Source organism: Micrasema longulum, unplaced genomic scaffold (assembly GCF_059751315.1).
Source record: "Micrasema longulum isolate JH-2025_06_02 unplaced genomic scaffold, ASM5975131v1 h1tg002093l, whole genome shotgun sequence".
NCBI classification, from domain to species: Eukaryota; Metazoa; Arthropoda; class Insecta; order Trichoptera; family Brachycentridae; genus Micrasema; species Micrasema longulum.
In genome coordinates, this window is record NW_028279260.1 from 4,871 (window position 1) to 293,228 (window position 288,358).

Here is a 288,358-nt window from a genome sequence, read left to right on the forward strand (position 1 = left end):
GTTTCTTCGTTCCGTTCTTTTATTACTTCATTCCTCACAAAGTCAAACCACCGCACACCCAAGATTTTTCTGAGACATCTATTCTCAAAACTCAAGAGTTTTTCTGTTATGGTCCTTAGTAAGGTGCCACGATTTGCATCCGTAGAGGAGAATAGGTGTTATGCAGGCCTTATTTAGCCGGTATTTGGTTTTCGCTAAGTAAATATCCGATCTCCAGACAGCCTACATACTGTTAAATGTGGCGCCTGCTACACCTAACCGCACTCCCAGTTATTTCTGGAAGATGCCATTTTCTGTAACATATACTACCAGGTATTTGAAACTTCCGACCCTTTCGGTGATTTGGTAACATAGATTCGGGGGATTTTGAGCAGTAAGGCACGGAGTATTACACAGCACATCGGTTTTTGCAATATTAATTTTTAAACATATTTTGCTTATCTACAGTAACCTGAAGACCTTCGACTGAAATGTCAATTATAACCGCATCAGCGACATACTGGTAGCAGAAATTTTGGGAAGGGGGATGGATATTCCTCGATCAAGTAGAATTGATTTCCTTTGGACGAAGTCCATGAGGATTATAAAAAGGAACGGTGCAAGGACGCAAACTTGTTGAACTCCGGCGGTGACATCAAACCAATCTGTGGCAACATCGTTGATTTTGATACGGCATTTGCTACTTGAATGAAGCGCTTTAATAACTTTGATTAATTTTATAGGCAGCCCATATGCTTCAATTATTTTCCAGAGTGTAAGTTTATGAAGACTATCAAACGCTTTTTTGTAATCTACGAAGCACATTGCCAAGGAACTTTTGAGCTCTTTGTTCTCCTGTAGAATACAGCGTATGTTGTGGATATGATCTGCATATGACCCACCGGGGGTGCTATTCTGAACCACTCTCGCGGCACGAGAAAACGTTTTTTTTGTGTATTTTATATGTAAATAGACGAGATCGTACAGCCACGAGAGCGTTTGGAATACCAGCCTAGGTAGGAAACTCATCTGGTGCTCTTTTAATACTCGCATAATGGGTCCTCGAACGCCTTGCAGTATTATGTGTGTTCTGTGATTGATCCATAATAAAATGAATTTATAATGAGCATTCCTTCAATAAAAATATTTGAAACATCGGTTTGAGTTTATTTTCTATATATTTTTTTGTAAATTAGTATTTGTAGTCGTATGATTTACCTAAGCATACCAATTTTGAGAACATATTCATTAGAAAGAGCTTGGTTCAAACTTCTGGCTCAGTGAGTCCCCGATGCTAACACGGGGCCATACTTCGGTTTCTATGAACAGTTTTGTAACTGAACATAGCAAGTGAACAAGGAAGTTCAATGCTACGGGAAATTGGGTTTTAAATTTAATTGAACGGCAAAGTTTCTCGAAAACGTATGAAAAAATTTATACAAATTAACAAATTTGAACGATGTTCTTTGAACAAAGGTCTTGCCGATCAACCAATCAATGATAGCATTGACATGTATTGTGATAGATTTTCGGTTTACGAGAAGCAATTTTTTCAAACGTTTAGTGAATTTTAACAGCTACGGGGTTCTACTTTCAAATTTAAGGACAACTCACCGATTAAAACTAGTGACGTAACGAGCGGAGTAATTTCGAAATTACAAAACTTAAAACAAAAATAATTGTGATTAAAATACGATACATGACAATTTCATTTTATTTTTATTTTGGCTTATTTTGATAGTCTGACAAATAAAAACACATTTAAAAAAACCACCGAACTTCCTCTTTGCCACAGAAAATACTAAAATAAAAAATATATTTACCGGAAATTTATTGCCCCTATGATAATTAAATATTTGTTACTAATTAAGTGTCGGTACCTACTTCACATCCAACATCCCAATGAGTATCAACTCACGCGCAAGTGCTAATTTCCGCTGTCAAATAAATGCCGGATAAAGAATATGCAGAATCCTGTTCACCGCTTCAAGTGGTTGCTAATTAATACTCTCGGTCGCTAATTGGAGGTGCCTTTACCCCTCCCCAGTCCCCCGCCTCCTTTGACGTTCTCCTCCCCTAACCCGACCAACCCTTCACCAGTAAAATACTCCGCTCCCAGAATCCACCCAATGCGTGAATACTAGAAGCATCTAAATCAGCGATCCTCACTTTCATTTAGATTTGATTCAGTCTGCAAATGTTTCTGTAATATTTTTTTTTATTGATAGATATTTGATTGTTACTCCAATTGCAGAGTTTCTGAATCGTTTTTGTTGCATGGAAGGTAAGATCTACCTAGGACCGGTAAATGAAAGCGCAAACCACAACATTACTAGGTGGACTTATCTGCTTATCTCCACTGACCCTTTTTTCATAATTCTGATTCTATTTCGTTCCCAGGATTACAATGGGAATATAACAGAGTTATCTTCAACTGTCTATAAAGAAATACCGATATTTGTGTATGAAAATAAGTATATTTGCATAAACATTCAAAGTATCTTTGTAGATAACCTATAATTGAACATGTTAAAAAGAAAAAAATGTGTTCATATTCAGTTTGTCATAGAGAAAACTTAATTTTACTTTGTAGATAAAATTGAAGATAAATGTTAACTTTCCATTGTAATCGGGGCCCAGAACCCTTTTTATCTATCCGGATAGATATTTAAACATAAATAGAGAACTTCTTTGAATAAGTTATCATTGAGATTAACAAATTAAAACAGGGATGGAAAACTATTTAGAGAAGGTAATGTGAAAGTCTACACATTTATAGGGCTTATGGCCTGTCATTGGCTGGTGCAAGTGGCCACTTTACACACTGTGTAACAATCACCATTTCGTCCATGTTTGAACATCCATAATTCTTCAATTCTTCCATCTGTTGATTTTAACGAAGTTAAAGAGCTGAAACCTTTGAGATGAAAACCTTATCTAAAATATTCTCCATCCCAGTTGTAATTTTTGTTAATCTTAATGAGTCCTTAGGGTGTGAATTTCACACTTGTCTACAAACATTTAAACCAATTTAAATTATTGTACTTTGTCATTGGATCGTTTAAGTTATTACTTTACATACTCTGTACCGTCGGGAATAACATTAAATTATAATATATATTTAGAGCGGATTTATACAATTCTCATGAGTATCAATGTACTCAAAACGAGTTTTATTTATAATTTTTGGGTTTGAAAATGAGCACACATAAATGGCTCTCAGTTGGCATCACGTCATTTTGACGTCACGCTTTACAACCGCCGACCGGGCTTTTAACAAATATAGCGTACAAGTTTGGCGCCAAAACGTCATACGGGCCTTTTGTCCCACAGGACGCATAACGTCTCGTTTTCGGGGAATTCAAAATATGCATATTTTAAACCTTTGTAGAAAATTTATCCAACTCGCGCGACAGAAAAATTAATACCGATCGTTGTCATTGTAATTTTTTGCGTATTTGAAGATAAAAAAAAACTTTAAAATAACTTTTTCTGCCAATATTTAAATATCGTTACAAACTAAATTTAACAACTGCAGTTCTCAGATATGGTATTTTTTCTCCAATGTCATAACTGTGAAAACACTTGATTTAATCATTAAATAAATCATATATTCGCAAATATTTCAATGTTGATGTCTACGATTTGTACGTATTTTACTTTTTATAAAATTTGTTCTCCAACAGTATTAAATAATGTTTAAACGTTAAATGTGGTATTTTTGTTCGGCATCGATAGTCATTTCATTCAGGTCTGCGTAACACTGATTGATGTAAAAATTGAAAATTCAATAAATAAAATACCAATCATCCCCTATGACAATAAATCGGTTATTCCAATAACTGGTTTTGAGTTTACTTTCGTCGTTAGAGTATTATTCAATACGAACGAAAAAAATCATCAAATTTTCTGTACCAAATTCTTTTACATGTTATTATTATATTATTAGGAGCTAACATTTAATCGATGATACATGTGATGTGGCTGGACAGCACGCGTTCAACGTGGCACGGCGGATAAAAATAAAATGAAATGCATAAACCGCTGTCAATTTTAATCCGTTGTGATGTATTTATTACACAAATAATTCCATCTTGATTATAGAACCACGTGGGACGTTTGCCAGATTATGGCTGTTCGTAAATCATTGACACATTTAAAAAAATTGGATTATGCATTGCAAAATAATGTTTTTCTTGTATACTGTAACGACTATATTTCATCCTGCCCTATTTAAGCAGCGCGTAATTAAGCACGGGTCTAAATGATATATTTGCTACGCTAAAATTCAAGCATGGCTATACCACGTCAGACTGTGCATTTAAAAAAAAGCAAAAAAACCGCCCGTGACCAGCGGAATAAACGTGTAACGTAACAAAATCTAAGATGTAGTTCTTTCAAATGGACGTACGAAGCATCGCTTTACGGCATGTAAGTACTATGTAATTGAATTTGTAATCGTATTGTCGTTTCAATTTTCCAGAACACGGAATCTAATGATGTATTTTTGTCCATAATTATTAGCTTCCTAAATACCCATTTTATTTTTTATATATTTAAAATAAATAGTTTATTACCACCTTTATAATGTATTATCATTACATTTGTCTAAATCTTGACAATTTACGTCAAATTTTATAGAGAGAACCAATTATTTAACCCGATGCCGAATGGACGACAATAAGATCGGTCAAAGTTTTATTTAGAGGAATGACGCGGACAGCTATGGCTTACGCTAAGATGTTGGCCGGATAAACCTCTAAAAACTGGAACCTTTTACATAATACTCCGGCTATTTGAAACAGAAAAATAACTTTGAATATCTACAAAGAAGATTTTAAAAAATTTAACGTGGGTGTCAAGAATTAAATATTTTTTATTTATTTTTATTTTCATTTTCGTTTTCATTTAATTTCTAAATCATTTGCGATTTGGTCTTCTAGGTTTTATATTTAGCTGGGTAAATGCACAAAACTTTATAATTTGGCTTGTAAGAATAAAATTGTAATTTCGAGAAATGCCTTTGTTATTTTGCAATTACCTGGTCTACATATTTTAATTAGCAATACACATTGATTATTGAGATTTCGAGATTATTTAAATTTAAAATCCTATTTTCATTATTTTGATTCTTCACAAGGTTGGACATAATTATTGTCCACATTTTAGAGACATTCTCATCTTTACTGGTTGAGCGACACTGGTGAATAGCGTATATTTTGTGATGGATTTGATCTGCATTTATTTGTTCTGCTCACTTTTTGCATTGTCTCATAACAATGCACAAAGCGTACCTGTTAATCAATAAACGCATCATTGAATTTTTCTATTTAATTAAATTTAAATTTTTTCGTAAATTTTAAAAATCTGTTGATACGAGTACATTGAGTGTTGACATTTTTTTTATTTCAATTGAAAATTTTTTAATTTTTCTCACTCCTCACAAAAAGACGTTACGATACTATAGTAAAGAGTGACGTCTTACGATGATGGGCTATCATTTTTCTATTAATAAATATTCCTAAAATTACAAACAATATCACAAAATATTGTGTTTCCAATTAGTGACATATAAATAATAGTTTAATGAAATTTTAAACTTTTTTTTTAAATATTTTGTATTCCTGACTAAAATTTATGTTCACATTATTTATTTCACTAAAAAAAATTCCTCGGTAAGTATAATAATGTTGTCCTGTTGTGGTTTTTGATTTAAAAATAGGGAAATATCTCATACTACGAATACCGACAAAAATATGTTAGATGGATTAAGAAAAATTAATTGTTTTCTCAAAATCAATGTTGATGTTGGGAAGAAATGTTTTCATACAAAACGTTAAAATAAAATTGCTTAACAATATGTCTCCTCAAAAACGCAACATGTTTGGCCTTGACAATAGTGACGTTAAGATTCTTGACAATATTCTGTTTAAATTTAAACGTTATTGAATTGCGACGTATTAGGGGCGTGGCTAATGCATTGAACCGTTTTTGCGTAAAATTATCGAAATAAAAATATTTTTCATCCCACTAAGTACATTTTATTTACCCTACAATAATTCATTGACCCTGAGTGATTTAAAATTAAAAAAAAAGTAATATTTCCCGATTACTAATATTCCGTATCTCATACTCACATTTCGAAAAACAAAAACATTAAATTTGTGGTCCCTTGGGATTTTATGTAAACAATTTTATTTAAAAAAATAATTTTATGTTCAGGACCCTGATTCTAAAAATAACTCTTATGAGTATTTTCACCAGTTTCAGGGTTTATCATTTAAATATTATCGTGAAACCGCAATTTTTATTCATTAATATATCTATTTGAATTTATTGGTTTCTTTTACCTATAAAATATATTTTAAATAAGGCAATAACTTTTTTTTAAAAGTAGATCATAATTATTTCACCAAAATAATTTTTACGTTAGTACTTAAATTGTGTTTTTTTATAGTAAAATACCTACCTTTATATTTATCTTTAATGATATAGAAAATATTTATTAACATTTTAATTTGTTAGCGTACAAAATACAATCAAGCTCACAATACCTTTAAAAAGGAGGTTTTCATGGTTAAAATGGGTGCCCCTTATTTAAACATCCTTATATACCCACATACTTATAAATCAAGTGTATATAAACAAAATTAAACAAAAAAAAACGATTTTTTTTTTTACAAATTCACTCAGTTTTAATCCGTTTGTAATGATTTTTTTTTTCCTATGGTTATAATATTTCTGTGCATCTTGGCACTTACACGCAACTTACTCGCAGTCTACCAGATAAAGAAGGGTCGCTTTGTGAATTTATTCGTTTATTTTAAAGTTATTTTTTTTAGTTTTCTGAGAATAATCTACATCATCATCACTTCATGCATGCTCCCTAGTTGGAGCATATGGTGTTCACAAACAGCCTCCAGACCTCTCTGCCTTCTGTTTGCTCCTGTGCATCGTGTTCATATAGGAAATAAGGTGGAGGAGAGGAAAAAATATTATTGCAATATAATTAAACATTTTAACATTCACTGCACATAAACATATTAAAAAGTACATCAATTAATTATAAGCAATGATAACAATTTAAACATTTCATTTTAAACTGTATCGATTTTTTTTTTCAAGTTTGAGTGCAATATTAAACCATTTTATAAATAAATACTTTACATTTACAAGGAATTGCACCCAGGATCTCAGATAAATTATTATTCTTTTTTTTTTAAATTAGTATTTTGGTTCTAAAATATTTTATACAAAATATTATAAAGTACCCAAATATTTCAACTTTGGGGGCCACTTTTAACGAGTTGTGAATATGTCCCTATTCAAAAATCGGAATAATTCCCATTTTTTAACAGTAAGTTATTTACAACCTGTTGAAAATGGTTTTCTATAATTAATATATTTGGGCAAAAACTTAAGTCGCTACACCAGATGGACCAATTGAATTTTCAGAATTATTATCTGAGATTAGCTATAAAAAAACCAGTCGTGTATTCTTTTATTATTTTTTCTTACTTACTTTTCTGATTGTGGTATATTACTTCGTTTTTTTAGGAGAGAACACAAACCACATCATTTCTGTTTAAGGTACCAGACTTTGGAATGAACTACTTTATCGTATTAGATAATACAACTTCCTTGACAACTTTTATAAACGACTGAAAAAATATTATATCAATATCCTAAATCCCCTTTCTCTTTAATCATATAATGTGAATAGTATTTTTTTCCGTATATGTCGATGCTCAAAAGAAAAAAGTTACCAAGCGACCCACAGTGGGGTAGGATCCATCTAAACTTGGCCAAAAGTATATTCATAGTTTTTAAAAGTAAATTATGCCATAATAATAATTTTTAATAATAAAAGAAACATTGAAAATTGTTGTAATGCTAGTTTTTTCAATAAATAGTCTTTTTTAATCTTATTTTTTAGCTAAAATTGACTCTTGTTTTATAATTGAAGTATGTAGTTGAGGTTCAGAAAATATAGACTACTGCAAATTTTAAAAGCAGTGAGCAATCGAGAAGGTGTAAAACTAAAATAGTTCTTTGAAATACAAATGCGTATTCAATCATGTGGTATGTTTGTAAGTTGAAGCGTCTAAAAAGATTTTAAAAGTTAGCTTGATAACCCCAAAAAGAGCATTGAAATACAGAAAATAATTTGAAGCGCAAGAAAAATGCAAAAATGCTTTCAGGTATTGGATACATTTGTTTTTTTTTTTTTTTAATACAGCGGTTCTTAAACAATTTCATCACAAACTCTCATTTGATTTTACGGCAGCGATAAAAAACGTTGTGCAAACTCCACAATATTTAAAATTTTGGCCAGGTTTCCTCATACTAGGACCCTTATGTGCGACACGTAGCATCTTTACAGAAGAGCCAATTAAAGGTTTTTTGTTGTTTTTTTATTAACAAAAAATCTCATATATACGTTTTATTGTGGCGTGATTCCAAGATAATTGAAAAAATAAGTAAATAAACTATTACACTTATTTGTTTATAAATTTGTATAAACCACTTAATTTTTTTAATTACACTTCGACCGGTTTCGAGGTTACTACCTCATCGCCAAGAATTTAACTAACTTGTAATTACACGCGTTGCTGTTTATATAATAAAATATTGTATGAAATATCAGATCGTCAATTAGATTTATTTTTGAATTTATTAAATTCCTTCCATCAGAAAATATAATTTACTTTAGAAATTGAATCAAATTCACAACTTAACTTTTTAGATTTAACTTTAATTAATACAAAAAATAAAATTGAATTTAAAATATATAAAAAACTGACATATACAGATGCGGTCATCCATAAATCTTCTAATCATCCTTTATGAAATAAACACTCTGCTTTCCATTCTATGATACATCTGCTTACATCAATACCACTAATAAAAATAATTTTGACTTAGAATTAAATACTATAAAGAGTATTGCTTTCAATAATGGCTATGTACTAAATTTAATTGACAATATTTTGAATAAAAAACTTAAATTAAACTATAGGAAAAAATACTTGTACAGTTCCCAAAATATTTCCAATAAAAATAAGAACTGGCGTAGAATTTTGTACATTAATTCATTTTCTAATAATATAGCACAAATTTTACCTAACAATATTAGGCCAGCTTTTTAAACTATTAATAACATGGGTAAAATATTAACAAATTGTAATGATAATGATGATAAATTAAATCATTCGGGAATTTATAAATTAAATTGTTTAAATTGCCCAAATTTCTATATTGGAAAAACTTCACGTAAATTTAAAGTTAGAATCAAAGAACATATAAGATGTCTGAGTAATAATAATTTTTCAGAATTTGCAAATCATTTTATATCCGAAAACCATGAATTTAATCAAGAAACGTGTGCAGAAATTTTGCATGTCAATAAAATGGGTTTCTTTTAGATAATTTAGAACGATTAGAAATTATTAAAGCCATTAATCAAAAACTTCAAATAATAAATAATCAATTAAATTTAACTTCGAGTCCTCTTTTAAAACTATTCCCGTTATGATTTATTTTATCTTCTTTCTCTCTCTTTCTTTCAATTTTCTGTCTCTTTCATGCAATATTTTATTATATAAATAGCAACGCGTGTAGTTATAAGTTAGTTGAATTCCTGTCGATGAGGTAGTAACCTCGAAACCGGTCGAAGTGTAATTGAAAAAATCAAGTGGTTTATACAAATTTATAAACAAATAAGTGTAAAATGTCATACCACAAAGTGAAAAATGTTTTTGATAACAATAAAATAAACTATTCTTTATCAATTAAAAAAAAAAATATTATTGTCTCTTCTGTAATGTTGCTACATGGTCGCTTGGTAACTCTTTTTTCCTTTCCAGCGTTCATATTATATAAGATCTATCTTATTACTTAACTATGTTCGAATTAAAAAGTACAAATTTTTACCAGTTTGTTTTTTTATTAAAGTTGTTTTTTTTAGCAATAAGCAACTGCAAGTATTTTTATATTTGAAGTTTTAATAGAAAATAAATAAATAAATATTATTCTGGTTCTATTTTATGTAGAGAAGAGTATTCTTGGGTTTTATTCGGTCGTTAAATCCAATCAGTAGGAAAAAAGAGACAAAACAATAAAAATGTTTCGGTATGCACGCGACTCGATGTTTTGAGGTGTTAATAACACAGGCAGCTTAAATAATGGAGGGATTAAATGAAGTTCAACAGACGACACGATTTTTTCGTTGCGCCGACATCCATTTAAATTGGAAGGATTTCCGGAAATTTATGTTAAAAATCGGTAATGTCAACAGAGGTGCGAGAGAAATAAAACACGAGCTTAATGCCACGGCCGCTAGGTGCGCTCGCCGCGGGCGGGAGTTTTGTTTACCCTTTGAGAAAAACAAAATATACGAGGACGGACATGTTTTACAGATTGTTGAGGTAAAAAACACCACGGATTAGCTTAAAACATTAATTATTCATTTACTTGTTTATGTAGGATTTCAATTATGATTAGTTTTTTTCTAAGTGTGGGTAAAATAAAACCTGAATTCTTGACTATTGTTTTCGGTTCAATGGCTCCTCTGAGGTAAAAATCATTCAAAGGAGAATCGAATGGAGAAAAGTCTGCATCGTTAATTAGCGGTCTGCGCGTTCGTTTACCATGAATGACGTTCTGAGTTCGTTTCTTGGGAAGGTTTATATAATATTAGTATTCAAATGTGGTTTACACTGAAATATTTCATTGCTCGTGGGCCCGTATTGCAATGAGAAGTTAACATTTATCTTTAATTTTATATGTAAATTAAAATTAAGTTTATTCCGTCTCGATGTGTACCGATGAAGATAGCGTTTTTTATCGCGGCCCTGGACTTGAACCTACCTGTTGTATGTAATGCAAGATTCTCGTTACGGATTTTTAAGGAAACAGTTTAAATAATTTATGGTTAATTATTATTTATTTTTCTATCGACTCATTTAGTCCATTTGGTAAATATAAAAAAAAATAAAAAAAATAAAATACACTTCATTTTTTTATATACCCGTACGGTAAAAATAAAATACAAATGAAAAAATTCGGTCGATGACGAAAGAAAAACATTGATATTTTTTTAATGGAAATAAAAAAGACCAGCGATACTTAAATTCCCAAATTCCGGGTTAAGAATCACTCGTATTTTCTTTGTATAATAAATTTCAATGAATTTCTACGATGAATTTTCACCAGCAAACTTGAATGTTTTATTAAATCTGATTTATTTTAAAACAATATTTAAAAAAATAATAAATACGTAACTTAAACAGTATTCTTATATTTCGATAAATAATTATTTTGCAATTTACATGTACAGCGAAAGCCAGCGAGGAGACAGGTACTGCAAACAAGTTAGTTGAACAGATTCTGGGCCTTTCACCCGTAACTAATCGGTCTAAATTTGTTAAATCCTTTGTCTAAACGAGACACAATTCTGACAGAAAATTTTATTGGTGTACTAACACATGCAAACGTGTTTAGGAGACTTACAAGCCGCGTATTTACAGTATCATGTCTCAACAGGACCGGCATGAGGTTATTTTATTTTTTAACTAATTGCTCAGTTATTATTTTGATTGCATACAAATGATTTTAACCCCTTTTACGTGGATTACTTCATACATAAATGGATATTGCAAACTTGTGTTTTTGTTATTGAATATTTTATTGTAAATGAACAACAAACCATGACGCCGTTTCTTTACTAAACGTTCTGTATATACATATTAGCACATACGCGGAATTTTTTAAATTTATCTTTCTTAATAAATAACCCGTTTAGCTTCTATTTCAGGACTAGTTAAATGAAAAGAGAGGATTTGAAAGAAATTTATGAAAAATACACCCAAACCTTTCTTGGATTTTTTCTTGCAACTGAAGGGAATTGAATCCGCGACGTCAGCTTAACAGTTGACCATCCAGCTAATTGCTCGACGGCACCTGTCAAATGACGATTTCTTCCAACCAACAATTAAAATAAAACATGTTATTTATATCATTTTAATTTCATAGCGAATGTGAGATTTTTTTTTTTACGAAAATAGAACTTGTAATATGTGTATATAAATTGATGAATATCGAAACTAGCCTGCAACAAATGCATATCATCACTGCTGTTTTCATTATTATCCATATACGTATATCGTATATGTGTATGTCATCACTGTCATATGTATTATTATATAACTTTTGATTCCATTTTCGACATGAATTATAAATTTTTATCATTTTTATTTTTCTATTATTATTTTGTATATTTTGTATATTGTTTTGATTATTTTGCATATTTTTTTGATTACCTATTGTTTTAATATGTAAATAAATATTTTTGATTTTTGATTTATATATCGAAGAGTCCCGACTTAACACGGAATTTTCTAACAAGTCGGGACATAAAAAAAACATTTAAATGTGGCTATGTAAAATTGTGTATTTTGTGCACTAAATAAAAAAAAATGAAAATAAAAAAAAACAGAAGAAAGGGAATAAGAAGATTGGGAAATGGAAAAGATTAAGGAATATAAAAGAGTGTTTCTTCAGGCGTGATTTCCGCTAGCAGTTTTCTCCATAGGGGCAGGCAGAGCGGGTATAATGCAACCGAACCAACGCAGCACTCCTTTTTTTTATTTTGTGCATAATGGTAGTATCAGCCTTACATAATGCACGGATCTCGACATTTGTAGATCTGTTGTATATAGTTTAACGCTAATATCGCATATCGACAGCATTCGGTCTACTATCATCTATGTTTTTTCGATTCCATGTTTTGCTTCTATACATATTGGTCCACACCAGAATTCCATTGTAAACTACTATTTTTTTCTTTCTTTTCCTGCTGCTGCAAACATTTGATGGACTAATGATCCTTCTTGTACGAACTAGTGAAGATCTTAATACTATTAAAATAACATCTTTGTAAAGCTTCAAAAACCCTACAAAATCAACATGTACATCGACGTCAGATTATTTAAGGATTTATTTTTTGTAATTGAATAAGTTTTAGTTGGAAAAGTTTACGATGGACAAATACTTTTATTTTTATTTACAACCAGGTTAAGATCTTAGTATTATGAAGTTTGTATGACAACAAGCAAAAAAATGATAATTTTCCTGTTTAATTGTTCTTAATAAAATTAAAAAAACAAAATTTGATTTGTTCTACATAATTCCTGCAATACGTACGATGTATTATCTAAACAAAATTAAAAACATTTTCAAAATCAAAACTACGTTCGAAACTTGAAAACATTTACTGTGGTAAAAAGAAGCATGCAAGTAGCATTGAATTTTTTAAATAAAATATCTGAATCAAGATAACTTATATAATTTAATATATGCGTTAAAAGCGCGAAAGACATAGCATTCAATATGTTAGTAACTGACTGCTTTCTTCGCCATCTTTCTTTAATGAACATTCATCAATATAAGACGTGACGCTACGCAGAAAACTGTGTACATTTTAAACTATTTTAAATTTGATAAATAATAATACTTACAGAAAGTGTCATAACAACGGAAAAGAGCAAAATTTTATTTTCTCACACGAATGTTTGCATGTGTTTCATGATTTTTACTTCTTTTTGACGAATTTTTTAGGGAATAGTTGCTCATTTTTTTACATTACATAACATTTTTTTTGCACCACAACAGGCCAGGAGGCCTAATTACAGTGGTGAATTACATCACAAAGCACCCAGGCTTGAGAAAAATCACATTTTAATTTTTGTGTTCTCACCGGGAATCGAACCCGGAACCTTCCGTGCGTGAATCAAGCGTCTTGACCACTACACCACGGATGCCGCTCTTCATATTCAGACTCTTGTAGGCGTCGGATAATTGAAAAAATAAGTCAGGGACTATTGTCAAAATTGATCAATATAATAGATGACCAAAAAATCTACATAGGAGTGATTGAAAATATTATAAAAAATATTGTGTTAACTTGCTAACACGTATAGCCAAGGCGTTAGGAATTTGTTTATTTTCAGTAGGTATTAGACGTGTTCAGTATTCGCCACTTTGGTGTTCCTTGGTTGGACGCGATTCAAGCTTTTACTTATTTGGAATATAGAAACCTTATAAAAATATACGTTTTTCTATCATTGTTGGTATTTTTGTGCCCAGTGCCCAGTGCCTAGTCCTCTCCCGGCCCTTATAATCCAGACTATCCCGGGTGTCATATCTCCCGAGGTTGGCTATGCGGGCGTCCCCCGGGATTAATCCCTTAATCTGCCCGGCTACCATATAATATGACATCCTCCACTTAAACAAAACGTTCAACCGAGATTTATGGGCTCGCCAGGGTAGGCGCAGTTGGACAGATTTGCTGCTGGGAAAGGGTCCAAACAGTGCCGGAGTAAGTATAAATTTGCACTTCCGTAGCGTATGTGCGTCAATAAATAATTTAACTCGCTTTGTAATACCTATCTACACAAAGATTGACATTGAAAGCCGCCCCCTCTACTTAACCAGATCCATTCCAGAAGTCTTATGACCTCTTTTCAGATTCCCACGTTGTAAAAACAAATCGCAGCCTTTAATTTACTTTTCATAACATTTATTTTTTTTTAATATTTTTTTTTGCACAAGTTTATAATTTTTATTTACTTATTTTAATACCTTTTAACTGTCTGTGCATCTCAGTATTTAACTATCACCATCATCTTCATTAATATTCACAGATGTTTATATTGTGTACCCTCACAATCAATCTCTAACACATGTATTTACCCACACCATGAAATATAACTGCGTTATATTTCAGGTATTTTTTTGGATATCTGTAATTGTATATATATTTTAAATCAGTTTTACTGTTGATATCCCCAATGAATAAAATAAAAATAAAAAATCTAAATACGCCTTACAGATTGTTTTTAAAACACAAGTAAATATAAGCATTATTTACTCTTCACGTGTTTGACTCTAACATTCCAAAGCCGGTAATATAAAAATCAAAAATTTAAAATTACATCACGTGAGGAAATATTGGTCTCAACTCGATTCCCGACATGGTTGATATAAAATATTTATTTAAAATGGTGTTTTCAGACTAGAATGTTTCATTGTCCCAGGGCTGGTGCCTTAAGCAAAACTTGAAGGAAATCAATTTTATCGATAATTTTACCGGAATTTTATTTAGAGTCTAAACTCTAAGGAAATCAATTTTATCGATTGTTTTCTGAACCCTTTAAGATTATTTTTTAGTATGTAACGTCATCATCAATCCCTTTCCGCACTTAATGGTGCATAGAACACTGTATTGTTACACCAATCGCAACGTATCTTTTTTATCATTTTTGTTACAAGAAGGTAAGATGATCAGTCTTACGCTTCAGCCACCAGCCCTGGGACAATGAAACATTCTAGTGTGAAAACACCATTTTAAATTAATAACTAAAATCCACCATATCGAAAATCGAACCCGACACCTCTTTTGTGGTAGGCAAACGCGCTGACCAATACACCACGAGGCCGACGAAAAAAAATTATAAAAAGTGAAGTCAAATGTAACAGCTATGCGTATTTTAAAATCTATTAATGAAATGCTCGATTTAAGTCAAATGCTCAATACGCGTCACCATAATCAATTATCAAGACATTCAAATAAATTTAATAATTCTACTTTCAAAACCAATGCCTGATTATTCGCGTCACTAGTCTTTAAAAACTTTATTATTACAGTTTTACGTAATTTCATTGGATCAAAATAATAAAACGGTTACGAGAGGCATTGTAAGAGTAGGTTCGAAGCAAGAGGGGAAGAAAATAAAGATTTAGTGGGGGAAATACACGAATTCTCACAACGTAAAGTCCCGGAAACGTTAAGTGAGATAAGACTTCCATAGAAAGTTTTTAACTTTCTTTACAAAGTATTATATGGCTGTTTCATTGGCTGCTCGGAAATACATGAATTAGAGGAACAAAATAAAACAGATATTTCACTTTTAAATTTAATACGGAATATTTTTTTTATTATTCCATAATATTTTGAATATGCCTAAATATTTTTATACGTTAATTCTCCTAGAAATGAACTATAAGCCACGCAAGTTAACGCCTCTATGATTAATATGTTTAATTCATTCGGCGATACAGAGTAAAAATACCCGAAAAACGAGGGAAAAATACAGTTCGGTCTTACCGAATACTTAAGGGAGAGAAGAAAGAAAAGAGAAAAAAAAAGAGGAAAGGAGGAGAGATAAAGGAAGAGACTTTTTCTTTCTCTTTATAAGAGGAAAGAGGAAAGAAAAAAGGAGTCCTCCTTTCCTCTTTCCTCTTTTTTCCTTAAAAGAAGAAAGGGAAAGACGGGAGAGTTTTTCTTTTCTCCTCCCTCTTTCCTTCCCCCTTTAAATCTCTCCTCCTTTCCTTTTTCCTCTTTCTTCTTTTTCTTCTTTCTTCTTTTTTTCTTTTTTGGAAAAAGGAAAAAAGAGGAAAAAGGAAAGGAGGAGAGATCAAGGAAGAGGCGACTAGCCGTTGCTGCGTTAAAGCCCTGTTTCAAATGTACAGGTAGAGTCGTACACAATATCAACATATTTTCATATATATTCTTAGGAGAACTAGACGTTGTAATTCTTCTACAGGAGATAATTTCTCGTGGTAGATCTAGCTAAACAAAATATTTGCCTTTCTGATCATGTGCTTTCACTTCGCTCTTGTCGAGAGAAAACACTTTCCATTCCTCGACATACCACATCACTTTCCAACAATCCATTTTCTGTTCAACATGTCAGACTTTGTAATGAACTATCACTTCATAAAAAAATCACGTTTTTTCGCCACATGTAATAAACGCCTGAAACATTATTTTATATCCTTTAAACTCCTACATTTTTTATTCCTTTTTTTTCCTTGATTTTCCTTTTGTCACCTTTTAAAGTCTTTATCCATTCCTACATTCCATGCATTCCATTTTCATTATATTATGTAAAAAACGAAGATATTTTTGTAAATAAACTTGTCTATACAAGATCTATATGCCCACTAAAAAACAGCTGTAATTTAAAAGTATGTAAATTTATGCACATTTTTTTTTGATGGATGGAAGATATGCCTTTTGTAGTAAGTACTTTTCGTACTCCAATTTTCAATAAATAAAATAAATCAATAAGTACTAGCTAGTATGGTTTACCAAATAAACATGAAATTCCATACGGATTGGTAAATATAACAAATAACTATAGTGATTACTTAAAATAACCACCAATGACTGTGTACTAGTCCTGTAAATGTTTTGATTAATTATTTTCTAATAATTACTTCATCTCTTTTTTTATATATCGGTCTATCTACCTATTGATACCTTTATTTCTGTTGTTATGTATAATGTATATTCCTACTTGTTCTAGAAAGTTACTGTTTTTGACTTCAATATTTCTTTCTTACTATATTCACGTATTGCAAATAAAGTATTGTATTATTTATAACCTTTTCCTTAAGTCATATAATACATCGCATGTTACTCCAAAACGTATTTTTGCTGTTATTTTGTTATGTATACAAAAGTTATAAGTTTTGTTGTCTGTATTTGCCACTTTTGAATTTTATTTTAATGATTTTATTTAATATTTTTTTAAAGGCTAAAGCCATTAAACATGTAAATAAATATGTACCCAGGGTAAAAATAAGTGAAATGACTCGGCATTTTATCATCATTCAAACAACTCTTTAATTATTTTAAGCGAATATATATTTAAACTCCGAGGATGAAATCTTTGCAGCCCGCCCCTGAATCCTTTCGAATCTTTTAAATTTAAATAAAATTCCCGGCGTTTAGTGTATCTTTGTATACTTTCAGCAGAATCCGCCCAAGTCGTGTTCCCGCTAGGGCGGGAGGACCCAACTTGAAGAATTATCTGAAGAAGTCATTTAAATATACAAAAACATTTTATCCCTTCCGCTAAACGTTAAAATCGCATTTGTGCTTTGGCTGCTTCATTTCGTCTACCTTTAACCAATCCTTTACTGATGAAGTAACGTTACTGAATGATTGTTTATTCATACTACAGTACCTACAGTATCTCAAAGCCATAAAAGTGAACTAAACCAATTGGATTTCCGTATTACGAGCCAAATGGTATATTCGCGTTGTCAAACCGTTATGGTCGTTAAGTGTCTCTTAGAGTACTTGTGCATTTGTAGTTAGCTATTCAGATATGTCCACGTAGCAACTACATGTGTAAATGTAAATAAAATATCACAGGTTTATTGAAAACGTGCTTCACATTGCAATATTTTATTACAAGTCGATGGCTGGCACCTATAGCAAACTCTTTCTATCTCTGGCGACCGTCCGTCTAAGAAAGACAATGGTGATCGAGTTCTTAATTTAAAAACAAATGTGGCAAACAGTTTTTCCAGTGACTAAAGTCTTTATGGGACCTACACATTCAGCCACATCTTTCACACTTCCAGGTTGTGAGGAGGGCTCCAGTAGGTAGCTGCTTTGCTTGCTGTTTTCTAAGCCTTAAATTTTCCAGCCAGGGGTCATAGTGTGCCGCTTTACCCTTCTTTTCGGCTCCTTTTAACACATGTATATCCTTTGCGAGACCTTACCTATGATCACCGTTAAAGAAAAAAGCCTTTATGTTACGTTTACAGACGTCTTCAAATTGCAATTGCTGACCACCGTGGATCTTTTGGCATCACAGAGTTCTCCGTACGTATAGCAGACTAACGGTTCTGCTTTCATGCGGCAAAAAAGTAATAGCATATGCTGATTAACAATGTATTGCCTATGACCCATAAGAAAATAATAATGTAAATGATTATCTAATAAAAATTACGTTCAAGTGAAAATTAATTTAATTTGAAAATCATGCCAAACAAAAATGCCCATTTAAGGAGAATGACGCATCCAATTGTGCAAAATTTGAAGCAAACTGTATGTTTTTCGAGAATATCGCTTCAAATTTGGAAAATTTTAAACAATTTTTGAATTTTTCAATTTATTTCAGACATTTGCTGAAATGAGTTTGAGAATGCAAATTCTGAAAATAGCAGACTGTTTGAGAAAGACCAAACTAAAAAATATTCTGTTCAAATATGGAGGTTTGTTATGCAGAAATCAGCCCGCCATTGAAAAGTGAAACTGAGATAATAGCACTTTTGTGAAAAGAGTGAATGATCAAATCTACACAACAGTTAAAAAAGTTTTTTACTTTGACTGCATACATTCGTTTTTTATAAAACAAAAAAGAAATAAGTTATATATTTGACGAAGAGTTTTAATGATTTTTTAAATCTAGTTGACCGCAGCGCGTTAACAGCCGGCCCTAGTAAAACTATGACGTATGTTGTGTCATTATGAATTAAACGTATTATTTTATATTTTTATTAGGGTGCTTATTGTAAAGAACCACTTGATTAATTTGACATAATAACTTTTTAGTTATAAAGGAATTATGGCCTTTTTTTAAGTCTTGCTGATACACAACCTGAAATATGCATTTTGCAGAAAACTACCAGATCTAATATTGTTTGATATCTCATTCGAGGTGATATGTTAGGTTTCATAATTCGAATGAGTAAACACTTTGATAATCCAAAGGCCCTAATTTCATTATATTATACATTTGTCAGAAGCCATTTGAAATACGCATCTCAGATATGAAATCCCCAGTATGCCATATATAAGTAGAATAGAAAATATTCAAAACAAATTTATAAAGTACCTTTAATACAAAACCGGTATTTCTTATGTATCTACTCTCACTGCCTCCATCTTCCATAGAATCATTTCTCTACAATACCGCAGAGTGTGTGCGGATCAACTACTGCTTTACAAAATTATGACAGGAATGGTTGACTGTACAAAGCTGCTTGGTTTAATAACAATACATGTGCCAGCCAGGATTTGTAGACGGTACCACCTGTTTCATGTACCAATAAGTAAAACATCGTATGTTAAAAATGCTTTTTTTCGTAGGACTTTTTCAGTGTACAATACAAAATTTAAAAATATAAATTACACAAACATCACTCTGTCAGATTTAAAATTTACACTAAAAATGCATTATGTAACTTAGTAGACATTATAATAATAAATATGTACATCTCCCTTCCCCTCCTTATCCTCTCTTCAAGCGTCTTTGTCCTAATCCCGTCCAATTTACTGTAACTTAATGTTCCTAAAATATTTTTTTTTTAAATCTTTGATTATTGAGTACATGAAAATAACATTTTTATGTGTATAAATTGTATGTATTTATTTGATATGTAATATATTTTCTTTATTAACTTTGTATACTATGTGGAAATCTGTTATTAGTTCTGAGTTTATACACTATGTATGTTTGTTTACTATAAATATGTATGTAGAACTGTTGATTTCCAAATAAAATAAAATAAAAATATTGTTTTTCAATTAATGCATTTGTAAAATTAAAATATTATTTTTTTTATCTACTTCAATTTATTAAATAAAACTAGATATCTGGAGGCATTCATTTTCCCATCAGCATCCATACTGTTAACTAAATAATCTTTATTCGTAAAAATACACAATCGATCGAAACAAAATCGTAATACATATATTCGGATGTGACGCTCAACTAGATCCTTTGTTCCCCCTTGAGTTCCGCGCACGCGCCAGTTGACGCGTTATTATTGGTTATGCCTAGAGCGCCATTGTCACCCCTAGCGGTCGATCATTAAAGTTATACGTGTGGCGCAAATATTCAAATATTAGCTTACAATATCGCAAGATTTTCTGGTGCTGTGGGTGTTTTCTGCAAATTGAGAAATGCAGTTTTTGTGATCAGCACTAGTTTTCAGATGGTGATAATTATTACAGTTTTTTGTATGAAAATGGCCTGGCTGTTTTAAACAAAACATGGTATAGACGTTTTTGTACCCGATAGCACTAAAATATCATTGTTTACAAATTTTAAACTGGCTGCTTTCTGCATTACTACGTTTTTACAGTACTGATTTTGTCATGTTGTGCTAGCCAAAAATCTTTAATGTATTAGGAATCACGGCGTTTAGATGAAGAAGTTCAGTGCTACGGGAAATTATATTTTAAAAGTTTTTTTTTTATACGCTGTAAAAATAAGAGCATTTAATTGTACGACGAAGTTTCTCTAAAATGTATGAAAAAGTTAATAACCATTAACTACTTTCAATAACTCACCTATCATGAACTTCCAACATAATTATACTAATACTATTGAATAAAATAACTGTTATATATCAATTGAAGACATTTTGTTGGCTATAAGCAAACTTACTGATAAAAAATATATTGGTCCTGATGGTATACCCGAAATAGTACAAACAAACTGTAAACTTGCTTTTGCTAAACCATTGTTTATATTGTTTAATTTATCATTGACATCGGGAAAACAATCTGCAAGTTGATGTACTCTATACTGACTTTTCTGAGACCCTCGACAAAGTCGATGATAAAATTCTATACTCTAGACTTTATGCTTTTGGCATTAGAGACCCGTTCCTGTCGTTAGTAAAATTCTATCTCTCCCAAAGAAAACAAAGTGTCATGATTTATATTTTAACCTCAAATAGTTTAATGTTTACACCAGGTGTACCGCAAGGTGCTCATTTAGTCCCCTTTCTTTTTAATTTATTTGTAAATGAGATTGTTAATGCGTCCTCTCCCACAAAATTTTAGCTTTTTGCTGACGATAATAAGACTCTTAAAGTCATTAAAAATGTTTGTCTCTGTCTTGTTTTACAAGATGATACAGATTATTTTCATGTCTGATGCAAAATAAATAACCTTGGATTAAATATAAACAAATGCAAAATAATTTCTTATCGTAGATCTAAAAAAAATATTGTTTTTGATTATAAACTTAATGACCAAATTATTTCCGTTGTAACTTCAATAAGAGATCTTGAGGTGATTCTAGATAACAAACTATTTTTTTATGAATACATTGACTATATACTCGTAATTAACAAACCTCTTGAATATTTTGGATTTATTAATAGGGCTACATCTGATTTTGAAAACATATTAACTCTAAAAACACTTTACTGCTCATTGGTTTGTCCCATTCTTGAAAAGGCCTCCGCAATACGATCTCCTTCATATGTTATTCACATAAATCGCATAGAATCAGTTCAGCAAAAAAATATCAAAAAAATTGCGTACAAACTAGGAATCACAAGAGATCACTATAACTATACCGACATGGAACTTTTCCTGAATATATCCAGTCTCTCACAACGTCGATTTAGTGCAGATTTAATTTTCATGTTTGAAATACTTAACAGTTTATTTGATGTTTCGACTATTCTCTAACGAATATATCTTAATGTTCCTTCACGTAGACTCAGAAATAATGAAATTGTGTTCCTCGGTCATCACAAGACTAATTATGGTTTCCACGCGCATCTACCGAGAATGATTAGATTTGTAAATGAAAATCAAGATCTAAATTATTTTGATTGTCAATTGAGTTTTTTTACAAATAGACTGAAGAAATATTCCCAAAAAATTGACTTAATATTTGAATTCTGGATTCCATAATACTTGTCTAATGTTTTAACTTGTCTTTGCTGTTCTTTATTATATTTCTTATTTTATTTGTTACTATCATATTATTGTTTTTCGTTACCTGATTTGTTTAAATTGAACATTGTCCGTAATTTTTTCAAATAAATGACCTCACAAACTCTTCCAAATCAAACAATAATAGAGTTTTGTGGTAGATTTCTGGTTTCCGGGGAGCTAACTCACCAATCAGGACAACACTCACCGACGAGAACTAGTAAAGTCACGCACGAAGTAATAAAAAAAATACCAAATTTTGAAAAAATCGCGGCGATGATAATACTATAAATAAAAAAAAATATTAAGGCTTACTACGATAGTCTATTAAAAATAAAAAAAAACAGTGATCGAATGAAACTTTTTTTTGTTAAGTCGTCTAAGACAACTTTTGATAAAATAAATCAAGACTGGGACATTTGTTGGCAGACCTTAGGATTTCGGGCAATGCGGAGTGGAATATTTGTAAAACGCGGAATGAATTGGTGCAACGTAAATTTTTGAAATCGTTAATGTTTAGAATTTGATCAAATACTTTCATAATTAACTATTATGATCGTTTAGAGTTCTTTTATATCTCTAGGCTGGTTTGATATTCTTGCACAAATTAATATCTAACTTTATTGATGCCCATGATATCCTTGCTCAGATATACCTTGCGTACCCCTGTCTTTGCTGTGAGAAATTATAAAACTAACAAAGGATTCTTTTCTCCTCTGCCAAGGATCCTCAAAACAGTGAACGAAATCTCATCAAACGGTACTGTCGATGTGTTCCTACAGCAAGGACAAGCATTTAAGAAGCAAGTGATGTTGTCACTCTTGACTCGCGATGACACACTCGCCATGTCCGCCTAAATTATACCATATTTATACCTTTTGTCAATTATACCTTTTGTAAATTTAAATAGATTTTAAGACTGTTTAGATAAAGTGTTATATATATTAATTAATGCAAATCTGTTAGGGCGTGCACAAGCCTGTTGATTAGTTTTAAAAAAATGTATTAAAAAAACATAATTAGATCTTTAGTTTTCAGTATGAAAAGATAAATTTTGTCTTAGACATCTTGTCGAGATCTTAAATTAGAAATGTGAATTCACCCACGTAATAAAGAATGCACTTAATCAAAAGAATACAGTAGTGTGCAGTAAAAACTCCACCCCTATTACAAATGTTATCTCTACGAGGATTTTTACCTCCGCTAAACGATGTGCATATTTTTTCATTCCTTAAGCTACCTTTAACGATTTTGTCTTACCGCCGTTTATCATCAAAACGTTCACCGACATTTTTTCTGCAAATTAGAATGGTTACTTTTAAAAAAATAATGAAAAAACTACTGCTTGTAAATTTGCCGCTACTTTAATTAGGAATTGGATAATTTTATGTTTGCAACATGTTCAGGAAAATTCAATAAATCTTTGTTTTTTTTTCAAATAAACTATCATTTTGCATTATTCGCTTTCCGCACCTAATGATGCATAAAGCACTGCATTGGTAAACCAATAGCAGCGCATCTTGATAATTTTTTTGACATGAGGGTAAGATGATTAGTCTGATGCCAGTCCAGGGACTATGAAATAGTCTAGTGCAAAAACACATCTTTTAAATAAAAATTTGATGTCAACCATGTCAGAAATCGAAGCCGAGACATTTTGCATGGCAGGCAAATGCGCTGACCACTTACACTACGAGGCCGAATATATGTGCCGAAATAGCACTTAAATATCGAAAAAAAATATTGATATTTGAAGTATTAACTTTGTGGTCAATTATTAAAATTGATATTTTAATTAGTGCATCTTGGTGTTAGCTTCTAATAGCCTGTCTCATCGGCGTGTTGGTTTTATACATTAGTACAACTACTCAACTACTATGGTGAAGCAAAGCAAAATTATTATCCAACAGATGTTCAGCTCGATATATAAACATAAATTAGAACACAGCTATCTAACAAGATTGACATCTGTTGATGGCCTAGTAGTACCAAAATTTAAAAATAAATATGGACAACGTACGTTGGATTATATTGTTCCAAAAGTATTTAATTTGTTGCCACTTGACATGAAAACATGTCATTGTAAAAATAAAATTAAGTTTCTATTACGTAAGTGGTTAGTAGATAAAACGTTCCTTTATTGATTTATTATTTATGTAATACATTTCTTATATTTTTTATTTATTATTATTTTTTTACATTTATATATGTATTTTTTTTTTATTTTTTTTTTTTTTTTTATCCCTCATTGAATACATTTTTGTTATTTTCTTGGGTTAACCTTTTCTTTTCTTTTATTACTTTCTTACTTTCATATTTCATTTACATTTTTTAGATCTTAATTTTAATATGTACTTTTAATTTTCTTACTATTTTTTTTTTCTGTAGATATGAATTGAAATTCTCGATTTACTTTACTTTGTTTAATTTATTTTCTTATCTTGTTTTGATTACATTTATGAGCACACACTATTTATATATGTGTCTATTTTTTTTTTCTTATATTTAAAATATATTTAAGTAAATTACTATTCTTTAATTTTAATTGTATTATTTTACTCTACTTTCTTACTTAAAAAAAATATCTTTAAACTATTTTTATGTTTATTATTTTATTCGTATACAGTATTATGTCTGTACTCTTCTTATTTGATTATTAATTAAAACTAATGTCTGAGCACCCGATGACAAACTATTATTGAATAGTTTATCGGGACAAAATATATCTTAATACTTTGTTTTCTTTATAATGTATTAATATTGTAATAATATGTATATTTAATTGAATAAAGACTCTTTAAAAACAAAAAAAAAAACAAGGTATATGGTGAGATTAGCATGTTAGTGTATTTAGTGTCCTGAGGAAGGGACGGCAACGTCTCGAAACCGGTAGACATAGAATACAGTAGAGATGGTAAAAAAAACGAAATAGGATATTAATTCACAAATTGAAATGATTTTTTACAAAGAACATATTTTAATTTTTTTAATACAGCTAGGGCAAAACCGTACTTATGACTCTTCAAGCGAAAGAAAAAATTAAGAAACAGTTTCACATATCCTGACAAATTTGTTTTTCTGAATTAGTTTCAGCAGCTATTTTTTTAATTTATTTTTTTTATATTTTTTTATTGGGGATATCAACAGTAATAGATGTAACAAAAATATAAAAAAAGAAATATACGGAGAATAAAACCAATAACAGATATCCACAGAAATACATTAAATACACGTATAATACATACTAGTGTGTTTGTGTGAGTGTAATTGAGTGAGAGGTGGGGTGAGTGGGTGTTATATTGGAATGAAGGTGGGCATGTGTGTAAATATTGCACAAGTGTCAAGTGTCAAGTGTCAAAAATATAAATATATATAAAATATTAAGAATTAGAGACAAAATACAATAAGACTTTATTATTGAAACTAAGTATGTTTTAAGACGCGCATTTTAAATGTTATTTTTTTACAATCAAATTGATCAATAAATAATAATAATAAAAATAAAAAAAAATTCGTACCAATTTTTTTACACACGATATTGTTATTTTGAAGACATTTCATGAAACAGTTTAATTTGTGAAATTGTAACTGTTACTGCTCCTCCTTTTATAACCATAACGTCCATTTCTAGTTAGTTAGATTCGCATGTTAGTGTAATAAATAACTTCATTGGAAGCCATTTTTAAAAGGGCTTGAATCATTTACCAAAATTCATAAAAGCATCGCTGTTTTTTATTTTGACTTTTCTGTTCATATTGAAAAACTTAATACGTGCAGTTAGAATAATCAGTTTTTCAATATATTTGAACATTTGAATCGTGTATCTATTCTGAAAAATAGTATTTAAAAATGGTGTAGAAATCAAGTAATTTTTCGTAAAAGAATTTCTATGTCTAGCCATAGAGAAGCAAAGCACTGCAGCTGTAATTAAAGAAATACGAACGGCCAAGAAATTACCTCAATTCAAACGTTTGTGCTAATTAAGTTGCTACTCTTTTTACTCAATTAACTTGGCCATCTAAAAGCTACAATATTCAAGTATTACCTCCTTCCTGCATTTTTTAATTGAACCTTTAGAAATTTTCATCGAAATATAATACTTTTATTCGATTGGTTTTAAAAAAAAATAAAATTAAAAGGATAAAATTAGCAATACAAGGCAGACGTGGTTTTATGTTTCATTTGACGGAAATTGTGAGAATGAATTGTAATTCAGATATTTAGTAAATTATCTGCGTTAGATTGATCATCTTACTTTCATAGTACCTAATCAATGCCCAGTTAGATGAAGGTACATCATTACTCCCCCTATCCGTACTTAATAGTGCAAAGGGAAAAAACCTTATTATGATAACTTATTACGTGAAGGTATGGTGATTAGTCTTGCGCTTCATGTGCGCACCCAGGGACAGAGAAATATTGCGGTCAAAGCACTGCCTCCACATATCGGAAAACCGTATTGAAGACCGAAAGTCTTTCTATTAGTTTTTGTGATACAAAAAGTTTCTAGAAAAAAAAAAAAAATTAAATGAACAGCGATTTACATTGAATTAAACTCTTCTGCTTTCATTATTTATGTTGGATATTCTCAATAATTCTAATGGCCATATTTACAAATGGCCAATTTTACAAATGGTAGCAAAAACTTTACTAATTTAACATATTACAACAGAGCTAAAGAACATTTTAAAGAAGGTAATATGGAAGTCTGGGCCATCTTCTCTCATAAAATCTCCCATAAACTATCAACATTTATTTTTAATTTAGATAATCAAGATTAACTAAAAAATATTTTTAAACGTTATTGATATTTTACGCTTGAGAATATGATGCTAAATTTCATGTTTCTATTTTGAATTTAAAAGTAAAATTAAAAAAATATAATCTTGTTGGTCACACAGTGTTTTACAAATAATATATCTTATATTGTAGTACTTATTTCAAAACAGGTATAAATCTAAATATTTTCTACCAATTTAAACCATAAGATTCATCTTAATCTGGTTCTCTTACAGATATAAACGTTTTCAAATAAATAATGAACTTTTCTCAATTTTGTTTACAAAGGCAAACCAATCTAGTGGAAAGCTACGTCCCCGGGGCGGATGGAATACGTTTAATTCGGTTAATTATTTACACCGGGAATCTCATTTCATTCGTTTACAAATCTATTCTCAAAACAAAACATGAAAAACAAACAGTAATTGGATAAAATGATGAAGACATGAAGCAATTTACCTGTGAAATTAAATAAATTAGCGGTGAATCTTAGCGGATCGCTAGCTCCTTTGAGGTAAGAGAAACTCAGCTTTGTAATTATTCGATTATAAATTTAGGAGATTTTTCTCTAAACAAGAAAGAAAATTGTCGGTATAAAAATACAGAGCATAAAGAAATCTTAATTACGCTTTAATTCAAACGCAATTAAGCGTTTTATAACATGACTTAGAATTTAACTTAACACAATACGAATTTGACTCTTAAAAAGCATTTACGGATTATGCACATTGAAATCTTAAAACCAATATTCAAATGTATCTAAGAAAAGGAAAATATGAAATTTAAAAAAATATAATAATTAACGTTCTATTTTTAACATAACACTCGGTTGCGGACTCACCGGCCGCAGGTCCGAGGTTCAAACCCCACACTACCCCAACTTGATTTCTATTCTCTAATAGTGAGTTATTTACAGCTCGTCGAAAATGGCCACCAAAAATTTTAATATTCGGATAAATTATAAGAACGCTAATTAAAAAAAAAAAAACATCTATTAATTTCGTAGTTTCTAGACTAGTATCTGAAATTATTCGGTGCATTAGTTTTTATGGCTTAGACAATTTCTTATCTTACACAACGTCCACATAGACTGCTCTACACATTACAATATTCAGGACCAACTTGCCAATGCCTTTTGGAAGAGATACCTCTACGTTGAACAATGATGCTTTGGGTATGAATCTTTTTTACGTCAAAGAAACATTTTTTTAGTAGGTATGTCAAAATCTCATAGAACTAATAATTAGGAGTACACTCAAAATATATGCGGTAGTAAAAATTAATACAAAACCCTTTAAATTTAAATTATTCGTCGACCAGTTTTAAGGTCACTACCTCATCTATAAGACTTATACCGAAATCTTTAGTGGTTTATATTAACTAATAAATTTTTAAAAATTGGAATGTCGTACAAGAAAGATAATAAAATCGTTTTGATTTTTAAAATATGCTTTTTGTAAGAAATGCGTATTAAAAAGATTTTATATTTTATATAAAATTAAAAATCTGATGTAATGACTTGCGTGATCTTGCATTCATACACCAAACGATTGGAGATACAATGCAGAATTACTTTGACCGCAGAATAATTATATTTCTCAATAAATATCTTAACGACCTTAAAAGACTTCGTGAAGCTTCGTAAATTATTGCACCTTTCCGTCTACTATTACCTGTAAACTGATAGGCTTAAGTTCCTTTAACAAGATTGTTCTAGAACTCTAAGCCGGCGGGATCAATTGGAGGAATTTTGGCAAAGTTTTATGTAAATCAAGGATTTACCTCCAATCAATCAACAGTTTAGGCTCGTTTAGGGGATTGGCACTTGAGAGAAGAGCTTCCTTACTTACATGTGTTATATAGAGGGTGGCCCCGAGTAGGGGGGAAGATAAAGGAAACCCAATAATGGTACTCGCGGGGGTAGTATCTACAGCTTCCTCACATCTTAAATTGCCAGCTAGAGAGATGCAAAGAAAAGGGATCGAACTTTTAACTAGAGGCATTAATAAATCATCATCATCGTCATCGTACCCTTTCCATATAGGGCGCTGCAATGGTACTCCAATAGCAGGATATCTTGTTTTTTTTTTTTTTCACGGTAAAATTATTAGTCTTACGCTTCAGGTGCCAGTTAAGGTGCAATGATATGTTCTAGTGTAAAAACACATTTCTTAATAATCATTTAATATTGACAAAATCGAATCCGAAACCGAAATCAAATCTTGCATGGTAGGCAAACCCACTGACCATTAGACCTTGAAGCGGACAAATGATTAAATAATGAGATATTAAATTTATTTGCACATCATTTATTCATTCACAAAACAGTAAAGTAAAATTGATGTTTGAAAAATACATTCATTACACTTAAAATTAAAGTTAAAAAGTAACAAATTTCTTTTTAGTAACTAATTTTTATTTTTTATAACCGACGCGCGACGGTATCGAAATCGGTAGGGAATAAAATAAAGTGGAAGTTGTCAGAAATTAAGTTGTTTAATTTTTTTCTTAGTTTAATTTAACAGAAAGGAAAAAAGTTTTTGATAGGAGATATGGAAGTCAAGGCATTCACAGGGCCTATGACCTATCACTGGTAATTGAAGAAGAATTTAGGAATTCGTGGAAAAGTGTTTTCAGGCGTTGACTAGTAGGTGAAATAATTCAGCCGGATGAATCTCACTCGTAACAATAAAGGTCTCAGCTCTTTTACTTAAATCAGCCAGTGACAGATCATGAGCCCTGAAAATGGCTACACTTCCATATTCCCTTCTCAAAAATGTTTTCCATTTCTGTTGCAATAAATTTAGAAAAAAATGAAACAACTCAATTTGTAACTACTAACTTTGTTTTTATTACCTACTGGTTTCGGTACCGTCGGTAATAAAATGAAAAATAATTGTTTTTAAACCAAGTTGTCACGTTTTAATTTTAATTATACTTAGTGACCACAAAATTAGTTCCTCAAATATAAATTTGAATGATAGGCAAACGCGCTGACTACGACGCCGTGACGCCGATACTGTTTTGCTTCTGTTTTAAAATAAATACAAAATATTCTAATAAGTAAATTCCAAATAAATAAATTGACATATTATAACAGAGATGAAGAACATTAAAGAGAAGGTAAAAAAGAAGTCTAGGCATCTACAGGGCTTATGACATGTCAATGGCTGGTCAAACCAGCTCCCCAGGGAGTTGAATCCAGTCCTTGTCTACAAAAATTTGGACAAACTCAAAATATTGTTAAATAAATAAATAATAATATACACGATTTTCCATTTGTTCTTATTGAGGAATAATTAAATAAATATTATTCTTTACCTAACGCTAGGTTTTAATTATGTCCTGAAAATTATCGAACGCCTTGGCGTTCTCCTTGGAGAAGGGAAAGGGGGCAACGAGCCTTGTCGCGTCATGCCGTATCAATATTGCCGTGCAAAACGCGTAGTATAGTAAAAAAGACCAATCTGTCTACGCCAATTTACCTTGAATTAAAAGACCTACGTCGCGCCCTTTTACGATGCTTCACATTTACTTATCGTATTCAAGAAAAAACATTTAAAATTTTTAATTCTCACCAAATACCGGTCAAGTGCAAAAATCTCAAGACAAAACGGGTGGTTTGTGCCGCTTCTATACATATTATTTATATATTTATTATATATACGGCCTAAGCCAATTACAATAGTTATATGAAGAAACATAAATACAAGAAACTAAACAAAAATAACATAAAACTATGTAGTAAAGACAAATAAGGGCAATACAATAATGATATACAATATGAAGCTAAAAACAAAAGACATAAGACGAGCTAAACCATGCCAATCTGTGTCTTGGGTCTAAAAGGGTCAATATAGGATTAAATTTTTTTCTTCTTAACATTTCGAAGAGGATCGATTTCAATAAAAATACACACATATTTACATACACATACATATGAGGGTATTAAAAGCAAACTTAGAAATCTCCATTTAATAAGTTACTGAGATATTTGCAAAAAAATTTGAAATAATAACTGTGAGATTTCTAACTATGCTTCACAAACTCAATGAAGAATGCTAAATTAGCGGTGTCGAGTAGTATGTAAATCTTTTTATGCAAGATTTAGAGACGGTTTTGAATTATGCTATTATTTAGGTAGGTAGGTTTTTACAAAAAGTTTATTTTGGCATCAATAACTAATTTTTCGCTTTTGGTGGAGATTTCAAAGTTTGCTTTTAATACCCTTTTATGTGGTAGTGTTTTTTTATTGAAAATAGTTCAAACACCTCAAACAATTTATTATAACGTCGCAAAATTTTTGTGATTTACAGCATTAGCCCTTTTAGACCCAAGCCACATATATATATTTTTTATTTTTTTTTATTTTTATTTTTATTTATTAATAAAACATATAAGACATGAATATCATGATATTATATTCCCAGGAGTTGTACGAAAAAACTCATTTGGGACGGTACATAAAAAAAATAGTACATTTCTTGTAACAATACATAGTATACATTTAAACAATAAAATTTTTAACAAATTTTAACAATCTATGAACTTAATATTAAAAAAGGAAAGAAAACATTTACAATCTGTGAACTTAATATTAAAGAAGAAAATAAAAACATTCAAACAATCTGTGAACTTAATATTAAAAAAGAAAAGAAAAACATTTAAACATTCTGTGAAATTAATATTAATACTTGTTCCATGTTTCGTATACAGATAATTATCTTATTTAAAGACTTGACCAACAAAACTTCACATGTGCCTTATGAAACCACAGAAACCGCACAATTAAAATATTCGCAGCTGCAAACATTTGCTTTTGTGAAGTGTAATAACCATCGCCAAAGCGATGAGACATTACTAACAATAAATTTAATGATTTACCAGCCAAAAAATATGTTTACAAGCTGTTCTGAAGAAATTCCGATACGAAATCACATTTGATCATCAAAGGACCGATCGACAGTCGCTATGTTGTCTGGTGGCGACATTGTTGAACGAGTTTTATTACCGCGAGGGGAGACTCGTAGACAGGCCCTCACACGAAGAAGAAAACGTCTAAGAAAGAAGTGAAAAGATCTGAGTAGAAACTGGGTAGAAACTGAGAAGCTGTTTTGCTGAGTTAAATTCACCAGCAAAACAACTTAAAAATTACAATTAAAAAGTATTATTAATATCAAAAGGAATGTATACGAGGACTGATAAAAACACGGCTAATAATTTTTCATGGCCGCAACTGCTGGCGCTGCATCAATTTGAAGTAATAAATCTGATCCGTTGAGATAGTCAGTACCAAGTTAAAACAAGTTATGACTGTATTATATTCAGAGTTGATGATTTCTCCTCTAATATACAATATTAAAACACTATTTCATACGTACCAATAACAAGTTGTACACAAATAATCTGCGAGAAACACTGATATAGTAAATATTCACAATATAAAATTGCTATTAAGAAATAAATCGTGGAGGTGGGTTGCGCACGGATCGATGAGTGAATCAAGCCAAATAGGCATTTTTTTGTAGTGTACATGAAATTTGGTCAACAGATCTGTATAAACTGTTTTTTTTTTGTTGATATTTTATTTTATTTTAAATTATAAAATTATTAATTTTTTACAGTTTTCAAAATTTTAATTGTTATGTTTTAGCTAAAACTAAAATCCCACCAAGCCACTTTCTGTAGCTTGTTGGTGGTTATGTTTTTTTATGATTATTTAAATTTATATTGCTTATTGTGTAAATGGTACTTAGGTTTTATAGGTTAATTACGTTTTTTTTTTTGTTATGTTGACTTTGTTAACTCTTGTGTGGCTGTGATGTCACACTAGTCGACATAGGACACAAAACTTGATATATCTATCTTATTTTTTTTAAGTATGAATTCGTATTTTCTGTAATCTTTAATTGGACATTTTTACACCCGATTTAAAAAGTACAATTTATAAAACTATGCTTAATGTTAATACAAAAAATATTTATCCTTGCTGCGCGAAGAATGAATGTCCGTTAATTCAGCAACTTATCTATACAGATACCTTATACAAGGGAGAGCATGAACATAGAGGTCATAATAAGGAAGACAGAGAGGTTGTTTTGCGGCAAGTGTTGTCTAAAACAGATTCAGTCTTCAATCGGTTGATGACAGTGATGGGGGACGTACGCGCGTTGTCACGTGGAGTATTAGTGATTTTTTTTTTTTTTTTGGTATAACTGGGCTAAATTATACAATTGTTTGCTTAAAATATGAAAAAATAATTACTAAACAGTATGTGTTCATGTTTTTTTTTTCCAATGTCTGAACTTTAGAATATTCCGCCTTTTACTAGTGGTAACACGATGTTACATCACCGCGCGCAAAGGGATTATTTACCACAGTATTTTAAGAGTTAAAGAACTAATTTAAGGCATGTTTCACTGTTAGTAAAATGTTTCCCTCGGCAAGGGACACCCGTATAAAAAAAATACAAACATTTTAAAATCATTAATAAATAAATCAATAAATTGGAGATACGTTAGTGTTTTAAAGAGTTTTATAATATGGAAGCTTCACTGGTCTGTTAAAATTAAGCCTAATTTTGCACACTCTAAAACAATAAAATTCTACTGTGTGTTTCCTGAATAAAAGAAAATAAGAGAAGGAATTCACAATTATTATTACTCTAGATCATCCGCCTTTCGCTTTCATTTTGCTTATACTTCATTTTATTCGCAATATTTGTGTTTTTTAAATCATTCACATAATAAAATTTTCGTCTCTTTTACTTGAAAAAAATCAACAGGTTTGTGAAATGTGGACATTTGAACATAAGCAGAATAGTGAATGTTAGAAAATGATTAAAATGGCTACTTTAACCAACCAATAATAGGTTACAAGCCTAGGCTTTCATGTTTTATTTTATTTTATTTTATTAGAAAGCCAACAGACATTTATAAATTTATAAGATATAATTATACCATAAAAACATTTCATAAAGTCCAATTAGAGACTTCCACGTAATATTGTTATTTTAAATGTTGTCACTTTAAAATTATACATAACATAAAATAACTAATCATACAAAACTTATAATATTACTAGAAATGTAAATGTAATACATATTATTTAAAATATATCTACTTTTAAATATTGTTCCTTTCTTAAAATTATGCTCTCTCTCTGATGAAATTAATTACATTTTTTATTACTTCCTAGAGTACAACCTTGTCTAAATCTAACATTCTCAAAATATTGTCGCAGAAACTTGTAAAAAGCATAAAATACAAAACATATCTGCCTTTTTCTTTTTTTGTTTATTTATCCAAAGCCATATAAATAACAATAATTTATCAGGCGTTTTCATTCAACTAATTAATTTTGTAAAACATAAATTTTCATAAATACACACTTTCTTAAATAAATGATAACTTATGTAAGAACTTTTAAATTAATTGTGTATTTTCTATGCTAAGGTATCCATTAAAATAATCTTTAGTGAACATCATTCTAGAAAGCTAATAAATGAGCCTGATGGATACATTTAAAAAATCCTAAATTTTTGCACAATAATGTTGAAAAATTTGGAGTTAGGGTGTTATACCTTGAATCAACTTTGAACACTTCAAAGTGATCTCAAGCCATAGTAAAGTAATTTCGCTGGTCAGCGGATCTATAGGTCAATCAATGGGCAACCAGGTACATAAGTATCTCGTAAGGATGTAGTTAAAATAGGTTTATTGCTGCTTTTAACTATATTATCTAGTCTTAAAACTTTGCTTTTAAAGATATTAAATACAATGTATGCAAAAAAATATTCCATTGGTGCAATGAGTTCTATTTTTAGACATTTTCTTCTCCAGATTAAGTTTTGCAAAAAAATCAAATGACTATATAAAAATATAATTATATACAGGGTAAAACTTAATGCCTTGATGCTCAAAATCCCCAGACTCAGTCAAACCAAATCATCAAAAGGGTCAAGAGTTTTAAATACCTGAGAGTATATGTTACGAAAAATAGCGGGCTTAGAGTGCGGCTTAGAGTAGCAGGTGTTACATTCATCAGAATGAAGATTGTCTGGAGATCGGATATTAACAATATGTCGGAACTTTCTATATTAACGTAATAAGATAATGGACTCCGATGACAACTGTCATCAAGCGAAGGCGATACGGTTGGCTAGGCCATATACTACGGATGCCTCCGAGACTCTAAACCACACTTGCCTACTTTACAAAGCATCATGTTATCAACGTCCTGGACTTCCACTGCTGACTGTTTGTCAGCAGTTAATGTCAAAATTATGGGATGCAAACCTAACTTCAGGGGACGCACAGAAGCTGGCAGCTTATAGAGATGCATGGAGGCTCTTTGTCGACACCTATGCTCTAACTAAAGAGCGGATATGGAAAGATGATGATGATGACATGCTATTTTATAATATTGTTTATTATTCTTCTTCTTCTTCAGCCTTCTGTCTTCCACTGCTAAATATATAAGCCTCTTTCATATCCTTCCATTTCTTTCGGTCAGTTGCTGCTTGCGGCCATTTTTTATCCCTCACCTATTCTATTTTTTAGGTCTTCCAACGCCTCGATTATTCTCTCAAGGTCTCTATTTTAATATTTTAGGGGTCTATCTTGTGGGACCTTGTCTCGCAACATATCCTACCTATTGCTACTTCAGTCCTGCTACGTGATCCATGATATCTGCTATTCTGGTTCTGTTCCTAATTTTCTCATTTTCTATTCTGTCTCTTAGGCTTTTACCAAACATAGCTCGTTCATGAATATTTTATATGGCCTTTTTTTAATTCGTCTCAAAGTACAGCAGGTATTTGAAAGGGGAAGCAACTATAAAATGGTATAATTGATAAAATTAATGGGTCACTTATATGGTTTGGTCTAATAGAACGAAAGAATGGCAAGAATAAATAGTGACGTCTCAAAAAAGTATAATAAATGCGATGTGCAAAGAAATAAATGTATTTCGCTACTATCCGTGGCCCTGTTATAGGTCCTGTCGGATATACAGATCTGGTGGCTTCTAAAAAGAATTTCAAGGCTTTTAAAAAGTTTTGTAATCATTTCGGCGAATTGATCATGTCCAATCAATTTAATCCCAGTCAGTGAAGAATTCACTTCCCTCTCTTCTCAATCCAATGAAGTACATATTATGTATTTCTGGATTACTTTCTTTCAGCACAAAGATGCTAAGGCTATCAGATTTCAGAGAGCTCCTTCGGGCAGCTTTTCTGGTTTGACAACGAGCAAATTTTCCGTGTATGTGGGCACCGCCAAGGAGACTTATGTCCTCAGATGCGGTATGCGGTATGTGGTGGGTAAGCTGTATGAAAAAAGTTTAATTCTGTTTGCACCACTGTATTTTAAAACGATCCTTATTATGTTACGAAAAGTGACAGCTTATAATATAACGTCTACATAATATGAAATTCTGCCATCATAAGCAAAAAGGCAGTTGTTTGCAAATGTCACATTTTGAGATATGACATTTTTTAGTATTTGTCAACATGTAACTTTAAAGAAAACTGTAAACAAAAGTAAAACGTAAATAATAAAAGTATGCTATTTTTTTTTCAGTAAAACTCAGTAGGGTCCAAATCAGAAAAATATTGAGCTTTGAGAACAGGTGTAATAATTTTGGGGGCGCGGTGGTTTGACTTTGTGAGGAATTAAGAAATAAAAAAACAGACATAACAAACACTTCTGACACTTGTCACAAAGCGAAGTTGGTGACGTTTAGCTAGGCTATATATTGCGGATGCCTCCAGAGAGCCTTTACCACCCTTGCCTAATTTATAAGGCATCAGATTCTCGACGTTCTGGACGTCCGCTGCTGACTGTTCGTCAGCAGTTCATGTCAGAACTACGGAGCAGGAATCTGATTTGGGAGGATGCACAGGAGCTGACAGCCGACAGAGATGCCTGGAGGTTTTTTGTGAACACCACACACTCCAACTAAGGAGCAAACATAGAGTGATGTTTATTTTGTTGGTAATCCTTAAATACAAAAATTCCTTAAAGAACTTTTACACTTTAACCCTTCTTTAAGTCTTATTATTTCTTTATATTTCAAACTTGAATGGCCCGTTTCCTTATTAGTATTTAAATTAAACATCTATAATGTAACCTTCAGGAACATTGTCTATATAAAGAATCACCATATCCTTTACAAAGTGATTTAAGTTTGCGCAGAGTCATAAAAACACCTCACAATAAGATCGTTAATTTCAACAAAGTTTTAAATTAGTTTTTACCCCTTTTTCGCGCTCCAAAAATTAAAGGGGTAATTTTAAATTATAGATAATGATAGCAAAAAACAGGCGAATAAAAGTGTGGTACCTACCTACCAGAACCCCATTAAGGGTTGGGGTGTAATTAAAGTACTTTGTGGTTCCAGTGCCTTTCTTTAGATTACACGCATGTTTAACTCCAGACTTATAAACTGGGTGGTCTTAAAGATCCCTTAATTTAATTGTTCTTTGAATTTTTGTTCATTTATATGAAATTGTGTGGAATACAAACGTAAGAAAGATAAACAAAAAAACATATCTGAAATTAAAAAAAACAACGTATTTTTTAAGAACCGACTTGCTTATGTACGTGTAAGTGTTTCTTTTAATCAGATAAATAAATAAGTAAAATATTTATCATGTAAGTAAGATTCATCCGGTTGAACCAATTTACCTACTAGGTAACGCCTGAAAACAATTTTCCAATTTTTATACTTCTTGTACCAGCTAGTTTAACCAACAATGATAAAGGTTTCAGTTTTTTTACTTCACCAAAGTCAACAGTTGGGGTAAGTGAATGTTTAAACATAGGCAGAACGGTGAATGTTACACAGTATATGAAGTGGCCACTTAAACCAGACAATGACTGGTCATAAGCCCTGTAAACGCCTAAACTTCCTTATTCTATTCTCTAAATGTTTTCCGTCTTTTTTGTAACAAATTCAAATCTAAATATCTCCGTAGGGAGGAAATGCAGCCTGTTTACAAACATTTCGACATCATCAAAACATTGTTAATTCCATTATGGTTTGAACTAAAATATTATTAATATTATTTTTTCATACGATTATTGGAGGCATAATTTAACCAAGACCTACAAAATTTGTGTGTAACCCAAATATACGTTTTTTTTATCAAAGAACTTTCTTATTCAATTTATTATCTTCAAATCATTAAAATAAAATTTTACTTCCCCACTTTGTGTTTATATAAGTTTCAATGTACGTACTTTTAAATTCGGTTTAAATTTCAAGAGGTGTAATCTGCCGGTTGAAAATGAATTATATTTTAGTTACATAACACTATTAGTATTTTTTTAATCAAAAACTCTTTCCAAAATTATTAGTTTAAGAAATCAAGTCTAATGCATTATGTAGGTTACAAAAAACTTATCAAAAACAATTTATTTAATGGAATTCGATACAGAATTACGGTTTTTGCCATAAATGAAATTCACTCTGGACCTGATCGACCAGTGTATAATTGACTATTTCTGTCCGTACCTTAAAGTCGCGTACTGAAATTGCAATATTATGATGAGCCAATTCCACATAAGTATAAAAAATATCACTTAATTAAATATGTGTGTGTAGTATTGTATTTTTATCTTATTTTTCTACAACTAGTACACCTTTCTACACCTTTCTACAACTAATACACCATTCTACAACTAGCACACCTTTCTACAACTAGTACACTTTTCTACAACTAAAACACCTTTCTACAACTTGTACACCTTTCTACAACAAGTACACATTTCTACAACTAGTACACCTTTCTACAACAAGTACACATTTCTACAACTAGTACACCTTTCTACAACTAGAACACCTTTCAACAACAAGTACACATTTCTACAACTAGAACACCTTTCTACAACTAGTACACCTTTCTACAATTAGTACACTTTTCTACAGCTAAAACACCTTTCTACAACTTGTACACCTTTCTACAACAAGTACACATTTCTACAACTAGTACACCTTTCTACAACTAGGACACCTTTCTACAACTAGTACACCTTTCTACAACTAGTACACCTTTCTACAACTTGTACACCTTTCTACAACAAGTACACATTTCTACAACTAGTACACCTTTCTACAACAAGTACACATTTCTACAACTAGTACACCTTTCTACAATGAGTACACTTTTCTACAGCTAAAACACCTTTCTACAACTTGTACACCTTTCTACAACAAGTACACATTTCTACAACTAGTACACCTTTCTACAACTAGAACACCTTTCAACAACAAGTACACATTTCTACAACTAGGACACCTTTCTACAACTAGTACACCTTTCTACAACTAGTACACCTTTCTACAACTAGTACACCTTTCTACAATTAGTACACTTTTCTACAGCTAAAAGACCTTTCTACAACTTGTACACCTTTCTACAACAAGTACACCTTTCTACAACTAGTACACCTTTTTACAACTAGAACACCTTTCAACAACAAGTACACATTTCTACAACTAGTACACCTTTCTACAACTAGTACACCTTTCTACAACTAGTACACCTTTCTACAACTAGTACACCTTTCTACAATTGGTAAACTTTTCTACAACTAGAATACTTGTATACAACTAGAACACCTTTCTGGAACCAGAACACCCTTCTACAACTAGTACATCTTTCTACAACTAGTAAAATTCAGTTTTGGTCAGTAAAAACGAAATCAAAATGTATGACTAATTTTATACTGTCAACTACCAGATTTATTAGCCGTTTTACTTTGATTATAGATTCAATTTCCACTTAACCGTTTTTCACAAATTGATGTTAGAAGTTTAAACAAGAGTTTTTACTGCTTTTTTTTTCTCAAATATATTTTTTTATCACTTTTTCTTTTCTTGGTTCCTCTTTCTCTCTCTTTCCAAACTCATTATCTGATCACACATTTCTCATCATTTAAATACGTATAGCATAATTTACTTTAAAAAAATAAATAAAAATGTCAATATGTAAAAACCTTATCTCCCAATTAAACCACTGTTATTTTTAATTAATTAGGTTTTATTTTAATTTAATTTTATCATATGTGTGTATCTTTTGATATATTTATGGTTTTTTAGTATAAAATGTTGACCAATCTCTTCTTTTGACCAGTGTGTTTTTTGGTTGGCTGAAAGATATTGCTTTTAGTATCAAGTCCGCCAAAGTATTTACTATTTGTATTGGAAGTTTTTAATAAATAAATCAAATAAAAAAAAACATGCATATGAAAATAAACTAATACGAGTATTTTTCATCGTCTTGCTTAGCTTTTATTATTATTATACTAACATCATCTTACTTTGCGTCATTATCCCGGTGCAAGAAAAAACTCTGAAATTAATTTATTGCGAAAAATGCTGATAACGCATTCTAATGGCAATAAATTAAGTAAAAGTTTTCCGATCCCAAAAAAAGGTGATTACGGTTTCCTCGAAAATAATTAAAATCAAATAATTACTTTACAAAAAGAACAAAGCTACCCCCGCTTCCGATGCCAGAAGAGAGGGGAGGGGGTAGACAATAATTATTATTCAAAAGACTTAAAAGATTTATTTATAATCTCAGCGGTGGGATCTTATCAGGTAATAAAATACATTTTTAATTCTACTGAGAATCCAAGCGCATCCCTCTTTGGACCTGTTATAAGGGAGAACGAGAAGACAGTATTACACGTTTGGAACGTATTAATATATTTGTTATTTTTATGAGTCTAGTATAAAACAAAAGTAAATTTCCACGAAATTATATTATTTTGTTCCTGGATATTATTTATTAAAAAAAAAAACTATTGGCTGTAATAATAAGAGGCGATGTTATAAACGAAAAGAATAATTAACAAATTACAACAGGGACGGAGAATACCTTAACTAAGGGAATATGGAAGTCTAGGCATTTACAGGGCTTATGACCTGTCATTGGCTGGTTTAAGTGGCCACTTTACACTCTGAGCAACATTCACCATTTTGCCCATGTTTGAACATCCATATTTCTTCAATTCTTCCATTTGTTGATTTTAGTGAAGTTAAAGAGCTGAAACCTTTATAATATTTTTTGGTGTGAATTTTTAAAATCTATTTATTTAATTCACGCATAATCTTAAAAATGATTTTTCAAATTAAAAACATTAAGAAACCATTTTTCAAACCGTTAATTTCATCTAAATATTGACTTATTTTATGTAAAAAGCTTTATTTAAAAAATATATTTTTTATAAGCTGTTAATGGTTTGTTCCTTTCAATCGGCGTAAGTCTATAGATCTTGTTTTTTTTTTTTAATTAGGTGCAATTTTTATCAGTCGACCAAAATTTCGGCTTCAGTTTCAACCAGTTTCAACCAACTAAGCGAATTTCGGCCAAAATACTTCCGAAACTTCAGCTCAGCTAAAAGGCGAAACCTGCAGTCAGGATGTATTGAATTACGATCAGCTGTACTCGGGTGCATCTAATGGTTAGTGGTTCGGCCGCGTGACCTGTGACCTTTAGTTTGTTTCGGCTTTCGGCCGGTGAGGAAGGCTGCTGTTGAAGAACAATTACATATAAGTTATATGTATAACATAACAAAGAACCAAACATTAAAATGAGTTAAATTACTTATTATATTTGTGTCATTTATTTTATTGTGTATTTTATTTAACACTTATTTTTAAAAACTTATAAGGATTAAAAATAAAATCGCCTAAGTTTTTACTTTTTAAATGACTTTTAACTTATTGAAATATGTTTCGATTTCGGCCGAAACCAGAACAGAAGCTGAAATTCGTTTTTTGGTTGAGAATCTTTTTTCAGTCAGTCACTAGCAATTTCAAAATAATGATTCCTGTTTTTTTCTTGTACTGACTTGCTGATTCCTGTGTTATGTCGGGACTTAATCATATGTACCGAGAGGAAAAGTTATTATACCTCTACGCAAACAGCGCACTAAATTTGGTGAGCGCGCATTTGCGGTCGCAGGCCCTATGGCATGGAATGCTCTCCCAGCAGAGGTGCGAGGCTGTGAAAGTGAAGTGATGTTTCGGAAAAAACTTAAAACCCACTTGTTCTCTAAATCATTTGAATAAATCCGTAGCACGTGACAACAAAATAAATTATTTTAATTAAATTACAAATTTAAAAGCTTCAATTAAATTAACTTAACAATAGAATCACCATGTAAAGCGCCCTTGAGGTATTTTATTACGAAAATGGCGCTATATAAGTTATCCACAATAAATAAATACCTATAAGATATTTTTTCAACAGAGATAAAGCTCTATGGAAGTTTTGGCATATACAGAGTTTATGATCTTCCATTGGCTGGCTTAAAATCACTTTAAACACTGTGTAACGTGTAACATTCATCATTCAACCTTTTTGACAGATCATAAGCCCTGTAAACAGCTTTATTTCTGTTAAAAAAAAATATTCATAACCATCCCTTTAGGAAAACATCCAGAAATTGTTTACAAATATTTTGACAAAACAAAAATATTGTTACTTGGTAATAAATTTTAATCGTTAAAAATCTATTTCGTACTTTTTAAAGTAAAATACAATTCCTAATTATGTAAATGACTCCCATGTAAAATAGGCTCTTGGAGTTAAATTAAGGCGACCGTCTAGTGGTGGCAATTTTAATTAGTCTAAGATTGTAATTAAGGACATTTTTCATTATTATCATTATTTATCTTGTTTCTGTAGTCTTATACTTCGCGAGAGCTAACTACCAACGCACATTATTTTAAGCTACAATGCTTACTATTACTTTATGCGAAAGTAAAGTCATAAAATCAAAACTTTATTTAAAATAAAACATAATTTTACAAGCTTACATTTCCGTTCGCTTTTCATAATATTTTTTATGGAAATTTAATATTTCTGGACGTTTTATGAGAAAATAAACTATATATACTCTAACACAGTTCTGTGTGTGAATTTGAACCAGAATTTTTGCTAAGTATTTTCGACTCGATAGCTTAGGTAAAAATCCTAAAAAAATAAAATCGATTTAGTCCGCCTTGAAATGTCTTTACTGTTAGCGCTGTTTTGATTAATGCTCTTTTGTGGGTAGGTATTCATATTTTGATTTATATGTGGAGCTTCTTATATAAGCTATATTATAAAGCAGTATAATAGTCTTCTCTTATTATTTCTTGCTCCTACCTTGCTGGCCTGACTCCCAAAACAACATTCGTGTTCATCAGTTTTCATTTTTAGGGTCCCTTTGGTACCAGAGCCCTCCTGATTTTAATTGTAAAACATAATGCATTATTATTGACAGTTAAAATTGGGTTTTATTTCTGGTTTGGAAATCGAACTGAAAATGACATGCATAGAACTCAACTTATTTACTCAAACTTTGCCTAACTACTTCTATGAAACAGTCTCCAAAAATATTTCATGTGTAATTTATCTTAAATCTATGTATTTGGTATCGAGATAAATTACACATGAAATTATTAGGCCTGTTTATCGGAATGAAAAATATTTTTTTTAACTTTTACGATCTATTTATGTTAGTTTGTGCGAGACTATATCGAAGGTGGAAGCAAAAGATTATAAGCGACATGTAGCCAACTTTACATAAAAACCAATCAAAGTTTTTTTATTTATTTAAAATTTTCGTTTTTATTATTACGTAGGAATTACGCCAAAATCCTAGGTTTCTCATCAAACTCGTTGATTTTTTTTATCAAAAAAAAAAAAACAAAATTACTTGTCCAGACTTTTTTGTAAAGCTGCTTTGATGTTTAGGGACTTTTGTATTTCTACCGCCGCACTGTGGACCGCGCTACATACCAGGGGTTGACATACATAGTCAAGATCAAGTGAGAATTAATTTAACCAATTAGAATAGTATATTGGGTTACTGCAATTCATATTAGAATTCAACAAACTAGAGAAAAGTTCATAAACGCTTTAAATATGTCCAAATGTTTGAAAACTGGCTGGATTTACTCCCTAGGGAGTTATTTAGATTTTAATTATAGCAACAGAGAGGGAGGCGTGCATGACAAGATTTTATTTATTTTATTTTATTTGGGAAACCAACAGTTCTACATACATTTTTATAGTAAACAAACAAATATAGAATATAAACTCAGAACCAATAACAGATTTCCACAAAGTTAGTAAAGAAAATAATAATAAATATTTTATAAATACACATAAGTTTATGCATGCACATAAAGATAATATTTTAATGTCTATAATTTTTAATAATAAAAAAAACTTTAAAAAAAAAAAACAGTGAGTTATTTTAAATTGGGTGGGATTAGGACAAGGATGCATGAAGAGAGGAAAAGGAGGGGAAAGGAGATGTAACATATTTATTATTAAAATGTCTACTAAGTTACATAATACATTTTAGTGTAAATTTTTAATTAAACAGAGTGATGTTTGTGTAGTCTATGTCTTTAAATTTTATATTGTACACTTAAAAAATCCTACGAAAAAAAACCACTTTTAACATACATACGGTGTTTTACTTATTGGTACATGAAACAGGTGATCCTATCTACAAATCCTGGCTAGAACATGTATTGTTATTAAACTAAGTAATTCTGCACAGTCTACTATTCATGGCATAATTTTGTGAAGCAGTAGTTGGTCCGCACACACTCGGCAGTACTGTAGTGAAGTGATTCCATTGTAGGTGGATGCAGTGAAGGTTGATAGAAAAGAAATACCGGTTTAGTTAAATAAAATGATAAATAACTTTAATTTAATAAAATGTATGAATGTAGAGGAAGCGAGATCTTTATGCAAAGATAGAGTGATGTGGCGTTCTATCCTCTCCGCCTACCTTTACGGGGAAACAGCGTGATAGTTTGTTGTTGTTGTTTTTAGATTAATAGAAAATAAGTCGAATACATACTGAATGGGAATAAATTAAGATAGTCAATATGATACTTAACAATACAACAAAATATTTAAATCTAATGATAAACATCTTGATTCAAGTAAAAATAAAAAGAATTTTCAAGTTGTAAAGTTTCGTACAAAAAATATCTTAATGGGAATATAGTGCGAGTATGTTAAACTCGGAATAAGTACGACGGATAAAGACATATGTGATAAACAATTTATAAATTAAATATATTTGCAATGTTATTATTAGAACACACATAACAATATGTATGATATGTGTGCCCTACTTTAAGATTTAAATAAATAAAAATAAAATAAATGAGTTTTTGGAAAATAAATTAGATATAAAAAAAATTTAACCAGTCTTGATGATTCAAAATTAAAAACTCAGTCTAACAAATTGTTATAAATAAAAAAAGTGGTGAATTTGCAAATGATTTAAGATACATAACATTAATAATATTTTTCCGCTGCAGCGAAACAAAAAAGTATACGATAAATTTAAAGAAATAACAAAATATCTACATTACGTACTCTGTTATAAGTGATCTCTTAAGGGGGTGGTAGCAAGTAAGTACTCGGCAGGCAAACAATATTATCCCCACGTTTGACATTTCACACCCTCGTAGTGCCATAAAGTCTGAAGAGTCAACACGCAACCCCCAGAGCCAAAAATTACGTTCATAAGGAAAACAGGAGCGATTCCGAATCTCTTCCCAAGCTGGGAAAGGAAAGTTGCTTACGTCCTTCCGTCACAGCTAGATTCCGTGTGATATAAGTGGAAAATCGATTTATAATACATTTTCTTCTTTCAGTAAAATGGTCTCAGTGGCGTAACTCATAAATGCTTATTTTTAATTCAATTATATCTTACATTTTACATGAGTAATGGAGAACATTTTACAAAGGAAATATAGAAGTCTAGTCATTTAAAAGGCTTATGACCTATCATTGTTTGGTTCACTTCATTACATATTTCTTCAATCCTTCTACCTGTTGAGTTTGAATTTAAAAAACTGAAACTTTAATGATGCGGATGAAATTCATTTGACTAAATTATTTCTCCAAAAACCTAGGCAACACTTAAAAACATTTTTTTATATTTCTTGGACCATTTGGTTTTGTAGGGTATCTGAATGGCGACTGGTGTCAATTGGCGACACTGGAAGCGTTCTGCGGGTGACATCACTATCTGACTGCTACAACCCAATTCGGAACAATAGCTAGTTCTGCCAGAGGCATTTGCTACAGATCGACCTTCCTGACCTGACCATACTGCCCACTTTCAGTGTTTTAATCGTAAATTTCTTTTGATCAAATGAAGGGGTTAAAAAAAACCGCCTCAGTCCCATAATCATTGTTTTTGGGAAGACCAACAAAACCGGTAGTGAAAATACTATTTATTTTAATTTCAATGTGCTTATCGAAATTTCAACATTGTTTTTAAAATTTGAAGTGTTTTATCAGTACACTGACGATTTTTTCATGTTTAACTTCTCGGTTGCAATTAATTTATATCACAATAACCCCCTAGAGATAGAAATTCAGTCTATCTACAAACATTGGACAGACTCAAAATATTGTTTAAAACAATATTATTTACATTGTGAAATAATTCGCGCCGCCCTTGTTTGGCCCTTAGAAGAGTAAGAGAGTGGGTCCTCCTCACCACGCACCTCCATACAATATTGATATTGCATGTATGAGAAACTTTTCATTTTTCAATGTTATCTGCAAATTGGATCGCCACGGGGTTATTTAACTTTTTCTCCCCCTAGTGACGCGTGTTCCGCTACAGAACACGCTCTGTGGACATTGTATGAAATTCTTTCATAATTCCTTGCATAATTCATCTAATTTCGTAATGTGACAACTCATTAGAACATTTTTAGGAGAAAACGTGTTTTTAAAAACTTTTTAGCATTATAAGGCGGCCAATTGTGAAACTGGCGTCGCGGGTTCGATCTCGCCAGTTTTTCCAAGTCAATTTTTTTTCAGTGGTTCTGGGTGTTGGGGTGTATTTTTAAAACTTTTACCTTCTAACTTCAATATCATCTCTTTCCCATCTTCTGACAATCCTTTAATTTTTTTATTTTTTTATTTAAAATTTATTTATTTATATAGCCTTACAGATAACATTCATTTAACAAAAAAAATATTTTTTAATTCATATTCTACTGTAATTGATAATATTTTTCATTTCTTTTGTGAAGGTTTTCTGAATCTTTTGTTTAGTTGTGTCTTGTAATTTTAATCCCCGGTTTATTAGTCTCGACTGGCTTTGTCTCGTTTTAGAATGTTGTAGAAAATGTAGATCTGACATTATCGTATTGTGTCCATGTTTACTTAAAAAAAAAAAAGTAGGTAAGTTTTAGTTCTTTGCCTACAATTACATCAGTGGCTAGTTTATGAATACATTTTCGGGATTCTAGTTGAAAAAGTTCAGTTATGTCAATTTCTTTCGTTTGTTTAAAGAATCCTTTAGTTGCTACTTGATAAGGGAGATCATTTACTTTTTAAGCAAAAAAGCAAAAGCTTTTATGAGTTACCCACCAAAAACACATTTTTTTTATCTTCGTCTATAAACGTTGGAAATAGGCAAGTGACGATTAAGTTAAATCATTTCATGATGATTTGAATGCATGACTTGTCTGCGTGTGTAGATACACATTATGCATCTGCATTAATAGAAGAGTATAAAAATATATGCTTATAATTGGTAACACACAATTGCTGATTTTGAAGTTACCTAGCCATAGTAATTATCCCGCGAAATCATATTATGTTGAAAAACTTTATCTTCTGTTCGCTGCCCTAGTTCTTGTATGTTCTATAAACCATTTTGCAAGTTGTGCTTAATATATTTTACTTATTTTTCAAGTAAAATCAGAAAGTGGAGATTGGCACTAAAAAAATGCTGAAAATACTATTTAATAACGGAAAAAAAAATTCTTTAGCTACGAGTACATGAACGCGTAATACGATAATTAACATATCGGCATTTATAACTCAATTTTTTTTAATGGTCTTTTGAACATACGAGAGCTAGGGCAGCGCCTTCGCACCGAATAAAAGATTGTTAGAGTAGATAGATACACATGAAAAGTATCTTTAATAATGTGTTTCAGGTGCAAACTTATTTTCCAAGATTTGAATTTAAAAAAAAAAATACCTTCTTAAATTGTCAGTTGCAAATTTTCTGTTGCAAACGATTTTCCAGTATTTAGGAAATAAAAAGTTTTATTGAGAAACATTAATTCCTCCATTTGCAACAAAGCTAACTCTCGAGGAAAAAGTTTCACACAAGCGTCTCCTCCGGCAAGTTGGCAAGTCTTATCAGAAACAATAAGCTATTAAATTTAGCAAAATTCCCCTCGACGGATACTCGAAATTAGCAATGCATAAGAGAATTACACTTTAGACATTTAAACTGGCGGAAAGTGGAGGAAAACAATAGGGGGAAAGCGAGAGAAAGTTTCCAAAAAGGTGTTTGATAAAGTCTTTAATATGAGCACAATCGTCCTAAGGAACTCAGCCCATCCTACCTTCCACATGGGGCTAGATCCCTCCAAGCCTTCGTCAAAATAATGGCCTCACAACGAAATTCCTCAACATTGTCATTGGAACCGAACAACATAATGGGATTGATAAGCCCTTTCTCTCCCAGTGACAGGATGCGTGAAATTGGTTCAAGGGTTGGAAAATTAAGGGTTTAGGAAAGCGGAATATATAAAATCTGGTAATCGAGTTAAAGTGAATTATTCTGATTTGTTTGAGCAAATTTGAAGCCTCCGTTTGTTGTGTCAAATACAGAATTGTCATATTTCAAGTTAAATAATTTCCGTTTTTTTTTTATGTGCATATTTATTTTAAAAAATGAACCATACTTAATTAATATTTTAGAACTGCTTTTATATTAATGTTCTTTCAGATTAATGTTTACGAATTCATCATCATCATTCCATTTCCACACCTAATGGTGCATAGGGTATTGCATTGGTACATCAATCGCGGCGTATCTTGATCATTTTTGTTACATGAAGGTAAGATGATCAGTCCTACGCTTCAGGTACCAGTCTAGGGACTAATAAATATTTAAGTGTAAAAACACTAGTTCAAATAAATATTTCATATCATCCATGTCGGGAATCGAACCCGAGACCTGTTGGTAGGCAAACGAGCTGCCCATTGCGCGGCAAGGCCGTTTTCGAATTAATACTCTTTTTTTGAAAGCTGAACATTTCAGCAACGTAATGATGAAAATACAGAGTTTTAAGTTTGTCCAAATATTTGTAGACAAAAGCTTTTGCCTCGTATGTGAAATAATTCAATCGGATAAATCACTTCACAATAACAAAGGTGTCAACTCTTTGACTTCGTTTAAATGAACTGGGGAAATAATTGAAGAAATTTGAATGATCAAACATAGGCAAAATGGTGTTTTTTTAATTTATTTTTTTAACCCTTAAGCTAGGGTTTCCTAGGACAGCGGTGCTCGTATTTTAACGGCCATAGTGAACGATGGTGCGGTGGACAGCCGTCGTAACGATGACTAAAGTGTGGTTTCCTAGGAAAACGGTGTTATCAACACTATTTAACACCGTTTCCCTAGGAAACCACTCTCTAGTCGACGTTACGGTGGCTGTCCACCGCATCACCGTTCACTGCGGCCGTTAAGATACAGGCACCGCTGTCCTAGGAAACCCTAGATTTACGGATTATTACATTAATTTTACAGAAATAATATAAACATTTTTTATTCATACTCTGTTGTTCAAAATGATATTTTTTACATCTTTTGAAAAGTTTGTCTGAGTCTTTTGTTTAGTTTTGTATGGTAGTTTATTGTTACATAGAGTGCAAAGAGGCCATTTAAACCAATCAACGAGAGGTCATAAGTCCTTTAAATGTTTGGACTTCCGTATTTCTGATATAGTACGATAATCAGATGATAATATATTTAAATTCTGAATTTGAGGGCCGGTTCAATTACCTGATATTGTTACATTAATCATTCATCAACATCGTACTCTTATCTGCACCTGGGTGCGTAGGGCACTGCATTGGAACAATGAGTGCGGCGTATTTTGATCATCCGTCACATGAAGGTGAAGTTATTAGTCGTAAAATTTAGTTTTAAGACAATAGAACATTGCATAAAATCATAAAAACAAATATTTAATCTTAAATCTACCAGGAATCGAACCCGGGACCTTAAGCATGGTAGGTAACCACACCGTCTGCACACTCAAATTTGAAGATTGATATATTTTATGTTCATGTTATTAATATTTTTAAATAACCAATGATTTAAAATCGCTCGTCCAGCGTTCCAGTTCTATTTCAAATAAACCACCACATCGCACTTTTAAGACGAACACGACTTAATTAAATAAAGCTTAAAATGAGTTAAGATCATAAAACGACTTTATTGAACATTATTCATCTTTCTGCATTCAAAAAAATACATATATATATATATTTTTAATGTTATGTAATATTGTTTTCTTAGTTTTTTTTTTTTTTTAACTGGTTCAAGGTATTTCTAATACCAAATTATCTTTTTTTTTATCGATAATTCTATAACTGGTAATATTTTATTATTTTATATATTTTATATTTCTTAGACTTTCTTAATTTGTTAATTAATAATATTGTTTTAAATGCTCTGTATTACTTATGCTTACATGTATGTATATTTAATTGTATTTGTAACTAATATGTAAAAGGCACTAAGTGCCGTTTATTTCAATAAAATAAAATAAAAATACCCGAAGTTACTTAATGTTGTTTACCAGAAAATCCACTTACGATCTGTGATCTCTACAACTATATGTTCTTTATTTATTTTTATTTATTGTTGTGCACACAGTGCTATGTTGGTATGGTGTGTGGCTTATAGAGTAATGTAGTGGTTTTTTTATGTGTGCAGTAAATTTAGTCTATGTTTTTTATCTTTACCTTTTTTTGCTAAAAGAGGCTAAATATTATTATTGTCTATGAGACTCAGCTTCCGCTTATACCGGAGAGCTGAATCATTAAATAAGTCAAGATCGTACATCTTCTCAAATTTTATATAATTAATAATAACTCTTCCTAACAGATAATTCTGAGCTGCTCTGGTGTTGCATTTGTCGTTGCTCAGTAACGTAGAATGTCTAGTTCGACGAAGGGGAATGTTGAAATTTCTCCTGCCAGCAAATTGGCACAATCAATCTGATTATTATGTAAATTATAAATAAATAATTGATCCGCAATCATGCGCCTTTCGTGAAGGCGAGGTAAGTTTAGATTACTGAAGCTAGGGAATTTATATTGCATTTACTTAAGAAATTCATTTTGCCTATAAAGTTTACGTAAATGTTGTATTGAAGATTCCAAATGCAGGAGGCGTATTCTAAGTGACTTCTGGCTAATCGGGTCAACAATACCATGGGGCAGTACTTGAATTTTTAAACGGTTTACATACTCTCATTAGAAAACCAAACACTGTACATGATTTTGATGAAATAGCCTCTGTAGGAGTATTGAAAATAAGTTTTGTATTATTATCTAAACCAATTTAATAGTCAACCATGTAATTTGTCATTCACTAAACAAATAAATCGTTACGTCGTTTTCCCGTGAAGGTAGCAGAGATGATAGAATGCCACATCACTTTGTCTTTGCTTACAGACCTCGCTTCCTCAGCATTCAAACATTGCCTCATTCACGCGTGACGATTATTCTGACTTTTTACATGTCCATCGTGAAGTATTTGTTAAATTTTTTCATGCAAGAACTCTATTGTGAACTGCTTATTAGGCCTCCTGCGACAAACATTTATTTTCCAAGGTTGATTTAAGTGCACCCTTCACCCTGTTATTTCTCAGTCTTTCCTCCCATTAAACATGCTTCTTAAATAAACTCATTCTTCTCCCTGATCTGTTTTATTTAATAATATGAAGCGATCATTGAGTCATCCATTATTAAAGATGTTAAAATCAGTAGTGCATTTATTTTACGCTTCTCGCTTTCATTTTATCTCGAAATCTGTTTATAACTTAAAACAAGTTGAAAATAAATTCCTGCGATCGACAGCTGTTACGTTCTCAGGAACTGGCGTTCTCTAAGCAGCCATATTTACAAAGCATGAACAACTTGCCCTTACTTAAGCGAGCGCTTAATTTAAAAAGCTTACTGCCGAAGCTCAGCTTCCTTTAATACTTAAGTTACCACCTTGTTAATGCCTCACATTATTTAGCGAGAAACGACTAAGCCCACAAGGTAACTTATAGGAACTAATGACACTTTAATGCGTAAATTTCTTAAGCAAAGAAGAAGAGAATAATTCTGTGCTGGGATTTTTAAATACGTAATAAATTTCAATTATTATGTGTCGGGGCGGACGAAAAATACAATTGAGTATTTTTACAAAAAGGGAATAACGTTGAAATAAAATATTTACCATAGATTTTTACTATTCTAACGATATAGTTATCGATGCATTAAAAACCTGTATTTATTTATAATCATAATGTGGGGCATCTAATTATTCACATATTTAATACGACATATAAATTTCATTTTAATTTATTATATAAATAAAACACGAGTGATACTTTAATCCATAAATTTGGAATATCCAGTGACCGGTTTCATCGCTTTCGCGACATCTTCGAGACTGGTATCTTTATTAAAGAGTTAAATGTATTTATACACAACAGAGGTAAGGGTAGATAATTCAAAGTCATATGTAAGTAAATTAAATAAAGTTATTTTTATCTTAACGATCATTATCAACAAATTTTCTTTGGGTTAACTAATGAATTGATATAATGCTATTTTAATGAGTTTAAGTATTTTATTTTATTTTTGGTGTCCCATCCTTCTTGAGTGTGGTTTTGTAAATAATGATTTCTGAAAAACAAAGGGTAAAAAGTCATTAAAATTATATTACAATGGGTAAAGTAATGGAGAATGCACATTTGTTATCTGTTCATTAAGTAATTCTACGTCGGGTTTATTTTTTAATCTATTATTTTTTTAATATTTTTTATCATATAACTTTGAATTATCTATCCTTACCTCTGTTCTGTATAAATACATTTAACTCTTTAATAAAGATACCAGTCTCGAAGATGTCGCGAAAGCGATAAAACCGGTCACTGGATATTCCAAATTTGTGGATTAAAGTATCACTCGTGTTTTATTTATATAATAAATTACAATGAACTTCCATCAATAATTTTCACTTACAAACTTAAATGTTTTTTATATAAATTTCAAATTAAAATTCAATACGAACATATTATTAATTTTAAAAAAAACCTTAAATAGACTCTTGTCAGGTTATCAGGAGAATCTTGCTCCGGAAAAACCCTTTCGGTTACATGGAACAGATCAACATCCAGAGCGATATTGTTCAGCATAGCGGTAGCCTTTTCAACAGACAAAACCATCGGAAGGTTAGTCCTGTATATTGGAAAATGAAACAATCTATGCTGACGTTTTCTTTGGTGGATCAGGAACATTCAAACCAATGCTTATCATAATCTCAAAATTATCAAATTGCGCAACAATCCATAAAAATGTGTGGTCAAATACACATTCCTTCTAGTCTCTAGAGTTGCCGTCAGATGCTGAGGGATGATCCGCGCGAGACGAGTCGAGCGGTCTAGTCAGGTCCGCCGACGTGACGCGACTTCAAATCAATGCACATTTTATTGCATTGATTTATCCATTTGTTAATTGGAGTTCCGTAGTAGAAGACCAGTGACGGATTTTTTGCTGAGTGTGGCGCTAGCCTAAAACTTCTGAAGTAAACTCCTTGAGTAATGATCCCGATTTGCTTCCCCCGCCCATAACCTAATTTGACAGCTCCTTACTCCTCACCTGCCTATGTCCATCATTAGCATACTAATTCGTACAACCCGGAAAACTTGGAACATTATTTTTTTCTTCCTTTTAATTTTGTGGAACAAAACACTCGGAACAGCTTTAACGACAGTTTTACGTCTTACTAGGGGAGTTTTGTTCCCTTTTTTTCTTCATTTAAAACGTTAATGCGAATGATAACACCCTTCAAATGTTGTAAAAATATGCTAAAAACTAATTGTTACGATTTTCGCATAAATTATAAAAGTTTTAGCGTTTAGACACCCTTTTATTATATTTTTTTGTGTCCAGGTGGATGAAGAATACAGTTACGTATTTAAAATAGAACAAGAACCCTGGACTAGGGTTTTCGACTCAATTGCTGCTCCTGAATAAGAAAATCGAGTGGAGATAAGTTCGTCTCGTTGTGTAATGGTTTACACAATTGTCTACTATTCATTAGGTCTTGGGTTCTGGCTAGGTGGAAGTGAAATATTTCATATTATTTTGCACAGAAGTTATTTAAATCATCTAAGTTTACGTTTAGCTCTAAAATACATAAACATTTATTTTTTAAGCTTTATTTTTGTATTAATCTTATGCTTTTATCATTGCCTTGTTGAATACCAGCCACTTTACAATAACTTAAAAATATTTTCAACTTAGTTACATTTATATTGTGGGGGACACCAATTGTGGTGTAGATCACCAGTTGTGGTAAAGATCACTCATTAGCGATCGGCTAATGGTCGACTCTACTACTGGCTCAGTAGGTAGGTCTATGAGCGTGGAGATAATACGGGGACACGTTTAAAGGAAAGTCAAACTGCGGTTTGCGAATGTTGAAATGAAGATTTTTATTAACGATTTATCTATGATTTATTTATGACAAAATACACGGTTTATAAACTCAACGTTACATTACATTACATTACATATTTTATTTGTTCAAAATATTTCCAATCAGCAAAAGTGCTGGGTATGAAGGGATATTATATATAATAACGCAATACTTTAAATAAAAAGTCAATGAAATAACATCACAAGTCACTTGTCACACGGGCTGTAAGAACTGTTTTCTCTAGGTATTTTTTGAGTACGTATTTGTTTTGTATATTTTTTAGGTCATTAGAAAGTGAATTGTATGAATTTATTGCTGTATACAAAAAACTGTTTTTTTTCTGTTGGTCCTAGGTTGTTCGTGAGATAAATTATTTGATGCTCTTGTATTTATTTTATGTATGTTGTAGTTAAAATTTAATTTAATATTTGTCTTTATTTAATTTTTTTTCATCTTAAATATCGTTTTTATTTTTTCTGTGTAGATCAATTCCTCTAGATTGAGCATTTTCGTTATTCTATAATCTCTAGTTCTAGTATATTTATTAAAATTAAATGCTACTTTAAATGCTTTATTCGTTGCTCTTTGTTTTGAATCTAGCATTTATTTACTACATTGCGACCATATTATTAATCCATATACAAAGTGTGGAAGTATAAAAGCATTGTGTATCATTAATTTTGTACTTTTATAAGACTTCTGTTCTTCTCATTATTCCGATAATTGGACCCAGTTATTTTATAACGGCTTTCATATGTTTTGTCCACGCTTATTTTTAATCCACTTCCAAACCCAAGTACTTAACATTTTCTGTTTGTTTAATTTGCTCATCTTTAATTATTAGGTTAAGTTTTATTTGTTTTTTTGTTTTATTATCATATATTTAGTCTTATTTGTATTTATTGTTAATGAGTTACTATCTAGCCAGTACATAAACTTAATCAGATCCTCATTGATGTTGTTTTGCAGTTGGGTTTCATTATCACCACTATATATCAATAGAGTATCATCTGCATATACAAAATACCTCCCTGATACATTTGAATGTCTAAGGTTATCAATATACAATAAATACAATAGGGGGCCTAATATTGACCCCTGACGATGCTTGTATAATGCGCAGAATTCCTGGTTTGATTGTAAAATAATGTGATTTTTCTCAAGTCTATTATGTAATTCATTACAATCAGTGAGCCTCTTGGTCTGTTGTGATGCAAAACACAAATAATAATAAATAAATAAATCACATGTTGCTCGCCCAAGACTGGATAGTACTGTTTATGTTAAGACGCGATAATATCTAATATATAAATATGATAATATAATTATATATAACATAAACTAGTGTTACTTTGATGATTTTATACATACATGATTTTATGATTTACGATTTTTTTATTTTATACGTTGCTACGTAGTTTATAGTTACTCAAATATTATTTATTATGTCCGTTCCAGCAAAAATCCTATGAACTTGATACAGACTAAGACAAGTTTTATTTCGTTGAACTGATAGCAAACTAAAATCCGTGTTTGGAAGGGTAAAAACAAATTTGAAAACTAATAAATCCTCCAGTGCTTATAAGAAAACTGAGCGACGGAACGCAAAACCACTTAACTGCTATTTTATTTTAGTTTATTTGTTCATTTAATATATTAGATATAATAATGTTCCATTAATAACAGTTTTAATATCATATCAACGCAGGAAAAGAAAAAGTTATCAAGAAATATGTTACAACTTTACAAAGGGGCAAATTAACGTTTTTTTGTTTTTTTATTTAAATAAATGAAACAGCACGTTTGTATTATTTTAGCATTATTGCCACATAATTTAATTAATCGTTTAAAATACAAGATTCTTAATTAGTATTAAAAAAAACTTTAATTAACTCTTCTGTGTTGCTACATGTCGCTTGGTAACTTTTTCCTTTCCAGCGCCGATATGTATGTTTAGTGTTTTGTTATTTTAATGCTGTTCCTCTCCAAAAAAAAGACGACCTTTTGTGCTTGGAGAGGGATTTACACTGAGCTAAAAGTAAAAATATTTCATGCAATAAAAATATAATACATTGTAATTTTTCATCCGTCCTAATAAATCATCAAATATTTTTATTGCAAGGTGTTCCTTTAGTATTATTTTTAATTTATTTATAAACTTATTTTCTTAGGGAGACCTTTAAAGTTTTTTCCACTTAAATGAACGTTATTTTTCTGGAATTGTAAAGTATAATATTTTGATAAGTTACAGTTATTTAGAAATCCCAAAGATGTGCGTGTGTTAATTTTGTTTTCTTCGATTAACTGCATAGTTCTGTAAATAATATCGTCTACGGTAAGAACTTGGAATAATAAATACTGTGTTTTTGTAGAGAAAGTGAAAGTGATGTTTTAGTATTATTTATGAAGAGTAACCGGCCTAATACTATCCTTTGGGGTATTTCAAATTTGTTGATCAAGGGTCTATTAATTTTTTTTTTCTGACTTTCTTAAAGATAGCTTTAAATCCAATTTAGGGCTTTCTTTACTATGCCTGCAGCGTTTAATTTTCATTTCAGTTTGTGGTGAAAAATACTGTCAAAAGCTTTTTGTAAGTCCACAAAAGTTTCTATAAATTTAAGAGATCCAATTTAGGGATTCTCGGATGATATTCGAAAATACGGCAATTGTGTAGGTACCTTTGTTTTTCTTAAATCTATATTTATTTTCATGAATTATGTGTTATCTTTGATGAATTGAGATTATCTTTATTAATTCATTTCCTTCATGATGCTTGACAATTTAAATTAAATTGGAGGGAAATGAAATGACAGTTTGTTTCAATTTGACGAAAATATTCATGTTTTGATGGTGAGGTTTATAATGTCCGATTAGGGATAAGATATTCGTTTTGCGCCAATTTATCATTTATTTTTGTTATAATTTGTTCGATTTCTTCATTTGTGGTAAGTCGAAAAATGTCTAATATACGAGTATACCTGTGCATATGGTGGTGGAATCTTTTATTTTGTTTTTTTATTCTCTGTAATTTTACTTGCAAGATTTTTACATACGTTACGTACTAAAAATAATTAAAAATAAAAAAACATAAAAATAAAGAAATAAAATAGTCAGTTGTGTCCTCAAACTACGCAGTTAGAATGTTTAATAAGTGATTTAAACCATGATAAAAGGTAAAGACGTAACGGAAATTTAGACTTCAAATTGTAAGAAATTTGTCTAGTGTTGAGTTCGCTGCATTTTTTTTTTTTTACTTTTTCTTTTCGTGTAGTTTTTTGTTATCTATTCAGTATTTTTTTTGAAAATTTTATTTTCGGTAAGGTGCGGTGTTTTGAACTGAGCGTATGTGGTAAAGAGAGATATTGTATTTCATTACCCCTTGGATCATTTCATACGTTTTGTCCGAATCCACACAAAGAGGTTAAAAATATTTTATAATAAAATACATTACAAACAAAACAAAAATTATTCATTTCACACGAAAGCTTTTTAACAACCGCAAAAATTAAATTAAGCTTAAATTTGAACAAAAATAAATATCTCGGTACAAAATATAAATATCAGTGAAAAGAAATATTGCGTATTTCGATTTGCAAAACGGAAGCAGGTAATCTAAGAAGAAAATCGAAATATTAATGAACACCCTTAAAGGGGAAAATCAGCATCAATTTGTTTTTCTCCGCTAATGAAATATGAGCATTGGTTTCATATTTAACGGAAATTATTTCAAAATACACTTTTAAATCGATCGACTTGTTTTCTTTGAAAAAATTATTTTAAAAAGACGCAAGAATCAAATACAATAAAATTTAAAAAATGAAAAAAGACAGAAAAGTCAGAGGCCAATTTGGAAGACTTGGTTTCTAAAATAATAAACAGTTAATAATATCAGCAGCAATTTTTTTATAACTAAATACACGTTCTAATATTTCTGAGTTTTTCTGTAAAGATATATATTTAAAAAAAATCAGATTAACAAATACATGTATAGAAATTACTAATGAATACAATTTTTATATAAATTCAAAACATAAATTTACATTAACGTTTCCCATTACGTAAAAGAAAAAAACAATTCTTGTGTACATAATAGGGAGTGACGTTTAACAATAATTTAAATATTTTATTTTTAATTATAAATATTTTTCGGAAAACATATAAATTGCAAAAAAATTGTGTTTTTATTAATCAGTGCTACACAAAAAAGAATTTTAAATTTATCTTTTCACTTCTTTCTTAAATATGTTGTATTCCTGACTGCACTTTTTATTTTCTTTGTTCATTTCTGTTGTGCTGTAGTTGTTTTAAATTTTGGAATTGAAATGTTACCACTTTTATTTAATTATTATTATTAATTTCTTATTCGTATATTAAAAATATTTTTATTTTTTATTCAAAATAATATTTATCGTCTTGATTTAGCCAAATTTATGAACTTTAGGGCTGTCATCAACTAGATACAAATATTATTTTTTATCTTGATGATGAAAAATAATATTAAACTCCTTTTTAAAAATTAAATTCAAAATGTGGTAGATGAGGGTGCGAACCTCAGGCCACCTATCTCGCGATACTATCATGGGTAACGATATTTTTTTCAAATACTTATTTTTAATTTAGTTATTTAGGTTGATGCAAGATTCTTCTCTTGGGTGGGGTCTGAACAAGATGATTCTGAGAATAGAATGAATTTATGAACTATGGTTCTCTTTTATGCTTAATAGGTTTGAATGTTTGACAAATGCCTTAATTAGGGTTTCTTTCAAAAGGGCAAAATATATATTTAAAAGGTTGCTCAGTGTAAACTGTGGTAAAGTGGCCGGTGAAGGGATGGCGACGCCTCTGGTTTGCCCGGTGGGACTTAGTTCTCCCCGTTTACTAATAACCTAATGAACTTACCGTCAAAATAAGGAAATCAAATTTATGGTAGTAGCCAAGTTTATTATAAAAATTTTGAGGGGCTCTAGTGGTGATTGGGGCATTGAAAGCAGTATTTGGAAATTCTAAATAACTTGAATCTTATATAAACAAGGAATTTAAAAAATACGTTAAGAACTAATTTACCCTCAATCAAATCTTAAATTTGTTTTTGGAATATGCGGATCTGATAAGAAGCCACAAGACCTCTTGAATGGATTTGGGTAAGTGGAGGGGGCTTTCAGTGCCTTATTTAAATAATGTGCAAATGTCAAGATAGAAACATTCTTTGTGTATCTAAAAGTACCGTAGATACCTACTAGTTTGCAATTATAAATTTAAGTAGGAAAAACGAATGACGCCATTTATCTCTACAAGCCAGTGGTTTCCGAACTGTGAGGCGCGCCTCCTGGGGAAGGCGCGGACTATTGTCAGGGGAAGCAACAAAAATTTCGTAATAAAAAAATAATTTTCAAACCATAATGTCTACAAATAAATAAAACTACATGTAACGACGAAACCGTAAAAATTCAGTGAACAAAATTTTTTAAATCTTTTTATACTATTTGTACATTTTAAAATCCAATTATAAATATGCATACTTACTTCATTTAAAAAATAGTTACAATGCAGTATTTAAACTTAATATTACAAAAAAGCTTCTTCTAGAGACTTTTAGTAATAATTAGTCTAAAATGCAGTATTTCATAAGGTTTACTATGTTTTTTTTTACAAACCTGATCGCAGATATTTCTTTTGCGTATATAGTTTGAATTAAAACACATAATAAATAAAAAACATTGCTAATTCATCAAATTATAATGTTTTTTTTTTAACCCAGGGCGTTTATTTTTAGAAATATTTAACATAATCAAGCTAAAAATATTTTTTAAATATTTTAATCATTATTTATGTTTAAAGCAGTAACTTTGTGGTCAAACATTTTCACTACTGTTGGTAAATATTAGTATATAACCACTAACCGACTTTTTTTTTACTTCGAAACCCGTGTAGTGAGTGGTAAGAGACGAGTGCGTCTCAAAACCGGTAGACTAAAAAAGCCGGTAAGTGGTCATATTTATATACACTAGTTTGTCTTTTAATCATTTATGGGCTAATTTTTATAAACATTTAATTAGCCATAAGTGTATCCAATTTTTTTTCGGCAACAATAACTGAAATGTTGCAAATTAAATACCCACCTATAGCAATATTAAGTTTTAGTTTGACTAAATATTTAACTTAATAATAATATTTAATATTTAACTAATAATATTTAACTAATAATATTTAACTAATAATAATAATCTAATAATATTTAATTTAATAATATTTAATAAATTTAATAATTTAATTTAATTAAATAACTAATAATCAATCTAATAAAATTTAACTTAATATTGCTGTTTGTGTGGGTATTTAATTTACAACTTTTCAGTTATTGTTGCCGAAAAAAAATTTGATACACTTGTAGCTAATTAAATGCTGAAAACGAATCAATAAATAACTCAAAACGACAAAAAGGCGAGTTGCGGCAGTTTAAGCTCTGCACGACATTAGTACAGTGAAGGTTGTAAACCAAGCAAAAGTAATTTAATTATTTATTTACTTATTTATTTACAGACTTATTTAGTCCATTTAACAATGGTCAATAAATTTATTTATAATATATTCAGGTACAATTGAAATAAAATACAGCTAAAAAAAATCAAAGCTAGGATAAAAAAATAATTAATAATTACTACCTCAAGACAAGATCTGGTATATAGTGATTGTTATCTAGAATGAAAGACTTGCACCAAAAAAGTACAGATCTTATCTCGAGATTATATACTACGTTTTGAGTCAACCTTGACATTGAACGAAGGTGCGTAAAAAATATTGTTTTGTTATTTTGATAATTTAATACAGTGCCACTTGAAAACGAATAATTTTTTATGCGGCCCACCTATCTAAAGCTGTAGTTATTTTTAACGATTCCATTCAATGTTAGCAATCAGAATGTCTCCGAAACGCCTTCACACAATGAAACCATTTAACCCTAAAAGTGATTTTCTGACAGTCGGCCGGGTGGCCCCGAGGAGGCAGGACGTGGGACCTGAGACACCCTCTCCTTCCCGTAGACACCGTCTAACGTAACAAGCCTACCTATATGTCGGCTAGATATGTTGTGTTTAGGTTACTTTGAAATTAAAGATGGTTTTGATAACAATTCCATCATCAGCGCGAGAGGGAAGCAAGATACGCGGCGGTAGAGGCAGAGCGAGAAAGAAGGCTCAATTCTATAGGCTAAAAGGAAATTGGGGTGATTTTTCTCTTGCTTTCTTTCTTGCGTAGCAGGGGTTATCAAGCGGCCGGCGGGCCAAGCGAGTGTCACTTTTCGTTAAATGGCTTTGTGCACATGAAGGGTGGCATTTTTCTGAATGGAAAATCTCAAAGGGACGTTTTTCATTTTTACACGTTGTGACGTCGAATTTCACAGGGTTAATTTTGTACATATTAGTAGGTGCGTTCGTGAAAATTTGACCAGTGTCAAAGTAAAATTTTCCAAAGGGCTTTTAACTTAACGTAGATTTTAGAATCAATTTAACGGAGAATGTGTGGAAACAGGCGAGACTACAGTTAAATGCATTTTTTTTTAATATTCGGATACTAGGTACATTTATAAATTAAAATTTTCAGTATACCTAAATGCTTTTAGACAGGGCTGGATTTTCCTCCCTTGGGAAAAATACGGGCGTTGACTAGTAGGTGAAATAATTCAGTCAAGTGAATCTCAACCACATTTTGCCAAGTTTTAATTCGTTTATTTCACAAATGTCATCGAATGGTAGATTGTTTTCAGGCGTTGCCTAGTATATGAAATTATTCAGTCAGATGAATCTCTTCACAACAACAAAGGTTTCAGCTATTTAACTTCACTAAAATCAACAAAGGAAAGAAATATGGAAATTTAAACATAGGCAGAATGGTGAATGTTATGCAGTGCGTAAAGTGGTCACTTAAACCGGCCAACAACAGATCATAATCCCTGTAAATGCCTATACTTCCATGTTCCCTTCACAAAAATGTTTTTTCTTTTTATTACAATAAATTTCAAGTACATTTATGGGCTATATTTATTATTTCAGTCATTCGGTATCTATGTACTTAGAATTTTTATCATTGTGAATCAATTGAATATTGTTTTTAATAAGTTATTTTGAAAAATATTTTGTAATTATTTTTTTTTTCTTCAGGAGGCTACAATACTTATTAAATCAATCTGGTTTAGTAAAATTAATTAATTTTAGACCGCAGTAAGAATCTTTTGAATTTTGTGAGTAGGTATGTGCTCGAGAAGAATATTGGACATAAGATGGTTTGATTTTACTATCAACATTTTAATCTGAAAACGGACGTAGCTGCCTTCTTTAATGAACGTCTCGAAGGTGCGGCTCTAGACCTGGCATGAACTGCGGATTACTCAGGAAAGCTTTTATCCATTCACCTTTTTTCCAAGTCTTCATCAAGTTACAATCACTCGTCCAGGATTCTGGTCCTAATTCACAAATTGAAATTCTTCATCTGCCCGGACGCAAACCAAACCTATCAGTAAAATTTCTGAATTTAAAACCAATCTGATCAATTTGATTATTTTTTCGTTCCTGCGGATTAGCTAACCCTGCCTGTTATGATAGGCAGCGTATAAATATTGGGTTGTATATTATCATTATTTTCAGTGTTTTTTTTTGTTACTGGATTCTAGGGAGAGAAGCTTACAGGTTACACCGTGAGGGTGGTGGGGGGATACTGAACAGTAGGGGGAGGATGGGGGGTGTGTTTTACGCATTGTAAATGGCCGATTAAAGAAGCCTACTAGGGCTAAAGGACAGGCGCGGAATTAGACTTAAAAGCTACATATTAATGGGAATATTTTATGAACCAGTGGCCTCCGTGGTGTAGTGGTCAAGACGCTTGACTCACGCACGGAAGGTTCCGGGTTCGATTCCCGGTGAGAACACAAAAAATTAAAAAAAACTGTGATTTTTCTCAAGCCTGGATGCTCTGTGATGTAATTCACCACTGTAATTAGGCCTCCTGGCCTGTTGTGGTGCAAAAAAATTTAAAAAAAAAAAAAAATAAATAAATATAAATTCGACATAAGAATGGCCCACCGGCAGACATTTAAGTTTTTGGCATTTTCCATAAATTATAATTTAGAGCAACTATGTACGTTTTTATTTTAGGGTTCATTGGTTATTTTCTTTCGGTAGTAAACGTTGTGGGATTTTGAGAGATAAACTTTTTAAATGTTCGTACGAGTATTTTTTAAATACACTCAAACCGTGTTTATTAATATAAACCTCGGGGCGGCCCCGTGGTTTATAACTAAGACAAGGGTTTCAAGTTCGATTTTATGTGTATTGGTTCTTTGTTAACAATACAATTTCAAATAGACACATAAACATAAACAATGTGGCAATTTATTAAATTCCTTGAAACCTATGTATTGTAAAGATCTAGTACCAAACTTCGTAGACTTCACAGATCTAATATAAATATCAAAAAATAATATAAGTACCAATTTCAAAATATAGAAACAGGACGTGCGAATTGAAAGAATTATTTTTTCCAGAAGTACTTTGAATAAATAATGTTAGTTTATCCAGAGAATGCGCATCTTGAACATATAACTTTTAATATATTACCGTTTTTGCTTGTATATGTAATTTTTAATACTATTGAAATATTATTTGTGTTTTTTTATACTTTTTTAGCTTGTATACGTAATTTTAATACGTTTTTGATAATTTTTTTAACCTGTATTGGGTGTGCGCATATTTTGTTAATTAAAAAAAAATATTTTGTACTAGTTCAGTTTGTACATACGTGTAATTTTTAAACTTTTTATATTTTTTAAATTTTCTTTCCCAGATTGCATAATGTATACATCATTTTAAATTTATTTCCATGCCTAATATTATGTTTATTTTGTTATTTTTAAGTATTTTTCATACCCTTTTTAATTTGTAGTATATCATAATTTTAATTTTTCTGCTTTTGTAAATAATATTATAGTTTAAAATATAAAAACGTCTTTAAATAAATTTGTTATCTGTATGTCCCTAAATGAGTTTTTTTTTAAAACTCCTTGAGAATATTGTATATAATTATGTATAATATGTTTTCAGTTTAATAAAAAAAAATAAAAAAAATGTTCTTGCCATCATAAACTAGTTTAACAAAAAAAAACAAAACGTTACACGTTTGTTGTTTATTTATTTTATTAGTGTACACGGCACAAATGCCATTTATAAAAAATAAACAAAAATCCATTAAACATAACAGTGTTCTATTAAAAAATTATGAAATAATTCAAATACAATATAGTTTTACTTATTACACAGCTGCTTTATCCATTGTGCTATATTATAATACTTCACGATACAATATACTTTAGACACTTAGGTAAAAGAGATAACGCAGTAAATTAGAAATGGTAAAAATCATAAATTCTTTATTTTTTGGTATAAATGCAATGTATATTTAATGTCCTAGATATAATACAAACTTTCTTATGCTAAGAGCTCGGGGGTCTACACAATTTAAAAAACAAAATGGAACAAAAATTTCAAATAAAGTAATTAACATTTTTTTTAAATTAAGTGTAAAAAAAAAATTTAAAAAATGGCATGTTTATATACTCGTATATTTAGCGTGTATTTATTTATGAATTTCATTTTTTCTTTGTACAAATTAACATTTATATTTTAACGGAAGCCACAACCCTAAACCACTTCTTTAATAGCAAGTTTTAACTTAATTCGGCTAGTGTGAAAAATGTCGACACAACTGATTTGATTCCCTAGAGTGGGCAATCTTTGAATAGGTGAATTAAATGTATATTTATTTGCAGTAATTTATTTATTAAATAGCACATTGTGTCTAGTAGTCCTAACAGGTATTCGGAATTGAATCATATTTATCAAGTCAGGAGAGTCAGTCAGGAAGTCCAACATGCCATTTATAATCTTAAAGAGAAAAAATAATTCACTCGATTTCCGTCTTCTGGACTTGACTTTCTTTGACTGAACTTTCCATACCAAATGTTTTCATTAAAAAGTCATAGTTTGAAAAATCCAAAAACTAGAACAAAAAAGTGCAACGCATTTGTTCCATGTAATTGCAGGTAAACGTGGTTAAGGTTTTTTTTAAAGAGTTATTCAACAAAAACTTTTTGGCAAATCTCTATTAAATCAAAAAAAATATTACGTCAAACAATGCTTTTTTGACAAAAGTGACGATTGTCAAAGGTACCTCGTTGATAAATATACCTTGTTTTACGTTTAAATAACATAATTCGTATGATAAATGTCCTATTTAGGCCCAATTAAAAATAATAAAACTATATTGTGTAAACATAACAGTGTATTGACTCTAAATGGTTTAATTTTTATAATTCAAGTTACAAAACATATTTAACAGAAAATGAAAAAAAATTAGCGAAAGATACACAAAAATATAAATTACTGAATTTGTATATAAATTACCTTAAATCATAACTCAATGGGAAAGGGTAAAAAAGAAGAAACAAGAAAGGAGTAGAGATTAAGGAAGAGAAAGGAAATGTTTCTTCAGACGCAATTTAAACAGAGATACTGTAGTAACATCTTTGATAGTGCATGGTAGATGATTCCACAGTCGAGCCGCATGGGCACTATATGAGTTAGAGAAGAATGAGATATTGTAGATGGGTATTAAGAGAGTGCTTTAAGAATTAGAACGAATAGATAAACTATGAACTGGTATGTTTGAGTTTATTGTTCACCATATTGATGTGCCATATATATGTATATATATATATATGTGTAAGGTTTTTTAATTTAAAAAAAATATTTTTTTTCATGTTTCTCATCCTATATTTATGGTGATATACTTGTGTCTGTGTTAACTAATTGCTAGTCCCATCTCAACACAGGACTTTTAGTCCCATGGAGTTGGGACTTATGTCTCAAATAATGTACAATAAATAAATAAGCGTTGAAATTTTTTACGGAGGTATAAAGGAGCGTTAGGACTATGAAGTTCATTGAACAGAAGTGAGAGGGAGTGATAGTCTCTCCGCTGTCTATTTTTTTCCCGTTTCGTTTGCCTACGATAATCAAAAATGTGGCTATACTTCCAAAAATTAGACCAAAAATGTACCTTATACATGTATTCTGAAGTCGTTCAAGTTTATCGAGTTGCTCGCAGCTTAAATCAGTCATGGAAACATCAGCGTATTCTAAAACGTGTAGTAGTAATAATTGCACGAGAGTGCATTTAGTATTAATGGGTAAGAGTTTTGAAGAAAAAAAAAATGGGTTGCACGAAAAAATATAGATTGTTCATTTTAAAAAAAATATATATTTATCAATTTAAGTAACTTAAAGATGTTTTCATTTTCACTTTGTCTATGCAATCGACACTTTATGTAATATGAAATAAAGGTATTTTCATGTTTTTTAAATATAAATACATAAATTTATCTTTTTTTAATGCATAGTCTGGCCCTGTAGTAAAATAGGGTGGTTCGCCATTTAGCTAGTTGATTCAGTGTTGAAGTGATTTTATTTGCGTCTTGAACACCGTCTTGCTGTCGTATACACTTTGTTAAGGGCTCATAGGAAAAAGGTATTACGGTATGTTCATAAAAGAAAAGTTATTTCTTCTGCTAATGTTTTCAACGCTGCCCCCTTAGCAGAAATCACTTTGATGTAAATGTTTGGCCCGATACCTTATGTGGGTGTAAATTAAATTGTTGCGTTTCTTATTTGAATTTAATTTATCGAATTCACAATAAAACGTTCACTTGCAAAATGAATATGAAATAACGGTTATTTAAATAAAGCACAACAATAATACTTTTGTTGGTTTAAATTACGATACTCAATTAAAGTATCACTCAGAAATTATACAATATATTTGAAAGAGCAATTTATTATTTTTTTAATATTTTTTTTTCGGTAGAAAAAATTAAAAATAAGTGGCGAAAAACAAAATTGTTTTATTTATTTTATTACGACTTTTTTGTTCACATTTTTTATTACATGAAACATGTAGACCACTTTATTTATAAATACAAAAAATCCCACATATCTTTGTTGAATTACTAAAATAAGGCACCGTGAGAAGTACGAGTAATCGTTTACATTTCGGTATAAGCCGAAAGGTATTATTTACTTTTATTTATTTTATACTTTTACAATGTTTGTATTCTTTTTTTATACAGAATACTGTTGTGTCCCGTGTCGAGGGAAACATTTTACAATAAGTAAAACATGCCTTAGATTAGTTATTTAACAAAGTTAACATAGTAATAACAATAAATACGTAATTAATTAATTCAATTAACATAATGAGCAATATAAACTAAAATAATCATAAAAAACAAACACTTATTTATATTGACATGTAGACCAAATTTCATAAATAGAACACAAATTTTTACCTATTTGACTTGATCCACGTATCAATCCGAGCGCAACCCATCTCCACTATCCATTTCTTAATAGCAATTTTATATTGTGAGTACTTATGAATTGTCCTTATGGATAATGGAAGTAGATTGTACACTTTAACCGAGTAGTAGGCCAATCCTCTTTGACCGAAAGTTGTATTAATTTCTGATTGTTTTTGCGGCATCAGGGTGGAGTATCCAGTAACTATTGAATTTGTGGAAGGAGTTATGGAAGGTAGAGAATAATGTTTGTGTGCGTACAGTAATAGAGCTAGCAACAGTAATTAGTGACCCGACATTCGTTCGCAATAGAATACCACCACCGCCGCCGCCTTATTTTGCGCAGTGTGCTCAAACACTATTGAAATATTATTTCATCAACAATGATACCTTACCTTGTAGGCTTATTTTGATACATGGATGATTTTAGGTTCCATAAACATTTATAGGATTCAAATTCCTAGATGAATTTTATAGCTGTTTCGGAATTCCACTTTTCATAATAAAATTACGGCATAGTCACAAAATAAACGTAAATACCACGTAAATACACTTGCTGTTTCTAATAATTGTCAATAAACACGTGCCGTTCACATCGTCAGCAAGCGACAAGTGTTTGGTAAATTGTGCTGGGGTAGTCAGCATGTCAGCTTGTTGACACTTTCATTGATACCGACCGAAGTTTTGGTTTCATTTTCGGCCAGTAAAACGAGTTTCGACCGCGGTTTCGGTTTCGGACCCAAATTGTCTGAAATTTCGACTCAGTCGAAACCTGCGGTCGGATTTGACGGATTACGTTCGGCTGTACTCGGTTGGAAAATTAGGACAATTAGAGATACAGGATTTTTGTTGTCCATTCAAATAAGTCCTCCGTGGTGTAGTGGTCAAGACACTTGATTCACGCACGGAAGGTTCCGGGTTCGATTCCCGATGAGAACACAAAAATTAAAATTTGATTTTTCTCAAGCCTGGGTGCTCTGTGATGGAATTCACCACTGTAATTAGGCCACCTGGCCTGTTGTGGTGCAAAAAAAAAAAAAATGTTTAAAAAATGTAATGTAAAAAAAAAGTACTTATTTGTTTTATTTATTATGGTTCACAAACAATAAACAATACATATGTCACGCATTAAATTAATGAATTTTATTCATTGTGTGTTTTATTTAAGACTTATTTTAATTTACTCGTAAGGTTTAACACTTAAAACGCCTGATTTGTGCGCTTTAAAGTTTAAACTTATTTAAACTTTAAACTTATTTAAACTTTAAACTTTTTTAAATAATTTTCGATTGCGATTTAAAATCTTATTTCGGTCGGTCACGACTCAGCACTAATTCGGCATTTTTACATGCAAAGTATAAGTGCAAGTAACAAATACTACATAAGCATTAGTTACTAAGCTCGTGTAAACCTACATTTAATGAATAAACGTGTTTCCTTTTTAATAAAGTAGATAATATTATTAAATAAGTCACCCTAACGCTCTTACTAAACCAACTAACATAGCGACAAAACGTGGCTACCCAAATTTTAAAAAGCCAAGTGATAAAAAAAAAAATTTTCGTATGTTGTATTTTATTATTATTGTAATATTTTATTTTTATGTATGGTTTTTTCTATCCGGAGTAACTTTTCACGAGTACTTGTACTTATTTTTAATGGTGGGGGTCAGTGCTATGCAATCTCCTGACGTCATTGCGACCTTTAAATTCTATTTATCTATTGTGACGGGTCCCCGATTTTATTTATATCCCTGGTCTATTTTCATGGAAACCTTTTTTTTCTTCTCTTTTGGAATTGTATTAAGTTGTGTATTTTTTTTTTATATAATGTAAATCGTCGATTGGCCCTTTTACAATACGGCGCCGTTTTTTAATTTGGCTGGCTAATGCGTAGGTATTCCGGCTAAAACGATAATATGGCTAAATCTAGTATTATAGTTATTTGGATATTTGAGTTAATAATCTACAAAAAAAAAAAAAAATGTTTTCAGGCGTTACCTAGTATGTGAAATAATTCAGTCAGATGAATCTCTTCACAACGGAAGACATATGGATGTTCAAACATAGGCAAAATAGTGAATGTTACACAGTGTGTAAAGTGGCCACTTAAACCAGCCAATGATAGGTCATAAACCCTGTAAATGCCTAGACTTCCATATTCCCTTATTCTTCAATCTGTTTTCAATGCAGCAGCAAGGCTTATTACGTGAGTAAACAAATATTCTCACATCTTAAAACATCTTCGAGATTTGCACTGGTAAAAAAGCCCAGAGAGAATAAAATACAAACTTTGCTGGACAGTATTTAAACAACTTCATAAAATGGCTCCAAAATACCTATCGGACCTTTGTATTAGGGAAAATACATGTCAAAGAAAATCTACTCTTAGGTCAGCATTTGATTCAGGAAGAGGAAAGCTTGTCGAAATCCGGCGCTCCCCAAACACTAGATTTGTAGATTGTGCTTTTGCCGCCGCCGGCCCCTCTGCCTGGAACCAATTGCCTTCAAACTTACGAATCATCGACAGTCCCAGTCAGTTCAGATCCCAACTAAAATCCCACTTCTTTAGACTATGATACCCTCAATTTTAAATCGGGAAATATACATAATATATCACTTTAGTTTAGTTAGAATGTAAGTTTTGGTATGTAAAGCGCCCTTGAGGTAATTTTTTACAAAAATGGCGCAATATAATTCAGCCAAATATAAATATTATTAAGGTATTCTCCATCCCATAGTTATTTGTTAATCTACAAATATGTGTTTGTTTATTTTTAAATCGATTATTATTTTCGGTTCAACGGCGCACAATCAATATCGGTAACAAGGTTTTCGATAGCATATTACGTTAAAACATTGCACAGCCCTTTAAACCCCCATAACTCCAATTCAATGGGATTTATTTCAGATTATGTGAAGGGTAGGCAATAAAACAAATAGCCTTATGGTGTAGGTAAAGGCACATAGCTAATTCAATATTGTTTTAAAGCATTTGGTTCGGAGGGAAGAAAAATGCCGAAACGGGGAAAAGATTGAGCGAGTTTTCGGATACTGACGTTCGCGTCTAGATTGGTTTATAAAGGGGGTCGGATGAATTAGGAGACATGAATCACTGATATAAAAACTCATTTTTTCGTCTTATTTGATATTTTTTCATCCTGACTGATGACGTCAATTATTCATCACGATAACTCGATCTAACCGGGGTTATTCAGCCTTTAAAGTCAATATACGTGTTTTCTTTGCCTTAATCATTTTTTTATTTAAATTAAAAACCTATTATGCAGTTTTTGGAAAAAACACATTTAGGGATATGCAGATAACAATATTTATTTACAAACGTATTTATATTTCAAACTTTAATATTATTCACAAAAGCAGAATAAAAATTACTACACATTATAAATTAACAACTATCGGATTTTTTTATATACAGCAAATCTATCTCCTGTATTCTAAACTATTATGAGTATGAAAAAATACATATTATAATATAACACAAGGTAAAATACACGAGGTATTAAGAAAATGAATCGGGTTGTGGTCCTGTGGCTAGTGTCTCGGACTCACGGACCAAAGGTCCGTGGTTTGAATCCTACTCTACTCCAACTTGATTTCCATTTTCTAATGGTGAGTTATATACAACTCGCTAAAAATGGCCCTTAAAATGAAATATTTGGGTAAATCATAAGAACGCAAATATTTCTTTTTTAGAAAAAAAAAAATATACGTAATACAGCTTAAAAGTGTGTGATTTAAGTATCAAACATTACATATAACTACATAATACAAATAAACAGAGTATGAAAAAGCTTTCAAAAATTACGAAATACATGTACATAATACAAGTCAAAATGATAAGGAATTGAACACAAAATTATCTATACGGAAAACGGTCTATTAAAGAATTTTTAAAATACTTTCATATTAAAAAAAAAACATGTTGATGCAAATATTTTTTTAATAATAATTCTAGTGAAATTATCATCAGCATCATTTCTTTTCCACATTTAATGGTGCATAAGGCACTGCATTGGTACACCAATCGCAGCGTATCTTGATCATTCATCTTAATTGGTCTTACGCTTCAGATACGTCCAAGGACTATGAAATATTCTAGTGTGATTACATCCTTTTAATTATATATTTCATATTAACCATGTCGGAAATCGAACCCGAGACCTCTTGCACGGTAGGCAAACACGCTAACCACTACACCACGAGGCCGACGCCGATTCTAGAAAAAACCTGGTTTAAAATCATTTAACTCTCTTTAAAAATTATTTAAGATTTAAATATACATATATTTATTTATTTCTAGTTTTACAATGTTTGTATTCTTTTTTTATACAGAATAATGTTTCCTCACTGGGATGGGGTGTCCCGTGCCAAAGGAAACATTTTACAATATGTAAAACATTCCTTAAATGAGTTATTTAACTAATTTAACATAAAAATAAATAATATATACCCATATAATATATACTCGTAGTTGCACTTTTTACTAATTCATTTTTGCAAAGAAATTGCGTGGATATAAGACCGCCTCGTTATGTAGTGGTTGATGCATTCGCCTACCATCTTGAGATCTGAACTTGAGATTTTTTTAACAATGCCACATTTGGTTTTACCAGTGCAATTCTCTACGCACCTTAGGGTACGGAAAAAGAATAATTAAAAAAAGAATACAACACAGTTTTTACTTTAGTCCCATTAACATGAGACACATATTCATATTTTTGTAAATAAATAAACATTTACAAATAAAATAATTATAAAAAAACGATTTTATAAATACTCACTATAATATTAATTTTTTATTGTTACTTATTTTATGATTGTTGAGCGACACTAAAAATGTCCTGCCTTAACGTAATATAAATCTGACGTCGTTATGCAAAAATCTAAAGAAAAATAAATATATTTTGTTTAATTCATATGTTTCTCTAAAAAAAGCTAGACCGCTTTTATACAAAAAACTGTAATAATCACCATCTGAAAATAGTGTAGATCACTAAAACGTCATTTCTCAATTTGCAGAAAACACACATAGCACTAGAAAAACCTTACGGTATAGCTGATGCTGATGGGAACATTAATGCCCCCGTTTTAATTGAGTATTTTCTTACAATTAAGTATCCTCATATATGTATATAAAATAATACGAGGGTTCAAACTGTCAGTAGGGTCGCAGTGTGTCACATCTTGCTGGAGGGTGTGATTCTATAAAATGCTGCAAACGCCCAGTTGCATTCCACCGGCAACACTACTGACTAGTCCTGCTCGTTAGCGGCCACGCCGCGAATCTCGGGCGATTGGATCACACACTGGCGCCACCAAACCAGAACTATCCAGCTAAGAAAAGGTAACCCCGACTGAAAAATCCACCAGAGAAGGCAACGGGAAACCACTCTGGTCATCTTTTCCCAGGAATCACTATGGCGAGTATATCCAATAAGCAGTTGTCCTGGCTGTGGAATACAAGAGTAGGGCAGGACCGAGATACTTTCGCTGTAGGGATCGCCAACGTCGGGAGGACCTGACAAGGCACCGCAAGAAGAAGAAAACAATACGTCAATACATAATATACATTTAAGTTTTACTAGGGCTCGCTATTTTCTCCAAAACGCACATCTTAGATTATGTGATCACCTAAACTTATCTTATAATTGAACTTGGTCAAATCGAATCGGGTTGTGGTCCCGTGGCTAGTGTTGCGGACTCACAGATCAGAGGTCCGATTTTCAAACCCCACTCTACCCCAACTTTATTTCCATTTTCTAATAGTGAGTTATTTACAACTCGTTAAAAATGACCATCAAAATTGAAATATTTGGGTTTATTATAAGAACGTAAATATTTATTTTTTCAATTTAAAAAAAAATATATTACATCTTTTTTTTAATGTATTATATATTTTGATAAAAATACATAATTATTTATCAATTCTCTAAGTAAAAAACATTCCAACAGCTGTGTAGATTTGATTATTCACTCTTTTTATAAAAGTGTTATTTTGTATGTCGGCCTCGTGGTGTAATGGTCAGCGCGTTAGCCTACAAAGCAAGAGGTCTCGGGTTCGATTACTGACATGGTTGATATGAAATATTTATTTAAAGGGGTGTTTTCACACTTGAATATTTCATGGTTCCTGGACTGGTACCTGAAGCGTAAGACTGATTATCTTACCTTCATGCAATAAAAATGATCAATTTACGCTGCGATTAGTGTACCAATGCAGTTCCCTATGTACCATTAGATGCGTAAAGGGAATGATGACGATGATGATGTTATTTTTTCAGTTTCACTTTTTTATGACTGGCTGCTTTTTGCATAACTGCGTTTAATTATTCCATTTGTTTTGTGCAGTCTCCTATGCACCAGAAGGTGTTTAAAGGGAATTACGATGACAATTGCTACATAAATAATGAACGACTAACTGAAATTGAACATGTTAAATACTTAAGACTAACAATAAACAGACAATTGACATGGACAATTCATATCAACAATTTAATTAGCAAAGTGGCGACTTTATCGAGTCTATTTTTTTAAATCGAAAACTTCCAATAAAGGAAAAAAAATGTATGAAGCCTATGTAAAAACTAAAATATGTTATATGCAACTACTATGGGGAACAGGAAATCAAAATGACATAAACAGACTACAAAGACAGCAAAATAAAATACTTAAGTTAGTATATGACCTTCCCTATCTAATAGCAACTAAAAAACTTTTTGAACAAACTAAACAATTAAATGTAACTGAACTCTTTAAACTAGAATCTTTAAAATTTATTCATAAATTAGCCACTGATGTAATTGTAGATGATGAATTAAAACTTGAAAAAAACTGTAGTAAACATGAACACAATACGAGAATATCAGAAAAATATCATATACAATCTTTTAAAACGAGAAAAGGACAATCGAGACTTATAAACCATGGACTGAAATTATACAATAAACTACCAGACAAAACTAAACAAAAGACTCAGACAACCTTTACAAAAGATGTTTAAAATATTATTATTAACAGTAGAATGTGAATTTAGAAGTGAAAATATTTTGTTAAATGTATGTAACCCGTAAGGGTTTATCAATAAAATTTAAATAAAAAAAATATAAAAAAATATTGTTTATTATTTAAAAAGGGCAATAAATATGATTTTCTGAGAAATGTCCGCTTCTGGCTAGTGGCTCCAGTAATGACCAATATTTCCAACAGAACGGATCCTAATGGAACATGTTCAACCCCTAACTGTATTACTCCCTCATCTGTAACTGTGGGACTGCGACTGTAAACTGTACCTTCCTCTCTATAGGCGGTGTATTATAGTAAAACTGTGTGCTATGAAGGCAGCGAATTGTGCCTTTGTAAATGCGTGCTATGAAGAGGTGGATGTTTTGTCCAATAAATACAAATTCTACTTAATACTTCAGCGATATATTAAAAAAAAACATTTTATCTAGTAAAAAAAACATGGCATTTCGTATTTTGCTCGAAATAAATATAAAAGAGTTTGTATCAAAAACTCTGTCTTGGAATGTTTAATATCTATTTGTGTTATTGTATTCTTCAAATCAGATGTTTGTCGCTTTTCAAAAACCCAAAAATACAGTCAAACTTGGTAATAACGATCTTGGATATTATGAAGAAACATTAGTTGACATTTTTAGTTGTGGTTTTTGCCATACATTTATTCCATTTTTTTTCCAACGAGTTTCTTCTCGGACATGCCGAACAAAAATATTGCCAACAGTTGAACAAAAACTCTTGAATTGCTTAAATCCATATTTTTTTAAATAAGAACCCAAGTAAGAAAATCCAAATGGGGAACTAACTTATTACCGATGCCACTGGGCGTTGGGATCGGTTTACGTTTATGATACTATGCAAGTGTCTTAGAACCTAATCGGTGTTTTCGCCGACAACATTGACATGGTATCACACATTGCGTGGAAAAAATCCAAGCTTGGTGAGCTTAGTAAACACAGACTCGGCACCTTATTACAATTTATAACTTCTTTGTAGTTTATGAATGACATCCTTGTTTTGGGGGTTTATAAAATGTTTTTTTATTTTTATGTTCAATGGTCAATGCATAATGAACTAAACTGTAATATGACTACTAACAAGCAAAAGTATTTCAATTTGCGAAGAGATAATAATTATTTGTAAAATAGACCGATGTGTGTAAAAAGTTTTCTCTGTCCTTATCACATGGTTATCATTGCAAAAAATACGAATGTTTATTTATATGAATTGGGAATTTAGAAAATGGTATGTTTGTAAGAATTTATTATAATTTTCAGTAGTGACAATATGTAATAGCGATTGTGTTTCAAAAAACTTTTCTCTGGTATAAAGCTAGGGTTTCCTAGGACAGCGGTGCCCGTATCTTAGTGAACGGCGATGCAGCCGTAGTGAACGGTGATGCAGTAGACAGCCGTCGTAACGGTGACTAGAGAGTGGTTTCCGAGGAAAACAATGTTGTTAACACCGTCGAAAAATAAAACCACTCTCTAGTCACCGTTACGACGGCCGTCCACCGCATCACAGTTCACTACGACCGTTAAGATACGGGCACCGCTGTCCTAGGAAACCTCAACATAACGACTAATGGTCTTAACGAGCAAATTCAGTCAGTACCGTCTTCCTCGTTATAACCAAGTTCAACTATAGTTCAAACTTGATTTTTTTCCTTAGTAAAATACAATTTCTCTATTGAATTATTATACCTCCACCATACGGGAAAAACACTTCAAATTTTGCGCCACAATGACGTCAACTTTAGTTGCTTATATCTGTTCAGTACCCGTAGTATCGTTTATTAAATAAAGGAATAACGAAACAATGTATAAGATAATACTAATAACTATTTACTTCAAATTGAGTGTTTATGGTTGGGCCGATGTCAGTTTATGTTAAATTGAATAAAATTACCCGCATTTACAGCATATAAAAAACCGCATGTTTTACCTATCTCATTTTCCGAGTAGATTCAGTAAAGATTTGACCGCCGACCAGAGAACTAGAGGAAAGCAGTGCCATTATCTAGCGGCCGTAATATGTTGTGATGCGGTAGGCATAATAAGATGCCCGTCTTAACGGTGTCCAGGGCCCGTATTCTAATGGAAAATTAAAACTCATCTTCAATTTTATCTACAAAGTAAAATCAGTTATTTGGTATAAAAATAGAATATATTTTAATGTTTTTCTAAACGTGTTCAATTACAGATTACCGATAAGGATATTTTGAATTTTCAGACAAATATATACATTTTCGTAAAAAAATATCAATTTTACTTTTTACAGTCTCGATATGTACCTATAAAGATAACGTTGATAATCGCGGCGCAAATAAATAAAAAAAAGCGGTGTCGTTATCTGGCGGCCGCGACAACTTTTAGGTTGAAAATTTGCCCCCGATATGTTATATTTTTCAGTAAGTTGTCAAAATGTTAAAATAAATTCCGTAGAATTAATGTCATTGTAAAAAACGTTTTGATATAGAAAACGATATTATAGATGTTAAACATTTTTCTTGTTTAAAATTAACATTTTTTATTATTCATATAATTTGTTTGTTATTTACATTTCAGTGCGTATTTAATATCTCAAGTGTCGTCCTAATATTTCTACAGATATTTTATTTTAACTGGGTTTTTTTCATAGTCTTCGCTCTTAACATTCAATAAAGCTTTGTGATTTTTAACAAAATGATTCAACATTTCATCAGTTTCTTAAGTCCACCTCACGTTTTTAATAATTTGTTATACATTTTTTTAGAAAAATAAATATTTGCGTTCCTTTAATTAACACAAATATTTCATTTTGATGGCCATTTTCAACGAGTTGTAAATAACTCACTATTAGAAAATGGGAATGAAGTTGGGGTGGAGTGGGATTTGAATCACGGACTTTTGATTCGTGAGTCCGAGACACTAGCCACGGGACCACAACCCGATTCAAAACCAACAGCTTTGACAAGAAAAAATGTTTACCGCTGCACGAAAAACCGTTCGAAGACTGTTTGCACCGCTATGACGGCCGTCATGTTAATGGCGGCACCGATGTTTGACGTTCTGCTCACAATCAACATTCTCTAGAAAATCAGTGCCATTGGTTTGTACAGAAAATGTTTAATGACGTCATCCATCGACACATGTTGGCTGCTAGATGACAGCACCGTTCTCCTTGCAAACATTAGCTTTACCGCTATGCCCGCAACAACTTACCGATATCCGCCGCGCCAACCTTATACTTGCGAGATAGTGAAAAGGTCCGTAAAGCCAGCTTCCAGCCCTCCAGTCTATTGACTAGTCATAGAACAATCCATGAGGTGTATTTCAAAAAAAATATATCAGCTATTCACCTCGGGCGGTGACCAACTGATGTTGCATTTCCAGTCGTTCAACACCTAGAAACCCTTATTAATGCAATTCGTCTCCAGAGGGGTTTTATGATATTTTGCATTAAATTGTACAGGAAACCCTCTTAGCTTTCAAGGTGTTCAACGCCCGTAAATGTACAAACGTACCTTTTCGATATAAGCATCCAGGAAGGAGGAAATTTAAACTCATCTAATATGATCTTTTAACCTACTGCTCGATTCCTTTTCAACAGAAACTCAACATTCCGCATGGCCACTTGCCCCACTAGTTGAATATTTTTTTTTTAGTTAGCGCTGAAATATTTCGTTGATTCTGTTGAATTCTTTAAATGTCTCTTTATTTGTATAATACAAACATGCCTATATGTATATATATGTACATATTTTTTGTTAATATACTACACGATTATTTTTTTTACAGAATTAGTTTAAGAGTCCTCCTCAGCAGGAAATTTGTTTTAATGTTGACCAATTTAATAATTATTTTCCAATTTTTGAAATTATCAAGTTATAGTATTCAGATCGTGTGCCTTTCCAAAAAAAGGAAAAACTTCTTGTGCTTGAAAAATTCATTATTCTTCAAAATTTCTGTATTTTTTTAGTTTATTTTAATTATGAAAAATAAGAATAACATCATTCTTTTATTTGTTCTTGTTACCAATTTCAAAGGCATTTTTTAGGGTTGTAGAATACTTATGAATAAAAAATAAATGCTGTTTTAACAGGTTTTGTACCTATAGTGTTTCTTGGAATGTCCAGGATTATTTACATTTATGGTTTTTATGTTTTGTGGTATCTTTGGTAATGAATTTGATTACCCCTTAATTTAAAAAAATAGAAGTTGAAATGGTTTCCATAATTTAATTTATTTAGAAAATGATGTGAAGAGCGATCGAAAAAATAGGTAATTTTAGAAGGTTAATAATTTGACGCCTATATAAATAAAATAGTACGTGGAATACATGTGTGTATTGGTTTTAAAAAGAAAGAACCTTTTTTTTATTGGTTTCTATGTAGAGTACGGTTTTGGTTCTATGGTAGTGTTATGAAATCCGAAGTAAAGGTTCAAAATAAAAATTTGGCAAATATTACATACATGTGTGATATCTAATTCAAGGTTTAAATAAAAAGAAAATATAATACATGTATTTCTTTATTACTTTTTTCTTTGGTCTAATCATTGGTTTGGTATATAATGAGGTTGCAATTTTATTAAAAATATTTACAATCGTTTAATTCACATTTTTAACTTCACCTATCCAGCTGTTTTTTTTCATTTTAAATATTCCTAAGTATATTTACATGTAGACTTAAACTTTAATAATTAATCAAAATCCTAATAATTTATAATAAACAGTAAATTGGATAACTTTTTAACAATAGTTTAAAACATAACCTAATATATGTACACTCTAGTAACAAATAATAATATATAACAATAGAATATTACTAAACATATAAAATTCTTAAACTGAGAAAATATAAAAGTATAAGAGCCATTTAAAAAACAATTATAATTGCTTTCCAAATAATTCGTTGATTTACACTTTATTTTTTAGAACACAAATAATTAGAATACTATACATCTTAATTGAGTTTATAAACTTAACAAAATATGGCACATTATTAAAAGCCTGATTAATATTGAGATCCAATTTAATATGTTAAATCAGACACTAGTCTGAACATCTTTTATACTAAGATTTAATATCCTGGAAAAATATCAGCATATTCTTGTAGCATGATATTGTCAATATTGTTTATATTTTCGCAGTAAGCCACATATTATCCTTTGAACCAATTGAATAACATAGAACTTTAACCTAGTTTAAGATAATAAAATAATGGAAAAAAATCATTATACATTCATAATTTACCACGTTTTTATTGATACTATTTTTTTATCATATGTATTGAATATTAAATTGATTCTACATAAAATTTAATATACCTAATTAAATTTTACGAACCAATTTTATACGGAATGTTTTTTAGTACACAAAGTCTTAATTTACATTATACATATTCACATATCCTAAAAATACATATATTTACAATTATTTACAAAATGATTTACTTTTTTGATAAATCTTCTGAAATTCAAACGGAAATATCAACTAAAAATCATATCTATGTATGTCCATGTATATCAATGTTTGAATTGATTATTAATTAAAATGAATTGTGATTTGTGTTAATATTTCGATTTATACCACCGCAATTGAGTTTACAAAATAAAATGAATGAGTTTAATTTAAAATGATAGTCTGAATACGATTAATGTATTGCTGAGAACATAAATGAAAAAAATTGTGAACACTTATTTATAACTTACTTTTTTATTAAATTGATCATTGACAGGTTGTATTTATTGTTGATAATTAATTTCTATTACGTTTTTAACAGATTTCGTTTATATTTTTTTAATGTAAAAATTGAAATAAATGTCACCAGAATACTGAATATATCATTATCAATGTATGGTACTTAAATAAGCTAAAAGTTGAATTATCAACTGTAGAATGAATAAAAAACAAAAATTACAAATTCTGGGGTAATTAATTTTAATGAGAAAAATATTTATTCAAAGATTGTAAAAGTAATATCAAAACATGTTTTGTACGAGACTTTTAAACATACGATTCAAATGATTTTTTTAATGATTCAAACGTGTATAATACTGATTTTTGTGTGCTCATAATTCTATGACTGCGACTAAAACTTCATTAATTATTCCTGATAATTAGTTTAAAATCAAATTGAGATTCAATGAATTTTTACACGAAGCAGAAAATTATTACAGAACACTTTTTATCGTCGTTATTAGTTTATTTGCAGCCTATTTTTTAAATAAAATGCCAATAGTTATTAATACATGTGGAAAAAAAACTCGATTTTGACTAATTTTTACATAATTTATAGAATCAAATTCGGAATAATATTGTTTCCATTCACGTTACGTTCTGTTCGTAAGTTATGGTTTTGGCGATTAAAAAAAAAAAATATGACGCAATGTTTACATTTTTAACAATATTTAGAAAATGTTATATTCAAAAGAATTGGATCACACTGACGATAAGGTTCTTGAAAATGGAATACTATAAATTTCTAGGTTTTTAAAATTCTCGCAACATAATTTACAATTATTATGAATAATCGTATTTATGGAGCCGATAAAAGTTGGACACGTATTAATTTCAAATCTTTCAAACTTGAAAATAAATATGCAATAGCTCGCAGGTGTTAACCATGGAGAGTGTATTTTTGGAATTGAAGTAATGTATTTTTTTATACTTTATAAATATTCATTTTTATATGAAAGTATGTATGCACTTGCAGGTAAATATGTACGTGTGCATGTGTTGTCTAAGTAGTAGTGTTTGAATATATTAATGGATTCGCATATCGTCGGTGGTACTGCAATATCCCGTAACTTTCAATTCATTTTTATTGCCGGGATCTAAAAAAAGCTTTCTGTTAATATGTTTATTATAGTTTAGCTAGGCATTTATAATTAAGTAGTTTTAGTTTTTATTTTTTATGTTATTGTTTTATTAGTATAAAACTACTTATGCTCTAAAGATAGATCATTTCCATCTTAGAACAGGCTGTACCATGTTAGATGGAGACTATCATAAACAGAGAACACTCAGTTTTCATTTTACATTAATTGGTTTTAAATAGATTCCCTGTTATTAAGTATGTTTATTATTTTTTTGCAATAAATGTATAAATAAAATAAAATAAAAAAATAGTTTTTAATCGATTTACGATTTTAATTAACCAAAAATATTGCTGCAGTATCAGAAAAAACCTATCATTATTTAGAAAAAAATATATAAATAATTCATAACCAACAGCTTTTAGTCCCTATAGCAAATTTATTTCAGTAAAACATTTTAATAAAATAAAGGTTGCGCGGTATGGCAGTATCACCGACAATATGTTTTATATACACGTATGGTATATATTCGGCCTTACTTATAAATATGGTATGAAGTTACGCCTGTTCTACTATTAAAATAAGGATGGTATTCCCCTCCGCATTATACCACTATGCCTAGACGTACTTTATACCAAGTTTGTAACATGCAAACGTACATGGACGTAGATATTTAATTATTAGTTTGGAACAATCGGAACCTTTAATTAGGGTAGTACGTATTTTATAGTTAATTTGACTTATTGATTAAGAATCACGCAGAAATTTCCAGATTTTCGAATTTTCTTTTCAAAAACATATTCTTTTTTATTGTATTTACGTAAATACATATGTCCACACTTTTATATAGTAACTGTTTTTATCTTACAAGTTAGTACTCGACAAGGGCTTGAGACCAGCTGCCCGATAGGAAGGTGAGAAATTTACCGATGCTTGTCGATAAAATAAACACGAATTTTCCAAAGAACTCTATATTTGTGAAAAAATGTTAGTTTGATTACTCAGCGCCGGTTGTTTGATCATTTGTAAAAGTGAAATCAGCAGTCATAGTAAAAATAACTTTAACGTTTTGAATGAAGTTATGTTTCTGCATTTCTTAATATTTTTCGCACTTAAAGAAACGAGCATGTGAGATATTTAGGTTTGCTTTGTTATTACTGACACTTAACCGCAACTCCATTACCAAAAGACGGATGAATGCCGTGCTTCTTTTAAAGATTATTCATAGAATTAAAAAAATGTTTTTACTATTAACTATTTTTGATTTTTTACTTTTGCTATTGATCATATAACCGAGTCGAAGTCGGTACTGTGAATCTCAAAGAGACATTTTTTATTTTACAGATACAATTTTTAATAGAAAATTCTCAATCATCGGTAAACATTCTCATTGTATTCGGGGCCCTAATCTATTTTAAATGAAGTCACTATGTCTTTATTGTTTATTTAGTAATAATATCCTCGATTATTGAACAGACCATATTGGTTGGGTTGGTTGGTCTGGTGAGCGCGTCAGTGGTCTCAGCTGGGCGTGCCCATGCCCATGCCGAGGCCGTGCGAGGCCCCCTTGGGCCCCAGGTGCCCGGGCTGGTAGCCCCCCTGGCCGGGAGTTCCGTTGGGCCCCCCCGCACCCTGTTGCTGGGACATGTTGTTGTTCATGTCTCCCGGGGGGCGCGCGCTCGCGCCGCCCCCGTGCCCGTTCATCAGGGCGTGCGGCAGGCTGGTGTTATTTTGCTGTACAAATAAAACATTGAAAGATAAAGTTATAAAGTTCGGTAAATGCTTATGTGAGATACTCGAGGAATATAATAAAACGCTATTTAAAGTTTTTATTAAATCCCAAATTCAGAATACAGAACTTGATTACCAACAGGGACGTATCAAACTACAGTTCTTTCTTTTTGAAACGGCTACGAAACATAACATACCATGTTAAAAAAATATTTAAAAAAATAAATAATAATAAACAATATTTTGAGTCCATCCAAATGTTTGTAGACAAGAACTGTAATTAACCCCCTTGGGAGTTATTAATAAAAATTATTACAACTGACATGAAGAACATTTTAAAGGAGGGAATAAAGAAGTCTATGCATTTATGGCAACACTATAGACGTCACACGCGACGTCGTGCGCCAGGTCCGAGCGACGGACACCGAGGGAAGCGTTTTGGCTATGTTGGGTGACACACGTTCTTTAGACAAAAACTTGATTTAATTTTAATTGTTACGATTTTATACATTTTCTTAACTGCTTTATTTTACGTTTTACAAATTAGATTCCTTTAGTTATTTTTAAGTAATTCCATTTTCTATTATATTAAGTTTATATATTGTATCTTTTGTATTAATAAAAGATAATAAAACTGTAAGTACAATCTTTTACTCTATCTGTGCATTACATAAACCATGTTAATCTAAAGATTTATTCAAAACGAGCGTGAAGTAAAAAAACGTTCTCACGAGACGATTTTTACGGAGCGATATCAACGCGGATAAATATTTAGCAATTTATGCGGAAGCTGAGTCTCATGTCCAATAATAATATAGAACCTTTTATATTTGGCCTATATTAATAATATTTAGCCTCTTTTAGAAAAAAAAATGTATAAAAAACAAACACTACATTTTACACAAATTGCTTCATAAACCACACTCCTTATTCAAAACTATGGAGATCCCAACACAAATGGAGTCACGTGTTATACATGTTCTCGTCACATTTTGTTGTCCAGTTCAGAAAATGTATTATATATTGTGTTGTGTACGTAATTGGTGCTGTGTCAGGGTTATGTTTTTGAGTAATAATATCACTGTATTATACCAATATAGCACTGTGTGCACAACGTTAAACTTAAACCCCTTGGGAGTTATTTGTAATTGTATATTAAAGCACAGATAAAGAACATTTTATAGAAGGGAACATAGAAAAATATTGCCTAGTATGAGGGTGAAATAATTCGGACAAAATATCATTCGTAACAGAAAGGTTTCAGCTCTTTAATTTCACAATGATCAACTGATGAAGAATTGAAGAAATATAGATGTTGAAACAGGCAGAACGCTAAATGTTACGGTTTTCCCTTTGCGTTACAATAAATTGAGATCTTAATTACCTTAATTGCCCTGTCTACAAACATTTGGACATACTCAAAACATTGTTCACTAATTTTTCTCTAATACCTCGTAATAATAAAATCGCTGGTAAAAACATGTATTGGTATAAATAAGATTAGGAACAAAGTTTTTCTTTAAAATCATAAAATTCGTATGTGGGAAGCAATTTAAAAAAAAATGTTATCAATTTAAAATGAATATTTTTTTATGTCTTACCGGTGGTGGGGGTAGGTGAGTTGTCTGCCGCTTCAGGTGCGCTAGGGGAGGAGGGTTGTACGCCATATTAGCGAACACAAGACGCTCCTCGTAATCGTATTCACAAAGGATCTTATTCTCACACAGGTAGAACCTGTCCCCTACACAAAACCTGTAACAAAATAGAACATAAAATTAACTTTGAAAAAATCTTTAAATATTATGGTTCCATTATTATGCGAAGGTTTCACGCAGAGGTTAAGCACTGAAATGAAATATTGTGGGTAGAACTTGAACTTGGAAAAAAAAAAAATTCCACCGTATTGTACGATGAGTTTTAGACTCTGTTTTCTTTTAATTGGTAATATGTCAGATAGCACCTAAATATGTCAATGCTTAAAAAGCGTACACAGGGCTTGAACATGTAGTTGATAATTTCGGTAGCCCATCTAATAGGCATAACTATCGGCAGGTTAGTTCTGTATATTAGAATATGAAACAATCTATGCTTATACTGTCTTAGGTAATTATCAGAAACATACAAACCAATGCTCATCATAATCTTAAATTCATAACCGCGCAACAATCGATAAAAATGTGTAGTCAAATACACATTCTTTCTAGTCTCTAAACTGCTGTAGCCAAACATACCCTAGAGAAACTCGGTCGGGTAGAGACAAGGATAATACCCGCACTCCCTCATGTAGAGATTTCTCAGAAACTTGTTTTGGATTTTCTCTATCATCGAGCCACTTTCGAGTCTATTTCGCACCAAGGAGTTGTAAAGAGTTCTCAGTACGCGGGTATTTTCGAAAACCCTGGCAGTACCCAGAACAAACCCTAACATCTTCAATGCATTACCACTGATTGTCTCTATGTGTTAACATTTATTGAGACACAAGTCCCAACTCCATGGAACGAAAGTCCTGTGTTGAGTTGGGACGAATTGATATTTGTGTAGGCTATGTCTTATAATTATTACGATGAACAATGAATAACTCCCTAGGAGGTGAAATTCATTACTTTATCGACAAAAATTTGGAGAAACTCAAAATATTGTAACAATACCAACTGGTCTAAGAAGTATGAAAAATTACAAATTATGTTTAGGCCTAGTATGTGAAATAATTCAATAAAATGAATCTCTTCAACAAAAAAATGGTTTCAACTCTTTTACTTAAAAAAAATTATTTTTTTTAAACCAATATTTTTTCACTAAAATCAACAGTGAAAGCACATTTTTCCACCGTTTTGTAGACTGTAAGTCTTTTTATATTTTTCATTAAAAAAGAACAACTTTCTTTGTCAGTAAATGCGTTTCTCTTTTGAAATTTTTAATTTTGAATAACGCTTTTTCATTTAAATTTAACATACTACTTTCACTGCCCTTTTCACTGTGAGTTTGTCTAATTGTATGAAAGGTCTTTGTCAGATATTTTCATTCATCTTCATGATCATATTGCAAACTCGAATGGTAGCAAAAACTGTGTTTACTTGTATCACAATAGTCCACAATCGTTATAGTAATTTTGTAAATTTAATAACGTCATATTTTTTATCAATATTCCTACAGAGATGAGGTAGAAATTTTTTTTTTTTTTTTTTTTTTTTTTTTTTTTTTTTTTTTTCAAATTCAGGATTATCGATATTCGAGCGTTTACAGGGCTTATGACCTATCATTGGCTGGGTTGAGTGGCCACTTTACGTTTTAACAACATACCTACTCCCCCTCGGGAGAAATCCAGATTTGTGTATGTACAAAAAATACACACACCAAAAAATAATGTTAATAACGTCAGATTAGATTATTCTAATAAAATAAATATAAAATTACATTGTTTTTAACCACTTTATTATTATTTTTTCTACCGACCGGTTTCAAAGCTACACAAGCTTTTTTTTTTTAAATATGTGGTTAAAACCAAAGTTGTTAAATATTTATTTTATTATAATGAATAACTACTAAGTTAGTGCTTCAAATACATTTAAAATAAAAATATTTCTTATCATTATTCATTAAAATCAACAGGTGTGAATGTTACATAGTGAACAGGTGAATGACAAGTAATATACTCTTTAAATACTTAGACTTCTATATTTCCTTCCATAAAATATTCTCCATTTCTATTGTCATTTGTTCATCTAATTTAGTTCAATACAGACACGTAGAAAAGCATATGTCTATTGAATTCGGTATACCCCAAAACGGTTCGACCACAAGTCGACAAATTGAAAGCTAAAAAAGGTGAAATTGGCGTGTAAATAGCGTAGAAGAAAGTATTTTTTATTACTATCGCACTCCGGCGGCGAAATTATTCTCCATAGGCGAGTTTAAAAATTCAGGTCTCGCTCTGTCCATGAATTATTGTATTGAATCAGATGGGTTCGTGTGTCATACAGGATCAGGATCACAGGGTAAACAGGGGGTCTGGCCAAGATGAAGGGGAAAATGTCCTTTAAAGCATTTTACAAGTCGTGTGGGAAATCACGGGACTAGTTCCCGCGCAAACGAATAGCACAAACAAATTTATCTCACAAAGATCGCCGCCGGACGTTGTGTATACAGAGCATATAACCATTCCGTAGTACCTACCAATATTCAAATATTTAAATAAAAAAATAGGACACACTGACAACTTGTTTTGGATTTTGACTGTTGAGTTCTCATAATTCAACCAGGTTTCTACCAGAAATTTAAACTGACCTTGTGATTTTTAGATCAATTTTTCAATACAAATTATTTAAAAAAAGTACTTCAATTAACCTCTTGGCGCATACCGCCCCACGTGTGGAGCGGGAAAAATCCTGCTTAAAAAATGTATGACCCCACGGTTGGGACCAAGTACTTATTTCTTTATAAAACCCAAAAACTGTCAAAAATTTGATTAATTTTGACATCTATGGACGATTCGACAAAGAAAAATAAATAGTTTTCAAGATATTTATTTTACCGACTGAGTTACAGTCATTTTAAAATATCAATAATATTTCACTACTGTAGAGGTTAGGGGCCAATTTTCTAAAATAAAGATTAATAGTGTATATTTTCTTTTACTTATAGGCTATTTTCAATTCAATTCAATTTCAATTCAATTTCAAGGTTGTCTGCTGAATTTCGGGGAATAGGTACACGTGAAAAAATAATAATTATGAAATTGTATCTATTTAAGTGATCGAAAAACTATTTTTCATATTTTTATATCTTAATAATTAATTCATAAAGATATGAAGCATTATAATTATATATAGGTATAAAGGTTTGAAATAGAAAATAAACATACTTGCTTTTTCAGTTTGTTTTTTTATTTTTTACTTTTTAGCATGAACACGTGTCATATTTACCACGATGCTGAATGTTTATTTTTTGTAAATTTATTAATACAGTTTGCTAGAATTCCACTCGTCTATGCGTTTTGTAATTGCAAGACAATTGGTTATCAATCTTCAATATGTAAATGTCATCAACTATCGAATACCTAAATTACGTAGGGGTTTAGAATTTTAATCATCCGTGCGATCAGTAGTTGCAAGACTTGTCGTAATCTAACTACTATTTTTATAAGTAAGTATTTTTTGTCGACCTCGTGGTGTAATGTTCGGCGTGTTTGCCTACCATTCAAGAGATCTCGGGTTTCATTCCTGACATGGTTGAAATGAAATATTTATTAAAAATGGCGTTTCCACACAAGAATAACTTCATGTAACAAACAAATATTAATATATGCTGAGATTGATGTACCAATGCAGTGCCTCAGGCACCATTAGGTACGGAAAGGTAATTATAATATAAAAAATTCAGATTTTAAATTTTATTGTGTCGTTAAAACACTAAACTTTATTGTCATATTAAAAAATGATTAAATTGAGAGCTAGATTCCATACCGTCTATGCGCTCTGTAACTCCAAGATGCACTGTATTCTAGGCTCCTATCTCCTATAGTTAAAATGGATTTTATTGGTGAAAGATAAACCAGAACCACAACCATCTATGCACTCTACAGTTGCTGGGATATTTATTTATTGCACGGCGCCCTTGAGATGATTTTTTCAAAATTGCGCTTTATAAATTATCCAACCACAATAATAATTACATTGAAAACAAGGTAAGTTATTTTTATGCACCAAAGCGTTATTCGATAAAATACGAAATTTGAAAAATTTCACTACAGTGCAAACTTCCCGCTCTAAACATTTACTTTCGAATTTGGTATTCTAGAACGTTTCTTCGGAGGAATAATATCATTTCCAGGAAGAACAGTTTGATTCAAATTTAATAATATTAGAATTTAGAACGCATCAGGAGAGCTGTAGAGATGTGCCGCCATTATGAATAAACAATCGACCAGTCCCGAATACATTTGACTTGATGTTCAGAAAAGGTCACGAAAAATGGCGGCAAAAGAAGTTCTTGACTTTTGAATATTACCATTTCATTGACATTGCATTTTACAGCTGCATCAATAAAGAAAAAAACTAAAGCACAGAGATACATAGAAATATGCTTATTTATTATTTGTTTGTTGAGTTACATTTTTTTAAAGCAATATTACAATATCCTGTATGAGTATTAAAATGCTCCAATGCAGGATCTCAATATTTTTAATATTTCTTTTACTTTATTAAAATAAAAGTGCCTTTTACATATAACTTGAAAAATACAATAATATATATGTACATGGTAAGTAGAGTTGAGTTATAACGTTTTGAAATTATTATTTTTTTAGAGAATAAATATTTGCGTTCTTATAATTTACCCAAATATTTAATTTTACAGGCCATTTTCAACGAGTTTAACTCAAATACAACAAAATTGGTGAAATTTAAAATGCTTTTATTTCTTTTAAAAGACAAATGTTCCGGTTTCATTTATTTTATAAATTTCTTTTCTAATTTGTTTTCTATAATTTATTAGCTATGCAAAACTTTTAAGTATTTTTTTTGATATTTTTTTTTTTATGAAACGATATTTTTGTCTTAAGTTTATTTCATTCGGTTTTTAAATGGCACGATTTTGAAAGAACGGTGTTTTAAAATGGTAAGACTATATAAAACCTTAAGGTAAATCTTTGTAAGCACATACTTTTTCAGTTCCAGTATAAAATGTACTTCAGTTGGGGTCTAGGAAAATTAGTCCCCTATAAATTTTTATGAAAAGCTGTTTCCATAAATACTGTTGGCCTCGATACACAAACCGATCGATTGAAAGACCCGGGATATTTATTGCTATGTTTTGTGATTCCACATATATTATTGTCTTAATCCTCATACGTTTACTTCTTAAATAGGTATTCAGAAATGATATAAACTGTATCTGTGTCCATGCTGAAGTTAATAAGTGCATTGACTAATTTTAATAATTTTTGCGGAATATTAATCATGGTACAAAATATTTTTTTTAAATGCAATCATGATAAATATTCATATTTTAAAGTAATTATACAATAACAAAATACATTGATCAATCAAATTATAACTATTCTAACCCAATCTCCTGAAGTTGATTTGCTCTTTTTGATAGAAATATGTTGGTCACTTTATTTTTTTAAGTTAGGCAAAGATAAACTAAATATATTAAAATATGATGCATATTCATTCCCGGTATTCTGTAATCTAAAAAAAGGTGAGTTATATTGAGCTACCGTTCGAGAATTTTGACAATAAAATATTGTAAATGTTCTGCTTAACCTAGGTGGTACATAGAATGAAATTAGATCAGGGGTACCAAACATTGATTTATTATTTTATATAAATTCGTAAGATTGGTCGATGTTCTTCGTTCTTGCAATTCAGTTAACTTTAGAGAGTCTAAAATTTTGTTATAATTTAATTGATTACTAGAAAAACCCATCTTAAAATTAATACATCTAAGAAACTTATTCTGAATTCTCTCAATCGAATCTGAGAAAACGATTTGATAAGGTGACTCGATCGTAGAATTATAATCCAGTTGGCTTCTAACTAGAGATGTGTTAAGATATTTTAATGTATTTATAAAATATTTTCCGGTTCTAGGTACGAATCGTAATAATTTTAAAGCTTTGTTAGATATTTTAATAATGTGCTTTATAAATATTAATTTCGAATCGAACAAAACACCCAGATCGCTCACGGTAGAAACATCAGTAATTTTAATTTGATTTAACATATAATTAAATAGAATAGGATTTTTTATTATGGCGGCCTCCGTGGTGTAGTGGTCAAGACGCTTGACTCACGCACGGAAGGTTCCGGGTTCGATTCCCGGTGAGAACACAAAAATTAAAATGTGATTTTTCTCAAGCATGGGTGCTCTGTGATGTAATTCACCACTGTAATTAGGCCTCCTGGCCTGTTGTGGTGCAAAAAATAAAAATAAAAAAATATAAAAAAATGAAAAATGTATATGTATATTAAAATGTATAGAATCTCATATTTTGACATTTGTTTAAATTGAATTGCAATTTTTTTTGTTGACCAGGTGTTTAATATAAAGTCTATTAAAAAGATCGTTGAATTTTTTTGGCATCTTGTACATAATACGGTTAAATTAATGGACTGAGTATTAATGTTTTTTTTACTGCAGACAGTAAAAACGTTTATTTTTAAAAATATGTATCTTCTAATTATCAATTAAGCATGACCTAGATACATAAAACTTACATTCCTAAGATTAATGTACTTAAAATGAATCATTTTCCAGGTAAATGTGCAAAATAATTTGCACTGTTTCATCGCAAATGGAAACCGTTGTAGGGAATGTATGCTCATAATAATAATTCCATTCATTGGCATATGTTAATTACATGACGGTATTATGAAGGCAGCTATCATGGATCGCTATTCGGTATTATACCGGTCCATATCAAAACTCATTGAAATCAAATTAATTTGCACTGAACCAAATACATACATAAATAAAGAGTTAAATATCCATACGGGCGTTGGCGCAACTAACACATGTACAAACAAACACTTCTGACTAATTTTTTAAAATATTTATTTAAACATTTTACCATATTAAATATACTTTTTTGTACACTTTGCTCTGCTAACAAGGGTACATACCCCGTTCCAAACTAGGCAATTACATTTGAAATATTAATAATTTACATCGGCGGCCTCCGTGGTGTAGTGGTCAAGACGCTTGACTCACGCACAGAAGATTTCGGGTTCGATTCCCGGTGAGAATCCAAAATTTAAAATGTGATTTTTATCAAGCCTGGGTGTTCTGTAATGTAATTCACCACTGATTGTACCTCCTGGCCTGCTGTAGTGCAAAAAAATAAAATAATAATAAATAAATAAAAACAGATATAAACTTAATTACTTAAAAATATAAGCTCACTAGTATATCAACAATATTTTGAGTTTGTCCAAATTTTTGTAGACAAGGATTGGATTCAACTCCCTTAGGAGCTGTTAACATTAACATATTACAACAGAGATAAATAACATTTTATAGAAGGTAATATAATATAGAAGTCTAGGCATCTACAGGGTTTACGACCTGTCATTGGCTGGTTTAAGTGGCCACTTTACACACTGTGTAACATTCACCATTCTGCCCATATTTGAACATCTACATTCCTTCGATTCTTTCATCTGTTGACGTTCGTAAAGTTTAAGAGCTGAAACCTTTACTTATGCGGGTGAGATTCTTCTAATTAAATTATTTCACCTACATACTAGGTAACGCCTGAATTTTTTTTAATTTCTATACTTCTTCATAGACTAGGTGGATTTATCAAAAATATTTTGAGTTTGTCCAAATTTTTGTAGACAAGGACTGGATTCAATTCCCTGGGGAGCTGTTAACATTAACATCACTAGTATATGTAAATAGGGGCTAGATTTCTAACTGTCCATGCGGTTTTTACAAAATTGGCACTATATAAATTATCTAAACATAAACATACACATATTGATACTTGATACATACACATATATATATATCCATACACTATATCCATATACTTATACAAACATATATACCTAAATACACACATACATACACATACACACACATACATACACCCATGCGCATACCCATACATATGCATAAAATGTACAAAATTTCATTTATATATGCGAAACTTCATAATTGCCTTTTTTTATTATTCTCTGTTATCGTATTTTATTTTCAACATCTAGTAAGAATCTCCAATCCGCGGCATGCATCAACTTCAAGTTTGAAATGAATTTACTTGTTTTGTGTATGGTTAGTTTGATTTGCTTATTGTTTTAGTTTTGTAGTAAAATTTTGGATTTGTGAACAGATTAACGATGCTACGTTGCCGTAGACTAACGGATCGTCGTATTTCATACGAAAGTTGGAGGACTGGTAATTGATACAAGATACTTTTTTTTCAGAAAAATTCCACCAATCATTCCACCGGGAAAATTCTTATTGCTTCAAAACTAATTATTTATCTAACTTATTTCTCCCTAATAGTACCTCTCTACGTTTTTTCAGGTCTTATTATTATTTTTTTTTACAAAAACAGGAGGGTCTGGAATAAATTTGTGTATTGGACGTAGTTTAGTGCAGTTACATTCGTAATTTTATCAACCAAAGTATCACATTAATATCTGCAAATAATTTGGACAGTATTTCCAATAGCGCGGGGATATAAATTATGAATCCTAAAACGCTTTAAGCTCACAAAACCGAACAATAGCCCTCAACTTCTATTGAATGCGGCGAGGGTGAATCCAGCTTTCAAATTAATTAGATACTATGACAAAATTAAACCAGGATAATATGATAGTGGTAATTCAATTCTGGCGTTGTGAAATATTTCATTAGTTTAGGCGGCATGGACTAGTATTTGTGCTATTGTTTAATCGAAATGTAAGCGATAACATGTGAACTGATTGCACTCACTTTTCAATCATTTATAATTCGCAAATCTACCTATATAACTGCAGTTTATTACAATAGGTCGTTCATTCTCTCTGGAAAGTTTTAATTGGACGTATTCCAGAATTTTTTAAATCCTGTGTGATCACGCAGTGTGCCCGATCTCCATAGAAATACAACAATAGATCAGATATGGAGAAACGTTGCTGAAATGATTTATAGATCTGCAAACCGAAATTGAACCAATAACAGATATTATTATTTAGTGCATAACATTCTCGGTAACGCGCTGGAGGTTTAAAAACAAAGAGCACCTTTACCCACTAGTATCTGCGACTCGTATTCCCAATTAATAGTTTGTTCGTGTAAAGGATTACATGTTTGAAATCTAATAAAACAGTTGCGTAACAAAAAATCTAAAAAAAATGTGCATTTAAAAGCAAAATGGCTTTATTTGATAAAAAAGTTAATGGTTTTGTATAAAAATTAACTCTGGGATAACTTAGAAATAATTTATAACGTGGTAATAATATATTTTATAGCTACCGCATAACAAATAACAATAAAGTATAAAATATAACTTGCGAACTTTTTTAAGTGTAAAAATAATTATTCATCTAACTGCAGCATTCAAATAAATGTTCTAACTGTTCAATCTTTAGCACGTGATTCGTATAGATTTTTGGACTCAAACTTATACATTATCTTATATTAATTATGGTATGTAATTCCAATGAATCATTTATATCGGTAATTTTTAGAGTTAAAAACAATGAGAAGATTCTAACATAACTAATAGATTTAATTCAATTTTTATTTTCACTCCGCTTTGCCTATAATTTTTAGGTCTGCCAAAAAATATCTCATTCTTAAATTATTTGATAGCAAGTTGTCCTCTTTCATGCAATCACTGATCCAAATTCAACTGTCACAGTATTTTACTCTCTTCCATTCTTACATAGTCCATTTTTGTTTCCTTTCTTCCTTCATTTTAAATTAATGGTTTCGTCTATATTTTTGTAATTATTTTAATGTAATGTATATCTTCCTTATAAATAAATGCCCACTGAGCGCATGTAGACATTGTAAACACTTTAACTCCTCGACTGTCAATAGAAATGACAAAAAAAGATTAATAATTAATTTTCAAAACGAATGCACCAAAAGCGTAAAATAATATTAAAATAATCGGGTATTTTTACACTGGATCTTTTAAATGTTTTTAGATAAGACAGATTCTCGCTAATCCTTTCTGGATCGAGGGTCAAAATCCCTCGAATAGATGCCCACATTTCTCGCATATATAGTTACGCTGGCCAGACAAAGAGTTCATTCAAAATTGAACCTTCGTTCGTTGGTATCCAAATACCTGTGACCTATTGTACTGAAGTGAAACGTTACCTCTACAATGGGCAGAGTACAACTCTATAAATAATACCCCATAGAAGATATGATTTAATACACCAATTAACATTTCAATTCTTTGTTTCGGGGAATTGAATGGCGGATCATGGGGGGTGAGAGGTTCTTTGGTAAAGTATAATATCAGCATTCAGAGTCTTGATAGCAAAGGGTTGTGCTTTGAAAATTTTAATTTCAGAAAGAAGGGATACGTTATCACCCTTATCTATGGGAGATACGGTCAAATGGGTTAAATTATTATGATACTTATTTTAAAGGGATTCGTTTTAATGTTTTCATTATTTATTAGATGACTTCAGAATTTTCTGTACAGATTTACAAATGTCTCAGGCATAACACCTTTTGTATAACAATGTGCAAATTGTTTATTGTAAAAATGAAGAACATTGTCTTCTAATATACAATATTAATTTCAAATAATTCGGATTCGTTTTTTCTACCGATCTCAATGACGTATACATAATATGTATCTATCGGTTTAAAAAGGACCACGTGCTTAGAATAATTTGTAATTTATAAACTCCTTGATGATTTTCCAAATGCTTGAGTTTACTGTTTACCATATTATTGTCCCACACGAGTATATATGTTATTTTAAATATTTTTTTATAATTATTTGTTATGTTTCTAATCCCATATTTGTGGTGATATACTTATGTGTCTGTGTCATATAATTGCTCGTCCCATCTCAACTCAGGACTTTTAGTCCCATGGAGTTGGGACTTATTGTCTCAAAAAATGTACAATAACCTTATGTATGTAAATAAATAAATATATATGAAAACCGAAAATATTTTTGAGAAAAATAAGAGAAATAAATAAATGTAAAAATATGTCCTACGATAAAATTACAAAATTAATAAAATTTTAATCTTCTAAACAAAAAAAATAAAACAACTTTAAAATGAACGTGATAGCGTATATTTTTTATGTTGCCTATTTGTACTTCTTTTAAGAATATTTTATTTTTTTTTTTATCGCATCTTAATTAATATTATCGATAAAAAGATTTTTAAACGTTACATGTAAAATTAAAAAATAATAATAAACCTCTTTTCCTAATTTACAGTGCATAAAGCACTGAATCGGTATACCAACCGCAGCATATCTTGATATTTTTATGTGGGTAAGATTATTAGCCTCAAGTTTCACGTGCAAATCTAGGGACGTAGATCTAGAGCGTAAAACCACTTTTTAAAATAAATATTTCATGACTCTCACGCACCCTCTCACATACTTACACTCACACAAACACACTAACATGTATTGTACGAGTATTTCATGTATTTCTGTGGGTATCTGTCATTGGTTTTATTCTCTGTATATTTTATTTGTTATATTTTTTTACATGTATTACTGTTGATATCCCCAATAAATAAAATAAATAATAAATAAAATGTCAACCATGGCGGGAATTAAATTCTCGACTTTTTGCATGGTGATGTCATCTTTCAATTTAAATGTGTTTATTTCTTAAACAAGTATCATCTAAAGTATTAAGTTTTGATCAAATAATTGAAAATATACTCGAAATAATTATCGATTGAAGACAGGGGTAGAAAATGTTAATGCAATTCTAAGTTTCTACCTGGGGAAATAGCGAGGGAGTAGTTTTTATGATTATGCTGATAAGTGAGACAACCAACAAAAGAGTGAATATAAAAAATATATAAAAGATAATTAGAGAATAAATTGACTTACCTGTGATTACATTGTTGACAGGCGAAGCATTCTAGATGGTAGACATTATTTCTAGCTCTCATTACCATTTCAAACGCAGGAATGACTTTATTGCAAGCTGCACAATATCCAGTATTTCCAAATAACCTGTAAACAAAAAATATTTTTTTAAATATGTTTAATGTATTATTGAATACCTTTAATTGAATTCAATGTATTAATTAGTGGCAGAGTTGCCGAGAATCTAAGTACACTCTGAATCTTGTGCAACTCGTTGGTCCGGAGCAGGCTTGAGAGTGCTTTTGTAATTTGGAGTATGGACTCTGAAATTGATCGAGAATCGAGAAAAAATCTAAGGTTTCTCTACTCGTACACGAGGAAACCTAGAAATTATCCATTGCCCTATCCTACTGCATTTCTCTAAGGTATGCTGCGGAAACATGGAAATTATCCGTGGTTCCATGCCACTGCATTCCTCCGAGGCATGCTGCGAAAACGTGGAAATTATCCATTGCCCTATTCTACTGCATTCTTCCAAGGCATGCTGCGAAAACATTGAAATTATCCATGGCCCTATCCTACTGCATTCCTCTAAGGCAGTGGTTCAAAACCTTTTTGAAGTCAGTAAGCACTTTTGGTCTTAAGGAAAATTCGCGGTACACCAAAACTGAAGATGCAAAAAACATACAAAGATAACTTTTATTAAAAATAAAACTGATTATTTTATTGGACAAGTTAAAAATTACATTAATTTAAAAAAAAAAAAAAAATATTAAATACTCCAATGAAACTTTTTGTGGCGAATTTTTTTAAATTTGACTGTTTGTCTATTAGCTTTATAAACGCAATAACGTAAGGGGAATCCCCTGCGTGGAAGTACTAATAACCGAGCAACGGATCTCGATAGAGTACTTGACCGTTGGCGCTGTTGTGAGGTGAGCGCACACTACTTCACTTTGCAGGGGTGCTGGCATCTAGCCATTATATCTGCAACTAAAATCGCACAGTAAATGAGTCAACATTAAATTTTGGTATTTATAATTTCGCGGAGCACTTGCAACCAGCTCGCGGAGCACCGGTTAAGGACCACTGCTCTAAGGCATGCTGCGGAACAACAGTTTGCAACTTCTTAAGCAAGCATGTTAGCTCTATTTTCAAAATGTCCTTTATACTAAATTTAAAAACGAGTACAAATACGTAGATTTGTTCTGTCATTTAATTAGAGATTCTCAATTGAACGTAGTTATACAGAAAGCAACCAGCCAAAGAAAAGTGAAACGGAGATAATAGCACCTTTGTGAAAATAGTGAAAAATCTAATCTACTTAACAATTGGAATGTTTTTGACTTTGATAAATGATAAACAAAGAGTACATAAGTTTTTTTTAAATATAATACACAATAATCTAATTACGTATTTACCAGTTTTAATATTTTTCAAGTACCGTAAGATTTTTCTAGTGCTGTGGGTGTTTTCTGCAAATTGAGAAATGCCGTTTTTGTGATCGGCACTATTTTCAAAAGATGATTATTACAGTTTTTTGTATGAAAGCGGCCTGGCTGCTTTTAGTAGAACTTAGAATTGACCTTACTGCACCCGATAACACCAATATCTCTTTTTTTTTTATTGTGGACTGGCTGCTTTCTGTATAACTACGTTCAATTATGACTGACTTTCCCGTTCGCATATTTCATATAAATTGGTACGGAGCGAATCGAGTGAATAATTATTTTCTGTCGAACACTAGCACAGTCTTTAAAATATTAAACAGAAGCCGTACGGACGTCGCGTCGCTTAAGTTATTATTGATACATCTACCGACGAAAAACGTGCGTATGCATCGTACAAAGTACATAATAACTCACGAACGCTCACTAGCCTACTGCCTCTTCTTAATCTATCGATCGGTACCTTTTAGAACCGTGAAACTTTTGACGATCAGATAATATTTCAAATAAAATTTTTACGTAAAACGCGAGGCTCGATTTTCTGGATAGAGGAGCCTAGAGGTGAGATTTATTCTGCAATAAAAAGTATCCTCTTCGTTTTTGAAGACGTTTACCTCAAGTAATCTCTCTTGCACAGTATCAGGTTGGCCTTGGTGTAGAGCGTGGAGCCCACCTCGCCCAGGCGGCAGTCGCAGCAGCCGCACTTGAGGCAGTCCTCGTGCCAGAGCAGGTCGAGCGCCTTAAGCAGGAAGCGCTCCGTGATGGGCTTGCCGCAGCCCGCGCACTCCTGGGCGGACCCCGGCGGGGGCGCGCCCGTCACCGCGCCCTCTTTGCTCGCGTCCATGGTCATCGCTGCCACGACGGGGCTGCTGCCGTTCGGCACGGACAGAACGCGCCTGTCGCTCTGGAAAAAAGAGACAAACCGTTAACAAAAAGTAAAAAACACAGTATTTGAAGCCGTGTTAAATTTTATTTTAGATATTTCGGAACAATAGCAAATAAAATTGCTGATACATAATAATAACGGTTGCGTAGATTTTCACGAACTTTTTTATCACTAGGAAATAATGCTATCTTTAAGCATCAAAGGTTTTTTTTAAATATACTTTCTTTTTATTTTCTATTTTTTTTTCTATTTTCTCAATCTGTAAATCTCCTTGCTGAGTTTTTAAAACTTTTTGATAGTTTTGTTTATCTTTTATTTTTTTTTATAAATTTTTATTATTAATTACTGTAATTTATGTAAACTTTATATCGCACATGTATTTCTAAAGCGACACAATTCTTAAAGTGTCATTTGAGAAAAAGGCGAAAAATTTTTTGCGAGCTTGAAAAAAAATATTTACAAAAGCAAACAGATTTTTCGAAGTAAATGGCGCTGGGAAACAATCATTTTGAAAATTTCTTAAGTAATATAATTCGAAATAATAAAAAAAAATGTAACCTCGATCTGTTTATCAAAATAAAACTGTTTTTTTAAATAAATTATATCACCAAAAAAAATTATCTTTAAAAAGTTCAACGTTTCGTCTACATAAATAACATAACTTAAAATAATATAATTTTCAACACTGCCAACTAAGTTGGAATGAGTCAAGATAACAAAAATGACACTAGCGCCATTTGCCCGTTGATTTTGTAAGCCAAGTTGCTACGTTTTTCATGATTCATAGAATAATATTTCCTAATCTCTAATGAGAAAATGTATTTACATATTTATTAGATTAAGGAATATTTTAAAAAATAACCATTTAAAAATAGCTTATTACTCAATCGTACAATAATTGTTACAATATGGTATTATAGAATGGGGTGGTGCATATGCCAATATATTAAACCCTCTAAACATAGTACAAAGTACAAAGATTAATTAGTAAACCCTAGACATTCAATACGGAACGTCTATATCAAATATTTAATGTTCACACAGTAGACACTCTTTATAAAATAAATTTTACTATAAAAGTTTTTACAGAAGAAAAAATAAAAGAATTTGGGATGAATAAGTCACTCAGATACCAACATAATATTAAAATTCCGAAATTCAGTGAAAATAGCTTTGACTTCAAAGGTAAAAAAAATTATAATAATCTTCCCAGTGAACTAAAAACTATTGAAAATGATAAATCAATAAATAAATTTAAGTTAATCTAAATAAAAATTTTAAACACGTGTGAAAACAAGATTAAATTTTAATAAGTATGAATGCATTATTGTTTTATGTTTTTTCTTTATATATCCTATGTTTTTTTTTTTCATATACTCGGATTTAAAATTATTTAAACTCCTTTAAAAAAACAAGTAAAACAGTGTAATACCCGTATGCAGAGACAAAACTTAAGGTGAGGAAAGTACATTCTAATTTCAAATGCGGAGAATAACCCGAAGGTGAAGACAATAGAATGTACTTTCCTCGCCCCAAGTTTTGTCTCTGCATACGGGTATTAGTCACTCTCCAAGCACAAGAGTAATTCTCTTTATTTGGAGAGTTACAAAGATAACATTTACTAGATGAATAGAATAGACTATTACAAAAACATGTACTTTTTATGAATTTTATTAAAATATAAAATCTCCCACATAGTGATAACTTGAAAACATTGGTTTTTGAGTTGTGTCACTTAAAAAATACATGCGTGATATATTAGTAGCTACAAACCAGGTATTTCTGTCCCTAATGAAGTTGCCAGGAACATTTCCTGAAATTTAACACCGTTGTGTTAGTTTACTTTATACCACAAATATTATCACTTATTTTTTTGTATTGCAAGTAAATAAAATGTTTTTTTGGTCAATAAACGCCGTATTCCGGCAACGAAACTAAAACTAAACAAACATACGAAACGAAGGCCTAGCGTGCTAAGGGGTCGGAAGTATGTTGCATTAGATAAACGGTCAATTAATAATATATTATGCAAATTAGTAATATATTTGTAATAATATTGTGCTATTGTTAAATCATACCGCTGTTATTCCAGTAATAATTGTGATTACATAATATTTATGTTAAAGGGTGCTGAGTATGTAAAATGTTTAATGTAATTGTAAATATTATTATTGATTCGGGTTTAGTTAGCAATATCTAAATAATTCAACGGTGCGCAATGGCAAAGTAATTAATGCACGATGGCCAGTTCCGTTGTTGTATTCTGTTTGTGACGGCTTAAGCCTGCTGGAGCTAATTAATTATGATTTGTAATAGCAGATGACAGAATCAATCACAAGCACTCGTGTCATTGGCAAGTCATTAACAATATTAAATGGTTGAATTTGGGGATGGCAGTGAAAGGTAGATTATAAAAGAGAAAAAAAAACAGACATGGGAATTACAAAAAAACGCGGTGTTTCCACATTACCTTCTGAAACTAATTTTTCATCTTTATTTAAATGTATTTTACTAATTTGTGAGTGTCAAATGTTCCATCTAGGAAGCGAATGATAAGAGGGTTTTAAAAATATGTATAATTATTTTTATTTATTTATTATTGATTATTTTTTTCCTTTTTCCCATTAAGTAATAGTTTTGATTTAAGGTAATTTATAAACAAATGCGTTAATTTCTATTTTTATACATCTTTAGCTTTTTAATATTTTTTTTCTATTGAATATGTTCTGTAACTTGAATTGTAAAAATAAAACTTTTATTTTATTGGTTGGTTGGAAGAAATTGCCATTTGGCAATAAGCCCGCCAATGTACAAATAACATTATGTACAAAAAGTTAAATAAATATATAAGTTTATTCTTGAATCATGAAATAACACCTAAACATATTCTTATGTGTGCTCTAAAAATAACAATAAAAATATATTTCATTTATAAGTTGTTTTACACGTATGTTTTAACCTTCTGTTACAATTCTGTTTTTTTTTCCCTTCATAAATGTATTCCCCATATCATTTTTTTTATCCCGAATATGGTTGTAAAGAAAGAAGTAAGTCCAGTTTGATAGGGCTTTGAATATTTGAGTACTACTCTGCACATTGCAAAACTCTCTCTCTTGAGAACAGGGCTGTCAAAGCGCGGTCCACGTACCAATTGGGGCCCCCAAGAGATTGGGCCAGGCAGACCAAGTCCCGTGGAACAGAATACTAGGAACGTCGTGAAAACATTGTTTTATGCAGTAGCCAAATAGAAGTGGCAAAGCTTTAGTCGTTGTTATATGTATAAGAAAATACAGCAATATAAAAAAAAGACGTTCAAAAAGACTAGAGAAATGAACGTATTTAATATTTTTGTGAATTCCTAATATAAAATTACGGATAGTAACAACTTGAACATAATTATATTACTAGAGAAAAAGTCAAGATTAGACTCCCATTTAAAAAAGAAAGAGAAGTCACACAATTAAATTTCATACAAAAAGGTAAAAAAATATTATGAAATAAAGGAAAAGAAATAATTAATTATGTATTCTCGAATCCATCATTATTTCTAGTAAGGATGCTGGATTACAACACCCTCGAATCCCGTCGTCATTTTTTTCTTGAAAAACATTTCAATAAATCTCTAATTTTTACCCTGCGTAAGAATACATTTTTTATATCCTATTTCTCGTAGGGCTGAACTTTCCTATTAGTATGTAAAAAGTAAACACCAATTTTCATGGCATAAAAGTAAATGTAATATTTATAATAATATCAAATAATATAATTTTACAAAAATTCGGTAATAAATAAATTATTAACGCTTTTTAAAATCACTGTCAATCAAATATTTCAAATAAAATTAGACAACCCGTATCGCGATTTCTTAAAAGCCCAATAGAGACATCTGACGACAAAAATGAAAACTAAATAATATTCGAAAAGCACAATCGCAAAGCAATAATATTGCGCAAGGAAATTGCGCTTTTAGAAAGTAGGTATTTTTTGGGCACTTCGTGGATAAGATCGAAATCCGCCGCATCACAAAGCAGGAAAAATATTATTTTTTTACTCAGTGGACGCTTGCCTAAAACGTACTTAAATCTTGTATCTGGGTGTGCATTTTCCACAGCAAAACGGTGAAGTTGAATTGATACCACGTAATAAAAACGTTCAAATTGTTTCATTTTTCGGTGTATTGTGTCGTATATTTGGATTGAATTTTTTATGTCGCATCTTTAATACGGTCGAGTTTTGGTAAATTTAAGACAGACCCTTTAAGGGTTGTGTAGACGTAGGGTAGACCTAAAGGTAGATTTTTGGTTTGTGGGGGTGGGGAGGTGATTGATTTACTCTAAACCAACAATTTAACGCTTGAGTTGGTCTGATTCATTGGATTTAGGTTTGTTACTTGCTTGGCGGTCATCCGAGGGAAAGCAAGGATGACTATTATCTACTAAATTCGATACATTTTTGTATTTCTTTGTTGCCTAATTGACGTGATCGTTAAAATGAGTGACTTTTCAACTGTATTTAAGTGCTGTTTTTTTTTTCTTTCGTGAATACGGCATTATTTACGATAATATATAAAAAATGTCTTAACACGGAAAATAAATACTGTAGCTGAAAATAACTTCATTAATTTCATATTTTATTTTACAAACTACAGCTATAAAACATAATATAAATCTTATTAAATATTTGTATTTAAATACTTGCTGACTTTTCTATGTCTACCGGTTTCTAGACTTACCCTCTCTTTCAAGATTCCAATTTAACCAACATGCAAAACCCACTATACACCATAACGATAGTTGTTGCACAAAAATTTAAAACCAATATTTTTAAATATCTAGATGGTTGGTTGAATTTGCCATTTAACAATTAGTGCGCATTTGTTATGTACAAAAAGTTAAATAAATAAATAAAAATAATTATTAATAATAAATATGTATTGGTACACCAGATGCAACGTATATTTATAAAAAATACGTGTTAAAACAAATAATAAAATTCGTTTAAGTAGATATTTTAAGTAAAAAATATAAAATATCGTTGTAAAATGAAATGCATTTTTTTTCATTTGTACATGACTTTTAAATAAATATTTGAATTCAACTATGCTGAGAATGAAACAAAATAATAACTAATTCACGATGCGGACGCATTAAAATTATTTACTCCGAGAACTTTTCCATAAAACTCACAAGTAAAAATTTTACAATTCAAAACAAGAAAAAATATTAGGACTGTAAAGGTGAATGTACTGCATTGTGACACTATTAAAAATTTAACTATAGTTTAACATACATACCTGTAGAATTGGGTAGTTTGCCTAACAAAGCCCGTGCACGAAGTGGCCGTTTTACGGCAGAGTTCGCCAGCCTCTCCTACCGCCATACTAATCTACTCAAGAGATAATTCCTCTTTGATTTACTTGGCCGACTCCGAGAGACTCTCCAGAAACATGAAATGTCTGAGAAGAGCCCTTTGAAAGGGCGCAGCCTTTCTGAAGAGGCAAACAAATAGTTTTCATTGTTTGGTAATACGAAAATATTCCTGATCGTTTTATCATGATGGAAAAATGAAAACTGCAAATGACGCTGTTATCTTATTCTAGTAATTTGAAGGTATACATATATTTTTTATTATTTTTTTAGCTGCAGCTGCAGAGTAAACTTTATTTGCGAATATCATGTTGCTTTTGAGGCCAATTTTACAGCGGTCCTAGTTTGTACATAAGTAACTAGTTTACTGTAAATACGCTTACAAAATAATTTAGATTCAACAATGTTTTTTTAGGTTCAAATGATTTAATCCAGGCAGGATATCACTTCTTAGGGAGTTATAAAGATCTAAATTAATTTATTGGGTTTACGACCTGTCATTTGCTAGTTTAAGGGCCACTTTCACGCTGTATTACATTCAATATTCTGCTTATGTTTAAATATCCACATTTCTTCGACTATTCCATCTGCCGACTCTTGTGATGAAATATACCTGAAACCTTTATTATGCCTAGAATTACATTCCCAAAAATCTTTTCCCCTTCTGTTACAATAATTAGAATTAAAAAAAAACGTTTAACGTCATAGTTTGAAAGCCATTTAATTTTCAGAGAAATCCGTTATTCAGTATTATTGTTTTATATTAATACCTGAGTATTTAAAAAAATTAAGCTCCTAATTTTTTTCTTTACAAAAAATTTTAACTCACTTAAAAGTTTTAAAAACAAAAATTTATATGTTCGATCATGGACAGCATTATGTAAAATATAATGTGAACATTTAAACTACCCTATGACAAAACGTACATCCAATAAATGCTTGGAGATAAATTTCCGATGCAAAGCTTAAATAAGTAGGTATGTCATAATAGATTTAATAAAGACAATATCATACAGTATACACCATCAGGTGCGTTTAGTAATAATATAATTTCTCATTTTGCTTGCAACGCAAGAAGTGCAGAATGGCATAAATCTTACGCGCCACTCCGTAAAAGTTTTCATTGGTCGCACGAACCGGAAGTCAGGTGCTTTCAAACGGTGGAAATGTAACGGAAGAAGAAAACACATACAAGCGGCACAATACCTGTCCCAGTGTTGCCACACCTTGATGAAAAAGCTGGGAAATTACACCAAAAGGATATATTCAAACCGTTTTTGAAAGATGCACAGATTCTCGTAAAATTACAATATATTTAGGCAATGAATTTGGCGCTATTGATATCTTTTGTTGTTTAATATCAAAACTTTAGGAAATGCTTTTAACAAGGGTATATTTTATCATTATACAAATTTATAAAGAAGAAAAAATAAAGGAATTTGAATTGAATGAAGTCACTAAGATACCAAAATAATATAAAAATTCCTAAATTCCACACAAGTCATGGTCAAAATAGCTTTGTCTTCAAAGGTGTAAAATATATGTATAATAATCTCCCCAATGAAATAAAAATAATATATTAATAAATAAATTTAAAGTAAATCTGAAGAAACGTGAACACGTGTACACGTGTAAAAACTGGATTAAATGTTAATTTGTATGAATGTGTAATTATTTTATGTTTTTTCTTTATATATCCTATGTTTTATTTATTTTTCTCTTATACTCGTATATTCAAAATTATATAAACTCTTATAAATAAACAACGACAACAGTGTAAGTCAGTCTCCAAGCACAAGAGTTAGTCTCTTTTTTTGGAGTGTTACAGTGATAACATTTACTAGATGTATAAAAGTAGATCTGTATAGAATTTTTTAAAATTATGTACCTTTTATGAAATTTATTAATAATAAAAAAATAATTTATTAGGTCTGATTGCGAATTGTGCGGGTATGCTTGGGGTCAAGTATTTTCACAGCTTCTACATCCTTTTACTCACAACCACTGTTCACTTCCAACTTCAGTATCTTTTGATCACCCGCCACATTAAGACCTAGTGTTGTACATCGTGCATTTCATAAAACTTTGTTTCTACCAACCACTCGTGTTGATCTTCAGGTCGGAGTCTGCCATGGTGTTGCCTCTCGCAAGTGTCAAGTGGGATCCGGCAAGTCCATCAAGAACGAGGATAAGGTTAATAGCAATGCTTCCTAATACATCTCATTTGCTGGGGTTGTGACCGATTGACCGAAATTACAACATGCATTTACACTGAAGTTACAGAGCGCATGAGCGGTTAGAAATATGCACGATATTAACAGATGAAATTTAATTTAGAAATAATTTTACAGTAAATTTAATTTATACAATATGAAAACTTATATTACCAATCGTCTTGCAGCTACAAAGCGAAATCTAGACACTTAAAAATTACTGTAAAAATTCATAATAATTTATTATTATTTACGTTTTGCTTTGCTCGTGCTAATCTTTATAGACACGTAGGGGGGTAATATGAAATGTGTTTTTTTAAGCTTTTTGATCCCCATAACAGTTTGTTTTCATATAACAGACACATAAAAAAATACGATTCGTATTATTATGAAGTAAGCGTATTATAACCAAAAACAAGGAATTAATATTTATTTTAATTACATATTTTTAAATATAATTTACAGAATATATGTTAATAATAACTTAATTCAAAAAATATTTATTTTTTATGTAAACTTATACAGTTTCATGCAACTAAGATTAATCATAACGATTATAAAAAAATCATTATAAATCGTTTTTTAGCGGTTTGTCACTGGTTGTTTTTTGCACCAAATTACATAAGCTTCTCGTGTTTTTAAATTGAGAATATTTTGATTATTTCCAAATATTAAAACAATAGAAGAAGTAAAAATCTACATGGGTAAAATGGTAAAAGACACAAAAATTGTTGAGTGGTCACTTAATCCAACTAATGACAGTTTTCTATATTCTTCGCAGAAATGTTCTGTTAAGATAAATACTTTTTTATTTGGTTTTTTTTCCTGCTGAATGTAATACAAATAATTCCAAAACAAAACGTGAAAATCAAACGGTGTCTTACTCTGAGCATACTTCCCTAATAGTCGCACTGTACAAAGTAGTACTTATTTAGCAGATTGCTTCTCTTTAAGTTTTTCTTTAATACAGCGAGAGATGGTGGGGACGAGTTCTTTCTCTGGGAGAATTAGGAATATCTGCTCTGAGTGGAGTAATGAAACATTCATATGATGGCGATGGTGGGACAAACTCCCTTATTACTTAGACTTAATTTGTTTCGCGCGAAAGCACTTTCATTTGTAGCGTTTTTGATTAGTGAATGGAAGAAAGAGAGCCTGTTTATACGGAGAGCTTGGTTAACTCACATATATATATATATGTGTGTGTTGCGAACCTACCCACTGGCCAACACTACAAATACCAATTATTCATATTTTTAATTAGCATGCTAATTTATTTACATTAATTAAAAAGCCCAATTAGATATGCTAATTTAGAAAAAAATACTTTCTGTGTGAAGAATGGAAATAAAAAAATATTTTTCAAAAAATCTAAATTTATTAATTTTAAAGTAAGAATGCCATGTTAATCACAATAATTAAAAGTGGCATAATTAGTAAAAGGATTTCGGTAGTCAGATAGCAGAAGGGATTATCTGTATTTTTTCTGTTTTTTAGTAATGTTGTCAATAGTTTCATATTTCAGATACACATAGAAAGAAAATAAACAGCATCATTTAAAATGGTAATTCATTATTAAAAAGCAATACTAAAATATTTTAGTTTACGGATTAAAGTCTTGAAATCGAGTCGTTTTTCAGTTCTCCTGAACATTTTTGAAAATTACAGATGGTTTTTTCTACCATCTGACTGCCAATTTGTTCACTAACTGTTATGAAATCCTATACTTTCAGGCTTTAAAATTTCACATATTTCCTGAAAACGCCCTCAAAAATCCTTATTTTAATCAGTGTTGATGATGGAAAATAACCAAAGTATATTAAAGTGATACTTAAGGTACTGAAGACCATAAAGCAAAAAAAAACTTGAGTGCTTTAGGCATGTAATGATAGACAAATAATATAACATTTTCCAAGTCATTCTATTACGAGGGATTGAAGAAAGATGCAGTGCAGGTAGAAGGCGCATCTCTTGGCTTAAGAGCTTGTGTGACTGGTTCTATTGCAGCATTCAGTCTTTGTTCAGGGCAGCTGCCAACAAAGCAAAAATTGCTGCGATGATTTTCAACCCCTATCCGGGAGAAGAAAAAAAAGAAGAATAATTAAAGTGATCCGACTGCGCGACTCGAGTCTAAAAACACTTTGACATGTCTTATCAAAAAAATCACTTGAATTGATAAAAATGGACGAAAAACAAATGAGTTTTTTGCTTTAAACGATATTTTTTGACTAAGGCCACTTTGAAAAATCACTCTTCAAATATGAATAAGATAAGGCTTACTTAGGGCTGCAGTCTGATAAAAAGTAAATCTTTTTTTTCAATTTTTCTTTTTTATTCATTACCTTTTAATCATTAGAACCAACTTTACTGAACTATTTTGTATTTATATGAGTAGCAATGTACCTACGTTTAGCCTAAATTTCAAGAGGTGTAATCTTCCGGTAGAAAAGTATTATATTAAAGTTGTATAAAACTTTACAAGTATTTAAAAAGAAGAATACCTTAAAAAAGGTTATCTTTCTTATGTTAATTTAGTGACGCGATTTTGGAAAACGGTGTTTTAAAATAAATAGAAAAATTGTTTTTTTCCTTACGGTTTATCTAAGTACAACCTTACAAAAAAAACAAAACAACAAAATTCCTTTATGTGTAAAGATATCAAATTGTAAGCTCAAATGCTTAAAAGTATGAAGAATAAAAAAAATCAATTAATAAAAAAACAAATATTAAATGTTTATTGGAATAATGTAAATTGATGAAAATTACTTTTTAACATCAATTGATTATACACAAATGTTAATATTTACTTATTTTGGGAAATAAATAAAAATAAAATAAATATATATTACATCGCTGCTGAATCGTTTTAACGTTCATAATTCATCAGGTCATTATACAAATTAAAAAAAATAATTAAACAATTAAAAACTTGTTGCCAAATTTAGGTTGTGCACGGTTTAGACTCATATCCTAGACCTCTCTAATTCAGAACATATATAAATACTAAGAAAATTGTTTGAATGGAATAAATTATTATGTTGTCATTATAAAAAAATATTTTACACATTATAAAAATAATTAAATAGACTTTCGTGTACTGTTGTATCATCCTAGGAGAAAAGGAGTTTTCTCCAAAAGCTATGCAGCCGCGATGTGCTGACACGTTTTCTTATTTACCAATGATTTACGTATAGAAGTGTTACGAAGTGAACTTCGATTGTATTAATAAAATAACCAAGTATTACATAGCAACCTGATTACAAGTACTTTCCAACATTTTCAATTTATTAACTAAGCGATTTAACACAGATTAAAAAATACATCTACAATTTGTTTTCATGTAACAAGGTCATAGTTATTAATAGAAAAAAATATCTTATTTTTGAACTTATACCTTTGCATCTTTATGCATTTATTTATTTTAATGTGTTTCTTATCTTACATTGTTTGATATAAAATAATTAAAAATTATATCCAGTTATAAAAAAGAATGAACGCTCGGATGCACAATCAAAACATAAAATGAAAAACATGAAACTAATTAAAAATGGGGTCAAAAAGGCACTTAACGCAAATTGTTTTTTGCTCTGATTAAAATTACGCTAAAAATTTATTAATATTTAAGATATGAACAAGTAAAGATTAGTTTTTTAAGTGAATAATTGGTGTGATAAAACAATTCATTTTTAAGAGATTATTCTGAAAAAAACAATATTTCATTATTTCGTATTGTTTACATCAACCCTTTACCACCCAATTTTCTAGTTCTAACTAAAAATATTTATTCGTGTATGTTTATAAAAACACGTTTTTTTAATTTTTTATTTTGTAGACAATTACTGTATTTTATTCCAACAGGGATGAATCCGTTGAGAATATGAAAATCTTGGTCTCATCACTGCGTAACGTTCACCATTATTTAAAATCTACAAATATAAAAATACAATTTTAAATTAAAAAAAACATACAATAATACTAGAAACGCTATTTTATCTCTTCTATTGTCTTTAAATTTTACGGCAAAATTTCTTGAAAATGTATAAAAAAAATATTTGAATAAAAACTAAGTTCTTTGAACGGCATTACTATTTCATATGAATCAACCAACGACAAGAGAGTTCTGAAATATTTCCGGTTTACGGTAAGGCAACGGACCAATCGACAGAAAAAACCTAGGAGAAGCCGAAGAGAACTTGAGACGTCACACGCGAAGTAATATAAAAAATACAAAACATTACAAAATCATGGTGCTGATAATACGACACATATTTTTTTAAATATTTAATTTAGTTTTATGGTGTTTTAACAACTCAAAAAAACCCATTGAACTTCCTCGTTACTATTCTAAAACTCTATAAGATAATGTAAATAATTATGGAAAAATCAAGCGACACCTGTCGATGAAGGGTTGAAAAAAATACCTTAAAGTACTTTTTTTACTTGAAATCATCTTATCTGTGAAATACAATTTGTTAACATAGTGGAACGAAATATTTCTGTAACTTTTCCGCCAGTCCTTTGTTTTGAAATGAAAGTTAAGAAATTTAAACAGTAAATACTTGGACAGACTGGATAGTTTTATCAAGAGAAACTTCCAACTGTCTACTCTATTGAGATGTGTTGGAAGTTGGAAGTTGTGCGGAGAAAGAAACGAATATCTTGTCAATATGCGATACTATGGTGCATTCTGCATGTTGCATTCTGCGTTACGATTCCTACGAAAGGCGAGCGCAAACATGTCCTAACATGTCAAAAAGTTTCGATTTAAAATAGATATGTAGTTTTCGTAGGATTTTTTTATTTAAAAGAAGGTGAAAAAAAAATGTATTTTCTTTAATGTTAGTATAGATTTTAATTGTTTCGTAATAAGGATCATCCAATGAAAAATAGCACGTTACAAAAAAGGTCCTGCCTAAACACAGGAAATTCTTAGCTAGTTGGAACCTAAAACAGTGAACCTATGTACATTGCAAAAACAGACAAATAAATAAATAAATGAAATTTCTTGTTGCAAGTTCGTTGGAAGAAATACGGAAGTCTAGACATTTACAGAGCTTACGACCTGTCACCGGCTAGGTTGAATGACCACTTTTCACACTTGTATCACTCACCATTTTGTCTATAATTGGACATGAATATTTCTTCAATTTTTCCGTCTGTTGGTTTTTGTGAAGTTAAAGAGAAAAAAGAAAGGTGAATAATCAACAAGTTAAAAAATATATGGAAGTTGAAACATAGGCAGAATTCTGAGTGTTACCAAGTGTGTAAAGTGGCCACATAGATGCCTAGATTTCCATATTCCCACTTTCAAAATATTTTCATCCGTGTTTTAATATGTTAATCTTGAGGGCAGAGAGTTTCGAATTGGTATTTGTGCATAGTTTTTCTGTGACTCTTTTGCAAATGCTTTTCCGATATTGTGCGACAAAGACTTCTGCACGTCGGATTGATCGAACAAGAAACAATTTGTCAATAAAGCAAAACGATAGAGATACGTTAATTGTAAATATCTAAAGTGTGAAAAAAATCAGTGCTCTAGTGCCGTAATCCAGGAATTAATACGGGAATACGTTTTTATGAATAACAGTCTGACCACGTTTCCACTTAATGACTCCTTCTATGTAAAATCCAGTCCTTTGGACAAAATCAAAATATTGTTGAAATGACATTAATAGACTAATGAACCAATCACTGATCATTACACTACTGCTGTTGGTATTAAAACTACAGTTCGCCACCCAAAAAAGTCGATAACTTATCAAATAACATTTTTTTAGTTTCATATTTTTTTTAATTATCGTATTTTCATATATTATTCAATTTTGTATTAATTTTCTTTAGACATCTCTAGTAAAAATGTGTAAAATGTTTTATGATAAAAAAAAATAACTCTGTCTACCTCAGAACAGGTATTTACTACCTAGTGAGAATGGACAGTGCCTAATATGTTTGGTTATGTTTTAATTTTGCTTATTTGTTTATTATTTTACCTTCTACACTGTTTTTTAAACGGAATATAATAATAGTATGCTAATTAAAAACACCGATTGAACTGAATTACCGGTTTCATTGGTCTCGTCACATGGCATCGTCAGACTGGTATGATTTTTAAGAAGTTTACACTAATTATATATTATTTTTTATGCAATGAAAGTATGTGGGTGTGGGGGTTGAATATTTTGTAAAAGTAGTTGAAGGTAAAGTTCTGTACGCAGTTTAAGAAAATATTTTTTTTAATGTTGAAAATTCAGATTTACGTTTTTTTTAAACAAACAAAATTGATGTATCCTTATATTTGAATAATTTCAAATATATAATGGATTAAATTCGAATTTGTAATCTTGTGTGCATATCAGATACGAAATACACTTACTCGGTAATAAAATAGTTGAGCAGGTAAAGTTCGACAAAGAGAAGCATAGTTTGTGAGTTCTATCCCCAACTGTAGCTGCCAGTTATCCTATTGGATGGAAAACAAAACTATAAACTTTGCTTTGCCCATTGGTTTACGTCTTCCATCTATTTCGACTGTCCAAAACAATTTGATCAACGAACCAACCAAACTCCATACGCTCTTTACTTGCGACCTGCGAGATAACTTTAATCACGTAGATACTCACTAAGCCCTAGAAGTTAAAGTGAAGTAAATTCTTAGCAAATGTAAGTATTTGTAAATAACCACCCACCGACTTTTCTATTTCTACGCGTTTCGAGATGTGCCAGTCTCTTCGACAGAACACTAATTACATTAAAATGCGAATTCCACTATCCACCTTAACCACAGTAATTGCACAAAAATTTAAAAGTGTTTCATAAGTAACATTTTTTATATGATTTTAAAAGAATTTCCCTATTAAAATAAACTCGGTTTTTGGTAAGCAAAAAAAATGTGTATCACAAGGTTGCGTACATTATTTTTTTTATCAATGACGTCAGCATTATGTACTGGTATTTGTTATAACTAATCCCTACATTTTCTTAAGCGTTTCAGTAAAAAAAACTAATTTAATTCATTTCTTCTGCTTCAAAACCCAAAGCTTTGACTTAGGTCAAACAACACTGATAACAAAGTTTTATTTTCATAATAATTTATAATGAAGTGTTACGAAGTGAATGCCGATTCAATTAAAAATATCAAATAAGATCGTTTATTGAAAAACAGTTGTGTTTTGACCGTCTTTATTAGATCAAATAATTTTTTACTATGACATGTCCAAGTGATTTTAGACTAGAGTCAGGAAATTAGATCACTAAAATACCATATGATAATTTGCCATCATCAGCATTCTTATTGGAATTATTATTATATTGGCGGCCTTCATGGTGTAGTGGTTAAGACGCTTGACTCATACAAGGAAGGTTCCGGGTTCAATTCCCGGTGAGAACACAAATACCAAATGTGATTTTTCTCAAGCTTGGGTATTTTGTGATGTAATTCACCACTGTTATTGGGTCTCCTGGCCTGTTGGGGTGCAAATTAATAAATAAAAATAAGAATTTTTTAAGCGTATTTTGAGGAAATGTGTGAAATTTTAAAGCTATTAGTAACAGTTAGTGCACAAATTTTCTTGCTGGTTATACAGCTTTTAATTGTAATTACAATTGCATTCTAACTTTGAAATTCATCACTTTTTAATTGTATAAAAAGTAAAATGTATTTTTTAAACTTTTTAAATGTTGTTTCATATTTTTCAGCTACCTTTTATGTGTAATTTAGTAATCTTAGAATAGATTCGAATCTTATAATATCTAGAGCAGGTATTATTCAAATGTCCCAGATCTCGATACAGTTTTTATCAAGGAACCGATGCAATAAAAGTACCATAAATATCGACAAACGAGAGGATCATTTGTGTAATTGAAGCGGGGTGTCCGTTGTCTATCTGCGCACGCGCCTTACCCTTAGGCGGGCAATCACTTAACCACTCTTAATTTATAACCCATCCAATTTTCTATCCTCCCTCTCATTTTATCCATCCATCCACCGCGCACGAACTTAATTCCACAATTTCTTAAACGCTATCGATTTGAGAGCGCAATAAAAGCATTCATATTCAAAATGAAAAAATCCCATTCGAAAAATTGACACACAAACCGTCATTTTTCAAACAAACAAAAAAATACGTGAATCGGTCCATTTGGGTCTTAATTAAAAACACAGTTCTGTGTGTGTAATAAAATCCTGGATGAGTGTTTTCGACTCGATTGTTTCTCTTAGGTAAAAATCCTGAAAAATAAAATCGAGTGGAGAAAATACCGCCTCATAGTGTACTGTTGACTCATCCTATGATTGAGGTTCCGCGTATCTCGATCATCTGTTAAGAGGTAAAGTCTTAAGAGCAGGTGCTAGTCTTTAGTGACCAACCGAAATAAGATTTTCGTCCGTAACCGAAACTGAATTTCGACATATGTTCTAGTAATTGTGCATAGGGCACTGCATTGGAATATTAATCACAGCGTATCTTGATATTGTATTGTTACTTAAAGGTTAATTATTAGTCTACGCTTTAGGTACCAGTCCGCGGACTATAAAACTTTCTAGGGTAATTTTTTTTTTTAAATTAATATTTCATGTCAACCATGTCGAGAATCAAACCCGAGACCTCTTGCATGGTAGGCAAACGCGCTGACTGCAAAACACCACGAAGCCGACGAATCATTTAAATAAGTAAATACCCAAAATTAGGCGTTTTTATTGCGAGTTCATAAAAATAAGTGTTTAAAAAAATGCACAACAAACTAAAAGGCACAAATTTAATAAGAAAATCTGTTTATTATTAGCAATTTTTGGTTCGGTGGTATGTTCTTCGTTATAAGTTTAGCATGTTACTTGTCATAAAGAATTATGTACAAAAACGTAAGAACCAAAAACTAAGTCTAAGTTTCGCGGCCGAGTCACGAGCCATAAGATTGCCGAATACTGCCGAACGTCATCCGATACATCCCGACCGCAGGTTACGGGCTAGCCAAAGTTCCAGCCAGTTTTGGGCCAAAATTACCTATAGCTGAAACCGAAACTTAAGTCGGTCACTACTAGTCTTACGCTTCAGGTGCTAGTCCAGGGAAAGTGAAATATTATGGACTACGAGGGGAATTTTATCTTTACTAATTTCCTTTTTTCAGGATGTTTACCCTAGAAACTCATCCAGGATTTTGTTCCAAATCAACATTTAGTTTCAGTCGTTTTTTTTTTCCAAAATAACTAATAATCGAAAGAACGGTCAGAAAACGGTACAAGATCTTGCGCAAGATGTTGTGCAGTTTATGAACAATAATTATTTTGCCAAATCTCGGGCCATATTATTTCTTGTTTTACACGGGGCAGTTCCTGGGGTGTAAAATTTCGCATCGGGGCGGCGTGCGCAGTGCGTGGATGCCGTGAATGATAACGGTCAGTTTCACAGTTGACAAAACGAGCTATCTTGTCACAACGCGACCACTGACAACTTACAACATATTATTCTGCGATCAAAATTCAACATCAGGTTTTTAAAATCACAAGGATAGTTAAAATTAAAGAAAATAATCTCAAAACTTGCTTCAAATATTTGTTGATAAAAAAAACGTGTTCTAATTTATTTAAATCTGACCACCCAATTTGTGGATTATAAAAAAATATCTGGGTCAAATCTTGTACTTTGTTCTGAACCATGTAGTTTTTTTTATTTTATTTTATCTATTGGGGATATTAACAGTAATACATGTAAAAAAAGTTTAACAAATAAAATATACAAAGAATAAAACCAATGACATATATTCACAGAAATACATTAAATACACGTACAATACATACTAGTGTGCTTGTGTAAGTGTAAGTGTGTGAGAGGGTGGGTGAGTGGGTGTTATATTGGAATGAGGGTGGACCTGTGTGTAAATATTATCGCACAAGTGTCAAAAATATAAATACATATATATATAATATTAAAAATTAGAGATAAAATAAGACTTTATTATAGAAACTTAGTATAAGACAAAAAAGTATGTTTAAAAACGCGATTTATACATGTTATTTTTTTACAATCAAATGGATCAATAAATGGAACGTTTAAATTATATTCACGAGCTAAACGTATTAGTGGAGAGTTCTGGGCATAGTTTGTACAAACTGCTGGAACATGAAATAAAGAGCTCGACGTGTGACGAGTGCGGCAGCCAGGGACATTTAATTATAACTCCGACATAAGAGCCGTACTATCAAGGCGTCTACGAAGTATGTCATGTAGGACCCCCATGTCTAATAGTCGGCAATCTTCTAAAGTGAGCAATTTGTGCTTTTTTAGGTAATACCCATCAAATTTATTAAATTTACCAAATATATAAATTAAATATAAATTTAGAATTGTTACAATTTAAATAAAAGTCAATAAACTGATGAAAAAATAAATTGTTATGAATTTGAAAAAAAATGCCTTTTTGGAAATCATTCACTGACGTTTTTTTTTTATTTTTGCTTGTCCCGTACATTTTTAGAAGGTTATTTTTGTAAAATGATCTTTAATTAATCTATTATCTCAAAAAATACTTCTCGTTCACACTCATAAACACGGTGGAAATAAAATTTACAATATGAGCTATGAAACTCGTCTTAAAAGAAAACAGCTATACATGGCACCTAAAATGACAACATCATTTGGTCAAAGGAGTCAAATATACCTTGGACCAAGAATATATAACAATATACCATTTGCCACAAAAGCAGATAAAAATGTTGAGCAATTTAAACTATTAGTAAAAAAATGGCTACTTGATTTGGGTCCCGAGAACTGTCTTTAGATGGTCACCCCACCAAAGCAGTAAACTTGTTAATTTATAATTATTTTTGCATTTCGTGTTTCGTATTTGTATCCACACAGTGTCTCTATGAATATATGTCATATAATCGTATATTTGGTATTTGTGCGGATGTTGGGCCACCGGGAGCTGACAGTAGCTTGCTACTTGACCTAATGTCTGCGCAGTAGTTAAATGTTTGAGCTGTATTAATAATATAATGTTTTTTTTTTTCTCTCTTACTAATATATATGTATATATATCTGTGTGGATTTAAATGTGAATATGTAATATTTTATATGTATTTTAAATATAATTTTTAGACACTTTAAGCATCATATATTAAATCATGTAAATGAATGCCTCGACACGGGTTGTGCCCAGTGAGGTATTCATATATTTTTTTAAAGTTTTATGTTGAACGTAAATAATAAATAAATAAAATAAATAAATCTGAATTAGTTGTTCTAGCGAAAGGCTAGGTCGCAGCTAATTTCAATGTCTGACGAGAGCCGTTTTGAAGTGGCCCCTACTCGGATGGTCACAGTGAGTTACAGCGGCATGCGCCAGGGTAACACAATTCCCGCCCAACAACACTCACTTACAGTAATTAATTTCATTTCTTTAATGCCGCCCGTACCCGCCCTCCGCCCCTCGCCGCCGCCCCCGTCCAGACAGAACCCACGGGCGCCTTTTCACAGCTCTTTCCACTCTTCGCATGACGTAAGACGAGATTTACCACATTGTTGTAGGTAACCAAAAAAATATCCATTCATGATTTCTCAGATATTTTTCTTTAACTATTTAGAAAATTAAAAGAAAACTCCTTAAAAAATGTTACAGATTATTAAAAAGTACCCACATACTAAGGATTTCATAGATCACTTAACTTTATAGTCCCTTGGCGATTTCATACCGGTCCGGGTCGTACAAATCCACGCGGCGGGGTAAATTATTCTTATTTACCATATTTTCAAATTTTAAAAATATTTTTTCAGTGGCAACTCGCTTTTAAATTATAAAAAATATAATACAATGGAGATTGGGCGGGCTCATCATGTATGGGATTTAAAAATGTAACAGATATAAAGAGTAGTGTTCTTATGTATAAAACAATCATATGTCCACACATAAATAACTGTTCTTTCATTCCTTTTCATGTAATGAAGGGAAAATTAAAAATATACAAATTCTTCCAAATAAGGCGACGAGGATTACATATACTCAAAAAAAATGTGTATTTTAACATAGAAAGGATGCACAAAAAAATTTGCTTGCTCACAGTAAAGCAACAAATAAAATATAATGTTGCAATTTTTATGTATAAAATAATTAAGGGGATAAATAAAATTAAAAATTTAATCAAATATAACTAACAATGTTTCATACCTATAAAAAATTAAGGATTAAAAGAAAGATTAGATTACCATTGAGAAGACAAACAGTTTCAAAACTAATTGTATAAACGATTGAAGCTTTACAATGAGTTGCCTTAAGAAATTAAAGAAATGAAAAGTCTTAAATTATGTTTTTAAAAGTTTATATTAGTTCTTAAGATGCTATAAAGTAACTTAATAAATCTTTTTTTTAATAGGTAAATGTTTTAGCTCACCAATATTTTTCTAAGGTATTTTTTTTTTAATTATACTTGCCTAAATGTTTTATATGTATTGCTAACATGTAAATACCTTTCGGACGGCAGATTACGTCTCTTGAAATTAAGATTAATATTTATATAAAGACAAAGTATTTAAGTAAAATTTGATTCAATGTTTTAATTGTAGTAATTTAAACAAGAAAGTTATTTAATGTATATTCTAAGAACTAATCATGGAAGATTTACCGTCTCTAAAATAAAAATGTTAATAATAAATGCATAATATCATCGCTTAACGATGTACAAGTTGCTTGACTTAATTAAGTACAAATGTATCGCTAATCTACAGCGCTTAAAATAATATTCACTAGTTACCAAACGAAAACAAATTATTTCCATGTCATAGACAAATTATTCAATTACTGAAATAATTAAAGGAACGCGCAACGTTTAAAATTAAATGTATGTAAATGCCTTTGCAAATAATCAACTAAATTACCTTTCATTTGAATTGTCTTCGCTTTTAATTACTTGGTATTGAATTAGCGTTGTACTAGCTCATCCGCGAATTTTATAGCAAGCGGTGCTCCATAGCCTATTGTGAATATATTCGAGTATCGACTAATGATCGATTGCTACTAGAATAATCGGGTTAAATCAAACGTTAATATAATCGGTTAAACATTTCCGGCTATCGTTTATGGGGTTTATCGTATGACACGGGCTTTTTTAAGTGTTTATCACTTTTAATGTTATCCTTACAAATATTCCTTTTAAAAATAAAATAAACCCTTACGCTTACGGGTAACTCATCATCTCAAGGATTAAAATGTGTTTCAAGAGAAAGGGAAAAGACTTTTGAGAAGGTAATATGGAAATATAGGCATTTACATTTTTCCAGCTCTTTTTCTTTACAAAAGTCAATAGATGAAAGAGTTAGGAAATGTGAATGTTTAAACTTAAGCAAAATGGTGAATTTTACACAACGTATAATGTGGCCTCTCAAACCAGCTAATAACAGGTCATAAGCCCTGTAAATGCCTCGACATCCTTATTTCCTCCTCAAAAACGTTTTTATCTTAATAAATCCCTAGGGAGTGAAATCGAGCCTTGTCTACAAACATTTGAACATGCTCAAAATATTGTTTTGTAATCGTTATCAAACGATTATTTTATTTTATTACCAACTATTTTGATCATAACCGGTTATTTAAACCTCTTGAAATTCAGGATTTGCCAACAAAAAAATTTAATGATTTTGTCAAGCACAGCCTGTTTGGAAAGAGCTTCTACAGAGTCGATGAATATTTGCAGGACTAGACAGCGTGGCATAAGATAGGCGATTATTGATTTTAATTAGCTAATTTTTGTTTTTTTTATTTAAATTCGTTTGATTGGTTATACTAAATTTTAATTTATATTTTAACGATTTATATTTTATAGTTATAATTTATTTATTGACGATTATAAGAGATTCGATGAATTCTATAAATAAAAAATAATAATAATAATGGTTTTAATTGTAATCAAAAAATTTAATTATGGAAACAATCGAATTATTCGGTTGGCATATTCGTTTGCGCGCAATACTACGTGTAATTATGATTAATCAAATTGGCAGTCTGTGTTTCTTCTGCGTCTGAGTGATTTGGTATAATATCCCACTGAGTTTGGAACTCGCTACTTTCTGATAAGTTTGATACACTCGCCCTGGTTGCAGAAGACACTAAGCAGCCCCTTTTAGTTAAATTGAAACTTTTATGTAGGTGTTCGGTAGACACAGCTGCCTTAGTAGGGAAAGTCGAAACACTTGTTAATGGCACTCTGCGCACATTTATCTCTAGCCATTACCTTATTGCCTATTGCCTCCCAATTTCTAGCGACACAGCAATTACCATAACACGCTATTGAATTAACTCGAAACTCATTTCGTTAATATTTTTAAGCGAAATTGTCACCACCTAAGATGAAAACTTAGCACTTCCCACATTATATTGAAATCAAAATGATCCAAAACTTATTTCTAAAACATTTACACTATCCTCAAAAATTTAATTTTAAGAATTATCAAGAAGCCGCGTCATATTGTTTACTAACTAAACATTAAACGGTCCCCTAGCGGCCTGTCAAAAAAACTGTTTTGTTAATATTTTGTTTACTTTTTTAATGCAACCCATTTTGACATTAATTCTTACAGTATGTGTATTTATTTATATATATAATTCCTCTGTACGTGTGATGTCACCGAACTCTTCCTAAACGGCTTAACCGATTTACGCGCGGTTTTCAGAGAAATATAGATATTTGCGCTGTGCGTGTTCGTAGATATAAAAATTTTCAAACTAATATGTAAAAAAATTATTTAAGAGCATAAATATTTTATTCATCGATCTACCGGGGTTGCATTCGAGGAGAATGCATTTACAAAAAAAAATGGAAAGGTGTTGTTTTTTGTGTATAAAAAAGTTTGTTTTTGAATGTTAACAAACAGCATTTGTTTTTTGTGGATCTCAATCAGATTCTTTCCTTAAATTCATTATAATTTCTACCCATTTATTTCTTTTTACTGAATTTTTGGTAATACTTAAGTAATATTAAATTCGGTACATTAAAAAAAATCGTATTCAAAGGAGTATAATAGTAACCTACTTAAATTCAATATTAATTTGAAAATTAACAACTTTTAGTTTTGGAATTTAATCACAAATAAGTACCTAGGTATTAATGAAAAGTCTTTTTCCAAGGCAAGCCGACGTTCGGGCGGGACAACGTCTGTCGGGTCATTTAGTAATATAATATAATATTACTTTTATTTAACTTTAGATATTACTTTAACTTAACTTAATTCGATGCAACTGACCTTAAGAGTCTCGAAGCGTCATCCTGACTTCCTTTTTCTTAACAAAATAGTAAATAATGACCTGCTTTGCCCACATCTTTACGATAGGATTCAATTTCGATTTTATGTTAAAACTTGTACGAGCATTTTTTTTATTTTTTTTTTATTTATCAGGGATATCAACAGTAATATATGTTACAAAAATACAACAAATAAAATATACAGAGAATAAAACCAATGACAGATATCCACAGAAATACATTAAATACACGTACAATACATACTAGTGTGTTTGTGTGAGTGTAAGTGAGTGAGAGGGTGGGTGAGTGGGTGTTATATTGGAATGAGAGTGGACATGTGTGTAAATATTGCACAAGTGTCAAGTGTCGAAAATACAAAACTGACTATATTAATTTTTTTTTATTGAAAAAAAATCTTAACTAGGATATTTTAAATAATGTTGTTATTCACGTGTTTAACGTTTTTTTTTAATTATTTAAATGTATTCGGAAAATTATAAATAACCCACAAATATTCTAATCCGTTGTTTTCTTAAAAGTAGTAAAATTAATTAAATAATTGAGTAATCGATAGTAAACCATTTATTTATTCAACCATATGTTTAGCACATCATATTCTTTACATGAAAGTAAAGGCTGGATTTCACTCCATGGAGACATGTTATTACATTACATTAGAAATGGAGAGCATTTTTGAGAAAGGAATATGAATGTTTAAGCATTTACAGGGCTTAAAAACTTTGATCGGTTAGGCTGGCTAAGTATTGAGTATAAATATAATCGTAGACATAATATTATGTTCTGTATATATTTAATAATGTAAAATAATATCATAACATTCAAATATGTATATCTAGCTCTAGTTAATTTGAAAATACTGTTATTTATTTATTTATTGATTAACGGACTTAGTCCATTAAAAAAATGGCAAAAAAATATTCTTATAATACATACATACCGGCGCAATAGAAATAAAATTAAAATAAAGAAAATTAAAGCTAGTACAAAACATTAATGAATAATTACTAACTCAAGACAAGATCTGGTCTATCTTAGTGATTATTTAAATTTAGAAAGACAGACACCAAAAAAGTCCAGATCTTGTCTTATCTTAATATTCTCACTGGTTAGATAACAAACACTATGTGATTTTATTGATTTTTGTATTTTTAACTGCATTTATAACAATATGAAATGATATTTTATGTCCATTGTTTTATGCACCGGATGAAGGTTGAAAAGAGTGAAAATAAGTGTTACAATTAACGTTTTCAAGGGGTATAAAAAAATCTTCGTTTAAATATTTGAAATAGTGGCTGTCAATCCGAAACGGTTTTTTAAGTGTTAAAATTTATAAAAAGATTATTTTGAAGCTCCATTTGAAGATTAATCTCATAAACATGTCTAACTGGAATTAAGCTGTCAAAAGCCTATTAATCGGATTTTAAGCGTTAATACGACCATATAAGCTGTATTTAAATATAATTTGAGGACGTTTTGGATGGGATTTTATTTGTTTTAGTGCGCAAAGCGAGGATTACAAAAAAACGAGACGGTATCCTACCTTTTGAATTCATATGATAAAATATTTGCACGAGACGATTGTGTAACTAATTACATTTCATGCAGTAAATTTTAAATGTCAAAATTGATGTTATTGAATCGACTATCTGATTAATTTCATCGACGATACATTCCTACATATTTATGATATTCACTTTAGAAAATCGTAGTGTAGGAAGGCTAGATGCAGAATCATTTTAATAATAATCAGTTTTCATTAGACGTGCCGTCAATTAAAAAATTGTATGATTTTAACAAAATGCTGAAGATTTAATGGGTGGCAGTTTAGTCAACAAGTTGTTAACTATGTGTACCCTTTTTCATTCAAAAACGTAGGCATAATTATTAAAAGATATTAGTCCTTTTAATATCGTAATAATTCAATTATTATGTAACGTGTAATTTTGTACGGTATGTAGTTTTATATTCACATAAATGTTCAAGCACCTGATGAAAAACTATAACAGTTGTAAAAGAATGTTTTTTTATATAAAAAAAAATTAACATAAACATATGACTGTAAAGATTGGTGCTTTGGTTTATTGAAATTTCATATTATATATTATAAGAGTAGGTTCTTGTAAATATTGTGTACGCCCATAAATTAAGTAATCAAATAACAATTTTTTATCAACAATCATATTTGCTTTTTTTATTTTAAAATTTTTAAAAAAATGTTTTTTTGTTTTTTTTCAATGGTTTTTTTTACAGTTGAAGTTCTTTTGTTAAGTAACTTGAGAACCTTATTTTATCATTTTCTTCACCATGTTATATTATGTATGTGGATGAATGTGTATGTGTGTGTGAGTGAGTGTGCGTGTGCGTGTGCGTGTGCGTGTATATGTGTGTGTAATTATACATGCGTAAGAACTTATTTATAAAAAAATGTTTTATGTACCTTCATTTATTTTTTGAAATATATGTGTATTTTGCACTTAAATTTTTAATATTGTAATCTCACAGCAAGCACAAGAGATTTCTTCTTTTTTGGTGCGGTATTTCGTTTTGTTTTTTTGTTTCTGTACTATTGCTTTATTATGTATTTCTTTTTGTTAACATGTAATTTTATTTTATATTAAATAAAAAATAGTATGCATAAGTATGAAAGTGCTTATTTTGTTTCTTTTTTTTGTGAAACATTCATCCTGTTCTCCCAGATTTCTGACAGACAGATAATTATTTTTTTTTCCAATCCGTTAGTATGGTTTATTAAATATTACCCCTTTTATCCATTAGATATTTTAAATAATAACTAGTTCAAAAGTCGAAAAGGATCCTTTTTACATTATGAAATACTAAGTCAATAAAAGGATCTGTCACTCATCCCATTATCCTCTCAGAACGCCTAAAGTACCAGCAAATGGGGGCTTAGTCGAGATTTTATTGTTAAAGCCAAGTTAATGCCGTAATTATGAGTGGCATCTGTTGGAGCTTATTGAAAAAAGGTGACCCTTCGAGTCCTTTACATCTCTGAGAAGAAATTGTTCGTTAAACTTGGAAAAAATGGCTGAAAAGATTTGTACAAACACACAGTATTAAATACTTTCGGACAAACTCAATATATTGTAATTAAACTATCTGGGCGAAAAAGTATGAAAAAATTGCTTTCAGGCGTTACTGGGTATGTGAAATAATTTAATCAGATGAAGTTCTTCACAACAGTATTTTTAAAATTATAAATTCAAACAAAATAATTCAATTAAACTAAAAAACGTTTGTTTTCCCGGTTACTAGGTTGATAAAGTATGATTTAAGCAAGAAAAAGTTACATAAACAAATTAATGCACTTACAAAAAAATCCAATTACAAGTCCGTATAAAATGAAAATTAATATTTCCAAATGCTTATCGAACTTACGTTAATATTATTGGTTTATCTTTCCTCATTCAACACCATATTTTTTGTGTATCAGTAAAAATAAAGAATTTTGTCAGATAAAAAACCACTGTAAAGTATTATTCAATCTAAACAACCAATTACTAAAATGTCCTAAACAAAATAAGCATTTTTTTATCTTTTTCACCATTAATATCATTTGCGTGCAGTGCATAAACATTGTAATGTATGTAATTAACAATATACAAGCATAAATAAAAACGGTTAAATGGCAATAGTGGATATTAAAACAATAACTGTTCATAAAAAAGTGTTTTTTTCTGTATAATCGAAATACTTAAGCTGTTGATGGTTAATGTCATTTGTATGCGTCTCGCTACTGAAGAAGGATTTAGGCGCTAAACGACATTATCTTAATGACTTTATTTGACGATTTAAACTCAAACCGTGAGTATTGGACACGATTCTTGAACTTAGCCTAAAATTATAATACGAGTAATAATATGGATTTTTATAAAGGGTCATATTAATATGCAATGACAAGGGCAGATTATTCCATGCGATCTAAATTTTATGCACGATATTTATATATATATTTTTTTTTCAGTATGTTTTTTTGCAATACATTTATATAATTTTTAAAAAGTTGCTGAGTCTTTCACTATGTTTCTTGCTATGTATTTTGTTTTTTACTTGGTATTTACTGGGTTTTAAAATTTGTTTTTTACCATGTCTTTGACTATGTATTTGACTGGGTTTTTGAATAAGTTTTTTACCATATTTTAATTACATTTTTTACTATGTTTTTACTAAAAAAATTATATGTTTTTTTAAACTATTTATTTTATCGTGTTTTTTACTGTGTCTAAAAATTGTTTATTTTTCTATGGATTATGGTTTTTTATTTTTAAAAAATAACTGACCTAGAACGGGGTTAATAGTTATAATGAGATATTCAAAGCAACGTTGCACAAATATATAATTTTATGTATGTAATAAGATAATAAATAAAATAAAAAAAATTAACTGAGGAAAAAAAATAGTTTAGGTTAACATTTCATGACTATCAGTAGCACAAAATATTAAAAGAAATACAATTCATACTGTTGCTTTAATGAGATGCGTGTGTTTTTGTAACATCAATTTTATTACGGCCTTGCTGATTACCGATTATTATTGTATGTTTATTAAAAATACTTGTATATCAGTAATACTTATTTGTTCTATACTAAAGAATTACAGTGATTAGGAGTTGGCCATTCTTCAATTAATGGGTACTTTAGTTTTAATCAAGGATCTCAAAGCAATTTCAAAAAAGTATTATATTTTGGTTTTAAAAAAAAAATTAATGTAGTTTTTTAAAAAAAACAGAATTATTTGTTGGGTTTTCGCAAACGCGAATAAATCCAAGATATCATTATATTTTATAATGTCTTTTTTTTCTTGTATTTATAGTAAACTATTTTTTGATGTACATTTAATGAATAAGCTACCTCTTCTTTTAAAAAATGCACCTTCTCTAGCCACCTTTAGAAACGCCCGAATCATTACTATATATCCTCAGAATCCTGAACTCCTGGTATTTGAATGTTTTTTAAAAATATACATTTACATCCCTTTTCTTACCTTGATTCCTCTTATTCTTTCTTTTCTTACTCATCATCTGATTTCACATTCTTCATCCATTAAAATGCATGAAATAATGTGCTTTTTTAAAGTTAATATGTACAAGCCTTATCTTCGAATTTAAAAACAGCTGTTATTTTTAATTAATTTTGTTTTTCTATGTATATATTTTCGTTTTGACGTACAAATTTTTGACCAACTCTTCGAGTTTGTTTTTTGGTTGGCTGGAAGATATTGAAAAACAAATAAATGTTATAATAGAATACAGGATTTAAATTCAAACAGATTGTACGTTCAAAAACAAAATAAGTTAGTGTTTATTTGAAAAAAGTATGGGTAATGACATTATTTAAGGTCACGGAGATCTTCTTCTAACTATTAATTTGTAATGGACAAAAAACGATAAAATATTATGTAGCCATGGAACGGCCACGTATTTCTTATTATTTTTTAATTTGTCGCGCTTTTTGTCATTTGAAAACAATAATTATGTATAGAAATTCTGGCACCGTGTTATAATCATATTGTTCATGGTCCATATAATTAGGCGCGGTCAATTTTTCTAGACGCGTATGATTTTAAATATGATATGAATATTTTTTTAAACAGCATTTTAATACCCCATTGTGCCTTGAAGGTCAAAAATTATTGACGGTGTACGTACTAACTTATAAACGCTAATAGTTATTTAAATATTAAATTATTCATTTTTTGGAGGCTGGTTGAACATTGTACCCAAAATCCAAGATAGAATCAGAATATTTTTTTTAATATATCAAATAAAAATGTTTTTCAATGCTCACTTTTTTAACACAATTGACGTCAGCGCTTTAGAGTACAATGCAAAAAAATAATGAATTAATTTGACCTCAATAGAATTATTAAATTCACTTTTTACTGCGTTGAACGAATAAAATAACAGATCTAATGCCTTGAAGAAAATCAGGTTGCTCAGCGCACGTACATAAATATTTATTTATTATGTAAGCACCGCGGCTAAGACCATCAGAGCCCTTATTATGTCACTCCATCGTTTCGTTAGTTCGTTCGTATCATATGTAGCGGAAACGATAGCGAAATACGATTTCGATTGCGTTAAAGTGAGATTGATATATGAGATACGATCGAACTTACAAAACGAAAGAGTGACATAATGTGGGCTCATTTTGCTCGCGTGATCTTAACGTACATAATAACCTATGTATAGATTTTCAAGCAAAATTATTGAGACTGCGGATTTCTTCAGAAACAGCGTTTAAAACAATTTTTTTGTCCATAAAGTCAGAATCTTTTAACTATTGGAAATGTGGATGTTTAAACATAGGCAGAATATTAAATGTTACACAGTGTGTAAAGCGGCCACTTAAACCAGCCAATGACAGGGTATAAGTCCTGTAAACGCCTAGACTTCCCTAAAACTTTCTCAAAAATGTTTTCCCTCTCTGTTGCAACAAATTATGATCTAAAAGATTTCTTGTTTAAAATCTTGTTCAGGTTTCTGATCGATTTCTTTAACAAAGCGCCCTCGGGGCATTTTATTACAAAAATGGTGCTAAATTTATCAATCATGATAATAATATAAACTGTTTTTTGAACCATGTAATACAATCTTTACTCGCTTAATAGAACCACGCTAGTCTAAGAACTATTGTAAGGTGATGTGGGTAGAAAATTACATAATAAATGTTGTCAAGGGATTACGACTATTTGCCAAGTGACCGAGCCATAAATAACGTCGACAATAAGTCAACACGCTGTCAGAGACGTATCGTGTATTTTGCATTATGTGTTTGCGACGCTCGCGCTAGTTTGGTATGACACAAAATAATGATCCGTAGGACCGAAGTTTTAGACCCCGAATTTACGAAAAAATTATGACCCTTAATTATTTATTTCAATATTAAATAACTGTAAGTTTCTCTTCATTTTTAATGGCTATCCACCTTCAATAAAAATGGTAGTACAAGTAACCCCCATTGTTCGCGATGGATACGTTCTCGACATGGCCGCGACAAGCGAAATTGAACGTAGTTATGCAGAAAGCAGCCAGTCCACAATTTCGGAAAAATGATATATTGATGTTATCGGTTGCAGTAAGGTCGATTCTATGTTTTGCTAAAAACAGCCAGACCGCGTTTATATAAAAAAAAAACTGTATCAATCACCTCCGGAAAAGGTGTCGATCACAAAAACGGCATTTCTCAATTTGCAGAAAACGTCCACAAAACTAGAAAAATCTTATGGTACTATAAAAATCTTTTAAACTGGTCAAATACACAATAGGATTCTTGTTCATAATATAGAAAAAAAACTTATGTTTTCATTGTTTATCGTTTGTTAAAGTCAAAAACATTCAAGATATTGTGTAGATTTTATAATTCACTCTTTTCACAAAATGGCTATTATCTCAGTTTCACTTTTCTATGGCTGGCTGCTTTCTGTATAACTACGTTCAATTTTGCCTTCAACGGGGAATTTTATTCGCACGGGAACAAGTTTCGAGACGTTATTGTCCCGTAATATAGTATGAAAGCCCATTTCCTGCAGCTTTTAAGTTAAAGGTTCACCGCGTCTCCGTGTGTAATCTTAACAGAGTCTGATTATTATCTACATCAACACCTTCGACGCCTCCTAAATTGGCTATATGACTAATACTTTCGACGGTATTTTGAATATTTTTTTGTAATTCATTTGATCTTCAATTTCTTTGAAAATCTTTTTCTAAACGCCCATCATACATGACTGAGTAATTTCATTTCACGCTTCTTCAATGTTGCTGATAGCTTTAATAAAATCAAATTGGTTCCACCAAACCCGCATGGCATCTCTATCATCCACCAGTTTGTTCAATGAGTTGGCGCATCGTTTTTCTTAAATAATAGGCTTTGAATGCTGCTATTGTGCCTTGATCCATAGGCTGTAGCATGGAAGTGGTATTCGGAGGTTTCAGGAAAATTAGTGCACAGAGTCTCAAGCTAAAAAGAAAAATATCGCTTTATAACAAAACCGCAATCGTCGGGGTCGCGATCAACGGAGGTTATCCGAACAATGCGTTTGAATGTGTAATACAGGCACTAACTCATTAATAAACATATGTAGGTTATTAAACATTCGAACGCCGAACGCACGATATTTAGCTACTACGAAAAAAATTATATAATCCAATTGATTTTTTCCAATAAATTTTGCTGCACAAATTCATACTAATTTTATAGTTTTTTTTCATTTTTAAGTTGTTATTTTTATGTTTTTTGTTACGAGACGTACATTAGCATAATTTGCGCAAATAAACCGTGAAGTGACTTGTTAAATTAATAAACACGGACATTGGGTCATTAGTTGTTGTAGACTCTCTACACGGTGACCCGTGAGTCCAAGTAAAACAAATATTAATAAAACAACATTTTAATCCGATACACTATGGATTTGACGTGTTGATTAAAAAAACATAAAACAAACAAACCGTCACGCCGTTTTTCCGTCACGAGAGGATAGAACGATATCACACTGCTTTTCCATACAGATCTAGCTTCCTCTACATTCATATATCTACTCATGCACATGTGCCAATTATTCCAGCTTTCAATAAGTCCATCTTCAAGTATTTGTTGTAGTTAGTCGTCCTTGATCTTCTTCAATTTCTATATTCATCGACATTCGCATTTAAATCTTTTTAGCCATGCTACGGATTTATTCAAACGATTTAGAGAAATAGTGATATTTAAGTTTTATTCTGAAACGTCACATCTCTCTTACAGTTTCACACTTCTGCTGGTAGATCTATTTGGATGTGTTCATGCACCCGTTCATTTAACTAACTTGAAGTCTTAAAATCTATTTCTGGCAGAGCAGAAGAAAAATGTTGATTTAAAGGTGGTTTAACTCCAATATATTTTTTGTTCTTGGACTGACAACTGAAGCAAAATACTGATTACAGTGGTCTGCATAAAAATTGAACCTGACACCATTTCTGCTGATTTTTACGCAAAATGATCTCTTGGATCCGAATATGACGCCCAGTTTCCTCCATCTAACATCGGTTTGGCCGAGATCTCTCCCCGCTTATTTTGACCCACCTCCGACTTTGAATCACAACTTGAACCATCTAATGATACGTCCATCAATAATGAAGAGTGTTTAGCTGATTCAGCTTATCGATAACCTCACCTCTATTACTTGTAGTAAAAATGGGAAGGCTCCCCCGAAAACGCCAGGTGATAGGGAAAAACGGGGGTTATATTCGGATTCAGGAAATTATTTCTCATAAGAATCAGCCGCAATGGTGTCAGAATAGAAAAAAAAAACATTTTGCAGACCAGTGTTATCCTGCTTTGCAAAATCTAGATGTGCTGCTATTAAATGTAAACGCAGCGCCCTATGCACCACTTGGTATGGAAAAGGAATTTATGAATTATGATTGCAATACAACATATTTTTTCGTCTTCTTCTGTAATCTTTTCGTACTGTTGCTTTTCGTAATTAAATAAAAAATAAAAATAAAATAACCCTTACGTGGCATGATGTGAAATGATGTAATATAGGTCTTTATAAAATACAATATATAGAGTATATCTCTCTTATTCTCTTCAAAAAATTAAGTCATATTTTGTTTCAATAGCCTAAATTATGATAAATCGATTATTAAGCAGTAGGGTATAGATGTTAAATTGTTGTTTTTATGTACCTATATTTCAAATTATCTTGTTTTTTTCTAAATGTCAGACAGCACCGTTTGCAAAGATATTTTAGCAGTCTTTTTGGATATAATAACTGAAAATTCTAGTAAATGAAGCCCATGTAAAATTTCAAATATGTTATGTGCAACAACTATGGGAAACAGAAAAACAAAATGACGTAAACCGACAAAAACGACGGCAAAATAAAATAATGAAGTTAGTAAAGAACTAAACAATTAAATGTAACTTAACTTTTTCAACTAGAATCCTTAAAATTTATTTATAAATTAGAAACGGATGTCATTGTAGATAAAGAACTAAAACTTGAAAAAAAAAATGAATTACATGTTTATACACGGACACGATACACGAATATCAAAACAATATCACACACAACATTTAAAAACGAGACAAGGACAATCGAGACTTTTAAACTAGGGACTGAAATTTTAAAAGAAACTACCGGACAAAACTTAACAAAAGACTTAGACAACCTTTTCAAAAGATGTCGCAAATATTATGATAGAAAACAGAGTATGAATCAAAAAAAAAATATTTTTTTAAATTATTGTAATAATCAATAAAAAAAATTCTAATAAAAAAACTAGTTTTGTGACATCTTGTTTTACATACTGTATTATTGGGATTTTAGAACGTTCTCTATAGAGAAGGAGGAACACAAAACACAAAACAAGATAAAAAGTGCTAATTGCAATAACGACGCCTGGTGACAGCAGTTACCACCAGATGCTCTACTGTTCCTTAACTTAGATAATCTCCTCATGGGAATATAATAACATAAATTAGAAAAACACATTCCGATGGCTTGGCGATGACAAACGTCCCAGACTAGCTCCAAAATCGCATTAAAAAATATTCAAATGATCTCAGAACAGGACGGATGTTGTGTTTGTCAGTGGTATCATTAATTACTTCAGTTAAATTGTATTTATTTACACTGATGGGCAGATATCTTAACAGATACGAAAAAATACTCTTAAGAAGAGTGTCTCTGTGTCCAGGCGGATGAAGAATACAGTTATGTGTGTGAAATTAAACCAGAATCCTGAGATAGTACTTTCGACTCGATGGCTACACTCATGTAAAAATCTTGGCTAAGCAAATGAAGTGGATATAAGTCCGCCTCGTAGTGTAGTGGTTGGCACATTCGCCTACCATGCTTTAGACCCCGGGTTCGATTTCTACTAAGGTCGCCTCGAAACATTGAATAAAAACGTAGTTTTACACTGCGAATTTCATATTCCTGAAATGACACCTGAGGCGTAAAGCTAATCACTTTATATTCATTATTAAATAGTTAGATAATTTAAATAGCGCCATTTTTGTAAAAATCACCTCATCTGCGATGCACAGTTAATGAACGGTTTGGATTATACTTCCTCGTTTCCAATTATTTTCTACTTCAGTTTTAACAAATAGGTGCTACATTTTAGCATGTCTTGCAGCTACAGAGCGTACGGACGGTAAAAAATCTAGCCCCCATGTAACAGGTGATCGATGTACGCTGAGTTTAGTGTACTGATGCAGTGCCCACTGCAACAAAAAGGTGGGCACAGGGGTATGATGATGAAACATAATTATTTACACTGAAAGGCAGCAGGCGCGTTCCGCCCATTCATAATGCGGTTGCGGCGAATCTCCTGAATATTTGAAAATAATATGTGTTTTACTATTTAAAAGTATAAATTTTTTTAAAAACCTCCAAATATTCCTTAAGTGATTCCAAAAAATCTTCGAGAGCACGTGATTGATAAATTCAAACAATATTTGCAGCATACATTCCTTCCTACGTATCCAGTCTAGTCCTATTGCTAATGTTCGAATTTCCGCGCACGCGCATCAAGATTCATAACGTTGTCATATTGTTCTACGAGACTCATAGAGATAAGAGCATCCAACTTGTGTGATGCAAAGAAAAAACGACTCTAATAACATATGGCATAAATATTTATGTAGCGTGTTATTAAAATTTGGCAAAAATTAAAAAACATCTCGAGTTTAAGGTACAGTCCTAATGTTTATAGCTTTACCGCTAGATGCACCGGCTCTTGTGCTTCCTAAATTTATAGACGATAAACTTTTAATTATTATTGTTATTGTGAAAAACTTATGTAGCAACAATTTCGTAATATAATGCCTCAAGCGCACTTCACAAAATTGATTCTATGCTATATGCTATATTTTGTCAACATACGTACTGATAATATTCACCGCACACACCTAACATATAGGCAGATATCTTAACAGAGATGAATAAATATTTTTTGAGAGTGTTCGAGTACAGTTGAGAGACCATTTACTAGTAATTTTATAGTCCGAAATCTCTTTACACATTGTGTAACATACAGCATTCTGCCTATGGTTTCTCACCCATGTATCTTCAATCTGTTCATTTTATGAAGCATAGTAAAATAAATGCTAGACTCCTGACTAGCTAGAAAGTTTCGTGTTAAGTCAATGAAGGGTCATAAGATTCTGATTTATATATCCCCGTATCTTTAATGTTCTCCATCTCTTTTGTGACATGTTAATCTTAATAACTCTCTAGGCGATGAAATCTAAATTTGGACAAACTCAAAATATTGCTAATAAATATTAAATTAATTGTTTGAACATACTTAGATACTTTAATAACTCCATCTCAACACGGGACTTTGATGAAATTAGGTTCGGCCTTATGTCTCGAAAAATGTACAATAAGCTGACAACAACAGATTTGAAAAACCTGTGTGGTGTTTTTTAAATAAATACTTGCGTCCTTATGATTTACACAAACACTTAAATTTTGAGTTAAACGAGTTGTAAATATCTGTTTATTAGAAATTGAAAGGTCTAGATCCTGTAATTCTGAATACCTTTATTGTGAACTATTTTTATTGAGAACGCTTTTTTCAGCGCCGAGATTTCTGATTATTTGTAAATCTCGGTTCATCACTTTATCCCTACGTCCTCATAAAACGACTTCATTATTCGTTTGAGCTTCTCTCCTTTGATCTATTTACAATGGAGTAAATATTCCGGTTCCTTTTATTAAACCGGACATCGCACCGCAATAATAAACAGGAGAAACAATATCAAAAGATGAACAACTTGCCCCACGGCCACGTGGTAATCTAACACGTGTTCCGTACCTTAAATGAATAGTAATATATATATTTTGTATAACGCGATCCGTGGTTTGGACTTCCAATGTGGGTATCGTTTTTTTCAAAAATTTTATGCACAACCAAGAAGTTTTGTAGTTTTTATTATTAAATAACATAACGTAATAAAATGTAATTTTATAATTAAATTCTAATTTGAACATTAAAGGGAGTCAACAATATAAAAACTTTAACATTTTACAACAGTGATGAAGAACATTTTGGATATGGTTATATCGAAGTGTAGGCATCTACAGGGCTTATGACCCGTCATGGCTGGTTTAAGTGGCCATTTTACGCACTGCGTAAAATTCACTATTCTGTCCGTATTTGAACATCTGTTAATGTTTGTGAAGTGAGAGAGCTGAAACCTTTATTTATGCGGGTTCTCTCTCTGTTGTAATATGTTAATATTAACAGCTCCCCAGGGAGTTGAATCCAGTCCTTGTCTACAAAAATTTGGACATACTCAAAATATTGTTTGATATAAAAATATCTTTGTTATATTTTTAGCTTCTAACTTATTTTTTGGTATTAATAATAAATTACATTTTTAATAAAAAACAATCTACGACAAAAGTGTATTAATACTATTTTTGCATCGTGCGTCCTCGGCATCTGGTTTCGAGATCTGAAATCATGTTAAAACCTTTGTCCACACAGCGTTCGTTACCTAAAAAACGACATTTAACTCCGAAAATACCATTAGATTAAATTAGTTTGATATCAGATTAATAAGTCAGATTATGAACGAATATGCATAATTTTTATACTTTTTTTTCTATCAATGTTAATCGTTCATATTGTACCTACATAATATGTATCTGACGGTAAATCATTAGTGCATTTTACGTAATCAAATTATGAAAAAAGGAACCTTTACATTCGTCACTAATCTATTTCTAGAGATCTAGCGAATATATAAAAAAAAAATTCACTGTTTCCAACTCAAAAAAAGATACAAATATTTTTTATATGTTGTTGAATCTTTAACTTCATTGTACTAAATAGACATACATAGTGGTAGAAGTGGAAAGTAAAAAGGTTAAAAGAAGTGGAAAGTAAAAAGTTAAGAACAAGAGTTGCTATGAATGAAATCAAAATAACCAATTGTAATTTCGATTCTGATCAAGAGGTTCATTTTGCCGATAATTATTCAGTATCACATGATTTAACAAGAAACTTGTCCAGTGTTGTCTGTTTTTGTCCACTCTGTAAAATTTTACTGAAATAGTCGGTCACATTATTGTTGAATGCGTTTGAATTCAGTTGACTAAAGCAAAATTTTGGTTTCATTTTTTGACCACATTCTTCCCTTTAGGGTGGGAGTGACGAAAAATATTATAATTCAAAATCAAAAAGGAAGGAGTGCTGCGTTGGTTTGGACATGAAGACGAATGGATAGCGATAGAACGGCTAAAAGGATCGACGGTGCTAATATTGACGGGTGCAGAAAAGGAGGAAGACCGAGAAAGACATGACACTATCAAATCCAACAAATACTTAAAGACGGACATGTCAAGAGTAGAATAATCGGCGTGCGTGTATGAGTAGATGTATGAATGTAGAGGAAGCGCGGTCTGTACGCAGAGACTGAGAGATATTGCGTTCTATCTTCTCTGCCTACCCCTACGGAGAAACGGCGTGATGGTTTGTTGTTGTTGTTGTTATTGACAAATATAGAGGTTTTATTGTTTATGTTTATATATAATCGATAGAAAGCAAGCTATGTTTGTAGGACGAAATTATATGAGCGAAAACACAAATTAACACTAAAGTTTCTAAGTAAAATAAGAAGGAATTTCAATAAATTATTACAGTTGATTATATCGAGATATTTTTACGGTACGTATTAACCTAGTGCCTGGATAAAAACGTCCGCCATTCGAAATCAGATCGGTCCGTTGACAAATGCGAGCTAGATTTTTATTTGCCTCGTTAACTTCTAGGGCTTATTTCGTATTTTTCTTAGTCGGTAAGGGCGTGACGATGTTTTTACTGTCGTTGAAACGAATCGGCGTGCGGTGCGCCTAAACGCACTTAAAATTACAAACGTTAAAAACATAACATCCTGTATTTTTGTTTCCACGAAATATTTCACTTTTATTGCCTTTCTGCATTATGACTGTAAATAACTGAAAAGCTCAACTAATTCCTTCATTAACTGCCTCACTTTAAAATGAAAAAGAAACTGTTTTAAGCCACGAAGCGTTTCTTCTTAAGTTATTATAAAATGGAAACTTTGCCATTGGTGTTAAACTTTTATTCTACTTTTTTTCTACTTTTTTTCTCCTTTATTATAGAATTCAACGCATCGGCGTGAAAGTAATAATAGTAAAAAAACGGATAGTTTAGTTCAGGCATGGGCAACCTTTTTCTAGTCAGGGCCATATCGTGAATTTTCCTTTGAGTTGCGGGACGGAATATCTAAATAACCAAAACATGTATAGGTTCAAGTAGTCAGCAAACATTTTATATAAAAAAACAGTAATTAAATCAAAAGTAAATATACAAGTGATGCACGTTGAATTGAATACATTTTATTGATATTTATCCATATAAATTGGTTATGTTTTATATGATCATTTTAGTTTTTTATTTTTTATTATGTTAATGATAATGAGGTTAATTGGATTAATTAGGTTTTTTTATTATTATTATGTTAACTTTGTTAAATAGTTAATCTAAGGTATGTTTCACATTTTGTCAAATGTTTCCTTCGGCACGGGACCCCAGTGAGGGAACATTATTATGTATAAAATAAGAATACAAACAATGTAAAAGTATAAATTTATAAATAAATAAGTATAACTTCAGTCCTAGTTCAGTAAAATCCTAATCATAACATTACACATACTAACGCGCTCTGGAGTGAACTTTTTTCCACGTTACGAGGCGATTTATTAATTTCCTCTGAAATTGAATTTAACGGATTAAATAAAAAACGCTCATATAATGCCCCTCAGTTAAAAGCTGTATCCTGTAACCATAGAATATTTCATGTATTTATGTAGATAGTTGTACGAAATATTTAACCAACTAGTTATACCTTGGCATAGTATCTTTTGATGATCTCCTTAAACTCGCTGATAATATTGCTTATCTAGATATTATAAAAAAATCTTTCGCCCACTCGTTTGACGTTTTGAATTTATGAACGAATTTTGGTGTGATCTCCACATTTCTGCGGGCCGGGGGTTGCCCACATGCGGTTTAGTTTATGTACTTAAAAACGATGTATTTTATTTGAATTACTTCTATATTACCTACATCAAAAATGATTTACCAAGTAGTTATACAGACCAAAGCTTAATAAGTAAAACTGGCAAACATTGGGGGAACCTGTAAAATGAACACATTTTTATACATGTCGCGTTAGTCAAATTAATCAAATGTTTCAGTTCCATTATAATTTTTGTAGTCGATGTTGGGTAAACAAGTACAGAATAATTATTTTTATCACGAGGATGGTCATGATTAATAATGTGTGACAATTAATTGATTTATATACTCAGACACACGTTTTAAAACAGCGTACTTAAATTTAATTAAATCCTAATGAGAGCACCTAATTTTAAAAGCTTTTATACCGCCATTTGACACGCGAGCATTATAATGGACAAGATTTATGCATTTTGCTTCAAAACTCGTGACATAGGCTTAATTATAAGCATTTTTGTATGGCAAAACACAACCCAGATTTTAATTGCGTGTCTTAATATTGTATTAAATTAATTCTCAACACAGTCCACAATAGAGTCCAAGGACCAACTTGAGTATTGAAGTTAAGTTTAAGGTTGAGGGAAAAAGATGCTAGTAAAATGTACAGAACCAATGTCAGTCTGTCAGTTATATTTTCTCTATCTGAGAATTATATTACATGATTTTCATCAATTTATATTTTACCATAGCGGGTCGCAAAATGTCCGACCGGCACCATAGGCACGGGCCGGATTGGTGGCGGTCGCGGGCCGGTGTTAGTCTACGGGCCTTAATTTGGAGACCCCTGGACTACGGACAATTTAACTTAGTTATGCAGAAAACAGCCAGCCATACAAAAAAGAAACTGAGATAGTAGAACTTTTGTGAAAAGAGTAAATAGCCAAATCTACACAACAGTTAGAATATGTTTTACTTTGACAAATGATAAATAATGCATGCATTCGTTTTTTTAGAATACAAAAAATAATGTTACTATAAATTCGACCAGTTTTAATGATTTTTTAAGTCTGGCTGACCACACAATCAAAGATGTGCGTTTTGCAGAAATCATCCAGCTCTAGTAAAACTCTGATGTATGTTGTGCCATTCTTCATAATGTATTGAACATGTTATTTTATATTTGTATTAGGATACTCAATCGTAAAAAAAACACTTCATTCATTTGTTAAAATAACTTTAAAAATAATTGGATAATGTGATAAAGGAATTTCAATGTTTTTATAAAGCCTGGCTGACCAAGCAACCTTAAATACGCATTTTGCAGAAAACAGCAAGATAATACTAATACTCGTATATCGAATGATACTTTATTCAAACTTTAAATATATGAGGTGACATTCTGTCCTAAGACATATTTTTTTATTACCGAAGTTTTTAAATTAATGAATTTATAAAATTAATATATTTACGTATTCATCCAAAAAAAATATTTTAGAGAACAAGATTTCAGTAGACATTAATCTTCCCATCAGCGTCTATACCGTAAGTTTTTTCTAGTGTTGTGGGTGTTTTCTGTAAATTGAGAAATGTCATTTTTGTGATCAAGACTATTTTCAAAATGTGATTATTACAGTTTTTAGTATGAAAGTGGCCTGGTTTTTTTTAGCAGAACGTAGAATTGACCTTACTGCGCCCGATAACACCAATACCTCATTTTAGCCGAATTGTGGAATGGCTGATTTTCTGCATAACTACGTCCAATTAACAACTGACCTCGAGACGAACTTTGGCTTATTTATACAGACAATTATTTGAGAGATTATCATAGGAAGCTTACGCATTTATATCAATTAGAATATAACTGTTTCATGTTTTACTGTTCTTCTGTTTTTCGAGAGACGGCGAATTATTTTATACTTAAATTGAATTTATATTCTTTGAATAAAATCAATGAACATAATAATATAATACATCCAATGTCGTAACTTACCGTCATGGTTAACTAGATAAATATTCTGCGATTATTTTGAATGGCTTTGTTGAATCTCGGTGCCTACCTGAAACAAAAAATATGTATTATAATTCTAAAAAACATGATTTGTAAAGAGTATTGGCGAATCAAACTCAAAATTTCAACAACTACCTGGTAAAATGAAAATGGAAAATTGTTTTTAGGCGTTGCCTAGTAGGTGATTTGGTTCAGCCAGATGAATCTCACCTACGTGATAAAGGTTTCAGCTCGTTTACTTCACAAAAGTCAACAGATAGAAGAGTTGAGGAAATGTGGATGTTCAAATATGGGCAGAATGGTGAATGTTACACAGTACGTAAAGTGGCAACTTAAACCAGCCAATGACAGGTCATAAGCCCTGTAAATGCCTAGACTTCCATTTTCCCCTCTAGAAAATGTTTTCCCTCTCTGTTAAAATAAATTTAAAACAAAATTTTATTTTACAAATCCGACCGTGAAAGACAGTTTATTCGCAAAAGTTACATTGTAGTTATTTATTGTTAAAATGTTTTTAAATGAAAATTTTTTCATTTATATTTCAACAGAGATAGAGAACCTTATTGAAAAAGCAATGACATGAAAATCTAAGCATTGCAGTGCAAATATATATGACGTGCCATTAGCTTACTTAAGTATTCAATATATGGTTTGGACATGTAGAGCGAATGGACAGCGAAAGAGAGGCTTAAAATATTTACAATGCGAATGTTGACAGATGCAGAAATAGAGAAAGACCGAAAAAGACATTACATGACCAAATCTGAAAAATACTTGAAGACGGACTTGTCGAAAATCGGAATAATCGGCGCGCTTGGGTGAGAAGATGTATAAATGTAGAGGAAGCGAGGTCTGTATGTAAAGATATCGCGTTCTATGCTCTTTGCCTACCCTTACGGAGAAACGGCTGGTTGTTTTGTTTATTTGTTTGTTCGAATTTTTATGAAAGTATCTTATAAAAAAAAAATGTTTAAAGTATAAAAAAACATAAATTTGTTTCACCTGAAAAGTTGGGTTTTTGGAGGTACTGTAGTTTAGGTGGTGTAATGGTCAGCGCGTTTGCCTACCATGCAAGAGGTCTCGGGTTCGATTCTCAACATGGTCAATATGAAATATTTATTCAAAAGGGTGTTTTCACACTAGAATATTTCATAGTCCCTGGACTGGCAACTGAAGCGTAAGACTGATCAGCTTACTTTCATTTAACAAAAATTATTAAGATACCTTGCGATTTGTACACCAATGCAGTGCCCTATGCACCATTAGGTGCGAAAATGTGATTATGTAGTTTCCTATCGCATACAGACTTGCAAAACTCGTAAGTCGAAAAAGTTATTTTGGTATTTACTGTTAGGTTTTCAAATAATCTTAACTGTGAGCAAAACGTGTATATTTATACAGCGTTTCATTATTTAAGAAATAAAAAAAAGTGTGGATGCTATAGTATTTGGTGGGCTAAAAAAAACTCACAAAGAAATTGTCTCTCTTCTATTTTTTCTGAAAATGTACGCGTCACATTTTTTTATTTTTTTTGATCAATAGATTTAGAATTTTCAATTACTGTAGCATGTTCAATTAAACGTTGTTATGCAGAGAGCAGCTAGTCCACAATTTTTAAAAAAGGAGATATTGATGTTATCGGGTGCAGTTAGCTCAATTCTATGTTCTGCCAAAAGCAGCTAGACCGCTTTCATACAAAAAACTGTATTAATCACATTCTGAAAATGTTGTCGATCACAAAAACGGCATTTCTCAATTTGCAGAAAACACCCACAGCACTAGAAAAACCTTACGGTACCTTAAAAATCATTGAAACTGGTTAAATACATCATTAGATTCTTGTATGTAATATTTAAAAAAAAACTCATGTATTTATTGTTTGTTATTAGCTCAAATCAAAAACATTTTAAGTGTTCTGTAAATTTGATTTTTCACTCCTTTCAGAAAAGTGCTATTATCCGAGTTTCATTTTTTTATGGCTGGCTGCTTTCTACATAAGTACGTTCAATTACTATAGTACTCATTCTACCGAAAAAATACTTCACTACCATCCGGTACTGTAAAAAAAACTGTTTTCACTCTCCCTTGAACAAAAAGACGTACGAACTTTACAATTCAGGCCAACGATATATTATAGGCCAACAGGAATTCGCCTCATAAACAATCCAGCATAAAACCAGTTATAAAACTAAAGAAAAAAAATACATAAATCATATGGACTCAAAGTATGATAACATGTAAAATAGGCAAATTTTTGAGCTGATTTTATTCAATCCACTTCCATATTTATATATTGTGATTTATGTTCAATCTACATTTCATATATCAGGTATGAATTTCAATAAATTTTTGCTCTAAATTCGACGAAATTGTTACAATCCGTATTATGTGGTTAGCCCCTATCATGCGGTGAATCGTTATGGGTACTTACTGAAATAATGAGAGGATCATTACAGGGATCAATAGTTGATGAAGTATCATTACCTTCATTGTTCGAACCGATATGATAGCTTTGGAAATTGAGATAACCTTTAAAACATACAAATTCTCATAAAGAGGTGAAGATATGAATATTTAAAAACACACACGCAAACGGTAGATATAGCATATATTTACATGTTTTTAAAGTTTTTTATGTCAGGGTAGATGAAAAATACACTTCTGTGTGTGCAATAGAACCAGAATCCTCGACAAGTGTATTTGATTAACAAATAAAAACAGGGATGGAGAATACCTTAAATAAGGAAATTTGCAAGTTAAAATCTAGTCTTTTATCTACGAACATTTAGAAACCATCTGGTCCAAGAAGAAGTTTAAAAATTAAAAAGTTCGCAGCAGACTTAACTCCGTTCTATCAAACATAAGCCAATTAGCCGCAGGTTAAGGGACCATATTTCAAACGCTCGTGCTTACTCTAGTTATATATGTACCTCAATGGCTTTTAGATAAAAATTCGAAATAAGGAAATCGGGTGGAGATAAGTTCGCCTCTTTGTATAGTAGTTGACACATTCGCCTACTATTCTCGAGGGCGTGGGTTCAAATCCTGGCAGGGTGGACTTGACAATATAGATTTTTAGGTTTGTTTAAACTGCCATATATAATTGTTAGTAAGCGCAAGACTGATCATTCGATGGTAACCGTTGGTCGAAAGATGTTGCGTTTGTACCAATACATGTGGAGAAAAGAATGATGACGATATCACTTAACCCAGCATTTGAATATAAAATTATCGACACGTTGTTTCATTACCTACACATAACTGGATTACTTGTCGTGACCTTTTAAAATAGAAAATTGTAACAATTGATACAAAAAGTGCCGTAAAATTGATTCCGCGTGATTGAACATCATTGTTGAATGTCACAACGTTTATTGCGGTAACATTGCTTCTAGTATCTAATATTTCACCTGCTCTATTGATAATAATTGAAGTGAAATCGGGAAAAACGATTATGCATTGCGTTACTCGTTTTTATGTTTATTACGTTACTGCACCGATTTTCCAACAAAATGAATTAAGTTTAAAATAAACTGAACGTAGGAAATGTACTTTAACAATTTACCTAATTTCACCATTTTTCAATTGTCCATTTAACAACAAACTGATAATAATTTATGAAAACTTCATTTTCGAATTTGTAACTATGTAATATACCGTATACAATTTTAAGGTATTTGCGTAAAAGAGCAGTATTTCTGTACTAAGGATTCTTAAGATATAACATAATTTATTGTTTAAGTAAAATTAAGGAGTTTGGATTGACTCTAAATAATCTTTTTTTTTAAATGCAGACTATACGAGTAAAAAAATCGCAAAGAAGGTATCCCTGTTAGGAAGGATAAGGAATAAATTAGACATTAAAACCTCTCTGCTGATATTTAAAAGTATTATCGTTCCCCACATTGATTATTGCTCCAGTATTTTATATTTAAGTAATGAAGGAGATCTAAAGAGACTCTAAATAATACAAAACAAAGCGATGAGGATAATATTAAAATGTGGGAGACGAACAAAAGTTAAGAAAATGATTCAACTTCTAGATATCATGACAATTGATCAAAGAATCAAATTCAATGTTGCTAATGAAATAAACAAAATTATTAAAGGAATAGTTCCGAGATATTTTCAAAATAAACTAAAAAATAATGAGTTCTTTCATAACTATGCAACAAGAGGATTTAAAAGCAATGTCCCAGAACTGCCTTATTTACAAGGGAATACAATTATTTGAGGAAATGCCACAAAGCATAAAAAATGAAATAAATGTAAATATATTTAAAAGTATATATGTGAAAATATTAGGTAATATATAGTGTAAATAGTGAATATAATTAATGAAAATGTACATATGAAACAGTGAATATTATAAATTAGGATATTAAGTGTAGGTATAATAGTGATAAATAATGTTAGAATAAGTATAGATGTAAATATTGTGTTGTAAATATATATTAAACTATGTTAATCATAGAACTTAATAAAATAAATAATAATAATAATAAAAAAGTTAAATGTCAGTATCTTTTAACATTAAAGGAAGCAACCATTTGGAAATCGCACTTACTAATTTGCAAATCAATGTGAAACGCTAAATAACATTTATAAATGTATTTCGGGGACGAAGAAGCATATGAAGCAAGTGAGGCTGAGCCTCACTAAGAAATCATTGCTATTCACTAGTACCTAATATGTATTTTAATTCGCATTATATCAACACATTATGAAGATAAAAAACTAGCAACCAATATAAAAATGCTCAAAGATGCCTACAAACATGGTCCGTGCTGTGTTTACTGTAGGTACCTACTTAACTTTTACGCATATTATACTTATCCTTAAAATCTGAGCTTCACTAGAAATTTGGTATCAAAGACGCCACTGATGTATTAATTATTTTTTGCAAATATAAAAGTCATTACAATATTTGAGTTTGTCCAAATGTTCGTCGACAAAAAACTGGATTTCACCCCCTCGGGAGTCATTAAGATTAACAAATTACAACAGGAATGGAGAATACCTTAAAAGAGACTAGAAGGAATGAATTTGACTACACAATTTTATCGATTGTTGCGCGGTATGATCGATAATTCTGAAATTATGATGAGCATTGGTTTGTATGTTCCTGATAATTACCTAAGACAACATCAGCATAGATTGTTTCATATTCCGATATTCAGGACCAACCTGCCTATGGTTATGCCTGTTGGAAGGGCTACCGCTATGCTGAACAACATCGCTCTGGATATTGATCTGTTCCATGTATCCGAAGGGGTTTTCCGGAGCAGGATTCTTCGACTACTTTGACATGAGTCTCTTTCGTGTATTTTTTTTTCTTTTTTATAATATGTACGTATTGAATATATTTTTGTAATGTATATGTTATATTTAAAATAAATAAATTGAAATTGAAAATAAGGGAATATGGAAGTCTAACATTTAGGGCTTATGACTTGTCAATGGCTGGTTTAAGTGGCCACTTTACACACTGTGTAACATTCACCATTTCGCCTATGTTTGAACATCCATATTTCTTCAATTCTTCCATTTGTTGATTTTAGTGAAGTTAAAGAGTGTAAAGTGGCCACTTAAACCAGCCTATGACAGGTCATAAGCTCTGTAAATGCCTAGACTTCCATATTCCCTTATTTAAGGTATTCTCCATCCCTGTTGTAATTTGTTAGTAAAAGTCATTGACTTGATTAATTAATTTTCGTTGTTATTTTTATTTTGTTCAATGGACTAAAGCTCGTTTACATGGGTCAGAAAATTATACATGATCTTGTGCAAGATTTGACTAATTTATTGTTGTCTTGTAATTTACAAATAAGGTGAAATCCGTGGTCAAATTCAGAAAAATTAGAACACGTCCTATTTTTCAAAAAATATTTGAACCAAGATCTACACCGCATCTCTTGCCTGTGATACTGTCGACATCAACTGTCAACGCATATTTGTTGTTGCTTGAGTCAATTTATTTATCTTCAATCTTATTTGTTTCAGTGCATTTTTTCGCCAAACGCTTTGCTTTTCTCTTCTGACCAAACTGATTTTCAATCAGGTTGAAAATAAAGGTGACATTAAAACTCTAATTATCCGGATCAATGAGTGCCAGACATCGTTATATGCAGAAATCCGAGAAATTAGATAAGCCATCAAATTAAGGCAATATTTTGAAATAAAACACGAAATTTACTCTTAGAACCGTTTTTTATTGCTTTTAAAATAAAACAGCGAATTGGAATCACACTGGGCCTTACTCATAAACTTTACGCAAAGTTACGCCTAAGTCTAGTGATATAATTCGAATGTAAATACCATCTTTATTCTACCACTTTAAAAAGGATGGTATTTTCATCCGAATTATACCACTATACTAAAGTGCAACTTTATGTCAAATGTATGAGTAAGGCCCATTAAAAACTTGTCCAACAAAGTTAATTGCTTTGACGAAAAAACTCGTTTATAAGCAGCGAAGTCTTGCAAACGCTTGACGATGAGAAGTTTTATTTATTGATAACGATCCAGAGAATTGGCAACCCGGGAGACTTAAGTTCGGAAAAACGGAGTTTTTCTGTATTTTAGAAACCTTAAGTTGATTGACAATCGCAGAATTATATATTGTTAGGCGTCAAAAGTTGCGTCGTCAAAAAATAACTTTTGTCGGCTGTGAAACTGCTTATTATCTGTCAAAACGCAGAGAACGCTTTGGCGCGCAACTTTCAATAACAGAAGCTGATAGATGTAAAACAGAAAATAAAATAACCCGAGATTTGGTGTAAGAGTTTATTGTACAAGGAACTGCAAAAGATCTTGCGCAATATATCTTGTACCATTTTTTGACCTATGTAAAATGAGCTTTGAAGTAATATAAGCGTTGCATTCAGAAAGAATACTTTTTTTTTGTTTCCTTTCTGACCGCTCACCTTTGCGATTATCAAGTTATTTATAATATCGAAATAGAAACGAATGATGTGAATCAAATAAATACACAACAGTGCTTATTGCTACATTAAATATTATTATGTCTCATTATTCCGTGTCAGTTAAAAAGCAAAATAAAGTATTTATAAAAAGTAATCATTCGCACCCTAGACTTCACGTTAATTAATTAATAAATAGCATGGACCGTATATCTCTTTCTTCATTTACATAGCAACATGGAACGATTCATTATGTCAGTAAAAATTGTATTAACCTGACTAACTCCACACGCATTGTGGTATTTTCATATTCACCGCCTCACTTCTACTGTTACTCAAGGAAAATAAATTATATTGCTACAAAAAACACGTTTGTCCTGTAATTTATGTTGGCTGTAAAAACAGTTTTCAAAATAAGGCGTAATAAGCCATCCCTTTGATTAAAATTCTAACTGCGGTTATATTCATAACATGACCAGTTCAAAGAATTACATTCTTAATTAGCAATCAATCCGCATCCTGGCAATTATAATGACAAAAATTCAAAAGTGTTGTTTTTGTGATTCAAAAGTGCAAAACTGTGCAGATATATTCGTAATTATATTTTATGTACGCACAATAAACAGCATTTAATATATTGATTGATTTGGTGTTAATTTTGTAGAGCTCCGGGTTGTGGTCCCGTGGCTAGTATTGCGGACTTACGGATTAGAGGTCCGAGGTTCAAACCCCACTCTACCCCAACTTGATTTCCATTTTCTAATAATTAGTTCTTTACAACTCGTTGAAAATGGCCATTGAAATATTTGGGTAAATTATAAAAACGCTAATATTTATTTTTTTTACAAAAAAAAAATTATAATATTTAAACTTATATGTAAGAAATCAAACACTGATTTTAGTCTACTAAACACTTTATTTTATTTTTATTCGTTACTTAAGTACCTTGAATTATATGACTATATAAATACATTTAATCCATGTAATCTTCACATTTGTTTGAAAATTCCCTAACAAGGCGAAACAATTGTCACGAAATTTTTGTTTATATATTTTTTTTACTTGTAAAAATAAAATAAAGTGTTCAGTAGACTAAAATCAGTGTTTGATTTCTAATATTATTGTTTTGGTATAGATTAGTCAAAGTAAGCACGTTTGTGTTTTGTGATTCTGTGAAATCTGTGATTATTTTATTTTATGAAATCAAAGCTACTATTAAATTAACTCAATAATAGCAGATCAACTTACTGCTTACATTATAATTTACATTCTTTTTCGTGTATGAAACATGTTATCTCGAGAGAAATAAAAAAAACATTAATTATTTAAATTGCGTAAACTTCGAGACTGTTTTTTTTACTCACGGAAGTCTTAATTATAAATTTTAATTAAGCTGCCCATAATTAAGTATCGCTCTGATTTGGCAACTTGTTTAGCTAGCTAACCTAAAAGCATAATTGACCACAATAGAAAAAGTAACTCGCGGTTAAATAATATTATAATTTGACCACCATGCGCCATTAAGCTTAATTTTTTTAATTGTTTTATCTGATTTTATTGTTACTAATTTAATGCATAATTAATAAATTTATTTCTACGTTATGATGTTAACAAATGAAATTTCAGGAATATGTTAAAACATTTTATATTTGAGTCGTTCGCTTTCAAACCCCCCATAATTGATTTTCGACAAAACCCAGAAATCACAAAAACATTTCAAGTTGGGTAGCACACAACCTTTACTTTTTTCGATGTGTAACATTTATTTAAAAGGTTTTTGTACACAAGAATATTTCATATTCCCTGGACTGGCACCTGAAGGGTAAGAATCATCATCTTACCGTCATGTAACAAAAAATATCAAGATACGTTGCGATTGGTTTACCAATAAAGTGCCTTATGCACCATTAGGAATGGTAAGGGAATGATGATGACACAAATTTTAAATAAATACATATCTGTAAAATGTCATACCACAAAACAAAAAATGTTTTTAACTCATTATTATTTCTTTTGCGAGGAAACAGCATTTGTACACAAACCACAGAGTAACTTGATATTTTTTGTTTAATACTTCAGTGACGAACGCGTTAACCACAGCGTCGCAGGTATTTTGAATAACAATTTTCGCATTTTGTATTTAGAAATAGCGTTAGCATGTCAAATTTGTATTAAATCATTTTGCATGCTGAATTCAACGAGTTTAAAATGAGATTTTTTGCTAGCAGTAAGAAATATATGATCAGAAATTTATGTTACATGAATAAAAACAATTTAAGTGTATTATACTTATTTTTATTTTAAAGTTTCTATTTATTTTCTTATAACTAAATGTTCATGTGCCTTTTTAAAATAATTTTACTCGCTATCTATTATTATGTTAGGAGTTTTTTATGTAATATTAGATAAAAAACGTGATTTTTTATAGATTTCCACCGCCAAGCCATTTATGTGATACACACTAGCTTGGTGAATCTTTTAAGTAATAATATGTTATGTAGTGCATTTGGTGTTGTATAATAACATGTTAGTTTAAAATATTAAAAAATGAACTTATAGTAAGGAGCGACCCTCCAACCACACTACCCATTTGGAGAGATGTAATTACCATCAAGAGCCGTGTGCATGCAAACGCATTATCAAAGTCAGACTTTGGTAGAAACAGGGGCATAATATAATAACGCTAACAGAGCGCACGTTAAAAACCTTATTATATTGCTTTAAGCACCTTTATAAAAAACGACAAAACGTCATTTACCTCTAAATTACAAAATCATTTTACTTCTAAAAATACAGCTCGTTCATTAAAATTCGTTTTCTCAACTAGAAGTTAAAAGAATAGATTTTTGTCGGTTGATAAAAGTAACCATATCCACAATCAATTTCTTTTTTTATATTCGCGATTTTTTGTATTTTTTTTTAATAAAACGACGTTTTGATAATCAAACTAAAACATTTTGATTTTATTGAAGGCCAAAAAACGATAGAATGAATTACTGTACAATTAAGATTTATTTATTAACAGACATTGTCCATGTATACAATTTATAAGGTTTAAATATTACAATAAAAGAGTAGTTTAAAACATTTAAAGAAAAAAAAAAGAAGCATTGACAAACATAAGGGACATCGAGACAAGATCTGGACTATTTATTTAGTGCTCGTTTAAATCGTTGTAAACTTAAACCAAAAAAGTCCAGATCCTGTCTTGAGTTAACAATACGACAAAGGCGGGTCATTGGAGAATTTAGGCCATAGTTTGTTCTATGCTAAGATCGAATATGTGAATTATTTTTTTCACTACGATTCCTGTTTACAATTTGCTAGCATCTCTATGATTTTGTATTTTATTGTGAACCCACCAACATCTTCGTGCAACTTATATTTACATTTTTTTATTTTTGTTGCACCACAACAGGCCAGGAGACCCAATTACAGTGGTGAATTACATCACAGAACACCCAGGCTTCAGAAAAATCACATTTTTCAACTTTTGTGTTCTCATCGGGAATCGAACCCGGAACCTTTTGTGTGCGAGTCAAGCGTCTTGACCACCACGGAAGCTGCTATTATAACGTGTACAAATTTGTACATCTGCATTATTACAATAAACATACTCTTTTTTTTAATCAATCATTTTTCTTTTATTTAAAAAAGCCTTTCAGGTACCCCACCATCAAGTTATTTGAGGAATTTGTGATCTGAGATATAAGGCAATTATATATTTTTAGAATAAAAATGTTTGTGAAAGCAAATTATTCTACCAAATCCCAAAAGGAACACTCTCACACTACCAGAAGTCAAATTAGAGGATGGGTCATGGGGTCGATCACAAACTCTGAATTCGGGAAAAGAAATTTCAGGTTTCTGGACCCCAAAATATTTAATATGTTACCCAAACATTGTAAAACCATGACCCGGATTTAATTTTCAAAATTTGTAAAAAATCGGTTACTGGGTTTTATACATTCTTAAATAATAAATGGTATAAATCAATATTGTAAAACTGTATAGTAAATTAACTAGTAGGTAGTAATATTATTATATATTTGATGTTTGAAGTGATTTTATTTTATTTTAATATATTAAGTAATGTTATTGTTTGTTTTTGCATAAAAATGTCTGCCTTAAAGTAGGTTTACCTAGTTAGGCAGACAAGACACGATTCAGAGAAACAGAGTGTGTATGTAGTACATAAAGTAATTGTAATTTTATTAATAAACTATGATTATTATTATTATTATTAACTCTTAAAAGACTGTGGTAAATAATCCCTTTACGCGCGGTGATGTAACATCGTGTTACCACTAGTAAAAGACGAAATATTCTTAAGTTCAGACGTTTGAAAAAAAAACATAGAAATATACTGTTTAATAATTCCTTTTCCATTATTTATGCAAAGAAACATGTAATTTAGCCTTTTTATAGTAACAAAAAAAAATCATAAATACGCCGCTCATATTACGCGCGTGCGTCCCTTATCGCAGTCATCAACCGACTGAAGACTGAATCTGTTTTACACTTTACTTTACTTATTTTTTTATCTCTTTCACATTAATTCCCGCCACAGAACAGCGTCTCTGTCTTTCTTGTAATGAGTTCTATCTTCGTGCTTTTTCTTATACAGATGTTTTGCTGAATTAGCGGACAATCTTTCTTCGCGTAAGGATCAAAATTTTTTGTATTAACATCCAGCATAGTTATACAAATTTCACTTTTTAAATCCGGTGTGAAATGTCAATTTAAAGATTACAAAAAATATGAGTTCATCATTTAAAAAAATAAGAGAGATATGTTAAGTCTTGTGTCCTATGTCGACTAGTGTGACATCACAGCCACACAAGAGTTAATTATACTTTCAGGAATCTCATAATGCAATAATGTTAACCCTTTATTATACGTTAGGCTATTTTGTCTTTTTGTTTTTTTCTTAAGTGGTAGCCTAATCCTATTTTTTTTCTAATTATTTAATTGGGCAGATTTCTATTAATACTATTCATTTATAAAATATTTATGAATTTTAAGTAACATAAGTACTATAATTTTCCTTGAGGTTACGCTATAAATTTCAGCAGTTACACTTTAAGGTCAAAACTTCGCATAAAGTGCCGTGATGTAGCTCATTTATGGTGCGGTTCAATTCACCCAAAACGGTGAAAATATTTTTTTGTGTTGCTGCGACGCGCGGCGCAATGGCGCTCTAGTGCGGTTTGACCTATGTTTTTTTTAAAACTTTTGACACTTTCCGAAAATAGCATACAATCTAAGTGTAAGTTAATGTTTTTATGCTGCCGACGTTCGGACAGGTAAATTAGCAGCATTTTAGATTGAATATACTATTAGAGTCCACGAGCGTGTCAAGAGTATTAAGGGCGTGAGGACGGGCGGTAATCAGCCAGAAAGCAGAACGGAGAATGTCACTCACATATCAGCTTATTAGCGCACACCCACACACCCGCACCCACACATAGCCGCATGCATAGTCGCATTCCTTCACCAATACAATGTGCTGAGAGGCGATCGTCAACCACTGGCACTTGGACCGAATCACGGTGGATATTTATGATTTGAAGTATTAGGTGTGAACATAAATATGTTAGTCAAGTCCTTTTTTTCAAATTTAAAAATGAGCATCAACATTAAAACAAAATGGTAAAGAAAGAATTCGAAAGAAAATTTTCTGCCATACATATTGTGATAATTTATATACGTTATTTTATTTGGTTACAAGCCTTCAAAATGGAATATCAAGTGGAGGAATGTGAGCATTTTTTATGCCTCCTACTGTTTGTGTTCAATCGAAGAAATAAAGCTGCTAAAGCTACTCGTGACATTTGCGCAGTGTATGGTGAAGATGCAGTGTATGGTGAAGATGCAGTGAATTATTGACGAATCTGTTGTATAATTATGAAGAAAAATACATTTTTGACTAATGTCTTGTTTTTTTTTTTTCGCGACCTCCATTTGGATAAAAAATACAGCTTATGTTAAAACCTAATACGTGCCTGCATCTTTTCTTGTCTTGGCACGAAACAAAATATATATTTCAAAGTATGCATTAACAAAATGGTAAATGTCACGCAACAAGTTCGCGGATACTTTTTTCTCGTGGTATCTACACATTATTGCTCTTCCGATTGCACCGCAAATGATAGTATTATGGCACTTTCGTTGCACACTGTTTTTTTATGGGAACACAATATCTCCTCCCCCCATATAAATAGCCGTCTTTTCAACACCAATGTCTTTTGGACTGACATTTAATAAATGAGAGACACGATGTAACCTCGAATGAGTAAAAAAAAATGGTCACTTAAACCAGCCAACGACAGTCCATAAGCCCTGTAAATGTCCAACTTTAATAATATCTTCTCAAAATGTTTTTTAGATTTATTAAAATATACTTCTTATTTGTGGCTTAGTATGAATATTTTTATAACAGTTTTGGGTTCATAGTTCATAATCAATGACACACGCGTCCTAAAACGTTTCACATGAAATAGTTTATTGACCGAAGAAAGCAATGCCATCATTTTCCATTTAATTCAATACAACATTATAATACAGCTCTAAGAATATTGCTCATAAATTGAGAGCATCGTTCTGCAGTACATTCACACCGTCCCTACTGTTAAGAAATGAACTACAAAGGAACGTCGCCTATAAAGAGACTACAGAGCGTGGCAACGCCTGTCAGTTAACCCAAGAAGTTTAGTTCAGTCAGTCATTCCAGCTCGACAAAGTCACTCAGTTCCAGCATGTGGTTCAAGTGCAGTCTCTTCAACTCATCATCGACGTAACACTCACGAAACACAATTCACTATTTATTCGCCAGGTAATAAATAAATATCAAACAGCAATCTTGTGTCTTCTCGGTTAAAACTAAAATCAAATCCTACAGTTTTTAATACATTGTCAGAACTAATTCTTAAATGTACCCTAGTACTAATTACTAATAAGTTCTAGCGTGCATGAGAAGATGCATGAATGTAGACGAAGCAAGGTTTGTATGCAATGACTGACTATGCTGTAAGTAATGTGGTGTTCTATCTTCTTTGTCTACCCCACGTGGAAACGGCTTGATCGTTTATTTATTGTGTCTGTGTGTTCTAGTAAATTCGCTGCGCCTTTACAAAAAAAACTCATATGCTTAGAAAGGAAAATTAACATTTCAAATGTTTAAACAAAAACATATTTAATGCACTGCACTGGGCAATTGTTGAGCGCCCCTTTCCCGCAAATAGCACGCAAACAATAGATTGTGATAATTAATTGGGGGACTTAGTGAGAAAAACTTATAAGTTAATTAGAAGTAATGAGAGTTGTGATTATGTGAAGAAGATTGAAACAATAATAAATAATTGATGGGGAGCTAATTAAAAGAAACCATAACAATCGTAATTGGCATTCACAATATTGCAACAATCTTCCTACAAACAAAATGTACTTATATAATTTAATCGCATCTATAAATTATTTGCATAATTATTTTATGATCGCATCACAAAAAAAACTATATGCCTTCGAAGAATCAATCGAAATATTTTTTGTTCGTGAAAAACATGCTATTTAAATATTGTATTAAAATAGAATCTTGAATTAAATTTTAAAGCTGCTTTGAGATTGATAAATAAACTATTTAAGTAAGTCGCTTCATTAAATAATGATTTTCCTTATGCGACCTCGAAATGTATTTTGTAATACAGTAAATATGTGTATATAACCGCTTACGACTTTTTTATTTCTACCGGTTTCAAGACGTACACATCTCTTCATCGGGACACTAATTATACTAACACGCAATTCTAAATATTACTATCAGCATCATATTAACTTTATGATACAATGAATTTTTCTTTCAAATTTTGCTTTTATTTTTATTTACACATTTTTACAATTTAGGCATAGTATTGCCGAAACTAGTTGGTTGTCATAATATTATAAAAAATATAAGTGGTACATAAAAACAAAGTGATTTTATTTTATTTTTATATATTAAATAATAATGTTCCACAAAGTAAGTGCTTCAAACATCAAAAATATATTAAATTAATTATATTAACTTTTATTTTACTTCGATTATATTAACTTTTATTTATTTATTTTTATTTATTTTACATAAACGGCATAAACTGCCTTTAACATATATATTGAACATAAATATGGAAAAAAAACACATAAAAACATAACAAAAAATTATAAAATTGCATAACTATAACAAAAGTAACAAGTAGGTAAATACACATAAGCAACCAAAAATATTAAAGAAATAAATACATAAATATGAAAGAACTAAAAAAGGAAAAAAAAAATTAAATATAAAGAAAAGTTTAAGAATAATATTGCGAGAGAAAAAAATAAATCAGACTCGTTTTACAACTATCAAGTCCAGAACCAAATATATCAGCCTTGTCCTCATACTGATTGCCATATCTATGGAGCCTAGGGATAGGCGAGTGCATGTGATAGTTGGTCCTAGAACTTGCATAACAAAAAGGAGATCTGTGGCGGGTATGTCGACCAGGTACACGGAAACACTCCAACTCAACTGGACAGTCAATTAATGAATTGATCACCTTAAAAAGTAATATTAGGTCAGTTTGGATTCTTCTATCAGAAAGCCTTAAAATATTTGCTGAAGACAACAATTGATTATAATTAAATAAAGCAGCTGGAATATGAAGTTTTAAGTTAATATATTTTAGAAATTTCTTCTGGACGCGCTCGAGTGAATCAGAATGTACAAGATAATGGGGCGACCAGACTGGAGAAATATATTCTAAAGCTCGGGTTTCCTAGGAAAACGGTGTCCGTATTTTAACGGCCGTAGTGAACAGTGATGCGGTTGACAGCCGTCGTAACGGTGACTAGAGAGTGGTTTCCTATAAAAATGGTGTTGATAACACCGTTAAAAAATAAAAATACTCTCTATTCACTGCTACGACGGCTGCCTACCGCATCACCGTTCACTACGGCCGTTAAGATACGGGCACCGCTGTCCTAGGAAACCCTAGCTTAAACGACTTCTAACCAGGGAGCAATATAGTGACTTGATTGGTGTGATACTTTCAAATTTATTAGTAACCCTACAAATAAATATTTCCCAACATACTTAGCGCTTCCAATTATAGTCGCCCTGGACAAGTTTTTTTGACAATAATCTACATTTCTATTTTACTTCTAATGAGCTTTCTCGTTTTTTTAACCAGTATAATACAAAACTCCCTAGTATTAGTGAGCACCCGTATAAATAAGAAAATTCAAGGAATTTGTGTTGAGTACTGTAAATAGTATACTCATTTATGCACAGTTGCTTAACGTATTATGCTTCATAAAACACAATATAACATGCACGTGGCCTGTCACAGACAGAAAAATTAGAGCACTCTAGTGATTGTACGAGACATTATATACAAAAGTATATATCTCCATAACAAACTGCCCACATACCCGGGGCAGGGGTGTGCTGAAACTGGAACTATTGAGTTAATGTCATTTTAATCCCAGGCAACGACATTCAAGACAATTTAATTTATTAAACCAGACTGACTATGTTACTTACTTAATCCATGTTCACTCCTTAGGTGGAGCATATGTATCCACAAAATCTCTCAGGCTTTTCTGATATGTGGGTTCACGTCCCGTTAACTGCGCCGAAATATCAACCGTGGACATTCAGAACCGCAGTAAGAATGCTTAAATCTCTGGCTTATTTTAAAATCAAGTTACATCAAACTAAATTTGTCTTTTTTTAAGCATTCTTCAAAACATTTTTTTTAAATTCCTGCCAAACTTCAAAAGCAGTTTTTTTGCAGGGATTTCTCTCTTTAAACATTTTGGTAACACAATATAATAATGTTTACATAAAAATATAAGAAATCTTAAATATATCAATAAAATAAAAGTTTTAAAAAATTAAATACGAGTAAACTAAGTCTTTTTTGATACCAAAATATATTTAAAAAAAACACTGTTTTTGACACTGTTTTAAATTGTTTGGTTTCCCCATTTATTTTTTACACAATAAACTTAGAATTTAAGAAAAAGATTTTTAAAACCAATTTTACTTTGTATTTTTTATTTCGTCCGGGAGTCTCTTTACTATGCGAGGGAGTATATACGCCCTGATCCTCTCTCCATACGCATTTAGAGCTCTTCTTTCTATGAAATTTCCGTTTACTTTTTAGCGCGTTTTCATGCTTATGTGATATTGACGTTTTGTAGAAATCCATGAAGTCCTCTGTTACCAGGCGATAGTATATCATATTCTGTACCGTCAAAACTTTACACATCGGGAAAAGATTTTCGTAGTCATTTTGACAAGTAATCATGTTGGTTTTTCTTGCTAACATTTTAAGGAATCTAATTTGTAATTTTTTATCCTCTTGACTACCATGCATAAGTTACTAGTTTTTATTCCCGGTAAGGTCGTTGGAATATATTTATTAAAAAGACGTTTCAGTGAAACATTTCATGTGTCTAAAGCATACTATCACCCTATCTTTATGTAACAAAAATACATACAATATTTGAGTTTGTCCAAATGTTCGTAGACAAAAGACTTCACCCCCTCGGGAGTCATAAAGATTAACAAATTACTAATATTCTTCATCCCTGTTGTAATTTGTTAATTTTAAAAATACATACGTTGCATTTGCTAAACAAACACAGTGCCTTATGTATCATTAGCTGCGGATAAAAGGATGATGATAATTATGACGCCTATCAATATTCACTCAATCGTTTCGTTTTAAATTTATTAAATAAATAAATGTATGTAATTTGAAATGATAAAAAAAGCAGTAATAAAATGTTGATTTATTGCCTGTTTTATGCATCACGTTTTTATGTGGAATTTAAAATAAAATTTTAATGTTCTTGGTTCAATTTCATTGATAAAACAAATAATAGTTTAAAGTATCTTTCCTTGTGAATGGAAGGCCATTATAACGCTTTGGACCAGGAGCATGGAGATTTTAAGGGAAGTCGCTAAGGAGTTCCTCCATGATCCCCGTCACAAAGTTTTCCCACCAACCAACTTAGTTTTTCACAAGTTACTTCATAAAAATATATTTCCAATGACAGCACTAACAGATTTCCAAGGGTGATCGAACAAATATTGAATAAAGTATGTCCGAATGGCATATTACATAGTTTATTACAAGATAAAAGGACCAAGAATGTATAAATAAAAATATGGATAAATGTACAAATAATACAAAGGATGTATAAATATATATATGAAAACTATCTTTACATTACGTTACTAATAATAAATTGACAATCAACGTTTTTTATTGCATGTAAAAGCGTAAAACGAATTTACCTGATCATAATCTTTATTGCCACGGAAACAGGTGTATGAAATGCAATGATTAATTTAAAAAACTAAAATAATCTAATGCACATAATAACATTTTTCATTTTTTTATTTAATTTTACAATACGCCCAAAGGGCATTTACAAAAAAATTACAGGTAAGTACAAACATCGTAAGTAATAATTTTATAAATAAACAACACTTTTTTGGTTGTTACCAAACATTGGTATATACAAAATAAATATTATGCTTAGTATAATTATTAATTTGTGTAAGCATAATTGTGTCTAGACGGATGAAGAATACAGTTCTGTATGTAAAATATAGTTGTATTCCTGGTCACGTGTTTTCGACTCGACGGCTGCTCTTAGGAATAAAATCCTGAAAAACATAATAAAAAGAGAGGTCTCTGGTTTGATTCCCGGGAAGGATGACATTAAATATTTGTGTTTAAGGGTGGTTTTACACCAAACATTTTAATTATAGTAATCCGAATCGATGTTATTTAATTCACTAAAATACCAATATACATATAATGGACATAGACTTTTGTAAGTTTATACTTCTGATAGGAAGATCCCACGGTCTTTAAAACGGTATTTCGGATATGTAGACGGAGTACTTTCTCTAAAGTATTTAATTGTCTTTGGACTGGCAGCTGAAGTGTCAGACGGATCACTCCACCTTCGTGTAACAGGTGATCAACATACGCTGCATTTGGTGTACTAATATAGTGCCCTAAGCACCACCGGGAGCTGATATGGACATGCTGATTATGACTGTAATTATTGTCAGTATTCCTACTGAAATGTTTTACAAAGAAATTTAATTATCAAAATGTACTCTATCTAATTCGGGTTATAATCTCCCCAGGAAAAGAAATGAATTTAATAATTAAATTTTCGTGCATAGATGGAACGGGGTGACATCACTTGTCTCTTTCCCGCGCGAATAAATTATAGTGATCTCTCTTTCTAACCTTTACCAGCCCCCGAGGTAGTCTCATTTGGAAATTCAATTATTTCAATATTAAATTTAAAATTTGATGTCGAAATTAATTACTGGAATACCTTAGATGTTTAAGATTCACGGAGATTATCAGTTTGGAAGATAGCACAAACAATAAATAATTGTATGATGGCTGTTTTTATCACCATTGGATTCGTTAATATGAACACTTGAAATCAATAATTTGATTAATTTCGAAATCAGTTATTAACCTCTCCGAGACTAATGGAGAAAAAAAACCGTGAGTTCCTGAGGGAGGTACCAGAAATACCCCTGCTAAAATGCTATAAATATAATTTAAGAACAAAGTATTTACGATTATCGTCATCATCATCAGTGATGCTACAGCCCGTCGTGGGTCTTGTTCCTCTAGAATATGTCTCCATTTCTCCCTGCGCCTCGCGGCTCTTCTCCAGTTCATAAGGCCAATTGCTCTAATTTCAGTATCCACATTATCCAGCCATCTCAATTTTAGTTTGCCTCTATTTGGTCTGCCTTCCGGTGTGGTAAAAGGATTTTTTTTGGGGTACGATTATCATTTATTTTGTGCACATGATCCTACCATTGTAATCTATTTATGAATCAAATGGCAGTGTTAATAAAACTCTTTCAAAATATTTCTAGTTTTGTGCAAAATTCATACATTTTTTCGTAAAATACTGTTGCGAGAGGATCTCGTGTAACATCGCGATGCTTTGATCGTGACGCGTTGAACACCGCTGATCTAATGTCATGTCATCCATTATCGTAGAGGTAAAGCATGTAAAGTTCTCCAAAACGAAGGCCATTTTCAGGAATGTACAATTCTGGATTTTGTCTAAGGGAAGAGACCATTACAGGAGACTGCTACGAGATATTACATAGATTTTTATACTATTAAGCGTGTTATCCAGATGATAATATTTATTTTTATTTTTTCTATTATTTAATTATGTATGCGCTTCTACTTTCGTTTCCAACTTAATACCAGGCCCTTGGCCTCATAGAGTTTGGGATACGTTATTATTGTATTTTTTTGTAATGTGTATGTATTTGTATGATTTGGGAGAGGGAATGCATGTAAAATATAAAGCACTAAATTCGGTTTTTTGTGATTATAGCTGGAAAAAAGCCACCAAATAGCAAATAGCACACGTGCAAACCAACCAATATTTCAAAGAATATTAAACTGTACAGCGATGAGTTGTAATGTTTCCTGTTTGTACAGGGGGGAAGTACAGACAAATGTGAATTATTATTGAAGGTGTTCGGTAGAAAAATATTTTAATTTTTATATTCTTTAAATTATGGGGTAAGGGTTATTCCAAAATTAAATCAACATGATTAATAAAAAGCAATTAAAAAAATATACCTTTTAGGGTACCGTAGATAAAAATTTATACTTTTTTAAAATACTTTAGTTTTGTAACATCATTTAAAGGGACCGTTTTTGTTTATTTTGCAATACTAAGGTAAAGTTCGAACAAAAAAATTGAACCGATCTATAAAATTTACGTAATTTTATTACGTTTGTATTGTTTTACTTAAAACAATATAGTTGTCGTGGTGCAATTTATTTCTTCGCAATTTATTTAGGCATATATCTAATAAGTTTATTCTGTATGTAGTTAATGTGGAATGTAAATACCATAATAAAAATACCGTCATATAAAACTCTTGTTACTAAATATGCAAGGATCGTATTTCTTCATATTCATTTTTGTTATGTGAGAACACAACACAACGAAAACTGTACAAATATAATATAATTATTGTGCTAATAAGTATCAGATTCCGATAAAACATCACAGGAATTTACACATGATTTTGGTTTGAAGTTTCATTTTTTCGGTTTGCCGATAGATGTTGTTTAAATCTGATGACCAATGTCAATTTTCTGTTCTCTGTAAAATGACACTGATGTGATTAAGCCTGATTGTTTGTTGATACCTATTATTTATTGAACCGTTATTTCACTCTGACGATTAATAAAAAATAACGCTTAAGACCTCCCACGAAAATTAAACGGCGAAAATATTTTGTTTTCGGCCACACATCTCTAAAAAAATTATATCATATATAAATGTTCAGGACATAAGACATGGGGCTTAAGCTGTTTGCTTGTAAATCTTTTATGACGTATGTTTAAATTAAATCGGTACATCAGATTTTCTTTAATAAACTGTATCGAATGCGACTATGCCACAAGTTTATTTGATCAATCAACGCTATCACTTTTAATCCTAACCTAGGGGCATCTTTAGATCTGAACCCAAAAATATTTTTTATGTATTTGTCATAGTGCGATATTTTCGGTATTATTAAATAGTAATTCCTTTTAAAATTGTTCGTGTGGTTAAATAAATTCACCACTAATTCATCAAACTAGTAAGGAATAGTTCCGAGATATTTTCAAAATAAACTAAAAAATAATGAGTTCTTTCATAACTTATCTGGACGTTTTCACAAACTGATTAACCTCGAAAAAAGGAGAACATTAATGGACCTCACATTCCTCTATAAAATTATTAACAGTCTAGCTGATTCGTCCCAGCTCCTAAATAAAATTCAAATTAACTGTTTATCACGTGCCCTACGAAATCACCCAACCTTTAGAATACCTAGTGTCAATACGAACTATTGCCAGAATTCGTTTTTACACAGATCGTGTTCCACTTTTAACAGCTTTTTTAACCATATAGATATATATCATACAGGATTACAATTATTTAAAAATAGTGTATTGAAAACTTTTGAATAAAACTCCGGTTGGTCCCTTTTTCTCTTATATCACTCAAATTACATACATTCATATTATTATTATAAATTAAATTTCTCTTTTGAAATTTTGTATTACTTCTAAAATCGCTTTAATGAAATTTTATCGACTTCCCTTGGTTTAAAATCTTCTCCTTATATTGCTTTTTCAAATTTTAAATGATTAATTGCCATACTTGTTATTCCTTCTTTATTTTTTCTTTTTTCTCTGCTGCCATTGGCATGTTTTTATACTTGTTATACTTTTAAACTACTTTTAATTACTTATATTATATATGTTAATAAAATCAATATATTGCTGCTCTTACTATAATGTGTCATTAATTTTGAAGATGTTTTTTAAATTGACCTAAATTTAAATTTACTGTCTTATATTTCACTTAAAGATTCTCCTCATCGTTTCTTTGAATCCCTTAAAATAAATATGTGTTTATGTTTTTCCTTTTTTAAAAAAAAAATGTTATTACTATTTTATTTTATTTTTACATCTGAGTATGTTTTTCATTCTTTATTTCCATTCTTAATTCTTAATTACTCTTACAAGTTTTCTTCATTTTTAATATTATTTCCATTTGTAAATACTCACTACAAACTACAAACCTTAAAATATTTTTTTTTTTCACTTAAATTTAAATTTTTAAACAACTTTCATTTATGTTTTCTTTTTCCTTCTCTTTTTTATACTTTCATAATTAACATTAGATTTAATTGCTTTTTAATATGGAAACTTCACTGGTCCATTAGAATTAAGTCCAATTGTGTAAAATATTATACTTTGTAACTGTACTGTATGTTTCCTGAATAAAAGAAAATAAAAAAAATAAAATAAAATAACAATGCAACAAGAGGATCTAAAAACATAAGACTGGAAAAGAAATCAAAAGCAATGTCCCAGAACTGCCTTATGTACAAGGGAATGCAATTATTTATATATATATATATATATATATCAAACGGTGTGTGACTAAACTACTCTTAACGGAGTAGTTTTACGTTTTGGGCCATTAGATTCTTTGTAGACGTCGCTTAATACGCAAATCCCGATTTGAATTAAACTATGCCACTTGTGTCGTATTAAAGTGCAGAAATACTACTGGGATCTTAAAGAAACATATTGGATCACATTTCATGTGTAAGTAGCAAGTAAGTGTTTAAGTAGCAAAAGCATTACTTAAAAATTTAATTATTTTTCCATCTGTCAGATTGTCGAAGAAATAAAATGGAAATTTCGTTAGTGTTGCCAGAGTAGTAAAAAAAATTACCCTACTTTACTCATATAATAAGAGAAATAATGAAAATTTAACCTCGGATTAAACAACGCCGTGGTGAACATTTGGCCAACATTATCTTTAAAACATAAAATATTATTTAACACTATATAAAAATATCCGTTTTATGTAAAAAATTTTTTTTAAATATTTTAGGTTCAAAGTTCATTAATTCAATTACTCTTATTAAATGACCCTTTACTTATCTACTCTGTTGTGTCAATCAATGTTTCCGAGTGTACAATAAAATTTTAGAAAAATGAACAGATTTTTTTTTTTTTACCTTACATTTGTGTAATGGTTATATTCTTCGTGATCTGGCAATATTACTCGGTGACTTCAAGTATGCGCTCGGAGAAAGTGTGTCTAAGTGGGGGAATTATTGGACATATTCCGATGTATTCAAATATGATTCTAGGCTCCTTCTGGACTATTCTTAATTCTATGGTGGGGGGTTTTTTAGACACAGTCCGATGTATTCAAATATGATTCTACGCTCCTTTTGGACTATTCTAGTTTCTATATTAATTCCTTTCAATGGCTTAACTAAATACTGTGTTGCTCTGTAAAAAACAAAGGAACGACATTTGCGTTTATTAATTATTATTTGTTTCAACAATTCATATTCTTTATTTACTTCGGCCATGTAAAAATCTGACGTTATGTCGCCATCTTTGTTTTTTATGTTTTATCTTCTAACTGTGAAGCACTGGTTTATCGACAACTTGGAACGCTGTAAAATTCAAAATTCAAGAGAACACATTTCCTTTACATGCTTTTATTGATTGTAGTTATATTTCGGATAAGAATTAGGTGCTGTCGGACACACAGATCTGGTGGCTTCCAAAAAGAATTTCTAGGCTTTTAAAAAGTTTTGTAACGATTTGGGCGAATTATTGATCATGTCTAATTAGTTTAATTCCAATCACTGAAAAATTCCGTTCCCTCTTTTCCTCAATCCAATGAAGTACATATTGTGTACTTCTGGATTATCTTCTTTCAGCAAGATGCCAAGACCACCAGATTGCAGAGAGCTGCAACTCTGCTCGGGCAGCTTTTTTCAGCAATTCGAGCAACTTTTTCTTCTATGTGAACACCGCCAGTGAGTGGTCGGCAAGTTGATGTAATTTTTACAATAATTTAACTGAATTGCTATAAAATAGCTACCATTCTACAAAGTATAACAAAAAAATGTTAGATGTATGTATTTCGTGTAGGTATTGCTTTTTTCATATCCTTTGATACGAGAAGTATACAAACTAACGAGTCATCATATGTATCTCAACATGACTAATGACATAAAATCAACATCCTTTGCATATTCATACACACTTGCATCTATGTGTGTTTATTGTGAACATCGTATACTAACACAGGATGTTGCATTTAATCTGTATCAGGACGGACCGATAAACTCTTAACAAGAACTGATAACTGAACGTAGTTATGCATAAAACAGCCAGCCATACAAAAGTGAAACTGAGATAATAGCACTTTCGTGAAAAGAGTTAATAATCAAATCTACTAGGTGATTTCGGAAAAAAAAATAATGTAAAATCGCAGAGCTCAATATTTCTCGAATTTATTTTCCTGTTTTTTTATGAGGTAGTTCAGGAGACTTTTCGCACATTGAATATATTATACGTAATTTGGTTTTGATTATTTGAAATAAAGTTTTTTTACAGCCTTAGTATTTTGAATATGTATTTGTCAATAGAAACGGTTGTTATACGAGTATGCATAATTGAATGTAGTTATGCAGAAAGCGGTCAGCTATAGGGAAGTGCAACTAATATAATAGCATATTTGTGAAAATAGTAAATAATCAAATCTACACAACAGTTAAAATGTTTTTTAATTTGAAAAATGATAAATAAAACATATTTTCGTTTCTTTTTAATATTACAAACAAGAATCTAATGATATGGTTGACCAGTTTCAATAATTTTTAAAGTACCGTAAGATTTTTCTAGTGCTGTGGGTGTTTTCTGTAAATTAAGAAATGCCGTTTTTGTCATCGACACCATTTTCAGAAGGTGATTAATACAGTTTTTTTGTGTGAAAGCGCTTAGAGACAATTAGAATGTGTTTTATTTAGACAAATGATATTCATTCGTTTTTTTTAATACAAAAAATTATGTAATCATTAATTTGACTAGTTTTAATGATTTTTTAAGTCAGGCTGACCACACAACCTAAGATGTGCATTTTGCAGAAAACAGGCTAGCCGTAGTAAAATTCTGATGTATGTTTTGTCATTCAGCATTGAACACATTACTTTATATTTATACTACAGTACTAAATTGTAAAAAAATCTTTTGATTTAATGATTTGAAAAATAATTCAAATGTATTATATATGTTAAAGGAATTTTAGTGATTATGAGAAGTCTGGCTGACCACAACCTAAATAAACAAATTTATAAAATAAAAATATTAATGTAAAGTATTTATCCACTTTAATTTATTTACAGAACTAGATTCCTGGAGGCATTAATGTTCCCATCAGCATCTATACCGTAAAATTTTTTTAGTGCTGTGGGTGTTTTCTGCAAATTCAGAAATGGTGTTTTTGTGATCAGCACTACCTTCAGAAGATGATTATTACAAGCGGCCTGACTGTGTTTAGCAGAACATAGAATTGACCTTACTGCACTCGATAATACCAATATCTAATTTTTTTAAATTGTGGACTAGCTGCTTTCTGCATAACTACGTTCAATTGTAATGCAGTAGGATAGTGCATAGACGAAATAGGAAACTGGTTAATTATTACGAACATTTAATGAGTTCCTGTCCAGGAAATATCTAAGGCTAAAAAGTTAAATTATTTAACTGTTTTTTTTCCTATTATAGATTATATTTATGTTATATTTCTTTTATTCCAATCAAAAGTTTTGGTAATAATGTATTTTGGTTGGCTATTTAAGTATATTAGAGAAGAAAGAAGAATTGTGGATGGGTATTAAGAGAGCGCTTTGAGAATAAAAACGAAGAAGTAAACCATGAACTGATAAGGGTTGAAATTTTTCACCCAGGTATATAGGAGCGTGAGGACTATGATGTACATTGAACAGAAGTGAGAGGGAGTGATAGTCTCTCCGCTGTCTAATTTTGAGCTATTCCAGTTGCCTACTATTATCAGAAATGTGATCAAATTTTCTAAGACCAAAAATATACCTAATGCATGTATTCTGAAGTCGTTCAAGTTTATCAAGTTGCTCACAGCTTAAATCAGTCATGGAAACATCAACGTAATCTAGAATGGGTAGTAGTAATGCTTGTACGAGAGTGCATTTAGTATTAATGAGTAAGAATTTTTGCAACCTTCTTAGTGAGTGTAGACTGAAAAATATTTTGCGGCTTATTTTATTAGTATGAGCTCGTTAGCAGAGATGTTCTTCCATTAGTACTCCTATTTTTTTTTTATAGATTTTCGGTATTAGATATTGGTATCATTGACATTAAAAGGATTAAGTGAAGATACGTTTAACTGAATACGCAATCTTTGACTACCCGCAAACATAATTATTACATCCCCTTTATTATTTTTTAATACCATTGCACTATTGATTTCGAATTGATTAGTGGATTTCTTTGTCATATAATTGAATACATAAACTACCATAATACGTAACGACTGATTTTATTTTCTTGATTTTCTAAGTTTTATTGTTTTGTACAGAGAAAAGGGAAACAATACACCACTACTTCCTTTCGAACGAAGGAGATTCGGATTAAAATGGCGGTGAATACATTTTTTTAAACAGTCTTTTGTCTTCGATTAGTTAAGTCATTAAAAAATTTTATTTTGCTTCTTTATTATTCATCACCGTAACTCTCTTATCTGCACTTAATGATGCTTAAAGCACAACGTTGATACACCAATCGCAAAGTATCTTGATTTTATTTGTTTTATAAAGATGAATCGGGTTTATTGATCGGACTGTGGATCCGTGGCTAGTGTCTTGGACTCAGCGATCAAAGGTCTCACTTAAAGACAAAAAAAAATCGCTCTAGGACAGTTTTTTTATTTTAATTAATTTATATATGTAGAATGTTTATTTTCTTTCCACACCTAATGGTGCATATTTATTTATTCATTCAAAACTTTAAGTACAAAGAATAGGTACTTCGACGGACTTATTGCTAAAATCAATATCTTCCAGCCAACCAAAAAAAAGACGAAGAAAGACAATAGAAGAGAATTGGTCAAAATTTTGTACTAAGATACCATATATATATCAAAAGATACATACAAATGTTAAAATAAAATATAAAAAAACAAAATCGTATAAATAACCGCTGTTTTTTTATTGCGATTTAACTGCACATATAAACATTAATAAGAAATTCAAAAACCTACATTCTGTTATACGTATTTAATGATGAGGACATGTGGGATCAGATAATGAGTTTGGAAGGAGAGAGAAAGAGGAACCAAGGAAAGAAAAGGTGATAAAAAAAATACGTTTGAGAAAAAAAAAGCAGTAAAAACTCGAGGAGTTCAGGATTTTGGAGATATGTAATAAATGTTCAGGCATTTCTTGAAGGTAGCTAGAGAAGGTGCATTTTTTATATGAAGAGGAAGCTCATTCCAAAGTCTAGCGGCTAGGATGAAAAAGGATAGCTGAAAAATGATGTGCTATGCCGAGGAATTGAAAGTGTTCTCTCCTGAGAAGAGTGATGGTGAAGATGATCAGTCTTACGCTCCAGGGACTATAAATATTATAGGGTAAAAACACATTTCATAATTGATATTTCATATCAACCACGTCGGGAATCGAGGTCTAGAGTTCGATTCCTGGCGAGGTCGACGTGAAATATTTGTTTTTAAGGTGGTTTAACACTGCAATATTTCACTCTCCTTAGACTAGAAAAGGCGTAAGACTAATCACCTTACCTTCGTATAACAGTGGATCCAGATTTGCTGCATTTAATATTAAAATATATGGCCCTATGCTTCATTAGGTGTGACACTGTACCGTGATGACTCGTAAAGGTTCGTGTTATGTTCATGTTATACAATCATGAACGGAAAAATGAATCATTGATCTAAGTTATTTATGTACTTTGAATCCATACATGAATTAAGTTGTGGTCTTGTGTTGCGGACTCACGAATCAGAGGTCCAAGGTTTAAAACCCACTCACAAAAATATCATTTTCTAATAGTGAGTTATATTAAAAGATTTAATAAAAAATATCTTAAGAGTCCTAATCAGAACTAGCTCCCTCGGTATATTTGAAAATCTTAATGTCGAATCTATAAAACAACTTTATGTAAAAGCTTTGTTACTATACGCACGTTAACATTATTCTCTACCTTCCGTTACAAATACAAGAGTTAATAGATACTCCACCCTGATGCTGCAAAAAAAAATTAAAAATATACAATCTTCGGTCAAAGAGGATTGACCAACAACTCGGTTAAAGTGTACAATCTACTTACATTATCCATAAGGACAATTAGTAATTTCTCACAATATAAAATTGCTATTAAAAAATGGATAGTGGAGGTGGGTTGCGCACGGATCGATGAGTGGATCAAGCCAAATAGGTAAAATGTATGCACTGTTTATGATTTTTTTTATTGGTTTATATAAATTGGTTATGTTTTTTATAAATATTTTTGTTTTTTATTGTTTATAATGTTAATTATAATTAGGTTCATTGAATTATTGGTGTTTTTTATTGTTGTTATTATGTTAACTTTGTTAAATAGCTAATCTTAGGCATGTTTCACATTTTGTAAAATGTTTCCCTCGGCATGGGACACCCCAGTGAGGAAACATTATTCTGTATAAAAAAAAGTATACAAGCAATGTAAAAGTATAAATAAATATGCAACTCGTTAAAAATGGCCCCAAAATTTAAATATACTAAAATAACAATTTAGAAAGAAATGTTGTTGATATTCATTATAAAAATAAAATAAAATTTTAAAGCTAAACTGTGAAAAAAGTGCGGAGATAGCTTTTTAGTTTTATAATTTAAAAATGCATATTTATTTGTGTGTCTCTTTAAACGTGGTCAAGGACCATAAAAAAATATGTTAATATTGACTCTTTTTAAGTAACGCAAACACAATTAAAGACATTACGGATAATAATTAAAAGAGATGTTATCATTAAAATTTAATGGCTGATGTTTGTATTGTCAAAGGAGCCGACTTAATTACACCTTCGGAAATCAACTAACCTTACAATAATTATAATACAAACAACTTCGTGCGTAAAAGCATAAAGTGCCTGCACAATTATCCGAATTTGTTTAATGACTTCTTAAAAATACCAGGAGACGGCATTTTAATTGATTAGTCGTGTAAAATAGGGTGGGGAGGAGTCTTGGACGTGCATAGTCGCTCAATAGAAATTGCACAGAAAAACATAATAAGATAATTAAGATAATTTACAAAAAACTATTTCCTAGTATTAAATTATACGTAGAGAGTGGACTCCTTAGATTTAGAAAATTATATGTATTTTAGGGAATTGTTTAGTAATAATTTTAAGTATATCATTAAGTCAGTTCCAGAATGCAGAACTAAGTTCGCACTGAAGCACTCCTTACACGTTGGTCCAAGATCCTTCAATCTTCTAACTAAGGAACTACTAAACATTAAATCACTGGTACAGTTTAGAGTAGGTTCGAGGTCTTGGGGTAGCATGGAAGGAACAGATATACACATTATTTAAAAAAATAAAAAAATAATAAATCTTGGGTAATAGGAAATTTATGTATTTTAAAAAAATAAAATATCAAGGCAAATATTATAATTTTTTGTAAAAGGCAGATTTGCCGTTTATGTTGATAATTTTTTTTAAATTACTTCTTTTTAAAATATTATGTTAAAACAATACATACTTAGTAATGAAATAAGTATTTAAAAAAATATTATCTTTCGATACCAGCATGCATATTGAAAGAAACTATTCAATTTAAAGGCAATTATGCAAAAGATACCTTACAGTTTTTTAAACCAACTAATGTAGTAAGTAATATATTCTTGAAGTGGGGTCTTTATTCGATAAAAAAACCTGTTAATAAAATAATAATAAGTGGAATCACTTCCCCAACATATCAATTTATGAAAACATATTTCCCCCTTCTCCCTAGATGCGAACTCATTAAAAAAGAAATGAATGAAAAGCAAACATTTGTTTTCGACACAAAGATTGTATTGTGTACGGACATTTTTTTGGTTTACAATGGATTCTCGACATTATTCGTATGCAGGTTTAAAAAACCATTGAATATTAATACAAAATAACTTCCAACAATATTTTAATTACAAGTTATACAAATCTTTATAAATGCGGGATGCAACTCTCTAAAAAGATTAGGATACAAAGGTTTGTAACGTTTTTAAGAAAGAAATCTGGAATTCTACTCATTAACATAATCCAAGCAATGACAGTTTATAAGTCCTGTACACAAAGACGTTTAGTTGTAATTTTTAAAAACTTATTTACAGTGATTTACAATATTTCAAAAAAAAATTGAAACTAGAGTACAGTCATACTTATTAAACTTATAAAATTATAAAATCAATATAGGATTGCTCAGAACTGTTATATCTCATCAACTTCAAGTTGCCTGGAAGAATTACTAGACAGGTGCCAACGTTTTATAGCAACAATTCACGGACAGTTATGCCGTATTAAATAGACTCTAGAAACTCGGCAATAGTTATTCCCACGTATCGGGGATATTTAGTGTATGGTAATGTTCTTATAGATCAAACCTATTGAACTTTTTAAAGATGGTAAATGGTAACTAAGCCTTTGGTATAATAGTTATATGAAACAGTGCATCATAATTTTCCTATTATATTAGTGCTTTAAAATATTTTATTATTTAATTTGATTTTACAATTATTTTTATTTGTGTTAAACTTCTACTGAATGTGTTATATAATTTTAAGGTTTAATTTTTGTTTCTAAATCTTAAGTATAAATCAATGTGTGTGTTTTTTTTTTAATTAACCAAATATGTTTATATTACAAGTTTTGTATAAGGCGACTTTGCCGTATATGTTAATAAAATTAAAATAAAATACTTACCAAGTTTATTTTAGTATGTTTGCGCACTGCACTAAAATTTCAACTCGTATGTCAAGATAGATATACATTAAAAGAAAAAAAAATGCGAAATATCTTATTCTATGGCTTTACAGGGCAAATGACTTGGCTTAGGCAAAATGGTGCGCGAGCCTTATAAATTCCTACTCTCCAATTATTTCATCGTTTTCGTTGATTTTTTTTAATACCACAATAAAATTTCAACATTACTATTAAAGTACGTAACTAGAGTAAACACGAGCGTTCAAAATATGGTCCTTCAACCTGCTGACAATTAGCATATGTTTGATAGAATGGACTGCGAGCAGTCCACGGCTACGTTTCTCCTCGTAATTATTGAAAAGCTTAGATGTACGCTAAGGTACTGCACAAATCTATCTGGAAAAGATAGAAAAAGCGATCATCAAACCTTTCACCGGTATGTGATGTTTTTATCCTTATCAATACTTTAAAATAGCAATTTTGATGTTCAAAAACATCTTATTTATATTTTACCAGTATTTATATCACCTGTCTGTCCTGCTCAGTTAGTCAGGCGTAGTGAAACGATAAACAAAGGTGACGCGTATGCGGAAGGGAGCGACATACTGAATAGAACTTACACTAGGCCGATGTAAACAGTCCGTGCTTTTTACTGCACTACTTGTTTTGCTTGTCAAAGTCGACGTGATATGACGTGACGATACTTGTTCCTTCCGCTGGTCATTCCGTTTCCTTTAGGGTCGACTTTTTAGCTCGGATTTGTATGGAGTGTCATTTCTTTATACTATATCTCAATGACCATAACACAGTATCCTAAATCTTGAAAATCTCACCTACATTTTTGTCGTTTATTTGTCTGAAACTTCGCAAATTCCTAGCATTCTTCTAAAAAACTCTCTTATTTTACAAAGAAACGGTTATTCAAAAAAAAACACAAATGTTTTTTTTTTCTATTCAATGATAAATTTATAAAATCCCTCGAACCAAGGGTTGCAACCCCTGCGAGGGTTTGTTTGTAGAACATTAAAATGGGATCAGTATACTATATGCTAATCACCTATTTGAAAGCACGACAAATCAAATAAACCCAAACTCCATGTAATGGGCAAACATAATTATTACCGCGAGTTTAATTTTACGGGATCTGAAATAAACATGTTTTTCATTGTTGTTTGAAACACCCCCTTGTCCACATATTTTTACCAGCGACCAGTGGCAGGTAAAATTAAAATCAAATGTACTGAAGAATAAACTAAACACGAAGCCTTTGAAATATAACACAAAACAATATAGCCTTATGTTTCGTATGATTGAATTATTAAAAACACACGGATCTCTAATGCATTTTAGAAAAAATATTTTTGGATAAATTGCACTTAAAGCTTGATTACGTTAAGAATCAATCAATTCCTTTTGTTTATATGAGGTAGATATCTAATTATAGAACTGCTTGATAATTAATGTAAATTTACCCTGAAATAGTACGAATGTATATTATACCAGTATATAATGTAAGAGGTTTTTACTAAATATCGTGTAATTACGCTTTCAAGGTATAAAAAGGATGATTAAATGTTTTTAGCATTACCGTTTTTCAAAAGTTTGAATGTAATAAATGACTATTTTATTCACTTAATTGATTTGTTCATTAACAAATGAAATTTCTTTTGTGAACTTACTTCATGACTTCATTATTACTTTATTACTTTACAAGTCAACAGATGGAAGAGTTGAGGAAATGTGGATGTTGAAACATGGTCAGAATGGTGAATGTTACGCAATGTGTAAAGTGGCCACTTAAACCAGCCAATGGCAGGTTATAAGCCCTGTTAATGCCTAGACTTCCATATTCCCTTGTCAAAAATGTTTTTTTTCTCTGTTGAAATAAATTTAAACAAATGAAATAGCTATCAGTTCAGTTCAGTGCAGAATAAATCGGAATTTATTGTAAAGCATAGTATTATTTTAATTTGTTTGCAAAACAGAAAAGAAAACAAATTATTTAACAGTATGCAGACAATTTTTTCAAATATCTGAACATCAGAAAATTCCTTCTTTTGCTTGTGGTAACACGATGTTACATCACCGCGCGCAAAGGAATTATTTACCACAGTATTTTTAGAATTAAAATATTTTCTCTGTGTTTAAAGAGTATTTAGTGAAGAATCGTAAACTTCATACCGGAAAGGTCTTGTTAATCTTAGAAATTTAAATGCTGTTAAATTTAATTAGAAAATTAAACATGGTTTCTTTAAACAACTTTTATTGAATTTCTTTCAATGCATTTCCTTAAATCGGAGCCTTTACAGTGATATCTGGACATTTCTTTCATCTTCAATATCGAATGAAATTTCAATCTCCCATTTCATTTGTTTACCGACCATTTTCCCGTAACTTCATATGATACGATATTGGATATTGAATATAATATTTGATCTTATAATGTGTACTCTGTTGGGATGCAAAGCGACTGAACCCAATATGAAAAGTAGCCATATAGGTATCTAAATTGAATACACGATTACTAAAGTTAATGAAAAAAGTTCTTAAATGTGAAAATTGAAAGTACATATCTTATCATAATTATAAGTAGATGCTCAAAATTTATTGCAACAGAGTGGGTAAATATTTTTGAAAAGGGAATAATGGAAGTCTGGACACCTACCTGTAATATTGCCACTTTACACACTGTAAAATTCACCATTCTGCCAGCTTTTTTACATCCACATTTCCTCAACTGTTCCATTTGTTGACTTTTGTGACTTAAAAGAGCTGAAACTATTATAGATGTAAGTGAGACTCATCTGGCTGAATTATTTCACCGACTAGGCAACGCCTGAAAATACTTTTCAATTTTGTATTGTCAAGCGTGTTGCTCCTGAAACTTTTAATGTGTACAAACGTAAGTTAGTTTGAATGGCACGTTGATTTCAATACATCTCAAGTAATTGATTTCATGATTTAAATATTGTGACGTTAATTTCTTTGGTGTCTCCATCCTCTTTTATTCAGTCATCACCGTGTTTGCTTTACTGTGACACTTCACGCAATCATTAATCATTTGCACAATCATTTAATTTCCTTTTCGATATTAATTACACCGAAATCTGGCGTCTATCAGCTTTTATATTTTCTTTGTTCTAGCTATGAACATGAGAAAAACCTCAACTATTTACAATTTCTGAAATAAGATCCCATAATCTTTTCACATTTTAACGTTCGATGGTTGAGAAGAAAGACTTATGATTGTGAAGAGTGGTTTCTAATCCCTGGAATGAGCATTTATGTAATATATGGGATCGTACAGTCGATTTAATTCTTGTAAATTGTATTTTATTTTGCATGTCTTACCAATGGTTTAATTCTGTTGCGTTTTACCAAAAAGAAATAGATCAATTTTTTTATTTATTTAAAAGACGGTCGTTTTTTATCTAATATCGTTTTGTAAAATTCTGATGTAAATTTATCAATATTGTGTAGGAGCTTGATTTATTATTAATCATATAAAATACGTTTCTAACAAAAATACTTTTAATTCACGATACTGTCTAAAAACAGTTACTGATTGGCGATTTGCATTTTTATTACTGAATGATCTACAAAAAATCCATTGACTGCTTATTAATGCATTGATGCAATATGTTTCAATAATTTTAAGTGGTAAGCATTGATTTATCAATTCTTAACAGTTTTAATCTCATAGACGCTGATACGAGTAGTTTTAACGTATTTTCGCATTTCAAATAACGGCCGTTCATATTTTTAATCGTTTTAAATAACCACCAAAATATTCAACAAAGCAGACTAATAAATTCAAGAATTTCGAACCGAAACTTCAAAGATTAAAAGAAAATAGAAATTTGTCCAAAATTCAATTACGACATCCGACAAGTATGTAATATATCATGGAATTCCCTCATTTTATTGTACGCAGTAGCGATTTTTTCACATGAGATACTGAGAAATCCATTGTATGTAAGGAAAGAAATCCAACAAACAAAAAATCCATATCATGTAACATTTCGGTTCTCAACCCGCTGGACAATATAGAATATACATGTGTTATACAGCCGCCCTTCGTTTCGTACGGGCGAACATTTACACTCGGTTTTTTAATGTGTGATGTTTTCGTTGACTGAAATTTTGATTATAAATTCAAAATAAAATCGAAATTATTACAAAAACGGATTATTAGATAATTGAAAATCAGTCAAGCTATTTTAATATAATTAAAAACCATAATATGCTGTACTGTATGTGAAACCTAAAAATACAAACATAATCATTGTTAAGTAAATAACAGCATTTATCGATACTATTCCTGGCCGATTACCTTTCGTTCCCATCCTTATGGTACCTACCTAACCTCAAGATGGAAGATATTCAAAATAAGAAAATTCGGATCTAGAAAAAAAACCAAACAACATTTTTGACTTGACATAAAACCGGATAAAAAGTGGTTGGAATCGTCGCGCGTCGTGGAAAACATTGTTTTATTTTATAGTTCATTTTGTGATCCAGTGCCAGAAATTGAAGAACATTCAGATTATATTAAAGGTAGGTATTCATTCCATATTCCTATCCTTTCTTAAATATTTCCCAATAACAAAATTGAATGAAATTTCGATTTTCATTTACAGTCCGCCTTTTCGTTAATAGTCATAAAGTTACCTTATTGAAATAAGTTTCATAATAATACAAATAATAGTAATATAGTAAAAATATTTTAGCGTACTAGCGAATTTCAATATATTAAATTAATTATTTTCTGCTACGGGTACTGGCAACACCAACTTCTAGGTCCACCAATATACCAACCTAACAAGGCACCAACTGCGGTGAAACGGAAACAAAAATCAGACTATCTCCATTCAACGCTGGTACCGGTCGAACGACACGACACAGCTACCGACATTCATCGTAAACGTAAATTTCTTTCGCGTTCATTCAACACGACTAGATTTCAATCAGTATTATTTACATCTTTGCATTATATGTTTGAATCTTTGTTCTGGTAATTGACTCATAAAATTAGTAAATAAAATTCCACATTATATGCAAGTGAATCTTTCATTTTAATATACGCAACGTTGCAACAAAACTTCTGTTAAGTCGAATTCAATTGATTATCCATTTCCGAAAACAGTTCCCTACACACTTAAAGATATAATATAATTACATAGCTGCACTAAAAAAGGTCATAAGAGAGCATATATTATGTTTAATCAGACAGTGAAGGTGAAGCTTTCGAATATTCACTTCACATTTTATTGTGGTTTACTTTGGTATGCATTATGAGGTGTTGTAATCGGGACCTTATTGGTAAATTATTAAAAAATAAATAAAACACTAAATAGTAAATGATAAAAACATAGGGGTAGATTTTATACCGTCCGTGCGCTCTGTAGCTGCAAGACGTGATGTAATCTGGCTCCTATCTTTTATTAAATTCCATAATAATTAGAAACCCAACCGTCCATGCGCTATGTAGCTGCAAAACGTGTTGGGATACTTATTATACAGCACCTTCGAGGTTATTTCCACAAAAATGGCTCTATTTTTATTATTAAAATAAATAACAATGATATTTACCTTTGCTAAAATAGGTAATATAGATGATTATTTTGTATTTTTCAAAGAATGATTACAATTAAATAACTATATAAATAGACTGATAACCATGATAATGGTTTGTGGAATATTCAATTAAAAATGGTTTCGACAAATTTAATTTTAAAAATTCGTGACTTTATTTTATTTACTCATTTTATTTAACACTTTATATACATATATAATTTATAAACATTTAAGGGACATATTGCTTTAAGGCAATTTCTTCCTAGCCACTCAAACTGTTCAGTTTCAGGAAATTACAAGTACATAGACATATTTGTAGGTAATTAAGCAAAATCTTAAAATTTTATACAAAAATTTCAAACGAAATTTAACTCAACATTTGCACTATATTATAAAGGGAGGAAAGGAGAGGTGATGGGAAGGAAAAAAGAAGGAGAAAAGAATTACTCAAACATTTAGATAGTGACATTTCAATATTGATTAAAATGTAAATAAAGAAGAGTCATCGATCAGCTACTACTATGAAAGAAGAGGCAAAAAAATTAGAGCGGTGTAAGGCGCAATAACAGGGTTCTCTTGTTTCCAGAGCGAAGAGATAGTCTATGTTTATGTTGTGATATAGGTTGGAAGAGCTCTCTCAGAAATATGTGAAGTGGGATTATTTAAAATATTGCTAAGAAGTGATAGAATGTGACTGTTATTTTCATGTCTGATACTGAGCCAGTGTAGTTGCGTGCGGTATTCGACGTTGAAATTAAATTCTAATACATGTTTTTATCAAATTTTTATTTCTGCCACGGTTATTTACCTAACCATTTCAAGATATAACTGTTATATATCTTGTATAAACTTCGTTATAATAGAGTTTTTCGCGTTATTGAATTATTTTCAAGATTTTTTTAAAATTTAATTTTTATTTTATTTTATAAGGTAATTCAACTTAACACATAATAGAGAACAAACAATTCGAAGGTATTTGTCGATATATTTTCACGTGTATTTATCTTCAATTATAGAATTACACACATTATATATTGAATTACATTTGCTGTTTTCTTTTTTCATGTTTTTTAATTTTCTTATACAGTATACCATGCAATAAAAAATAAGTTGTACATGTGTACTGTGTACTTATTAACTAAGATTTATTCCTAAGAGATTTTTCGCAAAAGTAGAGAGAGTATCATGAAAAATGCCTATTTTGTTATTTCGGCAGTTTATATTAAATTCCCGACACATGCGGGCCATAGGTGGGTGGTATGTGGCATTTAAAACTAGACTCGTTAAAATATTAATAAATTTACTTAGGCTTTTTATAACTTAAAAACGAAGGCAGTTTGAGTATTCTAAATAACGAATTTATTTGTATTTTTTTGATGAGGTTGGTATCCACTTTAAAGTTTAATATTTTATAGAGTAGTTTTCTATCGAAAACAACGCAGTGTTTTGTCAGGGAATCAAAATGAAAAAGAGTAAGAAGTTGATCGTTATTTAAATATAAGCGTGGGTTAGAAATTTTGAAAATGTATCATAAAATGTTCTTTAAGAACTGTATTTGAATGGATTCTATTGAGTTACAAATTAATCAACAATCCTTTGTTTCATAAGATCAACATTAAAAACATAATTATAATTTATATTCTAGTAAATTCTAAGTAACCATAACATTTTCAATGAAACGTGTTTTCGATGTTGGTTTTAATCGTTGAAAGTTGAATAATCATACTAATTCAATAAAATTTATATATTGATCTCTATCGGTGGGAAGTGGCGTGTAAATGTTAAATTTTGATAGACAAAATGTTACGAATGACTTTTTTCCATATCCGACTTCAAAGCCCTCTAAGGAGACAGACAGTTGTTGCTTAGAAACACAAAAATGGTCAGTTGAGCTCCCTAAGGGAGAACGGATGGCAGGGCGTATAGAAAATACTCACATTTTATATTGCATTTTGCCAAGTAAATTTCAAAGAAATATGCACAGTAAGGAATTCTACTAAAGATCTGGATTTATTTTGTATGTTTAGCATTTAAGTGGCGTAGTAGTAAAACAATTCGAGATTTTTTTTATTTACTGCACAAAAGTGGCAATAATTTTTTTAATGTTTCGATTTCGAGACGTACCAGTCTCTTCGTCAGAACACTAATTACACTTACATGCAAATCCCACTTTACTACACCTTCACCATAATAGTTGCAAAAAATATAAAACTAACGTGCTGATAGGACACATGGTATTAGAAGCTATCACCAACGTCCACTGATTATGTAAGAATTTATATGTTAGTTATTAACTGATCCAAAACGCAACTTAACTTTAAATTATTGTGGTGCAACTCTTTAACTCTTCATCCAAACACTAGCAAAATGGTTTATCATGCTCTTGCACAGTCTTCTCTTTCTTATGGAATAATTGGATGGGGAAGAGCCTATAATAATCATTTTTAGCCTTTAGAAATCGTAAAAAAACTAATTATTAAAAAACTACACAAAAATTCAACTTTTCTTTCCAACCAATTATTTCAGGAAGTTGAACTTTTCAAGCTTCGAAAAATCCATTGCCAGCAATATCTAAACTATGTTTTTATGCGCCAATATTTATTTCCTAAAATTTCTAGTCGAAAATTGATTTTTTTACTTAAAATTCCTTCTTGTAAATCCAAACTCTGGCAATGACACTAATTTTTCATAGATTAAAATGTTTTCAAAGGACAACATGATAGAGATTAATTATTAGTTTCGATTTAAATTTTTGTTGAAATTATGGAAATAAAAACCAAATTTAAATAACTTATTTTTTAATGAATGGCTTATACCTATTTTTACAATGAACTTTCTCATTTTTAATGACAAAAAATTGTGTTCTAAAATAAGCACTCATTTTTTATTTTTTGATATCTATCGTATTCTTTCAGTAGCCTTTATTTAAATTTGAAATAAAATGTATACCCTCACTCGTTCCATGCTTTTGTGGATTTTTTTTGTGTTTATGTAAAAAAAAAATGCATTTATAACTTATTGTAAAATACAAAAAATATTTAATGAATTTAAAAAACTCGAATCTGGTTGTGGTCCCGTGACTAGTGTTGCCGACTTACGAATCAGAGGACCGAGGTTCGAACACCACTCTACCCCAACTTGATTTCCATTTTCATGTAATGAGTTGTTTACAACTCGTTGAAAATAGCTTCCAAAATTGAAATATTTGGGTAAATTATAAAAATAAATTATTTCCGTTTTATCCTAACTTATTTCTTTACGTACGTTCTGATTATACTACTTTATCTAACTTTTCATATTTTGAAAGTATTTTTTTTAAAGAAGTATTTGCGTTCTTATGATTTACCCAAATATTTAATTTTGAGGGCCATTTTCAAAGAGTTGTAAATAACTCATTATTAGAAAATGTGAATCAAGTTGGGGTAGAGTATGATTCAAACGACGAACTTTTAAGCCGTGAGTCCGAGACACTAGCCTCGAGACTACAACCCGACTCAAAGTTAAAGCGTTACAGCCTTAAAATAAATCAAACCTAAATTTGTTTGCGCTTTAAATGCATCGCTATTTTTAGTCGGTAGTGCCGTGGATATCCATAATGTCACTTAACTGAACAAAGCAGATGGAATATGACCATATTTTACTTCCAAGTGTGTGTATGTATATATATGTGTGTGTGAGTGTGTGTGTGTGTATTCCGTGCCCCTTAGACAAAGCGGAAACGATGCGTTTTTAATAAAACGCGAAGATATGCCCTGGAGATGGAAGGAATATTACGTAGAGGGTGAGGGGCGCGGGTGAGGGCCAAGGGGGAGCGGCACGTACGTATATATAAAGGTAATAACTTCTTTACAAGTCCAAAGTCCGAGGGATTGAAAAGCAATTTCACTAGCGGACACCCATCCTCTTACGTCCTCACAGGGGCGGACAGAGTAGAAAAAAGAAAATCGAACTTTCATCTTCCCCAAGAAAATAAAAATTTAAATATCTTTGTCGGCCTCGTGGTGTGGTGGTCAGCGCGTCTGTCTGAAATGCAAGAGTTCTCGAGTTCGATTCCCGTCATGGTCGACATCAAATATTTATGTAAAAAAGTGTTTTTACACTAGAATATTTCATGGTCCCTGGACCGGCGCCTGAAGTGTAACTGATCATCTTACCTTCTTCCTTACCTTCATGTAACAAAAGTCATTTTAAAAAAGCTTTAAGTAATACGTCCGCCAAAGTACGAGTACTTATTATTTGTACTGGAAGTTTTCAATAAATAAAATATAATAAAAATAAAAACGATTAAGTTACGCTGCGATTGGTGTACCAATGCTATGCTCTATGTACCATTAGGTGCAGAAAAGGAACGATGATGATGATATCTTTGTTGTTATATAAAAAGTTATGTAATTTAATACAATTTTTAAAAAATGTAAATACAATATATAACATTATTGTTGCCTTTTCGAAAATTCTGAATGAAGAAGTTTAGTGCTACGGGATATTGGATGTAATAAAATGTTTTCCTTCAAAATCAGAGCATTGCGGTGAAGATTCTAAAATTTTTTTTTCATAAAAATGAGCCGCTCTGCAACGTCACAGGTTTATGTGACCAAGTGTTTGCAATAGCCAATCAATTATAGCGATTTTCGATTTCCGGGTAGCCGTGAATTCTGATGTTTAGCGTGTTAAGGGTACAGATACTGTCCGGGGTTCAACTTTTAAATGTCAAATACAAAAACAAACTGTTGTTCCTACAAACTAATCCGATCATACCAAACGATGACGTAGAATGTCCGCAAGTCAGCGGTTCGTATAATAAACGTCAGTTAAACCCATGTTTTCTTTACTTCTTGTCAGTTATGTTTCACCGTTCAAAGTGCGCTTTGATCACTAACCGCCCCGAGCCGTGAGGTCGCGATTAGGGTTATATTGCATTTTCAGTGGGGGTTTTCAAAATTACAAAACTTTGAAAAACAATATGAAAATAAATTTTGTTTGGCTTAATCTGATAGTCTACGAATAAATATTTTTTTGTTTTAAACCACCGAACTTCCTCATTTAGTAGATAATATATTGAGTATAGATAAGTGCTGATATTTTTTTTAAAAACAAACTATACAAATAATATACTTCAATAACATGTTGTGTTTTTAGGTTCATTAATTTGTTGTCAACCTGAGTTTTATTCTCATGCCTAGGTCCAGAATGCAATTTCATCACTGACCATTAGAATCATTGTGGCTAAAAATACTATATTTCTTCATTTATCAACGCCCTTAAGGCTTTTTAATTTTACAATTCATTGTTTATATAAAAAAATAACCACACATTGTTTTGTTGGAAAAGGCGAATTTACTTCGCATTGTTATCGAAACCGATGCGCCCCTTCGCAAATTCGTTCAGTTCCTATTACATTATACGGTCAGGGAGGACGCGCGCCATTGGGGCACATTATATATCCAATTCTGGGATGCATATGTTATGAGCACTCTCCGCACGTGGGCGGCACGACACCACCACGTCACGGCGACACGTCACCGTCGTGCGTATCTGTGTTGTAAATGTCATTTTATTGACCGATTGTGTCCCTACCCGTACATAAAGATGCGGAGTTTATTATAATGTTTTGTATCATTTAATAACTTGGAACTTTTTTTGAATTCATGTATTCTGACAAAAAAAAGAAAAAAATATTTTTAAAAAGCTAAACCATGAAAAACATTAAAATGCCTTATTTTTTATTTGTATTTTTTTTTATTAAATGTAGTAAGGTCTAATATATGATGTTTTATTTATTTTTAAATCTTTGCACTCTAAATCTATTTATCAACACTTTTGAAACTTTTTTTTTTATACCTAAAATTCTACCACTTTTGTGGCTTGTTGGTGGATATTTACATTCATTCTGACTTATATAATATTACCTAAATTCATTAAATTTACAGATGTAATAAACAGCCAGAAAGATCAGTAATATACAGTACGTACAAATGAACCTTTTTTTAATACAAGAAAGATATATTTTTTTTTTTTTTTAATATTCACATTTTAACTAATTTAATAACTATTCAGATATGAACTTTTGATCGAGTAGCCACTCGCTTATTTTGCTCTTATCATAAGCGTAATATTATCACTAATCACTGTTTATATTTTCTTTGCACAACAATTTTTATTTGCGTTCTCATGCAGTGTCCTATGCACCAAAGATAACAATTTTAAAATTTATAGATTTTTTTTGACAAATCAAAATAAAACATGACGTATGAATTAAAAACAAGTATGTTAAAGAATTACTTTAGAATAAATATTAGTAGTTCTTCCAGAGAATGTGTATTATGTTAATGTAATTTTTACTTTGTTTCATTTTTTATTTTGTTTTGATAACATTTATGAGCATACACTATTTTTATATGTGTTTGATTTTTTTCTTATTTTTAAAATATATTCTAGTAAATTGCTATTCTTTAATTTAATTGTATTACTTTACTCTATTTTCTTACTTTAAAAAAAAACAATATTTCTTTTAACTATTTTTTCTGTTCATTATTAAATTTTATTTTATTATCATTATTTTATACGTATACGGTATTATATCGGTACTCTTTTTATTTGATTATTAATTTAGACTAATATCTGAGCACCCGATGACTAACTATTATTGAATAGTTTATCGCGACAAAATATATTTAAATACTTTGTTTTCTTTATAATGTATTAAAATTGTAATAATGTGTATATTTTATTGAATAAAGACTCCATAAAAACGAATTGAAATACATTAAAAAAATGAAATAAAAATAATAAAAAATAGTACATTTTAATTTTAAATTGAAAAAATACGTTCTTGATATTTTTTTCCGATAATGTTGTTAATTTATAATGTACCGTAAATTTTAATATACTATTGCAAATCGTAGTTTTAAGAAAAAATACGACTATAAATGAATATTGTTATATGATTGTCCCTAAATTAACGTTTCCAATAACTCTTTTGAAATATTTCATGAAAAAACATGTTTTCTAAATAAGTAAATAAATATAAAGATACAACATATCGGAAGAGAACACTATTGCGGGAAATTGCTGCGACACATTGTATAAATTTGTTCATTTTAATATAATATAATATGGTGCAGATATTGTTCTTGTTCGGATAGTTGGAGCTTCTCGCTACTATCCGTGACCCTGTTATATGTCCTGTCGGATATACAGATCTGGTGGCTTCCAAAAATAATTGCGAGGCTTTTAAAAAGTTTTGTAATCATTTCGGCGAATTGATCATGTCCAATCAATTTAATCCCAGTCAGTGAAGAATTCACTTCCCTCTTTTCTCGGTCCAATGAAGTACATATTGTGTACTTTTGGATTACTTTCTTTCAGCACAAAGATGCCAAAACTACCAGATTTCAGAGAGCTCCTTCGGACAGCTTTTCTCCTTAGACAACGAGAAAATTTTCCGTGTATGTGGGCTCCGCCAAGGAGACTTATACCCGTATGCAGAGACAAACCTTAAAGTGAGGAGAGTACAATCCGTTGTCTTCACCTTTGGGTTATTCTTTGCATTTGAAATTAGAATGTACTTTCCTCACCTTAAGTTTTGTCTCTGCATACGGGTATTATGTCCTCAGATGCGGTGTGCAGTATGTGCTGTTGTTTGGATAGTGATATGGAATCGTTATTGATATTATAATTTTTATTGCTTTATTTTAAAATATGCGTGTTTCCACTTTCAACTATGTTACATCCCAACTTAACACAGGGTTTGGTCTCATTGAATAAGACAAGTTGCTATTTTATTATTTTAATATTTATTTATTTAATTTTACAATACGCCTAAGGGGCATTTACAAAAAATATACAGGTAAGTACAAAGCATAGTAAGTAGTAATTAAAAATATAAACAACGCTTTTTTGTATACATGTAGAAACAATAAAAAGCAAGTATGCTGTGCAAAAATAAAAAATTAAACTTTACATAGTAAAAAAGAAAAAAACATGGATACAGGAAAAGTGATTGAATTTAAAAGCAAATTGTAAATAACCTGTAAAGAATTTAAACAAAAAAATATATATATGCGTATAAAAAAATGGTATTAAAAAATCAATGTTAAAAACAAAAAATAAAAATTAGTTTACAGTAAGTATATATAAGATATAATTATATTATATGGTACACAAAAATATTTGATACATTAATTTCAGAAAGAGATAGGATAATAATTATAATACACATCAAAAGTATCTACCTACTGTTGAAATTAATAAATATTTGCTTATAAAACTATTTATAGCTGAAAATAATTTCATATAATCTAAAATAATTTAATGATAGGAAAAACTGATTTAGAAAACACATATAATTTGCGCTTTTATATTATTACGTTTCTGAAATGTCTCATCACTTGTGGCGCACCATGTATCACAATATGATTGATAACGAAATGTATCGAGAAAACATTGAAAAACAAAGAAGAGGGGTGGGGTGGGATACAATATATCCTCTAGCACTATCCTTGTATTGTGTGTTGTGTGTTGTATGTAGTATGTAGTATGTGTAGATTTGTATTGTACTGACTTTATTGGAACCCCGCATTTACCATTTGTAGCGTGCATACATCTATCTCTTATGCCGTAATAATAAACTAGATTTTAATATAGACAATTGCACGGTGATGTGTTTCACTAGAAACTATCATAATATTTATGTTAATTACAAAATATCTGATATTTCGTTAAAACTAGCAGCTGGTTTAGTGATGCGTGGCTCTACCTCATTCAACATGGCAAATACTCTTGTGCGAAGCAACTTAAAATATGAACACAAATCAAGGAATCTTATGTACAATGCGTAGGAAGCACGTATTGAAAACATACACAAAAAAAGTAAGTACAAGTGATTCTATTTAAAACTCCACTTTTTGGCCAAAATGATTTGATTATGACATTTTCGTATTTGCGTTTGATACCCGCGCTACGAAAATTTATTATGAACAAGATTTTATCGTTTTAACAATGACTAAATATATAACTTGTTAGATTAAAATGCACATATAGCACATTTTTATGATTATTTTCAATCAAATCTACGTTTAATGATTTTATAATTGTGTTGAAATTAGTGAAAGTTCACAGAAATATGATTGTTGCCTGTAATTATATTAAACAAAAGGAATAAAAATAAAAGGTTTATTAATTCTAAGAACCTTTGGAGGAATATTAATAGAGAGCTTAGTCAGTTAGAGCTAGTCAGATCAGGACAGCCAATTCAACTAGAATTATTTCTTGACGATATTGCATACGTTAGGTAATGGTTTTTTAAAAATATATTTTAAGATATTGAACCTATTTTAGTCGGGTTCAAATGGTAATACGCGAAATTGACTAATTTCTTTTTTATATTTTCAATACGTGAAATCCTAATGCTGTACATAGGGTTCCATATTTGTGATGCATATTCTAAGTTGCTTTGCATAAACGAACAGTTAAGGATTACTCTTACTATAATCACAACGTATTTCGATTAATAGTTTTATATTGGTACATGAAAGCAAAATGAGCAGTCAGATGACGTAATGAATTAAAAAAAGAAACGTTTTAAATCTAATATTTTAAAACGCAAGACCTCGTGTATGATAGTCAAACGCGCTAACGCTAATGACCACGAGGTGGACAAAATAAATATGATATCCTCAATCGAAATTGAAATCGAATTGTATACGATACTGCGAAAAATACTTTTTTTAATCAGTGTTATTTGGCGATAATCGACGCGAGGACCAAGATCTTGTACATGGTAGCCAAACGCACTAACCACTTAGCAACTAGGTGAACTGGCCTTTTTCCAATTTAAAACCGACTTTTAGAATTGGTTATTATTATATTCGTATTGAAGAAAAATCTCATTTCAAAATTGGAATTCTCCTTCCATATTCAATCCATTTTATCGCTGATAAATTAATTCGTATTTTTATTTCATTACTAAATGACAAATGTGTAAGATACGGGGTTGATACCTGCCTGTGAATGAAATGGAGGGAAATGGCTGATTTTCAATATTCCTTGTAATAATTTTCACTCCTAATACAGTTCCCGCTTGTTTTCTTTCAATTAAATTCGAATAATTGCAATTCTTTCATTCCAATGCAAAAATCAATCCCGCGCACCCCAAACTATTTTTTTCAATACTGGGAGACACCTTATTTTGTAACAGATGAAAAACTTAATAAACTTGTGTAATCGTGCGTAAAATGATCACTTAAAACAGCCAATAACAGATACTAAGGCCTGTGAATGGCTAGATTTCTATTTTCCCTTTTCAAAAATGTTCGTTGTCTGTTTTTTATCAATCACAAATAAATAAAGATTTATTTCAGGTAATTAATTAATTCCATATTTAATAAAGTCACAAAAATCCATCCGGTAAAATTAGTGTGGATTATTTCATTTTTATTATTTTTATTTATTTAATGGCTTCTTTCCCGCAAAATGAAATCAAGCGGAGATTAGTCGACCTCATAGTGTACTGGTTATGTTCTCCTGTCATTAAATTATTAAAAACATAAATTTGTTACATATATAACAAAAATTATTCATAAACATGCATAATAAAATAAAATAATAGCGACGCACGTGGCATATTGGATAAAATATTTTCCCACACACAGAGGAATCCGGGTTCGATTATGTGGTCAATCCTGTTAGTTTTGTGCTGCAATTTACCACTTTTAATTGGCATCCTGGCTTGTTAAAGGGCAGTTTTTTTTTTAAATGGATAAAAACACACCCCATGTAATTTTATCAGACCGCGTGGATTTTTACGACTGCCTAAAATGAGCCGAATTCTACACTTTCATTTTCATTATAAACAAAAATTCTCTTGCTATTGAAAAAAATATGTAAATAATATATCAAGTATATTTGTATACGTTGGTTTTAATTTTTGAAAATATAGACAAATTGAATACATTTAAGTATGCTTGTAACAGATTTTTTTATTATTTTATATATACTTATAATACAACATATTCACACAAATAATTAAGTTTCAATCATTGTGGAATATATTTGCTTTGTTTTTCAAAAATATTACACAACAAAATATGTATGTTTATTTTTGCAGCAAAGAACGTCGCAATTCTGTATTTATTTTTTCTGTTGTTATGTTATTTTTATTTTCGAGGGTGTAATTTACCCCCGTTGTAAGTGTATTGAACTTTCTATCGCTTCTGTTATTCGTCCCACCCCTCCCTTTACTACCCCCTCTTTACACCAAATATTTTTACGCTTTGATTATGTTTACTTGTTTTTAATCGAATCTCCGGGTGACGCTTGTACGCTACATATACTGCACTGAGTTTAAATCACATTTCCTTTCTTTTCTGGAACTCTGAAATAGCCAGTGTAGATTGAAATCAAAACAGAAATCGACATTTTTTTTATTTTTACGTAATAGTTTCGAATAGTTTGTCCTGTGTCCGTTCAAAACAGAACCAATATAGTAAGCATTAAAGACACATGGGACCTTACACATAAACTTGGCGTAAAGTGATTAATAGTTATAATGATCACGATTTATTATCAAAAATTACAACTACTTTATCTACAGATTACTTACAGATTTAGGTAATAGATTTCTCTGGACTATGTCATTATATTACACGTAAGTATAGTGGTATAATTCGGATAAGAATATCATCCTTTTTCTACCACTATAATAAGGATGGTATTACCGTCCGAATTATACCACTATACTTGGGCGAAACTTTACGCCGAGTTTATAATTAAGGCTCATGGTGTTCGTCGTATGAAGCGGAAACGAGAGCGAAATACAATTTTGAAAAAAGTGCGAGATAGTTGTACGGGATACGAACAAACTTAAAAAAATAAGGTATGAAATGCAGAGGGTTCAGGAGTCAGAACCCTGGACGAATGTTTTCGAATCGATGGTTAACTAAAGGTAAAAATTCTAAAAAAGGTAATCGAGTGATGATAAGTCTGCTTTGTAGTCTGCAAGTACTATGCCGTATTTCTTTCAACAATTTTTCTTGTCTTTGATTTCAGAAAAACGCAGCAAATTGGCTGCAAGTTGATGCAATTGACTCGAATCGTCACCGATCACTGTAGTTTTATGAACTATCCTCACCATTTTTACCTCTTAGAAGCCCATGTTATGATGAGACACTCCAAGACGTTCCTTATTTACTGATGCATTGTTTCGTTTTAAGCTCAAAGCTAATGTAGCTAGAGGCGCGATGTTAAATTCTGAACGAGGACCTGGGAGATATCGCATCCATAAAGAATCAGGACTTATCACGTAAAAAAATATCACGCGTGATAAAAAACAGTAAAGACTTGTGTTAAAATAAACAAAAGAATGACACAAAACGCCTAACACTGTCTTAATGGAACGGAAAGTCGGTTGATGTCTGTCAAAAGTCCGACATCTCCTGAATTTTACCACATATAGTTTTCTGTGGTTCATTCATTCAAGAAACGCGAAGAAATTTCTTACATGGTCAGGCCACAAACGATTATCCCCCCTGATCCTCTCTCAATAGTTAAAGCACCCAGAAGGAACATACCTCATACAGTAAATATTAGCCTCTTACAAAATAAGCACGTTAAATAAATTATAAGCAAACCCCCATTTAAAAAAAACATTTTTTTACAACTGCGTCTGAAGCTCCGGGTATTCATGCATGTCATTTTATAGTCCCCAGATTGGCACCTAAATTTGAAGACTAGTAACTTTTTATGCAAAAAAAAAATGGTTGTTATACAAAGTGCCCTATTCTAACACCATTTTGAATGAATATAGAAATGACAATTATGAAAGTTAGTAGTAAAATGAAATTTCTAAATACAATATCATTTTATCTAATAAAGAGTTTTGATTTAAGGCAGGATTACATTGTTACGTTGTGTTATGGACAGTAGCGGCTTTCTTCTATATCCTTTGGATCACTGACCCCCCAAAATTTGCCACGAATTAAAATAATTTACTTAGAATGCATTATAAAGAAAGCATATAATATAATGCAATTAGGTTTTATGATATTAAAAAAAAAACATTCATCAAGTATATAAGGACCTAATTATCTTTTTGTTTTTATAGATGTTATCGAGAATACTATTGTGCGCCGTAAAGTATTCATGTTGTGTTGATGCGCGGGTCATTTCTGTAACTGTCCCAAAGTTAATGTCTTATTTCTAGATATTTTCATGAGAAAGAAAGAGATGAAACGTCCCGTGCGTACATGAACATCGGAACATTTCGCCGAAAATTTGTTCGAACACGGGCATTGTCCCGGTAGAGATAAGAATATGAAACGAGAAAGATAAGAATAAGATTGATAATAATAATATAATATTGGCATTGGTCTTAACTGGAAAAGATACGATGGTAAATGAATTCCTATGTATTTAACATACCTACACTTAAAAAGGACAAATTCTTGAAGGAAATGATTAAGATAAGCTTAAACTTTCTCGTCCCTTTTTACAAGTTTGAAATTAGCTTTGAGTATTAATAATATTATAATATATTGTTTCTTGCACGTGTTGAATCCCCTAGTGTTGTATAGGGTCCTGTTTCGTATGCACTAAACTCATATTAACGCGTTAAATTTAAATCCGATACATTTTTAGTAATATGTTTGTGTTTTAAAAATAAAACGCACTGATCATTTTAATTTGTAGAATTGCGATGACGACAGTTAAGACTAATATATGTTTTTCGGCGCTAAAGCAATTTATCACATTTTTAAGAAACCCTATGAGCCAAAATAAAGTGCTCTCGTTATGTTAGGTATTTTGTAAATTTGTGTATGATATTGGAAAAATCTTTATAGACATACATAAATATCTTTAAATATATAACTCTTCTGTATGTGTGATGTCACTAAATTCTTCCTAAACGGCTTAACCGATTTACGTGCGGTTTCTAGCGAAATGTAGATCTTTGCGCTGCGCGCGTTCGTAAATATTAAAATTTTCAATCTAATATGTAAAAAAAAATTAGGAGCATAATTTTTTTTTCATGGACCAACTAGGGTTGCATTCGACCAGAATGCATATACAAAAAAATGGAAGGATGTTGTTTTTTTGTGTTTAAAAAAAGTTTGTTTTTGAATGTTTATAAACAACATTCGCCTTCCTTAATAAAAATAAAAGAATATTATCTGACATTCAATTCGTTTTTGAAAATCGCAATCCCAAAAAAGTGCACCTCTGTTGTAAGAAGAGCAGAGTTTGACATTTGCAAAACAATTCTAAAATAAACAAGTAACTGAGTACCTTTTCATCAATGAAAAATCTTTTTCCAAGCAGGCAAGCCAACGTTTGGGCAGGAGAACGTCTTATTCAAATATATAAATATATAGTCAGAATTACACTATTCTAGCGTGGTGTGTCGCAGTCCCCGATGCAGTCCCGACCCAATGATTTTTCGTTCGTTCGTCATATATTCATCTCAATCTAACGCATTCAAAATCGTATTTTGCTCTCATTCCCTCTCATACGATACTAATGAATTTACGAAGTGAATTAGTTACAGAATAAGACTACTGATCACAGCTACGCAAACACGTTAAGCAAGCTAAGCAAAAAGGATGAATGATCAATAAAAAGTACAGAAGAGCCCGCAAAATACCTTACCGCTCCACAACACGACGCAACAATGAATTCCTCCCTTAACTCACCGTCACGACAGACCAGACCTCAATACAACACACGACAACTGAGTAATCAAACCTTTACGCGTTTACCGAAACATTAAAAAAATGCGTCATTCAAATTAATGTGAATAGCAGATTGAGTTTCAACAAGTTTTAATGTAAAAAAGCGATTATTAATATGAAAATAAATTAATAGAACGAAAAACTGTGATGTAATGTGCTACAATTAAATCAATCGTTCGATTCACAAATTTAAAAGTTCTAGAAAATACCACGGAGTTAATTATCAATTTTGAGAACTATTTAAATAAAATAGCAACCAGGCGTACAACAAACAACGGTCGGGAACAGTATATTAAAGTACCATATCCAATTTCAAGGCATATTGCATTTAATTAATGGTCTGTTTACCGCTCAAATTACCGTGGCAGCTTTTAATGACCAGCAAACAAATCACGTAACAAAAGGGTTCCACATACCATACATTGGCTGAAAAGATATGCTGAAAGGAATCACAGAATTTAGAAAATTAGAAAAGTTACTTAACAGTATTAGCATAACAGTATTCTCCTGAAAATACAGACGCGTAATGGGGAATTCCACGGTTTTCTAATTTTTTTTCTATTAGCGTACTATTTAACTAAGCAAAAGTATTTTTTTTTTTGTGCGTTATTTACAAAGATATGATTTTTTTAAGTTACATTTATCAAATACCGCGCCAAATGACTGTAATCAGTGTGTCACTTTTCAGTAGTGACGTCATGAAACGGTTGGCGTTCTTACTTTCACTGACCTGACAAGAATCTATGGAATATTGCTTTGATTACTTCATTTCGTTAATCGTAATTTGCTCATTTCTATGTAATGGTTGTTTTTACGAACGTTTCGATTTAGAATTACCTAGAAAATTGACATAATCTCTAGTTGAAATGTCAAATTATACAAATTATACTTTTTTTTTCTATGGTCAAAACTTTGCGGGGCTTTAAAGCGGAAACCGGAAATACTACACGTAGATATAAGGAGTGACGTCATTTTTTACGATTTTAAAATGAATACTATTTTTAACATTTATTTTTGCGTGCGTTTTTTAAATATTTTGTCCTACTCCAAAATGTTTAAATGTTCACGTGTACACGAAAACATTTTTAAATTTTAATTCCGGGTTGGACTGGAATTCCTCATTCTTGGAATATAATAAAAATGAGTAACACTGAAAACAAAGATATTAATTTAATTATTTTTCTATTAATAATACTGCACAGTGAAATTAAAACGTTAAATGTTAAATTTATTTAAAAACAGCAGATGGAAGAATTGAGGAAATTTTGATGTTAAAACGTAGGCAGAATGGTGTTCTTCTCGAGAACATATTATTTATACCCATACGATATTGTATGTTTATAATATTTGACAAATCAGGATTATTTCAATTTATTATCGGGGATTAAATTTACATACATTTGTGATTTATTGCTGGGTCGGTGCCGGGAACTAGTTATCAAATCAAAATCCTCTTCACGCGATCAGTTTCCTAATAATTGATTTGAAATTATATTCTCTGTATTTCATCGCTAATTACGACGCGTTCGAGGGGCGAGATGCACTAGAAGCTTCTACCGAGAGGGGATGTTTTGATGGACGAGAGGGTAAATCGAGAGCCAATCAAATAAAAAAAGGATTCAATCAAACAATAGAATAGAAATAGTGGAGCTTTTTTCAATACGCAACACAATTCATGAAATTAAAAAACAAGATTATTTTCATTTTCCGATCATGAAATAAATCGTATTGGACTAACAGCTTTAGTTATCTCCGACAGCCTCCTAGTTTACTTAAATTTTATTATTAAATATTTATTTTTTAAATATTTTTTTGTATTTGTAACTTATTAATTTAAATGCAATTAAAAAAAAATGGGAATAAATTAATCAAGAATTTGTAAGACATTTCCTAAGCGGTAAAATTTTAATAGGAATTAAAAAAACATAAATATGTTAAATACAACATTTTTTGCATTTCATGGGTTTCAGTATTTCTGTAGCGTAAAAATATATGCAGATATTTTGATAGTTTAAAGATAAAATCACAAAACCTACAAATAAATTATGTATATAAAATAAAGTATGCTTTTCGGATTGCTGGAGTTTTTAAAGATATTTTTAATGTAAACCGTGAGACTCACCCAGAAACCAATGCCCACTGTCGCCTGACCTACTTCATCTTTTGGCCGGTGCTAAAATTGAATCATGCATTTTCTGTACGTAAACAACAAAATAATTCAATCATCCAAAATACTGATTTCCCAGCACGGATTTCAAATTGCTGACAGTAAGATAAATAGATGATTCCAATTCTCCACTCGGAAGGAAATAAAACACTAATTTAAAAGCTTGGCATCCTTAGGTACCATCAGTAGTTCAAGTTAGATCAGTTCAGTTCAGGCCTGAAGTAATTGAAAGCAGTTCAATTCATTTATCGTCGTTACTCTCGCACATCATAACCGAATTCTATTTTTTATTCAACATATAATATATACACACGAAAACATCAACATAGCTTACTTCTGTCATTTACAACTAGTGTAGGAGCTCCCTGAATCATCAAGAAAATCGTACATAACTATAGTCAAAGCTTGGAGTCATACATCGGTCCACTAAATGTAGCGTATCCCGATCCTTAGTAATATTAACATAAGATCGCTCTCAAGTTTTTTTTAAATATGGGAGTTGCATTAGGTATTATTTACCTTGCTTATAATGTTTATGGTTTATATTGACTTTTTGTGGGATTTTTGTATTTACTCATAATATTTCTTGTTTCGCATCATTATCTTATGTTTGTACTAATGCATACGAGTATTTCAACAAACAAATACATTTTTAAAGGGGATAATTAGTTTTTTTTACTTTAGAAAATAATATACTTCTAAATTCACTTAGAATATAAACACTCTATTTTATAATAATATTCTGTAAAGATCGGGTGAGATGTTTCGGCTGTTGCCTGTTTTAAATTTTCCCTTACGTTTCAAGCAGGCAAAGAAATATTAAACATTACAGTCAACAACTATTTCGTTTTAAATAAATATTTCATGTTAACCTTGCCAGGAATGAAACTCAAAACTTCTTGTGTGTGAGTTTAACGTACAATCACGCTAATTACACCACGACAGTATACGTATAAAGAAATAACTTATGAACGCAGATACATTTTGAAATTATGTTTTTTTTTCCAAATTTTTAGAATGAGCACCAAAAAAGTTTTAAAAAGTGGTGAAGGTTCTTTCATCATTCGAAAAAAAGTGTTTGGCTCTAAAAGACGTTAAAAAAATAGTATTTATAAACCCTTACGGATTACATACATGAAACGTTTAACAAAACAATACATTTATTCTTTTATTTGAGTACAAGCCTTCAAAATGGAAATGCAAGTAGACGAATGTAAGCATTTTCGACACCTCTATGTTCAATCGAGGAAATAAAGCTGCTCGCGATATTTGCGCAGTGTACGGTGAAGATGCTGTGAATTACTGACGAATTTGTTGTAAAATAATTAAGAAATTTAGTAATTTTTTTGGTCGTAACCTCTTGTTCTCTTCTCTTTATTTTGAAACAAAATGACATAATTTACTTTAACAACCGAAATTTCGAAAAAATGCATGATAAATCTTGTATGTGTCAAGGCAGATGAAAAATACAGCTCTTGAAGTAAAATAAAACCAAAATCCTGGACGTTTGTTTTAGAATCAATGGCTGCTATCAGGTTAAAATCCTGATGAAGGAAATTGAGTGAAGATAAGTCCGCCTCGTTGTGAAGTGGTTAGCGCGTACGCCTACCGTTTTCGAGATCCTGGATTCGATTCCTGGCAGGGTGCACGTAAAATCCGATATTTTAAGGATTATTTAAACTGCAATAAAGATAGAACATGGCTGCCATTAAAAAATAATAATTTTAAAAATTGCAATATGAACAAATGTTTAAAAATGTATGATAAGATGCCTGAATGTATGAAAAAAGCAAAAAGTTCGAATAAATTAAAAAAATAGATGTTTTGATTACCGTAAGATGATAGAAATACATTGATATATAAATTGTTATATATGTTTATAAGCTAACTTAAAAAATAAAGAAATGTTTAAAAAATAAATGCTTCTGGACTGGTAACTAGTACCTGAAGCGTAAGATTGATTACTCTATTTTCATAAAAAACTTCTTTTTTATTAATGGAGTGCCTTATGCACACGCTGAGTGCGGAGAGCGGAATAATGATGAACTTGCGTATTTTTTCCTTATAATTTTTATTATAAACTGTATAAAAATGCTATAAATATATATTAAATAAGTTTTGATCCTTTAAAGGTTTCCCCCGATTCATTAGCTCGGTCCTTGTAGTGGTAGAAGGGGAAATCTATGATCAAGTGGCTAAAGTAAGATCATCGCGGGATCGCTCGTAAAAAAGCAATATTCATTCTGGATGTATCGACTTAGAGTAATTTAAAAGTTCCTGAAATTGTTATTACCCGGTACCCTCACGTAGTCACTCATCAAATTGATTAAGGGACAGGTTAGTGGCCAAGTGGTAAAAAATTGAATAATTTTGACCGGTCGGCAACAGAATAGTCGATTGAAATTTTGAAATTGATAATTTAACAATAAATTTGTGATTATCTATGTTAAATAATATTGCTACGTATCTTGTTTCCGTTAAATCAGTAAAATAAATTTAATATGCCAACTGGTTTTTAAAATTAGATTTTAAAAAGTTTTGAATCTTCTCATAATTAATAACCAAATTAAAGATTTAAATAATAGTATTTAATAATTAAAATTATCATTCAATCTAATGCTTTCTATCTACTCCTTGTTCCATTTCTAAGAATCTGTAGCCTGGATGTAAAACATTGAACACATTTCACATTAGCAGATATATTTTAGGTATGTACTTGTTATTTGGTAAGATTTTTAAGTGTTAGTTTATTTAAAGGCCTTGACAAATGAACGATCATTAGTACAAAAATCGAAAAAAAAAAATCTACATATTACTACATTTTTTAAGTGAATTACTGAAAAGTACTTCGCAAAATTTTAATCTTCAAGAGATGGAAAAACTTTTGAATGTTAAATAGTGAAAAATAAAGTGTAGCATATTTATTTTTATAATTTACCTCAACATTTTAATTCAAGGCGTTGTAAATAACTCACTATTGGAAAATGGGAATCAAGTTGGGGAAGAGCGGGGTTCGAAAAATGTTCAGTTGTTAACGGCGGACCCGTGGTGTTATGGCTAAGGCGCTTGATCATGCGCGGGGGGGGGGCTTTGGGTTCGATTCCCAGTGAGATCCCAAAAATTAAATGTGATTTTTCTCAAGCATCGGCTATTATTCGTCACTGTAATCTGGCCTTCTGGCGTGTTATGGTGCAAACAAATAAATAAATTAAATTGATTAATGACAAACATGAATTAAGGCAATAATTTTATTAAATTTGTTAATTAGACCTAAAATCTAATTTACAGAGTTACACAGTTAAAATTTACATCGCCGACTTATGTTTTATTTGTAAGTTAAAATAAATGTCCTCAAATTCAACAACATTTTGCGAAATACGATTTTGGATGTATAAGTTGAATTTGCTGAAAAACAAATGAATTTTAATAAAATGGAGTAAACGTAGCGACGGAGAGCTTCGTAATATCCAAAATACATTTTTCATGTACCAACAGCATGTGACATTGAGTATTTTTTCCAAGATAAAAACATTATTGGTTATTTTAAACTTTCCGCGCTTGTCTCGATAACTTTTCTTACATAATTCTATAGTTAAATATTTTTCACGGCAATTTGATGATTACTAAGAGAGTTTTATGCCGCTAGTTCGGTCTGTTATACAATATTTGTAATTATCCAAAATTACATAATTGTTAAGTTATAGGAGACGGGTTGTGGTTTTTGGTTCAAACCCATCTCTGGACAAATTGTTTTAATTTTTTACGTTTATTTTCGAGAACCGGTAATCATTTTCTAAACTTACTAAAAATCAACACTATTTTGAGTACATCTAAATATTTGTAGATAAACGCTTGATTACACCGCGTAGGGAGTAATCAAGATTGACATATTACAACAGAGAGAAATAACATTTGTGAAGAAGGAATACGACAGTCTAGGCATTTACAGGGCTTATGACGTTTCATTGGCAAGTTAAAGTGATCAATTTACACACTACGCCACCATGTATATGTTCGGCATACTAAATGGTATAATCGATGTTCCATCATTACTTGGACAAGTAAAATTCAATATTTCGACTCGTAGATTAAGAAACAATGAAGTACTGTTCATCGATCAGCAAAGCAAAAACTATGGCCTTAATTTTCCAATGACCCGTCTTTGTCGTATTGTTAACTCAAGACAATATCTGGACTTTTTTGGTTTCAGTTTACAACGATTTAAACAAGCACTAAATAAATAGTCCAGATCTTGTCTTATGTTTGTCAATGCTTCTTTTTTTTATGTTTTCAACTCTTCTTTTATTATAATATTTAAACCCTATAAATTGTATACATGTCCGTTAATAAATAAAATAAATAAATCAATTCACCATTCTACTATAAAAAAGGACTATAACTTGAATAAGATTGAGTGTGATGGTTGAAAAGTATTTTCAGGCATTCCTTGTGGGTGAAGTAATTAAACAAGATAAATCTCCCCACATCAATAAAGGTTATAGCGCTTCTACCCCACAAAAGTCAACAAATGGAAGAGTTTAGGAAATATGGATGTTGGAAATATGCATGTGTAAAGTCGTCACTTAAACCAGCCGACGACAGGTAATAAGCCCTTTAAATGCCTAGACTTCCATATCCATATCCAAATTTATTTATTTTTCTGTCGCAGTAGTTCATGTCTAAAAATGGAGAAAAAAAAACTTTGCTTTTAACAATTTTGTTGCTTTATCGACATTATAACATTTACTATTTTGCCTATGAATAAACATCAATACTTACCTAGGTTGATTTTACTAATTTTATAAACCATCTATATACTTCTAGACATACACGAAATTTTTCAAAAATTGTAGTTTTAAAACGGACATTTTTAATCTTGCGCCGAGTAGTGATTACTCAAATAAGCTACTATAATATTACATAAGTTAAAATGCCTAACCTTTATTTATATATATTTATATTTATTATTAATATTTAAAGCATTAACTTTGTGGTTAAACATTTTACGAAATGTTATTAAATATTTGTATATAATCACTTGCCGACTTTTCTTTCTCTACTGGTTTCGATGCATGTCGGTTTGCATGCTGGTTTAATAAGTGTCCTGACGAAGAGACGGGTACGTTTCGAGACCGGTAGACATAGAAAAGTCGGTAAGAGGTTATATATAAATATTTAATAACATTTAGAAATATTTTTTTTAATACAATGCCACTTACATTTACACATGCCTACGGCCAGTAGCGTGCGTCACATATAAGCAATAGTGGTTGCCCTACTAGATTTTCACAAAAAAAAAATAAATATACAAAAATAAAATACAAAGTACGCAAGAAATTATTTGAAGAATTTTATAAATTCACAAGAGTAGAATTCGGTTACTCATACCCGTATGCAGAAACAAAACTTAAGGTGAGTAAAGTACATTCTAATTTCAAATGCAGAGAATAACCCGAAGGTGAAGACAATAGAATGTACTTTCCTCACCTTAAGGTTTGTCTCTGCATACGGGTATCAGTTTTACCGAAATGACAAACGAGCACATCAATGCCGTTGCGGTTTCTTCAATTAATAATTAGAAAACTTGCTCAAACGTCAAATGTCAAATCGATTTCTACGTATGATCGAGAATATTGTGCAGTGTTCATTTTTTAAAAGAAAAAAATATATAAAAGTGTGAGACTTGTACTGATGAAGGAAATGTTAATTTTAAAAAAAACAACGATTTTTTTCGGTTAATATTTATCGGCAAAAACGTATTATTGCCTTAACAGTTAAAAGGCTAGAAGGAACATGTATTTGACTACACATTTTTATCGATTGTTGCGCGGTATGGTAGATAATTCTGAGATTATGAAGAGCTTTGGTTTGTATATTTCTGATAATTACCTAAGACAGCGTCAGCATAGATTGTTTCATATTCCAAAATAAAGGACCAACCTGCCTCGTTATGCCTGTAAGGGCTACAGCTATACTGAACAACATCACTCTGGATGTTGATTTGTTCCATGTATCCGAAGGGGCTTTCCGGAGCCGGATTCTCCTACTGCTTTGACAAAAGTATCTTTAATGTTATTTTTTTCTTGTTGTAATATATACACCTTAAATTTTAGTTTGTTATGTGCGTGTTATTTTGTAAATAACTGAATTAAATAGAATTGAATTAAATTTGTAGCGAAATAAGATGTACGACTACATTAGAGCTATTTCAAAAGAAGAGTTTGACTATTACACGTAAATTCAATATGAAATACTCCAAAGAGTTTTGACTAACTAGGCGTGTGCATTCAAACCGTTTTTATCGTTTTCCTTCTTTATTATTTTCTAAGATAAAAACCATCCAGAATGATAGCCCAAAAAACAGCACATTTTTTAGATATTTGATGTGGCTTAGTTAATTTTGACATTGACTACAAGACAACAACATAGTGATTTATAACTTTTGTTTGACGTGTGAAGGAAATTGTCTGGTAACATTTATCATTTACATATAAAATGTAGTAAGTTATTTTTCTACTGCTTACCCTGGTTAACTCTCCATTCCTGGTGCTATTAGAATAAGCATTGCATCTAATAACTTAATGTACTGTCACAAAACGCCAGTTGCTCTCAGTTGCTCTTGGAGCTCCACTAAGAGTGATCTATTTGCTCGCATTGTAAGCATTGATGTTGTCTTAAAATATACTTAATTAAAGCAATTGTCCATGAATATTCGATTTTTCAGTTTACAGGAACGCACGGATTAAGGAAGGTAAGAGTTAAAAACTCTGGGCACGCGACTGCCTACGTCTGATAAATAAAATATTATAACTAAATACAAGTTTGTTAATTTAAATTCAATTTGTTTTCGACATTTTACTTTATTTTATTATAAACTGTAGTACCAACGTACTTATTTTTTCCTATTTTTATTGTAAGCTATCCAGAGTCCGCATTTATACCAAATAAATAATAAAGTACACTTTTTATACATTTAAAATTAATTTAACATCTCACATTGACGTCAATTCATACATAATTATTTTTATTTTTACGAAATAATGAGCATATTTAATTCAAGTAAAATAGTTTTTATAACTTCTTTATTTTCCTCTTATTGGCTGAATTTTTTTCGTCGTTGTCGTTATAAATAAAATACTCGTGTTTGTACATTATTGTTACTTTTTAATTATTGTTTTTTTTTAACATAAACTTAATTTTCAAAATCAAAAAGCAACTGCGGAAATGTGAGTTTATTTTTTAATATTTATTCAGTAATACCGCCGCAAAAAAATAATTGGCATATATAAACGTATTTAAACGTAATTAATTGCAAAGAAACCCAGAAAATCTTTTTTATTATTGAAAAGATTTTTTGTTATACAATATTGAAAATTAATAATATTTTATTAAACTTAGTGAAATGCGTAATTTTATTTTGTTGTAGATATTTAAAATATCATTCAAATTAATTTCTAATGACATCAAAAATATTTAATAGTAGAACGAAACATTGACATGATTGGAAAATTATCAAAAATATTGATCATTTTAAGATTGCAAACTAGAAATCATTCAATTTTACGTTCTATATAATTGATTTATGTATCCGGGCGGATGAAGAATACATTAACTGCCATTATAAATAATGCTACGAACACAAATATTCATAAAAGAACAAAACAAAAAGTTAAATTAGTGAGCCATCGAAAAATACAGAATCGTTATTCCCACACGCCACTCCAAAACTTAAAAATGGCTTAAAAAGAATAAAAAAATGATAAATCACTAAAAAAAGGTCAAAACGTCTTTATCGAGGGTCTTATGAGCTTTTAAACTTTTCAACTGCGTAATGCTATATTTTATTGAACCAAAGCGAATAATTTAATCTTACCGAAATGTCACAAATTGCATAAATAAAGAAAGTTCATTCCACCACGACACTCCAAAACCATAAATTGGCGCAACTTACTTATTTGCTACACATATAAAACATTTTAAATGGGAATGTACATTTTATTTTAAATTTATGCATTGGATATTATTTTGTTATGTTATTTTTTTTTTTTTTAATTGCCGGATGAAGATTATTATTAAAATATTATGTAGGTTGAAAAAAAAGTGTGTGGCAAATAAATTAGTTCTTAAATGTATAAATATTGCGTATGGTGTACTGATATTGATTATTTATATATAGTTTACTGATAATCAGACAAAACTTTACTCCGCGTTCAATGAAAAATTTAAATATTTCTCTTTTGTATTTAAAAAATACAAAGAACTTATTTTTGTCGGCCCCAGGGTGTAGAGGTCAGCGTGTTTGCCTACCATGCAAGAGGTTTCGGTTTCGATTCCCGACATAGTTGACATGAAATATTTATTTAAAAATGTGTTTTTACACTAGAATATTTCATAGTCCCTGGACTAGTACCTAAGCGTAAGACTGATCATCTTACCTTCATGTTAAAAAAATTATCAAGATATGCTGAGATTGTTGTACCAATGCAGTTTCTTATGCACCATTAGGTTCGGAAAGGGAATGAAGAAGAATTATAATTAGATTAAGGCATTAGGACAAACATAAAATTACGTACCTATGTAGTAGCATAGTATAAAAAAATATATATGCTGTTTAAAGTTTTAGAGAAACCTTCTAAGGTTTGTTTTAGTGTTTAAAAAAACATTTAACATAGGTAAATGTGGTATCAAGATGGTTTCAAAATGTGTCTAACTTCAGTCTTAAAACTTTGTACACACTGAAGTCAATATTCAGTCTGTGCAGTACGTCATTGTACATTTTTAATTTATTGTTTAGCAGCCGAGATTATCCATTTTTCGTTTTTGCTGTCTTTATATTTTAATGATGAAGTCCGCTTGTCGTTAATGTACATTTCAGATACTTTGTTATATGATGTCGTCATCCTTGATATAGCCTAGTGTGAGTTTGAGTAGTTCGAGGGTTTTCTTTCTCAAGTTGTCTATGTGTATTTTATTTTTTTGTCTTTGTAGTCTTTGTAGTTTTGTTTCCAGTTCCCAAAAAGATACAAGAAAATTTAATTTGCTTTCTACATATCGTCATGATCGTAGAACAACGACGCGTGTGATTTTCTTCAACGTTACGTGAGAGTGGTTTAATATTTTTTTGGACTCTATATGTATCCTTCGATATTTGGGTTAGTGACATATAATTATTGTTTTAATCCTAGAATATATATTTCATTCTGTTTGTTTATCTGTTTTCAATACAGCAACAAGGTTTATTACGGGAGTAAAAAAAATATTCTCAAATCTCACAACATTTACGAGATTTGCACTGGTTAAAAAGCCCCTAGAGAATAAAAAATACGCTTTGCTGGACAGTATTTAAATCCCTTCGTAAAATGGCTCCAAGATACATACCTATCGGACCTATGTATTAGGGAAAACACATGTCAAAGCAAAGCTTTTCTTAGGTCAGCATTTGATTCAGGCAGAGTAAAACTTGGCTGCTCAAACACTAGGTTCGGAGATCGTGTTTTTGCTGTTGCCGGCCTCTCTGGCTGGAACCAATTGCCTTCAAACGTACGAATCATCGACAGTCTCAATTAGTTCAAATTTCAACTAAAATCTCACTTCTTTAATTTATAATACCCTCAAATTTAAATCAGAAAATATAATGTTACTTTAGCTTAGTTGGAATGTAAATTAACGGTACAATTGTAAAGCGCCCTTGAGGTGATCTTTCACAAAAATGGCACTATATCAATCAACCAAATATTATTATTATTATTTTGAAGCCTTAATATAATTTTTTTTAAGATGACAATGTAGCATTAATCGCACATCTTTCGTTGTTCTACGATATATTTTTTTAATTTATTTATTCAAATAAAGATGCATATTACAAAAAAAATAATAGCGTACCCCTAACTGTATGAAGCCAAGAGGCCTGTGTTGAGTTAGGATACAACAAAACAGAAAATGGAAGCATGCATATTATTAAATAAAAATTATTTCATAAACATAGATTTAAAATAACATCTGGACAACACAATTAATAGTACTATATATAAATATATCCAATATCTCGCAGCAGTCTCCTGCAATGGTCTCTTCTCTAAGACAAAATCCAAACTTATACACTTCTGAAAATGGCTCTCGTTTTGGAGAACTTAATATGTTCATCTGGGACATTGAACACTCTTGGGGCAGCAAAAGATAAATTTCTCTGAGCGAAAGTCGTACGTGTTTTTGGTATTAAATAATACAAATTACAGGAAAACCTCGCACGAGCATTTTGCTGGGATCTCCTTGTGTAACCACATGGCCAGAATTGTGTCAATGACTCTTTTAAAAAAAAATCTAATATCCAGTACCTTCATAAATTGAAACAATCTCTCAGATAGGCAAGTTGGGGGATATCAAAGCATCACTCTAAGAATTATTTTTTGTACATTTATTAGGGGGTTAATGAAAGACGCCGTGCAACCTCCCCAGCCCACTATACCATAGGCTACTGACTGAAAAAAAAAACAAAATACCCAGCTTTGAAAGTGCCAATGTCCAGAGCGTTCTTGAGTGAGCAAAATACATGACACAGCTTTCTTAATCTGGAAACCAGCGATTGGACTCGTACCTCCCATCGTAGATTTTTGTCAATAACTATTCCCAGATATTTAATGTTGTTAACTGGCTCTAAAAGCTGGCTCAAGCAATCAGATTTTATTTCCAGATTAAGGTGGGATTCAGGCGACTTGTAACATTATATGTTTGATTTATTCATGCTTTTTTTCTTTTAATGGAATGTATTCTTTTGGTTAGTGAAACATACAGCTTAGTTTTGCTAATAAACAAATAATTATCATTAGTATTTTTCAATAAGGTAATACCATTTTTTTTACAATTATAAAATAATAATAGTCGATGGAATACTGTCGAGTAAAAAAAATTTACTTATTAGTAGCATAAAAAAAATATTTTAAGATTTATAATTTTAAATTCTCGCGAAAAAGGTTTACTGTATTGGCCACGCCCCTTATACGTCACGATTTGCTTGAGTTTAAACATTAGTTAATGAATGTTTAAATTTAAATAGCATGTCATCACGAATCTTGACGTCATAATTGGTAAGGCCAAACATGTGGCGTTTTCGTGAAAACGTATTTTTTAACATTGTAATTTTTTAAATTACGAATAAAAACATTTTTTAACAATATCCATATTGGTTTTGAAAATACAATTAATTTTTCTAAATCCATTTTACATATTTTTATCGGTACTCGCAGTATGTGGTAGTTCCCTATTATGTTGACGAATATTATGATAATAATAAAATTTTCAAAGGCCCGCATTCATAATTTCTAACCAAATACAATAAATAATTAACATAAGGTTATCGTGGCTGATGAGTTTACTAATGTGTTAGTAGAACAAGTCAAATGTTAATATTTAAGGTCTTGTTTACTCGTAAACATCATTACTTTGTGAATGTGTCAATCTTTATGTTTAATGTTTACAAATTATTTAATGAGCTTATTAAAAGTAAACCTAGTTAGGTTATTAAAAGGTCATTGGTAAAATTTTATCTTAATTAGTTTCTTTTAGAAGCTGATATTCGATACTAAGGGAGTTATTAACCTATTAGTGGAATTTTATGTCGAATCATTTTAATAATAATATAACATTTTATACAACAGAACAATAATTCAGAAAATACTTGGTAGACCGTGGACTGGTATCTGAAGCGTAAGATGGATTATTTTACCTTCGTATAAAAAAAATAATGAGATACACTGCAATTAATTTTAAAAAAGGAAAACCGATGGCTTGTCATTAGCAGGTTTGTAAGGCTTTACACACTGGGTTTAATTCACCATTCTGCCCATGTTTGAATACCTACGTTTCCTCAATTCTTCCATTTGTTGTTCCTTTTTGTTGTAATAAAGTTTAATCTTGATAACTCAGTAGGGAGTAGAATTCATCATTGTCTACAAACATTTTTACACACTTAAAACATTCTCGTTTGTACATCGATTTTCACGAAATTGAAAAAGATTTAGATTAGATGATTAGATTTAATTATTACTACAAGTTTCAAAAAATTTAAACTCTGTTTAAGCTGTTCTATAAAAAAAATAAAAATGTCACTTTACCCTTTCCATACATTTCTTCTGGCTTTTTCTATTGGGATACGACATGATAATATTTAATACTTTAATTTTTAAAAATCAGTTTACATTGCATTATAGTATATAAACTGATATAATTTTACTGTCTATAATGTAATATTATATTGACACTAACTCTTGAATTTATATAATTACATTTTTTCATTTTTCATACTTTCGAGCATTTCATCGTTAATTTTTATTCTTTTATAAATTAATTTAAAAAATCAATATTTCTGATTTTTACATATGTAAAAGTCTTACTTTTCATGTGTAGTTATATATTTATTATTTATGTTGTTAGATCTTTTTGCTTTTCATGGAACTTTTTGTCATTACAATGTGAGATTGGAATGTAAAACGATTGGCATGGCTAAGTCCGAAGTCTTACGTAGAACATGTTCTTTAAATTTAAAATATTTAAGTTTATAACAATTAGTCAATAACAATGTATCGATTTGAAAATAGCCTCACCGCAACATATTAACTCACGCGCCTAATCTTATCGAACTAATTAAGCATGTAATTAATTTTGTTGTGGAGAGGATACCTAGTACCTAGTACGTACACAACAGTACTACAGACAATCTAGTTGACAGTTCAAAGCTCATTGGAGATATAGTTTCATTAATTAAATGAAATGATAATTAGTCGGAGTGCGTCAGTAAGGCTGACGAGTTGTTAGTATGCCTCTAAGCGCTTTATGAATCAACAAACTATACTATGAACACAGCACTGGTGCGAAAATTCAGTGCCATCCAAAATTAATTTTTTTAAAGTGTTCATGGACATAGTTACAATGCGACCATTTAATTATACAGTGAAACTTATTTTTTGTTTATTATTTAACAGTTTTATCAACTATTTTTTATTTAATAAAGACAGAGTTGGAAAATATCATGATATTTATGTATATAAATATCAAAATATCCGATATGCACAGCGATATAATTGTACCTTAGAGGTAGACGGATGCAAATCCAAACGTCAAATATTCAACACGAGCCTGAAGAATCTACTTTCTCCAAGTGAATTCTAATCATTTATAACATTAATCATTTGTATATTCATTATTTTCATATTTATTCATTATAAGATATACATTTCTTCTAAATCAATGGACATGATCATAAACTGAATACTAAAATTGAAACGTCATTTCATCAAATTCTGTATTTGCATCCGTGAGGTACAGATATGTATTTATATATATATTTTTAAAAAAATATATATATATTTATTAGTTCATTCATGTGCAAGAAAAGAATCCTGCAGTTCTTTGATCATATTTCTAGGGTAAATTTTGATAGTTTGGATAAAACTACTCTCCTGGAAAGTGTCAAAGGGACAAGGTCGCGCGGACGTCAACCGACAAGATGGAGAGGCACAGTCGCTAAATTGTCAGAATTATCACTGACGAATGCCTATAGAAGAACACAAGACCGCTCCAGATGGAGGGAGACTGTCCACAGACGAGCCATGCCTGGAGTCAGGCGTAATCACCATCCTCAGACATGAGGCACGAGTTGAAGAGAGAGATATTAATAAGCGATATTTATATTGTATGAATATTTCTAAACGGAAATAGACGTTGAAAATACAGTTTAATTAGTTAGGTAGTTAATATACACATAATATTGATTAAACAAGGGCTGAAGGGCCCAATTTACTTACACGGATTATTAACAGTCAGCGACAGTTATTGTTTTAAATTACAGATTGTTTACTTTTCAATTTCAACCGCTTTCTAACCGAATTTTATGCGTAGATATTCAATATATGTGTAAATTTTGTGTGGTATTAGTAGCATTATTTAGTGTGACAGATTCTTCTTTATTACGTTTAGATTGCTCCGAAGTGCAAAAAATAAATGGTGAGGCCCAAAGGGATGATATTTCTAGGTGTCCGAGATCCTTATCAATCAAGACCCGAAGGGCCAAATTTCCTATCATGTAACAGTCGGCGATAGCTGACTGTTTCCTGCTAGTTCACAAAATAGTTCGCCAATCGTAAACGCCCATTTGAAAAAACCCCACTGGTATCGCGAAACTTATCTTGAATGACATGTTCGAAAAAAATATTTCAATTATTAAAATTGGGAAATAATATATTTGAGTAGTTTGCCAATCATAATATATTGGTTGATTTATGTATTTATATATTTAAGAAAAACGAAAGTAAATATAAAAAACAAACAACGTACGCATATACAGATTTTTTTACATTTGGAAATCCCAATTTGCCGGCCAACTAGGCATGAGCTTGTTCTAAGGCTAACAATTTGCCGAATTACAGGTTACAAAATTAATGAAACATATAATGACTTCAAAAACATTAAATCATTTATGTTGCTATATAACCCATATGTAATAATTCAGTGAGAATATGCTTCAATTATATGGAATCCTCAAATTAAAATATATATAAACAACCTTAAAAGGATACGGAAGAAATTCATAAATTTAATAAAATATAAATTTCACTGTATGTACACCAAATTCAATTCAAACTCTGGAGTATAGAAGAGTGATTGCAGATCAAATATTCCTGTTTAAACTAGTAAACAACGCCGTAGACTGCCTTTTACTTACAAGTTCTTTAGAATATCTTGAACCCAACAGAACAAGACTCCATACTACATTTAATTTGCCAGTACCTAGGACTAACTCAAGGAAAAACGACTTTTTGTTCAGAACATGTCATTATTATAATACTGTTCTTTCCGGTCACGCAAATATATTTTATCTCTCCTATATAGAAGTTTTATATGAAATATAGAAGATTCCTTATAGACAGTACACCCGTTTAGTTATACGGTGTCAGTAATTATGTATGTACTCGTATGTTCATTATTATATTTTGTACCTTTAACATTATTTTCATATTAATTTTTCTTTTCTTATTCTTTAAATGTAAATATATCTTATTTATATTTGCTTTATTTTTATTACTGTAAATAAACATATTTATTTTTATTTCATTTGCAACTTCTAAGTGCCTAGCATTTTTTAATTGTTGAATTGCTTTTATTTTGATACCGATAATGTACTTAGTCAATAGCTTACACCACAGAGGAAAATTTATATTGACTGTTTTCACAATTTTCGTTTATATATATACTTATTTTCTGTATACAATATATGTAAAAACTGTCTTTTTTTCCAAAATAAAAATAAACAAATATATCTTTATAAGAAAAAATATATGCTAAGCATCAAAAGAAAAAAAATTGTTTAATATATTGTTTACTGCATAACCTGGAGTAGGTCGCCTTTTTGTATCGAAAAATGTACGAATAAATGGATGAGTGGTTAAAAATTTACATTTTAACATTAACATCTACTAGTGTATTGTCATAATTCACAAAATATTCGTTCGATAAAAACAAACAATCCTGACGTCACGAAAAAAAAGCGGAATTTAAAATCCCGATTTTTAAAAAACTACAGTAACGTCAAAATAACGCGAAATTTCGGATGTTCTTGCTTAGTTTGATAGTACGGTACAAGAATACATAAATAAACTAATTTACTTATTATCACACTGCACGTCTGCACTATCAAAGCAGTAATTATTTTTTATCAACATTGTTCTCTCTAGTACACTCATTACTAATAATTAATCGCGTTATCCTTTAAGCTGTAATTATTTTTTTAAATATTCCATAATGCAGTTGTGTTATACTTGAGAATTGGTTAAATAAATAACATAATTAAATACATTTGAACGTCAATAATATTTTTATATTAATTGACTACTTCATATATACTCAGACGATCAACCAATCAAATAAGTAGTTAAATATTTACTTAACTTACACAATTATGCATCGCCATGAACAAAATTAATATTTAGAATGATTTAATTAAAATCAATACGAATACTTAATATTTTACCATAATATACAATACCTACCTAAATTTCGTATTAAAACTACTTACTACGATTCTTACTATGTATGCAATAGATAAACGTTTTAAATGTGATCAGTTAAGTTCAGAGTAAAAAAGATATAATTTTTAGTTCATTTTTACATATATTTTTAAGTTTTATTTATTACTCTACAAAAATTGTAAAGTGCAGCATTTGGTTGCCAAAAAATGGTTAAATATTAATTCCTAGTGGAACTTAACCAAAAAATCATGTATTTTTTGGTTATTATACCCACCTACTTACTACCTACAACCTTTAATACTGAAGGATATCGTCGGCGTGGCCCGGGTTTAGATAAAGGTGCAATGTGGAATTTTTATAGGAGGCGCAAGAAACTATTAGTAGGTTTCAAAATAAAATATTATTTACGAAAAAGAAAACGAATTTGTGTAAAATGGCGAAATTATTCGTTCGACACCCGGCGCGTTCCGCTCATACATAATGTGGATGCAGCGCATCCCTCGACTATTTGAAAATAATGAAACGTAGTTAATTAATAAAAACTAAAAACATGTAAATAATTATTTATTTTAATTCCTAAAAATTATCGCTAAATTATTAAATATAATTATAAATTAATTAATTTAAATATAACTTTTTTTCGCATTTCCTATATTAACGTACTGAGTATCGAGATACCTTGGTCTGGACAGTATTACTTAGATACGCTGGAATCTGGATACTACTCTTCATGTTGAGTCCATTCCAATATAAGTGATTGAATTTCCGGGTTAAGGTTAATAGCGTTGTCATATTGCTCTACAAGATTTGTGGAGATACGAGCATTCAACTTGTGTTATGCAAAGTAAAAGCGACTCTTATAAGATATCGCATAATTGAAATTTGGCCAAAATTAAAGAACATCTTGAGTTTAAGGTACTTATAGAAAACTTATGCACACCTTTTTTGTAATTTAATACCTCAAGTACATTTTATAAAAGTGATTCTCTGCTATATTGATTTCAAATTTTAATTAGATATTTACCGAAACCTATGTACTAGCATCCCTACATAAAGTAAAGACATTCTTATTTTTTGTCAGAATCTCTACTGATAATATTCACCGCTCGCGCCTGTTCAATCTTTGCTATGTTTATTTTTATTTTGAATGATAATGTAATAATTACATGTACCTTTGTATGGTAAAGTGAATTGCGTTGAGTTTATTTTCTTAAATATTACGTTTGTTTAACATTAAAATAATTTATTTTTAAAACTAAATTATGAATTTCTTTAATTTTCTACAAATTAATAAACACAACATCCGTATTCGCATCTAAACTTGCGTAGGACACTGCTTCGGTACACCAATTATAGCGAATATGTACGCCGATCTTTTTTTACAATCAGCAAAAAGATTTGTCTCACTCTTCGGGTGAATTTTAATGAAAATACGCTTATTTATTTAAGGGCATTGTCCATATACAATTAATTAGGATGAATATTACAATAAAAAAATAGTTAAAAACATCAAAAAAGATAAAAGAAGCATTGACAAACATAAGGGACACCAAGAGAAGACATAATTATGAATCAATAATCATGTCAACCTTGTCTCGGGAATTAAACCCAATATCTCATGCATACAAACTACACACTCACCAGTCTCACCACTGTACCACGAGGCGCGCTAGCTTAATCAATTAATTATTAGGTAAAAATGAATTACAACATTTACTTGATAATAACCTAATAGACAAACCTAAAGCACATACCTCCTCCGCTGGCTCAACTAAACACATAAAACTGCAATTATTTTGATTAAGGCAGGGTTCTAACGATTAACACGCCAATTAAAGATACACGTGAATTTGAAAAATAATGTTATTAGCTAGATTGCGCTATTAATTAAGGCCCATCGATGATTGCGGACCTCACGCGGCCGCGGGCGCGGGCGCGGGTGGTACTCGTATTCTGCATAAAGCGGCAATTAGCGAAACGCAAACAAGTAAAGAGATTCCACTCGAACAGTATGAGAGATATTTTCGAAATATCTGGATAATGAGGCTTAAGATGAGCTGGTACTTCACTAATTGGTCATTATCATTATACTTGCGATTACAAGAGCCATTGATAATGCCAGAGACAATACGGAATGACGGGAATTCGCACTTTTTATTACCCTATTTAATATTTATTTTAATTGTTTAGTCATTATTGAATATATTTTTCAATGATTCAGTCCGTTCGTTGCGGTAACATTTGTTCCATAATGATATCAAACCAGACAAAATGCGCATATTTCATTTTAAAATTCGATTGTTTAATGTACCTACGTAAGTTAGATGGGATCCACTAGTTTGAAATCCAGTTAAGCTATTCTAGTTTTACACATTCCGCCAAATTTAATGTTAAGAAAAATTCCTATTATTTATCACAAATTATTAATTGTTTAAATTGATTTCCTTTGATACATTGGGTAGGTCCGTTCGTTGCGGTAACATTTGTTCCATAATGATATCAAACCAGACAAAATGCGCATATTTCATTTTAAAATTCGATTGTTTAATGTACCTACGTAAGTTAGATGGGATCCACTAGTTTTACATCCAGTTAGGCTATTCTAGTTTTACACATTCCGCCAAATTTAATGTTAAGAAAAATTCCTATTTTTTATCACACACATTATTAATTGTTTAAATTGATTTCCTTTGATACATTGGGTAGGTAGGAAGAAATTGCCTTAAGGCAATATGCCCGCCCTTATATGTATATACATATAATGTATATGTATATAAAGTCTTAAATAAATAAATATAATGAATACATATTGCCTAGTGAGAGAGACAAATAAAAAAAGTTGATGTAAGTAGATAACAATTACAACTAAAATAAAAATAATAAATAAATTAAGGTGATTTATAGATGCCAATCTAAAAACTTTAAAATATCGCTGTTTCACATAGTATTTCAGTTCAAAAATTGAAGTTTCATTCTACAAAAAAATATTTTTAGGAGCCATGTTTTGTCAATAAAAAAGCTAGCAGTATTCCAGACTTTTCGGTCGGTGTAATATTTTTTTTCACAAATTAACTTAAATAGGTGTACCGTATATTTATTTCAGTGACTACCTTTTTATATTTTTAATTGATCAAAGCATAATAATTTTGTTTTTTTTTTTGATAAGGAAATTAAAAATTGAAAATATTTTTTTAGTAAAATAAATAAAATAATATTTAAAATAATTTTAAAAAGATAAAAGAAAAAAGTCGTTCGGGTGTATCTAGTATCTACTACCTTCTAGTCTATATTCCAATTAAAATTATATGACTAACGTTAAATCGTAATTTTTTTAAAAAATTTTTTAAACCAACATCATTATCATTAGTTAGTTAAACGAACGGATAACAAACTTATAATTTTTTTAACAGTAATAAGTTAAATTTTTTTTTTCTTAATCAAGACTTGCATTTAAACATTTTAAGATATGAAATAAAGTTTCTTTGTGGTCGCTTTAAAAAAACAGAGATTATCAATTAATCATCAACAATGGTACTATTGATAAATGCTTAAGTGGGAAGTACTACCAATTAAAAGTAAAGGATACTACCTCGTTAGTTTTTAATTGACAACTGTACAATATTACTAATTACACTGTGGCTAAAAACAAACATTGTGCATTGAATGGATTTATTGAACAATAATAATCAACATTCATTAGGATTAATAAATTAAATAGATCATATTCTAGATGACTCATTGAATATCGTTAGGTTTTCTTAATTACAACTGTAATTTAAAATAGTTGCCTACATAAAATAGTTATAATTACTCCGATCGTGAAACACTTAATTGCAAACTATATTTTTAATTGCTTATTATGAGAACAAGTCTAAAGTTTTTTTTTTATTCACTTTGATAATATTAAGTTTTAACGTAAGTTGTGTGCGTTTTATTTTAAATTTAAAAATGAGCAACAAAAGTAAAAATTATTTTAAAAAGTATACTTTAAATGTTATTTTGCATAACGTACCTAGGGGTTTAAAAAAGCAAGTAGTAGCATTTACATTTCTAATTTTATGATTTTGGAATTTTGAAAAAATCCGTATTTTAAGATTTGATTCCTTAAATTGTACACTTCGAAAAACACATGTTAAATAATAACTAACTAGCTTATTGCTCAATTATTAATTCATATATTTACAATCATCCATAAAACCCTTATCCGCACCCAATGGTGCATAGGGCACTGCATTTTTAAACAAAGTGAAGCGTATCTCGATCATCTGTTAGCCAAGGCTATATATACAATAAATAAATATGTTACAAGAAAGTTAGATGATGAGTTTTACCTATCAGGTGTCAGTCTAGGGACAGTGAAATACTTCAGTATAAAACCTTTGAAAACAGATATTCCATGTCAACTTTCCTCGAAAAGTCAAAAACACTCGTCAATCATCTGGTTCTATTTCATACACAGAACTGTATTCTTCATCCACCCGTATGCAGACAATTTTTTAATATATGCTTTTACAAAAAAAATATCTACATTAAAAAAATATTTCTTCTTATTACCTGTGCGCTCCCTATAAAGAGCATATAGCTTGCACAAAATGTAACAAATGTAATTTATTCTGCTTTAAAATCTAAAAATCTATTACTTTTCCATTTGTTTTAAAGTTAATCATGATACAAAAAATGTACAAAACACTTGTGTGTTGTTGGGAAAATTTTTCTACTTTTAATAACTTTTAAATTATAAAATTTACATGTAATGTTTTATCATTTAATGGGGATAAAATGTATTTTTTAGTATGGAATGTAGATTTCACGTTTTCTGTCAGCTGGTAAATTCATTGATGTGGTCAACTTCCCACGTGGCTTTAGAAACGTCAAAATACTGATGATTATCGCCGGCAACTTTGAAACATCATTTTACCGCGTCACGCTGTTTTTTTTTGCACACAAGTTGAATTATTTCAATTCTAAGTACATATTACATTCTTAAATATTACGGGATATATGAATTAAAAAATTGTACCTTCATGTAATAATTGTTGAACCGTCGATCTTTGAGGATGGTCCGACTCTTGAGCCCAGCGGACTCACTGTAATGCCAAATGGTGAAGCTGATCGTCTCTCGGTGATCAAAACTATCTTCGAACAAGCGGCAACACGTTCTAGGGTAGCCCTATCAAATATATTGCCCAATAAACAACGCAGCAGTCTGTTTATTATTCTTTTTCAGTACATCGAAACATGTTTTTCACATATAATGTTTATTAGGTCTAATTAAGTTGTCTTTCAGTAATCGAACTAGAATTTATCGCAATCCAAATAACACTCGGATTGCTTTATTAAAGTTTTGCACGCACTCGATTAATTTATTGCACTTTGAAAGTTGTTTTTTTTTTAGAAACGTCAAAAACCCGCGCCGCGATTTCGAAAAAAACCGGCGTTAAATCGCAAGCGACCTTTCAGCGCGACCGCTGAAACTTGAATGAATCGGCTGTCGTATTTCGTGGGACGCGGATCGGAAAAGTCCGACGGCGTTCGGGAATAGACGGGCTGCGGACCTACGCTGTGACGCCGCTCGCCGCTCAAATGACGCGCGACGAATGAAGCAGCGGCGGCGGTTAGGCGTTTAGCATCACAGCATCGTCGCGAGACCGCCCAACTTCAGCGGCAGCTAAAACAGCGCACGCGCAGACTCCAGTAACACAATAAATACAATAACATCATTTTTTCAAATTAATTAAAAAGTTTTTTCCTGAATTGCGTCTGTGTGCGTTTGCACGGGTACCAACGCCCTCAGTTCGCGACTCATTCGGCCGAATAATAAATATAAAAATATGTACCGCTTTACTTTGCCTAATTAAAATTTTGTGTGTCTTTGGTCAGGTGCGAATTAGTCAACAAAACAGCATTTTAAAGAGTCAAGTACATATGTTATTTTCAGTGCTGTAAGAAAATATCTCGTGTCCAAGCGGAATGACGAATCCAATTCTGTGTAAGAAATAGAGTATAAAATTACGTACATTTTTTTTGGCGCCGCTGGGAATCGAACCCGGAACCTCGTGGACCTACCCTTACCTACCCACGATAAAATTTATTGCAACAGAATGAGAAACTATTTCGAGAGGGGAACATGGAAGTCTAGGCACTTAGAGGTCTTATAATTGTCATTGGTCGGTTTAAATGGCCATTTTACACACTGTTTAACATTTTGCCTATGTTTAAACATCTATATTTCCTCGTCCATCTGTTGATTTTTATAAAGTAAAGGAGCTCAACCTTTTATTGATGTGGGTGAGATTCATCTGGCTGAATTATTTCGCCTACTATACACCGCCTGAAAACACATTTTCGATTTTTATACTTCTTATGTATATATATGTCAAATATTTATAAATAGGCTCGATTTCACTCCCTAGGAAGTTATTAAGAGCAAAATTTATTGCAACAGAAAGGGAAAATATTTTTGAGAAGAAATTTTAAATTTTTGGCATTTTCAGTTTTTTCTGTATTTGACAGGATGAAGAATACAGTTTAACGTATAAAAAAGAATCAGAATTGGAGACGAGAGATATCGAATCGATGACTAATTTTTTTTTTTTTTTTTCTAAAATCTACCTTCATTGCCGCATAGTACAATGGGTGATGCGTTCACTTACTATGCTTGAGGTCCAGGTTCGATTCTTTTCAAGATCAAGATTAAAAATACATACTTTGTCTATTAACGAATAAATATTTAAAAAATTTATAGTGCTTATCACTTGTCATTGGTTCCTTTAAGTGATCTCGCCGAGTGAAATTCGCCATTTTGAATAATGTTAAACAATTTGCAGCCTTCATACAAGTTGAACGTGGAGTCTGATTCCTTTCTCCAACTTCTTAAATTTCAAAAACATGTTCTAAATTGTTAAAAATACATGAAGTTAGTTTTTATAAGTTGTCAAATGTCAATGGGGGAAGAAACGATTGCAAGAGACTGCTGCGAGATATTGCATAGATTTATATATTTTTATTTCTTTATTTTCTTTATTTTCTTTATTTTCTTTATTGAAATAAACGGCACTTAGTGCCTTTTACATATTAGTTACAAATACAATTAAATATACATACATGTAAGCATAAGTAATACAGAGCATCTAAAATAATATTATTAATTAACAAATAAAGAAAATATAAGAAATATAAACTATATAAAAGAATAAAATATTACCAGTTATAGAATTATCGATAAAAAAAAGATAATTTGGTATTAGAAATACTTTGAACCAGTTAAAAAAAATAATTAAGAAAACCATTTTGAATAACATTAAAAAAAAATAATATATAAATATATATATATATATATATATATGTATCATTATTCAAAACTCATATTTAGGTAAATAGTATATGTTTATGAATAAAAATATATATTGATGTAAAAAAAATTAAAAAGAGAAATATTTTTTACTTATTAATTAATTCAAGAAAAGAAACGAAAAAAGAAAAAAAAACACTAATAAAGAAGTTTAAAACAAGTTTTTAACAATAGTAACAAATAGTTACCTAGAACTATTACCAATGAAATAAAGAAGAAAAGCCGTTCTATATGTACTAAATTTCATGTGAAATGAGTCACCAACGTCCTGGTACTTATTGCCTAGGGAGTGAAATCTTTTGATGACTGCATTTTTACCATATGATGTCGATATTATTAAGAGTGTCGTCCAGATGCCCTTTGAAATATATGTATGTTTATGTATTAATATTTTATTTTTGTGTTTGTTATTATTAAATTATGTACGTGCTTCCATTTTCCATTATGTTGTATCTCAACTCAACACAGGGCTCTAGGCCTCATAGAGTTTGGGATACGTTATTATTGTATTTTTTGTAATATGTATGTATTTGTATGAATAAATGCGTAGATATATTTTGAACAAAGGCTCAAAATATAAAACTATTTATTTCAGAGTATTGTTTTAGACAATTGATCATTATGGACGCCTTTTTCTTAACTAAACTATGTAAAAAATAGCCATATTTAAACTTCAATTTATGACTCAATAGATAGACTCAAGAATCAATATATTTGTGGCTCGGAAGTGCCCACTAACTATTGGGAACACTACCTGTAATGAAAAAATATTATTATTGTACTAATATATCGAAAACATTGTTACTTAAAGTGAACACATGTTTATTAATAAATACATAACATAGAAAATGATAAAAATATTAAACCTCGTATAAATTTATTTATAAATACATTCGGCAAAAATGTAAAAAATTCATTCAGAAATTTGGAGCCGGATTTTCGCGTCCTTAATTATACTACTCTAAAGTTTGTCTTAAAATGGACACGAAGCCGATGGAACAAAAGGCATCATCCTTTGGTGCACATGTGCATCGTATCTACCAGAAAAGTTTATTCGTTGTTGTTTATTGTTTACTTTCTATCGTTACTTACTACTTTGCTTAATGTATTATATATATTTTCTTTAAATAATTGTTAGGTTTCTTAAATGCCATTCGTCAATACGCTTTATAGCTGCAAGACGTTCGTTAAAGTAAATGTCATAAACTATCATATTATTTAATACTTTAAATTCGTAAATAGGGTTTAAAACTTCAACGCTCTGAGCGCTATGTACACTCCTGCTTATATTTGTAGATTTTGAAAAAATACTTAGAAAAACCAAAATTAAATTTTTAAATAATTTTAATGTTTGTATTTTTATTTACATTACAAGTATTTTTGATTAGAAACTTTTACGTAAATATAAGTTATTATATCAATAAATGTATGTATATGCGCATGGGTATATGTATATGTATGTGTATATACTCGTATGTGTATATATGTGTATTTACAATACATATGTATGTATATGTATGTTATGTATGTGTATCAGTATGTGTATACTAGTAAGATTATATTTGAATTATCGGTTCTTTCTATTAAATTGTAAAAAATATTGTTAAGCATTGAAATACAATTGCCAAGCTTGGAACAGGGTTTGTACCCTTCTTAGTCGGGCAAAGTGTACAAAAAATTGAATATGTGAAAATATGTATAAATAAAAAAATGGAGGCTAGGTTTTATTTCATCTATGCGCTCTGTAGCTGCAATATACTCGTATGTTAGGATATTTATTCTACAGCGCCCTTGAGGGTATTTTCACAAAAATGACGCTGTATAAATTATCCGCATTAGTAATAATAATTCTCATTTACATTTTAAGTCAAACCTAACAACAAGCCTTGAAAGTTTTGCTTATTGGTATATGGGGTAGTTAATTCGATTCTACGACTTTTTCATTTAAGACGTGTACTGACTTTTCATTAATTATTAGGGTTGCGTTTTAGTGCAACTTGAATTGCACTGATTTACTGCAGAATTACAATTATTTTTATTTGTTGCTGGGGGATGCATTCATATAACCGGAAAGTGAAGTAACCGGTTCACTAAACATGAATGTATGTGATCTATGGATTGTTGTTCCTAATGTCTTATAAGGATTTGATAATTCACAACTCTTTTGATAAATGATTTATGTAATTTGTTTATTTGAGAATTCAATTTACAAGTCCCTTTTACGGGCTTATCGGCTTTCAAAAAAAATACACTGCAATAAAAGATAACTTATTTTACTATTTAGTAACAAAAATTTTAATAAAGTGGTCACTTTGAACATCGTGTAAAATTTAATATTCACATCAAGTTTTTTTAATAGAGGCTTGTCAGCAGGTGAGATAGAGGGGATATGGAAGGAAGTAATGAAAAATACACTACTACACCCAGACCAATTGACAAAAAATCTTAATTTGATTTTTTTCTTGAAACTGGGATTTAAACCCGCGACGCCAGTTTCACAGTTGGCCGTCTTACCAACTGCGCCACGGAGCCCGTCGTCTAAGTTGTCTGCAGTTAAAGAGCTGAAATCTTTATTAATGTTTGTGAGATTCATCTGACTAATATACTTCACTTGCCAGGCAACGCCTAAAAACATTACTATATTTTTCTACTTCTTTTTGAGCCAGTTGGTTCGATCAATTATTCGTCCAAATGTTTGCAAACAAGGACTATTCTTCATTTCCTAGGTTAAAGTTAAATAATTTGTGTTTTTATTTACTTTTTTTAACTCCGTTTTGAGTTAGTTCAAATTTTTGTTAACATTTTAGAAATTTGAATATAAAAGTTTAGGTATTTACTAGACTTATGACATGTCATTGCCATTTTACACACTTTGCAAACATTCACCTGTCTGCCTATGTTAAACCATCAGTTATTCTCCAGATGGAAGAATTGAAGAAATATGGATGTTCAAATGTAGACAGAGTTGTGAATGTTACACAGTGTGTAAAGTGGCCAGTTAAACTAGTAAATGACACGGCATAAACTCTGCAAATCCCTGTTTCCTTTTTTTTTCTCTAGAATATTCTCCATCTCTGTTGTAATATGTTACTCTTTAAACGCAACTCCTTTTGTTCATTTTGAGAGCGCAACCATTGTTTTACTTTTAACTGTTAACTAAACTTATTTTGGTGACTGTACAATCAAATACCTTATAATAATTGTAAACTATATGTAGGTACTAGGTCCAAGGGAATTTACAATACGACATTTATTTTTTACAGATTAATATTCCATAAAAAAATGTATACATTCGAAGCTAAAAAAAAAAAGAAACATTCTAAATTAATCAATAATTGAGTATTGAATTGATTGTTGATTGGTCTTATAAGATTAAATTACTCTTTGATCAATCCACAATGTTTTTATTGTTGATTCAGCTTGACAATAAATTTACAAATCTACATACATTATAGTTAAAAATAATACACTGAAAAATAATTATACAATTGATATAATCAATAACTTATGTTTTCTGATACAATAACACATATACAGCATAAATTGTAAACTTTTCATACACATAATAAATTATGTATCCCATTATATTTACTTTTGAAATAGGTAAAATAATATTCTTACGTCAAATTCAATGAAGATATTGCATTCTATATTTTTACATGTTATTATTTGTTGATAAAGATTTATTAAGATGGTTTTGTAGCCGAGCGCTAATAATGGCATAAGTATGAAAATGACGTTTTTTAATTGAGTATGCAAAACTAAATACATATTTGCTATTCGCGTAATGAAAGCCTTAAAAGTATTTTTGTGGCCTCAAAAACAAAAACGTCAAAATTTTACAGTTTTTTTATTATTATCATCAAGTTTTATGAAATTACAGCTGTTAGATGGCAAACACATGTTCTAAGTTAAATAGTGTATTTTTAAATTTATTTGTTAATTGAATTTCAGAGATCTTTATTTTTTTTACAATGTAACCACATTCTTTCTAAATATATTGTGTATATTTTTTTGTGTGTTTTGATAATTGTTTTTATAACATTAATGTTTTGAGTGTATTTAAATGTTTGTAGTCAGGCTGGATTTCCTCCCTAGGGACTTATTTAGAGTTGAATTTGTTTCAACGGAGAGGGAAAACATTATCTTCTTCGGCCTTCGTCCTCCACCGCTGGATATAGGCCTCATCCATATACTTCCATTTTTCTCGGTCGGTTGCTACCTGCAGCCAATTTCTACCCCTACAGCAGCTATGTCGTTGGACAATCTTTTTTGAGGTCTTCCGACGCCTCGAATATTCTTTCAAGGTCTCCATCTTAAAATTTTAGGCGTCCATCTTGTGGGGTTTTATCTCGTAACATGTCCTGCCCATTGCCACTTCAGTCCTGTTACGCGATCCATTATATCAGTTATTCTGGTTCTGTTCCTAAATTCTTCATTCCTTATTTTGTCTCTTAGGCTTATACCAAGCATGGATATTTCCATGGATCGCTGTGTAATTTTAAAAAATCATTTTAGAGAAGGGGAAACGAAAGGCTAGGAATTTACAGGGCGTATGACCTCCAGCCAGTCTACGAACTTTTGGACATACTCAAAACATTATTGATTAAATAAACTGGTATAAAGAGAAGCATCAAAATTGAAATGAAATATTGTTTTCATTCGTTGCCTAGTAGGTGAAATGGTTCAGCCGTATGAATCTCACCCACATGGTTAAGGTTTCAGCTCTTTTACTTCACAAAAGTCAACAGACGGAAGAGTTAAGGAAATGTGGATGTTTAAATATAGGCAGAATGGTAAATGTAAGGTGGTCCCTTAAACCAGCCAATGGTCATAACCCCTGTAAATTCCTAGACTTCCACATGCCCTTCTCAAAAATGTTTTTTGTCTGTTGTAACAAATTTACATTGTTTTTATACATTGACTCTCTTAAAACGGGGATATTTACCCTAGTTAGACAGTCAAAGTAACTGGATTAATGCATAATTTTATAAATAAATAATTATTTTGCCATAGTTATTTCTAATAACACTTAAAACTAGAGAGCGCAAGTGAGTTAAATTTAAGTTGTGCCGTTGTTTTTACGAAACCATATTAGTTTACTGCAGGCTTGTTCTGTCACAATTTCGTTTCGTAAGTTCGTTCGTTCGTCATATTATATCCATCTCATTCTAACGCGATCAAAACCATATTTCACTCTAGTTTCCTTTCATACGATATAAATGAATTTAAGAAACGAATTAATTACAGCATAAGGCCACTGATATCGTGGGTGTGTGAAACTACTCTCCTCTAAAAATGAGTTATTTTTTATTGTGCCACTATTATTCTCGGGTTGCGATTATTAGAGCTCGTACGATATATATTAAAATTTTTTTAAATTAACGTATACTCAAATGAATTATTTATCGATCTGTGTTCTATAATCTCTTAATTCCTGATTGGGAGTCAATAGCTATCGGCTAAAAGGTGTAAATGTGCTGAGCACAGCACAAAAGTAACTTGACATTGATTAATAGATCCTTAAATCTACATCTTCATCCTTATTTCTCAACCGTTTGGTTGTAAGTCCATTTTCAAAAATTAATAAATTTTTGAATTTTTTTTTTCAGTGTAAAAATCATAAATTTTAAATAGTTAATATTTATAACTAATGTTTATTATGAGTTATCTTAATTTTCTGTAGATACCGAGATGGGAATTCGTATGCTCCGTGATTTTTTTCTAGATAATTTACCAAATATTTATAAAATAAAACATTTTGAAAGTCTGAATATTTTATTTACTCGTGGACTCAATGAGAAATTGAACTTAGGACCTCATATTATTTATAATGGTGGGAAAAATACCAATTAATGGCGAAAGTTGATAAACCAAATATATACACGCCAAAATAATATGTTTTTCCCCTTAAAATTTATTTTGTAAATATATTTACAAAATACCGAATACCTTGTGGGTAATAATACCATAAATAAAATAATTAAATTTTCTAAATATATTTTTATTATACTATGTGAAGTAAAACAATTCGATTAAACGGAATGGATTTCCGTGAATATAAATATTTTTTTAAATCCTGTATGCATTAAAATAATTGTGTGATTTTTTTTGATATTTTTTAAAATTATTATTATTGATAGAGATATTAATTCAAATTAATGTTTTATTTTAAAATTCAATTGAATGAACACTAGGTCTCGAACTATTTTTATTTTGTTTATAATTTTATTATTTCCTATCTTGTTCATAATTTCGATGTGTATAATTTTATGTAAATGTGATTTTTATTGTTACAGAAAACATGTGGCGTGTTACAAAGACGATAATCTCCACCATTGCATTGGTTTATAATGGGTAAGATATGGAAATGGATAGAAAAACAAAAATACTACGACAACGGCAAAGGCTTTGGACTATAAATGGCAGTATGTAATTCCTTTTTTTATACACCAAGCGACATGTAGCAACCTTACGGAAGAGCCTAAAAATCTTTTTTTATTTTTAAAAAATTATATGAAAAAATCCCATACATACGTACTATTTTAGCGTGATTTCTGCAAAATTTAATTAAGTATTTAAAATATGAGATTATTTATTAATTTTAAAAAAATAAAAATAATAGTAATTGGCTCTGAAAACTTTTTGCTTTCCATCGTCGATATTTAGTTCCACAACAAAAACGGTAGTTTTATTTATGTTACAGAAAAAAAAAAACCAATATGTATTTATTAAATTATTTAATTACTTTATACACGTATACAGTTTACATGCATAAGAGCGTACAATATCATCTCTTAATCAAAAATAAGTCAATTGCTAACTTATTTTTTTGCAACAGAAGGGGAAAACATTTTTGAGAAGGGAATATGGAAGTCTAGGCATTTACAAGGCTTATGATCTATCATTGGCTGGTTTAAGTGGGTGTTTAAGTTTAGCCGGATGAATCTTACCCACATGATACATGTTTCAGTTTCTTTGCTTCACAAAGTCGACAGATGAAAGAGTTAAGGAATTGTAGATGTTTAAACATGGGCAGAATGGTGAATGTTACACAGTGTGTAAATTGGCCACTTAAAACAGCCAATGATAGGTTTAAAGTCCTGTAAATGCCTAGGCTTCTATATTCCCTTCTTTAAAATGTTTTCCCTCTCCGACAACAAATTTAGGTCGGAATAACTCCCCAGGTAGGAAATCCAGCCTATCTGCAAACATTTGAACAAACTAAAAACATTGTTCAATGGTTTACTAATCAATCTCGATAAAAAATACAGAGAGAGTATTTTTTTTTATATTTTCCCATTCCTATTCCTTCTTTATTAACATTTAAATCAAGAATAAAATTGAACTATCTAAATATTTGAGTTTTTTCCTTCTGCTTATTCTATCCTTCCCCCCCTTCGCATCGATTTATAGTACAGTGTAGATCTTTATTTTAATCTTGTTTCTTATATGTAAATAAAATGTATTATAATAAATATATATTTATGTATATAAAAACAAAATAAAAATTTCAGTATGGAAAAGCACTAAAATATTTACTGCATATTACTCAAAAAGACGAAAAGTGAAAAATACCGTTTTTGTTTAACACGCCTCATATGTACTGTATTTCATCAATAAAGACGCATGTTGTTTTTTTATATTGTATTGTCTTTGAACTAAGGATGCGTCATAAAATCGATTGCGTCCTACAATCGCTGTAAAATTTTGTCTTATAAAAATGTTTTTAAAAAAAAGGTCCCTAATTACCTCATTCGCCTACCATTCTAGAGGTTAAGGGTTTGATTCCTGGCAGAATGAACGTAATTTAACTATTAAACCTATTAAGCTTACCCTCTCCCTCCATCCTCTTTACTTTTTTCATTCATTCTCAAACAATAGAATATTTTCATAATTTAATAAATGCATGTTTATCCTAATCAGAGCATGTGCTAATTAAAATGCATGTCGTGTTGGTTTTATATGTGTGTGCTACAACTATGGTGAAGGTGTATAGTGGGTTTTGTATGTTGGTTTAATTGGTGTCCTGAATAAGAGACGGGTACGTCTCGAAACCGGTAGACATAGAAATGACGGTAAGTGGTTATTTACAAATATTTAAAAACATTTAGTAAGTTCTTGATTTTACAGATTCTCCAAACAAAAAAATTAATATTTCATTGTTATATTTCATATTTCATGTAACAGATGATTAAGAAATGCTGCATTCAATATTTTAATGCAGTGCCCTTTGCACTACCGGAAGCAGATAGATTAATGATGATACTTTTGACAAATGAAGTAAACAGTTTTATCTGTGATTGAGTAATAAAGTGTAAATACATAAAAACTTCGGAACAGAGCAATAACTGGCATTGCGGGTAGACCATCGCAATCCTGACGCGGGATCGCCAATCGTATCAGAGTAGTGTAACTTGTGAAATGGTCCTGTTACGTGGTTCGAACCCCAATCCCTTGACAATCAGACCCATTCAGCGGACCACAATAGCCCATTGTGCGGTAAGCGATGCTTCCAGAGTCAGGGGCGCAAAAACACACAATTAGTCTTCCGAGCGCGGGGCCGCGGGAGCACCCCGGCGCAGCCCTGATACACTTCTGACGACTTCTTTGTACGGCCACAATGGACATATTAATTGAATTAAAACTGATTGTAGCGTTTAATATTTAATTCATGACTAGTGAGTTATGTAGCGGGCATAATAACCCAGATTGGTATTGCGAAAGGATTGAACCAAATTGCGTTTATTCAATTTGCCTCTATCAAAAATTGATTAGCCTCATTCTTGTACCAAAATAAAATGTAACATTAAATAAGGAAGTTCAGTGGATTTTTTAATTATTTTTTATTTGCTAATAGACTATTAAACTCAACCATAAAATGTTTTTATTTTTTTAATGCATCGCGTTTTTTTGAAGCTTTGTATTTTTTAAATTACTTCGCGTGTGACGTCACAAGTTCTCTTCCCCTTCTTCTCGATGAGTTCTGCTAATTCATCAGTGGACTTATCGTAAACCGGAAACCTATAACAGCTCTCAAATCATTGGTTTATTTGAAAGAATTAGTGACGTCATGCAAAGTAGTTCGTTGGGATTAAATCATTTTCATTATTTTTTCATACATTTTCAAGACATATACATATATATAATATCAGACTTTTAAAAAAACGTGTATATATCATTAAGATTGTCATGGTAGTTTTTAGAAGACAATCTCATCATATTTTGAGTTTTCTGCAAAATTCATACATTTTATCATAAAATACTGTTGCGACTGTATGATGCCGCGCTGCTCTCGCTGTGACACGCAGAACAGCACCGATTTAAAGTCTCAATTGCGTTAGCAGGAGGTTAAGCGGAGAGTTAGGAGGGAGAATGCATGTAAAATGTAAAGCAGGAAATCCGGATTTTTGTGGTTATAGCTGGAAATATGCCCCAAATAGCAAAAAAAAAATACACGTGCGAACTCACCAACACATCAAATATTAAAGGTAAAAATGTAAAGCGATTAATTGTAGAGTTTACTGTTTGCATGGGGGGAAAGCAAAGACAAATGTGAATTTTCACCGAAAGAATTCGGTTAGAAAATGTTTTAATAATTTGGATACATTCTTAACATTATGAGGTAGAATTATGCAGAAAATAAAATCGATTGCAAAGATTTACAAAAACGTTATTGAAAAAAGATGCTACCTGGGAACTCTAGAAATCCCCCTTAGGCCCGGAAGGGTTCATTTGACCAACGAGTGCTTTCGCCTATGTAGCGAATTTCAGGAAGATAAATTGTTTACAATTTTCAACAATGTTTTTTTAGAGATAAAAAGATCATGTTAGTATTTTAATTAGGGACAGATAACATTAATGTGCTCATTATTAACAATGTATTATGTGAACGTGTGTTTTTTAAGAAAACTATTTTTTTTATAAAAATATTTTTTTAAAACTGCACTGATTTTTTCATTCTTACGCACATTTTTTTTTCATACATGAATTTACACGCTTCAAAAACAAACGCAATCTGTCATCATTATGAAATAATTAAATTAACATCATATTTTTTATTTTAAAAATATTTAACCCTTGTAAAACCTTAACCATTTCCTGGATAAGGTATTGAAAAAACATTTTATACGTATTAAAGGAATTATTCGAAAACTTTCGGTGTATTGCAAAAAAAATATTTTTTACTTTAAAAATTATTTAACGACCTTTTTTAATAAACATTTGCCTCAAATTCATAATTAATCGACAAAATCAATGGATAACGTGTTTGTTTATTATAATACATATGTTATATTTATTTAATCAAATTTGATTCATTTTAATGAAACGCATTTTGAGTATGAACAAATGTTTCTAGACAGGGCTGCATTTCGCTCCCGCTCGCACAAAAAAATATTGCAAAAGAGATGAAAAACATAGGCAGAATTGTAAATGTTACGCAATGTGTAAAGTGGCCATTAAAACCAACTAATAATACGTCGTCATCCCTGTAAATGCCTATACTATGCCATATTTCCTTCATTAAAAATTTCTCCATCACTTTTGCAATAAATTTCAAACTTATTGAAATAATTTTAAAACTAGCTTTAAATGTCAATTAGAAACACTTCGAAATTGTTTTTCATTTTTTTGGAATACAAGCTGGCAACCCTTTTCCCCCCAAGATCAGCTTTTGCCTAGTTTGAAGAGGTCGCAGTCACGAGCAATGCAAAATGTATGATCCTAGGGGGTCCTTGCTGGGGGCGACTGATTTCTTAGAATGTTCAGGATGACTGTTTTTTATCCCTTACTTTTTACTTTCGCCTTGCATGGGTCCGCGACCCACATATTAAAACACTGATCTAAATCGATCTATTAGTAGACATGTACTTAAATTCATATCGTCTAAATCAACCAATTAGTAAAAATGTGCCTAAATTCGTGTTGTCTAAATCAGTGTTTTTCAACCTTTTAGAATACGCGACCGCCCTACAAGTAGTAAAATAGCTGGTGACCACTTCTCTCCCCCACCCAGGACCAACTGTAACTTTGCTTGAGGAGGTTGCAGTCACGAGCAATTCCAGGTGTTAAATAAAATTTAGATCCTATGGGGAGGGGTGAACTTTTTCGCCTTTCTTGTGCCGCGACCTCCTTAGCTAGGCTTCGCGACTCCTTAGAGGGTGACGACCCACAACATGTTAAAAAACTCTGCACAACACGAATTCGTTTCAAAACAAACAAATCAGCCAGAAACCAGAACAAACCAGTCAAACTAAAAAACTAACTTTTCTGTGTAGTGCAGGCTACTAATATACGCAGAAAAAACAGATTACTCAAGATTACCTGTAATTAAAAAAAATTTCGGAACTTCTCAATTACTTTCAATGCGTGAGTAATTAAATCCTTAATTCAGGTGTATTTGAATATACACCCGGACTGAAAGGATTAAGTTTGCTTTGATTTGGTTGTGTGAATTCGGTAATAAAAACATGTTGTTTTTTTCAAATAAAATACAATCTTACTCAATTAAGATAAGTCTATTAGCAAAAGTATTATTTTTAATTAAGTTGGAGATTATTTTAAATACCTGAATTGCTTTTTGCTGATATATTTTATGCTTAATTGTATTGTTATTTACTAAGGCCATTTTTTACACCACAGTAAAAATATAACATAGGGTGGATTCATTTGTATCGTATTACGCTTTTTCTGTAAAAATAGTTTTTTTTATTTAATGGCATGGAAACGTGATAACCAAATACAAAATGCGGCCGACTAATCTTCACTCAATTTCTTTTTGTATTTTTTTTCCTGCTCATAGAAACTAAATAAATAAAACAAAAAAAGTCAATAATACGAGAGTAGTCTGAAAAGTAATGCACACATGCTTGTAGAACAAATACAAATAGATCAGGTAAAATGCACATTAAAGTTAATATTTACAAAGAAAACATTAATTACATTTTTAGAATCATTCCTTCATTATTTTTTATATCACTTAAATATTTACGAAACGATGTGAATTATGCTTTATGTAATTATTAAAATACGTATGTTTACTCTTAACACTATTCACTATGAATTCACTAGTAACGTTTTTATGAATTGCAGCTTTATAAAGAACTGACGGTCCGGCTAGGAGTAGCAGCCGCCACATTCAACAGTATGAAGGCTGTCTGGAGATCAGATATGTACCAAGTGAAAACCAAATCCCGCCTATATAACTCCTGATAACACCTATTCTCCTGTACCGATGCGAATCGTGACACCTCACTAGGCTCAAAACAGCAAAATAATGAGTTTTGAGACCAGTTTGAAAGAAATTTACTTTGAATAAAGGAACGGACGCAGCAAAGTCCGGTGACAACTGTCATCAAGCGGAGGTGATACGGTTGGCTGGGTCAAATACTGCAGATGCCTCCTGAGAGCCTTAACCACGCTTGTCTACTTTACCTAGCATCGGGTTCTCAACGTCCTGGACGTCCACTGCTGACTGTTCGTCGGCAGTTTATATCAGAACTTCGGGACTAGAACCTGACTTGGGAAGACGCACAGGAGCTGGCAGCCAATAGGGATGCAAGGATGATTTTTGTGGATACCATATACTCCAACTAGGGAGCGATCATGGAATGATGATGATGATGAACGTTTTATCATAAATCAAACATTACTTTTTATGTTTAAATTGGTACCTATAATTGAACTATCATCGTCTGCATATAAACATTTTATAATTCATTTGGCTTATTTTATTTTTGTGTGGTGAATCTTTGTTTTTCAAAACTCACTAAAGGATTTATACTGATACGCGGATATTATGGATTAAAATGTCAATTTGCAACAATATTTATTTTACAAGAAATTCACTATCAAACCACAGAACCAAGTATTATTCTAATCTAACTTTTGAAATTATGTATTCGTTACCTCTTTCTCACATATAACCGGTGCGTGTAATGCTACCGAACTCACACAAGAGGTAGTATCATACATGATAAATATAGCGCAGGAAATTGGTAAAATAAACCAAAGTAGGGAACAAAATGCCGAACACTCCTCTAGTGGAACGGAAGGCCTGTTGACTACTGCCAACAGGCCGGCTTCTCCTAAAGAGTTTTAAGTGGTTTCCTCTCCACGTAAGCAAATGCTGAGAAGTTCCTGATTAGCCCACATTAATATATCCCTCTTGATCCCAATAGTTTAGATAAATTTTAAGATATTTAATTGCAGAAAAATCCACTTTTTGAAATATAAACCTTGTATATTATAAGCAAGGTAAATAATAAAGCAAATCCCATATTTAAAAAAAAAAAAAAAAAAAAATGCTACCTCTTTTGCACGGCCTTAAGTCAAACGGTTTTATTTCAAATAATAATAGCCCTTATGAAAATGTGTTGAATGACTAAATTGCATTAAGGAAAGCTGCAAGATTTAACAGTAATTGTAAGTGTACCTTTTCTAACGTAAATCTTAAATTTAGGGTTTGAAGACGTCATAAAATTACTTGTTTATCTTTAGCAGCATAAGCTTCTGTAAACCAGTAGTAAATTAAAAAATAATCTAGGCGCACAGTCTCGTTGTATGGAATGAAGTTTAAAACTACATAAATATGAGTATCATGTAAATTGACTTACCCAAGTATTTAAGTAGATGTATTTTTTTAAATAATAGTGTAACACAAAACATTACTTTCGATGTCAAAAAATATGGTAAGCTGCGAATAATCGGTTATTAGGAGAATTCGCCCTACTTATATGTGCCATCACCTGATATGGATTCGGATTGGGACGATACATGTGAAATTGGCCTAAGGCTGGATTCTGTTAAAACGCTAGAAAAGTATGAAAAGTTATGCGATTTCGACATTTTAATATGACTTTTTTTAAATATATTAATATCACACCATTGTCGCACCATTTAAAAAAAAGTTAAAATGTATTCTTGAACTCTTGCAAAATTTACTTTTGCATATCAGTCATATACCTAGCCTTTTAATATTCAATATCCATAATATTACGAAGAGTGTATGTCTTATAGATAATACATCTCCAATGTTTTTGCAATGTATAAAATATGAATTTGGTCATGAGGGGTAACAATACCCGACATAAGGCCTCCTAATAATTTATCAAACTCACAGTGAAAGGGGCAATGAAACCAATAGAGAAAATTTCAATTATACTAATGGTTAATACAATTGTCGTTAAATAAATAAAGTTACTAAACTTTTGTCAAAAAAAGTTATTTTTGTATGAGCGAAAGAGAAGTGCTTTTACTGTGTGGAAGATGGTAATCTTCCAATATTTTATTAAGTAAAGCTGTATTTGTAAACATTTGCAACTATTATCAAAATACTAATAGGACATATTTTTTGATAATTATATGTATTTAAATTAGCTACTGAATTTAAAAATTACGAAATATAGTTTTATATGCTAGAAATAGAAAAACGGCTGTTACAAAAATATATTATAAATATGATCAAATAAATGTTTTTCAAACCACAATTTCTCAAGTAAGCCGCTAAAACGGGCATTTTTCTGTCAATTTATTCCGTTAGTCTACAAATTAAAAAAATGTTTTTAAAAAAATACAATTAAAATAAATAATGAATTTTGAATAATATTAGCTTAAAATATTGTACGTTAATCATGTGCTTAAATATATTGCATAGCATTATTTTATTTGTTTTATGTTTTTTTGTTCAGTTTCTGGTACACATTTTTCTTCGTTCAACTATTGTAATTTGCTTAGGCCGTATGCATAATAAATAAATTGATATTAGATACGCTGTAAGTGAGCCAAAGCAAGGCCCTATACAGTTTGGAACAGACGAATTTCTACGATTTGTTAATCACTTAAAAAAATATAAACATACAACCCCTTACTTATACCTACAAATTATTTTATCGATTTTGTTGATTCGACCACATAGAAAATGTTTATTGTCATAATTTCAAATAACGTAACCAAACAAATCGAATCCTAATAAATATAATATTCAATTCGAATAACTTATCTCATTTTAATCATAAATCCAGTTTATCGGTGGCCATTTCCATCTTGTTTACGACATTTCTTCGGAGAAAAACTCCAAGTTTATTTTGGTGAAAAATCTAAACGAGCGATCGTCCAATAATAATACAAACAAGCAAACACTTGGCGGGAAATCTTTCGGAAAAACCAAAATGGCTTCGATCCCGCGCATTTTATATCGGTGATGTAAACGATCTCATTGCATTTAGTGGTCCTAGATATTTGCTCACAGATAAAGGACCAATCTCATTCTGAAACGAATCAAAGAAATGTATTATTATCAGTTTGTTTACATTTTTCTATTTAAAAAAATAAATCAAAGTGATGTCAAGATTTTACACTCTCTGTTTATTTATAAACATCCATAAAGCTTTTACACATTAAATATGTTTCTTTTTTGGGTGATACCGTGTGTGTTGGATTTGTTCCAGCGTTTCGGCTACCATTGCAAGAGCCATCTTCAGGGTAAACTTAGTGTTTTGTAGAAAAAAGTATGTGTTACGGTACTAGTCATTTGTACCGTGTCGCAGTCGGCACATTTTTATTTATTTGTGTAGTATGTAGTGCTGGGAACCATGTTGCGTTTAATTTACGAGTAAGCCCGTCATCTTTGTTTATGTTATTTGTGTGTCTGTGTATTTCAATTGCCTCTTTTATTATTCGTGCACTGTAGTTACTGGGTTTAGGCAAAATTATGGTTCAAAGGCAAAAAAATGTCCGGTGTCTATAAAGTGTTCCGCTATTGCAGATTTGACAGAATGCCCAAGTTTACACCCTCTTTTGTGTTGGTCAATCCTTTCCTTTGATACAATATTGTTTTGTACTAGGACTCGAACATTGTCCACGTGTAAACTGCAATTTGTAGGACAAAAGAGTCCCGATACATAGCTACCGAGATAGATGGGCGGGTTATCTACGCATCCTCGTGTGTACGCGTACTGACAGCATCTTGTGACTATAACGATTTGCTTGACGTAAACGTGTCGCTCCTAAAAAATTCTGCCTAAAATTGCGGCAGAAAAAAACGTTTTCATTATTTAGTTCCTTCCTTAATTATTCCAGTACAAAATTAATGATATTTTTCGTGAATTCGCTAGTAACATACAACGTCGTGTATTCATTTTTGCAGCTTTTACGTATGAACTGCGGAAAAAAATTCGTATCGTTTTAGTTTAATGTAAGTTATTTTCGAATTGATTGTTGTAAGTAATTTTCTAATTATAAGTAAACCACTATCAATAATATGTACAAAATTATTTACAAAAATTAAAAACACAAGAGTAAAAATTAAATACCCACTTTAAATCGCCCATTTTGTCCAGTTTGATGAAAACATAACAATGATTTAACTTTAAAAAATTATATCTTAACTTTTTGTTGCGTGACTGGCTCATATCTAATATGCGACTTAATATAATTTGAGATTGTAGTCCTAAATGTAAATATTGTGAGTTTTTTTTAACTCGTCAATTTTCCCCAACATTTACTTCTCTTTTTTGGGCTTTATAATAACATACACCAAAACATTCTTCTTAAAAAAATATATATTAAAATTCGATAAAAAAATTTAAGAACTTAAATTTTTCAATTTTTTTAAAATCGATTATTGAAGGCACTATTTATTGATTAAGGAATTTTAGAAGAATACTAGAAAATATGCGTAATTTTAAATTTTTGTATTTCTAACAAAAACAAAAAAATATGATTATGCTGCCACGGTTCTAATATTCTATTTATTTTCTTTAAATTTCTTAAACAAATTTTACTCTAATACAAAGTCTTTATATAAGAATCAATATACGAGTACCAAAGTTTGGTCAAAATTATAGAGGCGTAACTATCGGTCAGCGCTTTTGCCTATCATACAAGAGGTCTCAAGTTCGATTCCTGACATGGTTGATATGAAATATTTACTTAAAAGGGTGCTTTCACACCAGAATATTACATAGTCCCTGGACTGGTACCTGAAGCGTAAGACTGATCACCTTACCTTCATGTAACAAAATCGATTAAGACACGCTGCGATTGGTGTACTAATCCAGCACCCTATGCACCATTAGGTGCGGAAAGCGAATGATGGTGAATCTGCCGGTCGAAAGGTAATTATATTTTAGTTATATAAAACTTTTAAGTATATTTTTTTATAAAAATACCTGAAAAAAATAATTGTCTTTATCTATTGCATGTTTACGTGATTTTTTTGATTGCCTGATTTAAAAAAAAACAGCATATTTTAACGGCCAAATAGTGTGATTTCCATACATTTAATCAGATTATAGCCTCAAACATTATTATCACTTAATAAATGTTATTATTCAATCTAATATATTGAGTTTTTCTACTGACATTTCTCGGTGAAACTGCATTTTAATTATGATAATAAAAATACGTATATAGTTTTATTCCACTTTTATTTATAAATTTTTACCAGTGATCGGGTTTCGTCGTGACTGACATCGTCAGACTGATGTCGGTCATGACGAAACCCGGTCACTGGTAAAAAAATTATAAATAAAAGTGGAATAAAACTAATACGTATTTTTATTATTATAATTATTCAATCGAAATTCGTCTTAAATTTTCAACCATATCTACAAGTTACAATCTCACTGTTTGTTGTTCCATTTTTTACGATCTCCTTATCCAAAGGGTTAGCGAATAAGGGTGTTGAAAAATACTGGAATTTAAAAGAAATTCCGAAAAATACTGGGAAGATTCAGGAAGGCTCTGGGTTGCAATCGCCTTCGTCCCTGGCTCGACGCTAAGTCCGGCTCTGTGCTCCCCTCCTCAGCCAATAGAGAGATGGTATCTGCGGAAGCCGGGCTGTTATTGGCCGCACATTCTATTTGGATTTGGCGGGAACGAAATGGGACTAAATGGCAAATCGATTTTAATTGGCTTCGTTGTTCTTTTTGACACATCGCATTTTTACGCTTTTTGCAACTCTATCCTCTATATTCCCTAATTTGCAGTTTTTGGCGTTTGGATTTGGATTTGAAAAATAGCAACAACTTATTTGTTTTTTATATTCTGTCTCTTAACCCAACTTTAGTGCATAGAATACTTGAATAGCAATTATTGAACTACACGTTAACTACTGTAGTAGCATTTTATTTTTATCAAACAAAGAAAACATAGATAAACTAACTGTATTACAAAATAAAGCCTTTAGAATCATTTTGAAAAAAAACAGATATACGAGGGTAAAGTCGATGGTAAATGAAATGAAATTATTAACATATAAACAAAGAATATTTTACAATACAATGATATTTGTTCATAAAATTATAAACTCTAATAAAAAAACAGAATTTTGGAAAAAAATTGATCGGAACCAGCATGAACACAATCACAATACTAGAGAAAAGAACAAAATTAGACTTCCATTTAGGAAAAAGGCAAAGTCACAAAATTCAATTTTATTTAAAGCAATTAAAAAGTATTACGAAATGAAAAAAAATATTTATGAAGAAAAAAACATATCAAAATTTAAAATAATGGTCAAGACATATGTGATAAACAATTTATAAATTAAATATATTTGTAATGTTATTATTAGAACACACATAACAATATGTATGATATGTGTGCCCTATTTTAAGATTTAAATAAAATAAAAAAAAATACTGCATTTTAAACCAATTGCCCATATGTAGATTATTTTTTACTCTAAAACAAATGATCACCTTTACACTTCGAGTAGCACGCCATTCAAGATAAAGTATTTCATGAGGCATTGGGTTTTATATACACCCAGTGCATGCATCTAATAACTTAAAATTTCATAAATATTTCGCATTGATATTAGATATGAGAACTGCATTAAAAAGCGATATGTTATTTGCAGAAATAATTCGTATTTTTCTACTGCTGTTTTAGTCTGGTTTACGGTATTTGCTACTTATAAATCTTATGTAGGTATACTCCCTATAAATCATAATATGTAGGAATACATTAATATGTGAATGGTTATTTCTCTTACAAATTTGCCATAAAATTAGTACTGAACTTCCTCTTATAAGTCCACAATAGTACCATGAAACCACCTTTGGTAAATAATTTGTATACCAATTTTATGTACTATTTTTATTTTCACATTATATGGTACAAGTATAGAAGTCACCCGGAAATCAATTCTTAGTGTCAGCGTACCTACTATCGAATAACATACATACAGAAACGAAATAAACAATTAATTATCAAAATATTCATATGACTGTTAACAAACTGCTGATACGAGTGGATGTAAAATCGCTTAGAAACACGGAATTAGTACATGACCTCAAAGTAAAATGAACACTGGACAATACATAAGTAATAGCATTCTCAATTACAGTATGCAGTCCATACAGTAAGTTCCATAATGTAGTCCAGTTCAATGCACAATGACTCAAGTAAAAACGTCTATGCAGTTACTCACTGTTACTCTCAACATATTACAACAGAGATGAAAAACATTTTAAAGAAGGTAATATAGAAGTCTAGGCATATACAAGGGGTTATTACGTGTCATTGGCTGGTTTAAAATGTTATTCATCTCTGTTGCAATATGTTAATATTAACAGCTCTGCAGGGAGTTGAATCCAGTCCTTGTCTACAAAAATTTGGACAAACTCAAAATAATGTTGACTGTTACTCTATTTTCTATTCACCATCGTTCTCTTCAGTTACCCTCCAATTGGGTAAGAGCTCCCATGAATCTACCATTCATCCAAATGCATACAATGAACATTAGAATATGCAATTTATACATTTTTTAAAGTCGTTTATATACTTACTCTTTCTTTTTCATTTTATTTTCCATTAATTTATGATTATTTTTCTCAATTTTTTTAATTTGTAACTCTTCTAAATCTCAATTTAAACCTAGTTTTCTGAATTTAGATTGCCAGCCGTCTAGATTGCTTACTTGCATTACATATGTATAGAATCAAATTATTTAAATATTATTATCCATACGATGTATTAGTAGCTTCAAAACGGGTATTTTTGTACGCAACTTAACATTGTTAAATTTTGTAAGTTAACAATTTCCTTACTAAGTACATTTTAAAGTTTATTTTTTGTTAAATGATAATAATAATATTATTAACATCTATTAGATCTTAATTAATCATAATTTGTTATTTTTTTTATTTTTATTAATAAATTTCATAAAAGGTACATGTTTTTTTTAAAATTCTATACATATCTACTTTTACACATCTAGTAAATGTAATAACTGTAACTCTCCAAAAAAAGAGACTAACTTTTGTGCTTGGAGAGTGACTTACACTGTTGTTGTCGTTTATTTATAAGAGTTTATATAATTTTAAATACGTGTCTATGAGAAAAAAATAAAAACATAGGATATATAAAGAAAAAACAATTATACATTCATACTAATTAAAATTTAATGTAGTTTTTACACGTGTTCAAAAATTTCTTTAGATTTACTTAAAATTTATTTATTGATATATTATTTTTAATACAATGCGATTTCTATGAACATACGATAAAAGAAAACGAAAGCATATAGGGTTAAATGGTAGACTTATACCACTGGCAATCTCACACAGTCTAAGTAAAAAGAAAAAGAAAAAGAAAATTTTAATTTTAATATTAAAAAAATAAAAAAAGTTGAAAAAATATAAATAGTAAAAACATTATATTAACCTAGTGCTAACAATATTAACATTTAATACATTAAAATTTACTTTGTTATGTCTTCCAAATATTCCTTAATATATAAAAAATTTTATTAGAGGCATATATTTGGAAGACAGATACAATTTTTGCTAATAAACGCCGTATTTCGGCACTTAAACTGAAGGTTTTAAAGAGAGTTCTACCCCGCAGTATTTCATTGTTTCTGGACTGGTACCTGAAGCGTAAAACTTATCTCCTTACCATTTCTTTTTTTTTTTTGCAAAGCAGTTTGAGTACCAATGCAGTGCGCTATGTACCAGTGCTTTCATAATATCGACCAAGAAATCCAAAATTGTCCTGTATCAGTACTCAATTTTTAAAATGTAAATTACTATTTTGGCGTTGCTCAAATACCGATCAACACTTTATTGCTATTCAGAAGCTTTCATGAGATAATATAAAAATCATTAAGGGAAGGTACGTGGAGAAAACGACGCAAGTTCCACTACATAGCGCCATCTGGTGAGACAAGACGCGACTAACTTAACTTGTTTTTACTAACTACGGCTTTCAACAGTTTGAGTCTACTTCATTTACCACAGTGGACTTCTGAAACACAGATTTTTTTCATTATCATCATCTATCTGAGCTATCTCTTCGTTCTCGTAACAATAGAACCCTTTCAATACCCATACACCACTCTAAATTTTTTCCTTGTCTTTTACAGAAGCAGCTGCTTGATTGTGGAATAATTTAGCCACTAATGTCCGACTTCTTTATTCACATTCAAATCACGACTGAAAAGTTTTTTCTATCTCTTTCCTCTTTTCTTTCCTGTTAACCCTCTACTCTCTTTATAGTATAGTGTAGATATTTAGTTCATTTATATTTCTAATTTTTATGAGAACTTATGATAAATGCCTAGACTTTCATATTCTTTTCTCTAAAGTATTCTCCACCTCTGTTAATTGCAACATATTATTTTAATCCAAAGTATTTAAAACAACTTTGAACTATTTTATATGTTTCTTTTAATAAATCATTTGAATAAATCCGTAGCACGTGACAACAAAATAAATTATTTTAATTAAATTACAAATTTAAAAGCTTCAATTAAATGAACTTAACAATAGAATCACCATGTAAAGCGCCCTTGAGGTATTTTATTACGAAAATGGCGCTATATAAGTTATCCATAATTAATTAATTTAAGTCTTTTTTTATTTCATCATCATTAGTTTATTTTTATTCACATCAATTGATATTTTTAATAACTTTCTTTATTTTATTAAAACAAATATTAGTTATTTCTATACTATTTTCATCATCATTCCCTTTCCGCACCTAATGATGCATAGGACACTGCATTGGTACACTAATGGCAGTGTATCTTGATCATTTTTGTTACGCGAAGGTAAGATGATCAGTCTTACGCTTTAGGTACCAGTCCAGGGACTATAAAATATTCTAGTGTAAAAACACCTTTAAAAATAAATACTTCATGACAACCATGTCGGGAGTCGTACCCAAGACCTATGCATGATAGGCAAACGCGCTGACCACTACACCACGAGGCCGACAATTGTATTTTATTGTTTTACGAAATTATTTTTTATTTTAGTTACATAGTAAAATTTACTCTCCATTATTGAGTCATACTAACGAATTCGTATTTTGGTATTATTTTTTTATATTTAAATTTTTCATTGATAAACCCTTACGGGTTACATACATTTGACAAAATATTTTTACTTTAAAAAAAATCACATTCTATTGTTAATAATAATATTTTTAACATATTTTGTAAAGGTTGTCTGAGTCTTTTGTTTAGATTTGTCTGGTAGTTTATTGAATAATTTCAGTCCGTGGTTTATTAGTCTCAATTGTTCTTTTCTCGTTTTAAAAGGTTGTATATGATATTTTTCTGATATTCTAGTATTGTGTTCATGTTTACTATAGTTTTTTTCAAGTTTTAATTCTTCGTCTACAATTACATCAATGTTTAATTTATGAATATGAATGATCGGGTTGTGGTCCTGTGGCTAGTGTCTTGGACTCACAGACCAAAGGTCTGTGGTTCGAATCCCACTCTACCCCAACTTGATTCCATTTTCTAATAGTGAGTTATTTACAACTCGTTGAAAATGGCCCTCAAAATTAAATATTTGGGTAAATTATAAGAACGCAAATATTTCTTTTATAAATAAATAAATTATAAAATTTAAGGATTCTAGTTTAAAGAGTTTAGTTACATTTAATTGTTTAGTTTGTTTTAAAAGTTCTTTAGTTGCTGTTAGATAGGGTAGGTCATACACTAACTTAAATATTTTATTTTGCTGTCTTTGTAGTCTGTTTATGTCATTTTGATTTCCTGTTCCCTATAGTAGTTGCATATAACATATTTTAGTTTTTACATAGGCTTCATACACCAAAAAAATTTCCTTTATTGAAACAAAGTTTTTGATTTAAAAAAAAAGACTCGATAAAGTCGCCACTTTGCTAGTTATATTGTTAATATTCATTGTCCATGTCAATTGTCTGCCTATTGTTATTAGTATTTAACATGTTCAATTTCAGTTAGCCGTTCATTATTTATGTTAGCATCTACTTTGTGACATTTTTTTCTCGATTCAAAATGGAAATTATTATTAAAAATGTTTTTTCTGCGAAAATATTAAAACCTAAAACAAAACTTTAGGGAAAAAGGTTTTCTAAACAACACAAACATGTATTACATCTTTAAAATGTTCTTCACCTCTGTTGTAATATGTTAATATCAACAGTTCCCTAAGGGGTTGAATCCAGTGCTTGTCTACAAAAATTTATACAAACACTAAACATTATTGATAAATCTACCTGGTCCAAGAAGAAATATAAAAATTGAGATGTATTTTTAAATTGTAAATTGTGAAATAATTCAATCATATGAATCTCACCCGCAAAAATAAAGGTTTCAGCTCTTTCACTTCACAAACATCAGCAGATGAAAGAATCGAAGAAAAATAGATGTTCAAATATATACAGAATGTTGAATGTTACACAGTGTGTAAAGTAGTCACTCAAACCAGCCAATGACGTGTCATAAGCCCCGTGGATGCCTAGACTTCTACATTCCCTGCTCTAAAATGTTTTTCACCTCTGTTGTTATATGTTAATATTAACTAGCTAAGCTCCCTAGGGGGTTTGAATCCAATCCTTGTCTACAAAGAATTGGACTCACTCAAAATATTGTTATAAAATTTAACTTTCATTATTTTTTTTATTTTTTACTATTTTTTTTAAGTGTCAACTGGGTTTAAATGACAACAGATAAATGAGGATGGAATATGCAGTTTTTGTGTATTCATTTGCATCATGAGAAAGAGCCCTTAAATAGATACACCCCTGTAATATAGTTTTCGCAAATCGCTAAATAATAATATCACTATCGTGTTTCACGAAGTAAGATCCATATAAGTATATATAGAAACATATAAGAATTTTTAATTTTTTTTTAGAATGTAAAAAAAATATATAGGTTATATTATTATTATTATTCGTACGGGTTTATTATGTTGGTAAAAATAATTCATTTTCAATAAAAAACAACCGTATAAACGATGTTTTTTTTCATTAAAGTTACAAAATACTAAACATAATTAGTTTTTCTAAATTTTTGTAGAAATTGACTGAATTTGTCCCCCTGGGGAGTTTTTAAAATCAGCATTTTACAACAGAGATGAAGAACATTTTAGAGAAGGAAAATGCCTTAAAAGGTAGAATTTTGGTGAAATAATTTAGTCTGATGGATCTAATTCGCATTAATAAAGGGTTCAGTACCTAAACTTCACAAAAATCAACAGTTGGAAGAATGAATGAAATATGGATTTTCAAACATAGGCAGAATGATGAATGTTACACAACGTGTAAAAAAACCCCTCAAACCAGTCAGTGACTGATCATAAACCCTGTAAATACCTGGACATCCATGTTATCTTTCAAAATGTTCTCTATATTTATTGTAATATGTTAATCACAAAGTACAATTTATGGTCTCATTTCAATTTTTTTAATGTAACAATTATAAAATCCATGAAAATAATTTATATTTTCACCACTAAGTACAATAGTGGAATTACAATACAATTTACAATAGTTAAAATCAGGTCAATTAATTATTCGGCCATGTTTCTTGAAGATTTACGACAAAAATATAAAAAAATATTTTTCAATATAAACGAACTACTTTGAACGACATCACTAGTTCAAATGATTGGACGTATGGATCACAAGACGTATGGATTCATTCTAATAATTAATCAGGAAGACATCGACGATCTTTAAAACCCCTTTCATAATTGTTTTAGCCAGGAATTTTGTTTTAACAAGTGAGGACTTGTGAGGAAAATGGATAAAATTGTGAAACAACTAAAATGGCTCCGAATACCTCAAAACGTGTTGATTGGTCACCTGGAAAAAGTAGAAAAACAATTGCCCATTGTGACGAAGGGTACCCTATGAAGATATTGCTATGATTTTGAGCGGTCGAGCAACAAAGTCAATTTGGAACGTCGCGTCGAGACCAAAATTGAGGAGCAAGATTTATGGGAAGATCAACAAAAAGAGTACCCAAATGGCAATTTATTTTTTATTTAATGAGCACATTTAACTTAAAATGAATAGTATTTTTGCTACCTGTTATACCACGCACAAGTTTCATATTGAACTTAAAAGAAATAGTCTTATTGCTGCTGGTTTTGTTGGTCTTCCCAAAAACAGTGATCATGGACAGTGGCGGTTTTGTATTTAACCTTCTCGATCAGCATCTTCGGCTGTGATGGGGTGAAGTTTGTTCGCCGCCGACTTGAGGATTTTTCGCCCGAGTGAGCCACGGTCACTATAAAATACTCAGTTTGATGGTGTGGAGTATCATGCCCGGGCGGCTAGCTATCATCGAGGGCAACATCGACGCAAAAAAGTACCAAGAAGCAGGTGTTAGAGGTGAAACTGTTGCCTATAATCGAGGATTTATTAGAAGGACACTTTCAGCAGGTCGGAGCGCAATAGCATACAGCCAGGAGTTACATAATATGGTTAGATTAAAAGCATGTCTATTAATTATTTTTATATAAATAATCTCTTAGAATTATTCAATAATGGTTATTAGAAACACAGCCTTAATTAGAATATAAATATAAGCTAAAATAAAGTTAAAATGGAGAATAAATCTGAATTTTCAAAGAATTTATTAAGGGGTTCTAAATTAATTCCACTACTGTGCGTACTTAAATTTATACACAATCATAATATTTCTATAGTAAATAATATGTTTATAACACTGTAAAAAATTAATTAAAGGAACAGGTACCTCCATAAACAAATAAAAGATATTTCAAGTTCCCTGGTCTACCATTTGAAGCTTAAAACTAATCATCTTACCATAATGTAGCAAATAATTAAGTTACGCTGCGTTTTTATTTATCAAAAAAATATTTGGATTCTTATGATGTACCAAAATATTTTAATTTTTAGGCCATTTTTAACGAGTTGTTAATAACTCAGTATTAGAAAATGGGAATCAATATAGAGTAGAGTAAGGTGTGAATCTCGGACCTCTGATCCGTAAGTCCGCAACACTATCCACGGGACCACAGCCCGATTTGGTTTATCAATGCACTATTGGATACGTATAAGAGGACTATTATGATAAATAATTTCTTCATCTGTCTTTTCTATTTTTCGACCACAACGTCATTCAATTATTTTTAGTAAATATTATCTTGGCGAGAACATGATCTTGCATACAAATGTTCGCTTGCAATCGTTAAAAAATACTAGTCATTCACCACACGGCTGCGGTACGGTAATATTTTTAACAAAGAAGGAATAAGCAAATAATTCTCTGTTTATGTTTATTCTTCCCACGAAACATTGGGGTTGCGGATTGTTGATAAATCAGATCTGAATATTCAAAAACAGGGGTTGATTTTTAAGCACAATTATACATTACACATATCGAAAATAGTCGTCTCATCCTCGTTTGGCGTCAAGACGCAGAACTATTTTATTTATTTTACGTTATTTATTATTTTGTACCTACACATTATCAATATTATAAAAGAAGACAAATTTAAATCTGACAGATGTTTATACAGAAATAAATCGTATTAATATTTAAATCACAAAAAAATTGTGGTATTTTTCTGAAATTTAAAATTTAAGAACATAAGTAAATAAAAATTCATTAGAAACGAAATATTTACTTCCCCACTAAAAATCGATCTTTTTTGCTTGGTGGGGGAGTATTCGCTTTAAAATATTTAATTTAAATGTATTTCGGTAGATTAAAGTATAAATAACATATGTTTGTAGGAATAATCGGTGAGCACGACAAGATGTTCGAATGTAGAGAAAGCGAGGTCTGTACGCAAAGACATAGTTATATGTCGTTCTATCCTTTATGTCTACCAAAGTTATAAAATAAAATTCTTGATAGACTTTCACTAATTTATTTGGCCAGTTAGTTCAATTGTACAATAATTCATTTGCCTTAGACTAACATCTTTAGACTAATTAATAAATTAAAGCACTAATTAGTGAAATACAAATATGTTATTACATAATATTAATGGGATTTCACTTAGAATCGTTAATAAAAAAAAATATATTATTCAATTACTTACATCAATCGAGGTATTTGTTTTTCATCTAATTTCAGTTTTATTTTACCCTTCTTAATAGTTTTTTTCATACATAATATACAATATGGTGCGAGTGAGAAAATGTCAGATCGATGCACAAATTTAATTATGTTTATGCATTGTCTGCATCCCCATTAAACCAGAATCATTTGTAAGGGATGATCTGACAGGCTTTTATTAAGTAGACAGGGTGTGTACACACGCACACACACGTCATAAACATCGCACTAATGCAAAGAGAGAAATTATGAATATAGTGAGTAAAAAAAACATTTGGTAATATCGTCAAAATTTGTTCATTTAACTCATAAGCTTTTTAAATTATAAGTATAAACGTACATGCTAGGTTTACCAATAATAATTCAGGCTCTTTTCTAAGACAAACTTTTTATACATGCAATTTTAAAATGTTGGTATTCTTCTAGGTTTATTTTTTTATTTTATTTTATTGAAGAAACATACAGTACATGGTTTTATAGTACATACAGTTATACTTAATTCTAATGAACCAGTGAAGTTTTAATATTAGGCATATAATCAATATATCCAATCTTTATTCTATGATTTTAGATTATCAATTTACTATTTTTAGTGCCAAAAAGAAGGGAAAAAAAACGTTGAAAAACGAAAGTTGTTTAAAAATTTTAATTAAAGTAAAAAAGTTATTTTTAAAAGTTTGTATATCTACTTCTAACGTATTTACACAAATGGAAATAATATAAAAGTAATTTTAAGGTAAGAATTAAAATAAACAGAATAAAAAACATGCCCAAATGCAAAAAAAAATCCAAAAAAGAAAAACATCTACATATTTTAAGGAATTTAAAAAAGAAACAATGAGAAGAAACTTTAAAAGAAATAAAATATAATAAATTTAAGTTAATTTAAAAAACATTACATTATAAAATAAAAATAATGACACATTATAGTAAGAAAGGCAAAATTTTATGATTAGAAGTAATTCTAAAAGTAATTAAAAGTAGTTTGAAAGTATAAAAACATGTCAAGCGTAGCTAAGAAAAAAAAGAAGAATTACAGGTTTATCAAGTAATTTTTAAAATTTGAAAAACCAATATTAAGAGAAGATTTTAAACTTCTAAAAAGAGGTAGTTAATAAAATTTAATTCAAGCAATTTTATCAGTAATAAAAATTTAAGTAAAGAAATTTAATTAAAAATAACAATATTAAAGTATTTAATGTGATGTGATGTAAGAGAAAAGGGGTAAGAACGTATTATAATATATTAACGGGAGTTTCATTCAAAAGTTTTCAATACCTTGTTTTTAAATTATTGTAATCCTGTATGATAAATATCTATATGGTTCAAAAAGCTGTAAAATTTGAACAAGATCTATGTAAAAACGAATTCTGACAATAGTTCGTATTGATGTTAGTAGCAGGATAGTTTTAATTAGATCACCTTGCCTTCCAAGTATCTTCCAACATCCAGATATGCTATAGTTGGAGCACCAGTGCAGTGCCCTACGCACCATTAAGTGCGAATAGAGAAAGTCTAATAATTATTGTCATTTATTATGTACAATTAAATTTAGTACATTTTCTTATTATTGAATATTCGTGTGTCTTTTTGAAATATTTTTGCTCGTCCTCTTTTTAGCAGTAATTAATAATAATATTGCAATAATATGTTTTTTGTAAAAGGATCTTCACCGACAAGCTATATCAATTGGCTTGCTAAATCTTATAAGTAATAATATATTTGTTTAGTGGTTTTGTACCTTTAGTATTTAATACACGTTATCTTTGTTTTAAACAAATAAAAAAATAAAAAAAACTTTTTTCTTAAACAAAGTATTTTATGCATAAAAAGCTAAATGTTTGACTGTATTGTTTCTATGTTCAGTTTTTAGATATCTTTTTTACTATTCTACTTGCAGCGTGAAGAGCTTTTAAAGTTTGATTGGAAATGGACAGAGCAAACAATAAAAGTGGCAACAGAAAAAGCGTCCCGTTTTAATCTAACTCGGTAACGCGGTGTTTCAACATTGCATTCGGAAGCCTTAAAATTGGGGTGAGAACAAATTTGATTCGCAGCATCCCTTTGACTATCAATCATGCTTAGAACAGGTCACCCCGGGTTCCCACGGTACAAAGGACAGGATAAAATGTGATTGAATGAAGGAAGTTTTTGACCAGATTTCCGGTTGACGTTTTTGATCCAAATACAGGTATTTGAAACAATGATCGGTGTTCAAATTATGGACTAAATAATAATACTTACAATAATGGTTTATTAGCAGTCACCTATTATAAAAGTACAGTTATATGTTGACGCAATCACTTTTTTAACGATATGCATTAAACGGTTTGATCGAAAAACTGTATTTATTTCATGAACATTAATAGATTTACTTTAATTAAGATTTCTTTAAATGTCACAATAGCTTCAAGAACATAAGTTTAGTTTTACTTGCATTCTCAAAATGTTCTGCTAAAACAGGTATTATTATTTTAATTCAATCGTAAAATTTCACTTAAAAATGAGTGTTTGCATTGTGAAAATCATATTGAAGTCAACAATATTAAAAGCTTGTCCAAATTCCTGTATAATAACAATAATAATAATAATATTAATAATAATATACAATGTAACAAATACAAAAATAAAACAAAGGTAGTCATGGTCAAATTGAGAACTTATTGCCACTAACAATTTCTTACAGTCTGACAAATAACAGATAAAAAATACAATAATAATAAAAAAATATTTATATTGTGCCGACTTAGCACGATTGCTTGAGGTGAAATAATTCAGATAAATCTCACTCGCATCAATAAGGGTCTCAGCTTTTTAACTTCACAAAAATCAACAGTAAAAGCTCTCCTCCACATGCCCGAAAACCCCTTTAAAGACCGAGGGTCTTCTTATCGTTTTCGCTCATTCTATTTTTTTTATATTTTTAAATCGAGTAATTTTATTTCACTTTCATACTCTTTTACTCCACTGCTTTGATTGTACCTTTCATTGTGAGTTTGGCAAATTATATGTAGGGCTTATGTCGGATATCTTAATTCTTCCACATGACCAAATTCCAATTACACGAACAGAAAAATCAACAGCTGGATAAATTTGAGAAATGAGGATGTTATAACACTGATATAATGTTTCATGTTATGCTGTGCATAAAGTGGTCACTTAAACCAGCAAACAATAGCTGAAATTTTACTTTATAATGATAAAGGCCCTTATTTCATTATATTATACATTTGTCAGAAGCCATTTGGAATACGCCTCTCAGATATGGAATCCCCAGTATGCCATATATATAAGTAGAATGGAAAATATTCAAAACAAATTTATATAGTACCTTAAATACAAAACCGGTATTTCTTGTGTATCTACTCTCACTGCCTCCACCTTCCATGAAATCATTTCTCTACAATGCCGCAGAGTGTGTGCGGACCAACTACTGCTTTACAAAATTATGACAGGAATGGTTGACTGTACAGAGCTGCTTGGTTTAATAACAATACATGTGCCAGCCAGGATTTGTAGACGGTACCACCTGTTTCATGTACCAATAAGTAAAACATCGTATGTTAAAAATGCTTTTTTTCGTAGGACTTTTTCAATGTACAATACAAAATTTAAAAATATATATTACACAAACATCAAACATCGATTTAAAATTTACACTAAAAATGTATTATATAACTTAGTAGACATTATAATAATAAATATGTACATCTCCCCTCCCCTCCTTATCCTCTCTTCAAGCATTTTTGTCCTTATCCCGCCCAATTTACAGTAACTTAATGTTCTTAAAATAAATATTTAAAAAATCTTTGATTATTGAGTACATGAAAATGACATTTTTACATGTATAAATTGTATGTATTTATTTGATATGTAATATATTTTCTTTACTAACTTTCTATACTATGTGGAAATCTGTTATTTGTTCTGAGTTTATACACTATATCTGTTTGTTTACTTAAAATATGTATGTAGAACTGTTGATTTCCCAAATATAATCTTAGATGAATGAAAATGGCCCTCAAAATTAAATATTTGGGTAAATCATAAGAACGCAAATATTTCTTTTATAAAAAATAAAAAAATAAAAAAATAAAAAAATAAAAAATTGTACTGACGAAATCCAATTAAGATGTTCATTGTTTATTTTTAAAATTTGAATCCACGTGAGAAATAAATCATAAATAAATAATTAATGAATAGTTTCATTTAAAACTAAAAATCACAACGCATGTATTATTAAGCAGAGAAGATACAAATTAAAACAGTGGGAACTCTTTTCATTCGCTTAATTTCACGGATTATGGTCTATTTACAGAAAAACACTGCATGCCTTAATAAAACGATTCGAAAAATGTCATTTTACTTAAATTATGATATTTTAATCTCCGTCTATAATCGCGTGATCACATTACTGAACTTAATTGCCCAGTGGCATAGTGTCGGTCATAAATACGGGGGTTTCGGCTTCACAATCAGGTTTGGCATTTCGCTTTGTGAAAGGGCGTCCGTCGGACATCGAACTTCAACCCATGTGACTTGAAAGGAGGGTGAACCCCCTGGTGCAAGGGATCAAATGCAATAATAAAAATGGCTATTATCATGATTGTACTGGATTAAGTCGGTATCATACCAAACTCCGGTGATCTGTCTGCTTCAGCTCTACGTAACGAAATGTTATGTATTGTATTATTACTTATCAATTATCATCATACCCCTGCCCGCATCCGATGGTACATAGGGCACTCCATTGGTACACTTAACTTAATGCTAGTCGATCATGTGTTACATGAAGGAAAGGTGATCTGTGATCAGTCTTACGCTTCAAGAGCCAGTCTAACAACATGAAATATTTTAGTAAAAGCATTTTCTCAACATACTCAAAAACAAGTTTAAACACCGAGGGTCTTCCTATCGGTTTCGTTCACACTAAAAATTTTTTTTTACAAAAACCGAGTAACTTAATTGTTTGGAACTCTTAAACCGCTTAAACTCTTAATTAATTGAATTCAACGCTAATGCTTTCATTGTCCCTTTCACTGCGAGTTTGTCTATAAAATATTGCAATGTAAAATCACTGCTTTAGTCAATATTTCATGACGAAGGTTGACCCAGGAATCGAACCAGCGACTCTAAGGATAAAAGGCGAACGCGCTTATCACTACACTATGATGCGATTTTCTTATTCAGGATTTTTACCTGAGAGTAGACATCGAGTTGAAAACACTCGTTTAGGATTATTACTGTAAATTTTAGATGAAATTAAAATAATGTTTAAATGATGTCCAAATGTTAGTAGACCTGTTGGATTTCCTCTCTGGGGTAATTAAGGTATAAATTTGTAGCAACAGAGAAGGAAAACAAGAAAAAAGAGGAAGAGTGTTTCACAAAAGTCAACAGGTGGAAGAGTTTAGGAAATGTGGATGTTTAAACATAAGCAGAATGGTGAATGTTACACAGGCTGTAAAGTGGCAATTTAAACGAGCAAATAACAACCCAAATGCCCTGCAAATGCCTAGACTTCCTCATTTTTTCATCAAACATGTTTTCCTTCTCTGTTGCAACGAATTTTCATCCAAACACGTACATGTTTGATGACAGTTAAATTTAATTTCTTAGATATGAGTAAATACCTATACAAAACCTGAAGATTTTTTAAATAGGTTGTATTGATTCGGGTTGTGATTCCGTGGTTAGTGTTGCAGACCCACGGATCACGGTCCGAGGTTCGAACCCCACTCTACCCCAACTTGATTTCCATTTTATAATAGTGAGTTAATTACAACTCAACAATGTTTGAGAATGTCCAAATGCTTGCAGACTGGCTAGATTTCCTCCCTAGGGAGTTATTCATATTTAAATTCATTGCAACAGAGAGGGAAAACATCTTTGAGAACGGAATATGGAAGTCTAGGCATTTACAGGGCTTACGACCTATCATTTATTTATACTTTTACATTGTTTGTAATTTTTTTTATACAGAATAATGTTCCTTCACTGGGGTGTTCCGTGCCGAGGGAAATTTAATTGGCTGGTTGAAGTAGCCACTTTACACACTGTGTAACATTCATCATTCTGCCTATGTTTGAACATCCACATTTCCTCAACTCTTCCATCTGTCACCAGCCAATGATAGGGAATAAGCCCTGGAAATGCCTAGACTTCCATATTCCCTTCTCAAAGATGTTTTCACTCTCTGTTGCAAAGAATTTAAATAACTTCCTAGGGAGGAAATTCAGCCAGTCTGCAAGCATTTGAACATACTCAAACATTGTTGATATAACTATCTGGTAAAAGAAGTATAAACATTGGAAAATTGTTTTCAGGCGTTGCCTAATAGGTGATTTGGTTCAACCGGATGAATCTCACCCGCATGATAAAGGTTTCAGCTCTTTTACTTCACTAAGGTCAACAGATGGAAGAATTGAGGAAATTTGGATGTTCAAACATGGGCAGAATGGTGAATGTTACACAGTGTATAAAGTGGCCACTTAAACCAGCCAATGACAGGTCATAAGCCCTGTAAATACCTAGACTTCCATATTCCTTTCTCAAAGATGTTTTATTTCTCTGTTGTAATGAATTTGATTACAACTCGTTGAAGATGGCCAGCAAAATTGAAATATTTGGGTAAATTATATGAACGCTAATATTTGGTTTAAAATATTCAGAAAAATAGGATATGCGGTACTGTTGTTAATGATTCGTGAATTCGTGATATCTTTTAGTGAATAAGTCCATATCTGTGCTACATTTAAATTCAAATGTGGTCACGGTTGATTTAAATAATTTCCACTTCTCAACTGCAAATTCATGGCTTGGAAAACGGAAAAGTCCGCTTCAAAATTTAACGCGATTGCCATTTAAATATCTCGCAACACCGAGCAACAATTGGAACGTGGAAGTGTCGCCGCCATTTTGGCTGTTTTAAATTCTCTTCCCGCGTTTTCCACAGCCGACTGTCATGTCTGCCGCCGACCGAGAGGACCGAAGGGCACCGCGCAGGGACGTATTCATCATTTAGGGTCATTAGGGGCTCCTATGCCCGCTCCCACGTTCTACTTACCACATGAAATATCACCGCAATATTCAATTTATTAAATAGCTGACGTAAAACAGCGATTATTTACTTTTTTTATATTGTATTTTAATAGATTTACGGACGAACTCCATTTTATGGAAAACAATTTTACTCCATTTTATAACGAAAACAATCATATACAGTAACGTAAAACAAAAACGCAAAAATGAAAATAAAAAGCAAAAAACGAATAAGTATATTGGACAAACATTATACGATCCTGGTTGATTTTAGATATTGGAAATTTATTGAGTATTATTAATATTTTTTTAGTTTAATAGTAAAGTTATATAATTTACAATCAAAATAATTCAGAATCTGATTTTCGTTAACAAATCTGATCATTCTGGGTAGAGGTGCCTGGAAACCATAGTTAGTTTTATGATGAACGAGGAACAGAATTAAATTATTTCTGAGTCTACGTGAATGAACATTAAGAGGTATTTGTTGGAGAGTAGTTGGCCATCATATTAAATAAATCGTTGAATATTTTAAAGATGCAAATCAAATCGGCGTTTCGAAAAACTTGATAGATTAAGAAAAAGCTCCATGTCAGTATAGTTAAAGTTGTCTCCTGTGATTCCTAGTTTGGAAGGATTTTTCTTATAAATTTGTGCTGAACTGACTCGAAGCGATTTATATGAGTAACATATGAAGGAGACCATATTACAGAGGCGTATTTAACAATAATATAACGAACCAATGAGCAGTATATTTTAGTTTAGTTTATATTTACACCATCAGATGGGAAATTCGGAATACCTGAAACTAGTTGTGTTAAAATATATTAATCTCTTATGTGGTAAAAATTACAAAGTGTTTCATTTTAACTTATCTATGATAATGTTTATTATTTAGATAAGTACTTGATGAAACATTTCTAAAAAATAGTGGTGATTATGTTTTTAATTCTGTGCAGCTCTGGATTCTGCCAGTGGGGGATCGGGTCCGTGGTATTGCAGAGCTGGAGGGTAGGTACTTACCCTGGCGGCCAAATGAAATTAAAACACAGAGAATCGTCAGGTCGGCCATGCGTGAGAGGGTGGGTAGCGGGTAGTGTCGCGGGCGGCCGCCACGCGCCTGTCACCGCCATCGCTTCCCGCTATCACTTCCATATCATCCTGATGTGCAACGTGTATATTATAAATTAAAATTATTTTTACTGCAGCTAATTTGGGGTTGGAGATGTTTGTACTACCGTTGTACAATACGCGACAGTACACCAATATACCTAAATTTTAAATTGAAAAAAAAGAACGGCGTGTATTAAAAATATTAAAAAAAGTTTGCCAATCAATTTGCATTTAACAATAATCTGTACTTTGGAGGATAAAACGTGGGAGTTCATTTTTTGTCATTTTGAAGTTTAAATTCAGAAATAATCGCAATAAGCTATTTTATTCGTGAATAAAACACCGTATAAAAATGCATATTAAAGTTGAAATAAATATCTGAGGTCCACTTTGCTTTAATGCAAAAACATCAGTAGTCCAGACATGCTATTTAATATGTACTGTTATTATCAAAATGATCGTTTTTTACATTATAAGTTCTTTAAAGATTTAAATGATCTCATTTCGTTGAAAAGTTATGATATTTTAAATGCAACCCTGGATATCACGATATTTAGTAATTAGTAATATTGCTTTAATTATTCTTTATTTCTTTAAATACTATATCTACATATCATACATACCTATAACCTTCCCATATCATGGAATTATCAGTTTTAGACTCTTCCTTTATAACTATGTATCATAATGTTTAAAAGTAAATTATTCGTCATTTGTCAACCTATTGTGCTTTTTTTTCAAGTTTGTCTTCTTCAGCCTTGTTCTCTCCACTGCTGGATAAAGGCCTCTTCAATTCAATTTTCAATTATTTTTTTTAAAATATAACATATACATTACAAACATACATTCAATGCGTACGTATTATAAAAGAGAAAAGAAAAAAAAACATGAAAGAGACTTAGGTCAAAGTAGTAGGAGAATCCTGTTCCGGAAAACCCCTTCGGATATATGGAACAGATCAATGTCCAGAGCGATTTTGTTCAGCATAGCGGTAGCCCTTCCAACAGGCATAACCATCGGCAGGTTAGTCCTGTATATCGGAATATAAAACAATCTATGCTGTCGCTGTCTTAGGTAATTATCAGGAACATTCAAACCAATGATCATCATAATCTCAGGACTATCGACAAAACCGCGCAACAATCGATAAGTGTAGCCAAATAAACATTCCTTCTAGTCTCTAAACTGTTGTAGCCAAGCACACCCTGGAGAAACTCCAAACGTCTCCATTCTTTCCTTTCACCCGCTTTCATGATTTCTGTTTTACCGACTATAGAGGCAATGTCATCGACCCATAAAAGTAAATTAAAATCAATTGTCAATATTTTTTAGTAAACCGATGTAAAAAGTCTATTTTAAAACTATTAATTGTGTAAATATATTATATATATCAGACTAAACTAAAATTGTAAAATATTTTCCTCCACACGGGTTTTCCAGTAAGAAATGTATTGTTAATCCAAATGTATAATGTGTTCTTTAAATAAATAACAGTTAAAAGGTATTTAACAATATTTAACTTAAATTTTATCCTTCGTGTTTAATATAACATTTTTCTAAATTATGCCGTAAAAATAAAATGTAACCATTTGGCAACCAGGGGAACGAAAGTTAATGCTGTGTTTCCATTTTAAGCTGAAAATAAATAAATCATGGTTTAATCCTTAAATCGAGTGTTATCACAAAACGGGATCACACGCGGCACTCACTTGTGTCAGTCGCTTGCCGGGGGTTAACTTTTCCCATATTTACTGACTTCAAACATTAGCTTAGAATAAATTCTGTACATTTGTGCGTATTATAATATATTGTGGTTGCTGACTATCTTTTTACTAACTAATCCAAACGAGGGGACTCGTATTTACAAAATAATACTCGTCATCATAAACATAGGCAGAATTGTGAACGTCACTTACATTTTTTTGATTTTAAGCCAATCAACAGGCTTATGAAACCCCTAATATATTGGCACTAATGATATGCAATACAATAAATTAACTTAACCTAGACAATTTCAGAATTTATTCAAATGTACAATGGGTATGGCCATGTCATGATCAAGGCAGACATGGAAAGTGTGTCATCTCAAGTCGGGAGTTATAACACTGCTTGCTTCTTGAATGCTTGCCTTTGCTGTTGGAAAACATCAGCAGTACTGTTCGGTAAGATTTTGTTAACAGTTCTGAGGATCCTCGGCAGAGGGGAAAAGAATGCGACGAAGGTTCTAAAATTTCCCACAGCAAAGACAGCATTGGTACGCAAATTACAGTGAGGTACATTAAGATTGATCTGAGCAAGGATATCATGGTCATTATAATATAATTTTTTTTTGTGAAAGAAAATTTAAACCAGCCAAAACCTGTCTGAACTCTAAACTGAAAATTTGAAAGTATTCTAGACGATCTTAATAATTAATTGTAAGCGTATTTAATCTGTTTCTAAATACTAACGGTTTCAATCCGCCTTTATTTTTATTATTCTTCTTTTTTATTTATTACATAGTTTTATATTGTTTCTATTCATTTTTTTTATTCATTACATAGGTTTACATTGTACGAATATTATAATAAGAAAACCATATTACAAAATCAAATTCAGGTAAGTTACGACCAAACGAGTTATACAGTGTAATAGCAATTTTTGGAGATTTCAATGACTTAGATATTCGAAAAATAAATACACATATTTTGGATGCTCTCTTGAAGATGTAATCAATGTGATGGTTGAATTTAAGTTTGTTATCAAAATTTATCCCAAGACCTCTGATCTTATTAGATATTTACACTTTAGCAATGACAGGTCATAAGCCATGTAAATGTCTAGATTTCCATATTTCCTTCTTGAAAATGTTTTCCTTTTCTGTTGCAATAAATTTAAATCTTAATAACTCCCCAGCAAGTGAACTCCAGCCTTGTCTGCAAGCATAAGGACATGCTAAAAATAATACTGTTTATCTAAACTCTAATTACAGTATTTTTTTAACATACGTATTTACACATACTTAAGGGAAAGTTATAATTGTATAACATTATCTCTGTTTAAATCACGTCTGAAGAAACATCTCCTTTCTCTTCCTTAATCTCTCCTCCTTTCCTTTTTCCCATTAAGTAATAGTTTTGATTTAAGGTAATTTATAAACAAATACGTTTATTTCTATTTTTATTTATTTTTAACTTTTTAATCTTTTTTTTTCTATTAAATATGTTCTGTAACTTGAATTATAAAAACAAAACTTTTATTTTATTGGTTGGTTGGAAGAAATTGCCATTTGGCAATAAGCCCGCCAATGTACAAATACCATTATGTACAAAAAGTTAAATAAAAAAATAAATAAAATGAATAAATTATGTTCTTCTGAAGCATTATGACATGTGCCAAGAATTTGTCTACTAGGCAAATCATTATTTGACCTGATTAGTACTCAGCCCAAATGGCATAATAACAGAAAAAAATCAACCGTATCCAAAATTCCATCAAAATTCAAGAATTTTAATGATAATAAAAAAAATTTAATACGAGAAAACCTCCCTTTAAGGGCCGTCAATATTAATATGTGAGGCATTAAAAATTAAAAAACACACAGACGCTAGGGGTTCTGAGTTTCAATTTCGGAATGACACAACTCTCAATATTTTCCACAGACTGAACAATATTTCTATTACTAAAATTGATTAATTCCCTAGGTGCCTACACCCGCTTCTCTATCTTTTTATCAGTATCCATTTACCCTTCATCTATGGTTATTGCGATAGTGATGGCACGCGCCGGTAATGCGCGGAGGGCGGCCACAGAACTGCGCGAAACTGCGATATGCGATAGTGGCCAACCGATCCTTTAATAATGTGTTTATTTAAAGGATTAATGGCCGAAGATCGACCGCCAATTGTGCAAACGGCCGCCACTCGTGACTTGGCGTTCTCTGATTCGATTACAAAATCAAACGCAATCGATTATCATAAATTACGCAAAATTACGCAAATATCTATGGAATACTAGTGGGTGGCCAAATATGAAAAGCAAAACCTCAAGATTTTATTTACGTTTAGAAAAATATTGAATTGATGATTTTATTGACTTAGAAAGAATATTGAATATATACAGATGATCGAATACTGGCAGCGTGGTAAGTGTTCCACTGTGAACGCTCTTATACACCTCCTTGATAAATTTCAACGCTCATCAGTTCACGGTTTACCTCTTCGCTGTTATTCTCAAAGCGCCCTCTTAATTCCTATCCACAATTCCTCCTCCTTTTCTAACTCACATAATATTATAGATTTGGGGATAGTTTTTGACGAAAATTTGACATTTATTCCTCACATTCATACCATCACTAACTAATAAGGTGATGAAATGTCTTGGATATTTGCAGCGAACTGTAAAGGGTTTTAATTTCATCACTACCCTCAAAGTGCTATTTACTGCCTTAGTTAGAAGTAATTTAGAATTCAACTCAACAATTCGGTCACCTTATTACAATGTTCATATTTTAAAGTTAGAAAGAGTACAACGTAAATTCCTTAGATTCATCAATTACAAACTTAATATACCCACTGAAAATATTGATTACGATAATTTATTATGTACACTAAATATGTCAACTCTTTGTAAAAAAAGAATTATAAATGATTTATTAAATTTATATAATATAGCAAATGGCGTATTGGACGTCCCGAAATTAACTAGTGTTATCAGCATAAAAGTACCTGTTCGAAATACTCGGCAGCTAACGTTTTTTTTAAATCTACTGGCAGTCACAATTATTATTACAATTCACCAATACCTAGACTACACCGGCTAGGTAACGAGTATCGTGCAGTTGATATATTTCGTCTGTCTTTATATAAATATAGGTTGAGTATTCAAAAGGTTATGAATTAATGTGTATAAAATTTCTTAATATTGTTCTTTATTTACTATTTTTTTTCTAATGTATCTCTATAATAATGTATAAACTGGTTAAACTGTTAGTAGGGAGGGCAGATGATTAAGTAACAAGTGACAGCTTCAAATACTTGGGAGAACACATAATTGAGATTACAAAGAGCTCACATCCCACCTAGGAATTACTGGAGCAACTTTTTACACGATGCGTAAAACTCTAACCTGTACTTGGTCAAATATAAATACCGAAGATTCAACTCTTGAATAACGCCAGTACTCCTACACGGATGCGAATCCTGTTACTTTACCAACAAAACACAACACTAAAGCTTTAAGTTTTGAGAGTAAGCGCTTGAGGAGAAAATTAGGTATAAAGTGCTTTGATTTAAGTCGGAGAACGGACGCAGCAGCTTTCCTATAACGAGTGTCTTTTAAGGTGCGTCAGTGGACCTGACGTGGACACGTGCTGCGGATGCCCCGGGAGAGCCTTAACCCAAGTTCCCACACGTGTGAGCTCCCGCTCTCCTGGACAAGCTCCACCAAGGAGCGAATGTGGACAAAAAAGATGATGAAATTCACTAATGAAAATAATCATACATTAAAATTATAATTTCCGTTATTAAAAATTCTTAAACCGTCAACCAACCACATTCCTGCACATCCCCCCATAGGAGAATTTAATTAAAATATTATTTTAGTAACCAAACATTGTAATTATTTAGACATCTGCAGCTCAGATGATAAATTAGCATATTCCACCCACAACAACCCCTTTCCTCAGTACCTTCCCTTAACAAAACAATCATATTATTTCCGACAAATTCTTTGGACGAAATTTAATAAAAATATCTTGGGAAATACTTTCCACCATAAAAAGGTATCTCATTTTTCAACATTGTTTTTATGCTGAATTAAAAATTGTATTATTCGAAAATTAAACATAACAAATAGCTATATTTATTTAACTTAATTATGACGGAAAATTTGTAATATAGTAGACATATGCAAAAATTATTATTTTTCATAAATGTTTAACTATTACAAAAATCTTAACGGTTTGATTTATTTAATAACGATTTATGTACATGTTATATTATTATACAATTTAATCAAATTCATTATTAAGATTCTGTCAATTTTTTTACCCAATAAAAGTTTGATTTAATACAATTAAAGTGTTAATGAGTGAAAACTGTTAGATTACTATTCAATTTACACACCATATAAAAAAGCCTTGAATCTCGATATTTCAATTAATCTGATCATCGTTCCCTTTCCGCACCTTATGGTGCATAGGCCACTGCATTGGTACACCAATCACAGCGTATCTTGATCATTTTTGTTACTTGAAGCTGAGATGATCAGTCTTACGCTTCAGGGACCAGTTAAGGGACTATGAAATATTCTATTGTGAAAACACCCTTTTAAATGAATATTTCATATCAACCATGTCGGGAATCGAACCCGAGACCTCTTGCATGGCAGGCTAACGCGCTTACCATCACTCCACGAGGCCGACAAATCTGATAGTATTTATAAAAACACTAGTAGATCTACGCCTAAGAAAAAAGCTTTTCTTCAGCTTGAAGAAAGTTTAGATATCTATGGTTAATATACTAAATGTATTTTTCTGCACCACAGCAGGCCAAAAGTCGAATACAATATAAAAAGTTACATTTATTTATTATTATGTTTTTACCGGGGATAAAACCCAGAATCCCCGTGCGTAAAGCAAGCTTTTAAGCCCATATTTAAATTATTTCTTCAAGTAGTTTTTAAAAAAAAACACAAGTAATCCATATGTTTCTTTTTTCAGGGTAAAATGTAAAGATGGCTCCTGCAATGGTAGCCGAAACGTCGTAACAAATCCAACATCCAACACACACGGTATCACCCAAAAAAGAAACGTATTAATAACAGTGGCTGTGAAAACCTTCCCACTTATTTAACTAGTAATCCGTTTTAAAAAAAGTTATTCAATTACTCTTTCTGATGACAGCTAGTTTCTTAAATGGATGTTTGTTCGTCATACCACGAAACGATACAATAGACCTTACATATACCATAATGATGAAGTTCGGTGGTTTTTTTTTTAATGTTTGTTAATAGACTATCAATCTAAGCATATTTTTTTTTTAATTATCAGCGCTTTGATTTTTTAAAGTTTTGTAATTTTGAAATTACTTCGTATGTGGCGTTACAAATTCTCTTCGGTGAGTTCTGTTGATTGGTGAGTCAACTTCCTATAAGCCAGAAATCTAACAAAACTCTATCATTGGTTGATTCGAAAGCACTAGTAACGTCGTTCAAAACAATTCGTTTTTATTAAAATTATTTTCCTTATTTTTTTCATACATTTTCAAGAAATTATTTCTATACTCTAATTTTAACCACTTATAAGACAACCTTTTTTATATCCAATTTGTTCGTTATTTCTAAATCACATACATATGTGAAACTTTGAAATGCCCTTGAAATTCTAAATGATGAAAAAAAACGACACTGTGTAAATGTAGGCATGATTATTATTGTAATAATTGAATAATCAAACTCCTATTTTATATCAAAATACGCCAGCTTTTACCTTTTCATTCAAACAAACAAACAAACAAACCATCACTCCGTTTTCCCGTAAGGGTAGGCAGAGAGGATAGAACGCCACATCACTCCATCTTTGCATACAGATCTCGCTTCCTCTACATTAATACATCTTCTCATGCACGCGCGCCGATTATTCCGACTTTTGACATGTCCATCTTCAAGTATTTGTTGGAATTGGTGATGCCATGTCTTTCTCGGTCTTCCTCTATTTCTGCTTCCATCAACATTCGCCTTGTAAATATTCTTAGCCGTTCTTTCGCTGTCCATTCGTTCTACATGTCCAAATCAGCGCAGAGCTGCTTTCTTGATTTTGTCGATAATGCTCGTCTCAGCCTTACATAATGTACGGATCTCAATATTTGTGCATCTATCGTACATAGATTTACCACACATTCGCCTGAGAGATCGCATTTCGACAACATTCGGCCTACTTTCATCCCTGTTTTTCCAAGTCCATACTTCGCTCCCATACATCATTCGATTATTTATTTATTTATTTTAAAGAAACAAACAGTCGACAATGATATAGTAACATTAAAAAAGTATGTAGTTTAAAGACAGACCAGCAAAGTTTCTAAATAAGAATCATACATATATTTAAATTGTGTTACAACAAAAGGGTGTGTTTATGTGTATTTGTATGAGAGTAAGACGGTAGTCAGATGGCAGAAGGGACCATCTGTAATTTTCAAAAATGTTCAGGAGAGCTGAAATAAGACTAAATTTCAAGACTTCAATCCTCAAACTAAAATATTTTATTGTTGTTTTTAAATAACAAATTACCATTCTACATAATTCTGTTTTTTTTTTCCATGTGTATTTACCGAAATATTTACTAACACTTTTGAAAACCAAAACACAGAAAAAAATACAGATGGTCACTTCTGGCATCTGACTACCGAAGTGTAGATGTGTATTCGTGTAGGAGTAAGTGTTCAGGTGTGTATAAGTGTGAGTGTAAATCATTAAATAGTAAGCGAGATCGTATCGCAGCCAAAAATAAGGAGTCTTAATTTATTTTAAAATAAATTAAGGGGTATGTAAAATATATCTATAGATGAAAAAAAGCATTATAGGTAGAGCAATAACGATAGAGGAAAGAGTGTTGCGCATAGTTAGTGCTACAGACTGGCAGATGGAACAAATACTTATTTCTTGTCACGCAACCTAACCTAACCTAACTATATAAGTATGTCTAGTAAAAATCCAAGTATAATACATAAACGAAATAATATATCAAGATGTACGTGTATTATTAGGGATTTTTGTTCGGTAAAATTAGTTTCTCCTTGCTCTTTTAAATATTTTTCTAGTTAAACCTTCCGGAGAGAATCTTGTACTTTAAATGTAGGTAGGAAGGTTTTATCAAAGCCATCAATTTTCTTCTCAGCCCTGTTCTGTCGGGAAAAGTGTTAAGGGGAAAGTCCGCAAGAGTTATACGCAGAAAAAGTACAATCTGTTCGCGGGGAGAAAACTAAACTTGCAGATTCCAAAATTACTAAAGACCTTAGCGTCGGCCGTAATAGCACTTTCCCGAGTTCTACTCCCAGCGGTGTGATCTGTCGGGCCCACCGATAACTGGGACCCGCCCAGACCGAACTTACTCCATTTCCATCCCAGATCAATACCTTCCCATAAATCTCCAACCTGATTTTACCGAACAAATTGACATGCTTAATTTAATGGGTCTACCTAATAAAATAATCCAGAATTTTCTTTGTTTTTTTAACTTAACTTCGAACGAAAAGACCTTTTTGCGTTTTTTAGATTACTCAATTTGATTAGAACCTATGTACTAAATTTTTTAAAATATTAATTTTATATACGGCACAAGTTCCTTCTACATTTTTTGCAATATCATATAAAACAGTAATAATGAGCTGTGCATATGAATATTTTTAGAAAAAGAAAGTGAACTACATAATTATTACATAATCACTTATTTTGAAATATAAGTTAAAAATTAAAAATACTTGGTAAACTTCCACTTATTTATTTGACCAATTAGCGCTTATACCCTCTAATGGGCATCTTCAGACTGGTAAATATTATACAATGTGAGAATAATTTATACAAAAGAATATTTTATCTGCATATAGATTCATTTTAAAATTAAATTATATTGTATCTCTTTGAACCTGTTTTTTACTGAAATTTGAAATTACTAGTTTTAAAAAATAGCCGACTAAAGTTTGGACTCATCTAAATTGATATTTGTATTAATTTTTTAGTGAAAGACATATATATTTCACCGCCAAATAGTTGAATTAGCCACTCAACTGAGCGGCTAGACTATTCATTAATTGCCGGCATTCAACTTAGGTCAGGTAGTTCGGTAAATTAACGTTTAACGAAAAGATTGAACGTCGCTTAGGCCCTTTGATTTTAATACGACAGTAATAATCGTTTTATGGTTTTATTTATTTTGTTATGTGTTTTTAGGTTGGGTTAAGTAAAGTTTAATAATAAAATAAATTACCTAATCCAATCTTCAACTTAACTGAATCCATAACTTTACTTAACAAGTTAAATAATGAAACTATTTTTTTTCATTAAACTCAATAGCTAGCTTTCAACCAATCAACGTAACACGTTGAACGTTGAACCATCTTAATTTATTCAACGAACGGCATAGCAATTCTGTTTAATGCCGGCATTTAATGAACAGCTTTGCCACCCAGTTGAGCGGCTGATTTAACTATTTGGCGGCGATAATTTTTTTATTCATAAATTTCATAAAAAGTACTTGTTTTTGTAAAACTCTAAACATATCTACTTTTACTCATCTAGTAAATGTTATCACTGTAACTCTCCAAAAAAAGAGACTAACTCTTGTGCTTGGCTTGTCGTGACTTACACTGTTTTAGTTGTTTATTAAAAAAAGTTTATATTATTTTAAAAACGAGTACAGAAAAAATATAAATAAAAACATAAGATATATAAAGAAAAAACATACAACAATATTTCATTCATACTAATTATAATTAAATGTGGTTTTTATACGAGTTCAAAAAAATTCTTTAGCCTTAAATTTATTTGTTGATACATTATTTTTAATAGTTTTTAGTTGATTAGGAAGATTATTATATTTTTATATATATACAGAATAGTTTCTAGTTTTAGAAGTAAAATGCAAATTATCACGTTTTTATTAGTTTAGTGCAATAATCAGACATAACGCATGAAAATAGGAAGTTATGAGATTATTATATCATTGAATTAAATATTGTATGATAAATATATTTTAAAAATACAAGTTCGTAAACTGGAATCTCAAACCTGCGAATTATGACACTACAATTTTACGCTGATTACTTTATATATGAAATATATTAATGTTTTCTTTGGTATCCGAATTTGGGACATTTTGGGACTCCGAATCATTATGAGATAGTTGGTAATCTGATGTATTTATTCCCGAGGGAAACATTATTATCCTTCGGGCGTTCTTTTGATTACAGTGCAGATTTGTTGAATCTTTCTCGGATTCCTTAGAACACTACAAAACATTTTTGCGAAATACCAGATTCCGAAGGTCAGGTGGGGCAAGAGGAACAAATGCTTATATATATCAAAATCTGTCGAATCAATAGCCTGTTTGACAGTGAAATGCGCTATTGTTCCAGAATCGAAACTAAAATGTTTGAATTGCGTTCCAATTTTTTTGGAGATGAATATTTTTTGACGGTGCTTTAATAAAGTTGTCAAATATGACACTAATTCCCTGAATTAGAAAAAAAGCCCAATGGGCAATTTTCATAGATTTCATTTATTAGTACTAATAAATTAATTACAAGACAAACGGTACTACTCTTATTAAAATCTATTAAAAAATAAGGGAGATATAAAGGATCAAAGTCTGGTCATTTGAATAAAAATAATAACAAACAATTCGTGACGTCATCAAGTATGACGTTTCCAGGTGATGTGTGGCGTCATAGGTTGTTTTTCCCAAAAATCTATGATTCGTAGAGCACTGTGGAATGGGGTGTGACTTTGATCATTTTCGAACTTCAAACTTTTATAAAAATGTTATTTATTAGTAGGCAAATTGAAATTGATATCTTTAAATGAGACAACATGATGGGTGAGCGAGAAAAAAATTAAAAGCACATTGATCAAAGTCAACCTTCTGAGTGTAAGAGTTAATAATTTTAAATAAAGTCTTAAAATGTTTGCATTTAAAGCGTATTCCGTATTACCATATAGAAATAACCGTTAAAAATTTATTTTTCTAAGGTATAAAAGAGAAATATTAACAATATATCTGCTGATCAAAGTCATCTTACGATTCAAATGTTGCCCCATTTTACTATAGCTACTAGCTACAAGGTTGGCAAGAGAGGTGGAAAAAACATTGACAAAAATACGGGTCGTTTTAATTTCTATAAATGGCAATACCAACATTAAAATAAATGCACGGTTCGTGGAGTAAATTTATGAATGACATTATTGATTATTAGGACTTTTATAAACACAATTTAATCGGTTATTTGACTCTAGCTATTTGTATTATAGGATATAACCTGATCTGATACTCTTATCCGGGTAACAGGTCAAGAGGAACAGTCATGCAGATATATTCTGGACACAGAGAGCGTTTAATTTGAATTTACAAAAAAGTATGACACTCTTACCCCATCTGACCTTAAATTACTTAACATGATAAAATATATTTTGATAAAATGCTTGTCGCAGGACGCAAAATTATCCATTCACTGGCTAAAGCCTGTGGGAATGCGATCTCTCCGGCGAAACTATGTACGAAAAGTGCACAAATATCGAAATCCGTGCATTATGTAAGGCAAAGATAAGCATTATCAACAACTCATTAATAACTTTCGGTCAAAGAGGATTGATCTACTTCTCCATAGTGTACAACCTACTTTAATCGTCCATAAGAACAATTAGTAAATACTATAACTATAAAATCGTCATTTAGAAATGGATAATGGAGGTGGGATGCACACTTTGCACACAGATTGATGAGTGAATCAGGCCAAATAGGTAGAAAAATGTTTTTATTTGTGAGTTTTATGTGTTTTTATTATGTTTTATGTGTATTTGATATTATGATTCAATTATGTTTAATAAGACGTGTTTAAAATTATACAAAATGTCTCCCTCGGCACAGGACACCATAGTTTTTTTTTTTAATTATCACTAATGTAATAAAAGTTATATTAAATATATTTAATAAATAAGCTTTGTTTTCACAATTTGAGTCCAATTGTGAATCTAAACCATTCTGGGACCCACTCAAACACAAAAAAAAAAATCATCATAATCAGTCCAGCTGTTTAGGAATTCAGTGACATACACACGTACAGAAGAATTATACAGGTATATAAAGATTAGTTTGTAATTAGCCAAACAATCAACCAAAATTAACTAATTTCAATCAAATAAAAATATGAGACAGCAGCCTTTTTGTCATTATTAGAATACCATGGCACATATTAATTACGTATGTTTTCTCTTGCTGGGCGTAATGTTGTTTTTTGCATTAAATAATTGACACGTGATTAAGAACAAGGCTATTGTTATGTCAGACAATTATTAATTAAAATAACGTTGGCTGAGCAACACAATACCTAATCGTTGATAAATAATTGAATAATTTAAGCATAATAATGATTTATGTACCAAGGCGTCAAATAATGTAAATCGTAAATAGTTACGTTATTGGTCAGTATAGTTTATACGCAAATTTAAAATGTCAAATCAATTATAATTACGAGTATTTTCCGATCTACGACAATACAGTACAAGGCATGCCTTAAGCTATGGTTTCATAACGATGCGATGCCGTCATCTAGCGAGCGTCGTGTAGCGGTGGATGACGTCATTCAAAACATTGTTTGTACAAACCAGATAGCGCTGGTTTCCATAAGAGCATTGATTGTAAGCAGAACGTTAAAAATAAACAGTGGTACCGTCATTTGCGGGACGGTCGTCACAGCGGTACGTATAAATCTATGGTGAACGTTTTTTCTCGTGAAGCGGTGAACATTTTTGTGTCGTAAAATGAGTGTGAGGTGCGGTAGCGGAATGATGATGGTAAAAAAATTAAGAAAAAAACTTTTCATTCAAATATTTTGATTTTAGTTGGTATAAGAAATTCATATTGCCTAAACTTACCAATTAGTAGACATGTACCTAAATTCATATGGTCTAAAACAGTATTTTACACAATGGCTACAATAGTTTGGAGAAAAGAAGAAATGCATACTTGCTTATGTATTTTTTCCGATTGATCCGTGGTATTACGATCAACATAGGTGTAACGGAGAGTATTTTTCTTTATGTTCCTAATGACTACCTTAGACATAGACAGCTTTAGCTGTTTTATTTTCCTGCTTGCAGAACCAACCTGCCGATGGTAATGCCAGTAGGAAGAGCAATGTCTTTACTCAACCGTATCTCTTCAAATATTGGCATCTTTTATATTAGTGAAAAAAAGTTCAGAGAGGATAGCATTCTTTCTCTACAATTGCTGGGTATTTTTATTTTACCATTTTCGTATATTTAAATTTTAGTATTAATTTTTTCGTTTTATGTATGCATTGAAATATTTTGTAATGTACATAAACGTTTATAAAATAAATAAATTGAAATTGAAATAAATTTAAATTTTACGAGTAGAAAAATAGCTAGGATTGTGACTTAGAGATTGAAAAACACTTGTCTAAATCGACAAATTAGTAGACATGTACCTAAATCCTAAATTCATATTGGCCTAATCGACTAATTGGTAAACGTTCGACTTGTACAATAAAACTTTAATTATCCGCATTAATGAGTGCCAGATTTTATTGCTTTTAAAATAATACAGCAAATTGGAATCACGTTAAAAACTTACTTAAACATGTCCAGCAAAGTTAATTGCACAATTAAATTTTAATTAAAACCATCTTTTTTATTTTTTATTTCCTGATAACGAGCAAAATATTTGGCAATCCGGATGACTAAGGTCCGGGTAAACAGAGTTCTACTATATACAAATTCATTAAAATCAAAATTTAAAAAAAAAAAATCCTTAAATAAGTCATAAGAAAAAAAAAGTCCTGGTCATTCCAAAAATAAATTCAAAGTAAATCTTAAGAAATTTTTAGAACAAATCTAAAAACTGTATTAAATTTTAATTAGTATGAATTGGCGGCCTCCGTGGTGTAGTGGTCAAGACGCTTGACTCACGCACGGAAGGTGACGATAAACCCGACGATATGAAAGATTTGAATAAAAGAAACAAAAACAGACTAATGATAAACATCGTCTTATCCATAATCCGCACCTGATTATGCATAGGGTACTGGATTAATTAGCCAATCCCAGTGTACAATTATTGCATAAACGCAAGAAAATAATAACAAACATTATAAAAGTTTCCATCCCTCGCATTCAAAGAATAATCTATCTATTATCTAAGTTTGTATATAGGTTAGGTTGTGAACATAACCGTAAAGACTATTACGTGAGTTGTGGGTGATTTGAATACAAGTCGATACATTTGTGGCAGATTAAGGATTCGCAAACTGGCAAACCCTATTCCCGGAATTCTAATTCGCCATTTGGCCGACTCGAACACGGTGCTTGTCGGCTCAGAATGACCCAAGAGGGAACCGAACCCGGGACCGCTAATGGGTGATAGAGATTTAACAACCCTTAAAGTTAAGCATCGGTAGGGGAGGGAGAAACTCGGAAGTCATTCCGTAAATAGTGAATACAATGACTAAACTACATGTGAAATGGTATTGAAATTCGTTTTTGTACCATCATTTTCCTTTTACAGATTCGGAAATTATTACGATAAAAACTCAACACAAAATATTTTTATTTTCAAGGTTTTTTTCACTGTACCTAATCTAATAATAATATTCCATAGTAGTTGAACTGGCATCGAAAACGTAAGACTGGTCATCTTGCCCGAATGCAACAAAATAACATTATGTGATAAGGGTAAGAATAAGAATATAATATGCTATGATATTTGTTTAAAAATATATCAATTCTTATTTTGCTGCTTTTACCTGTGGTTGACGACCATCATTTTGAAGTCATCACGATACTGGACCAGTAGTCTAATCAGCGTTGCTACGTACATCCGACACACCGAACCACTGTCTGAGATTTCTAAGCCATGACGCTCTTTTCCGTCCATACCCCGCCTGCCCTTTTTCTTTCCTTCCATAATAAGTTGGCGAAGGGCATACTTCTCATTGCGGAATATCTGACCAAAGTATGAGACTTTTCTTCTTTTGACAAGGGGTCGGTCATCCCTTTCTTTGTTCATAATGCTTAAAACCGCTTCATTGGAGACACGATCAATCCTCAAGGATGATTCGAAGCATTCTTTAGCACAACCAAAGTTCGGAGGCCTCAATTTAGTGAGTCCAACCCTCCTCTCCATACAGCAATACTAACAATACATAAATTTTTATTGCTCTCCATCTTGTGCATAGTCTCAGATCTCGGTTGCACAAGAGTTTCTGCATTTTATAGGACGGGCTGAACCCATCAGCTACATATTTACCCATTTGCTATTGCTAGATTTAAGTACATACTCGTATCTTATTTATATATATATATTTATGTCTGATGTCACTGAACTCCTTCTAAACGGCTTAACCGATTTACGTGTGGTTTTCAGAGAAATGTAGATCTTTGCGCTGCGCGTGTTTGTAGATATTAAAATCTTCAATTTAATATATTGAAAATAAGTTAGGAGCAAAAATGTTTTATTCATCGACCTACCAGGGTTGCATTTGAGGATACACAAAAAAATAGAAGAATGTTATTTTTACGTGCGTAAAAAAAAATTTTTTTGAATGTTTACAAAAGTATTCGTTTTTTGCCGATCTCAATCAGATTCTTTCGTTAAATTCCTTATAATTTCTACCCATTCATTTCTTTTTACTGGAGTTTAGGTAATACTAAAATAATATTAACTAACATTCAATACATTTTTAAAAATTACAATCCTACATAAGTGCACCCTTGTTGGTGAGAAGAGCGGAGTTTGACATTGGCAAAAAAAAATCCATATTTGAATAATATTTATTTTATGTTTTGGAATTCGACCATAAAAAAGTACCTGGGTAACTACTAAAATTCAATTTTCGAATATTTTTTTTTTTTAGTTTTGGAATTCAATCATAAACAAGTATCAACGTATTATCAACGAAAAGTCTTTTTCCAAGCTAATAGCAGGCAAGCTAACATTCGGGTAGGACAACGTCTGTCGGGTCCGCTAGTATACATAAATGAACATAATCAAAAGTTTGATATCAATTATTGTATTTTGTTAAAATTAGATATATGTATATTATACATTGTTATTTTTGTGTTTCGGATTACATAAATTGTAAGGATATGCGGTGACAGGGTATTTCGATGAACATTGTTTTCCTGTCACTGTCTCATAGATGCCTCGCCGATGCTATGCGAAAAAGACAACTGCATTTCGGACTTTTTTGCCTAACTAAAAAAGATAGAATCGACGTTTCGTTGTCTCATTTTCCGCACCTCAAAACTGAACCGATTTAGTTGTTTTTTTAAAAACAGAGTATCGGAATAAAAAAATCTGTATCGGTACAGTTTGCGTTTTTGAAAAATATCTATCATATTGAAACTAGCCGTTTTTATGGGCTTTTGAATGGTTCTAGTCCCTATAGTAAACTATTCATCAATAAAGCAAAACTATTGAGACAGGCCGATGGTAAATATTTATAGTGTCCATTATCCAGGGCGAAAATACGGGAATACGTTTGTATGAAGAAAAGTCAGACCATGTTTCCTCTCAAGATAAAACATTATTAAGTATAACAAAGTTTGCTTCATAATGCTTTTACGTAACCGAAGAAACAGATTCGGTTTTCTTAAATAAAACCATTGACCTATTAGTACACATACATGCACCCTGAGCCCTCTAAAATTGTGACACTTGATATTTACTTACTTGATATTTCATTTGAAACCCAAATGCCTGATTGTGCGTGAAAACGTATCAAACCTGCTCGGATAAAAGGAAAAGGGATGGTCTAACTTTTCGTTGATAAGTAGGAACCTAAGTACCTACTTGTTTATGATTGAACTCTAAATCTTAAAATAATTCATATTCAAATATTGAATTTAAGTAGGTACCTAACAGACGCGTTCCGCCCATACATACTGTGGATGCGGCGATCCCTTGAATATTGGAAAATAATAAGATGTATTTTTTTCAACAAAATTTACGAAAATTCCTTTCAAGCTATATTTTTAGTAAACATTCTTACGTATGTATGCGTATTTACTATATCAACGTACTAAATGTCAAGGTATTTTGGCCCATATATTATTTTTTAGATACGCTGGAATCTGGATACTACTTTTTATTTTGAGTCCAATTACAAATGTTTGAATTTCCACGCACGCGCATTCATAACGTTGTCGTATTGTTCTAAGAGACTCGTAGAGATAAGAGCATCCAACTTGGATTCGTGATTTTTTGGAAGTAGTAATCTACTTTATAGTTTGATCTTATTTTTAAACTTAATCCCTTAAAAGATAAGAATACTATATTTGGTAATTTGAAAAAATAAACTTTGCTTCTTATTGTAATGTTCCATATTTGGGTACCTACTTCATATCTTCATAAATGGGTACCTATTTGTTATTTTGATTTTTGAACGATTTTGATAATTTTTATTAATATTTATAATTAGACCATTAGGTACTGAGAATTCAGAAAAAAAATATGACTAATCACGATTACTGTTAAAAGTTTTTGATTTGTAAAACGGTTTTCTTTTTGGTCAAGAAAACATATTGGTATTCCATATTTGGTCACTTTTCTTTACGTATCTTACCTTACATATTTTCAATACATTTATTTGGTATTTTTGTATTTCTTATACGTTTATATATTTTTTTAAAATAAAAACGGAATATTTGCGTTGATGTAGATGCGTAGATGATGAACGCAAATACTATAAATATATGAACCTTGAACCTATAATCCGTGAGTCCATAACACTAGACACGGGACCACAAACCGATTTTAAATATAAATTTTATGAATAAAACTGATAACTAAGATGACTTAAAAACCGTTTTACATAAATTACCGCATGTTTCAATAGGATAACCAATAAGGGCTGTATTGTCATCTTTCTAAATATGATAAACTCGAGTATAACTTTAGAAAAAAAACAAAGAAAATATTTATTTAAAGTTATTATAAATAACAGGAATTTTAATAATACTCTTCCACTACAATAAAATACAAATAAAATTGGTTTTTTCAGCCATCTATGGGCCAAACACAACGGTATTTGGTTTCACTAAAGGGTAGTTTTAAATTAAGTAATTTTTTAAGACAAGAGATGTCACTTTACTTCTCAATTTTTTTAGTAGGTTTTTTCTTATAAATATAAAAGCATAAACATGCTTCAATTTTCTATCCTCAATTTATGTTTGAATTATTACAATCCTGGTTATGACACGTGTAGGTGTATGTTATTATAAACAACTGTCTTATATTTATTTTGTATTTAGGCATTATTAACATATTACAACAGAGATAAACATTTTAGAGAAGTTAATATAGAAGTCTAGGCATCTACAGGGCCTGTCGTTGGCTGGTTTAAGTCGCCACTTTACACACTGTGTAACATTCACCATTCTGCCCATATTAGAACATCTATATTCCTTCAATTCTTTCATCTGTTGACGTTTGTGAAGTTAAAGAGCTGAAACCTTTATTTATGCGGGTGAGATTCACAGAATGTTACACAGTGTGTAAAGTGGCCACTTAAACCAGTCAATGGCCGGTCATAAGCCCTGTAGATGCCTAGCCTTCCATATTACCTTCTCTAAAATGTTCTCTGTCTCTGTTGTAATATGTTAATATTAACAGCCCCCCAGGGAGTTGAATCCAGTCCTTGTCTACCAAAATTTGGACAAATTCAAAACATAGTTTAGGCTGTATGTTTATGTTTGTTATCGATCATCTTTTTTCATTTTGTTGTTCGTAAATACAGCACCCCCCTATAATCCGGCACTTCACTTCTCCGGCCCTGCCAGTAATCTGGTGTTTTTATACAGGCCTTCCACTTCAATGGAATAATGCAGACTATTGAAACGAAATAACAGTAGCACTGTAAGTTTAATTTTTCGTTATCGTAGTTTTAATTGTTGACACTTCAATAATTGTTTGTATTTACTAATGCATGATACAATACGTACATATATGTATAAAATAAAAATCTGCCGTTCGTGTCAATGTGTCATTATTTATGATTTCCACTAATCCAGCAGTGCTCGGGTCTGATATGTGCATACATACGTAAATTTTATAACTTGTTTTCAGAAGAAAAAAAAACTGTTCGGTCAAATAGTCATTTTTATAATGAATAATTCTTTTTCTGAACATCAGGTCCCACAAATATTGGTTTATCCCTCTGGAGCAGTGGTCGGCAAACCGTGGCTCGCTCTTTAGCCACTAGAGTGCGTCTCACACAACGCAAACTTCTAGTACTCTTGCTACTTGGATTATTGAGGATATTGCAAATTCTGTCATTCAATGCATGGTGAAGCGTCATATTAAACTAGATTGAATTGTTCCAATTCCTACACATGAGGCTAAAAGTATGAGCGAAGTGAGAAAGGTTTTTTTTTTTTCTATTTTCCAGGCAATAATTAAGCATTAGATACTTGTTTTCAGTGTTACGGATTTGGTGATCAAGATTGTCAACACGATTGTCGCTAAAGCACTTTATCGCCAATTGAATGATTTTTTACTTGTTATGGAGATTAAATACGGAGATCTTCGCTACATTATAAGGTTTGTTTAATGGGAAACGAAATTTGACTCTCATAAGAAATTGTAATTGTTGCACTGTTGATCTATGGCTCTTTTAAATTATGAGTTTGCCGACCACTGCTCTGGAGTAACCATCCCTGTCCTGCATCAACCAGAAGTTCTTCTACCCCATGCGCACCCATCCAGCTTGGATCTTCCTTGGCAAGGACATATGTCACCTTCCAACAGCACGCATTTCTTTGATCTTCCCCATTGATTTTTTATATTTTTATTTGCTTCAGTGCATGATGTGTCCCAGCGGTGCTATTCTGAACCACTCTCGCGGCCGTGGAGAACACTTTTATCTCGTGTATTTTGTATGTAAATACGCAAGATAAAAGCTTTTTCTACAGCTGCGAGAGCGTTTGGAATTTTACCCCAGATATGTAGCTTTTCTCTGCTTTATTAAGGACAAAAGTTCTCTTTCAGCACTGGCTCGTCTTAGCACTTCTACGTCTAACTCACTAAATCTGATTCGACTCGTGCTTGATTTGCGATTACACACAAGAGAATCGCGGCGAATTTGCCCTTTCTGTACAAGCTCTAAGTTATCATTTATACACATTGTATAATATTTAGCATTCTGCCTGTATTTGAACATCAATATTTCTTCGATTCTTCCATCCATTGACTTTTGTGAAGAAAAAGAACTAAAGCCTTTATTTACATGGGTGAGATTCATCTGGCTGAATTATTTATAGTTAATTCATTTGAACAAACTAACCGACCAGGTATCCTCCCAGTTTAGCTTCTTAAAGACATTTTCCAAGTCAGTGTAAATAGAAGAGATATTGTGTCGCCTTGTCTTACACCTCTGTACATAGAAAACTTATTGGTAATGTCACAAAATTTCATGGCAAAAGTTTAGGAACCCTTTTTCCACGAAAACTTAGATTATAATTTAGGTAACAGTCGTGATTGTAGAATAACGACGAATGTGCGAAAAATGCGACATTGACTTTTTTAATATTTGATTTTGAAATTTGATATTTCAGGTTTAAAAAATATACATGTATGTATACCTATAACTAACCCAAGTATCAAACAATATACTTTTGTACTTATCGAGTTTTGACATAGTGTCAATTTTTTTTTAAATCATTTTCGTGTAAAGTTGAAGAAAATCACATGCGTCGTTGTTCTACAATCATGACAATATGTGTTGTTACATACACATTTTAAGAAAAATCATTTTGAATAATGTTTTGCACCAGTTCCAAAATGTAACAAATAATGTCTTAATTTTTATTAGACATTTTACTGTCTCGTTAAAATATTTGTATTTATTACTTTTTTGACACTCTTCCCTGTTTCAAAAACTCAAACAATTTTATTAATATCAATGATCAGTGAGGACATTAAATATACACGGGGAAAAAAGTAAAACCAGTCATTACATAAACTTTAATAATCAAGATGTTTTACAATTTATTCTATAAGTCTATAATAAAATAATCTACCTTAAAAAATAATGTAAACATTCGCTACGAAGGCCACTTTTGGTGTTAACACAAATTTAAATAAAACAGAATACCGAGATTCTTTAAATATAAAACAAACTACATATTAACATCATTTTATGGCACAAATTAGAGAATTTACAATAAATAAAATAAATAATATTATAGTGGATATTATGAGCATAGCGGTATGTTAAACAATATACTTTTTTAATATTATTCATTTTTCACTTCTTTTAAACAACTGAATTACATAACTATATTTATGTCTAATGGTTTAGGTTCAGCAAACCCATATATTACACAACTATACATTATTGTAGTAATTCAATTTATCCTAAAGATAAATTGACTAATCTAAACCCGGTAGACACAAATAATTCATTCAGTGGAGTAAATAAAGTGATTTAAAAATGAACCCTTAAGGAGCTGCAAGCAATATACCTAGTGCATGGTTCAGTGTAACGCGAACATTTGCATGTAATACCCGTATGCAGAGACAAAACTTAAGGTGAGAAAAGTACATTCTATTGTCTTCACCTTCGGGTTATTCTCCGCATTTGAGATTAGAATGTACTTTCCTCACCTTAAGTTTTTTGTCTCTGCATACGGGTATAAGTATCTACCATTTGTTCATTGCTACCAGAAAAACCAGCCTCGATATCACCCATTTTACACAGCACAGCTAAAATTAGGGTGGATTTTATTATAATCTTTTGTATTTACTCATTAGACACAGTAAATTAATTAACAATTTTTTTAATGAATGGTAATAATAATAACAATACATGGCAATGAAAAACAAACCTATTTCATCCTTTCAGACCAGAATTCATTTTTGTGTGGATGTTATCATATTTTCCATATGTTTTATACATTTATAAATGCCATTCCATATGGCCGATTTCTTGTAGGTACGGAAGAGATGCTAAGTATTAGTTTAAAATATAGGTGTTTACATGTGGCTTGAGTTTAAGGTTAGAAGTTTATTTAAATAAACTAATGAATTTTTAATATAAAAAGGAAATAAAGTAACATATTCTAGAAAACAATAAAGAGTTGGTTATTATTTATTTTTAGTACAGTGGAATTTGAATAACACATTGTCGTCTCAGTGATGAACAGACCCAAGAGAAAACACCAAATACATATCTAAAACATTAAAGTTCGTTAGTAAACATTATTAATGGAAGTTCATTGCTTATTATAGAAACAAAAGGCGAGTGATACATACATTTAATTTTATGGCGGCAAAGATATCGCGAAAGAGATGAAACCGGTCAATGATTATTCCAAATTCTACAAATATTTTTTCTCAAAAATACGATATTTTGTCTCAGTTCTTTACAACACCAAGACGACGAAATATAATCTTCACAACACGAAAAATTGATTTCTAACTTCGAACACATAAGGTTTAATATATTTTTAATGGTACTAAAAATGTAAATTTTTGCTTTTACACATCCACCCATTTAATTTCAACAACAGCAGAAAAACTTCATTTTACGTTTTTCTGAAATTTTGTGTTGTTTGCACACACATTTTAATTTACAATAAAAATATAATCAATATCAACTCATGCATTTTTTAGCATGAATCGTAAAAAACTCGTGTTTTTTTTCTATCCAGAAATCTGATGAAAAATAAAAAGTTTAATATTGTTGCAGAGAATTGATATCAAATATTTAACAGTTGGAAAGATTTCAAATTATAACTAAAATAAGTACATAAGAAACTTTATGCTTTCAAATGTGCATATTAGGATAATGCACATCTACAGACACAAATAAGAAGAATAACTTTATATATTTACCTACAAGCAAAGCAATTTTACTGAACAAATTAAATATGTCAATCAAGAAATAATATTAAAAACATAGCTTTAAAACCAAAATCATATTATGTACTGCTCAAACATAAATTTTCTTCAAGCCATTATAACAAGTAAATAAAATAAAATTTGTAATATCCAAGAAATAGAATAATCCGTTTGAAATAACATTGATGTAAAATTTTCATAAAATAATTGTAAGTCTAAAATTCACACACCTACCTAGGACCAAAAATATCAGTTCTCTGTTACAGATTTTCATTTGATAATCATTGAAAGTTTTTAAAAGAGTAAATTTCTACACTCTGAGTAGAAGATAATCCAATCATTAACCTTTTTGTATTTCTTTTTTACAAATTACCGCCTAAACACTGATAACATTAATATTTAACATTAAAAAAGTATGTTGTACTATCAAAAGAGTCACCAACAAGGCTAAATTGAATTACGACATTTAGGAATAGGAAAAACATCACCATCATGCAATAGTTAGAAGTAATAGTTTTTTGAACGTGTATTGTATATTACTATTAAATTAAATAGATTTAATTAATCACAATTTTACAATACGAACACATACAATATTTCTGAATGATTTATTAAGTAAATAATATTATAAGCGTATACAAATGAAAGTCAGTTATTTAAACATTTAAAATTGAAACCAAATGTATTGGAAAGATGTTATCATTAAATTGAGCAAATAAATCATAATAATCACATATCATAAATACTTTTTCGCAGGGAATGAGAAAAATAATATTTTCACTTATTGCATGAACATTTCACGCTTTCAGAAAACTTTTTAATTAAAATGAAAACATTGTATGATGATATGTGTAAAGATTTATCTCTATCTAAATTTAGAACATCACGTTTTGGAAGGAGTTGCAATTTTAATTTGCATCATGCTGCATCAACATGCTTTAATTATTAAATAATATTTTTAACAAAAATCTATGAATGAGAATTAATTAATTTATTGAGATTTTTTTTGTATTTGATTACAAAATTTAAAAAATATAGATTTTCAACTCTCTTCTGGAAAAAGTTTGTAAAGAGGTTTTCAATTTCATCAATTTTCCAGATTACAATTAGCTAATTATTATTGAATACTGATTAATTTGAGTCACTGCTCTTACTGTCCTGATCTTCTTTTACCACGCGGTGAACATTATAAGGAGGGGTATCCTTAAACTTCCCAACAAACTCTAGCAGGATCTGCAAGTTCTTCTGGGTCTCGATTTGTTCCGAGAGCAACTTATTTTTCACACTGTTTTTTGCTTCAATATTCTCCTTGAGTGTTTCAGCCCTCAGTTCTAATTTCTTGAGATCGGATCTCAGCTGCTGATTACGCTCTTGAAGAAGTTTCTTTTCCGAAAGCTTTTCTATAAATTATATTGTTTACATTTTAAATTTACATTCACAAATAGGTCTACAGGTTAAAGTGTGCAACCAAAGTATATGTACATTAGTTAAAAAAATTGAATATAATACAATAATATTTGAATAGACATAAACATTCCAAGTACTTTAGGAAGTGTTTTTGTCTTCAATTTATAAGTTGCGATAGATGCTATCATTTGGCTTTTAAAATCTAAAAATTAAAGTTTAGGTGCATTTTCATATTAAATTAATTACATTATTTTTTCAATAACAATTTAATCATTTTTTATTTATCAATTTTAAAATTGCACAGTTATTTCAAACTATGATCTAACTTCACAGATATTCACAATAATTCACATATTAAATGCAACATAACATAATAATACAAAATATAACCAATAAATAATATTAATAAATTATACATAATAATGAATCATAAATGATTAGCGTTAACAGAACACTGCAATGCTGCCCAAAATGTGCGCAAGGAGTGCTTTCGACACACGGAATAACAACCCAGAATATTGCTACCAGTATAAGTAACAAAATTAAATCTCGGTTTGTTTCTTCATATAAACATCATATTGTTTGAAGTTATGAAGATGATTCTTCATTAGTATGCTTTTAGAGTTTATATTCTAATCACAACACTTCAAACATTTAAACAGATAGTTACTTTTGTTTTATTTTACCTCTTAGTAGAGCTTCCGAGGGTTTCTTAGCATATCCAATGACAGTCATGCTCGTGGCTCTCGGTTCCTTGACAGTTTCTCCACACTCCGGACAGGAGGGGACTCTGCCCTTCCCGGATGGGGACGAGCTACTATCCGAGTTCGCACAGCTCCAGTGAAAGTAGTTTCCACACCCTCGACAATGACGAAGCAGCGATGGGACATCTGAAATAAATTACTCTATTTATTTTTGTACACTTTAGAATAGTGTTTTTCAACCTGTGAGTCACGACCCCCAGGGGGGGTCGCAAAGCCTTCCTTAGGGGTTGCGGTCGCAAGCAAGGTAAAAGTAAAAGCAAGGGTTTTACGTCATACACTACAATAAAATTACAATAATTCCAGTGACAAGGTGGTTCTATTTTTAAGGAACAAATAACCTAATTATTTCATAATTAAAGTCGTCTATTTCTCTCTTTAGTTTTTACAAATGGCACTAAAGGAATGTTCGAAGCTTCCCTTGCCAGCTCTAGATATCTTCCTTTTCTCTTTGTCCAGAAGATCTTATTCTCGGACATCACATAATTAAAGAGATCTTATGCGAATTAAATTTCACTTTAAGCGTGCCGTCAACAGCAAGCTCTATATGATTATAGATCTTGCTGCCGACAGACACTTGATTATTCGATTAAAAATATATGGCCTCAATAGAAAGAAAATTTAAAACGTCGTCTTTAAAATCACTGACATACGAGTAGTATGATAAAATTAAGGTCCAGGAGGGCCGCTTGATTATTTTACTCATAAAGGGGCGCGTATTCAAAAATGTTAAAAAAAAACACTGCTTAAGAACCAGCGCATGGGAAACTGGGGGCAAGGTATAATATATCGTGAGGTAATTACAACAACTAATTAAAAACACATATTTGTATCGTCCACCGTGAATACTACAAACAGGCAAATATGTGTTTTTAGTGGAGTAATTCACAAATGCTGATTTTGAGGGTACCTAGTTGTAGAAATTACCCCACGATATTATGATAATTTAACATATTACAACAAACACGAAGAACATTTTACAGAAAGAAATATAGAAATCAAGGCATACACAGGGCTTATGACCTCTCATCAGCTGGTTTAAGTGGCCACTTTACACACTGTGTAACATTCACCATTTTACCTTTATTTGAACATCTGTATTCCTTCGACTCTTCCATCTGTTGACATTTGTGAAGTTAAAGAGCTAAAACCATTATTGTTGCGGGTGAGACTCATTTGATTGAATTATTCCGCCTACATACTAGGCACCGCCTAAAAATATTTTTCAATTTTTATACTTCTTGGACCAGGTGGATTTATTAACAATGTTTTAAGTTTGTCCAAATTTTTGTTGACAAGGACTGAATTCAACTCCGTAGGGAGATGTTAATATTAACATATTACAACAGACATGAAGAAAATTTACAGAAGGGAATATAAAAGTCAAGGCATCCACAGGACTTATACATGTGGCAATTATAGGCAGAATGGTGAATTTTACAAAGTGTGTAAAGTGGCCACTTAAACCAGACAATGACAGGTCGTAAGCTTTGTGGACGCCTTTACTTCTATATTCCCTTCTGTAAAATGTTCTTCGTGTCTGTTGTAATAATAATATTCCACTAAATATTTATACATATTTGTTACATATGTAATATTCCTTTTTTTATAAATACTGTTTACTATTGTATACTTTTTTCGATGTTTTTTTTATTTTTTAATATCATGCTATTTTTTGTTGTATTTTTTTTCACTGGTTTTAATATAATTATGTAAAAGGTTCATGGAACCGTGAATAAATTAATAAATGAACTTCAAGATTTCAAAAAGTAAATTACCATTCTGGTTACAAACACAGCACGGCATGGGCTCTGGCGAGATGACCGGCATTATGGTCAGTCCACTGGGGAGGGTAAGAAACGGCGGAGGGGGTGGAGAGTGTGGGGGGGTGCTGCAAGACGGAGAGGGGGAGGGCTGTTGCTGTTGCTGCTGTTGCCTCTTCATGCGTTGTGCAGCGCGAGTTGTGGGAGGAGCCACATTCTGCTGGAGGTAAGGGAAGTTTAACTTGCGCTTTTTCTATAAAAAAATAAAAATGTACACCATAAACATTTTGTATTCTTTATGTCATTTTACTTCTCACTGCTATCATAATATAATTATACTATTCATTTTTGGCATTTCCTAAATTGTTCTTTTACTTACTAGGCACAGAGGTTCAAGGGAAGTTTGATATGATTTTTTAAAGTATTTTGATGTCATGTTGTGTTTTTTTAATAAAATGGAGGAACAATAAATAGTTTTATTTAAAAATATAATTTATTTTAAATCCTTAAATGATTTTTGCATAAGAAAACCTATCCACAATGTTAATTTTTTTAGTATAGTTTTTTTTAGATGGTACAGCGTGGAATGCATCCCCCGTGTAAAAAGAGGTTTCTATGTACTTAACTCGTCATCATTCTCTGAATTGCACCAAATGGGGCAAAGAGCACTCCAGTGGATTGCCAATAGTAGCGTATTTTGATAATATTTTTTTTGTTAAATGAAGGCAAGACGATTAGTTTTACACTTCAGATTCAGCCCTGGGAAAAACATTACAGTGAAAATCACTATTTCAAATCAATTTTTCATGACGATCTTGGAGGGAATTGAACCCAGGACCAGGCATGGTAGGTTAACGCATTAACCATATGTATATATTTTCATAAAAGTTAAAAATGAAAAATAAATATTATGTCAAAGATGCTAATCAGAGAGTGGAAAACGCTAGTCGATCAAATGAGCTTATCAAAAATTATTTTCAACAGGTTGATTGCCGATTACGCAAATGTGCATGATAGGGGTTGCGCGGAGTGTTGGTCACGCATATACGCATACGAGTATGTTACTTCTGTTCATTATTCATTGGCACTCTGCTTGAACATTGTTAAATCTGTTCCCATAATAAAATAATTCATTAAAAGCATTGATTTTTATGTTATTATATAGAATAAAAGACTCGATATATCGCTCTTATTTAAAAAAATAATGTAGTTGTATTTTCTATAACGGGACTAAATTATATGATTATTTTCATAAATTATGGAAAATAGATTATTAAACAGCGAAACATGTTAAATTTTTGTTTCTTAATACCTATATTTAAAAACATATCTTCTTTTGCTTAAAGTAACAAGACGCTACAGCACCGCCTCCAGAGGGATTTTTTTGCATAATCTTTTGAGAGTTAACGGGCATCATTTAAGCAATTTCTGAGGAAAAAATTAGCATTCCCCACTCTTCAACCTTTGGCAGACCGGCAATCAACCTATTACTTTTATTATAATATGTTTAATTAAAAAAAGACGTACCGTCTGAAGATCGAAATTTCCATAAACATATTCGTTCTTGTTGGTGCTTGTGGTGGAACGTTTCTTTCTCTCGCTGCGCTTCTTCTCCATCATCTGACGCTGCTTCGGGGTGACCAAGCCAAGCAAGCGGAGGAACCTCTCTTGTGTCATCTCCTCCCCGGGCAAAGGCAGCGAGGGCGGCGGGGACGGGGTAGGGGAGGGGCTGGACACCGCCCGAATGGAAGGAGGGGGGGACATGCTCTTGGGGGACGGTGATCGCTTGATGATCACCACTTCTGGAGCTGAAGGACTGAAATTAGAAATGGTTTCAAGAATTAATAAAAATTACTCACTACCGTCTTCAGTATTACTAGAATTACTAAATAAACAAACCAGCCGCGTGATATCCGATAGAGAATGGCCCATTTTACAAGTATCATCTAAATTCACTGGGCACGGTAAAATTAGGAAGGATCGACTTTTTTTTTGTATTTATTTAAAATTTATTCAGCGGCTACTCTCAAGTTAAAATCCTGCGAAAGGAAATCGAGTGGAGATCAATCGGCCTAATGGGGTAGGAGGTACTGGTTTTTGCGTTTGCCTGGCATTAAATAAATAAACATAATAAAAAAATTATTATAAAACAATAAATATCAATTCATCGTATGTTACTTTATCACGCTGTGTAGATTTTCACCATGGTGTGAAATGGGCCAATCACGTGATATAACGCAGTAGGCTAGTGGTTCGCAAGTGTACAGCAGTACCTTGAATGTACTTTACTCACAGGGAAATAGTTTCTCTGGACTGGAATTTGGAGCATAAGACTGATAATCTTGCATTTGTATAACAAATGACAAAGGATCGCTGCAATAAATGTAACAATGCGATGTGAATTCTGAAAGGAAGAGAATTTAATTCGGAGGTGTATTGTGGTCCCGTGTTGGTTTCATGGACTTACGGATCAGAGGTCCGAGGTTTGCACCCCAATTTACAAACACTTGATTTTCATTTTAAAGCACAGGCATTTCCGAAAAGTTGAAAATGGCCTCATTGTTATATTAGGGTAAATGATAAGAATGAAAATATATTTATAAAAAAAAAAAAATCCACATTATAAGTGTAAAAGTCATAGAATATTTTTATGTAAAAATTTTTGATAATTCAACTTTGTGAAATCACCTGAACAATAAAAACTGTACGGTAATTTAGATCTTAACAATAAAACAATAATAACTACCACACCCATATACCTGCTGAATAATGAGTTTAATGTAAGTAGGTAGTAAGTCCATGTATACATCAATGGTAATATTGCGCCTTTGTCGGTCAATTATAAATTCAATAAAACTGGCACTCGGCCCCTTTTAAGCTTTTACTCTTTATTGAAGTCAGTAATCTAGAATATTAAATTAATATTGAAATTACTACTGATAAGCTAGGACACTCCCGCACAGTCTAATTCCTTAACTGTAACTAGTCATCTCTAATAATACATGTCCAAATGAACAATGATTATTTTTTCAGAATCAGCAATGTTTTGTTTTGGATTTTATTTGATGACTTACATTGAATGTGCAATGTTGCAATATTTGCTTGAAGTACTGGTAAAAATAATTAGGTTTGACAAAATTTTCCATAGTAGGTATTCAAAGTTCAAACATTAACGAAATAGATATTAATTATTTGATAGATATTTCAAGAGATGGAGAACTCTTTGAGAAGGGAATATGGAAGACTAGGTATTTAAGGGGTATATAATCTGTCATTAGCTGATTAAAGTAATTGCTGTACACTATCTACCGATTTTTAACATCCATTTTATTTGCTACGTCTTCTGTTGACTTTTGTGAAATGAAAGAGCTGAAACCTTTATTGATGCTGGTGTGATTCATCTGGGCCTCGATTACAATGGGAAGTTAACATTTATCTTCAATTTTATCTACAAAGTAAAATTAAGTTTTCTATCTACAAAGTAAAATTAAATTAAATGTTTTTCTTTTAAACATGTTCAATTATAGGTTACCGATGAAGATACTTGTGTTCATGCAAATATACTCATTTTCATGCACAAATATCGATTTTTCATACACAAATATCGATATACAAGATAACTTTGTTAACTTCCCATTGTAATCGGAGCCCAGGTTGTATTATTTAGAATGAATTAATTCGAAAAAACCAAACAAATGTTTGTGTAAACTGAATTAAGGCATTTAATTCCATAAACAAAAGTATATAATTACATATAAGGATGGATACTATGAAACCAAAAAATTGTTTATTTAGAAATAAACTGGTGTGTGGTCTAAATGCGATCTCTTGTGGGAAATCAATGTACGACGAGGTTAGGAATGATGAAATCAGGCGAGATTGCAAATCTCAGACAGTTCTAATTGATAAGCAATATTTTGAGTTTGTCCAAATTTTTGTAGACAAGGACTGGATTCAACTCCCTGGGGAGCTGTTTATATTAATATATTACAACAGAGATGAAGAACATTTAAGAGAAGGTAATATGGAGGTCTAGGCATCTACAGGGCTTATGACCTGTCAATGGCTGGTTTAAGTGGCCTCTTTAACTTCACAAACATCAACAGATGAAAGAATTGAAGGAATATGGATGTTCAAATATAGGCAGAATGGTGAATGTTACACAGTGTGTAAAGTGGCCACTTAAACCAGCCATTGACAGGTCATAAGCCCTGTAGATGCCTAGACTTCCATATTACCTTCTCTTAAATGTTCTTCATCTCTGTTGTAATATACTAATTGATAAGAATAAGAAAGGGTCAATAAGACGGTTTGTTCGTGTAGAATGAATGGTAAAACAGATAAATATATTGCGGGAATGAATGCTAATGCAGGAAGAGGACAAGCAAGAAAATTGTGGTTTGATCGGATAAACCAAAAGCTCAAGTCTGATCATGTCAAAAGTGGACACAACTAAAAAGGGGTCTATCGCAAGATGTATGATTGTGAAAGAAGCTAAGATTGTACATCAGAATAGACGTGTATGGCGGCCCATCCTCGGCTTACCACACATAGAAATGGCGTGATGGTAGTGGTAGTAAAAAAACATAATTTTGAATGAAAAATTGAATTATGTCTATCTAAATGTAAACGTCAAAACAATAAACACTTAGAATAAGAATTATTAATAAATCTGCTAACCATATTCTCTGCTTGGCTTTGTTTAAGGCGTTGACAAAATTAGTTCTGGGATCCAATGGCACTGACTTGTGAACGGTCGGATCCTTGAGTGAAAAGTTTTCCGTGGCACGAATAAATTCGTCATCATCAAGTTGGTCCTTGTGTTTAATGCCATTTTGCTGATCATTGCTAATAAGGTCATCAAAGTTTTTTTCAGTTTTGATGGTAGTGCCATTGTGATTAACAGTCTTGACATTTATTTCACTTAGAACGGATGGCTTAAGAAGAGAGATAGATTTTTTCCTGGTTCGGTTTTGCAGCTGATAGTCCCGTAGTTGTTGAGCAATATGGCGATGATCATAATCAGAGTTGATTTGCTTATTCCGAGCCTTTAATTTTTGCTGATACAGCTCTAATTCCTCCCGCAAACGTTCTATTACTTTTTTCTGTAAATAATAAAAACATTTATTAGAAAAATGTAACATGATTCGTAAATTTTAATTAATCTATCATTTTTAAAGGAAAAAGTTGATGACATTCATAGTTAAAATTTTAAAGATTCCTATAAAAATCTAAGATATTTTTTTGAGGATCTTTTTATTCTCTAGATAAAAATGACTTTGTTAACCATCACAAAATAATTGCAATAAATATAAAATCCTTTAAAAATATGATTATAGCAAACCACAAACTGATTATTAGTAGGTTATAATATTTTGTGATCAATTTGTATAACATAAGATTCAAAAGTAAAATTACAATAAAAAAAATAGGAAAATTAGGCTTACATAACAAATATATTTATTTTATCAAAAACTGATCCAATAATAATAACAACATAGCAGTTGTGTATTTCGGGAATCGAGGGTTGTTAAGTATAAAACAAGAAAATTATAGTTGTACAAACTTTCAAACAAAAAAAGCAGGATGAAAAAATACATGTTCTCGCTTTAAAAACTCAACAAACTGAGATTTTTGTGCACTCTTCAAAATAATTTAACTAGTAGTCATAGTAAATATTTATTTTTAATTTATGGGTTTTGAGCAAAATACACACGATACTCGTATTATACCACTGAAGAATAAATAATAAATACTACGCATCAACAATCGATTTACAAAACTACCTCTGGAAAAAAACAATAGACATAATTTTTTTGAAAATACATAAAATACCTATCCTGAACTCCATGCAGTAGAAAATTGTGTATCTTTTAGAATGTAATATCTAGTTTTAAAGAATCTATTCAAGATAATAAAAATTAATGTAAAAGGAACTCCCGCTCTAAACACGAGTTTTCACTCTATTAGAGTGGTAGAAACGTTATTATTAATTATGTTTGTACGAAAAATTTGTAATTTTATACTTATTTTGTTTACATTTTTTTCAATAAATAAAATAATGTTAAATACATACTTCGATTTATATGTTGAAAGATAGAGCAACGGCGTTGCCAACTCTACTGTCGGCAGATCTACCGAAATCGAATCAAATTCTACCAATGTTTTTTCAGAGAAATAAAATAACAATACAAATCAAATTAAAATTGCAAACGTTTGGGAGAGTGGTTAGTTATACACTCAAAATATATAAAAAGACGCGATTTAATTATCTAAGGTAAAGTACCAAAAGTCAACCAAGAGCACTTCAATTCAAACACATTGTATGTAATTATTATTACCCTAAGTCAGCTATTCTGTACACTTAAATAAACATTGGTGTCAGCCATTGTCATAATACAAAATATCTCGCAATTTCCTCAAATAAATAAACGCTAGCCACCAACGATCTTCATTTGAAAGAGTTGATCAAAGATCGCAATATCTACTTAGCTACTAACAACTCGTCTAATAGCGCTGGCGCTGGGTAAAGTAATGTCGCTCTCTGTAAGATTCGAGAGTACATAATATTATCGGAGAGAGTTATCATTGATAAAACAATAACCAATCGATTAGGTTTACTCGCGCGCAATGACGGAGTTCAGTGATAAAAAAAATAAAATATTTACTAGTTATTAGTAACGTAAAACATATTTTTAAATTTGTAATTTTGAATTCCCGCAAAAACGGTCATTGCATTGGCCACACCCCTAATACGTCACGATTTATGTTAATTTTTCACTTTGTTCCAAACCATTAGAGTTTATTTAGAACGTCGTCGCGAATCTTGACGTCACAACTATCAATACCAAACATGTCGCGTTTTTCTAGTAAAATAAGTCATAATATATGAAAACATTTCTCCACAATACCCATATATCGAAAAAAATTACTACAAAAACTTGAAATAATAGGACTATCAAATGAGGCCCTCAATTTATTCAAAGAATATCTTCAAGGAAGAAAACAAGTAACTAAAATAGAAAACAAAATATCTGAACCATTCGAGAATAATTTAGGAGTTCCCCAAGGATCAGTTCTAGGACCAATTTTATTTATAATACATATAAACGACATCACAAATATAATAAAACACTGCAAACTACAATTATTTGCCGATGATACATTAATCTATATAGCGGGAGAAAATTATACAGAGACATTACAAAAATTAAACGAGGACTTAAACAGAATATCTGAGTGGCTCAAAATTAATAAACTTCAGCTTAATGTTGGAAAAACAAAATACATGGAGTTAGGAAGGAAAAAGCCAAACCCAAGGATGAATGTACTTATTGATAATGAAACCATAGAAAAGGTTAATGAAATGAAATATTTGGGGATAATACTTGATTCAAAATTGACATTAAATGCAAATTTTGAACACGTCAATAAAAAAAAAATAAAAAAAATATTTTTCCTTAGTAGATTGAGAAATAAATTAAATAAAGATACTGCAGAACTAATTTACAAAACAATCATTCTTCCACATATAGATTACTACTCAACAATATTATTTTTAGCAAACGAAGGAAATTTAAATAAACTAGAAATTTTACAAAATAAAGCGATGAGAATAGTTCTTAAGA

At 30.9% G+C, this 288,358-nt stretch overlaps 2 protein-coding genes across 3 annotated transcripts; both read right to left on the reverse strand.

Moving 5' to 3' along the window:
• Nucleotides 1-82,884: 82,884 nt before the first annotated feature.
• LOC148273060 (LIM domain only protein 3-like) lies at nucleotides 82,885-215,960 on the reverse strand. 2 transcript variants are annotated; one of them, XM_088239205.1, is made up of 6 exons: nucleotides 215,379-215,821; nucleotides 140,512-140,574; nucleotides 99,418-99,707; nucleotides 97,377-97,502; nucleotides 85,436-85,586; nucleotides 82,885-83,837 (listed from the first exon to the last, which is right to left on the reverse strand). In XM_088239205.1, the coding sequence occupies exons 2-6, from the start codon at nucleotides 140,515-140,517 to the stop codon at nucleotides 83,625-83,627; spliced, it is 786 nt and encodes a 261-aa protein (XP_088095331.1). In that variant the 5' UTR covers nucleotides 140,518-140,574; nucleotides 215,379-215,821; the 3' UTR covers nucleotides 82,885-83,624. The 2 variants fall into 2 exon arrangements, with proteins under 2 accessions (XP_088095331.1, XP_088095330.1); XM_088239204.1 differs by lacking the exon at nucleotides 140,512-140,574 and having other exon boundaries at nucleotides 215,379-215,960.
• A 61,435-nt stretch (nucleotides 215,961-277,395) lies between these two features.
• Nucleotides 277,396-285,835, reverse strand: LOC148273061 (uncharacterized; the record flags this gene model as incomplete). Its single annotated transcript, XM_088239206.1, has 5 exons — nucleotides 277,396-278,199; nucleotides 278,893-279,096; nucleotides 280,746-280,983; nucleotides 282,258-282,546; nucleotides 285,411-285,835. Coding segments are annotated over 5 exons (1,425 nt in total), but the record flags the coding sequence as incomplete, so codon positions are not given.
• Between the last annotated feature and the right edge of the window lie 2,523 nt (nucleotides 285,836-288,358).

Coding starts and splice junctions, on each gene's coding strand:
- LOC148273060 (XM_088239204.1), bottom strand. Junction 97,503..99,417: donor TGCAAGAGAGATTACTTGAG/GTAAACGTCTTC, acceptor TTTTGTTTACAG/GTTATTTGGAAATACTGGAT. Junction 83,838..85,435: donor CTCACCTACCCCCACCACCG/GTAAGACATAAA, acceptor TTATTTGTACAG/CAAAATAACACCAGCCTGCC.